Source organism: Coregonus lavaretus (assembly GCF_964263955.1).
Source record: "Coregonus lavaretus genome assembly, chromosome: 5".
In the NCBI taxonomy this organism is placed as follows: domain Eukaryota; kingdom Metazoa; phylum Chordata; class Actinopteri; order Salmoniformes; family Salmonidae; genus Coregonus; species Coregonus lavaretus.
The window spans coordinates 12,233,625-12,521,982 of record NC_139992.1 but is presented as its reverse complement, the minus strand read 5'-3'; the positions used below and the strand labels follow the sequence as shown (position 1 = coordinate 12,521,982).

Below are 288,358 nucleotides of genomic sequence, written 5' to 3'. Positions count from 1 at the left end.
TGACGGCCTACACCGGCCAAACCCGGACGACGCTGGGTCAATTGTGCGCTGCCCTACGGGACTCCCAATCACGGCCGGTTGTGATACAGCCTGGAATCGAACCAGGGGGTCTGTAGTGACGCCTCAAGCACTGAGATTTAGTGCCTTAGACCGCTGTGCCACTCGGGAGCCCTAATGGGATTCAAGTCTGGGCTTTGGCTGGGCCACTCAAGGACTTTCGCATTCTTGTTCTGAATCCATTCCAGTGTTGCTTTGGCTGTATTAGCAAAAATGTCTAAACTTATTTTCACTTTGGTATTGTGTGTTGATGGGTAAAAAAATAATATATTTAATCAATTTTGAATTCAGGCTGTAACACATCAAAATGTGGAATAAGTAAAGGGGTATGAATACTTTCTGAAGGCACTGTAACTGTATATTGAAGATGGTATACTTTTGGAAAACTCATGTAGGAATAACCTTCTACTTGTTCCATAATAACCACGTCTCTACCTGCCATTCTTCTCCCAGAGCCAAGGACTGCCTGAGGTCTGTGATGAAGCGAGTCAACCACAAGGTCCCACACGTCGCCATGCAGGCCCTCACCGTGAGTTCTGATAACTTACTTTATTATTGATTGTGTTGTTCAAGACACCTGGAGCAAAAGCTGCATATCATTTGGTAGGCCGTTGGTAAACCTACTGCCTAACTGTATAACAGGTTTATTAATAAACCAATGTCAATAGAGAAATGGTCTGGAAAAGATGTGGGGTTATTGTAAGGTTAGGTGTTTTACTCTGCATGGTGTCAGGCCCTGGAGCTTGTTGAGTGACTGTGATCATAGACACAGTTAATGAGTAATGCATCCTGCTATAGGATTGGATAGCAGAGTTTGAACAGTTTGCTTGTATAAAGTCTGAGTGTGAATTTCCTGGTTCAGACAGTGGATCAAAAACTATCTGACTGTTGCCATAAGCCTCAATGACAATCTCCAGTCTGGTGTAATAAAGTATTTGGGAGGAGTGGTCCATCTCCTGCTGCTCTTGGCAGTTATAGAGCTCTGAGCTTGTAACTCTCCCGCTCTGGGCAGCCAGTCAACCAGAGTGTGATGATCCATGGCCTTGAGGAAGTTTTTACTGCTTTGTTCTGTTCTCTCTGCTGCTCAGTGTTGTGATAGAGTGATGATGCTATGCCTCAGACCATGTGATCCTTCTCTCTATGACTCACCATTAGGGTAGATAGTCACATGGCTGTTCTATTTTTAGATTTCTCTCTCTCCTTCCTCACTCAGTCAACTTTAGCTCCCTCTGTCATAAAATCATGCATAATTTCACTGGTGTCACATTTTATTAATGTTAATACATTTTTCTGTTATTAAATGTGGAAGTGAATAAAAGTGTTAGGCTACATCTCTTAATGTAATGTGAAACCTCAACATAAATCATCCATACTGACTACTGTACTAACCTGGCTTTTCTCCCTGTTTCAGTTGCTGGCTGCCTGTGTCAATAACAGTGGAAGAATATTTCACTTAGAAATCTGCTCGCGGGAGTTTGCCACTGACGTCCGAACTGTGTTGAGCAGGGTACGGAAGCTGTCTCAAGTTTTTCTGTTGCAATATTTGTGCTGAATTGATGATGTTAAGACTTACACATGTGAGCAAGCATAACAATCAACTGAGATTGCGTCATCTGTGGATCTGTTGGGGCAGTATGCGAATTGGAGGGGGTCTAGGGTTTCCGGGATGATGGTGTTGATGTGAGTCATGACCAGCCTTTCAAAGCACTTCATGGCTACCGACATGAGCGCTACGGGGCGGAAGTCATTTAGGCAGGTTGCCTTCGCTTTCTTGGGCACAGGGGCTATGGTGGTCTACTTGAAACATGTAGGTATTACAGACTCGGTCAGGGAGAGGTTGAAAATATCAGTGAAGACACTTGCCTGTTGGTCCGCGCATGCTCTGAGTACCTTGAAAGCGGCAGCTCTAGCGTTTAGCTCGGTGCGGATGTTGCCTGTAATCCATGGCTTCTGGTTGGGATATGTATGTACTGTCACTGTGGGGAGGACGACGTCGTCAATGCACTTATTGATGAAGCCGGTGACTGAGGTGGTATACTCCTCAATGCCATTGGATGAATCCCGGAACATATTCCAGTCTGTGCTAGCAAAACAGTCCTGTAGCGTAGCATCTGCGTCATCTGACCACTTCTGTATTGAGCGAGTCACTGGTACTTCCTGCTTTAGTTTTTGCTTGTAAGCAGGAGGATAGAATTATGGTCAGATTTGCCAAATGGAGAGTGAGAGAGAGCTTTGTATGCATCTTTGTGTGTGAAGTAAAGGTGGTCTAGGGTTTTTTCCCCCTCTGGTTGCACATGTGACATGCTGGTAGAAATGAGGTTAAACGGATTTAAGTTTTCCTGCATTAAAGTCCCCGGCCACTAGGAGCGCCGCTTCTGGATGAGCAATTTTTTGTTTGCTTATGGCCTTATACAGCGCGTTGAGTGCGGTCTTCGTGCCAGCATTGGTTTGTGGTGGTAAGTAGATGGCTACGAATAATATAGATGAGAACTCTCTTGGTAGATAGTGTGGTCTACAGCTTATCATGAGGTACTCTACCTCAGGCAAGCAATACCACGAGACTTCTTTAAAATTAGACATCGCGCATCAGCTGTTATTGACAAATAGACACAAACCCCTGTCCCTCGTCTTACCAGACGTAGCTGCTCTGTCCTGCCGATGTACGGAAAACCCAACCAGCTCTATATTATCCGTGTCGTTGTTCAGCCATGACTCGGTGAAACATAAGATATTACAGTTTTTAATGTCCCGTTGGTAGGATAGTCTTGATCGTAGATCATCCAGTTTATTCTCCAGTGATTGCACGTTGGCCAATAGGACGGATGGTAGTGGCGGTTTACCCACTCGCCGACAAATTCTCACAAGGCACCCCGACCTCCACCCACTGTATCTCTGTTTTTTCTTCATGCGAATGACGGGGATTTGGGCCTGGTCTCAGGAAAGCAGTATATCCTTTGCATCGGATATATACTCATTAAAGAAATAGTCTTTGTCTAGTTCGGGGTGCGTAATCGCTGTTCTGATGTCCAGAAGCTCTTTTCGGTCATAAGAGACGGTAACAGCAACATTTTGTACAAAATAAGTTATAAACAATGCGAAAAAACAAACAAAATAGAACAGTTGGTTAGGAGCCCATCAAATGGCAGCCATCCCCTATGGCACCATTATTATCATTCAGCTGGCTCTTTATGTCAATGTTTTATTTGTATCTACCTCTATCAAATAAGTAGCCTAATAATAATTACTATTATCCCCCCTGCAGGCCCACCCCAAGGTGTGTGACAAGATGAAGGGGATGATGGTGGAGTGGTGTGATGGGTTCCAGAAAGATCCACAGCTCAGTCTGATCAGTGCCACCATCAAGTCTCTGAGAGAGGAAGGGGTTGTCTTTCCATCCTCTGGGTCACAGGTAAAGTAGTCAACAGCCTAGCATTTATCACCCTAATCCAGTGTTGCCTCTATCATTGTATAGGCTGGGCAGTCTCCCCTCACTACTAACTCTGTTACCCCCCTGCCTAAAAGAGTTTGGTTTTTATTTGTTTCAATTGACAATTTTGGTGCAAGATGGTCTGGATTTTGCTTTGTTCTTTGAGGGCCTCTGCACCTCACCTGGAAAATAGAGCCATTTGAACCGCATTTTTGTCTTTTTTTAAATTAAATTTGAGCCCTTTTTCTCCCCAATTTTGTAATATCCAATTGGTAGTTACAGTCTTGTCCCATCGATGCAACTCCCCTACGGGGGAGGCAGTGCCTTAGACCACTGCGCCACTCGGGAGGCCCCCACAAATATTTTTTAAATGTACTATATCAGTACTCTACCATATTACAGGGCTCTACGCTGATATATATATATTTTTAATGTTGGAGCACATAAAAAAATTCAGGAGAACAAATGAATAATATAAAAAAAAAAAAAATTATATAAGAATTGCCAGCAATTGCAAAATACAGGGTTAAGGAGCACCAGAACATTTTATTTGTAAGATTGAGATCTAGGCCTATATGAATCCTAGCTACTTTTGGAGTTCATCTCTTGAAGAAGCTATTTATTTTATTTTGTGTACTTTTTTCCTAGGGGCACTGGTGCTCCCAAATATAAATTCCAGGTAGCACAGCAAAATATTTAGGAGCATATGCGACCAAAAATGTAGCATTGTAGAGCCCTGTCTTATTGTAGCTGTCGCCAGACTCGCCTACGAAACACAAGACAACTGTTATCGGCTAACTCCAACACAAAGCTCTCCTCATGACTTCAACCTGTGGTCCACTGTAAGCAAATAAGCTCTGTGTGTGTACTTTCACTGGCCCCAGTGCAGTGCGGTCTGTCCGTGTCCTCAGTGTGCTGCTCTCCCATGTGTTGCCAATACAGAGGAGGATGGAGCTTGTCTCTGTATTTTTTAAGGCATGACCTCCGAATGGAATTTCCTCTAACATACTTCATGTAATATCTAAGTTCTCCCTATAAGGGGATTAGAATTCCTTTTGTGATTGTATGTGAGGGACAGTCTGGTACTTTATTAATTTGGTTGAAATGGTGGGCTGAGTGTCCTATTCAATCTTAAAGGCCCAGTGCAGTCAAAATTCAGTTTTTCCTGTTTTGTATGATATTGTACAACAGCTGATGAAACTAAAACTGTGAAAACATTTGATCAGTGTTATTTCCTGATAGTTGCTGGTTGAAAATACAATCTACACAAGACCTTCCAATCAGCAGGTTTGCATGGGCGGGAGTTTCGGCTTTCCATGGTGACATTACCATGATGTAAATTTGTTAATAGGCCAATCACAAAGAGTTCCAAACCTCTCTGCCAATAACAGCTAGTTTTCAATGTCCCCCTCCCCACTCAGATCACTCCGACAGTCCAAGCTAAATAGCCTAGTTTTTTGATAAAATCTATTAAAGTAAAGTACTTAATTGTTACACAGAAATGATTTGTTATTGATATAAAGCTGCTTGATTGGGCCTTTTAATAAATTACACTGTGAAGTATTTGCTACTGAAATTGGACTTTGCCCAACCCCTCTCACAGACAACAATTTATTCTTCATACTGTAGTCAATGTCACTATTTTCCAGATGTTAGGCTATATTTGTTTGCATATGAAGCAATTGCATTTTTATGGCATTCATTGTCCTATTTAATTTTAGGAGCTCCTTTACTCTTAAGGAATCCACATGCTTCCCATACGAAACAGTTCAGAACAGTGTGTGCATATATTATGACGACATTTTTGTTTGTTTTGGTCTTCGGCAAGTGTTTTATCGGCTGTTCGTGCACACCATTTTTCTTGAGGCAAGCAGAAGTCTACGCCCCTTCGTCGGTGATTGGTCAACAGTAGGGATTCTTCAATGAAGTATTTGTCATTCAACGAGAGACTAATTGTTTTCACCCACATTTCTTTTCACTTGAGAAATACTGCAGCAAACACCTTAGTTAGATGTAAAATTGCGTGACTTAAGATCTCCTTGACAAAAATCTCCTTGACAAAAATTAGATTAATTCTGACGCTACTGCTTCTCAAGATGGACAAACGGTACTATTGCCGCTTTTTTCTTGTTTTTCAAGCAAAGGTCTTTTTAAGGGAGTATGCGAGCCACTCGTCCCGTTCGCTTAGCCGAGTTTGGCTAGGCGCCAGCCGAACCCAAGCATGCTGACGCCTTTACTCGCATCGCACTCTCTTTACTACCAAAAGACTGCCTGTAAAGCCTGTAGTACCTATGAATCCCTACAGGTGGCATCACAGTCACAGCTAATCCAAATCCCCTCTGCTCTGGAAGGCTGTCTCTCTAACCAACCGCCTCTTATCAACAGGGGTCCAGCCTAAAGGGCACCACTCCTGCTGTTAGTAAACCATCTGACAATGACGACCTGGCCAAAGGTACAGATAATATCCAACAGATTCTAGAATACCACATAATATTACATTATGAACTGTGCATGTTGAAGAATGAATTAATACATTTATTAGACACATTAAAATCATTGAGAATGACACACACAAAAAAGTGTAGAACAGTGTATTTCCATTGTGTTCCACTGCCTCTGTCCTCCTCCCATCTGCAGCCATCGAGCTGTCCCTGCAGGAGCAGAAGCAGTGTGCGGAGACACGACCCCTCACCGTGACCTCCGACCCCCCCTTCAACACTAACGGGGGCGGCAGTAGCAGGGACTCCCGGAAGGTGCGGGCGCTCTACGACTTTGAGGCGGCCGAGGACAACGAGCTCACCTTCAAGACCGGGGAGCTCATTCTCGTCCTGGACGACAGGTAGCTAACGACATGCTATGGAAACCTGGCTCTGACCCCCTGCTGTGATGACCGATATGATGGCCTACTGTATATGCATATATCTTCAGTCATATATCTAGTGTCCACTCTGTTGTTTTGCAGTGCATGCATTCATTTCATTTACAATGGGAATGGTTTACTTACAAGAATGTTTGAACTGATTAAACCATGTTGATGCCACAGTGACCCAAACTGGTGGAAAGGAGAGAACCACAGAGGAGTAGGTCTCTTCCCGTCCAACTTCGTCACGACCAACCTCAATGCTGAGCCTGAACTAGGTACGTTTCCCCTGTCCAGTACCACACCACACCACCATACCTTTGTCTCATCCTGAGGCACGGAGAGTCGTTCTAGTGTATGGTTTCATGTTTTCAATCCTGGCTCTGGATAAGAGCGTCAGCTAAATGTCTAAAATGTCAAATGTAAATCCCTCTCCTACCAGTAACGTATGTGGAGAAGACGCCAGCCCCGGAGGAGCCCAGCATAGAAGCCAATGTAGAGCCTGAGCCTGTCTTCATAGATGAGGTGGGTGGTTCTACGTACCAGGCCTACTGCATGGCTGTCCATACATGTAGGCCTGTATCATGTATGTTTTTTATTAGATAGAAACAGTCCTCCATCAGTTCTGATCGTTTGACCATTGAAAACCCTCATCAGTCTGTCAGTTGTAACTTAGTAAAACGTTGAGAATGGTTAATAAAGTCTGACATTGCAACTTTGTATAACAAGCAATGTAACATCGTATAACAAGACTCTCTTTCTCCCCCTCTCCCCCTCTCTCACCCCCACCTCTCTCTTCCTTTTCTCTCTCTCCCTCTTTCCCCCCCTCTCTTGCTCAATCATCCCCACCTCTCTCTACCTCTTCCTCCCTCTCTCATATCCACCTCTCTCTCCCTCTTCCTCCCTCTCTCATCCCCACCTCTCTCTCTCCCCTCTCCCCTCTCTCTCTCCCCTCTCTCTCTCCCCTCCCCCCTCTCTCTCTGCAGGAAAAGATGGATAGAGCGCTCTATCTTCTCCAGAATACAGACCCTGCTGATGCAGCACCTGACTGCCAAGAACTGGTCCAGCTGGAGGGTATAAAACATTGACTTAATGCTCTTATAAATCCTAGTAGCCATGTTCACTGACACTGGAGATGGCCTATATAGTAACACACAGTTGGCTTGACAACTGTTTTTGTCTGTTTAGCCTCACCTTATCAATGCTTTACCCACCCAGGTGCTTGTGAGCAGATGAATCCAATGATTGATGACAAGCTGGAAGACATTGACAGGTAAAGTGAATTTAACTGCAGTATAATTATTCATAATGGACTATTAGAGGCTATACTATTGCATGTCACAGTTTATTTCTATTGGTTAGGCAAATATGTTGTACAGAGTTATTCAAATTGTATTTAGTTATACCTACTTCAAATCAAATGTTATTGGTCACATACGCATATTTAGCAGATGCTATTGCGGGTGTAGCGAAATGCTTGTGTTCCTAGCTCCAACAGTGCAGTAGTATCTAACAATTCACAACAATACACACAAATCTAAAAGTAAAAGAATGGAATTAAGAAATATATACTTTATATTGACTGTATCTGGATGAGTACCATGAACATCAGCTGGACAGAACCCTGAGTCTTTGTCGTGATGACCTGTTCTCTATCCTCATCTTGTCTCTCCTCTCTCCAATGTCTTTCTCACTTTCTCCACCCCTCCCTCCCCCATTCCCTCTCCCCTTCTCTCCCTCTCCCTGGCAGGCAACACTCTGAGCTATCTGAGCTGAATGTGAAGGTGCTGGAGGCCTTGGAACTCTACAACAAACTGATGAACGAGGCACCATTCTACACAGCCTACTCCAAACTGCAGTCCCAGCAGCAACCACAGCAGCACCAATACACACCTGCCTCCCAAGTCCCCATGCAGGTCAGTTAGGAGAAACAAACTATCTAACCACTGTCACATATACTACATGACCAAAATTATGTGGACACCTGCTCGTCGAACATCTCATTCCAAAATCATGGGCATTAATGTGGAGTTGGTCCACCCTTTGCTGCGATAACAGCCTCCAATCTTCTGGGAAAGCTTTCCACTAGATGTTGGAACATTGCTGTGGGGACATGCTTCCATTCAGCCACGAGCATTAGTGAGGTCGGGCACTGATGCCTGGCTCTCAGTCGGCATTCCAATTCATCCCAAAGGTGTTCGATGGGGTTGAGGTCAGGACTCTGTGCAGGCAAATGAAATTGTTCCACACCGATCTCGACAAACCATTTCTGTATGGACCTCGCTTTATGCACGGGGGCGTTGTCTTGCTGAAACAGGAAAGGGCCTTCCCCAAACTGTTGCCACAAAGTTGGAAGCACAGAATCGTCTAGAATGTCATTGTATGCTGTAGTGTTAAGATTTCCCTTCACTGGAACTAAGGGGCCTAGCCCAAATCATGAAAAACAGTCCCAGACCATTATTCCTCCACCACCAAACTTTACAGTTGGCACTATGCATTGGGGCAGGTAGCGTTCTCCTGGCATCCGTCAAACCCAGATGTCTGTCGGACTGCCAGATGGTGAAGCGTGATTCATCACTCCAGAGAATGCGTTTCCACTGCTCCAGAGTCCAATGGCGGCGAGCTTTACATCACTCTACCCGACGCTTGGCATTGCGCATGGTGATCTTAGACTTGTGTGCGGCGGCTCGGCCATGGAAACCCATTTCATGAAGCTCCCGACGAACAGTTCTTGTGCTGACGTTGCTTCCAGAGGCAGTTTGGAACTCGGTAGTGAGTGTTGATTTTTATGCGCTTCAGCACTCGGCGGTCCCGTTCTATGAGCTTGTGTGGCCTACCACGTTGTGGCTGTGCCGTTGTTGCTCCTAGACGTTTCCACTTCACAATAACAGCACGTACAGTTGACCGGGGCAGCTCTAGCGGGGCAGAAATTTGACGAACTGACTTGTTGGAAAGGTGGCATCCTATGACTGTGCCACGTTGAAAGTCACTGAGCTCTTCAGTAAGACCATTCTACTGTCAATGTTTGTCTATGGAGATTGCATGGTGGCGTGCTCGATTTTATACACCTGTCAGCAACGGGTGTGGCTGAAATAGCCGAATCCATTAATTTAAAGGGGTGTCCTCATACTTGTGTGTGTGTGTGTATATATAGTGTACTTTCTGTTTAGGTCACCACCTCGTGAAGGCCGAGAGACTATGGCAGTGTCCAAAATGGCATCCTATTCATATGGTGGGCTCTGGTCAAAAGTAGTGGACTATATAGGGAATAGGATGCCATTTCAGACGCAGACCATGTGTTTTGTCTGCTGTGCTGTTTGTCCCTGATGATGGATGTCAGAGTCCCTCCTTGGAGACGAATGGGAGACTCCAGTGGGTCATGCTTGGACTGTTTTACCACCTCACTTTCTGCACCGCTTTGCAAAACCCGTTTAGAAACAATCTGTTCCTTGTTGTTTACCTAGCTGCACCTCTAGTAATGTTGTTGGTTTTTCCAAACGCATGTATAGTTTAGTGGAGTAATGCAATGTACAGTGTACTATGAAATGTGTTTCATCCAATTTCACATTGAACATGGTCTCTTTTGCTCCCCCCTCCCTCTCTCAGGGTTACCCAGGTCAGCCTGGTGGTTCCTACATGCCTCCAGGGATGCCCCAGGGCCCCCCAGCCCAGCAGGCCTACATGGGCTCTGACCAGCCCGGACCCCTCCACTCACTCCCCCCTAACGTCACATCTCCCAACAGTCAGCCATCACAGCTTCCTTACAGGTAGGCCTCTCCTCAGGGTTACACGTCTCCTCAGTATACCAGTACTTTACAGGGTTACACGTCTCCTCAGTATACCAGTACTTTGCAGGGTTACACGTCTCCTCAGTATACCAGTACTTTGCAGGGTTACACGTCTCCTCAGTATACCAGTACTTTACAGGGTTACACGTCTCCTCAGTATACCAGTACTTTGCAGGGTTACACGTCTCCTCAGTATACCAGTACTTTGCAGGGTTACACGTCTCCTCAGTATACCAGTACTTTGCAGGGTTACACGTCTCCTCGGTATACTAGTACTTTACAGGGTTACACGTCTCCTCAGTATACTAGTACTTTACAGGGTTACACGTCTCCTCAGTATACCAGTACTTTGCAGGGTTACACGTCTCCTCAGTATACCAGTACTTTACAGGGTTACACGTCTCCTCAGTATACCAGTACTTTACAGGGTTACACGTCTCCTCAGTATACCAGTACTTTGCAGGGTTACACGTCTCCTCAGTATACCAGTACTTTGCAGGGTTACACGTCTCCTCAGTATACCAGCCCTGACTAGGCAACTAGCTAGCTAAACGGCAGCCATTTTGTGAGGCCATTCTTGTGTCTGCATGTTTGTGTTTTGAGACATCCCACTAGTGGATTTGTGACTATTAAATTTTTTGGGGTGGCATTGCTCCTGTGTTAAGAGGGTTACATGTCTGCCTTAATGCTTGTGTTAGGCAGTAGGTGGCTAATATTGTACCATTCTGTCTCTTCACCGCAGTGTACCATATGCACCTGCCGGATACCCTCCACAGATGGGTGTGGCCCCACAGATGGACATGTCAGCCTACCAGAATGCCAACCTGCCTCCAGCCTCCTATCAAATCGCTGCTCCATTGCAGCAGGCCCCACAGCAGCAACAGGCGTACTATCAGCAGCCTCTCCTGTAAAGGCAGACCGTGCAGCAGCATATCCCCATCAACAGACACAGTACAATGACACAATCATCCCCCCCCCCCTATTTTGTCCTTTATGAAAAAATAATGGCAATGGTATGAGGTATGCTTGTGTCCGAAATGGCACCCTATTCCCTATGTAGTGCTCTACTTTTGACCAGGACCCATAGGGCTCTGGTCAAAAGTAGCACACTATATGGGGAATAGGGTGTGATTTGGGACACAGGCCTAGATTGTCACAAAGGTCAGTGGCTGTCTGAGACGAGGTGTGGAGACCCACCGGAGGGAGACCAAATGCCAACCTACCACCCACCCAGCACGGCCTGTTTGGAAGGGATGACTGTCTTGGTTTGCCTCTTTAAAACAGTTAATGGGGCAGCTCATCAGCTGATCCTTTCCAAACTGCTTCATTCATGTTGTGTGTATTTGTACTTCTTCAGAGTTATCTTTTGTTTGTTTTGTTTTTTAATCATCTATTTTTAAATGTTTGTTTTTCTGTTCACCGTCTGGTTTGGTGTCTGGCTGTCTGTCTGTCTGTCTGGGAGATCAGTCCAAATGAAGGAGCTGGCCAGGACAAGGATCCGAGTCAATCCATTTACATTCAGTCAATTTAAATGGAATTGACCCCAACCCTGACCAGGACTTTTCTATCCCCCTCTCTCTAACACCATCATCCGCTTTAGTTGACCCTTCTTGGGGCCAAAGGTTACGGAGTTCTCTAGGTATAAGTATTTTTGTGCTATAATCAGTACCATTTTTATTAGATACTATGATACAGTTAAAGGGATTAGTTTCCCATACACTGCCTGCCTTGCAACGCTCTCTTTGGGTGTTTAACACGTTCTAGGAGTACATGTTTTATCATTTTCATTTGTGTGCAACTTTGAGGTGATTTTGTTATGAAATTAACTGAAGTCATTGTTAAATACATTTAGAATTGTGACCATGCAGCCTTTCCAAATTACTGCTATTGTAGGGTCAATGCAAATTTTCATACACAAATCACTTTTTTAGTAGTGCAAATGTAATCTAGCCTGGGTGCCTGTCTGTTTCTACTCTATTGCCAACTCCTTATGGAATTTGTCATGTTTGCCTTGACAATGACAACAATGCAGTTGGCAAGACAGCACAAACAGATCTGGGACCAGGCTAAATGGAATCTTCGGATGATAACAATATGGTTGTTGATTAACACAACATTCATGTGCCAAGGCTCTTGGCAACTTCGTAGATGCCCTATATACCTTGAGTAACAAGCTGTAATCGCAAGCTATAAGAGATTGATTGGGAAATGAGCCAAGTCCTAGCTATATCTTTCTATGGTCCTTCTTCATTCACTCTTCTGTTTAAAAGGCTTTTGACCATAGACGTTTGTAATTATTAAATTAATATCTGTCTGCTTTTCATGTTTCTGGGCTGTAGGAAGTCACATTTTCATTTAAATCTTTTTATGGAAATAATGGGCATCTTTGGTATGGCTCTCTTCTCTGCATTTTGACCTTTAATTAGAAATTGTAAATTACATGAATTGTATATTATTATATCTTTCTCTGGATTATATCCATATGATCAGATATTCTTTTATGGTTTATAAATGTAAGGTATTCTTTCCCCTTTAATGCTTTTTGTTTTTACTTTATTTGTGGTTTATCCAAAATGAAAGCAGAACAAATGACTACCGTGACCAACAGTTAGAACTGGCTCTTTGGTCTTTATTGATAAAAGTGTGAATTGTACAAAGATTTCTAGCTAGAGAACTGTTTGGCCAAACATTTTCATCTGAACTTAATGAAACTGTTGGGTGTAACCGAGGACCAGATTTCTTAGGATTTTTTCTTTTTTTCCCCTTTAGCTGGATCAAGTCAACTCTGACTCAAATAATAACTACGTACACTTTATTTTTCTTTACCTGCATCTGAAAAGGTGTTGTATATTAGATGTAAAATATCTTCTGGCATTGTCTGTATTGCACCTTAACTTTATAACATTTTATTTACCACTGGATGCCTTGTTTTCTTTAGAAATAAAATAAAAATGGAAACATCTTTGGGAAAGGAATTGACCCTGAAGCTGCTGTATATCTAGAACTCTATATATTTAAAAAGATTCCAGGGAACGTTCCCATTCAGTACTACCGATATTATAACTGACTCCATGTTTTGTTACTTCAAGATTTCTCTTTATCTTGTGTTATTATCATTGTAAATCCTTTTGTAACACTGTCAACTCTAATATTCTTTAAAATAAAATGTACCTGTGTTTAAAGCTTTCTTGTACTGATGGATGCAGTTTTCATTTTATGTGTTCTCTGAATACTCTGAGATGGACATCTTGTAAATGTGTGCTTGTTGAGGGGATCCTTTTTGAGTTGTTTGAGAACAGTAAAAAAATTTATGACACATTTTTGATGTAGAAAGAGAACAATAATTTATATATGCAGTACAGATGCTGTATCTTAATTTGACCCAGTTTCTCATAGCAGGAAAATAATCAACTGGAAATGTGAATTATGTGTACTATAATTGTTTATTTTTTTTAGGGGTTGACACATTTTTCAGTGGCCAAATCAGGTCTGAAATTTAAAGTGGAAATTACAAACTTTGGATGCTTTTTAAACTTTGAATACACTACAAGTTTGCATTTCCTTCTGTGCAGGAAAATACCTGCAACAACAGGATGATCAAATTAAGATACGCCATCTGTAATTTACAAGACCGATGGTGTGGGAATTTATCTCGTGCAGAAAACATACTCATAATATTCCCTTGTGTGTTACACAAATCTTTTAAGTCTTGAGTCTTTTCAGTTTCTTGTTGACCATGTATGGCAGGGGTAATAAACTCTTACCCTACGAGGTCCGTATTCTGCTGGTTTTCTGTTCTACCTGATACTTAATTACACCCACCTGGTGTCCCAGGTCTAAATCAGTCTGTGATTAGAGGGGAACAATGAAAAAAAGCAGTGGAACTGGCATTGAGGTCCAGAGTTGAGTTTGAGGGATGTATGGGGTCATGCAATCTATTTGGAAGAGGGAGACACATAACCACTATTCATCTTGTACCTGTGGAACTGGAGGTAGTCCCTTATTGTCAGATATAATGTCATGTTCAATGGGTCATACGGTTTGTTTCATCCTTTCGACGACTCTGTGAAGGGGCTAGGTCCATTCTGTTATTATAATAACCTTGGTGAGGGGTGTGAACAATGGTCTTCTGAGCAGGAAGCCTATTCACACTACATAAAAAATCTCTCCAGAGAATCTCACTGTGGCCAGTGGCGCATGGGCAGTCACCTCCTCTGTAATCCTTACCCAGAAGACGCAATGTTTTATTCAGTGAGCCATTTCTTTATGATTTCTTTATTTGACAGCCGGGGAGCTTTAGCTTAGTAAGATTCTAGCACAGAGGCTGAAGGTTCAACAAGCCTGGTGTCCTGTCTAGTTATCCCACTTCATGTGAGCTGTCTTTGGGTCTTGTACTGGCTTGCATGCATTTCCAAAATCCTCTAGGGTAGTGTTTCCCAACTCCAGTCCTCCAGTACCCCCAACAGCACACATTTTTGTTGTAGCCCTGGACAAACACACCTGATTCTACTAATTGAGGGCTTGATGATTAGTTGACCAGTTGAATCAGGTGTGCTGGTCCGGGGCTACAACAAACATGTGGACTGTTGGGGGTACTGGAGGACTGGAGTGGGGAAACACTGCTCTATGGCAGGGTCGATTTCTTGACTCTTTTTTCCCACTCGAAATGTCCTTGGAGAAGACTGCATTTATAAAACAGGAACACCGGACATAGACTGACCAGGTGAATCCAGGTGAAAGCTATGATCCCTTATTGATGTCACTTGTTAAATCCACTTCAATCAGTGTAGATGAAGGGGAGGAGACAGGTTAAATAAGGATTTTTAAGCCTTGAGACAATTAAGACATGGATTGTGTATGTATGCCATTCGGAGGGTGAATGGGAAAGACAAAAGATTTAAGTGCCTTTGAACAAGGTATGGTAATAGGTGCCAGGCACACCAGTTTGAGTTTGTCAAGAACTGCAACACTGCTGGGTTTTTCACACTCCACAGTTTCCCATGTGTATTAAGAATGGTTCACCACCCAAAGGACATCCAGCCAACTTGACACAACTGTGGGAAGCATTGGAGTCAACATTGGCCAGCATCCCTGTGGAGTCCATGCCTCGACGAATTGAGGCTGTTCTGAGGGCAAAAGGGGGTGCAGCTCAATATTGGAATCTGTTCCTAATGTTTTCTGCACTCTGTGTGGTCCTCCATTGCTATGCCTAAATTGTTAGTGTTATCTGGAATCCTTGGGATGTCCCTACCCTAAACCCTATCCCTTCCTACCCTCAACCCGAACCCTTAACATAACCCTTACCTTAACTATTTTTTTATTCTTCTTACCTTAACCGTTTTAAATGTCAATTTCAATGGGGTGACATCAGAGATGGGATCTCCCAAGGATCCCGTTTAGACTTGTCCATGCCTGAATGAAGAGGAAGTCCCTGGGTGAGGAAGTGCTTTGATCAACTAATCACACTCTCTTGACTAGCAGTGGATTACGTACAGTATACTTTAATAGAGTGCATCACAGCTATCTCTCTTGATCCTATCACCATACCACAGCTCATTAGAGTCTGCTGAAATGTAAATATGCAATGTGTGTAATGGTGAGGGGAAAAAAGTATTTGATCCCCTGCTGATTTTGTACGTTTGCCCACTGACAAAGAAATGATCAGTCTATAATTTTAATGGTAGGTTTATTTGAACAGTGCGAGACAGAATAACAACAACAAAAATCCAGAAAAACACATGTCAAAAATGATATAAATTGATTTGCATTTTAATGCGGGAAATAAGTATTTGACCCCCTCTCAATCAGAAAGATTTCTGGCTCCCAGGTGTCTTTTATACAGGTAACAAGCTGAGATTAGGAGGACACTCTTAAAGGGAGTCCACAGAAGCAATCAATCAATCAGATTCCAAACTCTCCACCATGGCCAAGACCAAAGAGCTCTCCAAGGATGTCAGGGACAAGATTGTAGACCTACACAAGGCTGGAATGGGCTACAAGACCATCGCCAAGCAGCTTGGTGAGAAGGTGACAACAGTTGGTGCGTTTATTCGCAAATGGAAGAAACACAAAAGAACTGTCAATCTCCCTCGGCCTGGGGCTCCATGCAAGATCTCACCTTGTGGAGTTGCAATGATCATGAGAACGGTGAGGAATCAGCCCAGAACTACACGGGAGGATCTTGTCAATGATCTCAAGGCAGCTGGGACCATAGTCACCAAGAAAACAATTGGTAACACACTACGCCGTGAAGGACTGAAATCCTGCAGCGCCCGCAAGGTCCCCCTGCTCAATAAAGCACATATACAGGGCCGTCTGAAGTTTGCCAATGAACATCTGAATGATTCAGAGGAGAACTGGGTGAAAGTGTTGTGGTCAGATGAGACCAAAATCGAGCTCTTTGGCATCAACTCAACTCGCCGTGTTTGGAGGAGGAGGAATGCTGCCTATGACCCCAAGAACACCATCCCCACCGTCAAACATGGAGGTGGAAACATTATGCTTTGGGGGTGTTTTTCTGCTAAGGGGACAGGACAACTTCACTGCATCAAAGGGACGATGGACGGGGCCATGTACCGTCAAATCTTGGGTGAGAACCTCCTTCCCTCAGCCATGGCATTGAAAATGGGTCGTGGATGGGTATTCCAGCATGACAGTGACCCAAAACACACGGCCAAGGCAACAAAGGTGTGGCTCAAGAAGAAGCACATTAAGGTCCTGGAGTGGCCTAGCCAGTCTCCAGACCTTAATCCCATAGAAAATCTGTGGAGGGAGCTGACGGTTCGAGTTGCCAAACATCAGCCTCGAAACCTTAATGACTTGGAGAAGATCTGCAAAGAGAAGTGGGACAAAATCCCTCCTGAGATGTGTGCAAAACTGTTTGCCAACTACAAGAATCGTCTGACCTCTGTGATTGCCAACAAGGGTTTTGCCACCAAGTACTAAGTCATGTTTTGCAGAGGGGTCAAATACTTATTTCCCTCATTAAAATGCAAATCAATTTATAACATTTTTGACATGTGTTTTTCAGGATTTTTTTGTTGTTATTCTGTCTCTCACTGTTCAAATAAACCTACCATTAAAATTATAGACTGATCATGTCTTTGTCAGTGGGCAAACGTACAAAAATCAGCAGGGGATCAAATGCTTTTTTTCCTCACTGTATGTTTTATGTCTGTTTTTATCTTTTTACCCTGTGAGACCGCCAAATACACATTTCTATTTTGTGTTAAGCTAATGGACAATAGTTTTATTGTCCCAAAATACATTTAAACAGGATTTCTTGTTTTCATATTTCATTCCTGGGTAAATTGTTACATTCTTTTCATTCCAAATATATATGTACAGACCCACAGAGGTTATTGCAAGGTTAAAAGGAAATACATATATCAAATATACAAATCTGTAATGGAACAAAACTGTAATGGAAGAAGCTGATGTCACTAGAAACATCAATACATAGAAAACTTCGATAATTGCACATTTGAATCTTATCTCCCAGATGAGAATGACAGAGCCATTGACATAATGGAGATGGACGGCACGATGGATGATGCGGGAGGCAGAGCTCAGCAGCCAAGAGCGTGCCAGTTGCGCATGCACATCTGTAGCGTAACCTACAACAGCAGCAGGCAAGTAGCACTACTGCACGCGCGCAAACAGATGCTGGTTGGTTCATGCACACGGACTGTTTACCAAGAAAGCACTGTATCGTATCATTCCTCTCTCTGTTGAGAGTTAGTAAGCAACCGTGCAAAGCTGGAGGAACCAACGCAACAACCGCAACAGCAGCTGCCATGGACCGGGACAGAGAGGCAGCCTCCCCCCTGGACGGACGAACTAGCCGAGATGTCCCGGCACATTTACACCCGTCACGGGGCTGGCGATGGACTCCAGAAGGTAAAGTACCGCAATATAGTAGATACTCTGCTCTATGTTCTCTTACTGCTGTTAAAAAACACTGGAAAACATCAGTTTTTTTTCAGCTGAGGTGATGTGTTCAATTCACATTTTGCACATGTATGTGTAATTAAGATTATCATGTGGGGCGACCACCACAACTCCACTGCACCAAAATGGGGAAAACATTATCTATGAGGCTACCTATCTTCAGAAAGTCAGTAACAAAAAAAAAGTCCTCTTCTATCTTTGATTAATGCTAGCTATATATTTCTTTATTAATAGGCTAGTTTCTTTATTTTCTCACATTTGTGAACAACGCTCAATAATCCATGGTACAGTCATACACTTCCTACTGTATGTGATGTAGTCGGTGTTCAGTGTGAAGTTTAGCAGATGGTATGTGAATTTGATTGATGTGGTTTGAAATAGGGTACTTAATAATTCATCCATGTAGCTGGAATCCATTTATGAAGGGCAGACTGACTGAACACATGACCTAGTTTCACAGCCTTATACCAAAATATTAGACCATCTTACATACTTAATTATCTTACAGCAAATAGTCAACATGTGATATAAAGGTTCAAAAAATGACACACTTGTTTTTAAGTTAGGCAGAAATCAAATGTGATGCAGGTGTATTTTAGTTCTTATGAAAGGTCACAAGCTGAACTAAAGCTTAGGCATTAGTTTGGGGAGCCGATGCAAGTCTTCAGGTCTCAGCCAGAAGTGGACAGCAGGCTACACTGTTACAGCCAGGATGGAAATGCGTACAATAGGTATAGGCTATGTATGGCCAGGCACCTGATCACCTGTGGGGCTCCAGAGGCTGGAGTCAGATAGGGTGTTCCTGAAGGTGCCCTTGATGTCGTGCTGCAAAGTGAGTGACAGTGAGAATTACGTGTGTGTTTCTGGCTGTACCTACTCAGGTGAACAGAGGGACCTACTCCAGACGCAGCCGGCTAAAGAGGTCTGACGGGAGCACCAACTCCACCAGCTTCATCCTCAGACAGGTGAGAGAGACAGATGGGAACCTAGAAAAACGACATTACTACGCAATTACAATAGATCCCTATGTAACAACGTGTTATCACAATGTTGTTACCAGAGCAATTACAGCATTACTACACAGTCAGGAGCAGAAATTGTATTGGGGCACAAAAACTGTTGCCCTGAATCGTGGAATCCCACTACACTCTCTATGCACTATACTATAAACCAAGCTAGTGATATTTGCTGATAGTTTTTCAGGAATGACCTCTCTTGTAATCCACAACCAGTTGTGATCCAATTAACAGTTGCATACTGTCTGTACTACACCCGGTGCAAAATGTATTGTCCGAATGAAACATTCTGAATGGTTCAATTATTCGGGGAGAAGATAACAGTGACAGAAGAGAACAGTCAACAAGACCGATGTTGCTTCAACATGGGGTTGTCACCTCTGTTGCAGGGGAGCCAGTGGCCTTGATTTGAGTGTGATTGGGAATTCACTGCCTCTCATTATCTCTGTATTCACTCTCTGTTTTCACTACCATTCATGTATTATTTATTATGAATAAGTGAGAGATATTGTTCTGGAGTTGTCTCAGCACCTGTGTTCAACTGTATAACAAATGTAAAACAGTCCTTCGGTGTAAAATTATTATTCTGTAATATAGAGGGGACCATTTGCTGCTGGACTGTGACATCCAAACTAATGGGTTGCCTAGGGAACTGGCTTCCATCAGGGCTATTCAACAACACAAGGACACCTGAATGATATTGCCTACCTTTGTTCTGCTTCTCTATCTCTCTGTCAGGGGGCTGGCCTATCACGTGCTAGCTAGCGTGTCTGTGTCTGTGTGTCTGTAAAGCTTAACAAATCAGGTCAAAAGTTTGGATGAGATAATTGACATTAGCAAAATACATTACAACTTTTCAGAGCTAGTATGTCCAGAGATTTGCTGACACTTATGACTTATGACTATGAAGGATGTTATAAAGTATTGCGCAGTTGTTTAAAAGGCTTTATGAATGCATACATAAGGGTCAAGTGTTACAGATTACGTTATACACTGAGTGTACAAAACATTAAGGACACCTTCCTAATATTGACTTGCACCCGCCCTTTTGCCCTCAGAACAGCCTCAATTCATTGGAGCATGGACTCTACAAGGTGTCGAAAGCATTCCACAGGGATGCTGGCCCATGTTGACTCCAATATTTCCCACAGTTGTGTCAAGTTGGCTGGATGTCCTTTGGGTGGTGGACCATACTTGATACACACAGGAAACTGGTGAGCTTGAAAAAGCCAGCAGCGTTGCAGTTCTTGACACAAACCGGTGCGCCTGGCACCTACTACCATACCCTGTTCAAAGGGACTTAAATATTGTGTCTTGCCCATTCATACCTCTGAATGGCACACATACACAATCCATATCTCAATTGTCTCAAGGCTTGAAAATCCTTCTTTAACCTGTCTCCTCCACTTCATCCACACTGATTGAAGTGGATTTCACAAGTAACATCAGTAAGGGATCATAGCTTTCACCTGGATTCACCTGGTCAGTCTATGTCATGGAAAGAGCAGGTGTTTTTAATGTTTTGTACACTCAGTGTATGTTACAAAGAGGTTGGATCATTCAATATGTTTGCTATACAAATGTATTTAATCTACTTTATATATAGGTCACTGCAGTCATGTGTTGTTTAAATGGTTACTTTGCATACTGTGGTATTTCAGGTCGCAGATGCGGTCTGAATAGGCACATTATACACTATTAATTATTTAAGTCTCTGAATTGGAAGTAGAGCACATTTTGTTCCATTTGCACAGTTTATGTATCTCTCAAATGGTAAATGCTTATCTAGTTATGTCCTGCAGACGGGCATCTCATGCTGTTTGCCAATTACAGAAGAATCTGTATGGGGAATTGGTATAATACGTTTGTGCCCCATTGAGGCATAAGGTTAGAGGGAAAAGACAGCTTCTCACAAGTCATCTTGGTAGACAAGAGACACACACACACACACACACACACACACACAGATATCCTGCACTGCCGCCTGGCTGACCTTCCTCAGATTGTCCTCATAACATTATATAGATGCAGTGGCGATTTTAGCATGTAAATCATGGTGGGGCAAACTCCCACCAATTTTTTGGGGATGCGTGCCAGCAAAGCCACTACACAACACAACACTAAACAATACATTAATTGCACTATAACGGTGACAAACGGTGCCCACAAACTGTTAGGGCCTACATAAAGCTGTCCCAACAGCATAGCTTTCTTTTCAGCACCATGGAGTGAATCCTTACCACCGCTACACCTGGCTATCAGCAAAGCCTTCTCTGGCAGCGAAACAGTTAATTCAGCCTCATTTACTGCCTTTTAAAAAAACATATAGTACCGGTCAAAAGTTTTTAACACACCTACTCATTCCAGGGTTTTTCTTTATTTTTACTATTTTCTACATTGTAGAATAATAGTGAAGACATCAAAACTATGAAATACCACATTAAACAAATCAAAATATATTTTATATTTGAGATTCTTCAAATAGCCACCCTTTGCCTTGATGACAGCTTTGCACACTCTTGGCATTCTCTCAACCAGCTTCACCTGGAATGCTTTTCCAACAGTCTTGAAGGAGTTCCCACATATGCTGAGCACTTGTTGGTTGCTTTTCCTTCACTCTGCGGTCCGACTCATCCCAAACCATCTTAATTTGGTTGAGGTCGGGGGATTGTTGAGGCCAGGTCATCTGATGCAGCACTCCATCACTCTCCTTCTTGGTAAAATAGCCCTTACACAGCCTGGAGGTGTGTTGGGTCATTGTCCTGTTGAAAAACAAATGATAGTTCCACTAAGCCCAAACCAGATGGGATGGCGTATCGCTGCAGAATGCTGTGGTAGCCATGCTGTTTAAGTGTTGGACCCATCAGATCAAAGGACACATTTCCACCAGTCTAATGCTTGTGTTTCTTGGCCCAAGCAAGTCTCTTCTTCTTATTGGTGTCCTTTAGTAGTGGTTTCTTTGCAGCAATCGACCATGAAGGCCTGATTCACACAGTCTCCTCTGCACAGTTGATGTTGAGATGTGTCTGTTACTTGAACTCTGTGAAGCATTTATTTGGGCTGCAATTTCTGAGGCTGGTAACTCTAATGAATTTATCCTCTGCAGCAGAGGTAACTCTGGGTCTTCCATTCCTGTGGCGGTCCTCATGAGAGCCAGTTTCATCATAGCGCTTGATGGTTTTTGTGACTGCACTTGAGGAAACTTTCAAAGTTCTTGAAATGTTCCGTATTGACTGACCGTCATGTCTTAAAGTAATGATGGACTGTCGTTTCTCTTTGCTTATTTGAGCTGTTCTTGCCATAATAGGGACTTGGTCTTTTACCAAATAGGGCTATCTTCTGTATACCCCCCCTACCTTGTCACAACACAACTGATTGGCTCAAACGCATTAAGAAGGAAAGAAATTCCACAAATTGACTTTTAAGAAGGCACGCCTGTTAATTGAAATGCATTCCAGGTGACAACCTCATGAAGCTGGTTGCGAGAATGCCAAGAGTGTGGAAAGGGTGGCTATTTGAAGAATCTCAAATATTAAATATATTTTGATTTGTTTAACACTTTTTTGGTTAGTACATGATTCCATATGTGTTATTTCATAGTTTTGATGTCTTCACTATTATTCTACGATGTACAAATAAAGAAAAATCCTTGATTGAGTAGGGGTGTCCAAACTTTTGACTGGTAGTGATATGGCTGACTTGCTTAAACAAATGTGGTTTCTACTGACAATTAAGATGTACAAACTATGGGTAAGGGAACGATGAGCGGATAAGAGGCAATCTGTAATTTCGATTAAGACACTAATGAGCGAGCTAAGGCGGACGTAGTCAATATAAGTATTTGTTCAGCGCTTTGAAATGTACAGCGACAGAATTCAGAACATGGGCCGTTCTTACAGTATTCTCCCTGTACACCAAGTCAGAACAGTAGGCTAAGATATGAGGGGGAAAGGGACCAAATTATTAGGTTGGGGCACATGGGCTACTAACAGCTTACTACACAACATACACTTAGTATTACTTTCTTAGCTACATTATACATATCTCCCTGGCATATTACAGTGAGGGGAAAAAAGTATTTGATCCCCTGCTGATTTTGTACGTTTGCCCACTGACAAAGAAATGATCAGTCTATAATTTTAATGGTAGGTTTATTTGAACAGTGAGAGACAGAATAACAACAAAAAAATCCAGAAAAACGCTTGTCAAAAATGTTATAAATTGATTTGCATTTTAATGACGGAAATAAGTATTTGACCCCCTCTCAATCAGAAAGATTTCTGGCTCCCATGTGTCTTTTATACAGGTAACGAGCTGAGATTAGGAGCACACTCTTAATGGGAGTGCTCCTAATCTCAGTTTGTTACCTGTATAAAAGACACCTGACAAGGCAATCAATCAATCAGATTCCAAACTCTCCACCATGGCCAAGACCAAAGAGCTCTCCAAGGCTGTCAGGGACAAGATTGTAGACCTACACAAGGCTGGAATGGGCTACAAGACCATCGCCAAGCAGCTTGGTGAGAAGGTGACAACAGTTGGTGCGTTTATTCGCAAATGGAAGAAACACAAAAGAACTGTCAATCTCCCTCGGCCTGGGGCTCCATGCAAGATCTCACCTCGTGGAGTTGCAATGATCATGAGAACGGTGAGGAATCAGCCCAGAACTACACGGGAGGATCTTGTCAATGATCTCAAGGCAGCTGGGACCATAGTCACCAAGAAAACAATTGGTAACACACTACGCCGTGAAGGACTGAAATCCTGCAGCGCCCGCAAGGTCCCCCTGCTCAAGAAAGCACAATGAAGTTTGCCAATGAACATCTGAATGATTCAGAGGATAACTGGGTGAAAGTGTTGTGGTCAGATGAGACCAAAATCGAGCTCTTTGGCATCAACTCAACTCGCCGTGTTTGGAGGAGGAGGAATGCTGCCTATGACCCCAAGAACACCATTCCTACCGTCAAACATGGAGGTGGAAACATTATGTTTTGGGGGTGTTTTTCTGCTAAGGGACAGGACAACTTCACCGCATCAAAGGGACGATGGACGGGGCCATGTACCGTCAAATCTTGGGTGAGAACCTCCTTCCCTCAGCCAGGGCATTGAAAATGGGTCATGGATGGGTATTCCAGCATGACAATGACCCAAAACACACGGCCAAGGCAACAAAGGAGTGGCTCAAGAAGAAGCACATTAAGGTCATGGAGTGGCCTAGCCAGTCTCCAGACCTTAATCCCATGTTATGTTGTTATTTTGTCTCTCACTGTTCAAATAAACCTACTATTAAAATTATAGACTGATCATTTATTTGTCAGTGGGCAAACGTACAAAATCAGCAGGGGATCAAATACTTTTTTCCCTCTCTGTACATCATTTATGCAGCAGCATACAAGACATTTTTGGACTTACCTTGTTGTGCTGTGCTCACTTGAACAGGACGGTGGCGTGGCGGTCCTTCTAGTGGGCAAATTTTGTCATCAAACTTTGTCATCAAAGTCTGGCATTCTCTGGATTTATGGCGCTTTCCAGACAACTGGGAACTCTGAAAAAACAAGGTTGAATAATGACGTCAGTGATCCTCAGATCTTCAGCTCTAGAAAGAGGCCCGAGTTCCTGACTTGGAATTCCGAGTTGGATGACCGTTGAAAGCGTATTTTCCCAGTCGGAGCTCTTTTTTTTCAGAGTTCCCAGTTGTCTTGAACTCACTGAAGTCTGAGAGTTCCGAGTTTCCAGTTGTTTTGAACGTGACAGAAGTCATTCTGGATTGACAGCATTCTGGATTGACAGCATGGCCAATGTATTCAACCTTTTCTGGCCCACAGTGTTGCATGTGAATGTTTATCCTTTTAAGCTTGGAAAAGACACCCTTAAACCCAGACTTGGACCACACACCCTCTCCACTGAATAGTAGGCTAGTGATTGCTTTGCAACGCTTGCAGTTAGCCACTGATTCCTTCCAAACCACTCGTTGTTGTGTAGTGTTTATGTCCAATGGCCGATGAGCACCGATACGTTTTATCTATAATTTATCTTTATATGACAAGGATTGAAAAGGATTTGCCAGTAGATTGTCGGCTTGATTCATGATGATGACTGCTTGTCTACCTTGCTAGCTAAGATTTTGAAAGTATGATATTGACATGATCAGTCCAATCAAAGCTACTGTAGATATAACGTGATTTGACGTCCATTTTATCTGTGGCCAATGACCTTGAGCCTTCTTGGATGGGCACTTCCAATGTAAATCTATGGCAGCACCCAAGGGTCTTCAATTTTCGAGCTCTACCCGTAGATTCTGCGGTGACGTAGTTTCCCCATGTGTGACAGAACACTGAGCCAATAATGGCACAACTAGAGAACATTACCAACCCCTACTCTCTGTATTTTCCGCTGGCTGCCCCACCACCACAGAAAGCACTGAGCTAGGCTGAAACACCTGCATTTTAGAGCTGCCTTACTCAAGAAAGTGAAAAAGAGACCATGTTTGTATGTGGCTTTATTAACTCAATGATTCTTTTTTTTACATAATTTGCTCCATGGCTCAGGCAGCCAAGTACCAGAGACAGAAGAGGAAGCGAGACACCCCACTCGCTGTTTTTTTTCTGGTTCAATGAAAGTCAATGAACTAAGTAGACCAGACCCAGCTGCTATTGCATTGGTGTCTATGGGAGACCCACCCATTAAGTAGACCAGAACTGACTATTCTTTTCAATGGTAAACGGCCTGAGTGAACTATCTTCATTTATCCACCATCTTTGCAGTAGCCATGACCTATGACAGCTCAGTCGTTAATTACAATTAATAAACAATGGTGGGTGGTACGATTCAAATAAAACCCAGGGCGTTTAAGGTTTTAGGGTTAGGGAGGGATGAAAATGGCATAGTGTAAAGAGATGCAGATCTTGGGCGATCTTAAAAATGTCCCCAATTCCCCAGCCTGTTCAGACCAGGGGTTGCTCTGAGCTGTGTGTTTGGACAGTAATCTCCTCACAGGAGAGAATGGTGTTAGGGAGAGAGAGAGATGGTTGAGAGTAATGAGGGAAGGATGGAGTGTTTCTGAGAGGTTTCTGAGAGGTTGAATGAGGACAAAGAATCGAGAAGACAGTCAAAAGAGAGGAGAGATAATGGACACGTTGGTGGAAAGATAGAAAAGGTGAAAAGATTCAGACTGTCAAGCGATGCAGCAGCATTTTAATGTGTTCATCTCTCACCCCCAGATGGTGTGTTGAACAGTGGCACGTGAGCTTCCTGTAGCCAGATGTTCAGTGTTGGCTTCATGATGGGATAGTCATAGAATTACAATGAGTAATTCAAGTTCTATGGGAATAACTACGTGTTCCAATCTGACCTATGACGCTGATCGTGTCTCTAAGTCTGGGATCTGTCCCATGAGCATGTTTTTAGCTCACGACACCCCCCTTCTTTATAATAATATAATATGCCATTTAGCAGACACTTTTATCCATAGCGACTTACAGTCATGCGTGCATACATTTTTTTGTATATGGGTGGTCCCAGGGATTGAACCCACTACCTTGGTGTTACAAGCGCCGTGCTCTACCAGCTGAGCTACAGAAATACAGAAAATACAGAAATACAGAAAAGGTGACGGGCAGCTGTTAACAGACCGAAATTACATTGTGTCTTTGCGGGGTGTTCCACCAATACTGTATTTTATGAGATAATCCCATCCCATGTGATTCCATGGTAGCAGGCTGGCATCACTCAAAGAGCAGCTTTAGTTGATCTGAGGTGGTATTCTCCCGAGGTGGTATTCTCCCGAGTGGCGCAGTGGTCTAAGGCACTAGAGCTCCTGGTTCAAATCCAGGCTCTGTCGTAGCCGGCCGCGACCGGGAGACCCATGGGGCGGCGCACAATTGGCCCAGCGTCGTCCAGGGTAGGGGAGGGAATGGCCGGCAGGGATGTAGCTCAGTTGGTAGAGCATGGCGTTTGCAACGCCAGGGTTGTGGGTTCGATTCCCACAGGGGGCCAGTATAAACAAATAATGTATGCACTCACTAACTGTAAGTCGCTCTGGATAAGAGCGTCTGCTAAATGACTGAAATGTCTGAAATGTAATGTAAATGTATTATTGAGTCATAGACTGAATGAACAGTAGTTCCACAATCCGCATCACTGGCTGACTCTGTCTAACAGCCAACCAGTTCTATGATTGTACACTACAGTACTAAAGACATTCATTTTCCGTATCAGGTCTTTGGTTCTGTTAAGTAGTGACTCACAAGCTGCCCAAGCTGTGAGTCATAAAATAAAACACTTTCCAAAGATGGGATCAATAAAGTACTACTCTACTGTTCTCTACTCTCTGCAGCTCCTTTGCCTAATTCAGTAGTGACTAGACTCCGGTAATCTCTGACACTTTCAGGTCTTCTGCACTGAGATGAGATCATTTATCTCATCCTAGGAACTGGACAGAAACTTCCAGCAATGATTTGTCTGGGGCTCCAAGGTGAAAGCCATGACTGTCTGAATTGGGACGGGAGGGTTCATATGTAGATCTTCTAATTGAATGGGCTTTAACATTTATTCACCACTGAAATAAATCATATTTTGGGGTGAAGCGAAGCAGCAAAGCTTGCCTGAATCCGCTGAATATTGCCCGAGATTTAATTGCCTTTCTAAATCACAATGTATGTGTCCCAAATGGCACCCTATTCCCTCCAACATAGTGCACTACTTTTGATCAGGGCCCATAGGGCTCCGGTCAAAAGTAGTGCACTATAAAGAGAATAGGGTGCCATTTGGGACATAGACAATGCCTTAAACAAAGCCATCCAGTTAGCCTATTTTCTTTATTTCAGTTATAGCAGCCGCAGCTATAGGGAACTGATTACCATGAGCTGAATTCTACGGTTAATCCCTCTTTTGTAGGTCGCCTGGTTGAACTCTGCAACAGTTCATTCATGAGTCTCTTCTTCATGAGGCTCTGGACACAGCTCTCCCACTTCTCACCCTTTCTCACTCTCCTCTCCCCTCCTCTCCTCACCCCATCCTCACCCTTTCACATCCTCTCCTTACCCCCTCCTCACCCTCCAATTCATCCAAAAGGTGTTCGATGGGGTTGAGGTCAGGGCTCTGTGCAGGCCAATCAAGTTCTTCCACACTGATTTCGACAAACCATTTTTGTATGGACCTCGCTTTGTGCACGGGGGCATTGTCATGCTGAAACAGGAAAAGGCCTTCCCCAAACTGTTGCCACAAAGTTGGAAGCACAGAATAGTCTAGAATGTCATTGTATGCTGTAACGTTAAGATTTCCCTTCACTGGAACTAATGGGCCTAGCCCGAACCATGAAAAACAGCCCCAGACCATTATTCCTCCTCCACCAAACTTTACAATTGGCACTATGCATTGGGGCAGGTAGCGTTCTCCTGGCATCCGCCAAACCCAGATTCGTCCTTCGGACTGCCAGATGGTGAAGCGTGATTCCACTGCTCCGGAGTCCAATGGCAGCGAGCTTTACACCACTCCAGCCGACGCTTGGCATTGCGCATGGTGAATTTAGGCTTGTGTGCGGCTGCTCGGCCATGGAAACCCATTTTATGTGGGTTTCATTGTGCTGACATTTCATTGTGCTGACACTTCAGCACTTGGCGGTCCCGTTCTGTGAGCTTGTGTGGTCTACTACTTGTTGCTCCTAGACACTTCAACGTCCCAATAACAGCACTTACAGTTGACCGGGGTAAACATTTAGACTGTATTAGCCCACACTGCTACAAGGATGCACTTTCATACTAGGTTTAGGACCTCATATTGAAGCTTATAGAGACCCCAACTGATGTATACAACAATCTTAAAAGTATCTACTTTGGTTTAGATACAAGCATCATGAAACCAATAAATTCAATTGACTTGGTGAAAATCCGTTTTTTGGACCTAACTTGCTTACCACTTTTTCCCATGTGGTTTCTTCCTTCACAGACTCCATTAAATGATGACCTCTTCCTAAATATTTGGTCAAATTATTATTTTTGTGTATGGTGTCTGGAAACAAGGGTGGCTCAACTTACCCCTTTGGTTCAACTTACCCCACTCTCCCTTACATAGACATCTCATAGAGTGCAATGACAACAAAATCCTTACCCTTTTGAAAATCGAATTGATTTTGAACCCTAATTCAGATGAGATATAAATACATTATAGTACAGTCAGCTATTCAGGCAGAGTGTCAGCTCTTGGTGCAGCAGGGTCTCTCTCCCTGGAGATCTGTAGTGCACGAATGCTCTCTGCTGCCTGCTTCTAGATACTACTGAACATAGGCCACATAATCTCACACCTTAGAATACTGTACTTTCAGCTCGACTCTAATTTTAAATTCTAGGTGCTTTTAGCGGTTCTTTATATTCTGTATGTGTTATGTAAAGTATAATCAATGAGTGGCTATGCGTTCTATGGAAAATAATGGACAACGTTGAAGGTGTGTTCCACAACGCTCTAGCAGGGTGGAACTGACCTTCCACAGGGTTACATTATTTTCCAGAGAACGCATAGAGCCCCGAGTTGATTATCGCTTTCATACCATTGCTATATGGATCTCAGGGGTTTACCACAGAGGTGGGGGGATGGATCTTAGGGGTTTACATTTACAGTCATTTTGCAGACACTCTTATCCAGAGCGATTTACAGTTAGTGAGTGCATACATTTTTCATACTGGCCCCCCGTGGGAATCGAACCCACAACCCTGGCGTTGCAAGCGCCATGCTCTACCAACTGAGCTACAGGAGGGTGGGGGGATGTGGAAGGGATGGACACTCCTCTTCCTCCCCAGTATCGTAAAAGGGGGTTGGGTAGGAGAAACTCAAACCAGTCCGGGTGTAATCTTTCATATTTTCAGACTAGAGCAGGGGTTTCTCAACTATGGGTCAGAACCCAAAGTGGGCCCTGGGCATGTGATCACACATTATTTCTTTTTTTAATTTGGGTCGTTGGAAGATGATTTGGGTCACAGGAGGACTGTCAATTTCTCATTTTGTTCTCGAACTGAAAATCTTGAAGAACCCCTGAACTAGAGCATTTTGGTTTTTGCCCTAGCACTACACATCTGATTGAAATAACTAAACTCATCATCAAGCTTTGACTATTTGAATTAGCTATGTAATGCTAGGGCAAAAACCAAAACGTGCACCGGGGGGTGGGGGTGGGGTACCAATTTAGGGAAACCCTGGACTAGAGGATGGCCAGTTAGTAGCAGTTGCTGTAAGTCTCTTCATCACTAGAGGGCGATATTGCTCCAATCTTCTACCATGTCTTTAGAAAGGAACCCGTTTCACTGCAATTTAACTTCATTAAAGCAAATGGAAACACTTATTTGAAAATCTATATGTTTCTAGAAAATTGAATCAGAAACGACCAAAAATATACCATGAATATATCGCATCATTATAAAATAAAATTAGGTTTATGTCTAATTGTATATCACATGAGATTTTAAATATTTTTCTATACCCTTTGATCCCTTCCAATTCCCCTGACCTAGTGAATCTGCAGACTGCGTGTTGGGTGTTTTATGGTCCCAGTGGGTCCATGAAGATGGAATAACACAGAACCTGGGTATTGTAACACTGTGAGGATCACCATAGGTCAAGATCCCATTTTATATTTATTGATTCATGTATGTCATGATGCTGTGTGTGTGAATGATGTGACTGTGTGTGTGTGTGTGTGTGTGTGTGGAGGGGGGTCGTTAAACCTGGGTGATTAGGTCAGGAGATCTCCACGCACACACACACACAAACACAAACACACACTCCCTAGCCTCTTCAGCAAGCCACCATATGACAGAGGAAAATAAAAAGAGAGAGGGGAGGGGGATAGAGGTAAAGAGAGAAAGCGAGAGAGATGGAGAGAATACAACAGAGGGTATTAGACACTGGTAGAGAAATACAAGAGACCACTGTCAGAGGTAGAGGGGAAAGACTGCTGCTCTCAAGCTACAGACCCCCTCCTCCTCTCCACTACCTTTCCTATCCCCTCATCTCCTTTCCTTTCCTCTCATTTCCTTATTCACCATCAGTGAAAATGCTCTCCCAAGCTGACTGGAGCATGAAGCAGCCAATCAGCAGCCTGCCTCCCTGCTTTGTCATCAGCCCGTGATTGAGGAACGGCTCCTGCTCTCTGTTTGGAAGGGAGATAAAATGCCAGGTCTGGATTTAGACAGCAGCATCTGAGGATAACTGAAGCTCTGCGTTGCCTTATTATGGAAATAAGGAAAACTCTTTAAGCTAGGGGCAAGAAACATCTAATTCACCATCAAGGCTCAGGGAGGAGAACAATTAGAAACTCCACCTTTTTCTAATTTCTGCTTTGGTGGTGTTGTTTTCTATCTAGAGGGAATGTAACCCCCGTTACTCCATCTCTGGTGCTGGGGCTTCAATCCATCATTGCTATTTTTGTCAATTCGCAAGAGGTGCTTGTTGGAATATCAAACCTCCATGTATGATAATTTGTACCTACATGGATTCGAAGACTCTGAGGCGGTGAGTAAGGGGTTATGGTGGAGGGGTAGATCATGTAAGCAGTGGTAACTGCCTGTACTGTGCTGTTATTTTCTCAGAGAGCGAGAGAGAGTTAGTTGAAGCTGGTTGAACATGCACTCACACACACAGGGTTGGGGGAGGCTGGAGATTCAGCTTGTATATTATGTTTCCTCTGTGGAGTTGGGGCAGAGTAGGTGGGTGGACCATGGGGAGAGGAGAGGCAGGGGGGGGGTGCATGTGTCTGTGTTACTGTCACCTCCAAACTGCACGGTTCTCTGTAGGTTCTCTTGGTTCTCTGTAGGTTCTCTTGGTTCTCTTGGTTCTCTGTAGGTTCTCTTGGTTCTCTGTAGGTTGTCTTGGTTCTCTGTAGGTTCTCTTGGTTCTCTGTAGGTTCTCTTGGTTCTCTGTAGGTTGTCTTGGTTCTCTGTAGGATCTCTGTACGGTTATCTGTGTGGCTTTGTGTGATGCCACTGAAGGAGAACAGGCAGAGGAACCATTGCTTCCTTCATTCCATATCATTGCACATCCACTGATCTGGACATACAGGGCTCTCTCTCGACCATCTACCATGCCTGTGGATGACTGATTAGTCAGTAAACATTGTAACTCTCGCTGTGTGTGTGTGTTTAGCCAGCGGAGCAGAACCCTATCCTTCCCTTTAAGGTTGTGATTGCTTAACGTATCATTATGTAGCCCCTTCTGGACTTTATCAGTGCATCTGCCAGCTTCACTTTTCTCCCAAGAAAGGGTGGTAAAAATCTGACCCCTTTGTGTGGGCATCGGCTGTAGTGCACTGTTGCGCCACCAGTCAGGGCCAGCCAGGGTCGGAGATGCCAATGCCATTTTTCATTTGGAGAGGAAACAGTTCCAGGATTTTGTTTGCTGGAGTGTGTACAAGCCAAGCACTGCAGCTCCGTTCGGAAATGCGTCAAATATGGTGACACACGAATCCGACTTTTCCCACAACTCAGCAGGCTGCTATAGCAGCAATCATCATACGGGGAAAACACATTTCCCAAAACTTCCGTTTCCATTTAAAGATGGAATCCGCAGTAGGGGAAACAGCGCCACTGTCCGCCCCACAAACGTTGTTATTTTTTTGGTTTTGTAGACAAAGCAGAGGTGGGGAGTGCTGGGGGAGCGTCACGCATCAATAAAAAAAAATGTTTGCAGTACATATACTGGCATGCTGCTGTTCTGTCACGTCTGCAATGATGTCCGAAGGGAAAAAAACTGTTTGTTGTTTGCAGTAATTTCTTTGTTGTTGTAATATCGCAAACGGACGTGGCAGTTTCACCATTAAGGATTCCAGCTTTAAATAGATGGAGGTCCATCCTGTTTAAGGGGCGATGGATCATTCATATCATCTGGCACTATGACAGTTAAGGTACCACAGTTATCTTCTGTACTCAGTCCTCAGACACTGTCACCTGTCAAATGCTTTGTCTTTGACCAATGTTAGTCTGTCCACGAGAGATTAAGTACTTACTATGTAACATAAAGGATATTGTAACATCTGTCAAAATACTTTTTGATGCGAACAATTACGAGCAACAGTTGTTCTGGTGCGCTAGTTTTTAGTCACTGATTAGAAGGACAAATCATGATTTAGCAGGTGTGAGCGTCTTTCGAATTTCCAAAGGGGAAGGGACATTTGGCCCATAGACTTGCAGAGCAAAGGGGGTTGAGCCACCGCCCTGCTTCTGCTCCTGGTTCTACTATCTTATCACATACATCTCCTCCCAGAACTTAATCGAGCATCTGACGCAAGTACGCACAATTTTAGTAAATACGAGATTAGTAAATACTCTACCACAAAGAAACTACTGTATGATATTTGAACAATGTTAGTAAATATACTGTACATCTAAGAAACTAACTATGGCTATGACGTCTTTAGTAATAAAGTGATCCAGGATATGAGGTGATCCAGGATATGAGGTGATCCAGGATATGAGGTGATCCAGGATGGATCATTGTATTGGTAGATAGACAGAGAGAGAGAGAGAGCCCGTGAGTGGTGCTCTGAGAGCTTCAGACCGACTGGGATCAGATAGGAGCTGGAGCAGAGGACGGGGCACTCCCAGGCAGATAAGTCTTGAGTGTGTCCTGATGGACTCAAGTCCAGCTTCCTTGACATAGATAACTGCCTCAATAGTGACCTAGTAGTGTGTCAGTGTTGGAAGTGGTGGGAGGGGTGTGGCGGCTGACTTTTTGTGCCACTACAGTCATTTTAGGAACGTTTTAAAGTGTGTCATCATGGCATGCCTCCGACGAACACTTCTCCCTCCCTTGTGTGAAGAGGCGCCAGCAGATATCACATTTATTGTTCTAATCTTCTATTCCTTTGTAGTCTCTTTTGACCCATATTCACAAAAGTAGTGTGAGTTTGGCTTCAAGAATACTTACATTGTAGCAACAAGGTCAAACGAGTTCCCTCCTGTGGAACTGCTGGCTGGTTTGCTTTGTTGATCAGTCAATGTCTTACGTAGGGGTGACACACAGACTGGCAGGTCCCTCTTATGATGGTTCCCAAGCAGAAATACCGTTTATTGTTTTGAACCAACATGAAGCGCAGTGACAGTGTACATAATAAAGGTGTGGTGGCCTCATTTGGCTTTCTTTACTGTCCCGTATTTATGGATTTATTTCATAATGAGGTAGTAAATAACAGTTATTTGTATTAATGGAAAGATTCCCATGCCTGAAAATATTGTCCTGGAAGCATTAATCATTACATAACTGCCTCACTGGTTGAATTCAATGTTTTTTTCAGTCTTGGATATTTACAATCTTCCCAAGATACCCTTGTTTTGTTCTCCTGGACTTGGTTTCTCATTATCCTCTGCATATTTGTGATGTTTTGTAAGTGACAGATGATGCTCCAGTTTTCCTGTACCTTTTGGTTCAGTGGAATTATTTCCTTGACCAATGAAGGTGGTGGTGGATGGAAGACTTGCTTTCCAATTTTTTCATGACACGTCATTGATATCTGGTATACATATTCATTATACCTCATGAATATTGTCTTACAGTGGATTCACAAGTTCTTTACATTCCACGGTCTTGCTCAGAGGGAGCCCACATGAAAAAATACTATAGTATACTATGGTATAAATACTATAGTATTCACTGTAGTGTTTTTGCAGACTGTACTATACTGTAGTGTTTTTGTGGACATTACTGTAGTATTTTTGTTTTTATTATCTTTGATATAAAAGTGGAGGCTTTCTCCTTCAGGAATCCTACTGGAGAAATACTAAAATAGCAAATTTTCCATAACTGTATATATAGTATATTTACTAACATTTGTCATATCATACAGTAGTTACTTTGTGGTAGAGTATTTACTAATCTCATATTTATAAAAATTGTGCGTATTTGATTAAGTTCTGGGAGGAGATGTATGTGATAAGATACTACAACCAGGAGGTAGGTAGGTAGGACTGGGGTCTGAACGGATAGTTCTGCACTTCTGCTTTTTTCAATAACCTGTAGGGAACCAATATGGTCTATACTTGGCATGTACAGTGGGGAAAAAAAGTATTTAGTCAGCCACCAATTGTGCAAGTTCTCCCACTTAAAAAGATGAGAGAGGCCTGTAATTTTCATCATAGGTACACGTCAACTATGACAGACAAAATGAGAAAAACAAATCCAGAAAATCACATTGTAGGATTTTTAATGAATTTATTTGCAAATTATGGTGGAAAATAAGTATTTGGTCAATAACAAAAGTTTCTCAATACTTTGTTATATACCCTTTGTTGGCAATGACACAGGTCAAACGTTTTCTGTAAGTCTTCACAAGGTTTTCACACACTGTTGCTGGTATTTTGGCCCATTCCTCCATGCAGATCTCCTCTAGAGCAGTGATGTTTTGGGGCTGTCGCTGGGCAACACGGACTTTCAACTCCCTCCAAAGATTTTCTATGGGGTTGAGATCTGGAGACTGGCTAGGCCACTCCAGGACCTTGAAATGCTTCTTACGAAGCCACTCCTTCGTTGCCCGGGCGGTGTGTTTGGGATCATTGTCATGCTGAAAGACCCAGCCACGTTTCATCTTCAATGCCCTTGCTGATGGAAGGAGGTTTTCACTCAAAATCTCACGATACATGGCCCCATTCATTCTTTCCTTTACACGGATCAGTCGTCCTGGTCCCTTTGCAGAAAAACAGCCCCAAAGCATGATGTTTCCACCCCCATGCTTCACAGTAGGTATGGTGTTCTTTGGATGCAACTCAGCATTCTTTGTCCTCCAAACACGACGAGTTGAGTTTTTACCAAAAAGTTATATTTTGGTTTCATCTGACCATATGACATTCTCCCAATCCTCTTCTGGATCATCCAAATGCACTCTAGCAAACTTCAGACGGGCCTGGACATGTACTGGCTTAAGCAGGGGGACACGTCTGGCACTGCAGGATTTGAGTCCCTGGCGGTGTAGTGTGTTACTGATGGTAGGCTTTGTTACTTTGGTCCCAGCTCTCTGCAGGTCATTCACTAGGTCCCCCCGTGTGGTTCTGGGATTTCTGCTCACCGTTCTTGTGATCATTTTGACCCCACGAGGTGAGATCTTGCGTGGAGCCCCAGATCGAGGGAGATTATCAGTGGTCTTGTATGTCTTCCATTTCCTAATAATTGCTCCCACAGTTGATTTCTTCAAACCAAGCTGCTTACCTATTGCATATTCAGTTTTCCCAGCCTGGTGCAGGTCTACAATTTTGTTTCTGGTGTCCTTTGACAGCTCTTTGGTCTTGGCCATAGTGGAGTTTGGAGTGTGACTGTTTGAGGTTGTGGACAGGTGTCTTTCATACTGATAACAAGTTCAAACAGGTGCCATTAATACAGGTAACGAGTGGAGGACAGAGGAGCCTCTTAAAGAAGAAGTTACAGGTCTGTGAGAGCCAGAAATCTTGCTTGTTTGTAGGTGACCAAATACTTATTTTCCACCATAATTTGCAAATAAATTCATTAAAAATCCTACAATGTGATTTTCTGGATTTTTTTTCCTCAATTTGTCTGTCATAGTTGACGTGTACCTATGATGAAAACTACAGGCCTCTCTCATCTTTTTAAGTGGGAGAACTTGCACAATTGGTGGCTGACTAAATACTTTTGTTCCCCACTGTACTGTAGGTTTCTCACTTATGGGTGGCACAAATTGCAATATGGGGGAAGGGAATGGGCAGGGTATATGAAAATTAAATACTGTAGTATTTACAGAACTATAGTTTAAAAAGTGTAGTGTTTTTGCGGACTGTAGTGTGTTTTTACAAACATTACTGTAGTATTTACTACAGTGTTTTTTTCCAGATAAAACTGTAGTATTTACAATAGTATTCTACAGTGTACTACAACATTCTATAGTAAGTACTACCCATGATCGAGGGATGCTACAGTGTGTAGTATGGTATTCTACAGTATACTACAGTTTACTATAGAATTCTATAGCAAGTACTGTAGTATTCTATAGTAAACTTTAGTATTTTTTCATGTGGGAGGGTCATCCTTGACCACAATGATAACACTTAGGCCATCAAACATATTTGTGCTTCAATTGTAGGATCATGGATGCTCTATCACAAAAAATGGAATAAAGCAAAGCATTCGTTCCACTGTGAAAGTTGGTCTGGATTGTAATTGGTTAGGATTGTTGCGCAAAGGGAAGTGCTATTCCGGGAGAATACATTGGTGGATAGGGCATATTGTAAAGCAATACATAATGTGTAACTCCTCATGTCAAGCAACCCTTTGTAAGCATGTTTCTCTGCTCCCGTGAGCTTATGCACAGCTATATGTGTCTGTCTGTCTGTCTATCCACCCCCAGTATAGCTAAGTCTCTCCCCGATCCTCCCGCCCTCTCATCCTCCTCCAGTATGGTGGAGTCTCTCTCCACATCCCCTCTCAGTCTCCCCCAGTATAGCTGCGTCTCCCCCATCCTCTCCAGTAATGGTAAGACAGACCAGCTGGCTGCCTGGTCTAATGTGTTCCAAAGTGGAGTGATCGGCTGACTGTGAATTCCGTGAATGATGTTGAAGAAAACCCTCCTCTTTCTGCTGAACCACATAGAAATACCACTATAGAAACACATTGCTGCCTAAATGTATGTCTGAGGAAGATGATTAATCTTAGATGGTAGTGTTGGTCCTTTTGTGAATGATTTACTATTATTATATTTAAGATGAGTTTAGTGACCATGTTAGATTTATTTATTTTGTCTTATCCAAATGAATCGTATCTTTCTCATATATTCTAATACTATCTTCAGTTGGATGGCAGTAGCAAAGCTGTACCCTGGACCCATGTAGTCAGTGGAGAATTTACCTGCTAGATCTTCACATTTCAGCAGTTGAGAAGAGGCATGTAGATTGCAGTGTGGTCCACTAGGCTTGTACCAGAGGATGGGGGAGGTTAGGTTAAGAGTGGAGAGGAGAGGTGGAGGTCAGGTTAAGAGTGGAGAGGAGAGGTGGAGGTTAGGTTAAGAGTGGAGAGGAGAGGAGAGGTGGAGGTTAGGTTAAGAGTGGAGAGGTGGAGGTTAGGTTAAGAGTGGAGAGGAGAGGTGAGGTGGAGGTTAGGTTAAGAGTGGAGAGGAGAGGTGGAGGTTAGGTTAAGAGTGGAGAGGAGAGGAGAGGTGGAGGTTAGGTTAAGAGTGGAGAGGAGGAGGTTAGGTTAAGAGTGGAGAGGAGAGGTGGAGGTTAGGTTAAGAGTGGAGAGGAGAGGTGGAGGTTAGGTTGAGAGTAGAGGAGAGGTGGAGGTTAGGTTGAGTGGAGAGGAGAGGTGGAGGTTAGGTTAAGAGTGGAGAGGAGTGGAGAGGTGGAGGTTAGGTTGAGAGTAGAGGAGAGGTGGAGGTTAGGTTGAGAGTAGAGGAGAGGTGGAGGTTAGGTTGAGAGTAGAGGAGAGGTGGAGGTTAAGAGTGGAGAGGAGAGCTGGAGGTTAGGTTGAGTGGAGAGGAGAGGTGAGGTGGAGGTTAGGTTAAGAGTGGAGAGGAGAGGTGGAGGTTAGGTTAAGAGTGGAGAGGTGGAGGTTAGGTTAAGAGTGGAGAGGTGGAGGTTAGGTTAAGAGTGGAGAGGTGGAGGTTAGGTTAAGAGAGGAGAGGTGGAGGTTAGGTTAAGAGTGGAGAGGAGAGGTGGAGGTTAGGTTAAGAGTGGAGAGGAGAGGTGGAGGTTAGGTTAAGAGTGGAGAGGAGAGGTGGAGGTTAGGTTGAGAGTAGAGGAGAGGTGGAGGTTAGGTTGAGAGGAGAGGTGGAGGTTAGGTTAAGAGTGGATAGGAGAGGTGGAGGTTAGGTTAAGAGTAGAGGAGAGATGGAGGATAGGTTAAGAGTATAGAGGAGAGATGGAGGATAGGTTAAGAGTATAGAGGAGAGGTGGAGGTTAGGTTAAGAGTGGAGAGGAGAGGTGGAGGTTAGGTTGAGAGTAGAGGAGAGGTGGAGGTTGGGTTAAGAGTGGAGAGGAGTGGAGAGGTGGAGGTTAGGTTGAGAGTAGAGGAGAGGTGGAGGTTAGGTTGAGAGTAGAGGAGAGGTGGAGGTTAGGTTGAGAGTAGAGGAGAGGTGGAGGTTAGGTTGAGAGTAGAGGAGAGGTGGAGGTGGAGAGGTGGAGGTTAGGCTAAGAGTGGAGAAGTGGAGGTTAGGTTAAGAGTGGAGAGGTGGAGGTTAGGTTAAGAGCAGAGAGGAGAGGTGGAGGTTAGGTTAAGAGCGGAGAGGAGAGGTGGAGGTTAGGTTGAGAGTAGAGGAGAGGTGGAGGTTAAGAGTGGAGAGGAGAGCTGGAGGTTAGGTTGAGTGGAGAGGAGAGGAGAGGTGGAGGTTAGGTTAAGAGTGGAGAGGAGGAGGTTAGGATAAGAGTGGAGAGGAGAGATGGAGGTTAGGTTAAGAGTGGAGAGGTGGAGGTTAGGTTAAAAGTGGAGAGGAGAGGTGGAGGTAGGTTGAGAGTAGAGGAGAGGTGGAGGTGGAGAGGTGGAGGTTAGGTTAAGAGTGGAGAGGTGGAGGTTAGGTTAAGAGAGGAGAGGTGGAGGTTAGGTTAAGAGTGGAGAGGAGAGGTGGAGGTTAGGTTAAGAGTGGAGAGGAGAGATGGAGGTTAGGTTAAGAGTGGAGAGGAGAGGTGGAGGTTAGGTTGAGAGTAGAGGAGAGGTGGAGGTTAGGTTGAGAGGAGAGGTGGAGGTTAGGTTAAGAGTGGATAGGAGAGGTGGAGGTTAGGTTAAGAGTAGAGGAGAGATGGAGGATAGGTTAAGAGTATAGAGGAGAGGTGGAGGTTAGGTTAAGAGTGGAGAGGAGAGGTGGAGGTTAGGTTGAGAGTAGAGGAGAGGTGGAGGTTGGGTTAAGAGTGGAGAGGAGTGGAGAGGTGGAGGTTAGGTTGAGAGTAGAGGAGAGGTGGAGGTTAGGTTGAGAGTAGAGGAGAGGTGGAGGTTAGGTTGAGAGTAGAGGAGAGGTGGAGGTTAGGTTGAGAGTAGAGGAGAGGTGGAGGTTAAGAGTGGAGAGGAGAGCTGGAGGTTAGGTTGAGTGGAGAGGAGAGGTGAGGTGGAGGTTAGGTTAAGAGTGGAGAGGAGAGATGGAGGTTAGGTTAAGAGTGGAGAGGTGGAGGTTAGGTTAAAAGTGGAGAGGAGAGGTGGAGGTAGGTTGAGAGTAGAGGAGAGGTGGAGGTGGAGAGGTGGAGGTTAGGCTAAGAGTGGAGAAGTGGAGGTTAGGTTAAGAGTGGAGAGGTGGAGGTTAGGTTAAGAGCAGAGAGGAGAGGTGGAGGTTAGGTTAAGAGTGGAGAGGAGAGGTGGAGGTTAGGTTGAGAGTAGAGGAGAGGTGGAGAGGAGAGGTGGAGGTTAGTTTAAGAGTAGAGGAGAGGTGGAGGTTAGGTTAAGAGTGTAGAGGAGAGGTGGAGGTTAGGTTAAGAATGGAGAGGAGAGGTGGAGGTTAGGTTGAGAGTAGAGGAGAGGTGGAGGTTGGGTTAAGAGTGGAGAGGAGATGTGGAGGTTAGGTTAAGAGTGGAGAGGAGAGGTGGAGGTTAGGTTAAGAGTGGAGAGGAGAGGTGGAGGTTAGGTTAAGAGTGGAGAGGAGAGGAGGAGGTTAGGTTAAGAGTGGAGAGGAGAGGTGGAGGTTAGGGTAAGAGTGGAGAGGAGAGGTAGAGGTTAGGTTGAGAGGAGAGGTGGAGGTTAGGTTAAAAGTGGTTAGGAGAGGTGGAGGTTAGGTTGAGAGTAGAGGAGAGGTGGAGGTGGAGAGGTGGTGGTTAGGCTAAGAGGGGAGAAGTGGAGGTTAGGTTAAGAGCAGAGAGGAGAGGTGGAGGTTAGGTTAAGAGCGGAGAGGAGAGGTGGAGGTTAGGTTAAGAGGAGAGGAGAGGTGGAGGTTAGGTTAAGAGTGTAGAGGAGAGGTGGAGGTTAGGTTAAGAGTGGAGAGGAGAAGTGGAGGTTAGGTTAAGAGTGGAGAGGAGAGGTGGAGGTTAGGTTGAGAGTAGAGGAGAGGTGGAGGTTAAGAGTGGAGAGGAGAGGTGGAGGTTAAGAGTGGAGAGGAGAGGTGGAGGTTAGGTTAAGAGTGGAGAGGAGAGGTGGAGGTTAGGTTGAGTGGAGAGGAGATGTGGAGGTTAGGTTAAGAGTGGAGAGGAGGAGGTTAGGTTAAGAGTGGAGAGGAGAGGTGGAGATTAGGTTAAGAGTGGAGAGGAGAGGTGGAGGTTAGGTTAAGTGGAGAGGAGAGGAGAGATGGAGGTTAGGTTAAGAGTGGTTAGGAGAGGTGGAGGTTAGGTTGAGAGTAGAGGAGAGGTGGAGGTGGAGAGGTGGATGTTAGGCTAAGAGTGGAGAAGTGGAGGTTAGGTTAAGAGCAGAGAGGAGAGGTGGAGGTTAGGTTAAGAGCGGAGAGGAGAGGTGGAGGTTAGGTTGAGAGTAGAGGAGAGGTGGAGGTGGAGAGGTGGAGGTTAGGTTAAAAGTGGATAGGAGAGGTGGAGGTTAGGTTGAGAGTAGAGGTGGAGGTTAAGAGTGGAGAGGAGAGCTGGAGGTTAGGTTGAGTGGAGAGGAGAGGTGAGGTGGAGGTTAGGTTAAGAGTGGAGAGGAGAGGTGGAGGTTAGGTTAAGAGTGGAGAGGTGGAGGTTAGGTTAAGAGTGGAGAGGTGGAGGTTAGGTTAAGAGTGGAGAGGTGGAGGTTAGGTTAAGAGAGGAGAGGTGGAGGTTAGGTTAAGAGTGGAGAGGAGAGGTGGAGGTTAGGTTAAGAGTGGAGAGGAGAGGTGGAGGTTAGGTTAAGAGTGGAGAGGAGAGGTGGAGGTTAGGTTGAGAGTAGAGGAGAGGTGGAGGTTAGGTTGAGAGGAGAGGTGGAGGTTAGGTTAAGAGTGGATAGGAGAGGTGGAGGTTAGGTTAAGAGTAGAGGAGAGATGGAGGATAGGTTAAGAGTATAGAGGAGAGATGGAGGATAGGTTAAGAGTATAGAGGAGAGGTGGAGGTTAGGTTAAGAGTGGAGAGGAGAGGTGGAGGTTAGGTTGAGAGTAGAGGAGAGGTGGAGGTTGGGTTAAGAGTGGAGAGGAGTGGAGAGGTGGAGGTTAGGTTGAGAGTAGAGGAGAGGTGGAGGTTAGGTTGAGAGTAGAGGAGAGGTGGAGGTTAGGTTGAGAGTAGAGGAGAGGTGGAGGTTAGGTTGAGAGTAGAGGAGAGGTGGAGGTGGAGAGGTGGAGGTTAGGCTAAGAGTGGAGAAGTGGAGGTTAGGTTAAGAGTGGAGAGGTGGAGGTTAGGTTAAGAGCAGAGAGGAGAGGTGGAGGTTAGGTTAAGAGCGGAGAGGAGAGGTGGAGGTTAGGTTGAGAGTAGAGGAGAGGTGGAGGTTAAGAGTGGAGAGGAGAGCTGGAGGTTAGGTTGAGTGGAGAGGAGAGGTGGAGGTTAGGTTAAGAGTGGAGAGGAGGAGGTTAGGATAAGAGTGGAGAGGAGAGATGGAGGTTAGGTTAAGAGTGGAGAGGTGGAGGTTAGGTTAAAAGTGGAGAGGAGAGGTGGAGGTAGGTTGAGAGTAGAGGAGAGGTGGAGGTGGAGAGGTGGAGGTTAGGTTAAGAGTGGAGAGGTGGAGGTTAGGTTAAGAGAGGAGAGGTGGAGGTTAGGTTAAGAGTGGAGAGGAGAGGTGGAGGTTAGGTTAAGAGTGGAGAGGAGAGATGGAGGTTAGGTTAAGAGTGGAGAGGAGAGGTGGAGGTTAGGTTGAGAGTAGAGGAGAGGTGGAGGTTAGGTTGAGAGGAGAGGTGGAGGTTAGGTTAAGAGTGGATAGGAGAGGTGGAGGTTAGGTTAAGAGTAGAGGAGAGATGGAGGATAGGTTAAGAGTATAGAGGAGAGGTGGAGGTTAGGTTAAGAGTGGAGAGGAGAGGTGGAGGTTAGGTTGAGAGTAGAGGAGAGGTGGAGGTTGGGTTAAGAGTGGAGAGGAGTGGAGAGGTGGAGGTTAGGTTGAGAGTAGAGGAGAGGTGGAGGTTAGGTTGAGAGTAGAGGAGAGGTGGAGGTTAGGTTGAGAGTAGAGGAGAGGTGGAGGTTAAGAGTGGAGAGGAGAGCTGGAGGTTAGGTTGAGTGGAAAGGAGAGGTGAGGTGGAGGTTAGGTTAAGAGTGGAGAGGAGAGATGGAGGTTAGGTTAAGAGTGGAGAGGTGGAGGTTAGGTTAAAAGTGGAGAGGAGAGGTGGAGGTAGGTTGAGAGTAGAGGAGAGGTGGAGGTGGAGAGGTGGAGGTTAGGCTAAGAGTGGAGAAGTGGAGGTTAGGTTAAGAGTGGAGAGGTGGAGGTTAGGTTAAGAGCAGAGAGGAGAGGTGGAGGTTAGGTTAAGAGCGGAGAGGAGAGGTGGAGGTTAGGTTGAGAGTAGAGGAGAGGTGGAGGTTAGGTTAAGAGTGGAGAGGAGAGGTGGAGGTTAGGTTGAGAGTAGAGGAGAGGTGGAGAGGAGAGGTGGAGGTTAGTTTAAGAGTAGAGGAGAGGTGGAGGTTAGGTTAAGAGTGTAGAGGAGAGGTGGAGGTTAGGTTAAGAATGGAGAGGAGAGGTGGAGGTTAGGTTGAGAGTAGAGGAGAGGTGGAGGTTGGGTTAAGAGTGGAGAGGAGATGTGGAGGTTAGGTTAAGAGTGGAGAGGAGAGGTGGAGGTTAGGTTAAGAGTGGAGAGGAGAGGTGGAGGTTAGGTTAAGAGTGGAGAGGAGGAGGTTAGGTTAAGAGTGGAGAGGAGAGGAGGAGGTTAGGTTAAGAGTGGAGAGGAGAGGTGGAGGTTAGGGTAAGAGTGGAGAGGAGAGGTAGAGGTTAGGTTGAGAGGAGAGGTGGAGGTTAGGTTAAAAGTGGTTAGGAGAGGTGGAGGTTAGGTTGAGAGTAGAGTGGAGGTGGAGAGGTGGTGGTTAGGCTAAGAGGGGAGAAGTGGAGGTTAGGTTAAGAGCAGAGAGGAGAGGTGGAGGTTAGGTTAAGAGCGGAGAGGAGAGGTGGAGGTTAGGTTAAGAGCGGAGAGGAGAGGTGGAGGTTAGGTTAAGAGGAGAGGAGAGGTGGAGGTTAGGTTAAGAGTGTAGAGGAGAGGTGGAGGTTAGGTTAAGAGTGGAGAGGAGAAGTGGAGGTTAGGTTAAGAGTGGAGAGGAGAGGTGGAGGTTAGGTTGAGAGTAGAGGAGAGGTGGAGGTTAAGAGTGGAGAGGAGAGGTGGAGGTTAAGAGTGGAGAGGAGAGGTGGAGGTTAGGTTAAGAGTGGAGAGGAGAGGTGGAGGTTAGGTTGAGTGGAGAGGAGATGTGGAGGTTAGGTTAAGAGTGGAGAGGAGGAGGTTAGGTTAAGAGTGGAGAGGAGAGGTGGAGGTTAGGTTAAGAGTGGAGAGGAGAGGAGAGGTGGAGGTTAGGTTAAGTGGAGAGGAGAGGAGAGATGGAGGTTAGGTTAAGAGTGGTTAGGAGAGGTGGAGGTTAGGTTGAGAGTAGAGGAGAGGTGGAGGTGGAGAGGTGGATGTTAGGCTAAGAGTGGAGAAGTGGAGGTTAGGTTAAGAGCAGAGAGGAGAGGTGGAGGTTAGGTTAAGAGCGGAGAGGAGAGGTGGAGGTTAGGTTGAGAGTAGAGGAGAGGTGGAGGTGGAGAGGTGGAGGTTAGGTTAAAAGTGGATAGGAGAGGTGGAGGTTAGGTTGAGAGTAGAGGAGAGGTGGAGGTGGAGAGGTGGTTAGGTTAAGAGTGGATCGGAGAGGTGGAGGTTAGGTTGAGAGTAGAGGAGAGGTGGAGGTTAGGTTGAGAGTGGAGAGGAGAGGTGGAGGTTAGGTTGAGAGTAGAGGAGAGGTGGAGGTTGAGAGTGGAGAGGAGAGGTGGAGGTTAGGTTAAGAGTGGAGAGGAGAGGTGGAGGTTAGGTTGAGAGTGGATAGGAGAGGTGGAGTTTAGGTTAAGCGTGGAGAGGAGAGGTGGAGGTTAGGTTGAGAGTAGAAGAGAGGTGGAGGTTAAGAGTGGAGAGGAGAGGTGGAGGTTAGGTTAAAAGTGGATATGAGAGGTGGAGGTTAGGTTAAGAGTAGAGGAGAGGTGAAAGTTAGGTTAAGAGTGTAGAGGAGAGGTGGAGGTTAGGTTAAGAGTGGAGAGGAGAGGTGGAGGTTAGGTTGAGAGTAGAGGAGAGGTGGAGGTTAGGTTGAGAGTAGAGGAGAGGCGGAGGTTAGGTTGAGAGTGGAGAGGAGAGGTGGAGGTTAGGTTAAGAGTGGAGAGGAGAGGTGGAGGTTAGGTTGAGAGTAGAGGAGAGGTGGAGGTTAGGTTAAGATTGGAGAGGTGGAGGTTAGGTTAAGAGTGGAGAGGAGAGGTGGCGGTTAGGTTAAGAGTGGAGAGAAGAGGTGGAGGTTAGGTTGAGAGGAGAGGTGGAGGTTAGGTTGAGAGTAGAGGAGAGGTGGAGGTTAAGAGTGGAGAGGTGAGGTGGAGGTTAGGTTAAGAGTGGAGAGGTGGAGGTTAGGTTGAATGGAGAGGTGGAGGTTAGGTTGAGAGTAGAGGAGAGGTGGAGGTTAAGAGTGGAGAGGAGAGGTGGAGGTTAGGTTAAGAGTGGAGAGAAGAGGTGGAGGTTAGGTTGAGAGGAGAGGTGGAGGTTATGTTGAGAGTAGAGGAGAGGTGGAGGTTAGGTTGAGAGTAGAGGACAGGTGGAGGTTAAGAGTGGAGAGGAGAGGTGGTGTTTAGGTCAAGAGTGGAGAGGAGAGGTGGAGGTTAGGTTAAGAGTGGAGAGGAGAGGTGGAGGTTAGGTTGAGAGTAGAGGAGAGGTGGAGGTTAAGAGTGGAGAGGTGGAGGTTAGGTTAAGAGGAGAGGAGAGGTGGAGGTTAGGTTAAGAGTGTAGAGGAGAGGTGGAGGTTAGTTTAAGAGTGGAGAGGAGAGGTGGAGGTTAGGCTGAGAGTGGAGAGGAGAGGAGAGGTGGAGATTAGGTTGAGAGTAGAGTAGAGGAGAGGTGGAGGTTAAGAGTGGAGAGGAGAGGTGAGGTGGAGGTTAGGTTAAGAGTGGAGAGGTGGAGGTTAGGTTGAAAGGAGAGGTGGAGGTTAGGTTGAGAGTAGAGGAGAGGTGGAGGTTAAGAGTGGAGAGGAGAGGTGGAGGTTAGGTTAAGAGTGGAGAGAAGAGGTGGAGGTTAGGTTGAGAGGAGAGGTGGAGGTTATGTTGAGAGTAGAGGAGAGGTGGAGGTTAGGTTGAGAGTAGAGGACAGGTGGAGGTTAAGAGTGGAGAGGAGAGGTGGTGTTTAGGTCAAGAGTGGAGAGGAGAGGTGGAGGTTAGGTTAAGAGTGGAGAGGAGAGGTGGAGGTTAGGTTGAGAGTAGAGGAGAGGTGGAGGTTAAGAGTGGAGAGGTGGAGGTTAGGTTAAGAGGAGAGTAGAGGTGGAGGTTAGGTTAAGAGTGTAGAGGAGAGGTGGAGGTTAGTTTAAGAGTGGAGAGGAGAGGTGGAGGTTAGGCTGAGAGTGGAGAGGAGAGGAGAGGTGGAGATTAGGTTGAGAGTAGAGGAGAGGTGGAGGTTAGGTTAAGAGTGGAGAGGTGAGGTGGAGGTTAGGTTGAGAGTAGAGGAGAGGTGGAGGTTAAGAGTGGAGAGGAGAGGTGGAGGTTAGGTTAAGAGTGGAGAGGAGAGGTGGAGGTTAGGTTAAGAGTGGAGAGGAGGAGGTTACATTAAGAGTGGAGAGGAGAGGTGGAGGTTAGGTTAAGTGGAGAGGAGAGATGGAGGTTAGGTTAAGAGTGGTTAGGAGAGGTGGAGGTTAGGTTGAGAGTAGAGGAGAGGTGGAGGTGGAGAGGTGGATGTTAGGCTAAGAGTGGAGAAGTGGAGGTTAGGTTAAGAGTGGAGAGGTGGAGGTTAGGTTAAGAGCGGAGAGGAGAGGTGGAGGTTAGGTTGAGAGTAGAGGAGAGGTGGAGGTGGAGGTTAGGTTAAAAGTGGATAGGAGAGGTGGAGGTTAGGTTGAGAGGAGAGGTGGAGGTGGAGAGGTTGTTAGGTTAAGAGTGGATAGGAGAGGTGGAGGTTAGGTTGAGAGTAGAGGAGAGGTGGAGGTTAGGTTGAGAGTGGAGAAGAGAGGTGGAGGTTAGGTTGAGAGTAGAGGAGAGGTTAAGAGTGGAGAGGAGAGGTGGAGGTTAGGTTAAGAGTGGAGAGGAGAGGTGGAGATTAGGTTGAGAGTGGATAGGAGAGGTGGAGGTTAGGTTGAGAGTAGAGGAGAGGTGGAGGTTAGGTTGAGAGTGGAGAAGAGAGGTGGAGGTTAGGTTGAGAGTAGAGGAGAGGTGAAGGTTAAGAGTGGAGAGGAGAGGTGGAGGTTAGGTTAAGAGTGGAGAGGAGAGGTGGAGATTAGGTTAAGAGTGGAGAGGAGAGGTGGAGGTTAGGTTGAGAGTAGAAGAGAGGTGGAGGTTAAGAGTGGAGAGGAGAGGTGGAGGTTAGGTTAAGAGTTGATATGAGAGGTGGAGGTTAGGTTAAGAGTGGAGAGGAGAGGTGGAGGTTAGGTTGAGAGTAGAGGAGAGGTGGAGGTTAGGTTGAGAGTAGAGGAGAGGTGGAGGTTAAGAGTGGAGAGGTGGAGGTTAAGAGTGGAGAGGAGAGGTGGAGGTTAGGTTAAGAGTGGAGAGGAGAGGTGGAGGTTAGGTTAAGAGTGGAGAGGAGAGGTGGAGGTTAGGTTGAGAGGAGAGGTGGAGGTTAGGTTGAGAGTAGAGGAGAGGTGGAGGTTAAGAGTGGAGAGGAGAGGTGAGGTGGAGGTTAGGTTAAGAGTGGAGAGGAGAGGTGGAGGTTAGGTTAAGAGTGGAGAGAAGAGGTGGAGGTTAGGTTGAAAGGAGAGGTGGAGGTTAGGTTGAGAGTAGAGGAGAGGTGGAGGTTAAGAGTGGAGAGGAGAGGTGGAGGTTAGGTTAAGAGTGGAGAGAAGAGGTGGAGGTTAGGTTGAGAGGAGAGGTGGAGGTTATGTTGAGAGTAGAGGAGAGGTGGAGGTTAGGTTGAGAGTAGAGGACAGGTGGAGGTTAAGAGTGGAGAGATGAGGTGGTGTTTAGGTCAAGAGTGGAGAGGAGAGGTGGAGGTTAGGTTAAGAGTGGAGAGGAGAGGTGGAGGTTAGGTTGAGAGTAGAGGAGAGGTGGAGGTTAAGAGTGGAGAGGTGGAGGTTAGGTTAAGAGGAGAGGAGAGGTGGAGGTTAGGTTAAGAGTGTAGAGGAGAGGTGGAGGTTAGTTTAAGAGTGGAGAGGAGAGGTGGAGGTTAGGCTGAGAGTGGAGAGGAGAGGAGAGGTGGAGATTAGGTTGAGAGTAGAGGAGAGGTGGAGGTTAGGTTAAGAGTGGAGAGGTGAGGTGGAGGTTAGGTTGAGAGTAGAGGAGAGGTGGAGGTTAAGAGTGGAGAGGAGAGGTGGAGGTTAGGTTAAGAGTGGAGAGGAGAGGTGGAGGTTAGGTTAAGAGTGGAGAGGAGGAGGTTACATTAAGAGTGGAGAGGAGAGGTGGAGGTTAGGTTAAGTGGAGAGGAGAGGTGGAGGTTAGGTTAAGAGTGGTTAGGAGAGGTGGAGGTTAGGTTGAGAGTAGAGGAGAGGTGGAGGTGGAGAGGTGGATGTTAGGCTAAGAGTGGAGAAGTGGAGGTTAGGTTAAGAGTGGAGAGGTGGAGGTTAGGTTAAGAGCGGAGAGGAGAGGTGGAGGTTAGGTTGACAGTAGAGGAGAGGTGGAGGTGGAGGTTAGGTTAAAAGTGGATAGGAGAGGTGGAGGTTAGGTTGAGAGGAGAGGTGGAGGTGGAGAGGTTGTTAGGTTAAGAGTGGATAGGAGAGGTGGAGGTTAGGTTGAGAGTAGAGGAGAGGTGGAGGTTAGGTTGAGAGTGGAGAAGAGAGGTGGAGGTTAGGTTGAGAGTAGAGGAGAGGTGAAGGTTAAGAGTGGAGAGGAGAGGTGGAGGTTAGGTTAAGAGTGGAGAGGAGAGGTGGAGATTAGGTTGAGAGTGGATAGGAGAGGTGGAGGTTAGGTTGAGAGTAGAGGAGAGGTGGAGGTTAGGTTGAGAGTGGAGAAGAGAGGTGGAGGTTAGGTTGAGAGTAGAGGAGAGGTGAAGGTTAAGAGTGGAGAGGAGAGGTGGAGGTTAGGTTAAGAGTGGAGAGGAGAGGTGGAGATTAGGTTAAGAGTGGAGAGGAGAGGTGGAGGTTAGGTTGAGAGTAGAAGAGAGGTGGAGGTTAAGAGTGGAGAGGAGAGGTGGAGGTTAGGTTAAGAGTTGATATGAGAGGTGGAGGTTAGGTTAAGAGTGGAGAGGAGAGGTGGAGGTTAGGTTGAGAGTAGAGGAGAGGTGGAGGTTAGGTTGAGAGTAGAGGAGAGGTGGAGGTTAAGAGTGGAGAGGTGGAGGTTAAGAGTGGAGAGGAGAGGTGGAGGTTAGGTTAAGAGTGTAGAGGAGAGGTGGAGGTTAGGTTAAGAGTGGAGAGGAGAGGTGGAGGTTAGGTTGAGAGGAGAGGTGGAGGTTAGGTTGAGAGTAGAGGAGAGGTGGAGGTTAAGAGTGGAGAGGAGAGGTGAGGTGGAGGTTAGGTTAAGAGTGGAGAGGAGAGGTGGAGGTTTGGTTAAGAGTGGAGAGAAGAGGTGGAGGTTAGGTTGAAAGGAGAGGTGGAGGTTAGGTTGAGAGTAGAGGAGAGGTGGAGGTTAAGAGTGGAGAGGAGAGGTGGAGGTTAGGTTAAGAGTGGAGAGAAGAGGTGGAGGTTAGGTTGAGAGGAGAGGTGGAGGTTATGTTGAGAGTAGAGGAGAGGTGGAGAGTAGGTTGAGAGTAGAGGACAGGTGGAGGTTAAGAGTGGAGAGGAGAGGTGGTGTTTAGGTCAAGAGTGGAGAGGAGAGGTGGAGGTTAGGTTAAGAGTGGAGAGGAGAGGTGGAGGTTAGGTTGAGAGTAGAGGAGAGGTGGAGGTTAAGAGTGGAGAGGTGGAGGTTAGGTTAAGAGGAGAGGAGAGGTGGAGGTTAGGTTAAGAGTGTAGAGGAGAGGTGGAGGTTTGTTTAAGAGTGGAGAGGAGAGGTGGAGGTTAGGCTGAGAGTGGAGAGGAGAGGAGAGGTGGAGATTAGGTTGAGAGTAGAGGAGAGGTGGAGGTTAGGTTAAGAGTGGAGAGGTGAGGTGGAGGTTAGGTTGAGAGTAGAGGAGAGGTGGAGGTTAAGAGTGGAGAGGAGAGGTGGAGGTTAGGTTAAGAGTGGAGAGGAGAGGTGGAGGTTAGGTTAAGAGTGGAGAGGAGGAGGTTACATTAAGAGTGGAGAGGAGAGGTGGAGGTTAGGTTAAGTGGAGAGGAGAGATGGAGGTTAGGTTAAGAGTGGTTAGGAGAGGTGGAGGTTAGGTTGAGAATAGAGGAGAGGTGGAGGTGGAGAGGTGGATGTTAGGCTAAGAGTGGAGAAGTGGAGGTTAGGTTAAGAGTGGAGAGGTGGAGGTTAGGTTAAGAGCAGAGAGGAGAGGTGGAGGTTAGGTTAAGAGCGGAGAGGAGAGGTGGAGGTTAGGTTGAGAGTAGAGGAGAGGTGGAGGTGGAGGTTAGGTTAAAAGTGGATAAGAGAGGTGGAGGTTAGGTTGAGAGGAGAGGTGGAGGTGGAGAGGTTGTTAGGTTAAGAGTGGATAGGAGAGGTGGAGGTTAGGTTGAGAGTGGAGAAGAGAGGTGGAGGTTAGGTTGAGAGTAGAGGAGAGGTGAAGGTTAAGAGTGGAGAGGAGAGGTGGAGGTTAGGTTAAGAGTGGAGAGGAGAGGTGGAGATTAGGTTGAGAGTGGATAGGAGAGGTGGAGGTTAGGTTGAGAGTAGAGGAGAGGTGGAGGTTAGGTTGAGAGTGGAGAAGAGAGGTGGAGGTTAGGTTGAGAGTAGAGGAGAGGTGAAGGTTAAGAGTGGAGAGGAGAGGTGGAGGTTAGGTTAAGAGTGGAGAGGAGAGGTGGAGATTAGGTGTAGAGTGGATAGGAGAGGTGGAGGTTAGGTTAAGAGTGGAGAGGAGAGGTGGAGGTTAGGTTGAGAGTAGGAGAGAGGTGGAGGTTAAGAGTGGAGAGGAGAGGTGGAGGTTAGGTTAAGAGTGGATATGAGAGGTGGAGGTTAGGTTAAGAGTAGAGGAGAGGTGGAAGTTAGGTTAAGAGTGTAGAGGAGAGGTGGAGGTTAGGTTAAGAGTGGAGAGGAGAGGTGGAGGTTAGGTTGAGAGTAGAGGAGAGGTGGAGGTTAGGTTAAGAGTGGAGAGGAGAGGTGGAGGTTAGGTTAAGAGTGGAGAGGAGAGGTGGAGGTTAGGTTAAGAGTGGAGAGGAGAGGTGGAGGTTAGGTTAAGAGTGGAGAGGAGAGGTGGAGGTTAGGTTGAGAGTAGAGGAGAGGTGGAGGTTAAGAGTGGAGAGGTGGAGGTTAGGTTAAGAGTGGAGAGGAGAGGTGGAGGTTAGGTTGAGAGTAGAGGAGAGGTGGAGGTTAGGTTAAGAGTGGAGAGGAGAGGTGGAGGTTAGGTTAAGAGTGGTGAGGAGAGGTGGAGGTTAGGTTGAGTGGAGGGGTGGTTAGGTTGAGTGTAGTGGTGGGTGGTGGTTAGGTTGTGAGGAGTGGTGGAGGTTAGGTTGTGAGTAGTGGAGAGGTGGGAGTTTAGGTTAAGAGTGGAGAGAAGAGGGGGAGGTTAGGTTGAGAGGAGAGGTGGAGGTTAGGTTGTGGTAGAGGAGAGGTGTAGGTTAGAGTGGAGGGAGAGGTGGAGGTGTAGGTTAGAGTGGTGAGAAGAGGTGGGAGGTTAGGTTGAGAGGAGAGGTGGTTAGGTTGAGTGTAGAGGAGAGGTGGAGGTTAAGAGTGGAGAGGTGAGGTGGTGGTTAGGTTAGAGTGGAGAGGAGAGGTGGAGGTTAGGTTAAGAGTGGAGTGGAGGAGGTTAATTAAGAGTGGAGAGGAGAGGTGGAGGTTAGGTTAAGTGGAGTGGAGAGGTGGAGGTTAGGGTTAAGTGTGGTTGGTGAGGTGGAGGTTAGGTTGAGAGTAGAGGAGAGGTGGAGGTGGAGAGGTGGATGTTAGGTAAGAGTGGAGAAGTGGAGGTTAGGTTAGTGTGGAGAGGTGGAGGTTAGGTTAAGAGCGGAGAGGAGAGGTGGAGGTTAGGTTGAAGTAGAGGAGAGGTGGAGGTGGAGGTTAGGTTAAAGTGGATAGGAGAGGTGGAGGTTAGGTTGAGAGGAGAGGTGGAGGTGGTGAGGTTGTTAGGTTAAGAGTGGATAGGAGAGGTGGAGGTTAGGTTGAGAGTAGAGGAGAGGTGGAGGTTAGGTTGAGAGTGGAGAAGAGAGGTGGAGGTTAGGTTGAGAGTAGAGGAGAGGTGAAGGTTAAGAGTGGAGAGGAGAGGTGGAGGTTAGGTTAAGAGTGGAGAGGAGAGGTGGAGATTAGGTTGAGAGTGGATAGGAGAGGTGGAGGTTAGGTTGAGAGTAGAGGAGAGGTGGAGGTTAGGTTGAGAGTGGAGAAGAGAGGTGGAGGTTAGGTTGAGAGTAGAGGAGAGGTGAAGGTTAAGAGTGGAGAGGAGAGGTGGAGGTTAGGTTAAGAGTGGAGAGGAGAGGTGGAGATTAGGTTAAGAGTGGAGAGGAGAGGTGGAGGTTAGGTTGAGAGTAGAAGAGAGGTGGAGGTTAAGAGTGGAGAGGAGAGGTGGAGGTTAGGTTAAGAGTTGATATGAGAGGTGGAGGTTAGGTTAAGAGTGGAGAGGAGAGGTGGAGGTTAGGTTGAGAGTAGAGGAGAGGTGGAGGTTAGGTTGAGAGTAGAGGAGAGGTGGAGGTTAAGAGTGGAGAGGTGGAGGTTAAGAGTGGAGAGGAGAGGTGGAGGTTAGGTTAAGAGTGTAGAGGAGAGGTGGAGGTTAGGTTAAGAGTGGAGAGGAGAGGTGGAGGTTAGGTTGAGAGGAGAGGTGGAGGTTAGGTTGAGAGTAGAGGAGAGGTGGAGGTTAAGAGTGGAGAGGAGAGGTGAGGTGGAGGTTAGGTTAAGAGTGGAGAGGAGAGGTGGAGGTTTGGTTAAGAGTGGAGAGAAGAGGTGGAGGTTAGGTTGAAAGGAGAGGTGGAGGTTAGGTTGAGAGTAGAGGAGAGGTGGAGGTTAAGAGTGGAGAGGAGAGGTGGAGGTTAGGTTAAGAGTGGAGAGAAGAGGTGGAGGTTAGGTTGAGAGGAGAGGTGGAGGTTATGTTGAGAGGAGAGGAGAGGTGGAGGTTAGGTTGAGAGTAGAGGACAGGTGGAGGTTAAGAGTGGAGAGGAGAGGTGGTGTTTAGGTCAAGAGTGGAGAGGAGAGGTGGAGGTTAGGTTAAGAGTGGAGAGGAGAGGTGGAGGTTAGGTTGAGAGTAGAGGAGAGGTGGAGGTTTGTTTAAGAGTGGAGAGGAGAGGTGGAGGTTAGGCTGAGAGTGGAGAGGAGAGGAGAGGTGGAGATTAGGTTGAGAGTAGAGGAGAGGTGGAGGTTAGGTTAAGAGTGGAGAGGTGAGGTGGAGGTTAGGTTGAGAGTAGAGGAGAGGTGGAGGTTAAGAGTGGAGAGGAGAGGTGGAGGTTAGGTTAAGAGTGGAGAGGAGAGGTGGAGGTTAGGTTAAGAGTGGAGAGGAGGAGGTTACATTAAGAGTGGAGAGGAGAGGTGGAGGTTAGGTTAAGTGGAGAGGAGAGATGGAGGTTAGGTTAAGAGTGGTTAGGAGAGGTGGAGGTTAGGTTGAGAATAGAGGAGAGGTGGAGGTGGAGAGGTGGATGTTAGGCTAAGAGTGGAGAAGTGGAGGTTAGGTTAAGAGTGGAGAGGTGGAGGTTAGGTTAAGAGTGGAGAGGTGGAGGTTAGGTTAAGAGCAGAGAGGAGAGGTGGAGGTTAGGTTAAGAGCGGAGAGGAGAGGTGGAGGTTAGGTTGAGAGTAGAGGAGAGGTGGAGGTGGAGGTTAGGTTAAAAGTGGATAAGAGAGGTGGAGGTTAGGTTGAGAGGAGAGGTGGAGGTGGAGAGGTTGTTAGGTTAAGAGTGGATAGGAGAGGTGGAGGTTAGGTTGAGAGTGGAGAAGAGAGGTGGAGGTTAGGTTGAGAGTAGAGGAGAGGTGAAGGTTAAGAGTGGAGAGGAGAGGTGGAGGTTAGGTTAAGAGTGGAGAGGAGAGGTGGAGATTAGGTTGAGAGTGGATAGGAGAGGTGGAGGTTAGGTTGAGAGTAGAGGAGAGGTGGAGGTTAGGTTGAGAGTGGAGAAGAGAGGTGGAGGTTAGGTTGAGAGTAGAGGAGAGGTGAAGGTTAAGAGTGGAGAGGAGAGGTGGAGGTTAGGTTAAGAGTGGAGAGGAGAGGTGGAGATTAGGTGTAGAGTGGATAGGAGAGGTGGAGGTTAGGTTAAGAGTGGAGAGGAGAGGTGGAGGTTAGGTTGAGAGTAGGAGAGAGGTGGAGGTTAAGAGTGGAGAGGAGAGGTGGAGGTTAGGTTAAGAGTGGATATGAGAGGTGGAGGTTAGGTTAAGAGTAGAGGAGAGGTGGAAGTTAGGTTAAGAGTGTAGAGGAGAGGTGGAGGTTAGGTTAAGAGTGGAGAGGAGAGGTGGAGGTTAGGTTGAGAGTAGAGGAGAGGTGGAGGTTAGGTTAAGAGTGGAGAGGAGAGGTGGAGGTTAGGTTAAGAGTGGAGAGGAGAGGTGGAGGTTAGGTTAAGAGTGGAGAGGAGAGGTGGAGGTTAGGTTAAGAGTGGAGAGGAGAGGTGGAGGTTAGGTTGAGAGTAGAGGAGAGGTGGAGGTTAAGAGTGGAGAGGTGGAGGTTAGGTTAAGAGTGGAGAGGAGAGGTGGAGGTTAGGTTGAGAGTAGAGGAGAGGTGGAGGTTAGGTTAAGAGTGGAGAGGAGAGGTGGAGGTTAGGTTAAGAGTGGAGAGGAGAGGTGGAGGTTAGGTTGAGAGGAGAGGTGGTTAGGTTGAGAGTAGAGGAGAGGTGGAGGTTAGGTTGAGAGGAGAGGTGGAGGTTAGGTTGAGAGTAGAGGAGAGGTGGAGTTTAGGTTAAGAGTGGAGAGAAGAGGGGGAGGTTAGGTTGAGAGGAGAGGTGGAGGTTAGGTTGAGAGTAGAGGAGAGGTGTAGGTTAAGAGTGGAGAGGAGAGGTGGAGGTTAGGTTAAGAGTGGAGAGAAGAGGTGGAGGTTAGGTTGAGAGGAGAGGTGGTTAGGTTGAGAGTAGAGGAGAGGTGGAGGTTAAGAGTGGAGAGGAGAGGTGGAGGTTAGGTTAAGAGTGGAGAGGAGAGGTGGAGGTTAGGTTAAGAGTGGAGAGGAGGAGGTTACATTAAGAGTGGAGAGGAGAGGTGGAGGTTAGGTTAAGTGGAGAGGAGAGGTGGAGGTTAGGTTAAGAGTGGTTAGGAGAGGTGGAGGTTAGGTTGAGAGTAGAGGAGAGGTGGAGGTGGAGAGGTGGATGTTAGGCTAAGAGTGGAGAAGTGGAGGTTAGGTTAAGAGTGGAGAGGTGGAGGTTAGGTTAAGAGCGGAGAGGAGAGGTGGAGGTTAGGTTGACAGTAGAGGAGAGGTGGAGGTGGAGGTTAGGTTAAAAGTGGATAGGAGAGGTGGAGGTTAGGTTGAGAGGAGAGGTGGAGGTGGAGAGGTTGTTAGGTTAAGAGTGGATAGGAGAGGTGGAGGTTAGGTTGAGAGTAGAGGAGAGGTGGAGGTTAGGTTGAGAGTGGAGAAGAGAGGTGGAGGTTAGGTTGAGAGTAGAGGAGAGGTGAAGGTTAAGAGTGGAGAGGAGAGGTGGAGGTTAGGTTAAGAGTGGAGAGGAGAGGTGGAGATTAGGTTGAGAGTGGATAGGAGAGGTGGAGGTTAGGTTGAGAGTAGAGGAGAGGTGGAGGTTAGGTTGAGAGTGGAGAAGAGAGGTGGAGGTTAGGTTGAGAGTAGAGGAGAGGTGAAGGTTAAGAGTGGAGAGGAGAGGTGGAGGTTAGGTTAAGAGTGGAGAGGAGAGGTGGAGATTAGGTTAAGAGTGGAGAGGAGAGGTGGAGGTTAGGTTGAGAGTAGAAGAGAGGTGGAGGTTAAGAGTGGAGAGGAGAGGTGGAGGTTAGGTTAAGAGTTGATATGAGAGGTGGAGGTTAGGTTAAGAGTGGAGAGGAGAGGTGGAGGTTAGGTTGAGAGTAGAGGAGAGGTGGAGGTTAGGTTGAGAGTAGAGGAGAGGTGGAGGTTAAGAGTGGAGAGGTGGAGGTTAAGAGTGGAGAGGAGAGGTGGAGGTTAGGTTAAGAGTGTAGAGGAGAGGTGGAGGTTAGGTTAAGAGTGGAGAGGAGAGGTGGAGGTTAGGTTGAGAGGAGAGGTGGAGGTTAGGTTGAGAGTAGAGGAGAGGTGGAGGTTAAGAGTGGAGAGGAGAGGTGAGGTGGAGGTTAGGTTAAGAGTGGAGAGGAGAGGTGGAGGTTTGGTTAAGAGTGGAGAGAAGAGGTGGAGGTTAGGTTGAAAGGAGAGGTGGAGGTTAGGTTGAGAGTAGAGGAGAGGTGGAGGTTAAGAGTGGAGAGGAGAGGTGGAGGTTAGGTTAAGAGTGGAGAGAAGAGGTGGAGGTTAGGTTGAGAGGAGAGGTGGAGGTTATGTTGAGAGTAGAGGAGAGGTGGAGGTTAGGTTGAGAGTAGAGGACAGGTGGAGGTTAAGAGTGGAGAGGAGAGGTGGTGTTTAGGTCAAGAGTGGAGAGGAGAGGTGGAGGTTAGGTTAAGAGTGGAGAGGAGAGGTGGAGGTTAGGTTGAGAGTAGAGGAGAGGTGGAGGTTTGTTTAAGAGTGGAGAGGAGAGGTGGAGGTTAGGCTGAGAGTGGAGAGGAGAGGAGAGGTGGAGATTAGGTTGAGAGTAGAGGAGAGGTGGAGGTTAGGTTAAGAGTGGAGAGGTGAGGTGGAGGTTAGGTTGAGAGTAGAGGAGAGGTGGAGGTTAAGAGTGGAGAGGAGAGGTGGAGGTTAGGTTAAGAGTGGAGAGGAGAGGTGGAGGTTAGGTTAAGAGTGGAGAGGAGGAGGTTACATTAAGAGTGGAGAGGAGAGGTGGAGGTTAGGTTAAGTGGAGAGGAGAGATGGAGGTTAGGTTAAGAGTGGTTAGGAGAGGTGGAGGTTAGGTTGAGAATAGAGGAGAGGTGGAGGTGGAGAGGTGGATGTTAGGCTAAGAGTGGAGAAGTGGAGGTTAGGTTAAGAGTGGAGAGGTGGAGGTTAGGTTAAGAGCAGAGAGGAGAGGTGGAGGTTAGGTTAAGAGCGGAGAGGAGAGGTGGAGGTTAGGTTGAGAGTAGAGGAGAGGTGGAGGTGGAGGTTAGGTTAAAAGTGGATAAGAGAGGTGGAGGTTAGGTTGAGAGGAGAGGTGGAGGTGGAGAGGTTGTTAGGTTAAGAGTGGATAGGAGAGGTGGAGGTTAGGTTGAGAGTGGAGAAGAGAGGTGGAGGTTAGGTTGAGAGTAGAGGAGAGGTGAAGGTTAAGAGTGGAGAGGAGAGGTGGAGGTTAGGTTAAGAGTGGAGAGGAGAGGTGGAGATTAGGTTGAGAGTGGATAGGAGAGGTGGAGGTTAGGTTGAGAGTAGAGGAGAGGTGGAGGTTAGGTTGAGAGTGGAGAAGAGAGGTGGAGGTTAGGTTGAGAGTAGAGGAGAGGTGAAGGTTAAGAGTGGAGAGGAGAGGTGGAGGTTAGGTTAAGAGTGGAGAGGAGAGGTGGAGATTAGGTGTAGAGTGGATAGGAGAGGTGGAGGTTAGGTTAAGAGTGGAGAGGAGAGGTGGAGGTTAGGTTGAGAGTAGGAGAGAGGTGGAGGTTAAGAGTGGAGAGGAGAGGTGGAGGTTAGGTTAAGAGTGGATATGAGAGGTGGAGGTTAGGTTAAGAGTAGAGGAGAGGTGGAAGTTAGGTTAAGAGTGTAGAGGAGAGGTGGAGGTTAGGTTAAGAGTGGAGAGGAGAGGTGGAGGTTAGGTTGAGAGTAGAGGAGAGGTGGAGGTTAGGTTAAGAGTGGAGAGGAGAGGTGGAGGTTAGGTTAAGAGTGGAGAGGAGAGGTGGAGGTTAGGTTAAGAGTGGAGAGGAGAGGTGGAGGTTAGGTTAAGAGTGGAGAGGAGAGGTGGAGGTTAGGTTGAGAGTAGAGGAGAGGTGGAGGTTAAGAGTGGAGAGGTGGAGGTTAGGTTAAGAGTGGAGAGGAGAGGTGGAGGTTAGGTTGAGAGTAGAGGAGAGGTGGAGGTTAGGTTAAGAGTGGAGAGGAGAGGTGGAGGTTAGGTTAAGAGTGGAGAGGAGAGGTGGAGGTTAGGTTGAGAGGAGAGGTGGTTAGGTTGAGAGTAGAGGAGAGGTGGAGGTTAGGTTGAGAGGAGAGGTGGAGGTTAGGTTGAGAGTAGAGGAGAGGTGGAGTTTAGGTTAAGAGTGGAGAGAAGAGGGGGAGGTTAGGTTGAGAGGAGAGGTGGAGGTTAGGTTGAGAGTAGAGGAGAGGTGTAGGTTAAGAGTGGAGAGGAGAGGTGGAGGTTAGGTTAAGAGTGGAGAGAAGAGGTGGAGGTTAGGTTGAGAGGAGAGGTGGTTAGGTTGAGAGTAGAGGAGAGGTGGAGGTTAAGAGTGGAGAGGAGAGGTGGAGGTTAGGTTAAGAGTGGAGAGGAGAGGTGGAAGGTTAGGTTGAGAGTAGAGGAGAGGTGGAGGTTAGGTTAAGAGTGGAGAGGAGAGGTGGAGGTTAGGTTGAGAGGAGAGGTGGTTAGGTTGAGAGTAGAGGAGAGGTGGAGGTTAGGTTGAGAGGAGAGGTGGAGGTTAGGTTGAGAGTAGAGGAGAGGTGGAGTTTAGGTTAAGAGTGGAGAGAAGAGGGGGAGGTTAGGTTGAGAGGAGAGGTGGAGGTTAGGTTGAGAGTAGAGGAGAGGTGTAGGTTAAGAGTGGAGAGGAGAGGTGGAGGTTAGGTTAAGAGTGGAGAGGAGAGGTGGAGGTTAGGTTAAGAGTGGAGAGAAGAGGTGGAGGTTAGGTTGAGAGGAGAGGTGGTTAGGTTGAGAGTAGAGGAGAGGTGGAGGTTAAGAGTGGAGAGGAGAGGTGGAGGTTAGGTTAAGAGTGGAGAGGAGAGGTGGAGGTTAGGTTGAGAGCGGACAGGTGGAGGTTAGGTTAAGAGCTACCTTACATTTTATTTTCTGTTGCTTACTATATTGAAACCCCAAAATAAAAACGGTGTTATTGAAAATCTCCCCTACAGCTTTAAACAAAGACTCCAGTATTTCCAAGAGAGGCTTTTTCCTCTCACACTCCATAAAACAGTGAAAAATTGTTTATCTTATATTACAAAAAGGACATCCATCTCCAACATCTGAGTTAATAACAGATACAAAAGCATTAACTGCAATGATGCCATGCAAAACCCTCCATTGCATATCACCAGTACCCTTTTGTAACGGTGGCTTGTACAGTGCTCTCCATGCTGGCTTTACCTTGTCATCAGTGCCCAATTTTACCCTCCATGTAGTGTCTTTTCTATTTTTCCATTTATCTTTATTCAACACCTTAAGTCTTCCCCATTCACCTCATCCAAACCCACCTCTTCCAACCCTCTCAAATCCAGTAATAACGCCTTTCTTTCTCTCTGGGAATTGGGTGTAATCCCTAGTCTTGGAAATTAGACGTTTTCATCTTGTACCTTCTTCTTGTGACTATTAAGCATACCCCACTCTTCCTGCAGCTTCCCAGCAGTTGTCTGACAATTCTTTCCGACCTCACCCCCAAATGGTCAAATAAAATCAAAATGAAATCAAATTAGTATTTGTCACTTACACGTGTTTAGCAGATGTTATAGTGGGTGTAGCGAAATGCTTGTGCTCCTAGCTCCGACAGTGCAGTAATATCTAACAAGTAATATCTAACAATTTCACAACATATACCCAATACACACAAAACTAGTAAGGAATGGGATTTAAGAATATATACAGTTGAAGTCGGAAGTTTACATACACTTAGGTTGGAGTCATTTAAACTCGTTTTTCAACAACTCCACAAATGTCTTGTTAACAAACTACAGTTTTGGCAAGTCGATTAGGACATCTAATTTGTGCATGACACAAGTAATTTTTGCAACAATTGTTTACAGACAGATTATTTCACTTATAATTCACTGTATCACAATTCCAGTGGGTCAGAAGTTTACATACACTAAGTTGACTGTGCCTTTAAACAGCTTTGAAAATTCCAGAAAATGATGTCATGGCTTTAGAAGCTTCTGATAGGCTAATTGACATAATTTGAGTCAATTGGAGGTGTACCTGTGGATGCATTTCAAGGCCTACCTTCAAACTCAGTGCTTCTTTGCTTGACATCATGGGAAAATCAAAAGAAATCAGGCAAGACCTCAGAAAAAAATTGTCTGGTTCATCCCTGGGAGCAATTTCCAAATGCCTGAAGGTACCACGTTCATCTGTACAAACAATAGTACGCAAGTATAAACACCATGGGACCACGCAGCCGTCATACCGCTCAGGAAGGAGACGCGTTCTGTCTCCTAGAGATGAACGTACTTTGGTGCGAGAAGTGCAAATCAATCCCAGAACAACAGCAAAGGACCTTGTGAAGGTGCTGGAGCAAACAGGTACAAAAGTATCTATATCCACAGTAAAACGAGTTCTATATCGACATAACCTGAAAGGCCGCTCAGCAAGGAAGAAGCCACTGCTCCAAAACCGCCATAAGAAAGCCAGACTACTGTTTGCAACTGCACAAAGATCATACCTTTTAGAGAAATGTCCTCTGGTCTGATGAAACAAAAATAGAACTGTTTGGCCATAATGACCATCATTATGTATGGAGGAAAAAGGGGGTTGCTTGCAAGCCGAACTGTGAAGCACGGGGGTGGCAGCATCATGCTGTAGGGGTGCTTTGCTGCAGGAGGGACTGGTGCACTTCACAAAATAGATGGCATCATGAGGAAGGAAAATTATGTGAATATATTGAAACAACATCTCAAGACATCAGTCAGGAAATTAAAGCTTGGTCCCAAATGGGTCTTCCAAATGGACAATGACCCCAAGCATACTTCCAAAGTTTGGCAAAATGGCTTAAGGACAACAAAGTCAAGGTATTGGAGTGGCCATCACATAGCCCTGACCTCAATCCTATAGAAAATGTGTGGGCAGAACTGAAAAAGCGTGTGCGAGCAAGGAGGCCTACAAACCTGACTCAGTTACACCAGCTCTGTCAGGAGGAATGGGCCAAAATTCACCCAACTTATTGTGGGAAGCTTGTGGAAGTCTACCCAAAACGTTTGACCCAAGTTAAACAATTTAAAGGCAATGCTACCAAATACTAATTGAGTGTATGTAAACTGCTGACCCACTGGGAATGTGATGAAATAAAAATAAAAGCTGAAATAAATAATTCTCTACTATTATTCTGACATTTCACATTCTTAAAGTAAAGTGGTGATCATAACTGACCTAAGACAGGGAATTTTTACAAGGATTAAATGTCAGGAATTGTGAAAAACTGAGTTTAAATGTATTTGACTAAGGTGTATGTAAACTTCTGACTTCAACTGTACATGTATGGACAAGCAATGACAGATCGGCATGGACTAAGATACAGTAGAATATTATAGAATAGAATGTAGTATATACATATGAGATGAGTAGTGCAAGATATGTAAACATAATTAAAGTGACTAGTGTTCCATTTCTTAAAGTGGCCAGTGATTTCAATAGGCAGCAGCAGCCTCTAATGTGCTAGTGATGGCTATTTAACAGTCTGATGGCCTTGAGATTGTCACGAGTGTCAGTGTAATGCGGTGGGTCGAAGTCAGGCGCAGGACACAGAACTAAATGAAAACGTACTTTACTAACAAATAAAGAAACAAATACAACGTACCTCCACACAGGGAGGAGCAAACCCGCTCACCAAACGACCCAGCTTCCGGCAGGGCAGGCGAAGGGGCAGGTTTCGGGTCGAGAGCCAGACCCGGTCCCCCGGTGCATACACCAGAGCCTCACTTCGGTGGCGGTCGGCGCTCGCCTTTTGCCGCCCGATGGCCCGCTGCAGGCGCACATGGGCAGCGTTCCAGGTCTCCTGCGAGCGCCGAAACCATTCATCCACCGCAGGTGCCTCGATCTGGCTCTGATACCATGGTGCCAGGACTGGCTGATAACCTAGTACACACTGAAATGGAGTAAGGTTAGTGGAGGAGTGGCGGAGTGAGTTTTGGGCCATCTCTGCCCAGGGGAGGAAAACCGACCACTCCCCCCGCCGGGCCTGGCAATACGACCTCAGAAACCTACCCACCTCCTGGTTGACTCTCTCCACCTGCCCGTTACTCTCGGGGTGAAACCCTGAGGTCAGGCTGACCGAGACTCCCAGACGTTCCATGAACGCCCTCCAGACCCTTGAGGTGAACTGGGAACCCCGATCAGACACTATATCCTCAGGTACCCCATAGTGCCGGAAGACGTGTGTAAATAGGGCCTCAGCAGTCTGTAGGGCCGTAGGGAGACCAGGCAGAGGAATGAGGCAGCAGGACTTAGAAAACCGATCCACAACGACCAGGATCGTGGTGTTCCCTTGTGAGGGGGGAATATCCGTCACGAAATCCACCGATAGGTGGGACCACGGTCATTGTGGAACGGGTAGGGGTTGCAATTTCCCTCTGGGCAGGTGTCTAGGAGCCTTACACTGGGCGTACACTGAGCAGGAGGAAACATAAACCCTCACATCCTTAGCTAAGGTGGGCCACCAGTACTTCCCACTAAGACAATGCACTGTCCGACCGATGCCAGGATGACCAGAGGAGGATGATGTGTGAGCCCAATAGATCAAACGATCGTGGACCTCCAGCGGGACGTACACACGACCCTCTGGACACTGGGGAGGAGTGGGTTCGTTACGCAACACCCGCTCGATGTCCGCGTCAACCTCCCACACCACCGGTGCCACCAGACACGACGCCGGAAGTATGGAAGTGGGCTCCACGGATCTCGTGTCATACAGTCGGGACAGAGCATCTGCCTTAGCGTTCTGGGAACCTGGCCTGTAAGAAAGGGTGAAAACAAAACGGGTGAGAAACATGGACCACCTTGCCTGGCGAGGGTTTAATCTCCTTGCCGCCCGGATGTACTCCAGATTGCGGTGGTCAGTCAAAATGAGAAAAGGGTGTTTAGCCCCCTCAAGCCAATGTCTCCACGCTTTCAGGGCTTGGACCACAGCCAACAGCTCCCGGTCCCCCACATCATAGTTGCGCTCCGCCGGGCTGAGCTTCTTCGAAAAGGACGCACAGGGGCGGAGTTTGGGTGGTGTGCCCGAGCGCTGGGAAAGTACAGCGCCTATCCCAGCCTCCAACGCGTCCACCTCAACCGTGAAAGCCAAGGAGGGATCCGGATGAGCCAGCACTGGAGCCGAGGTAAACAGGTCCTTCAGGTGACTAAATGCCCTGTCCGCCTCAGCTGACCACCGCAGACGCACCGGTCCCCCCTTCAGCAACGAGGTAATGGAAGCCGCTACCTGACCAAAGCCCCGGATAAATATCCGATAGTAGTTGGCAAACCCCAAAAATCGCTGCACCTCCTTCACCGTGGTTGGAGTCAACCAATTACGCACGGCCGAAATGCGGTCACTCTCCATCCTCACCCCAGACGCGGACATGTGGTACCCTAGGAAGGAGATGGACTCCTGAAAGAACAGGCATTTCTCCGCCTTGGCATAAAGGTCATGCTCCAACAGTCGACCAAGCACTTTACGCACCAGGGACACATGCTCAGCCCGTGTAGCGGAGTATATGAGAATGTCATCAATATACACCACTACACCTTGTCTGTGCAGATCCCTGAAAATCGAATCGACAAAGGATTGGAAGACTGATGGAGCATTCATCAACCCGTATGGCATGACGAGGTACTCATAGTGTCCTGAGATGGTACTGAATGCCGTCTTCCACTCATCTCCCTCCCGAATACCCACCAGGTTGTACGTGCTCCTGAGATCCAATTTCGTGAAGAAGCTCGCCCCATGCAATGACTCCGTCATACAAGCTATCAGAGGTAGTGGATAGCTGTACTTGACGGTGATCTGATTAAGACCACGGTAATCAATGCACGGGCGTAACCCACCATCCTTCTTCTTCACGAAAAAGAAACTTGAGGAAACAGGTGAAGTGGAAGGCCGAATGTATCCCTGTCTCAGAGGCTCGGAGACATATGTTGCCATAGCCGCCTTCTCCTCCTGTGACAGAGGATACACGTGACTCCGGGGTAGTGCAGCGCCCACCTGGAGATTTATCGCACAATCCCCCGGACGATGGGGTGGTAATTTAGTCGCCCTCTTTTTACTGAAGGCGAGAGCCAAATCGGCATACTCGGAGGGAATGTGCATGGTGGAGACCTGGTTTGGACACTCCACCATAGTAGCCCCTAAGGAAACCCCTACACACCTCCCTGACCACTGACTGGACCATCCCTTTAGAGCCCTCTGTTGCCATGAAATAGTGGGGTCATGAGTGGTTAACCAGGGAAGTCCCAACACCACAGGATACACAGGATAATCAATCAGATAGAGACTAATCCTCTCCTCATGACCCCCCTGCGTCCTCATTAAGAGTGGTGCGGTGACCTCCCTGATTAGGCCTGACCCTAACGGGCGACTATCTAATGCATGTACAGGGAAGGGCACATCAACACGTACTGTGGGAATCCCTAAACTAAGTGAATACTGACGATCAATAAAATTCCCAGCTGCGCCTGAATCTACTAGCGCCTTATGCTGGAAATGAGGAGAAAACTCTGGGAAAACAACCTCAATACACATATGAGCAACAGGGAGCTCTGGGTGAGTCGGGTGCTTACTCACCTGAGATGGTCGACCAGTGCTCTGCCTACTGCCTCGACTCCCTGGGGACCCTCCCCAGCACCGACCAGCAGTGTGTCCTCTGTGGCCACAGTTGGTACAGGGGACGGCCCCTCTCCTGGTCTCACTAAGCGCAGCACCCCCGCAAGCTCCATGGGGGTAGGGTCGGAGGTGCTGGGGGATGGAATGGACGGGCCCCGATTAGGACGTCCGCGGGTTTCCAACAGGTTATCCAGCCTGATGGACATATCCACCAGTTGGTCCAGGTTGAAATTGGTATCCCTGCAGGCCAGTTCCTGACGAACGTCCTCCCTTAGGCTGCATCGATAGTGGCCGATCAGGGCCCTCTCATTCCATCCTGCGCTGGCTGCCAGAGTCCTGAACTCCAGTGCAAAATCCTGCGCGCTCCTCCTCTCCTGTCTTAGGTGGAATAGATGTTCGCCCGCCACTCTCCCCTCCGGTGGATGATCGAATACCGCCCGAAAGCGGCGGGTGAACTCCTCGTAGCGGACTGATGTAGCGTCTATACCTCCCCACTCGGTGTTGGCCCTCTCGAGCGCCTTCCCCGACAGACAGGAGATGAGGGCGGACACGCTCTCGTATCCCGAGGGCGCCGGGTGAATGGTTGCCAGGTAGAGCTCTACCTGGAGAAGAAAACCCTGACACCCGGCTGGTGTACCGTCGTATGCCCTCGGGAGCGAGAGCCAAATCCCACTGGACCCAGGTGGCGAAGGGTTGAGTGGTTGGAGGAGGTGTAGGAAAGGCACCTCTCTCCCATCGTTCCATAGTATTAACCACTCTCTCCATAGCGGTGCCGAGAGCCTAGATCATGCTCTCCTGTCATTGGACGCGTTTCTCCATCGATCCGGACAGGCTGGCTGTACCTGCTGACTCCATACTGGTGCGTGTTTCTGTCACGAGTGTCAGGGTAATGCGGTGGGTCGAAGTCAGGTGCAGGACACAGAACTCAATGAAAACATACTTTACTAACAAGTAAAGAAACAAATACAAAGTACCTCCACACAGGGAGGAGCAAACCCGCTCACCAAACGACACAGGAAACGAAATAACAAACACGCACAAAACACAATGGGAGCCACCGGGTTAAATAGGGAAGGAGTAATTACACGATGGGAAACAGGTGTGTGACAATCAGACAACAACAGGTAGAACATAGAAACATAGAACATAGATCGGCAGTAGCTAGTATTCCAGTGACGACGAACGCCAAAGCCTGCCCAAGCAAGGAGGAGGGGCAGCCTCGGCAGAATCCGTGACAGAGATAGAAGCTGTTTTTCATTCTCTCAGTCCCAGCTTTGATGCACCTGTACTGACCTCGCCTTCTGGATGATAGCGGGGTGAACTGGCAGTGGCTCGGGTGGTTGATTTCCTTGATGGTCAGCCACCCGTCTTCCATCCATTAAGGTGGGCTCAGCCATGGCCATTAACTGTTTTAAGGTGATGATTTTGCCCTTCACCAGAATCTTGGAGAAATGTGGAACAGCTGCAGTTGTACAATCCAGTCTTGCCCCATACACCAGAGGTTCCTCCAACAGCCAATGCACTGACTCTGCTGATGTGCGTCTGGACAGCTTCATTATGCTCCAAACCCTAAGAAGGCCTCTGTAAAACGGAGGTACTCCCTCCCTAGAAATCTGGTTACTATCAACCAAAAATAAAGCTTTCTTTAAACCTAATCCCCCAACCTGCTGTAATACAAGACCTGCCACCCCTCTCCAAACCACATTTTCAGGTCCATAAAGCAACCTTTGAATAAACTGAAACCGGAAAGCAGCAGCCCTACTAGCAAGATGTACAAGACCTTGTCCCCCCTCCTCTTTTGACAAATACAAAACACTTTGTGGAACCCAATGATATTTATCCCAAAATAAATCTACAATAATCGCCTGTATCTTAGCCAGAAGGCCAGATGGTGGCTCTAAAACTGACAACCGATGCCACAGTGCAGAGGCAACCACATTGTTAACTATAATAGTGTGCCAACGCCATCTCCTCATCCTCCCTTCCACCATTTCAACCACCCCAATCCATTTTTCTCCCATAGTCCCCTCATCTCCTAGGTACACTCCAAGATACTTAAAACCTCCCTTACACCATTCCAGCCCCCCTGGCAAAGACATGATCCCTCCAAACCATTCTCCAATCTGTAAAGCACAACTTCTTTTCCCAATTTACCTTTGCAGAGGATATTTCCCTAAAACAATCAACCATTAGACTCAAACTATCCACCTCTGCTTGATTTTTCACTAAAATAACTACATCATCAGCATAGGCTGAGAGACGAATAGGAGGAATATCCTCTGAAAGGTACACCCCTTCAATGTGACTTCTAATGCTATTTAGTGTCATATAACATTCCCGACAAAGAACATACCTGCCTAATACCTCTACACACTTTAAAAGGAGCACTCAAGCCACCGTTAACTTTCAATACACTTTCAATGTCACCATATACAGTGAGGGAAAAAAGTATTTGATCCCCTGCTGATTTTGTACGTTTGCCCACTGACAAAGACATGATCAGTCTATAATTTTAATGGTAGGTTTATTTGAACAGTGAGAGACAGAATAACAACAACAAAATCCAGAAAAACGCATGTCAAAAATGTTATAAATTGATTTGCATTTTAATGAGGGAAATAAGTATTTGACCCCTCTGCAAAACATGACTTAGTACTTTGTGGCAAAACCCTTGTTGGCAATCACAGAGGTCAGAGGTTTCTTGTAGTTGGCCACCAGGTTTGCACACATCTCAGGAGGGATTTTGTTCCACTCCTCTTTGCAGATCTTCTCCAAGTCATTAAGGTTTCGAGGCTGACGTTTGGCAACTCGAACCTTCAGCTCCCTCCACAGATTTTCTATGGGATTAAGGTCTGGAGACTGGCTAGGCCACTCCAGGACCTTAATGTGCTTCTTCTAGAGCCACTCCTTTGTTGCCTTGGCCGTGTGTTTTGGGTCATTGTCATGCTGGAATACCCATCCACGACCCATTTTCAATGCCCTGGCTGAGGGAAGGAGGTTCTCACCCAAGATTTGACGGTACATGGCCCCGTCCATCGTCCCTTTGATGCGGTGAAGTTGTCCTGTCCCATTAGCAGAAAAACACCCCCAAAGCATAATGTTTCCACCTCCATGTTTGACGGTGGGGATGGTGTTCTTGGGGTCATAGGCAGCATTCCTCCTCCTCCAAACACGGCGAGTTGAGTTGATGCCAAAGTGCTCGATTTTGGTCTCATCTGACCACAGCACTTTCACCCAGTTCTCCTCTGAATCATTCAGATGTTCATTGGCAAACTTCAGACGGCCCTGTATATGTGCTTTCTTGAGCAGAGGGACCTTGCGGGCGCTGCAGGATTTCAGTTCTTCACGGCGTAGTGTGTTACCAATTGTTTTCTTGGTGACTATGGTCCCAGCTGCCTTGAGATCATTGACAAGATCCTCCCGTGTAGTTCTGGGCTGATTCCTCACCGTTCTCATGATCATTGGAACTCCACGAGGTGAGATCTTGCATGGAGCCCCAGGCCGAGGGAGATTGACAGTTCTTTTGTGTTTCTTCCATTTGCGAATAAACACACCAACTGTTGTCACCTTCTTACCAAGCTGCTTGGCGATGGTCTTGTAGCCCATTCCAGCCTTGTGTAGGTCTACAATCTTGTCCCTGACATCCTTAGAGAGCTCTTTGGTCTTGGCCATGGTGGAGAGTTTGGAATCTGATTGATTGATTGCTTCTGTGGACAGGTGTCTTTTATACAGGTAACAAGCTGAGATTAGGAGCACTCCCTTTAAGAGTGTGCTCCTAATCTCAGCTCGTTACCTGTATAAAAGACACCTGGGAGCCAGAAATCTTTCTGATTGAGAGGGGGTCAAATTCTTATTTCCCTCATCAAAATGCAAATCAATTTATAACATTTTCGACATGCGTTTTTCTGGATTTTGTTGTTGTTATTCTGTCTCTCACTGTTCAAATAAACCTACCATTAAAATTATAGACTGATCATGTCTTTGTCAGTGGGCAAACGTACAAAATCAGCAGGGGATCAAATGCTTTTTTACCTCACTGTATCACCCTGATCATGGCAATAAAACCAGAGCTGAAACCAAACGCCTCAAAAGTGTGCCATAAGTATTGATGTTCAACTCAGTCAAATGGCTTTTCCTGATCAATTGAAATTTGACCAGCATCCAACCCAATAGCCCTAGAGACGTCCAAAAAATCACGAATCAGAGAAATGTTATCCCCTATCTGCCTGCTGGGAACACAGTAGGACTGGTCCGTATGTATGATTTGCCCCATCGCCTATCTCAGCCTGTTGGACAAAGCCTTTTGACAGGATCTTATAATCAGTGCACAATAAAGCCACCGGCCTCCAGTTCTTCACCTCCCTAGGGTCACCCTTTTTTGGCAGTAGGGTGAGGACAGCCCTTCTGCAGCTTATCGGTAGTAACCCTCCGGTCAAACTATCGTTAACTACTGCTAGCCAATCCTCTCCCAACATAGCCCAAAAATACTTTAAAAAGTCAACGGGAATCCCATCAATGCCTGGTGCCCTTCCATTTTCCATGCCTTTTAATGCTCCTGCAAAGACAATGGTTGCTCTAGCTCAACCTGAGCTTCTGCAGCCACCTGTGGGAGCCCATCAAGGAACTGCTGTGTCACTGTTTTATCCTCTTTGTACTCACACTTGTAGAGCTCTGCATAGAACTCTACTGCCCTCTTTCTAATTTCACTAGGGCTAGTGAGCTCCTGTCCAACAGCTGATTTGCGGCAATTAATAATTCTTCTTCTTTTTCTCTAAATTAAAGAAGAATTTGGATGAGGCATCCATTTCAGAGATTCCCTGAAACCTACTTCTCACCAATGCCCCCTGTGCTGTGATACCCAGCAGGTCTGCCAATGCAGCTTTTTTCTCTTGAGGGCCTGATTATGGCCTCGATCTCCTGTGGTCTCAACCAACGTCAGGAGTTCCACTATTTCAGACTCTAGGGCTTTCAATGATCTGGTGATGTCTTTGGTGACATTCATCGTGTATAGATTACATAATTGTTGAATCTGGATTTTCCCTATATCCCATCACTGTTGAAGGGATACAAAACTGGCCTTTTGAGACCTCCACCTCTCCCAGAAAAAACTAAAACATTTCCTGAAGTGAGCATCACTCAAAGTTATATTAAAAGGCCAGTATGCGCTTTTGGGTTTTACAGCATTAATGAGCACCACCTGTGTTATTAAACAATGATCATAAAATCCCACTGGGGTGATCACACTTGATTTACAGACCTGTGATTGATGCTCAAACCAATAAAACCTATCTAACCTGGCCATAGAGATGGTGTTCTCTCTCACATGGGCCCATGTGTACTGTCTCGTGCCTCCATGTTGAATCCGCCAAATATCACACAGTTCATGTGTTACAATGAGGCGTTTTAAAAAAGTCCTTGAGGCTATATGAGGTTCTTTGTGATTTCTATCTAAATCACTGACTATGCAGTTAAAATCCCCAGCATCTAAAAAACATACCCTCTCAACTGCCACCACTGGGGCATATACATTTATCAGACACATAGTGATGTTTTCATACCTCGCTCTAACTTTTAATAACCTCCCCTCAACTACCTCTTCAACCTCATATGACAAAGGCAAAAAACGTTTTGAGACAAGATGGCCACACCCCCACTTTTTGAGTTTTTATGACTACACACCACTTCCCCCCCATAACTTCATTTTCCATATTACTATGCGTTTCTTGTAGAAAACTTATGTCACTTCCCTTTCCCTTAATTAACTCATACACTACAGCTCTTTTTTTAAACATCTCTCACTCCATTTACGTTTAAAGAAGAAATCTTAACTGCTCATGGATGGAAAAAAAATACCACATCTCTTTACAGAGTTAAGGGTTTAGAATGTACATCACTTATCACTCTCGTGACCACTTTCTTGAGTCTAGCAATTTCAGGGCTTGTCAAACCTCCCCCCGTTATTTTTGACATCAGAAACATTGTTGATTTCAATAAACAATTCACTTTCAGGGAAAAAATCTGTTACATTATAATCCTGCATATATTTCTTCCCTTTTGTCAAATTCAGAAATTGACGTACCTTCTCAATCCCATACCTCCCTTCCACCCCATTTCTCTCACTATTTTGTTGTGACCCGTCAGATGACTCACTCTCGCTATCCTCCCCAGAAGAAAACTTCACCATCTCTACAACCTGTTTATCCTCAACTGATTTATCAATCTCCACCTTCCTCTTAGAATTAGACCCTTCACCACCCCTTAAATTCTTCCTCTTACTCCTCGATACTTTGAAAACAGCTGCTTCCTTTTCCATTATTGCAATCTCCACTTGACCTCCAATTTCATTTTCCAGCACCACCTCAGCGACCGCAGTCGCAATCTCACTGACTGTTTCCCCTCCCTCTTTGTTCTGATCTACCACAATTGCCCCCATAGCCACACTGCTTTCCTTTCCTACTTTTTCAACCACATCTGCCCACCTTCTCCCTTCCCCTGCACTCTTAGCATGTTCATCCCTTCGCGGTGGTGCATTAGCTGCACCAGCACTAGAGCTGCTACCGGGCTCTGCTCGCTCGTTCACGGGACAATAACGTACCAAATGACCCTCTCTTCCACAGCCAAAGCATTTAATTGATTCAGTAGAAGCGTAGAAGACATAATAAAATCCATCAATCTTAAAACTCAATGCTAAATTCAGTTCGTCATTGTCCTTTAAAATCATATGCACTTGTTTCCTATGAGACACGACATGTTTCAGCAAAGGAGATTTGCATCCAAAAAGAACCTTTACTGTAGATACAAGTTGACCATGACGAGATAACTCTTGCTCCAACACTTCATCTCTAACAAATAGTGGCACGTTAAAAAGTATAACATTCTTCGCTGGATTCATAAGAGGAAATACCGACGTCTGTGTCTCCCGCAACACAACACCACTCTCAACTATCGTATTCACCTTTTCAATGGAATCTAAGAATATCACTACAGCGCTATTCATCCTTGAGGCTGATTTTATGCTATCATACCCAATGATAGCACCCACTGCTTAGCTACATTCTTCCACTGAACACCCGGCTGCAGCAGGAATCCTTACTCCATGCCGCCGACTAAGTTTTTCAAACTCCAAACCTCCGCGAATGGCCATTGCAACCGGCCCCACCCGCTTGTTGCGCCCTCGAGAAAAACAACCTCAACGATCCCACCAACCCTATACCTGCTTAGTGATAGTGAGACAACATAACCTTAAAACAACTAAACTAATCAATATCTATCTATCTATATATATATATATATATATATATATATATATATATATATATATATATATATATATATATATATATATATACACACACACACACCGAAACCCAATAGAGTGAAAATAATTCCAGTCGCTCACAATCACTCCTGCTTCACGACTCACTCCCAGCATGCACTCCGACGAGAGAGAGAGAATTTCAGCAGCAGTAGTGGAGATGATGGTGGCCCTCTTCTCTCTCTTGTCACTCAGCCTGCTGTCCTTATGTAACATGTAATGTGGTCACATGACTGACTGGGGTCAAGTGGCAGGGGGTAACGAGGGGCTGATGGTGATGCTGATGAATTGGGACCTGTGAGTCTGAGTACAGTACAATCCAGTAGCCTACAGTTTGATAGGCCAAGTGGACAGACAGCCAATGTTAATCAGTAGTTGTCTGCACAGTGTCTGCAGATTTAACCCTGCCTAAGGCATAATAAGTAACTTATTCCGTGTCATTATGATATTGTTAGTCTAGAGGTAGGAGTACGTATGTGTACCTTGTCATCATGTCTTTAGCGACATCACACGTCACAAAAGACACATCGTGACCCAGAACTTAGTTATTTCAGTTGTCTTTGTGACTGCACACTGCGCTGTAGATGTGATCATCGTCACCGGCACCGCTGATGTCTTGCAGCACCTTCGTCAGGAGGCCTGAAATAGAGTCCCCTCAGAATCATCCACCCCCTCACAGCAGGCAAGTGCTGTGTGCTGGCATTTGGGGCTTCGCTGTGCTGCTTTTAACCTCTCTCTGTCTATCTCTTTCTGTCTTTCTCTCTCTGTCCCTCTTTGTCTGTCTGTTTCTATCTCTATCTTTTTCCCTCTCTCCCCCCTTCGCTTTCTGTCCCTTTTCATCCCCTAATTTCTCTTTCTGTGCAGTCTGTCCCTCTATCTTCCTCTATCTCCTCTTCACACTCTCTCGTTCCCTCTTTCCAGCTCTGACTCAGTGAGTGGGTGTTGTACCGGGGCTCTCTCCAACCAGCCATTGACTCGTTAATAAGGGAAAGGGTGGTGTGTGTTTGTGTGTGGTATCGGAGGGCAGCTCTTCTGATCATAAAGACATGAGTCTGGCTCTGCCTGAGGCTGGGTGGGGGACCGAGCCACAGTACCCACACCCAACCAGGGAAGCAACACACAGAGACAGAGACCGGGACACACTATCTCTCTGTCTCCGTCTCTGTCTATCTCTCTCTCTCTCTCTCTCTCTCTCTCTCTCTCTTTCTCCTCCCCCTCTCTCTTTCTCCTCCCCCTCTCTTGCTTTCTCTCTCTTGCTCTCTCTCCCCCCTCTCTCACTCTCTCTCTCAATTCAATTCAATTTAAGGGCTTTTGGCATGGGAAACATATGTTACATTGCCAAAGCAAAAAAAAGTGAAATAAACAATACAAATTAACAGTAAACATGACACTCAGAAGTTCCAACAGAATAAAGACATTTAAAATGTCATATTATGTGTATATATACAGCGTTGTAACAATGTGCAAATAGTTACAGTACAAATGGGAAAATAAATTAACATAAATATGGGTTGTATTTACAATGGTGTTTGTTCTTCACTGGTTGCCCTTTTCTTGTGGCAACAGGTCATAAATCTTGCTCCTGTGGTGACACTGTGGTATTTCACCCAGTAGATATGGGAGTTTATCAAAATTGGGTTTGTTATCGAATTCTTTGTGGATCAGTGTAATCTGAGGGAAATATGTGTCTCTAATATGGTCATACATTTGGCAGGAGGTTAGGAAGTGCAGCTCAGTTTCCACCTCATTTTGTGGGCAGTGTGCACATAGCCTGTCTTCTGTTGAGAGCCAAGTCTGCCTATGGCGGCCTTTCTCAATAGCAAGGCTATGCTCACTGAGTCTGTACATAGTCAAAGCTTTCATTAAGTTTGGGTCAGTCAAAGTGGTCAGGTATTCTGCCACTGTGTACTCTCTGTTTAGGGCCAAATGGCATTCTAGTTTTGCTCTGTTTGTTTTCTCATGATTTGGTTGGGTCTAAATGTGTTGTTGTCCTGAGGCTCTGTGGGATCTGTTTGTGAACAGAGCCCCAGGACCAGCTTGCTTAGGGGACTCTTCTCCAAGTTCATCTCTCTGTAGGTGATGGCTTTGTTATGGAAGGTTTGGGAATCGCTTCCTTTTAAGTGGTTATAGAATTTAAAGGCTCTTTTCTGGATTTTGATAATTAGCGGGTATCGGCCTAATTCTGCTCTGCATACATTATTTGGTGTTTTTCATTGTACACTGAGGATATTTTTGCAGAATTCTGCATGGAGATCAGAGCATTCTCTCTCTCTCTCTGTCTCTCCTATTGTTTCATTCTAATCAGACCTGTGCTCTACTGATAAAGGACTATTGAATACATTAGCAATAGACTACTTTGATCAAGGAATCAAAAGATCCCACACAAAAGGAACAATCCCCTTGAAGGTTGATTAACCTTGTTGCACTGAGCCAGACCTTGACCAAGCTTTCTTTGAACCTTTTAGATAAATTAATCACACTGTTGCTTCCAGTGAATCTAGTGGAAGTTGTAATGACCAACCACACTATACTACACATCATGGTGGTCAAACAGGTAATCTACCCTGCCACTCTCTCACAGCTCTAACACTAGTCCATTCTGCTTCCTTCAGCCTGAGATGTATTGATGCAGAAAGGGAGATGTCTTGCCACTTGTGTACCCCCTGCAGTCCTTGTCTCTCTGTTCTGTTCAGCTCTCTCTCTCTCTCTCTCTCTCTCTCTCTCTCTGTCTCTCGCTCTCTCACTGTTCTGTTCCTCCTCATACAGTATTGACCCAGCCAGTCTCTCTTTATTCCCGCTCTCTCTCCACTTAATGTGGTTTCCAATTTGATCACTTCAACTAAGATTGTCCGGGCTGCTCGCCGCTCGCCAGCTGTGGGCTTCAAAAACCTTGCTATATTTGTGAGCAGTGTCTCCCGGCTCACCAGCTTTAATCAGGATCCCCGTGATCCCGCTTGGAGAGGCATATTCCCAGCCACGCGACGTACGGACGCCATCCCTGTAGCACCTGGCTGCATGCCTATCACTGCCACCTTCACTAAGTGCTCAATGCATTCTGACAATATTAGGACATGTACAGTAGGCTAACCATTTAGCCTTACCTTGTCTCTGTTCAATGCAGTATTACAGCTTTCATAGTGATGCAACAGCTCACAAACTTCACTGACCTGTGCAAGCATGGTAAACATTTCTCATAATAATAATGAGAACTACAGAGGGGTTTAGACTGCAAAAATATGTAATCTTTTTCAGGGACAAATGTCAGTGTCTTGTCCCTTTGCAGGGTTCAGCTGACTCCTACACTAGCCAATAATCTTACTGTTGTGTTGTTGTCTGACTGTTGTCTTGTCCCTCTGCAGGGTTCAGCTGACTCCTACACTAGCCGACCATCGGACTCAGATGTCTCCCTGGAGGAGGAGCCGGCAGGCGGCAAGCTGGAGAAGGAGCAGCAGGCTGCTGTACAGCTGGAGAGGGCCAAGGTGAGACAGACCACCTGCAGGGTGTCCCACTGTGGGGCCGTATGCTATACTAGGCACATAGGTTCAGAACAAGGCCCCTATCATTGGAAAGGTCCCAATAGGCAAGGCTGGTTGAAATTAAGTTATTTATTACAACCACATTACAACCAGGACTGGCATCTTTGCAGCATGTTTTGCCCACTGGATTATGGTTGAGCTTATCTAGCTAGGCTAGGCACTCTGCTTATACATGGGGTTTCCTGTATCGTCTCAGGCCAAAGCGGTGGCCTTTGCTGTGAAGACTAACGTCAGTTTCTGTGGAGCCCTGGATGAGGATGTCCCTGTGGCAGGAACCGCCATCTCCTTCGATGCCAAGGACTTTCTGCACATTAAAGAGGTACAATATACTGTACATAACACACTCTACTGCTACAGCTATGTGCGTCTGAAATGGCATTCTATTCCCTATATAGTGCACTACTTTTGGCCGGAGCCCATGAGACTCTGGTCAAAAGTAGTGCACTAGATAGGGAATAGGATGCCATTTCAGACACAGCCTATGTTTGCTGCAAGCCATATCTGTTCAAGGGCCATTATGGATGAATCAATGAATCAATGCGTGTGTATACAGCCTGGTATGTTTGTCGAGTTTACACACACTCTTCTTTCCTATTGTGATCATTGTGTTGTTTTGTGTTGACATTCAGGGCTAGCTCCAGGCATAAGCGACATAAGCGGTCGCCTAGGGAACCCAGAGGGCCCCTGACCCAAAATATGTACAGTACCAGTCAAAAGTTTGGACACACCTACTCATCCAAGGGTTTTTCTTTATTTTTACTATTTTCTACATTGTAGAATAATAGTGAAGACATCAAAACTATGAAATAGCACATATGGAATCATGTGGTAACCAAAAAAGTGTTAAACAAATCAAAATATATTTTATATTTCAAATCAAATCAAATCAAATTTTATTGGTCACATGCGCCGAATACAACAGGTGCAGACATTACAGTGAAATGCTTACTTACAGCCCAACAAAAAAAAGTGTTGAGAAAAAAAAGAGCAGAAGTAAAATAAAGTGACAGTAGGGAGGCTATATATACAGGGGGGTACCGTTGCAGAGTCAATGTGCGGGGGCACCGGTTAGTTGAGGTAGTTGAGGTAATATGTACATGTGGGTAGAGTTAAAGTGACTATGCATAAATACTTAACAGAGTAGCAGCAGCGTAAAAAGGATGGGGTGGGGGGGCAGTGCAAATAGTCCGGGTAGCCATGATTAGCTGTTCAGGAGTCTTATGGCTTGGGGGTAGAAGCTGTTGAGAAGTCTTTTGGACCTAGACTTGGCACTCCGGTACCGCTTGCCGTGCGGTAGCAGAGAGAACAGTCTATGACTAGGGTGGCTGGAGTCTTTGACAATTTTGAGGGCCTTCCTCTGACACCGCCTGGTATAGAGGTCCTGGATGGCAGGAAGCTTTGCCCCAGTGATGTACTGGGCCGTACGCACTACCCTCTGTAGTGCCTTGCGGTCGGAGGCCAAGCAGTTGCCATACCAGGCGGTGATGCAACCAGTCAGGATGCTCTCGATGGTGCAGCTGTAGAATTTTTTGAGGATCTGAGGACCCATGCCAAATCTTTTTAGTCTCCTGAGGGGGAATAGGCTTTGTCGTGCCCTCTTCACGACTGTCTTGGTGTGTTTGGACCATGATAGTTCGTTGGTGATCTGGACACCAAGGAACTTGAAGCTCTCAACCTGTTCCACTACAGCCCCGTCGATGAGAATGGGGGCGTGCTCAGTCCTCTTTTTTTTCCTGTAGTCCACAATCATCTCCTTTGTCTTGGTCACGTTGAGGGAGAGGTTGTTGTCCTGGCACCACACGGCCAGATCTCTGACCTCCTCCCTATAGGCTGTCTCATCGTTGTCGGTGATCAGGCCTACCACTGTTGTGTCGTCGGCAAACTTAATGATGGTGTTGGAGTCGTGCCTGGCCATGCAGTCATGGGTGAACAGAGAGTACAGGAGGGGACTGAGCACGCACCCCTGAGGGGCCCCCGTGTTGAGGATCAGTGTGGCAGATGTGTTGTTACCTACCCTTACCACCTGGGGGCGGCCCGTCAGGAAGTCCAGGATCCAGTTGCAGAGGGAGGTGTTTAGTCCCAGGATCCTTAGCTTAGTGATGAGCTTAGAGGGCACTATGGTGTTGAATGCTGAGCTGTAGTCAATGAATAGCATTCTCACGTAGGTGTTCCTCTTGTCCAGGTGGGAAAGGGCAGTGTGGAGTGCGATAGAGATTGCATCATCTGTGGATCTGTTGGGGCGGTATGCAAATTGGAGTGGGTCTAGGGTTTCTGGGATAATGCTGTTGATGTGAGCCATGACCAGCCTTTCAAAGCACTTCATGGCTACAGACGTCAGTGCTACGGGTCGGTAGTCATTTAGGCAGGTTATCTTAGAGTCCTTGGGCACGGGGACTATGGTGGTCTGCTTGAAACATGTTGGTATTACAGACTCAGTCAGGGACATGTTGAAAATGTCAGTGAAGACACTTGCCAGTTGGTCAGCACATGCTCGGAGTACACGTCCTGGTAATCCGTCTGGCCCTGCGGCCTTGTGAATGTTGACCTGCTTAAAAGTCTTACTCACATCGGCTACGGAGAGCGTGATCACATAGTCATCCGGAACAGCTGGTGCTCTCATGCATGCTTCAGTGTTGCTTGCCTCAAAGCGAGCATAGAGGTGGTTTAGCTCGTCTGGTAGGCTTGTGTCACTGGGCAGCTCGCGGCTGTGCTTCCCTTTGTAGTCTGTAATAGTTTTCAAGCCCTGCCACATCCGACGAGCGTCAGAGCCAGTGTAGTATGATTCAATCTTAGACCTGTATTGACTCTTTGCCTGTTTGATGGTTCGTCGGAGGTCATAGCGGGATTTCTTATAAGCGTCCGGGTTAGAGTCCCGTTCCTTGAAAGCGGCAGCTCTACCCTTTAGCTCAGTGCGGATGTTTCCTGTAATCCATGGCTTCTGGTTGGGGTATGTACGTACGGTCACTGTGGGGACGACATCATCGATGCACTTATTGATGAAGCCAGTGACTGATGTGGTGTACTCCTCAATGCTGTCTGAAGAATCCCGGAACATGTTCCAGTCTGTGCTAGCAAAACAGTCCTGTAGCTTAGCATCTGCGTCATCTGACCACTTTTTTATTAACCGAGTCACTGGTGCTTCCTGCTTTAGTTTTTGCTTATAAGCAGGAATCAGGAGGATAGAGTTATGGTCAGATTTGCCAAATGGAGGGCGAGGGAGAGCTTTGTATGCGTCTCTGTGTGTGGAGTAAAGGTGGTCTAGAGTTTTTTTTCCCTCTGGTTGCACATTTAACATGCTGGTAGAAATTAGGTAGAACGGATTTAAGTTTCCCTGCATTAAAGTCCCCGGCCACTAGGAGCGCTGCATCTGGATGAGCGTTTTCCTGTTGATTAATGGCCTTGTACAACTCATTCAGTGCAATCTTAATGCCAGCATTGGTTTGTGGTGGTAAATAGACAGCTATGAAAAATATAGATGAAAACTCTCTTGGTAAATAGTGTGGTCTACAGCTTATCATAAGATACTCTACCTCAGGCGAGCAAAACCTCGAGACTTCCTTAGTATTTGATTTTGTGCACCAGCTGTTGTTTACAAATATACACAGACCGCCACCCCTTGTCTTACCAGAGTCAGCCGTTCTGTCCTGCCGATGTAGCGTATAGCCTGCTAGCTGAATGTTATCATTGTCGTCGTTCAGCCACGACTCCGTGAAACATAAGATATTACAGTTTTTAATGTCCCGTTGGTAGGATAACCGTAATCTTAAATCGTCCACTTTATTTTCAAAAGATTGAACGTTGGCTAATAGGATTGATGGAAGAGGCAGTTTACTCGCTCGCCGTCGGATCCTTACAAGGCACCCCGATCTACGTCCGCGATATCTCCTTCTCTTCCTCACGCGAATGACGGGGATTTGGGCCTTGTCGGGTGTCTGTATGATATCCTTCGCGGCCGCCTCGTTGAAGAAAAAATCTTCGTCCAATACGAGGTGAGTAATTGCTGTCCTGATATCCAGAAGCTCTTTTTGGTTATAAGAGACGATGGCAGAAACATTATGTACAAAATAAATTACAAATAACGCGGAAAAACACACATAATAGTACAATTGGTTAGAGGGCTGTAAAACGGCAGCCATCTTCTCCGGCGCTGTTCTCTGTATTTGAGATTCTTCAAAGTAGCCACCCTTTGCCTTGATGACAGCTTTGCACACTCTTGGCATTCTCTCAATCAGCTTCATGAGGTAGTCACCTGGAATGCTTTTCCAACTGTCTTGAAGGAGTTCCCACATATGCTGAGCACTTGTTGGCTGCATTTCCTTCACTCTGCGGTACAACTCATCCTAAACCATCTCAATTGGGTTGAGGTCGGGTGATTGTGGAGGCCAGTTCATCTGATGCAGCACTCCATTACTCTCCTTCTTGGTCAAATAGCCCTTACACAGCCTGGAGGGGTGTTTTGGGTCATTGTCCTGTTGAAAAACAAATGATAGTCCCACTATGTGAAAACCAGATGGGATGGCATATCGCTGCAGAATGCTGTGGTAGCCATGCTGGTTAAGTGTGCCTTGAATTCTAAATAAATCACAGACAGTGTCACCAGGAAAGCACCCCCACACCATCACACCTCCTCCTCCATACTTCACGGTGGGAACCACACATGCGGAGATCATCCGTTCACCTACTCTGCGTCTCACAAAGACACGGCAGTTGGAACCCAAAATCATCTCAAATTTGGACTCATCAGACCAAAGGACAGATTTCTACTGGTCTAATGTCCATTGCTCGTGTTTCTTAGCCCAAGCAAGTCTCTTCTTATTATTGGTGTCCTTTAGTGGTGGTTTCTTTGCAGCAATTCGACCATGAAGTCCTGATTCACGCAGTCTCCTCTGAACAGTTGATGTTGAGATGTGTCTGTTACTTGAACTACTTGAGCATTTATTTGGGCTGCAATCTGAGGTGCAGTTGATTGCCGATTTCTGAGGCTGGTAATTCTAATGAACTTATCCTCTGCAGCAGAGGTAACTCTGGGTCTTCCTTTCCTGTGGCGGTCCTCATGAGAGCCAGTTTCATCATAGCGCTTGATGGTTTTTGCGACTGCACTTGAAGAAACTTTCAAAGTTCTTGAAATTTTCCAGATTGACTGACCTTCATGTCTTTAAAGTAATGATTGACTGTCATTTCTCTTTGCTTATTTGAGCTGTTTTTGCCATAATATGGACTTGGTCTTTTACCAAATAGGGCTATCTTCTGTATACCACCCCTAACTTGTCACAACACAACTGATTGGCTCAAACGCATTAAGAAGGAAAGGCAATGAACAAGGCACACCTGTTAATTGAAATGCATTCCAGCTGGTTGAGAGAATGCCAAGAGTGTGCAAAGATGTCATCAAGGCAAAGGTTGGCTATTTGAAGAATCTCATATATAAAATATATTTTGATTTGTTTAACACTTTTTTGGTTACTACATGATTCCATATGTGTTATTTCATAATGTTGATGTCTTCACTATTATTCTACAATGTAGAAAATAGTACAAAATAAAGAAAAACCCTGGAATTAATAGGTGTGTCCAAACTTTTGACTGGTACTGTATTTCTTAATTTTTTTAGGAACTCAGTCGCGGTCTCAACTTGCTGTTGAGAGTTAGAATAGTAGAATAAATGTGGTTGTGCATCAGCAGTTTTTCTCTTGTGTTGTCAGTCACTGACAGTCACTCAGTTAGCCCATTGCAGCTAACATTGTTTAGATTGGTAAGTTAGTCTAGACAGTTATCTAAACTTATAATAATCATGTCCGAATACCGACCGGGCACGCAGGGCATGTGCCCAGGGTCCCTGACCTCCAGGGGGCCCAAATTGATTTTGTTAGTCACTCTCACTCAGATATCATTAACATGACATAAGTCATGGCAAAATGTGTAGAATTGCAGGAAATTTGTTTTAAAACAGCAACAACCAAAAAATCCACACCATGGTAAAATGGGTATAAATGCAGGGAATTAGCTTTAAAATTGCAACATTTTCTCTCTGCCCCATGGCAAAATGAGTAGAACTATCTGTGTATAACACACAAACACACACACACACACACTTCACTCATTGTGTTTTTTTATGTTGTCTTGCCAACTACAGAAGTACAGTAATGACTGGTGGATCGGCCGGCTGGTGAAGGAGGGCTGTGAGATCGGATTCATCCCCAGCCCTCTGAAACTAGAGAACATCCGTCTACAGCAGGAGCAGAAGAGAGGTACCCGCTCTTACGGGTAAGGCCTGGGTGGAGGGGGGGGGGGGCTTGGTTGGGTGGATGGGCAGTGTTGGATGGTGGGTTGAGGGGCTGGGGGGGGCTTTGTTGGGTGGAGGGGCTGTGTTGGAGGGTGGGTTGAGGGGCTGGGGGGGGCTTGGTTGGGTGGAGGGGCTGTTTTGGAGGGTGGGTTGAGGGGCTGGGGGGGGCTTGGTTGGGTGGAGGGGCTGTTTTGGAGGGTGGGTTGAGGGGCTGGGGGGGGCTTGGTTGGGTGGAGGGGCTGTTTTGGAGGGTGGGTTGAGGGGCTGGGGGGGGCTTGGTTGGGTGGAGGGGTTGTTTTGGAGGGTGGGTTGAGGGGCTGGTGGGGGCTTGGTTGGATGGAGGGGCTGTGTTGGAGTGTGGGTTGGGGGTTGGAGAGGGGATAACAGTTTCTAAGAACTTTCCTGAATAAGCATTAATCAACTATTTATAAACTACTTTATTAAGCATTTATAAAAGTATTATAAAAGGTTACTGAAGCGGGAAAGAGACATGGGTGGGTCTGATGAGAGGCCACCTATTCTCCACTCCAGGTTTGACTCTGCTGTGACTAGGTTGGTTTACTTATAATAACAGATCAGCGACTACTCATAATAACAGATTGGTGACGTGTTTCTTAGGTGACACTAACATGAAAGAGATGATATGCATCATCTTATATTAGTTTCCTCATTGCCGATTATGACAGAGAGAATAGTCACTCTCGCCCTATTGAGTCATTCAGCTCTGTTTTAACTCTTTGTTGTCTACTTTAAAGGAGACTTTGTCTTCAGCATTGGCTTCATGTTGCCGAGGGTTACATTATGTAACAATTGTGGTAAAACAGTGTGTATGTCATCTTACATAGTGCCGCGATAGATATCATCTCCAAGACAATCACCGCTCATAAATTATATATTAGCCACTTCAATTCCAGCCCCTTTGTTATCACAATTCCTGGAACAATGCGTAGTCAATACTCATCTATTCTAGCACGTAATTATAGTATTCTTCCATTCTACTGGTAGACCATTCTATTCTAATGCTAAATATTCAACATGGACACAAATCAAACTTTAGAAGTGCATTTAAACCTGCAACAAAATGTACAGTAAAATAATAAAATGAAAGAGATTAAAAACAAGCAAAAGGCAATAACAGAGAATAATTAAATAACATTAAAACACCAAGGATGTCTAAAGTAACAATAAAATTACTGATTAAAGACAGAGAGCTGTTATTGACCCTGTTTCTCCTGAGGATGGGAGTTGTGTGGGACTCCCGTAATTGATGAGACTATCTGTCTGTGTTCCACATTAATGTTTCTTCTCTCTCTCTCTGTCTATTATCCTTTGTTCCTTGCAGTAAGTCCAGTGGGAATTCCTCCTCCAGTCTAGGAGACATGGTTTCAGGCGGGTTCAAACCCAATCCTCCCTCTGTAGGTGAGCCTCCAGACAGAAGCCTATTAGGGGAAGGGCGTCTCTCCAGGTCGAGCGCCTCGCTAGCCGTTTGTCAGAATGATTCATTAACCAACCAGAACTATGATCTAATTGTCCTCGTCTCTAACATACCATATCATTGTTGCTCAGTGTGTTGTTTATTAACATATCAAATCCGGTGTTAGAAGAACTGTCGGTCACTTCACATTAGTGAACTATGAACTGAATGGTTATGAGAGTAAATGTGCCCAATGTCATTGTTCTATTCTAGTGAGAAAAATCGAGTAAGTTAATGTGAAAATAGGGAACAGTGGCTGGAGGTTGGGTGGATGGAATGTGGAGTTGTGAGATCTTTGTGTCTTCCAGAATGTGCCATGCACGTTCTATTGGACTGGAATGAGGTGAGCCATGCACTCTCAGTCCGCTCCTCCTCTTCCTCTAAGAGGATTATGGACAAGCAGTATGTCCATGCATTGAGTTTGCTTTAAGACAAACATAACCCTATAGCCCAAACTCTGTTGGGCAATATATTATGGTTTGATGGCAAGTTAAGATCAGATATATAAGGATTTGCTCCATCTTATAACGAGGGCCACTTAACATAAATTGAAATAATACTCTATTTATTTCAATTTCTTTATAAGACAAGAAACACTTTTAAATTATAATGCAACTTACCAAAGACTTTAGCAGAATCACTTAACAAGTGTAACCAAGGCTGTCACCTGCAAAGGAAGGTTTGGAATAGAAGCAACAAATAAATCAAGTGTTTTGACCACTAATATACTGTCTACATACTGTATATGTAGTAGTTCATTTATTTGTGTGATAAGTTATTTGTATCGATTATTGTACTCTTCAAATGTTTCCATCAGTATTAGAGTAATACTGAAAAGGTATCTCTCTGTTTTGTACTGTATATTGTATTATGTTTCTGCCTTGCATTCAAAGGCACTTATCAGTTATTTTCTCATTTTTACAGGAAAACAGAAGCAGAAAGTGGTGAGTAGTATTATACACACTTTTTATTCACTTGAATCCAAACACAATCCTAACAGGTAACCTCCGAGATCTGTAACCATGCAGAATCTGGTTGCACCCAGATTAATAATATACTTTATGTTACAGTAACGTAGTTCGGTTGGCATGTCATCCTCCATATCAACGTTTTAATCTTTATTTTAGGCATACAGACTAACTAATAGGTTTGACTTTATTCACCCCCATTAATATCTTATGAATACTATGAAGTGTCTTTGCAGACCTGATTGAGCTCACTTTAATACCATTTAGACTTGTCTTATTTAATTTAATTCCAGCCCTGGCAAGGACCAGGGCTTAATGATGCTATTAAATTGATTGACCAAAGAAAAATAGGGATTGCATTAACTGAATTGGATGGCTCATCTTTAACAATAATCTGCTGGCAGTATTTTTAATAATAACAATTTGTCAGCACATTATCAGGAAGTAAAACAGAAGCATCCCAATGTCTTAATAGCATCATTTAACGGCTGATAGTTGTAATACATCCTGCTACTGTTATACTCATTATTTTGTACCTGTGTAGTTGCTCTTGTACCTGTGCAGTAACACTGTAATTCCACAGATACACTTTCTTGGTATTAAATAATGCCTAATAAAATGACCTAATGGTGAATGGCATGTTGCTGTGTCTGTCCTCCCTCTAACCCTCTACCTCCGCTACAGACTGAACACATCCCTCCCTATGACGTGGTCCCCTCCATGAGACCAGTGGTCCTGGTAGGACCGTCCCTGAAGGGATATGAGGTAGGCATCATAACAATAGTACTTTCGGTCTCTTGTATTGGTCAAGTGTTTTATTAGTCCTCCAAAATAGCTATTCAGATGACTGCAATATTTGGTTGTGTGCCGTACAGTACACCACAGTGACACCAATTCCCATCTTTCCCTTTTGGAATCAATATTGAGGACCATCAGCGTGCAGACTAGTGGTTGAGATGCAGCTTCATTGAAGAGGTTCACTGACAGTGAATAACTCCCCCGTTCATTATCAGAGTAGATATTTGGAGGTGTCCAAAAATAACAGCTATGTCTGACTTATCCATTCATTGGTAACTAACCACCAATGAGGGTTTGCAGAAAAAGGAGGGCAGCATCTTTTCCTTGGCATGTATGGGGGAAGTGGGGAGCCAGGATCATCGTCACACAGAATCACGGTTCTCATCTCCGCTCCACTGTGTTGCCATGGTAACAACCTTCTGGATAAAACACATCAGTCTGAAAAAGTGGAGCATGGCTTGAAATTAGAAACACAGAGATAAACAGCACCAGAAGAAGCTCTGTGTGTACAAGAAAATGCTTAATCTGCGTTATGATAATACAGTGTAAAAAAATTAACAAGACAATTTTGTCAAAGACAAGGTTATGCAAAGGTGGATGGAAAGGTGGGACAATTTCTTCTTCTTAATGTGCATTTTTTTGCCCAATTTACAGAGACGTGTCTATTGGTCCAAACTATCCAATTACACTACTGACTTGCGTGAACAGTATCATGCTGTTGTTATTAATGCTCAATGTCAAGAGAGCTCTATCAACACTCTTTTTTCCTCTAAAAATGTCCCTTGCGAAATCTTTTTTTTTAAATGTCTACGTTGCCGTGAAATATACTGAACAAAAAAATAAACACAACATGCAACAATTTCAAAGATATTGCTGAGTTACAGTTCATATAAGGAAATTAGTCAATTGAAATAAATTATTTAGGCCCTAATCTATGGATTTCACATTACTGGGAAGGGGCGCACCCAATGGGGAGCCGAGCCAGCCAATCCGAATGAGTTTTTCCCCACAAAAGGGCTTTATTACTGACAGAAATAATCCTCAGCACCCCGCCCCACCTCCCCTCAGACGATCCCGCAGGTGAAGAAGCCGGGTGTGGTGGTCCTGGGCTGGTGTGGTTACAAGTGGTCTGCGGTTGTGAAGCCGGTTGGACGTACTGCCAAATTCTCTAAAACGACATTGGAGGTGGCTTATGGTAGATAAATGAACATTGAATTCTCTGGCAACAGCTCCGGTGGACATTCCTGCAGTCATCATGACAATTGCACGCTCCCTCCGAATTTTAGACATCTGTGGCATTGTGTTATGTGACAAAACTGCACATTTTACAGTGGCCTTTTATTGTCTCAGCACAAGGTGCACCTGTGTAATGATCATGCTGTTTAATCAGCTTCTTGATATGCCACCCCTGTCAGGTGGATGGATTATCTTGACAAAGGCTCAAATGCTCACTATCAGGGATGTAAAAAAATTTGTGCACAAAATGTGAGAGAAATACGTTTTTTTGTGCATATGGAAAATTTCTGCGGTTTGAGGTATAACTATTTCAGGTTTGATGATGAATACTACCTCCAAACGACTGGAACATGATGGGTTCCACATGCTAACCTTTATGTGGGTCATTTTGAAGAACGTTTTGTTAACAATGAAAACGATAATCAATTTTTGAATAAAGTCCTGAAGTGTATCGATATATTGACGACATTTTTTGCATATGGGGAGGAACGGGAGAAGAGCTGTCATACTTTAAGCCATTACTCAATGAACAGTGAATATTTCTGCCACCCACATACAGGAAAACGGTTCCAAATAAATGACATTATTACGTGCTCCACCTCCCATGTTATCTACATGATTACATGTCCATGTGAGCTGTGTTATGTAGGTAAAACCTCTCGTTCTCTCAAACAGAGAATTAGTGAACATAAAAGTTAAATCAGGAGAAACTATAGGGATTATCCAGTCGCAGTACATGTTAATGACCATGCCATCGTGTCATCGAGAAAGTGAAGATCTCAGACAGGGGAGGTGGTATAAATAATACTCTGAGCAAAAGAGACTGGTTTTGGATTTTGTTACCTTTCCTGCCTCGCCTCCAGACCGTAGTCGGGACGGCTCAGGGGAGCCTTCACTTGCTAGCTCCAGGGCCAGAGCAATTTACGGATGCTCTGGGGTAATTCCCACATTTGGGGATCTTATCCGCTGCTAATGACGAGTTAGTCTGGAATTCCACTGAAGTAGTTGACATTTATTAAACTTGTACACCATGTGAGGTAGTATGAATGACAAAATAAAATAGTGGGCTAACGGAGAAAAAAGAGCGTGGCTCATAGTTCGGCTACATCCCCTAGAATTGCATCAAAAACGAACGTTAATTTAATACGTTATCCATAATGCACTTTAGTGTTTTAAAGCTATACCCCTACTTTACCAACAATTTTCACCCTCTAGACATTATTTCCTAAAGGTCTTAATGATGAAATGCCTATGTATGTTATGTTGGAAATGTGAACGTGAATTAATGCCACCATTTCAGATTACTCTGACGTTTTTCTTGCGCTGTACACAATGATTTATGAAAACTTGCTTGATGGGTCGATGTCCTCATTGTGGTTTTACAGACGTGTTTAATACGTTTTATGTACACACTTTATTAGAATACTTATGAAATGGACATTGTTATATTTGGTAACACTTACTTATTTTCCCTAGACTCCAACCCCATTCGATGCATTAAACTCACAAAGCTCTGACGAAGGCATGAGGCCGATACGTAAAGCTTATTAAAGAGCAGTGATACTAGCAAGCGCCGTGTGAGGGTTTCTTATTTTTTCTCATCTTATTCAACTGTTACCATGCACCTGCAAAAAAGATAGCTCAGATGTGCGAGTGCCTTTTTGAATTTTGTTCAGTGTATATAGAATATGGTTATTTTTGTGTGCGAAGGACACACAAAGTATTCAACTCCTGTCGTTATATTTGTGGATATAGCATATAACAATTGCTCCCTGCTTCTTGCTAGCCTTGTCCTTGCAACTACAGTTCTTCTCAGCTTCAGATTGTAATTGAAATACCTTGCAAAAATAGCATTAATGGGGACTGGTCTGGCCTGCTATAGCCCAATTCATCACACCGGCATGGGTTTTTATGACACTTCATTGTAGGCCTTAATCACCTTATTTAATGTAACCAAGATTAATTCTGTAGAAAATGAGGTGGAAAGAAACCAGATATCATGATTCTCCTTTGCTGGATGTCTTGGTCTAGTGGGATAATTCACAGGCAGGGCAAGAGGAGCCTGGATGTACCTAATGGTTGGATGTCATAATGAGGAATATGGAGAAATATTTATTGGATGGGTAATGGTGGTGGATGGGGAAAGATGGGACAGGGTCTTAATTTAGCACTCATACTGAAATCGAAAAGGATGACAAGGTTGACAACTGTTCTTTTGACACCCTTGGGCACCTTTGTCCATAACATGTGCTATTTTTTAACATTGCCCATCGAGATATGTAGCTTCACCATATGAAATAGGTCTTGTCACGAGGGCTTTCTTGCCATGAGGAAGGTTCTTCGAAAGGCTTGCTGTAGCTGTGAGGAATTGTCAATACATTTCTACTGGTTTATTTCCTTTCTGGCTGTCTTAACCTTTTTCATTTTCCCTGTCTTTCTCACCCTCACTTTCTCTCTTTCCCTCTCTTTCTCACCCACACTTTCTCTCTTTCCCTTCCTTTTCTCCCTCCTTTCCTACATTTCTCCTATTCCATCCTCTGCTGCTCTCCCTGGTTATGTGTGCTGCCTGTGCAGGTGACAGACATGATGCAGAAAGCGCTCTTTGACTTCCTGAAGCACAGGTTCGATGGCAGGTGAGGAGTCGTGTTGTCGGCGCTATCCCTGTCCCTGCATACTGTCAACCCTATCCCTTCATATTGCACTAACCCTCTGCATGCTTACTGTAGCATCAGGCTCTCAGCTGCTCCTGGCATCTATGCAAATTACTATGGTCCTCTGTAGCTCAGCTGGTAGAGCACGGCGCTTGTAACGCCAAGATAGTGGGTTCGATCTCCGGGACCACCCATACACAAAAATGTATGCACGCATGACTGTAAGTCGCTTTGGATAAGAGCGTCTGCTAAATGGCATATTATTACTATAGCTAGTGCGGAAAATACACTGAATGTACAAAACATTAGGAACACCTGCTCTTTCCATGACATAGACTGACCAGGTGAATCCAGGTGAAAGTTATGATCCCTTATTGATGTCACCTGTTAAATCCACTTCAATCAGTGTAGATGAAGGGGAGGAGACAGGTTAAAGAAGGATTTTTAAGCCTTGAGACAATTGAGACATTGTGTATGTGTGCCATTCAGAGGGTGAATGGGAAAGACAAAATATTTAAGTGCCTTTGAACGAGGTAGATGCCAGGTGCACAGGTTTGAGTGTGTTAAGAACTGCAATGCTGCTAGGTTTTTCACGCTCAACAGTTTTGTATCAAGAATGTTCCACCACCCAAAGGACATCCAGCCAACTTGACACAACTGTGGGAAGCATTGGAGTCAACATGGGCCAGCATCCCTGTGGAATGCTTTCGACACCTGGTAAAGTCCATGCCCGACGAATTGAGGCTGTTCTGAGGGCAAAAGGGGGTGCAACTCAATATTAGGAAGGTGTTCCTAATGTATGGTATACTCAGTGTAAACACCTTTCTAATTGCGTTGCACTCCCGATTTGAAGTGAATTTAACAAGTGACATCAATAAGGGATCATAGCTTTCACCTGGATTCACCTGGTCAGTCTGTCATGGAAAGAGCAGGTGTTCTTAATGTTTTGTACACTCAGGATATGTTAAGCAGTTATAAATGTTTGTTGAATACTTTGCCAAAGTACCTCATCTGACCACCTCTTTTGACTAAACGTTTTCTCTAGGATTATAAACATGGTAGTAGCCAAACTTTACATGTGGGGTTGTGACATTCTGTATCCATTGAATCTGTTGCATTTAGGATATCTATTACGAGAGTAACAGCAGACATAGCTCTGGCCAAGAGGTCAGTGCTCAACAACCCAAGCAAGCGGGCCATCATCGAAAGATCCAACACCAGGTCCAACCTAGGTATCGTCTGGATGGCACTGAATACTGTTATTCTTCACTCAAATGTATTGTATATGTTAAAAAGGAAATTATAAACTGGGTGGTTCGAGCCCTGAATGTTGATTGGCTGAAAGCTGTGGTATATCACGGGTATAACAAAACATTTATTTTCACTGTTCTAATTATGTTGGGAACCAGTTTATAATTGCAATAAGGCACCTTAGGGGTTTGTGGTATATGGCCAATATACCACGGTTAAGGGCTGTATCCAGGCATTCCGCGTTGCGTCGTGCGTAAGAACAGTCCTTAGTCATGGTATATTGGCCATATACCACACCCCCTCGGGCCTTATTGCTTAATTATACATACTTATCAAATCCTGTGTCTGTATTACACAGAATTTGTTTAATTGATGTCTTCCGATTTTGGCAATATAAAGGGTTGTTGATCCACCATCTGTGATCACTGTTCTGTTTCCCCACAGCGGAGGTTCAGAGTGAGATTGAGAGGATATTTGAGCTGGCCAGATCCTTACAGCTGGTAGTCCTGGATGCTGACACAATCAACCATCCGACCCAGCTCATAAAGACGTCCTTAGCACCTATCATCGTCCATGTTAAAGTGTCCTCTCCTAAAGTACGTTTTAGATTTCCCTTTATCCTCAAATGGTTCAAATTTTACTACACACCATGGGTGGAAATGGGAGGGAACCCAGAGGAACCAGGCTCCGAGAGTGAAATCATTTTGACGTGTATGAATTCTGCTGCTTTTATACACACACTTGTACCCAAATTCCTCTGCCATTGAGTGACATGTAAGAGTTTTTTTTAAGGTGAATTCAAAGTTGACATTTTTCAATTTCCACCCCTGACCCATGCTGATTTGTGTTGCTGCCCTCTTCTGGCTTGATTTATATACAGCGCTTGACTTGAGCAGGAGCTCATCATCAAATGTTCTACAGCTTGAGCTCCTGTTCCTCTTACAGAATATTAGCTCAAAAGTATTGTGGAGCTCCTGCACCTAACTATAAACAGTGCCAGCACTCAAAATGAGTACCGGAATCTATTTCAGTCCAAGTCAAGCACTAAATATATAAACTATCCACAGGTTCTGCAGCGGCTGATCAAGTCGAGAGGGAAATCCCAGAGCAAACACTTGAACGTACAGCTGGTGGCAGCAGATAAACTAGCACAGTGCCCTCCGGTAGGTATACAATATCCCCTCAGTACACCCTGTCAACTCCTGGTCTCTGGCCTTCTACAAGGGACATTAACCCCCACAGTACACCCTATCAACTGCTACTACCAGCAACTCAATCCCTCAGTCACTAAGTCTGAATGTCTCTCTGGTCTCCCCTCTCCCTCTCCCTCTCCCTCTCTCTCTCTCTCTCTTTCTCTCTCTTAGGAAATGTTCGACATAATTCTGGATGAGAATCAGCTGGAGGATGCGTGTGAGCACCTGGCAGAGTACCTGGAGGCCTACTGGAGGGCCACTCACACCTCCCTGACCACCCCTCTCAACCCTCTGCTGGGCCGCAACCTGGGATCCACCGCCCTCTCTCCGTACCCCACAGCTATAACTGGGCTGGTCAACCAACCGGTGAATCAACCTGACCTTATTTTGACTGATATTTACCCTCTAATTTGAGCTAATTCTGGGAAACTGGTTTTATAGTGTTAAAGTACAATACCAGTCAAAAGTTTGGACACACCTACTCATTCAAGGGTTTTTCTTTATTTTTACTATTTTTTACATTGTAGAATAATAGTGAAGACATCAAAAAAGTGTTAAACAAATCAAAATATATTTTATATTTGAGATTCTTCAAATAGCCACCCTTTGCCTTGATGACAGCTTTGCACTCTCTTGGCATTCTCTCAACCAGCTTCATGAGGTAGTCACCTGGAATGCATTTCAATTAACAGGTGTGCCTTCTTAAAAGTTAATTTGTGGATTTTCTTTCCTTCTTAATGTGTTTGAGCCAATCAGTTGTGTTGTGACAAGGTAGAAGATAGCCCTATTTGGTAAAAGACCAAGTCCATATTATGGCAAGAACAGCTCAAATAAGCAAAGAGAAACGATAGTCCATCATTACTTTAAGACATGAAGGTCAGTCAGTACGGACAATTTCAAGAACTTTGAACGTTTCTTCAATTGCAGTCGCAAAAACCGTCAAGCGTTATGATGAAACTGGCTCTCATGAGGACCGCCACAGGAATGGAAGACCCAGAGTTACCTCTGCTGCAGAGGATACAGTGAGGGAAAACAGTATTTGATCCCCTGCTGATTTTGTACGTTTGCCCACTGACAAAGACATGATCAGTCTATAATTTTAATGGTAGGTTTATTTGAACAGTGAGAGACAGAATAACATCAACAAAATCCAGAAAAACGCATGTCCAAAATGTTATAAATTGATTTGCATTTTAATGAGGGAAATAAGTATTTGACCCCCTCTCAATCAGAAAGGTTTCTGGCTCCCAGGTGTCTTTTATACAGGTAACGAGCTGAGATTAGGAGCACACTCTTAAAGGGAGTGCTCCTAATCTCAGTTTGTTACCAGTATAAAAGACACCTGTCCACAGAAGCAATCAATCAATCAGATTCCAAACTCTCCACCATGGCCAAGACCAAAGAGCTCTCTAAGGATGTCAGGGACAAGATTGTAGACCTACACAAGGCTGGAATGGGCTACAAGACCATCGCCAAGCAGCTTGATGAGAAGGTGACAACAGTTGGTGCGATTATTCGCAAATGGAAGAAACACAAAATAACTATCAGTCTCCCTTGGCCTGGGGCTCCATGCAAGATCTCACCTTGTGGAGTTGCAATGATCATGAGAATGGTGAGGAATCAGCCCAGAACAACACGGGAGGATCTTGTCAATGATCTCAAGGCAGCTGGGACCATAGTCACCAAGAAAACAATTGGTAACACACTACGCTGTGAAGGACTGAAATCCTGCAGCGCCCGCAAGGTCCCCCGCTCAAGAAAGCACATATACAGGCCCGTCTGAAGTTTGCCAATGAACATCTGAATGATTCAGAGGAGAACTGGGTGAAAGTGTTGTGGTCAGATGAGACCAAAATCGAGCTCTTTGGCATCAACTCAACTCGCCGTGTTTGGAGGAGGAGGAATGCTGCCTATGACCCCAAGAACACCATCCCCAGCGTCAAACATGGAGGTGGAAACATTGCTTTGGGGGTGTTTTTCTGCTAAGGGGACAGGACAACTTCACCGCATCAAAGGGACGATGGACGGGGCCATGACTTGGGCAGGAGCTCATCATCAAATGTTCTACAGCTTGAGCTCCTGTTCCTCTTACAGAATATTAGCTCAAAAGTATTGTGGAGCTCCTGCACCTAACTATAAACAGTGCCAGCACTCAAAATGAGTACCGGAACCTATTTCAGTCCAAGTCAAGCACTAAATATATAAACTATCCACAGGTTCTGCAGCGGCTGATCAAGTCGAGAGGGAAATCCCAGAGCAAACACTTGAACGTACAGCTGGTGGCAGCAGATAAACTAGCACAGTGCCCTCCGGTAGGTATACAATATCCCCTCAGTACACCCTGTCAACTCCTGGTCTCTGGCCTTCCACAAGGGACAATAACCCAAACAGTACACCCGGACAACTTCACTGCATCAAAGGGACGATGGACGGGGCCATGTACCGTCAAATCTTGAGTGAGAACCTCCTTCCCTCAGCCAGAGCATTGAAAATGGGTCGTGGATGGGTATTCCAGCATGACAATGACCCAAAACACACGGCCAAGGCAACAAAGGAGTGGCTCAAGAAGAAGCACATTAAGGTCCTGGAGTGGCCTAGCCAGTCTCCAGACCTTAATCCCATAGAAAATCTGTGGAGGGCGCTGAAGATTCGAGTTGCCAAACGTCAGCCTCGAAACCTTAATGACTTGGAGAAGATCTGCAAAGAGAAGTGGGACAAAATCCCTCCTGAGATGTGTGCAAACCTGGTGGCCAACTACAAGAAACCTCTGACCTCTGTGATTGCCAACAAGGGTTTTGCCACCAAGTACTAAGTCATGTTTTGCAGAGGGGTCAAATACTTATTTCCCTCATTAAAATGCTAATCAATTTATAACATTTTTGACATGCGTTTCTCTGGATTTTTTTGTTGTTATTCTGTCTCTCACTGTTCAAATAAACCTACCATTCAAATTATAGACTGATCATGTCTTTGTCAGTGGGCAAACATACAAAATCAGCAGGGGATCAAATACTTTTTTCCCTCACTGTATGTTCATTAGAGTTACAAGCCTCAGAAATTGTAGCCCAAATAAATGCTTCACAGAGTTCAAGTAACATACACATCTCAACATCAACTGTTAAGTGGAGACTGTGTGAATCAGGCCTTCATGGTCAAATTGCTGCAAAGAAACCACTACTAAAGGACACCAATAATAAGAAGAGGCTTGCTTGGGCCAAGAAACACGAGCAATGGACATTAGACCGGTGGAAATGTGTCCTTTGGTCTGGAGTCCAAATTGGAGATTTTGGTTCCAACTGCTGTGTCTTTGTGAGACGCGGTGTGTGTGAACTAATTATCTCTGCATGTGTATTTCCCACCGTAAAGCATGGAGGAGGAGGTGTTATGGTGTGGGGGTGCTTTGCTGGTGACACTGTCTGTGATTTATTTAGAATTCAAGGCTCACTTAACCAGCATGGCTACCACAGCATTCTGCAGCGATACGCCATCCCATCTGGTTTGGGCTTAGTGGGACTATCATTTGTTTTTCAACAGGACAATGACCCAACACACCTCCAGCCCTAATTATGACAATTTCTTCTGAATAGTCGTTGGGCAAATTGGTTGTAAATAATGAATTGAAAATGGTATGAATTAGTAGTGAAGTGATACAGGATTATGATACCGGATTGCTGCCCATTTACGTAGCCTCACCGTCAAGGACTTTTTGCTCACTACTACAGGATAAAAAAAAAAAAAGTTATACTGTTTTGAAAAAGCTGACGCTATAGTCAACTGCTGAATGACCAGATTGAAACAATATGTCCTCTCCTTCTCTCTGGACAGGTCCAAAGAAACACAAACAGGAACAGCAATCACACAGCAGGAGAACACTCGCCCTCAGACGAGAACTACCACAACGAGCGGCAGAGGAAGAGCCGTAACCGCCTGTCCTCCGGCTCGCAGCACAGCCGGGACCAGGTTCACTACCCCCTGGTGGAGGAGGACTATCATGACCCCTATCAGGACACGTACAAGCCCCACCGCAACCGTAACGGCTCCCCCGGAGGCTACAGCGATGACTCCAGGCACAGGCTTTGAGCTGAAGACCCCCTTATGTCACATAGGCCTCTCTTCCCTTCACAGTGGGTACGACAGAGCCACACGACCACTCTCTAGTTTAATTGTACTGTAACAACCTTTTTTTAAATAAAGTGTTAGTACCTCGCTTTTCCTCTGGCACTGGTTCACGCTGAAATCGTGAACATTGACAAACTAAAAATCTAATCTCTGTCCTTTTCTTGTGACTAAAAATAGGATGAGGAGCAGATTTCCACCATGTTTTTTTTTCTAAGGGAAGGCCCAACGCTGGGCTTGTCTTCTTATTTTTAACATGGCAGAGACTTGACATGGCGGGGTGGAAGGGATGACCATGTGGTCTGGCCACCACAGCTAGCAGGGCTAGATGTCGTGGTGGTCATGGTGACCCATCATCACCTGTCTCCAACCAGTGCCAGACAGCATCAAGCGTCCCTCGATCAACACAGAACTTCTTTGCACATTTCCAGGAGCCAATAGCAGCAGAGTCAGTGCACTGTATATTTAATTAATGTCACTAAGTTGTTTGAAATTGTCTTAGATTTGAGTGTTTCCAGTCCTGTAGCCTACAACCTGTTTCGCAGAGTAGGCAAAGTAACTTTGTACACATTTTGAGTGATTCTTTTTTTAGGGGGTCCTGAATCGGAATCTTCTAGTTTCAAGGACTTCTATCCCCTTCTTCTCCTCAATAATACTTAGCTAATGCCATTTGCGATGTGCGGCACAGGACAAGAAATCACACTTTTCTAATAGAAATTTGCGAAGTAAAGTAAGTGAGTTGCAATTTTCATATCTTGTGCTCTTTCAGGAAAGGGTGCATCCCTTCGTTATATACAGTACCTTAATGCTCTAGTGTGAGGACTATGCCTATCAGTTTTTAGTATGCTGCAACCAAGAGGAAATAGCCTAATTCAAGTTTTACCATTAGTACTCATGACTAGGAATCAAATATACAGTAGAGAGGGATGATATGCCCATTGCGCTTAATTTGAACTGTTTAAATGGGTTTCATAATTTACTAATGATCAAAGGATAGGGTTTAGTGAAGATGGATATACTTCCAATCAGGGAAATATTGATCATTTGATTGATCTATACCACATTCCATTTACTGTACAAGCAGCCTATTATAGTTATGCCATTTGCATCATATTTTATTGTATTTTTAACGGTCTTGTAAGTTCAAGTGTAATATATTCAAAGAAAGTCCTGCTTGGCAAGTAAGGAAAGAACGGCTGTCAGTGGACCAAAGTTTCATTGGTTTAGAATGATCAATGGCAGCATGTCTTTTTGTCAATATACAGTATGTCATGGAATAATGATCCAGTGCTGTTATGTATGTGTTATGCCAGAACAATCCGTAGGACACTGTAGTTGAGTGAGTGACTGTTGTTTAGGACACTCATTTAAACAATGAATTTAGTCAACAGTAACACATAAGCGGATGAGAGCGCTTCATTCAGTCTGCTGTGAAGTTATATTGTTGATTTTATGAAACAAAATAAATTGTGAGTCTGACGTCAAACATTTGGTCATAATTACTATGTAAAGCGCTTTGAGTGTCTAGAAAGGCGATATATAAGTCAAATCAATTAATTGTAATTATTTGCCAACCATCAGCTATTCTTTTCAATGCCCTGTTTAAAAGTCTTCCATGAACTGGCCGTTAAAAATAAATGATGTTGTTTTTCAAAGAACTATTTTACTTTCCCAAGCATTGCATATCAAAACACCATGACAAATGAATTGTTCAAAGCCTTATTGCTTAACCCAGGCCTTGTGTTAAACTCATTTCTCTTTTCAAATTTTTTTGGTACTGTGGCAATGGAGTGGCTTCTCTCCTAACCTTATACATATCCTCAAAATGTAGCATTTTAGTTAAGAGTTTTTAGGGTCTAAATGGTTAGGAAAAATTATAGAAGTTTAGTCATATGAAGAGAGTGTGAAGGGTACAGACTGGGGAGTTGGTGGATAGAAGTTAATGTCAGAGAATGTATCTCTGTATGCTACGAGTTGTGTATAGAGCACTAATAGAGGGTATGCATCAGAAACCCCCAACCAAACAAATCACAACATATATTTAATTTGTTTTCTTCGAATACCTTCTTCTGTTGCCACGATAGCTTGATTTCCGTTAGTGCTGTATTCTATAAAGGCATGCTGGTAAAGAGAAAAAACAAGACAACTAATCTAGAGAAAAAAATGAATAATTGACTATGCAAATGTTTACAGTGCTGCATGCTGATGCTTTTCTTCCCTCGGCTACTTAGCGGCTTCATTGGAGTTCAATGAGATTGTTTCTTGTTATTTTTGTGAAATATGACATTCAAAATGGAAATGCAAAACTGCATGACTAATACAACATTTTAATTCGTCAAGAAGAAAGAGAAATATGTTTTAGCGGAAATTGATGTAAAATGAGAACTAGCTCTAGATGCATTAAAAATGAACTGTTTTATCTAATAAATTCAGAGCTCTGTTATAATGATGGTCCAGATTCCTATTTTCTTCATTGACTCCCATCTTCCGACAGATACAGTGGGGGAAAAAAGTATTTAGTCAGCCACCAATTGTGCAGGTTCTCCCACTTAAAAAGATGAGAGAGGCCTGTAATTTTCATCATAGGTACACGTCAACTATGACAGACAAATTGAGATTTTTTTTCTCCAGAAAATCACATTGTAGGATTTTTAATGAATTTATTTGCAAATTATGGTGGAAAATAAGTATTTGGTCACCTACAAACAAGCAAGATTTCTGGCTCTCACAGACCTGTAACTTCTTCTTTAAGAGGCTCCTCTGTCCTCCACTCGTTACCTGTATTAATGGCACCTGTTTGAACTTGTTATCAGTATGAAAGACACCTGTCCACAACCTCAAACAGTCACACTCCAAACTCCACTATGGCCAAGACCAAAGAGCTGTCAAAGGACACCAGAAACAAAATTGTAGACCTGCACCAGGCTGGGAAGACTGAATCTGCAATAGGTAAGCAGTTTGGTTTGAAGAAATCAACTGTGGGAGCAATTATTAGGAAATGGAAGACATACAAGACCACTGATAATCTCCCTCAATCTGGGGCTCCACACAAGATCTCACCCGTGGGGTCAAAATGATCACAAGAACGGTGAGCAAAAATCCCAGAACGGGGGGACCTAGTGAATGACCTGCAGAGAGCTGGGACCAAAGTAACAAAGCCTACCATCAATAACACACTACGCTGCCAGGGACTCAAATCCTGCAGTGCCAGACGTGTCCCCCTGCTTAAGCCAGTACATGTCCAGGCCCGTCTGAAGTTTGCTAGAGTGCATTTGGATGATCCAGAAGAGGATTGGGAGAATGTCATATGGTCAGATGAAACCAAAATAGAACTTTTTGGTAAAAACTCAACTCGTCGTGTTTGGAGGACAAAGAATGCTGAGTTGCATCCAAAGAACACCGTACCTACTGTGAAGCATGGGGGTGGAAACATCATGCTTTGGGGCTGTTTTTCTGCAAAGGGACCAGGACGACTGATCCGTGTAAAGGAAAGAATGAATGGGGCCATGTATTGTGAGATTTTGAGTGAAAACCTCCTTCCATCAGCAAGGGCATTGAAGATGAAACGTGGCTGGGTCTTTCAGCATGACAATGATCCCAAACACACCGCCCGGGCAACGAAGGAGTGGCTTCGTAAGAAGCATTTCAAGGTCCTGGAGTGGCCTAGCCAGTCTCCAGATCTCAACCCCATAAAAAATCTTTGGAGGGAGTTGAAAGTCCGTGTTGCCCAGCGACAGCCCCAAAACATCACTGCTCTAGAGGAGATCTGCATGGAGGAATGGGCCAAAATACCACCAACAGTGTGTGAAAACCTTGTGAAGACTTACAGAAAACGTTTGACCTGTGTCATTGCCAACAAAGGGTATATAACAAAGTATTGAGAAACTTTTGTTATTGACCAAATACTTATTTTCCACCATAATTTGCAAATAAATTCATTAAAAATCTTACAATGTGATTTTCTGGATTTGTTTTTCTCATTTTGTCTGTCATAGTTGACGTGTACCTATGATGAAAATTACAGGCCTCTCTCATCTTTTTAAGTGGGAGAACTTGCACAATTGGTGGCTGACTAAATACTTTTTTTCCCCACTGTATGTTATCTTAAGATGTAGGCTATTGAGTTGGCCCTTCTTATCAAAAAATAATTTTCTCTTCACAAAAACAGAACACAATGCGGTGCACACCCAGTGGGTGATATAGTGAATCATCATTTCTGCATTGTGGTCAATTGTAATATCATTGATTTGTTGTGCAATTTATGTTTGTTTGACCCAGAGCCAGGTTAGACCAGTGGTTCCCAAACTTGGCGTCAGGACACTATGGAGTTCTATGAAATTGGGGTCCCCTGAGAAAATCTGTAATCTTATCAAACAAATTAAGAACTTTATCTTCAAATGAGTGTAGGATACAACCTTTTAGTGTCAATTTAGGGCCTTTTACACTATTATAATGTGTTTTCATGTAATTATTATGTGTTGGGACAACCAGCGGGACCTTTAAATTGAGTGAATATGAACACAGCGTTAGGGAATATCATTTTTCCACGTGGGATCCCCTGCATTTTCTAGTGTCAATTGGGTTTTGTGCAGAAAAAGTTTGGGAACCCCGGGTTAGACCCTGCATGAACTGAAGATACGGTCTTATTAAATATGTGGCATTTTGTGTATGGTTGAAATTGCCTCACTCCAAATTATGAGTGACCTAAAGTGCCTATGGATGCAGTCCTACTGGATAGTGGGCTTTGCACACATAATGTATTGTAACGTATATGGTATCACCCTAAACCTCATTCATCATAATTGTCTCTGATTTGGTAGTCACTCTGGAATCCATCCTCACTGGGCTGATTGTGGAGAGAGCATGCGTCAGTGTTGACGACTACACTCCAGAGCAAGCTAACCAGCTATCGTTGTATTATCTAGCTAGAAATGCAATAACGGCGTCCTATAATTCTATTTCGTCCATAAAGGAAAGGCCTTCGTGCAAAGATGAGAACTTTATCAATAGTCGTTGACATTACTGGTCTCTTTTTCACCGTCAAATATTGCCAGGTCGTGTGACTGCATTGCCTGCTTAACGTTAGCAACATCTTCAGGAATTCGCTAGATATCAAGCTAGCCAGTCAGCTACCTAGCTAAATTACTGCGAAATTGGTCGTAGTTAGTTGCCTCCAAAGGCTCTACAACAACAGCCATGGGAATAATTTTCACCAAACTATGGAGGCTTTTCAATCATCAAGGTATGTCGGACATTCTATCGTTGACGTCGAGTGTGTAGAGATGTAGTTAGTGTAGCACGTTTGCTAGCGGCTAACGTATTCAGTGGGTAACTAGTATCCAGCTGAGTTAATGTTATCTAGCTAGTCCAGCTGTTAGCCAACAGCCAAGCCTGTTCCAGTGTTTACAAAGCTGATAGCTAACTAGCTTGCTTGCTATTGCATCATAGATTTTTGTTGCTGTAAAGTAATTATAATAATTGTTTTTTTCATATCCCAACTTCCTCTGACTGAGACGCCACCCTCTGAGAGGGGGGTCACGGCAAGGGCCTGCCATTATCAACGGCGACCCTGGAGCAATTAGGGTTTCGCTGTACCTGCGATAACATCTGCAAATGTGTGTAATTTGATTTGAAGGGCACATCGACAGTTTTTTCACCTTGTCAGCTCGGGGAACTAGCGACCTTTCGGTTACTGGCCCAACGCTCTAATCGCTAGGCAACCTGCCGTCCACACAGTACTGTAGTGTAATAACCAGGAGGTTGGTGGCACCTTAATTGGGGAGGACGGGCTCGTTGTAATGGCTGTAGTGGAATAGTATAATTCCATTTGCTCTGTTCCAGCCATTATTATGAGCCGTCCTCCTCTCAGCAGCCTCCACTGGTGTAATAGCTAGCTAGCTAGCTATATTCAATGATATCAGCATGTGTTTTGTATATTGTCAGTACTGCAATGTTCAGAGAGCCTTGGCTTCTGGACCCGAACTATTGGAGTCTGTTGGGACATTGGGCTGACATTTGGTAAAGTTCAGGATCACAGGAGAGTAAAATGGAACTTGAGTATCAAATTTGAGCGTTAGCCCAGCTACTGGCCTTTGATGCAGCATTTTCCCCTCACAGATGGTCAGCTAAGAGCTGTGCTGAACGTCCTCTTTAGTGAATCAGTTGAACATGTAATCATTCCCTCCCCGCTGAATCATGAACTAACTAGATCTGTAAACAGATCTGTGCGAACCCGTAACATGAGACCCGAGGGCAGAAGAGTGCTCCTATGGAAAGTTATTTCTCTGGGCCGCTTGGTTTTATGTTATATGTGGGCCTATTCTCAGGGGGTCACTGACTGTGTGGTAAAGGCTTGTTTGCCTAGTCAAATCAAGGTCGAATACATAAACAATAACAGATATTAAAACCTAAAAGCTTCACTTTAGTGGTTCACTGTTCACTCCTATCGCAACATGCAGGCAGTGCCACATCAGAATGTGTTTACCTATGGATGAACGTGAAGCAATGACTCATTCTGAATGACGACGACGACTCCTGTTCTGTTGTACTAGGCTTGTATCAGGCATCTTTTTACGCCTGTTAGGTTAGAGACGGGCATACCTCCCACCCAAGCATGTCCCGTCATTAAGAGCTTTTTATGCGTTTCAAGTAGTGATGGGGGAAAAAATCGATACAGTTACATATTGGGATATTATTTTTGACGATGTATCGACAATATCGCAATATTAATAATATCGTATCGTGAGGTCCCAGGCAATTCCCAGCCCTAGTTTCAAGGCTGCTGAAAAGGTGAAATATCAGTGTTGTCAACAAAACTATTGACCCAGTTTCTTCACTGTCAGTGTAACTCTTGTTACAGGCATACAGCATGACCCATTTCTGAGCGGCTTCATATTGGTTCAGTCAGAGCGATACTGTAGCTGAATTGTCTCTTAAAAACCTAGGCTAGTTTCATTGGACTCTCCTCTCACAATGTCTTTATTTTTAATATAAAGACCTTGTCCTCTCACACAGGCCTATTGTAATTGGTTATGTCCAGTGTCTGGGGAAGGCTTTGATTGGTAGTTGTCCACAAGCAACAGTGTTCCACGTGTCATAAAGCCCATGGCGCAAGAGGCGTTCAGTTTATGCCACAGTGTCAGTAGTAGTCAAACAGTCATTTCAAATATTTTTCTCAATGTGGGCTGTGGCAGTTTAAAAAAGAAGGACAAATCAAATAGACTAGTACAACACCAGTTACAATGGTTCTTTACAGTGAATAGAGTGTGCACCCATTTTTAACTGCTACACACAGCCTAAAACACCTGAGCGACCTTTGCAACTGAGACAAGATCTTATGCATTAGTTTACGCAAGACTAACTGGTGATCTCAAACTCAGGTGACAGGTGTGTGCGCTGTGCAATCTGCATTTTGCAGTGGCTGCAAAAAAAGCTCTCCTAGTAAGGTTTGCTCTCTGTTTGTTTCAGGTTCAAAACAGGTCAGTGTCTGCTAGTGATGGTGGAAAGAAAATCGATGCAGTTACATATTGGGATATTATTTTTGCCGATATATCGTATCGCTTTGACAATATCGCAATAATATTTTTGCGCTCGTTGGCAGTACCTGCACCAAAACTCCAGTATTTTTCCTTCAAAGCTTTTCCTCCATCTCCTTTTTTAAATAAATTAGTTTTCGGCACTTTTATTTCCATGACTGATCAAAACTAGTTTTCTCCTGGCTGTCTCTTGACCCTCTGCAGCAGACATATGGCACCACAGTATTGTGATAATATCTTATTGTCCCTGGCAATTCCCAGCCCTAGTGTCTGCCTAGATAATTCCCACCAAAACAAGTGTCTACATAATGTCATAGCAGGCCTGCCAAAAAAACGTGTAGCTAGAGACGGGAAGAGAAATGACTCTTTAACCTTATGGCCCAGAAACTATCACGGCTCTAGTTGTTCTTGAGGCTTCCTCTCATTTCTGCATTGTGTGTCAGGGTATTTTGGGGATTGTGAAGAAAGGACATTCACTTCTGTAATTGCTGTGCTGCTCAACCAGCATTTCCTTGTCAGTCACATGATTAGGCTACATACAGTGGGGAGAACAAGTATTTGATACACTGCCGATTTTGCAGGTTTTCCTACTTACAAAGCATGTAGAGGTCTGTAATTTTTATCATAGGTACACTTCAACTGTGAGAGACGGAATCTAAAACAAAAATCCAGAAAATCACATTGAATGATTTTTAAGTAATTAATTTGCATTTTATTGCATGACATAAGTATTTGATCACCTACCAACCAGTAAGAATTCCGGCTCTCACAGACCTGTTAGTTTTTCTTTAAGAAGCTCTCCTGTTCTCCACTCATTACCTATATTAACTGCACCTGTTTGAACTCGTTACCTGTATAAAAGACACCTGTCCACACACTCAATCAAACAGACTTCAACCTCTCCACAATGGCCAAGACCAGAGAGCTGTGTAAGGACATCAGGGATAAAATTGTAGAACTGCACAAGGCTGGGATGGGCTACAGGACAATAGGCAAGCAGCTTAGTGAGAAGGCAACAACTGTTGGCGCAATTATTAGAAAATGGAAGAAATTCAAGATGACGGTCAATCACCCTCGGTCTGGGGCTCCATGCAAGATCTCAATGATCATGAGGAAGGTGAGGGATCAGCCCAGAACTACACGGCAGGACCTGGTCAATGACCTGAAGAGAGCTGGGACCACAGTCTCAAAGAAAACCATTAGTAACACACTACGCCGTCATGGATTAAAATCCTGCAGCGCACGCAAGTTCCCCCTGCTCAAGCCAGCACATGTCCAGGCCCGTCTGAAGTTTGCCAATGACCATCTGGATGATCCAGAGGAGGAATGGGAGAAGGTCATGTGGTCTGATGAGACAAAAATATAGCTTTTTGGTCTAAACTCCACTCGCCGTGTTTGGAGGAAGAAGGATGAGTACAACCCCAAGAACACCATCCCAACCGTGAAGCATGGAGGTGGAAACATCATTCTTTGGGGATGCTTTTCTGCAAAGGGGACAGGACGACTGCACCGTATTGAGGGGAGGATGGATGGGGCCATGTATCGTGAGATCTTGGCCAACAACCTCCTTCCTTCAGTAAGAGCATTGAAGATGGGTCATGGCTGGGTCTTCCAGCATGACAACGACCCGAAACACACAGCCAGGGCAACTAAGGAGTGGCTCCGTAAGAAGCATCTCAAGGTCCTGGAGTGGCCTAGCCAGTCTCCAGACCTGAACCCAATAGAAAATCTTTGGAGGGAGCTGAAAGTCCGTATTGCCCAGCGACTGTTACGAAACATGAAGGATCTGGAGAAGGTCTGTATGGAGGAGTGGGCCAAAATCCCTGCTGCAGTGTGTGCAAACCTGGTCAAGACCTAAGGGAAACGTATGATATCTGTAATTGCAAACAAAGGTTTCTGTACCAAATATTAAGTTCTGCTTTTCTGATGTATCAAATACTTATGTCATGCAATAAAATGCAAATTAATTACTTAAAAATCATACAATGTGATTTTGTGGATTTTTGTTTTAGATTCCGTCTCGCACAGTTGAAGTGTACCTATGATAAAAATGACAGACCTCTACGTGCTTTGTAAGTAGAAAAACCTGCAAAATCGGCAGTGTATCAAATACTTGTTCTCCCCACTGTATGTCGATATGGGCATGAGTAAGGAAGATAGGAGTGAGTATTGAGTAGGCCTAGCTCTAGATCCAATCCAAATATACACAGCCTACTCCTGCCTGTGGCTTTCAAAAGGGGAGTGGATATTGTTTCAGTTTATTAGTAATATTTTTGCTCGGCCTGCTGTGCCCTATGCCCATATCTGACTGGATTCTCTAGTCATACTGTACATTTCTTGAATTCCAGTCAAGGTGTGGTTTTGTATTGGCCTTGTACGAACCATCCTGATGGCTTTGTACGAACCAGCCTGATGATCTCGCAAGCTTAAATTCTGTTTCGCTACACGGATACAGAATGTAAGCTTGCGAGATCAGGATGGTTTGTACGAGGCTAGTTTTGTATAGGCCATGTACCTTCTTCATTCATACTCATGAGGACTAGACTAACTTCACAGGTGTAATGTAATGTATAGTCTAGTGTCAGCTAGCACCATGCTAACATCATTGTAGTCTAGTGTATGTGCTAAGAGGTATCCTCTCTTTGTTTTGGTCCAGTGTGTCCTGTTGGTGTTTATTTGTCAGTGACAGTGTTTACATGGAGCTGTATGTTTGATTGCAGATGGCTTCGGCTTTGTTCAGTTGAGCAGGTGGTTCAGTATCCGTTCAGTTGAGCAGGTGGTTCAGTATCCGTTCTGTGTTCAGCTGAGCAGGTGGCTCAGTATCCGTTCTGTGTTCAGCTGAGCAGGTGGCTCAGTATCCGTTCTGTGTTCAGCTAAGCAGGTGGCTCAGTATCCGTTCTGTGTTCAGCTGAGCAGGTGGCTCAGTATCCCTTCTGTGTTCAGCTGAGCAGGTGGCTCAGTATCCGTTCTGTGTTCAGCTGAGCAGGTGGCTCAGTATCAGTTCTGTGTTCAGCTGAGCAGGAGGCTCAGTATCCGTTCTGTGTGTGCCATCCATTACCAACAGCTGCTGCTTTCATCCTGAGCAAGCACAGCACTGACCACTCACCCTAGTGTGTGTGTGTGTGTGTGTGTGTGTCCGCTGGCTCTGCCATGTCTCAGAGAGGGGGAGAGCAGCGAGAGACCAGTGTGAATATGTGTGAAACATGGCAGTTTGTCACTGAAGTCTAAGTCTCTCAGCTCCTATAAAGAATGCCTTGTTTAGTTTATGGCTGTGTTGTGGAGATCTGAAGAACAAATATCCACAGTGTTTCAGAACAAAATGACTCCATTGTGCTGCTCCCTATTGGGTTCGTAGGTCAGCCACTGGGCATTGAAGTCAGACTTATTTCTGAAGTTTATATTGTCTTGTGATTATTTGAACGTGTTTGTAAAACGTATTTCTTCTCACTGTTTTTTTTTTTTATTTCAGAGCACAAGGTTATTATTGTGGGCCTGGACAATGCAGGGAAGACCACCATTCTTTACCAGTTGTAAGTAGCCTATTGTACCTTTTTTAAGTAAGTAAAGAGGATGAAAGGGAAAAGAGTGCAACAACAACAGTAATAATAATAGATGTAATTTATGTAGCGCTTTCCATTATACAGATAATCTCAAAGACTCTAAAACCTAAAACAAAAGTCAGCCTAGGCCTACATGTAGTTATTGGGTTGGACAATGGTCTTCAACAGAGGCTGGCGAGTATAGGTCACATCCAACTCCGGTGGGCTGCATGTAGGCCACGCCTATAACAGTCTGCTGAAAGTCAGTCAAGAATAGCCTTCACGCTTTCACCCTCAGCACTCTGCTCCGCCATGCTGTTCTCCTCCTCTGATGCCCTGAAGCAGGCTTGATTAGGGGGTGGGGAATTGTGGTCACATCCAGCAGTAGTCTTGTCACGATACCCACATTTTGACTTTGGTACTAGGTTTAGTATCATGACACTCGATGCCATCACGATGCTTGATACCAAAACGATATCACAGTAAAAAAAAGAAGGTATATTAGCCAAAGTTACACAATGGCACTTGATCCAGACAGATAAACTCAGTTACTGCTCTGTTCAATAGTTGGGCATCTTTTGAGTTCAATATCATTACATTAGAATGTTTTTAGACAGCCATGTATGCATTAATTAATCAATTATACAATCATACATTCAATTTGACTTTGGTAAAAACAATCTAACTACATAACAACATCATGGTAATCATTTATTTGAATGGTACATTTATATTGATGTAGCCTAGGCCTATTCACAATACAGGTGAATGCATATTCAATATGAGTGTGTGTGCATTGAGTTATTGAGCTTGTTTTGGCTGATTTCATGGGACTACAGATGACAATCTCTTTCCCTTCGATTTGGGACTTATTTTATTGTACTGATCAACAACATTTGCATAGAAATAGCTTCTTTTTTTAAATGGTGCGCTCTCTTTAACCAGTAATGTTGTCATTTGCGAGGCAAGAGGGGGGCATCTCGTCGGAGTCTTATTCTCTCACACACACACACACAGTCAGTTTGCTGAGGCAATCGATAATCGTTGGCTGATGGAGAGACCGATTTCAAGGGAATGAATAAAGTTTTGGGTGGCAGTTAGCTATGAAATCAGCATATTTTGCATTATGGTTTGTATATTATCACAAACAAAGTAATAGTGTTGTGAATTGATTTTAGCTTCAGCTGTAAGTTAACAAGGAAAGTTTTTTGCATTGTAAAGTGTTCTAGCCTGTATGGACATTGTTTTGCGAACAGTAATTACCAGTTTCAATATTTCTACATGTCGTGTTGCATTATTCAAGTATGTTAACTTCTGTGCAGCGTGCGTGTGGCGCTAACATGCAGCCCAGACTCCAAGTGCAGGCTAGCAGTGAATAAGTGGAGCAGGCACTGTGCGCTTCACGCTATAAGGGGGATATCAGCTGCGCTGATAGACAGAGTATGAGAGTTAATCTGTGAGACACATTTGACAGAAGTACCGAAAGTAAGTAAATTCTAGTACTGAACCATTTGTCATGTTCTAGTATCGTAAAAGGACCAACGTTTCGGTATACCGTGCACCACTATCCAGCAGGGATAATTAGTTATGATAATGAGTTGTGACGGTAGACTAATTTCCTGTCACAACTAGGGGGGATTAGGACTTCATAAGGTTTTTTTCTGCTAAATGAGAAATGGTGACCTTAACTTAAATGCTTCAAAGCAAGGTTTTGGTTAGCCTTTGATCATGACTCTCAGTTCCATTATATTACACATAAGTGTCATTGGACGAAGGCGTCTTCTGTAGGGGGAGTTCTGTTAAGAGCCACAACGCTCGGTCTGAACATTAACACGCATCGCTTGCGGTATGGTTTTGGAAGCATAAGGACCTTACCTTTCTGTGAAGAGACACACAGGCACAGACACACATACACATGATAAGACATGCACTCTACACACACTTGCACATGGATGTTGTATTGTAAATATGTGGGGTGGAGTGGTGGCCTAAGGTGTTATGAAATGTAATGTCATGTAGTATTTTAAACTGTATATAACTGTCTTATGCTGCTGGACCCCAGGAAGAGTAGCTGCTGCCTTGGCATCAGCTAATGGGGATCCATAATAAATTAAAATACAAATAATAATAAGGTTAAATTGATACACACCTTTTTATAGGGTTAGTGTTCCCACACTGCCATATCTCCATGTTACAGCGCATGGATATGGAAAACAGATGGAAGACCGAGTTGACTACCTGTGCTAATTAGCTATCTGCGTCTCCGAACACCTGTATGTAAATGAAAGACGGACGCCACAAACGTGTTATCACTGAAAAATACTGTTGGCTGCAACTGTGTTAAAACAGTGTACAGTAATTGTATGTTTTACATTTGTGAAATGATTTTGATGTGATATAGTATCTGGATGTTTTGGCTTCCGGAGCCAATTCGCCTTTAAACAGAACATTAACTTTATTGGTCATTTGCATGCAAGGTCCAACCGAAATTTAACTTTCGCTTTTAATCCACAAGAGTCTAAGATGGGGGAGGGGGTTCTACTAAGCTATATGGAATTGTTTTAAGAAGGTCATACCAATGATTATTTAGCTATTTGATTTGGAATTTTAAGACCCCTTAATATATAAAAAATTTAATATTTGATTAAATTAATTTTGGCCTTACTGCTATTAGCCCAAACAAACGCATTGAATAACAGATTCACTACGTGGAACAACAGATAGTCCCAAAGAAAAATCAAAAGGAAGTTTGCTCCGAAGTGTCTGTCCAATATCTGAGAGATATAATAAAGATCAGGAAAAAAAAGTATTATTTTATTTTTTAGCCTACATGTATTTAACCCCTTATTTTTGGTACTAAACAGTCTAAACCCTGTCTAAGCCTGGGGAGGGGGGTTCTACTAAGCTATATGGAATTGTTTTAAGAAGGTCAAAACAACCGACATGTATTGAAGGTCCCCAAGAACAGTGGCCTCCATCATTCTTAAATGGAAGAAGTTTGAAACCACGAAGACTCTTCCTAGAGCTGGCCGCCCGGCTAAACTGAGCAATCAGGGTCAGGGAGGTGACCCAAGAACCCGATGGTCGCTCTAGAGTTCCTCTGTGGAGATGGTTGTCCTTCTGGAAGGTTCTCCCATCTCTGCAGTATTCCACCAAGCAGGCCTTTATGGTAGAGTGGCCAGACGGAAGACACTCCTCAGTAAAAGGCACATGACAGCCCACTTGGAGTTAAAGACTCTCAAACCATGAGAAACAAGATTATCTGGTCTGATGAAAACCGAGATTGAACTATTTGGCCTGAATGCCAAGCGTCACGTCTGGAGGAAACCTGGCACCATCCCTACGGTGAAGCATGGTGGTGATAGCATCATGCTGTGAGGATGTTTTTCAGCAGCAGGGACTGGGAGACTAGTCAGGATCAAGGGAAAGATGAACGGAGCAAAGTACAGAGAGTTCCTTGATGAAAACCTGCTCCAGAGCGCTCTGGACCTCAGCCTTGGGCAAAGGTTCACCTTCCAACAGGACAACAACCCTAAGCACACAGCCAAGACAACGCAGGATGGCTTTGGGTCAAGTCTCTGAATGTCCTTGAGTGGCCCAGCCAGAGCCCGGACTTGAACCCGATCGAACATCTCTGTAGAGACCTGAAGATAGCTGTGCAGCAACACTCCCCATCCAACCTGACAGAGCTTGAGAGGATCTGCAAAGAAAAATGGGAGGAACTCCCCAAATACAGGTGTGTCAAGCTTGTAGCGTCATACTCAAGAAGACTCGAGGCTGTAATCGCTGCCAAAGGTGCTTAAACAAAGTACTGAGTAAAGGGTCTGAATACTTATGTAAATGTGATAGTTCCGTTTTTATTATTTTATAAACGTACAAAAATAATTAAAAACCTGTTTTTGCTTTGTCATTATGGGGTATTGTGTGTAGATTGAGATTTTTTTTATTTTTTAATCAATTTTAGAATAAGGCTGTAACATAATAAAATGTGGAAAATGTCAATGAGTCTGAATACTTTCCGAATGCACTGTATATATTATGTGTGTGTGTGTGTGTGTGTGTGTGTGTGTGTGTGTACGTGTTTAACTATTATTGTGGGGACCAGAAGTCACCACAAGAATAGTAAACAAACAACAATTTGACCAACTGGGGACATTTTGTTGGTCCCAGAAGGTCAACTGTGTAACTGATATTTATTTTCTTTTTTTCTCCTTTTTTTTTTTCTCTCTCTCCTAAAAACCAGTTTTAGTTGACTTCCGGGATGCTGACCTAGGCAGAGTTGCAAAGAAAAAGCCATTTCTCAGACTGGCCAATAAAAAGAAAAGATTAAGATGGGCAAAAGAACACAGGCACTGGACTTTTTCTTTGCAACTCTGCCTAGGTCAGCATCCCGGAGTTGCCTCTTCACTGTTGATGTTGAGACTGGTGTTTTGCGGGTACTATTTAATGAAGCTGCCAGTTGAAGACTTGTGAGGTGCCTGTTTCTCAAACTAGACACTAATGTATTTGTCCTCTTGCTCAGTTGTGCAACAGGGTCTCCCAATCCTCTTTCTATTCTGGTTAGAGGCAGTTTGCGCTGTTCTGTGAAGGGAGTAGTACACAGCATTGTACGAGATCTTCAGTTTCTTGGCAATTTCTCGCATGGAATAGCCTTCATTTCTCAGAACAAGAATAGACTGACGAGTTTCAGAAGAAAGTTATTTGTTTCTGGCCATTTTGATCCTGTAATCGAACCCACAATTGCTGATGCTTCAGATACTCAACTAGTCTCAAGAAGGCCAGTTTTATTGCTTCTTTAATCAGCACAACAGTTTTCAGCTGTGCTAACATAATTGCAAAAGGGTTTTCTAATGATCAATTAGCCTTTTCAAACGATAAACTTGGATTAGCAAACACAATGTGCCGTTGGAACACAGGACTGATGGTTGCTGATAATGGGCCTCTGTACGCCTATGTAGATATTCCATAAAAAATCAGCCGTTTCCAGCTACAATAGCCATTTACAACATGAACAATATCTACACTGTATTTCTGATCAATTTGATGTTATTTTAACGGACAAAAAATTAGCTTTTCTTTTGAAAACAAGGACATTTCTAAGTGACCCCAAACTTTTGAACGGTAGTGTATGTAATGGGGAATTTATATATTTTTTAATGTATTATCATCATAGAATGCGCAATAATTGGTGGGAGACAGCTGAGCCATTCTGGATTGGACCCACCGAATGGACCCACCGCTATGCCATTTATCTCCTGTTCTAGTTGTTTTCATATTAACTTTTTTTCATTGTCAAGAAGCCAAAGGCACAAGCCTAGTCATATTCGCAACCTTGCATCTTTAGATTCCCCCTCTTTCGATGTTTCTAACAGACATTTTCATCTTATCACAAAATGGAACCGTTATTAGGTGCTCTGTTTAGAATGGTGTTTTCCTGCGAATTGCATTTTGGCATATGTTTGAAAATGACGTTTTATTGGCTGCTTCATTACATGGGTTGCATGTTCTGTTAAAACGCATTACCATAATCTAAATGTAATTTCTGTCATTCTGAGCTCTGCGGGTGGACACCCTAATGGGTTATGCACCCAATGCATATGGGTCCGGTACATTTCTCAAATGGCCAGTCAATTAAAATCTTCCTGGTCACGTTTTCTAGCGCCACATTTTCCTAACGGAAACCCTGATATCACCAGATATTTTTTCAAACTGCCAACCCTCCGGTTGCTAGCTCGCCTCTCTAACCGCTAGGCTACCTGCCATCCCGTGGCAGCCTAGCATGTAAGGTCCTTGGACTACAAGGAGTAACTTTAGGCTCCTTTTGTCCAGTATTGGGCTAGGTTTTGGTTAACCCACAGTTCATGGAAGAATGTGATACAATGGGGCATAGATTACAAAGTGAAGTGAACTCTGGAGAACCTCATTCTCATTCCTACCAGAATTCTATCTGACTTTATTATTTTGAATTGAGATTGAGAACCTCTTGTGTTTGCAGTTCTATGAACGAGGTGGTGCACACCTCTCCTACAATAGGCAGCAACGTGGAGGAGCTGGTGGTAAACAACACTCACTTCCTGATGTGGGACATTGGAGGGCAGGAGTCACTGAGATCCTCCTGGAACACGTACTACACAAACACAGAGGTCAGACCACGTATTGTGGCTGGATGGCATTTCTTATTTTATTTTTTACTTCAAATAAATAAATAATTAGGCTGTGTGGTAACATGTAACACAAACTACTCAACAATATTGCTATGTAATTACAATGAGCATTCTAAAATATTAAACTGGTTAATACAATGTTTCTAGTGTAATTACAGTGTTATTACTTAGGTATAAGAGCAACTTAATGTAAACTGTTACCAGCTGTCTTTTTTACTGTCCTAACTTATGTCTCTCCCAATCTTTCTCTCCAGTTTGTGATCGTAGTGGTGGACAGCACCGACAGAGAGAGAATCTCTGTCACCAAAGAGGAGCTCTACAGAATGCTTGCACATGAAGTGAGTTATTGGTCTTCTTGTTCATGTTTTATATGAGCGGACGCATGACAATATGTGTGGGTGAAGATGGTATGAGTTCAGTACAACCCACAGCAGAAGACATGGCAGCAGCCTATGTCAATGATGGTCTATGACACACCTGTCAAACTCATTCCACGGAGGGCCGAGCGTCTGCAGGTTTTTCACTCCATCCTTGTACTTGATTGATGAATTAAGGTCACTAATTAGAAAGGAACTCCCCTCACCTGGTTGTCTAGGTCTTAATTGAAAAGAAAAACAAAAAATCTGCAGACACTCGGCCCTCCGTGGAATGAGTTTGACACCCCTGGTCTAGGAGCATATGGGCACCTCTTGCTTTCTTTCTCCTTATCCTCCTCCTCTACCCTCCTTGTACCATTCACCATTCCTTCTCCTCCATCCCTGTAGTACTCCATAGTTGAAGTTAAAGGTGTGTTAAATTCCAACCCCTTCCTCTCCCTCTCTCTCGTCAGGACCTGAAGAAGGCGGGCCTGCTGATCTTTGCTAACAAGCAGGATGTGAAGGGCTGTATGTCTGTGGCTGAGATCTCCCAGAGCCTGCAGCTCACATCAGTCAAAGACCACCAGTGGCACATCCAGGCCTGCTGCGCCCTCACTGGGGAGGGGTAAGATACTTGTTATTTTCTCATTGGCGGACCGGACCTCTCATTAAAACTAGCGAATATTGACTAAATTGGTGTCAGCTAACAATCTTAGGGATGATTAGCAGAAAAACTGCTGTAGATAGTGCCAGCACTGTTAGCACTGGCAATCCTTCACCTAGGCATATGCCAGTCTGAAGAACATACATTTGTGAAGTATCAAAATATATTCCCACATAAACTGATAATTCAATTATCTTTTTCTCCTCTTGTCTCCCTACCTTTAGGTTGTGCCAAGGCTTGGAGTGGATGACGTCACGACTGCGAGTCAGATGACCTTTGACCCTGATCAACAACAAAAACAAGTGTGCTGTTCCTCTCCTCTCTCTACACCTTCAGTCCTTAGGGGTGTAGGGGTTGGTTGGTGGTTAACGGGTGGCCGTCTCCATGAAGCCTCTGACCTGACCCAGACTGCCAGAATGTTGTTTTTCTGCTGCTTGTTTATTTATTACTACAGAACACTGCTCTGCTGTGACTGAGAACTGTGAACAACCAGAATGGAATAACTCTACCATTTCAGGATCCATTCTGGAAAGAAAAATTCAACAAAAGACTGATAAGAATTCCGGTGTGTTGAATTTCTGAATCTGCACGGTTGGTGTTCCTACTAAAAGAGATATGGACTGTCTGGGACTGGAGGTGAGCTTGGACTTAAGAGGACTGGTCTTTAGTTGTTTGAGTGAGCCTGCCCGCCCAGAGTGGCCTTGTTGCAGTATTGCCATACTGTCTGAGATGGTGGTATTGCCCTGTGTGTACAGTCCAGTATTTACATTATGTCTGCGTCCCAAACGGCGCTCTGTTCCTTCATTCACATGTCATTACCTTGTGCCTGCTGCGTCCGAATCCTCAAGTGATGATGGCTGTAGATACTGAGTCACAGAACCCAAGCAGGGGAAACCCAACTCTCTCGGCTCATATGAAATACAGTGGAAAAAATAAAGTGTTTTTATCTGTTTTGGGTTCGTTACATTTGTCGTAAATGTGTATTTATTTGATGACAGGTAAGTAATATTCCTCTATGTTTCTGGTTATCTTCATATACCCTTGTAATGTGGTTTATGTATTGTCATTCTTCAACCAACCTCTGGGGGGCAGTATGTTCTGGTGTGGACCATTGTACTCATGTTCAACATTCGTTCAGAGAAAGAATGGCCACAGCTGGGAGCGGTGAGGGAGTGACACTGGACAGCCCACGTAGAAGTCTGTGGGACAGCCAGAGACAGGATGAGGAGAGAGCAGCAGACCTAAGCCTTGTCCAAGTCAAGTATCCTTTATTATCCCAAGCTTTGGAAATCACTTGCCTAGCGTCACATAGGAAAGATCTCAATTGTGCCCTCCTCGTCTCCTTCTCAAACCAGGTTGGTTGAGAAAGCCAGAGGTCCCGCCCCTCTGACCTTATCCTCCAATGGGTTTTGAGAAGTAGACGAGAGTATGCAATTGAGATCTTCCCTTAGAAAGGGTGAGCAGACAGGCAGGAGGAGAGGTGAGCAGCTCCAGCGCTCCCATTGTGCGGTTGTACATGGTGAGGTGGCCCCTAAGTACTGGTCCAGGTTCAGTTATAATGTCCTTTCATAATGGTTCAGATTTCAATATTTCTAAGGACTACATCCCGGAACAGCACTTCAACACGAGTTGACATTTGCATACTGTAGTATGTTTGTACAGTAGTACCCTTTATTTGCTCACTTTCAGTTTTACAATGAGATTACTTTTAGTTGGTATAGCGAGATTCATTTTAGAATTGCCTTATATGTTTGTTAGTCATCAAAAGGGAATACAATGACTGATAGTAAGCAAATAGTGACCAATTGTAAGAGAATAACCTACAAGTATTAAGTTAGGAGTGTATTGCCTTAAATGACTCAGTAGTGAAACACCATTCTATTGGTCACTTGTCCAGAGTGAGGGCTTCCACCATTTTAATGTAGTCAACTGGGTGGGACTTCCAACTTCATTGGCTCATCTCTCCTGGTGACCCTGTTGGAGTCATGTCCAACCTGGATAAGCCAATCGTGAAGAAGAAAATGGACTACTTCAAAATGGAGATGGCCTCAATGCCGCTGCCAATGTTGTCACAGACCCTATAATAGCACAGATACAAAGAAGAGTCCTCTATCTGTCTCTATGAGTGGACAGACGAGCTGTCTTCAACAAGGAGTCTTGTCATTGGTTGTGAATGTGTCACTGTCAAACACCATAAACATGCGAATGATGTGATCTGAAAGGTGAGTACCACATCCCGGCTCTGCTATTCTCACATATGATGCTGAAGTGTCCCATGCTGCAAAAAAATGTTTTTCTCAATGAGAATACCCTGTAGAAATAAAGGATAAATGAAAAATGCAAACATGTCCACCACACATACAGTCACATTGGCATGGTATTGGTAAACATGCCAGGATCCTTTGCACAGTCATGTCATGATGACCTATGACACACATCTTACCTCAGTGTTTATGGGGACAGTTGTTTTCCCAGGAGTTAGTGGTGGGATTATTGAGCGTTGAGGCTGTAGCTATCAATGTGCAGCTGCTAATGTCCGCCATCATGTCATTTCCTTCAATAACTAAGCCGCATCTTTTGGCTTCTCCCCTGGTGTAAGCGTTTCACTGTTAGTCTACACCTGTTGTTTATGAAGCATGTGACAAATAAAATGTGATTTGAACCTGCTGGACAGCTTTCACTCCCCTCTACTGTGTACTACAATAACATCTACAGCCTTCCCAAATCCCCAACCAAAACAGCAAATGTATCAATTTATGTTGAATAGGGTATAATAAAGTATCCATTCTATTCCATCCCATTTACATTTACATCATTTAGCAGACGCTCTTATCCAGAGCGACTTACAAATTGGTGCATTCAACTTATGATAGCAAGTGAGACAACCACTTTTTTTCTTCTTTTTTTTATGGGGGGGGGGGGGGGGGGGGTTAGAAGGATGACTTTATACTATTCCAGGTATTCTTTAAATCCCTAGCCCTTATTACACATTAGCAAACCATAAAATACTATATGTATTAGTTAAAGAGCTGGGTTGTTTTTTTCAATATATACTGAACAAAATATAAACGCAACATGTAAAGTGTTGGTCCCATGTTTCATGAGCTGAAATAAAAGATCTCAAGAAATGTTCAATACGCACAAAAAACGTATTTATCTCAAATTTTGAGCACAAATCTGTTTGCATCCCTGTTAGTGAGCATTTCTCTTTTGCCAAGGTAATCCATCCACCAGACAGGTGTGGCATATCAAGAAGCTGATTGAACAGCATGATCATTACACAGGTGCACCTTGTGCTGGGGACAATAAAAGGCCACTAAAATGTGCAGTTTTGTCACACAACACAATACCACAGATGTCTCAAGTTTTGAGGGAGCGTCCAATTGGCATGCTGACTGCAGAAATGTCCACCAGAGCTGTTGCCATATAATTTAATGTTAATTTCTTTACAATAAGCCGCATCCAACGTTATATTAGAGAATTTGGCAGTACGTCCAACCGGCCTCACAACCGCAGACCACGTGTAACCACGCCATCCCAGGACCTCCACATCTGGCTTCTAAACCTGCAGGATCGTCTGAGGGGGTGCTGAGGAGTATTTATGTCTGCAATAAAGACTTTTTGTGGGAAAAAACTCATTCTGATTGGCTGGGTCTGGCTCCCCAGTGGGTGGGCTTGGCTCCTAAGTGGGTGGGCCTATTCCCTCCAAGGCCCACCCATGGCTGCGCCCTTGCCCAGTCATGTGAAATCCATAGATTAGGGCCTAATGAATTCATTTCAATTGACTGACTCCTTATATGAACTGTAAAATCTTTTAAATTGTTGCATGTTGCGTTTATATTTATGTTCATACATTAAACCTTGGCCCATAGGTACTGTCCACACTTTCCTACTTTCCTACTGGCTATATGCACTGATTTAGGGCCAGATTCTCACTAAATGTAAGTCGCTCTGGATAAGAGCGTCTGCTAAATGACTCAAATGTAAATGCAAATGTAATTCAATCCGATGGCATTTTGCTCGCTATGTACATTTTAAAGCCAATGTTCCTGCGTTAGTGGAGACCACTTTCACAGTAAGCGCTGCATATGTCGGATCAATCGGAAATCACCTTTACGCCTCAATCAGACTGACATCGTCATTGCGTTTTGGTACACCAGAAATATATTAATTTCCAATGGAATGCTGCGTTTGCCTTGTAGCATTGCTTTGCAGAGGCAGTTGCAGTGTTCTGTGTTCTGTGTACGCGTCGTCTTGACAGAAATTGTAGCAAAAAGTGAATGTTGAATTTGTTGCACACATATCCAGTAAAAATGTTGGATTACCAACCTGGACTCAGGGGTTGACATAACATAGTAACCTTAAATCCATTAGTATGATATGTTACATTTTGTATGGTATGTATTAATTTGTGGATGTCCATCATACATTTCGTATGGTATGTTACGAATTACAATTCGTATGATATGTGATGAATTACAATTCGTACAACATGTTACGAATTTGCAAAACGTATGATATGTTAAGTAATTCCAAATTGTTGTGGCTAACTTTAGCTAGGTGGCTAATGCTAACATTAGCTAGGTGGCGTCGTGTCTGCGAGCAGTTTGCTGATGTCAATGTTGTGAACAGAGTGCCCCGTGGTGGGGTTATGGTATGGGAAGGCATAAGCTACGGACAACCAACACAATTGCATTTGATCTATGGCAATTTGAATGAACAGAGATACCGTGACGAGATCCTGAGGCCCATTGTCGTGCCATTCATCCACTGCCATCACTTCATGTTTCAGCATGATAGAGCACTTCCCCATGTCGCAAGGATCTGTACACAATTCCTGGAAGCTGAAAATGTCCCAGTTCTTCCATGGACTGCATACTCACCAGACATGTCACCCATTCAGCACAAGAACTGTTCGTCGGGAGCATCATGAAATGGGTTTCCATGGCCGAGCTGCCGCAACACAAGCCTAAGATCACAATGTGCAATGCCAAGTGTCGGCTGGAGTGTTGTAAAGCTTGCCGCCATTGGACTCTGGAGCAGTGGAAAAGCGTTCTCTGGAGTGATGAATCACGCTTCACCATCTGGCAGTCCAACAGACTAATCTGGGTTTGGCGGATGCCAGGAGATCGCTACCTGCCCCAATGCATAGCGCCAACTGTAAAATTTGTTGGAAGAGGAATAATGGTCTGGGGCTGTTTTTCATGGTTCGGGCTAGGCCCCTTATTTCCAGTGAAGGGAAATCTTAACGCTACAGCATACAATTACATTCTAGACGATTCTGTGCTTCCATCTTTGTGGCAATAGTTTGGGGAAGGCCCTTTCCTGTTCCAGCATGACAATGCCCCCGTGCACAAAGTGAGGTCCATACAAAAATGGTTTGTCGAGATCGGTGTGGAAGAACTTGACTGGCCTGCACAGAGCCCTGACCCTCAACCCCTTCGAACACCTTTGGGATGAATTGGAACTCTGACTGCGAGCCAGGCCTAATCGCCCACCATCAGTGCATGACCTCACTAATGCTCTTGTGGCTGAATGGAAGCAAGTCCCCGCAGCAATGTTCCAACATCTAGTGGAAAGCCTTCCCAGAAGAGTGGAGGCTGTTATAGCAGTGACCAACTCCATGTTAATGCCCATGATTTTGGAATGAGATGTTCGACGACCAGGTGTCCACATACTTTTGGTCATGTAGTGTATCTGTATTCTCAGTCATGTGAAATCCATAGATAAAGGCATAATGAATGTATTTAAATTGACTGATTTCCTGATATGAACTGTAACTCAGTAAAATCTTTGAAATTGTTGCATGTTGCGTTTATATTTTTGTTCAGTGTAATTTGAGTGTCCCGGATTTACGTTTACTAAATTACGCTTAATCTATGAGACCAGGCATCATTGCATAATGAAAAAAGTTTGACTGCAGAATTTGTTATGCAGCATTGATGCAATGACACTTTGGTCTGATCAAGGCGTTAAATGTCAATTGCGCTATAACGTGTATCTTATGCTTTCTGGATTGATTCTAGGCCTTGTCTGATAAAGGATGCCGTAGCTGTCTCCAATGCAGATAAATGACAACATACTGTAGACTGTGTATAATATGTTGAGTTATTAAGCTATCTAAATGAAGACATGTCTTCATATTAGCTCTATTTCTTAATGAAGGCCAATGTATCTGTCTTTCTGTTCTCAAAGACTTGACAAACTGCAGCGACGTTGCTAACGAGTGCTAGACAGCGCAGTGCATTACAGACCACAGAGTGCTGAGACTACTGCTTTCAGACCAGAGAGAGAGAGGGAGAGAGAGAGAGAGAGATGCGGTGTGAGGCGAAAAAGACTCAGCTGTACCTGTCACTCAGGTTGCTGCAGCTCCCTTCTCCTGTGGAGGATCTCACATACCTCAACCTAGCCAGAGACGCAGGCAGAGTCAGCTCCCTTCTCCTGTGGGGGGGATGTTAAATACCTCAGCCAGAGACACAAGCAGAGCCAGAGGGGCAAAGGAGGGGTAACAGAAAGATAGATGTATGAATTAACCTCAGGAGGCATTTTGTTGTAAAATTGTTGTATTGTAGATGTGTAGTGGTAGATTATTGGTGTAATAATGTGTTGTATGATGTATTTTTTTTGTGTGATGTAATTTTTAAAACCTTGTTTGGACCCCAGGAAGTAAACTAATGGGGATGCTAATTAAGAAAAACAAAAAGTGTATTGTCTTACGTCAGATCGAGAGTCGCGTAGTGACGCCATCTGACGTAAGACAAGGCCTCATGAGGTATCATCTGAGATAACAATACCTGTACAACACTTTTTCTATGAACTTATTTACAGTTGAAGTCGGAAGTTTACATACACTTAGGTTGGAGTCAATTAGTATTTGGTAGCATTGCCTTTAAATTGTTTAACTTGGGTCAAACGTTTTGGGTAGCCTTCCACAAGCTTCCCACAATAAGTTGGGTGAATTTTGGCCCATTCCTCCTGACAGAACTGGTGTAACTGAGTCAGGTTTGTAGGCCTCCTTGCTCGCACACGCTTTTTCAGTTCTGCCCACAAATGTTCTATAGGATTGAGGTCAGGGCTTTGTGATGGCCACTCCAATACCTTGACTTTGTTGTCCTTAAGCCATTTGCCACACCTTTGGAAGTATGCTTGGGGTCATTGTCCATTTGGAAGACCCATTTGCGACCAAGCTTTAACTTCCTGACTGATGTCTTGAGATGTTGCTTCAATATATCCACATAATTTTCCTTCCTCATGATGCCATCTATTTTGTGAAGTGCACCAGTCCCTCCTGCAGCAAAGCACCCCCACAGCATGATGCTGCCACCCCCGTGCTTCACAGTTGGGATGGTGTTCTTCGGCTTGCAAGCGCCCTCCTTTTTCCTCCAAACATAACAATGGTCATTATGGCCAAACAGTTCTATTTTTGTTTCATCAGAACAGAGGACATTTCTCCAAAAAGTACGATCTTTGTCCCCATGTGCAGTTGCAAACCATAGTATGGCTTTATTATGGCGGTTTTGGAGCAGTGGCTTCTTCCTTGCTGAGCGGCCTTTCAGGTTATGTCGATATAGGACTTGTTTTACTGTGGATATAGAGACTTTTGTACCTGTTTCCTCCAGCCTCTTCACAAGGTCCTTTGCTGTTGTTCTGGGATTGATTTGCACTTTTCGCACCAAAGTACGTTCATCTCTAGGAGACAGAACGCGTCTCCTTCCTGAGCGGTATGACAGCTGCGTGGTCCAATGGCGTTTATACTTGCTTACTATTGTTTGTACAGGTGAACATGGTACTTGTTCCCAAGGATGAACCAGACTTGTGGAGGTCTACAATTTTTTTTCTGAGGTCTTGGCTGATTTAAAGGCTTAGTGTATGTAAACTTCTGACCCACTGGAATTGTGATACGGTAAATTATAAGTGAAATAATCTGTCTGTAAACAATTGTTGGAAAAATTACTTGTGTCATGCACAAAGTAGATGTCCTAACCGACTTACCAAAACTATAGTTTGTTAATAAGAAATTTGTGGAGTGGTTGAAAAATGAGTTTTAATGACTCCAACCTAAGTGTATGTAAACCTCCGACTTCAACTGTATATACTGTTGCCAAAACCAAATTTGGTAGAGTTTTTCTTTTTCTGGGAATGCTGTATCATTCTCACATCACATCCTCCCCACTGTACATGTACATCCACTGTAGCTGGAAATAGTCCCCTGCTGTATTTTTTATTTACGTCTCTGAATACTTTTTATATCCGTCAGTCAGGTCAGAAGCAGTAGAAGGGGGTCAGACAGCAGCTGCCTGTTCTAGAGCCCTGAAGAGCTGTAGAGAGAAGGCATTCCATTCCACCTCTGGTCACGCTGTGTATTAGGCTAGCTTGTTAGCGCCTTAGTCAGCGAGCATCTGTCTATCCTCGGTATCATACTGAGTTGCTTTTTTTCATTTTTTTCTTGCGTATTTATTTAGGGTTGGTGGTGGAAAAGCAGGTCAACGGTTTAATTCCCTTCCCATTAAATCCAGTGGCCCAATCTGGCTTTGACCCTGTTCCAGACACCAAACAGCCCTGCGTCCAGGGTCAGTTAACACATGATCTCAGTCAGAGAGTCTCCTGCATACAGTCAGTCAGTATGCAGTACCCCCACCTGAACTATCAGTGCCAGTCTTCCCATGGACCGTATGTATCAAGCATCTCAGTGTAGGAGTACTGATTTAGAATAAGGTCCTTCCTGTCCTAATCTCAAATGCAAAACGGATCCTAGATTAGCACTCCTACTCTGAGATATCCCAGAGCTCACTTCCCCCTGCAAGAGTGTCCCCACTGACATCACCCCCAAACCAGTCAACATTGGCAATCACCTCCCATCACCCCCTAGATGGGAAGGTAGTTGGGGTTTTCTCTTAATTTCTCTTCCCTCTCTACCCCAACCCCTTCCCTTCCTCATAGTTGTATCTATTGCTCTCTGATACATTTACTGAACAGGTGCTCTTTTCTGAAGGGATCACTTAGGTATATTTAGATTTTGAAACCTGAGAGCGCTGCCCTCTGATTGGCTGTTTGGACCACATGATAACCGGGGTGCCGCTGCACCAGTGAGCTGTCGCCCATCGTCTCTGTGGAGGGAAGTTGGGGAGGCTCTTTGGTGGCTTGGGAAACGATTTGACTCTAAAGTAAACTGGTAAGCTAAAAAAATGAAAAAAGAAACGGAACATATTTCTCTCCTTTCTTCCTACTGCTGCAGCACGCCCTCTGCATGGCCTTTGTTTGGGACTTTTTTGGTACGATCTGTCTTCTGCTGCTCCATTGGATTGCTTGGGGATAGTTAATCAAGGAATAAGCCCAGTTAAAGGGCTGTGTGTCGTTAAAGGGGTCTCAGAGTAGTGGACTTCCAGAGACCAACAGGGCTGTCAATGGATCACCTTTGAAACAACACCACAAGTTTGTTGCATTTTCCCCAACCTCTTCTGCTTCTGGTTTCAAGTCACTTTTGGTGGAAATCTTTTTTATGTGATGAGTTTGGGAGTAGAGCTCTAAAAAAGGGGCAGTTAGTACAGCGGTCCTATATTTAACCTGCAGCCTCAGAAGGCATTGGAGCGCCGTTAGCTAAACAAAGCCAGCCAATCAGGCAGAGGCATTAGCTTACATGACAAATAGCTGGAGCGCTATGAGGGCAGCTGTGCCAACCCTTCAGCCAGGAGGCGCAGTACGGGAGGGGGGGGGGGGGGGGGGGGGGGGGGGGGGGGTGTCAAACCCTCACCAAAGCCTACAGGCCTGCAAAAAGCAGTCCAGTGCAACTTGGCCTGAGGTCACACCTTTTAGCTGTACCTGATCTTTATCCGACTGGGAATTTTGAGGCGTATTTGTTTATTTGTCTAGGCTTGAAGGCAAAACGCAAAGTGGAATATCAGTTTGGAGCCCTAGTGGACGGCAAGTCAGCGGCTTCCTTTACTCTAAGGTTGCTGGAAATACTACAGGAATCTTAACTGGGGTACGGCATTTTGCACTGTTTGGCATTCTGGCATCATTGTGTGTACATGTTACAATCAAATCAAATCAAAGTTTATTTGTTGCGTACACAGATTAGCAGATGATAAAGCAGGTGCAGCGAAATGCTTGGTTTCTAGCTCCAGCAGTGCAGTAAATGTCTAACAGTACAATACTACAACACAAATAATCCCTAAACAAAAAAAGGAGAAACAAGAGATTAAGAAATATCAGAATGAGCAATATCATGTTACATACTTTATGTGTGAATGACTTTGTTAGAGGGTTTTGCCCATATTCTGTCTTTGACTTTGGTGGTTTGGCTTAAAAGGACACTGCAAGGCAGGTTCTTAAAATATTTATGTTAATGTTGTCCTTCAGACTCTGGTAAGACACATTGCTCTATGGAGAGCACTAGTAATGATTTTTGCTTATATACTGTAGAAGTAATGTATTATAACACAGAGTTTACATGCTGACTATTACGATCCAGTTATGGATAATATATGGTTTTCAATTGTGCTTGTAAAGTTTCAACCATAGTTTACTGGGAGGTGCATCATTGAGAAATCAAATTCCTGATGATGTTATGTGTTTCAGGTAGAAAACCCCTAAAACTGCATCATCATGGATGAGAATGAAGAATTTGAGGATGAGTTTGAGGAAGAGGAGATTTTCGAGGAAGAGGTAAGTAAATATTTTCTCACAAGATCAACACAACATACCATTGTTGTCTTAGGTACTCAGACTAGTGCTGGTTTTGACAGTTAAACCATACCAATGGGTTAGGCCTTGTGGGCTCTCCAAACTGGTTTTGGGGTCAATTCTATTCCAATTCAGTCAAGGAAGATTGGAATTGGAATCAGAATGTCAGTTTACTTCCTGACTGAATTGACATGGAATTGGCACCCCAACCCTGTTCAAACCCTCTATGTTCTTAGGTCAGAGTTCTATGGCTCCACTGGGCTTCTCTGGCCCCTGTACTGGTGGGTCTGCAGATTCAGTGGCTAGCTTTACTCAGTCCCTATGAATAGTAAATTTACTTTTGATACCACCCCAGTCAGCAATTCAGGAGGCCAGGCATCTCTGAGCTGTGAGCAGGGTTAGATCCTGTTTCAGTAGAACACCCATCTCCTTATATGCTAGCTAGCTAGAGACATGGCTCTGGCCAGCCCTGTACAGGCCAGAGAACTGTAAATCAGACCACGGACCAGCCATTAAAATCAAAACCCTTGTCACTTTCCTCTTTTCTTGGAAATTTTAAACACCAGTAATGAACATAAAAAGTAATCACACTCTTTTGTTTACAAGGACCATTACACTGAAATGCCCAGTGCAGTCAAAAACAGGATTTTCCTGTGATTTGTATATATTTTCACAGTATGAGGTTGGAATAATACCCTTTAGTGTAAAAGCTGTTTGAAAAGACCGCCTGAAATTTCTGTCTGCTCTGGTGGGATGGAGTTTTAGCCTGCCTGGTGACATCACCAGGCGGTAAATTAGTTAATAGACCAATAAGAAAGAGAGTTCCAAACCTTCTATGCCAATAACATACATTTTCAGTTTTCCCCTCCCCACTCAGACCACTCCCAGACAGTCCTAGCACAATTCTTGCTTGAGAAATGTCTCTTTGCTAGGAAGCCATTTTTGTTTATTTTTTACCTTTTTAAGTTAAATCATTCACAGTAAGGCACTTAATTGTTACCCAGAAATGTTTTGATTTTGAGACTAAAATATAAAAGTAGATTAAAAAAAAACTGCTTTAGGCTGTGCAAAGTTCAAAATGGGAAAACTCCTCCTTTAAAGCTACAATATGTAACTTTTTGGGCAACCAGACCAAATGTACATAGAAATGTGTGCTATAGATCTGTCATTCTCATTGAAAGCAAGTCTAAGAAGCGGCATATATGTTCTATGTGCGCTATTTCTATGCTTCCCGTTCTTAAGTTTTGTTTTCGCGTCTTTTACGTTTGGTTTTGAACACCAGCTTCAAACAGCTGAAAATAAAATATTTTAGGATATTGAAAATATATTTCACAGCGGTTTAGATGTTACAAAGATACTCTACACAATGACTGCTTGTTTTGTCACATAAAAGTAGGCGAACTATTAGAATTTAGCAACCAGGAAATCGGGCAGCGATTACTGCATATTGCACCTTTAACTTGGTAGTCGATACAAGTAGTATAAGTACACTTTACCTGACCAACCACCTTATCCTCAAGACTCCCAGACAACTATAGGCTTTGATGGCAGGAGCACACTGATGTAATAGGTCTAGTTATTACACAACAGCCAGTGTGAAGACATTGCTGACATTCCTGCAGATACTGTAAATTCATATTAGGTTACACTGCACCGCATATGCCTGAATCGAAGAGTCCATCATAATTCTTAATGTAAAATGTGTAGTAATGTTGGGATGATGTTCCATTCAGAAGAATTATAGATTGATGGATGACCTGCAAGCTTGGGAAGCTGCATATTTTGTTGGAAGTGACCAAAGTTTTGTGTTAGATACTGTAGATAGTATCAGTGCCTTTCTGCAACAATGTGCAATATTGGTGCAAAACCTCTATCACACAATAAAACATATTGTGAGCCGTTTGGCTTCAGACTGGCAGTTCTGGACGTTGTGTAGTATCACCATAATCCACATAGTCTATCCAAGTTTTTAAGGAAGTATTATTCTGTGTCATTGTATTTCTTTGTGATGGTCCACTCTGTGTCAGAGCGTCCAATGGAAGAGTGAAAGCAGAAGGCTAATAATGTCATCTCTTATTTCTTGGTGAAATAGGATTAAAGTTAGCCTCGTAATCGTATAAACTTTATGTTGTTTATAACTTATAGGGGAATCGGAATAATTTATTCATTTTGAAGATGTGGAAGAAACTTCTCATCTTTTATTGTTGCATTTGGAAATATATCCCCCCCCCCAAAAAAAAAAAAATGTTTTGTTGATATTTCAGCATGGTTAGAAAGTGGTTATTAATATGGTTGATGAGTATTTAATATTCAGAATTTAACAATTTGAACAAAAGCACTTTCTCAAGATAGTAGTACATGGTCTTATAGCCTGGGTACCAGTCTCTTTAGCCAATCCTCTCCCTGTACTCCATGCGCCAAAGACAAGGCAGTGGCAAGAAGTGGAACGTTAGCTAAAGAGACTGGTACTCAGCCTAATAATCTTATGCTATGCTCATTTTCTATCTTGATGTTAATCAAGTTTGAGAACATTTCACAGTATATTTTTCTCCCAGTAAGAGAAACATTGACTCTAAGCTCTGAGCCACGGCTGTTAAAAACTCTCTGGACAGGACAGCACAGGAGATACAAATTTAGCTGTGGACATCTATGGTAGGCAGGCAGGCAGGGAGGGAGTGGGAGGATAGTGAGAAGGGCTGTGGCTGCCTGCTATAGATCACATGGCAGTAGCTCCAGTAGCCTGGCCGAGGGTCCGCTAACGTCCATTTAGAATGTGCTTAGGAGGTAGATGCACATACAGAGAAACCAACAGCCAACCTGCACTTAGCTAGAGGAGCAACGCAGATCTGGGCTCTGTAGCAGCTCTGTAGCAGCTCTGTAGCAGCTCTGTAGCAGCAGCAGAATCTGATCCAACACCTTGCAAGACAACACAAACAGATCTGGGATCAGGCTAGCAGATTATACCTATTCTCTGTCCTCTGTAAAACATGTTGGGGAACAACTATAAGGTGGGTGGGGGGGCTGTTCATGTACCTGTATGATTCTCCCCAGTCTTGTAGAGTCCGAAAATGGCCTCTTACAACTGTTGTTTAAAGCGTTTGAGATTTTTTCACCCAGCTCTGGTCTCTCAGTGGTTCAGTAGGCTGTTTGGCATTTGAATCACAGGGCTATGATGTCTCAAGATGATAATGAGGATGATTCTAACTGTTAGAGTTCAAGGGTTTTCTAGACAGTTCTAGCAGTAGGGTTGTTAACGATATTCACAGGGCTGTGCCCTATGCTATGGCAATAACTGCCTTCCTGAGTTAGATAATAATGTAATGTCACTCTCAACTCACAGGTCACTGGCTACAATTGAATCCTAGTTAAAGTTAGGCTATTCAGGCAATATGTGTGAGAATGTTTTTAGTTTAGTACGGTATGCTGCTCTGATTGAATCTGATTGTTGGAGATTTATTAGTATAATCACTAAATATTAAAACAGTTTTAGCTGTCTTGTTGATATTCGGATTCATAGTCACTATTTATAACAAGGACAGTGGACTGGAAAATGGTGTCTATATTCCCAGGGATGGTCGGTCAGAGGGTTCTGTCGGTCAGACCTGGGTTCACTTCAAATACTATTTGAAATCTTTCACATACTTTTAGCAAAATTGCAGAGTTTGCCATTTTGCGACTATTCTATTGGTTCCATTGTGCCAGACAAGCTCAGTCAAGACCAGCAAAATTATTTGAAATGATTTCATATAGTATTTGAACCCAGGTCTGGTCAGAGGGCTCTGTCAGTCAGATGCAGGCAGGCAGAAGGCAGTCAGTCAGTCAGGCAGAGAGTCAGTCAGTCAGTTGCTATTATAGGCTCCTGCTCCTCTTTCACCCTGGAATAGAGGCTTCATTACACTCTTCAGTAATTACAGCATATTCCAGGCTCCAAAAGGACACCTTCTAAGTCACTGGAGAGATCTGGGATATATGGAACTTTTTATTACATTATAGTGAATGTAATTATTATATCATTATGGTAATTATCAAAGACTGTAGCTGAACTTTGAACGTTAGTGCTGAAAGCAGAATATTTGACTTAGCTACTATAACCAGATAATTGTGGTAACAGTGCAGATGAGTATTAAGTCAGTATAATTATTACTGTTTATCAATGTTGTTTAGCGTATAAAAGGCTAACTGACTGTGTCAGAGATCAGGGTATTATTGCACCAGGGCTAGGGGAAAAACTCAATCCAATACATTTGTGATACAGTATGTCTTCCTTTTACTTGTAATGGCGATTTTGAAACCTGCGAATTGTTCCTATATTTATAGTATTTTGAGGAGACGGTGACTTCGACCACTTCTCACCAGACCACAACTCATGGGGCAGCAGCGGTAACTCAACAGGTAGAGGACAACAGTGAAATAAACAGCACAAGCAGCTCATGATGCTGTTGTGCTTGCATGCCATGGGGGTTATTCCACCAACAAAGGAGAGAAACTCTACAAGAAAGGATACTGTTTAAAAAAACCATGTGTGTGTGGCCTCGTGGATTATTAAACAAACTCCCTTGTTTAACAATTCACTATTTACTCAAGTCGAGGAAGATAAAACATTTTGCCATTCCAAAAGTGAGTTCCCAAACAAAAAGGCGATTGTTTGGGTAATTCACAAATCACGACTTCATGTTAATTGTCCTCGGATGGCCCTAAGGCTAGTGAGTGATAGATGAAATAACCCTCATATATCCCGGTGTTGCTAAGTGATGCATGCAGTCTGTCAACTGTGCAACTGTGTGTCTTGCTATGCCCAACATTGCTTTTGTCCACTGGCGCGTTCATGGCCTTCCTTTCAGTTCGTTCAGTCTCATGCCTTTCCTTCATTCAGTCTCCTTTCCTTTAATTTACTTAGTTCAGACTCCTTTCCTTTACTCTGTTCAGTCTCCTTTCCTTTCATTTCCTTTCCTTCATTCAGTCTCATTTCCTTTCCTTTCCTTCACTCAGTCCCTTTCCCTCAGTCCCTTTCCTTTTCTGTATCCTCTGTCCCTACTAGACATTAACCTAGCCAATACCATGTTATCTCCCATCCTATTGTGTTACCTCCATGTGGAACTACATACACTGAGTACACGAAACATTAAGCCCTTTCCATGACATAGACTGACCAGGGGAATCCAGGTGAAAATATTAGGAAGGTGTTCCTAATGTTTGGTATACTCAGTGTAGTTCTCTAATCATTCCCTGTAATGGGCCCAGATTTGTCGAAAGTTATCTAACTGGATTCCACCTATCGGATAGTATTAAATGCATAGAAATACAATGAATATAATGGACAAATAATTGACTTGAATGGGGACTCTCGTGCTATTCATTCTATTTCTATGCATTTAATCCTATCCGATAGGCGAAATCCAGAGCGATAACTTTTGAAAAACTGGGCCCAGATGATAGGGTCAAATAACACAATTAGTAGCTTAAGGTTATCCTTTTTTTGTTAACTATTGTATTGAATTCTTGCAGGTAAGTGAACTTGGTTGCAGAGTAGCAAGAACTAGAAAAGTCATTGTTTCTTTCACACAAAAGTGTCCCTTTTGTAAGAGTCTTATGATAGTCAAAATGTAATTCTAAAACATTTAGAATTCATAACATTTTTCAATGCTATAAACATTATTATATACGCGGCCTGTTCTAGCACTTGTTTACCCATTTATTTAAATTATACCTACCTAGTATTCTATTACTATTCTTTCATTGTTACAGTAGTCATGATTACGTCTTGTTTCTGATTTCTCTGTATTGTGTCGCTAGCCTCTTCTTTGTAAGTGGATTGTATGTTGTAAGTGGATGTATATCTCTGGCCTGGTTTCCTGTCATTAAGGAACAATGGTCACACAACTAACATCTTTTCCTCTGTTCCCCAGCCTGGTGTTCCTGTGAGGAGAGTGGTCAGGAAGAAGGTTAAGGTGGACACCTCCAAGTTCATGACTCCTTACCTGGCCCACAGCCAGAAGATGCTGGACTTGTTCTCATATGTAAGCAAGCCCATTATAACCAGGTCCTGTTCTTTAGGGCAAAACATAGCAAAACGTTTTGAAATGGAAAGTGAAAATTACAATTTATTTTTGTATTGGACAAGTCCAGGTAGTACCTTCTCTTTTTCTGTCAGTTTTTATCAGTTTATAGCGTAATGAACACAATCCAGGTCAATGCTCCTCCCCATGTCGTTCTGGCTCACCAGAGTTTGATTATGATGTTATTATGTTCCGATGTGTCCCCTAACAGAACAAGTACCGTCATGCCTATGACAAGGCTAAGGGGAAACCCTATGCCATCTCGGCTGACACCCCTGAGATGGTGAGGATCAAGAAAGCTCAGGAGCAGCTGTCTGAGGTACGGAGGCCTCTGTTCTCTTCTATCCTATCCAGATCTCTGATGGATATCATGTATCTCAGTCTCAGTCAATGTTGCAATGTCACTAATCATTTTGTTGTTGTTGTTTAAACAGCAACTTTATTTTATTTTTGTCAAACTGACACTTGACTCATTGCCCCTACCAGGTGAAGTACCGGATGGAGGGCAATAAGGTCAGGTGTACCAGTTTGTACGATGGGGAGGCCAGAGAGATCGCCCATGTCAAGCATGTCTCTGAGTTGATCAGCAAGGTTCTATACAGGGCCAAGTGGGATGAGACGAAGGACAGGTACCTGCTGCCCCCTGATGCCCCAGAGCTTGTCCTGGCTGTGAAGAACGCTGCCAACTACAGCAAGGTATCGTCATACTGAACCCTACTCAGTCGTATGAGATTATATAATAATGTTTTATATGTAGATTTCTCAATTAAGATGACATTTTATTTAAAAAAGGTAGATTGCTTTTCTATATTTGAGCCGATGCAGCTTCTCTAACCTAACTTGTCATTTCATTTTTCTTTGTGATCAGAAACTGTACACGGAGCAATGGGATGAGGACAAGACCATGTGCTACCCCTACAGCGATTCTCCGGAGCTGCGCAGGGTGGCCAAGGCACAGGAGGTCCTCAGTGATGTCAGTACTGCAACTACAAACATCTATTGTATTGTATTGTATTTTATTCTATACTTAACTACACTTTTACTAGTGATTACAGCAAGTTGATATCAGTGTTATTAGATCAGTTGTATTAGAGATGAGATAGTTATATTTGACTTAATAACATTCATTTCTTACACTGCCTAAATGTTGTAAATCATAAATATCCTCCTAAACATAAACATTTCTAGAATACAGTCTCTGCGTCAGTCAGCCAGTCAGCCAATCAGCCGGTCAGTCAGTCAGTCAGCTGAGTGATCCACCACGAGTGTGGTGAATTCACTTAGAACAATTAATTGCTCACATCACAGAAAGGTGTCCTACATCAATCACACTTCAGAAAAGTGCAGTTCACCACCCTTCTTTCAAACCCTCTATTTTTTCTCTCTGAACTTTTAGTTTTCGCCTTACTCAGATGTACCATTTTTAAAGTGAACCACCGATCCAGTTCATTGGTTTATCCAATTTGATATCATCAAGTAGAGCATTACCACATGTAGCTAACATGCATCACATGTCGTGTCAAAGGTCAACCATTGATTAGAGATACATCTCATCGTGGCCTGGGGTGGTCTAGCGGTTATTGCTGCTGCCTTCAGAGCACATAAGCTGGTGTTGATGTCGGTTCGAATCCAGCACATGCCCTTCTAACACATTCTCCTCCTGACTTTCCTGTCTCCCTTCTTTGTATCCATGAAACTAGAGATCCATCTCACCATTCTGTTCTGTTTCTCTCCTACTCTGTTCTGTTCATCTCACCAGTCTGTTCCTCTCACCATTCTGCTCTGTTTCAACCCTACTCTACAGATCCTGTACAAGAAGGGGCATGCTGAGCGCACGGCAAAATACACATCCCTGGCTGTCCCTAATGATATGGAGCTGGCCAAGAAAAATTTTGAACAGCGCAGTGACGTAAGTGCTCCTACACAAACACACACACAGCTATTCATCGACAATGGCTTCTCTGTCATTGTATCCATCAGTCACTCATCATCCTTGACAACGTTATAATGTAGAAATGTATCATAGCCCTCAGCTATCGAGTCCTGACAGAGAGGGCAGGGGTGCTGTCAGTCACTGCTTGACATGGGTGAAGTTCCACACCCCTCCAAGGCCCCCTCCAAGCCCTGCCATCGCCAGCCCGGCTGTCCTTGTCCCTGGGAGACAGAGAGGGATAACTGCCACCTGCTCCATAATATTATTGGAGGGCAGCAGCCCTGTTCTGGCACACAGAAGGGGAGCAACGTCAATAACCTGACTGAGATGATGGGAATCCCCACCACTCCCAATATGTGTTACACACCCCCTGTAGTGGCAGAGGCCCCTACAATGTCAGCGTCCATCTATAATGTTCATAGAATTTAGTTTAGATATTTTTTTTAAGGAACATTTGGACTGATGATATTTGTTGTCTTCTTGATTGTTTCATGCTTCTAGGATACCATCTTGTGCTATGGTAATTGAGGCAAAGCTTTAGTTCTTTTGACTCTAGCTATTGAGGCAAAGCTTTAGTTCTTCTTATTCTAAATGACCCCAATGTCTGACTTTTCCTTGCTTTTCTCTTGCAGCTCAAGTACCATGAGGACTACAACAAGAACATCAAGGGCCACTGGTGTGAGACGCCCTTCATTGAGGTGGCTGTTGCCAGGGCGGCTATGGACAACCTCAGCAATGTAAGAGCCACTATGGTGTAGCATATTATTGATAGTTATTGGCATAGTGACATACCATTATGTGTTAATCAAATCATAACACATTTAATATCTATATTTAATCCATTTGTCTTTTCTCATTTCAGAAAAAGTACACGGCTGCGTATGAGGACATAAAAGACCAAATCAATTTTATGCAAACCGAGACGCCAGAATACAAACAGCACAAGAAGGCTGGTCACGCCGCTAGCTCAGTGAGTCTATAAGCCCTCAGAGAAACATAAAGGAGAACACACACATAACACACACGACACGCACACACAAAAATACACACACACACACACACACATAAACACACGCACACACATGCACACACACACACACACACAAACACACACACACACACACAAACACACACACACCAAACCAACCAGCTAACCAACCAACCAAACAGCCATCTACTGCTTCTCTCAGAGAAAGGAAGCAGTGTCAGTGAGTGTATTTGTATAGATCCATCTGATGCGGCAGCAGGCAGAGAGACACACTGGGTTGACCTGTGACCTTGTCTGATCACAGTGTGAGTCAAAACCTTGACTCTTTTGTCACGTAGACATCAGGATGTGCCCACACGTTCTGTACTCAGAATCAAGAAAAATATATCATTTACAAATAGCGGTAGTTGTCTTGTCAGACAGTAGTTTAAAGACATTTAGGCTATGCCGTAGCTATTAACAAAGTAATTGTCTCTTAGCACTTATCAATCAAATGGAAACACTCTTCAATCCACGGCTTCATCCACATACCAACGCAGACCTGCATGTCAATCCAAAATCTGCTATGGTGATGATTAATCGTATTAACCTTGCCATGAATCACTGTATCACAGTAAAATAAACACATCATGTATTGACTTGTGCCCATTTTTCTCTCCTCAGATCAAATACAGGAAGGATTATGAGAAGAGCAAAACGGTGGCTGACTACAACGTTCTCCCAGCCACAGACAACCCTCTGCTTAGGCAGCTGAGATACGCTGGCACCATCTTGAGTGACGTAGGTGTCTAAGTCTGGGAGACTGAACCATCGGTCCAAACAGGTGTCATACTGAAATAGACAGAAGTTAGAGGAAGCTAAACAATCACATCTCTTCTATGAGAGGCAGTCATTAGTTACAGAAAATCATTAAGTATCCCATCACATGTTCTTGCAGATAACAACAGTTATCTTTCATCTCCATTCTCAATTCTACTCGTGTTTCAAATTAGCTTGTATAGTGTTTATTAGTACACTTTTAGTTAGACAGTTGGCAGTTTGCTAGATGGCTGCTGACAGGATAAAGGTTTTCACAGCAGATTCCCACTATTTAAGTGGTAATGGGGAGTAATGGTGCACCCCCTTTAACTGAATCATCATATTAGTGGGGATAATTAAGACAATCAAGAAACCTGTATACTATAGTTAACTGGAGGTGTAACACGACCCCAAGCGCTACTTTAATGAGTCTACTTAGTTACTAGTCACTCACTGTCCATTTAAAAAAATAATTACTGTAGCTATTCACAGAACTTATATTTGCATATAAGATCGATATGGATTCATTCATTTTGAAGAATTGAATCAATTGAAAGCCAAATAACTTTGATTTGTATTTGAGACATATAACTCTACTTTTGCTGTCATTATTTTCTGTTCAACATGTCTCCTCTGATTACTCCCTTTGCAGAAAGTGTACAAGGCCAGCTATGAGAAATCCAGGGGGTCCAGTATCAACTACTGTGACACGCCCAAGTTCAAGATGGACTCTGTTGTACAACGGTTCAGTGACGTGAGTATTCCTTTCATCGTCCTCACTGATGATGTTGATGATAATGTTTTTAACTTTTAAATTGTTCAACAAACACATTGTACAGTACAAATGGCGGCAACAAGCTTGACTGACGAGCTTCAAAGTGGATCTCCTTTATTGTACGTATGTAAGAGGCAAATGGATCTTACATGGATTCATGTTTACTTCTTCCGTCTCCCCTCACAGGCACATTATAAAGACAAGTATGAGAACGAGGTGAAGGGCCACTGTATTGGCAGCTATGAGGATATCTACATGCTACACTGCAAGAAAATGGAGGAGATCAAGAGCGAAGTAAGTGGGGGTTTTGTCTTGTTTTCTCCTCTATTGCATGGCTAACAGTAAGACATTGGTTTTGTCTTGTTTTCTCCTCTATTGCATGGCTAACAGTAAGACATTGGTGTTGTCTTGTTTTCTCCTCTATTGCATGGCTAAGAGTAAGACATTGGTTTTGTCTTGTTTTCTCCTCTATTGCATGGCTAACAGTAAGACATTGGTTTTGTCTTGTTTTCTCCTCTATTGCATGGCTAACAGTAAGATATTGGTTTTGTCTTGTTTTCTCCTCTATTGCATGGCTAACAGTAAGACATTGGTTTTGTCTTGTTTTCTCCTCTATTGCATGGCTAACAGTAAGACATTGGTTTTGTCTTGTTTTCTCCTCTATTGCATGGCTAACAGTAAGACATTGGTTTTGTCTTGTTTTCTCCTCTATTGCATGGCTAACAGTAAGACATTGGTTTTGTCTTGTTTTCTCCTCTATTGCATGGCTAACAGTAAGACATTGGTTTTGTCTTGTTTTCTCCTCTATTGCATGGCTAACAGTAAGACATTGGTTTTGTCTTGTTTTCTCCTCTATTGCATGGCTAAGAGTAAGACATTGGTTTTGTCTTGTTTTCTCCTCTATTGCATGGCTAACAGTAAGACATTGGTTTTGTCTTGTTTTCTCCTCTATTGCATGGCTAACAGTAAGACATTGGTTTTGTCTTGTTTTCTCCTCTATTGCATGGCTAACAGTAAGACATTGGTTTTGTCTTGTTTTCTCCTCTATTGCATGGCTAACAGTAAGACATGGGTTTTGTCTCAAATGACACCCTACTCCAATGTGTAGGCAATAGGATGCCATTCGGGATGCAGCCATTGTATTTGTACTGTACGACAGGTCAGTTCACTGTTCTTTTGTATTTTCAGCAAAACTACAAAGCTGATTATGAGGACATCAAGACGAGATGTTTCTATCCTCAAACCATGACGCCAGAATATGAAGCTCATAAGAAAGTTGCCCAGTGTAAAGATGTAAGTACGCCTCTTGAGGAAATGGTAGAAATTAGAACCAGTCAGTTGCACTATGATGAGCATTGACAAAGCCTTTCCATTGAACATTAGATTGACATAATTATTTGATTTTGGTCAACATTGTCTTATTTTTATTATTGGTATTGATATGATATAATTAAGCAATAAGACACGAGGGGGTGTGGTATATGGCCAATGTACCACGGCTAAGGAATGTTCTTACGCACGACGCAACGCGGAGTACCTGGATACAGCCCTTAGCCGTGGTATATTGGCCATATATCACAAACCCCCAAGGTGCCTTATTGCTATTATAAACGGGTTACTAACGTAATTAGAGCAGTAAAAGTAAATGTTTTGTCATACCTGTGGTATACGGTCTGATATACCATGGCTGTCAGCCAATCAGTATTCAGGGCTCGAACCACCAAGTTTATAATTGACATTTTTCATGTGTATTGTTTTATTTTGCAGAAAGTTTACCGGCAACATCCGGGTACGATGAAGTTTACGCAAGTGACAGACTCGCCTGTTCAAGTGCAAGCTGCCATCAACGCCAAACAGCTGAGTGACGTATGTATTCAACTTTTACGACAGACCTTATACGAGTATTACATTAAATATGAACTAGTTACAATATATAGAATTACAATTACATCTGTCTGTCTAGCTTGGAAAATAGGTATTTTGACCTCAGTGGGACAACCTGTTAAAAATATATGATATCATTTTGTTTGAGTTTTTGAACAAATGCCAGAAAAGAGACTTCAGTTGAGCCGTTGCCATGACACTAAAGGTTCTTGATAGCTGTTGACTGAAAATGTGCTCATTCATCTACACAGCACATAGCCCAGCTGTCTTCCTGCAAACATTTACATTTTAGTAATTTAGCAGATGCTCTTATCCAGAGCGACTTACAGTTAGTGAGTGCAAACGCCATGGAAACCAGAGAGCCTATCTAGCTCTTTCTGTAGTATTAATAGCAACATGCGTTCAGTCTGATGAAAATAACCCCTAGTCTCATGAGAGTGGGGGCTGACAGTTGAGACAACTCTAGGCCTCACAACACTCACAGACAGGCAGCACTGCCCTCTAGTGGTGTGGAATAATCCCTGTAGTACTCATATTGTCCACAAAGTGGCACTATAGCGCTACTTAGCTCTATGCACTGTCAACAGTACATTTTACCTGACCTTGCTGTATTTTCATGTGTATTTATGTGGTTCTTCCTCTGTTTTCCAGCTCAACTATCACGCAGCGTATGAGTTGGATAAGTTTAAGTGTGCCCTGCCCCCAGATTACCCCTTCTTCATCCAGTCCAGAGCCAATGCATATAACCTTAGTGATGTAAGTGCAATTCTGTTGATGATAATGTAGGTAATGTTCTGTTGGTGATTATTTAGCTAATTTTCTGTTTATGATAATGTTCTGTTGATGATACTGTAGATAATGTTATGTTGATGATACTGTAGATAATGTTTAAAAAATACAGTTATAGTTTGAATACAGTTATAATTGAATTTGTTATAATATGATTTGAAAATGATGTGCTTGTATTGACATAATTTCACAGTCATTGTATTCGGTTATTGTTGACCCTCATTGGATAAACCCTCCTGAACTTTAATTGCATGATACTGATATCCTAAACGTATTTTTTCCCTCTGTGCAGAATTGTTATAGGTATGATTGGGAGAAAGTGAAAGCCAAGCAGTTCGAGGTCAAGGGTGATGCTATCTCGATCCTTGCAGCCCGTGCACACACAAACATAGCCAGTGATGTGAGTAGGCATGCACTGAAATTAACATCTACACATACATGTAATATTATTGTTCATATTGATCAATGCTGACTGTTTCCTTTTGTGTCCTGTGTAGTCTAGGCCTTGACATGATCTTTGCTCTTTGCCCTCAGGTCAAATACAAGAAGGATTTTGAGAAGAACAAGGGGAAGATGGTGGGAGCCCTCAGCATCCATGACGACCCCAAGATGCTGCACTCCATACACGTGGCCAAAATCCAGAGTGATGTAAGTCATTTTCCTTCCCAGGGACTACAGATTAGACTACAAATTAGCCATCTAGCTTAATCTGGCACATTTACAAAAATGTTAGTTAATGTGCATTGTCCCTGTCAAATAAACCTAATAAAGTCAATTCCACTGATTTTTGGCTAAAAAACAGAAAGATGAGGACAGTGTCTGTCAGTGTGAAAGGGCTATTAGGGCTCACTGTGACTCGTTTCAACTTTATATTAAATAAACCTTTTTTTTTGTCATGGAGAGAATGTCATGCCTCACCTTCTAATTGCCTCAAACTCTCTCCACAGCGGGAGTACAAGAAGAACTATGAGAAGACAAAGACAAAGTACATCACCACGCTGGACATGATGTCTAACACCCTGGCCAAGAAGTCCCAGGGTATCGCCAGCATGGCCGGCTACAGAACCATCCACAACCGCTACCTCCTGCCCCATGATGCCTTGTCCCTGGACCTGGCCAAGAAGGCCAACATCATCCAGAGTGACGTAAGATTGATCTCTGATGGATTGATTGATCTAATTGATTGATTGATTTATCGAATTGATTGATTGATCAGATTGATTGATCTAATAGATTCATGTATTCATTTATTAATGTATTCATTAATTGATCTATGGATTTATCGGTTGATTGATTTTGTTTCCTAGTAAACGTCTGGGGAAAAGGTTATAATAGCATTGGAGCATTATACTTCACGGTGGAAGTATAATGAAAGTAATTCTCACAACTACTTTATGACTTCTTCCTTCACTACAGAATGAATACCATTCAGACTACAACAACTTCACCAAGGGATCTGGTTGGGTCGCCTTCGGCTCCATGGAGGTGGAGAAGGCCAAGAAAGCTGGAGAGATCCTCAATGAGGTAACTACCACTACATGATCTAGTTTGATTTAGCGGTTTATTTGTCATAATGCAGTAAATACACAGGAAGCCATACTCACCAGAGCTCTCACAATAAAAACAGCATTAGTTGTAATAGATTTGTAGTTGTGTACAGTCTTTTCTCGCCTTGACAATATAAAAACACATCAAAATTGGTTTAATCTGCTTTGACATAATATTTGTTCCCTTGATCCTCCACTTCAGAGAAAGTACCGTCAGCACCCAGACACCATCCCCTTCACCTCCATCGCTGACCACCCCGTCATGATGCAGGCCCATGTCAACCAGCTAATGAGGAGTGATGTGAGTTTTATTAGATGATAGTATGGACATTGTGATCTGTGTTCATTCCCAAACACAGATTAAGCTCAGTGCTGGACAAAAAAGCTATTTCATCTGAGATTCTGTATCGAGGAAACTTGGTACTTCATAAAGGTTACATACTGTATTCAACTTAGTACAAATATGATACTTTTTTCATATCAGTAATACATTTCTGTGGCTCGAACACCTATTTTATATCTAAAAATATGTGTTTGTGTAGCTACTCATTTTAATTAGAATTATTCTTCCCTTGCAGCTTCACTACAAGAAGGGTCTTGAGGAGATCCACCAGAAGTACTCTCTACCCCATAATGACCCCCAGTTCCTTCAGGCCAAATGCAACGCCTACAACATCAGCAAGGTACTGTTGACCAAGACTGATAACTTGTGCCTTATATTCATATTTCATTTAATGAATTATCAAATGTATTATCGTATTATCATCGCCTGCCCGCTACTCTACAGCGTTAGGACATCTTTCCTCTTAATAGTACTGTGCCTTCTTGGGTGTGCACTGCATGAATTTACTGTGTTATATTAATGTCTCATGGAAATAGTGTATTCATTTACCGTATTTCTTTATTTCAGAACTGCTACAAGCAGAGCTGGGAGAAAACCATTGCAAAGGGCTACGACATGAGGCCAGATGCTATCTCTGTCATCCATGCTAAGCACGGCAGACATATTGCCAGTGATGTAAGTACGCAATAAATTTCCAGGACAACATCAAATCAAATCAAATCAAATCACATTTTTAGGGGGGGTCGCATACACATATTTAGCAGATGTTATTGCGGGTGCAGCGAAATGCTTATGTTCCTAGCTCCAACAGTACAGTAGTATCTAACAATACACAACAAAACACACACCTTTTAAAAGTAAAAGAATGGAATTAAGAAATATTGAAATATTAGGACGAGCAATGTCGGAGTCCGGAGTATAAATATTTATATATATGTGATGGGATGTATAGACATTATGGACAGTATATGGATAGAATATGTAGTATATCTGAAGAATAGTATATGTACAGCAATAGTTGAATAGGATGACCTTGACTAGAATACAGTATATACAGTACATATGAAGTGGGTAAAACAGTATGTAAACATTATTTAAAGTTACCAGTGTTCTATTATTAAAGTGACCAGTGTTCCATGACTATACATAGGGCAGCAGCCTCTAAGGTGCAGGGTAGAGTAACCGGGTGGTGACAGTGACTAAAGTTCAGGGCAGGGTACTGGGCGGGGGCAATACAGTATGTATTCTACAACAATGTTGCTACGTTGAATAGTGTCACGTCTGATTACTCTTTTACTTCTTCCTTTCAGATCCAGTACAAGAAAGACTATGTGAAGGGAAAGGGCAAACAAATCGGCTGCCGCACTCTTCAGGACGACCCCTTGCTGGTGCACTACATGGAGGTTGCCAGGTTGCAGAGTGACAAGAACTACAAGAAGGACTACCACAAGTCCAAGCTGAAGTACCACTCCCCAGTTGACATGATGAGTCTTACACATGCTAAGCACGCCTCCACAGTGCAGACCTTTGCTGGCTACAGGAAGATCCAACACCACTACAGTCTTCTGCCTGGGGCCATGAATCTTGAGCTGGCTCGCACCATGAACACCAACGCCAGTGATGTAAGTATTTTGACTCCTACACAGGGAGAGAACAAAAGGATTTCCTGCACTGGCCTGAAGGGCTAGTATACCGTGACATTCTACTAGCCCGGTGACATTCTACTAGCCTGGTGACATTCTACTAGCCTGGTGACATTCTACTAGCACAGGTGACATTCTACTAGCACAGGTGACATTCTACTAGCCCGGTGACATTCTACTAGCCTGGTGACATTCTACTAGCCCTGGTGACATTCTACTAGCCCGGTGACATTCTACTAGCCTGGTGACATTCTACTAGCACAGGTGACATTCTACTAGCACAGGTGACATTCTACTAGCCCGGTGACATTCTACTAGCACAGGTGACATTCTACTAGCACAGGTGACATTCTACTAGCCCAGGGGACATTATTACTAGCCCCGGTGACATTCTACTAGCACAGGTGACATTCTACCAGCCCTGGTGACATTCTACTAGCACAGGTGACATTCTACTAGCACAGGTGACATTCTACTAGCACAGGTGACATTCTACTAGCCCCGGTGACATTCTACTAGCCCCGGTGACATTCTACTAGCACAGGTGACATTCTACTAGCCCCGGTGACATTCTATTAGCCACAGTGACATTCTACTAGCCCCGGTGACATTCTACTAGCCCCGGTGACATTCTACTAGCCCAGGTGACATTTTTACTAGCCCTGGTGACATTCTACTAGCCCAGGTGACATTTTTACTAGCCCTGGTGACATTCTTCTAGCCCAGGTGACATTTTTACTAGCCCTGGTGACATTCTACTACTAGTCAAATCTGTGCTATGCGGTATTTGAAAATACAACATTTCACTTGCCTGGTGGGCTAGTTGGGCACATTTTCTACTAGCCTGGTTTGAAAAGTACTAGCCTCAGGTCTTTTGAAACTCTAGCTACAACTTGTAAGTTGTAATGCTGCATCTTTGGTTTTAACAGTAGTGGCAATTTGCAGCATTTCTCATATGGTTTCCTCTCTTTGCCGGATGCAGGTGAACTACAAAGCGGATTGGGAGAACTCTGTGAAGGGAACTGGCTGGATCCCCATCGGCTCCATTCCAGTGGAGCTAGCCAAGCAGGCCGGGGCCGTTCTGGATGAGCACAAGTACAGGCAGCACCCTGAAAACTTTACATTCACCAGCAAGATGGACGGCATGAATATGGAGCTGTGCAAGCAGAACCAAAAGATCATGAATGTTGTGAGTAGTACTTATTTACTAGAAAGGCCAACGATCAGATATCTAGTTGTCCATTGAATTGCATTTGTCTATTTAATATATTTTGTTGAAATGTCTTGTTTGTGTTGCACCGAATTGAATTGAATTGAACTGAACAAAACTGTTGATTGAAATATATTGTTGTTATGATGGGATTCTTTTGCAGCAAGAATATAAAGCCAGTGGAGAGAAGTTCCTGCACACCTACAATCTCCCTGCAGATGCACCAGAGTTTATGCAAGCCAAAAACAATGCTGTCAACATCAGCAAGGTTGGTTACATGTTGATTACTGTCCATACTCTTATACAACTATGCTATTATACACATTCAATACACATATATATTAATTGTCCATGCATTAATTTAAATGTGCCTGTGTCTTTACTATATAGTTGGTTATATGTTGAATGATCACAGAACTGTTAGCCATTTTTGTAATTTTATCAGTAACTTACTCTATTAATCAACAGTATGATACTGTATAAACTGAATACAGTAGATTACTGTAAAATGCACAGTAAAATACTGTAAATGTGTTTTACAGTATTAATTATAGTGCATTGTGGGGAAATGTTGTGGGCGGGGAAAGAGTCTCTGTCTCATTAACATATTTTAAAGCGTGCCTTGTAAGACCCTATATTTGTTTCACCCGTGAGTGAGAATGCTGTATCCCCACAGAATACGGTAATATACTGTATTTTAGGAATTCTACAAACCTTGTCCTGAAACTCCACAGTAACTTACTGGCCAATTGCTGCCAGTAATTTACTGTAATTCAGAATACAGTACCATTCCACATTTTTGGAGTGGCAAAAACGTTTTAAACACTAGTGGGTGCATGATATTGTTGTTTCTCATTCATATTTTGAGGCATGTCTTGTAAGAGGCTATATTGGTTGCACCCGTTAGTGAGAGTGCTGTACCAATTTAAGTTATATGTGGTAGTAGTTCCCTAACAATTAAATGTATATAGGGAACAGATCACAGTGGTAGCGGGTCTTAAACCTTTTAATGGTTAAATATTTACCCATGTCCATTTGATCTGTTTTGTCCTATAATCACAGCCAGTTTGGAAGCCTTTGTTTAGGCCTCTAGAAGTGCTGGTGATATAAAACACCTAGTATTTATTAATATGCTGTAATATGTAAATTCCTACAGCCAACCAGCTTTCTCTAGTCACTTGTAATTACAGTAAAATACTGTAGAAATAATTTTCTTACAGTTTAATAGTCAATTCTACTGTATTGTACTGTGTTTCATTTCTCTGGCATCGGGTTACCGTGAATATCTCAGTATTGTTTTGGCACTATTCAGAGACAGTCAGACATATATCATAAGATATCTTGTTGTAATTACAATTATTTTGAAGAACAATGTATCCTTAACTACAAAAACTTTTTCAGTAATGGTTACTGAAACGTTTTACTTGCTATGACTATGATATGTGTTTTTTTAATCAACCTTGGTTGAATGCACTGACTGTAAGTTGCTAAAGATAAGAGCTCCCGCTAAAAGACCAAAATGTAAATGTAAAAATGAAAACTTACAACACTGGGTAATATTGTGGTCCTCTGTAGCTCAGCTGGTAGAGCACGGCGCTTGTAACGCCAAGGTAGTGGGTTCGATCCCCGGGACCACCCATACACAAAAATGTATGCACGCATGACTGTAAGTCGCTTTGGATAAAAGCGTCTGCTAAATGGCATGTTATATTATATTATGTTATATGTCGCTGCATGAGTAATTCCAGTAATATACTGTAAATTAGATTACAGTAACATCTTTGGTACTGTAAATGGATTACCGTAAAATACAGGAGCTGTACTGGAAAATAAATTACAGTAACATACTGGCCAATTTCTTCCAGTAAGTTAATGTACATTTCACAGTCCATACAGTCCATTGAATGCTATTTTACACATACACTCAGTGACCAGTTTATTAGGTACACCAATCTAGTACTAGGTCGTACCTCTCATTGCCTCCAGAACAGCTTGAATTCTTCAGGGCATGGATTCTACAAGGTGTGGCGTTCAAATGTTGCTCAATTGGTATCAAGGGACCTAACGTGTGCCAGGAAAACATTCCCCACACCATTACTCCACCGCCACCAGCCTGTACCGATGCTTACTCCAAATCCTGACTCTGCCATCAGCATGATGCAACAGGAACCGGGATTCGTCGGACCAGGCAATGTTTTTCCACTCATCAAATGTCCAGTATTGGTGCCCACTGGAGCTGTTTCTTCTTGTATTTAGCTGATAGGAGTGGAACCTGGTGTGGTCGTCTGCTGCAATAGCCCATCCGTGACAAGGACCGATGAGTTGTGCGTTCCGAGATGCCGTTCTGCACACCACTGTTGTACTGCGCCGTTATTTGCCTGTTTGTGGCCCGCCTGTTAGCTTGCACGATTCTTGCCATTCTCCTTCGAGCTCTCATCAACAAGCAGTTTTTGCCCACAGGACTGCGGCTGACTGGATGTTTTTTGTTTGTCGCACCATTCTCGGATAACATTTACATTTTTTACATTTTAGTCATTTAGCAGACGCTCTTATCCAGAGCGACTTACAGGAGCAATTAGGGTTAAGTGCCTTGCTCAAGGGCAAAAGCTAGTCTATACTGGATAACCCTAGACATTATCGTACATTGTCTGTAGGAGCGAACGATTTTGGTGAACAGGGTGGTGTACCTAATAAACTGGTTACTGAGAGTGTATATCATTTTGAATGCTTTTAAATACAGTTAATATACACATATTCATTGACCATTGTGCATGAATTGACTGTAAGTAATGTGTTTATTTCTCTTTCTCCTCATCACAGAACTATTACACGTACGCTCACCGTCAAGACATTCTGAAAGGACACCATGTGAAGGCAGACGCCATCCCCATCACCGCTGCCAGGGCCTGCACTAATATTGCCAGCGATGTACGTGGAAACCCGTATTTGGGTTTATTGATCATAATTGACCATAATAATGACATGCTATTCGTGGTATTTACATTAATCATTGTATTTCCTGTACAGTACAAGTACAAGCTGGCGTACGAGAAGGGAAGAGGCAAACATGTCGGCTTCCGCAATGTTAAGGACGACCCCTTGCTGGTGCACTACATGGAGGTGGCTAAGATGCAGAGTGAGCAGAACTACAAGAAGGACTACAACAAGTCCAAGCTGAAGTACCACTCCCCAGTTGACATGATGAGTCTTGTACATGCTAAGCAGGCCTCCGCAGCGCAGACCTATGCTGGCTACAGGAAGAGCCTTCACAACTACACTCTTCTGCCTGAGGCTATGCCTGTTCAGCTGGCTCGCACAATGATGGAGATCCAGAGCAACGTGAGTTCATTTCAATACCTGCCCTGATACTTGTCCTGATACCTGTCATGATACCTGTCCTGTCCTGAAACCTGTCTTGATACCTGTCCTGTTCTGATACCTGCCCTGTTCTGATACCTGTCCTGATACCTGCCCTGTTCTGATACCTGCCCTGTTCTGATACCTGGCCTGTTCTGAAACCTGTCCTGATACCTGCCCTGTTCTGATACCTGCCCTGTTCTGATACCTGCCCTGTTCTGATACCTGTCCTGATACCTGCCCTGTTCTGATACCTGCCCTGTTCTGATACCTGTCCTGAAACCTGTCTTGATACATGTCCTGATACTTGTCCTGATACCTGTCCTGTCCTGATACCTGTCCTGACACCTGTCCTTATACCTTCCCTGTCCTGATATCTAACCTGTCCTGATACCTGTCCTGATACCTGTCCTGATACCTTTCCTGTCCTGATATCTGTCCTGATACCTGTCCTGTCCTGATACCTGTCCTGATACCTTTCCTGTCCTGATATACCTGTCCTGATACCTGTCCTGTCCTGATACCTGTCCTGATACCTGTCCTGATACCTGTCCTGATACCTGCTCTTTCCTGATACCTGTCCTGTCCTGATACCTGATCTGATACCTCTCCTGATACCTCTCCTGATACCTCTCCTGATACCTGTCCTGTCCTGAAAGCTGACCTGATACCGGTCCTAATACCTGTCCTGTCCTGATACCTTTCCTGTCCTGATATCTGTCATTATACCTGTCCTGATGCCTGCCCTGTCCTGATACCTCTCCTGATTCCTCTCCTGATACTGTCCTGATACCTGTCCTGATACCTGTCCTGACACCTATCCTGATGCCTGTCCTTATACCTGTCCTGATACCTGACCTGTCCTGTCCCAATACCTGTCCTGTCCTGATTCCTGTCCTGATACCTGTCCTAATACCTGTCCTGATACCTGTCCTAATACCTGTTGGGATACATTTCATGTTTCCCTGTGTGTCTCCACAGAACGCCTACACGTCCGACTACAACAACATGTACAGGGGTTCTGGCTGGGTTCCTATTGGCTCTATGCAGGTGGAGTTGGCTAAGACAGCCAAGGCAGCCCTAGATGAGCAAAGCTACCGTGTGCACCCCAGCACCCTGAAGTTCACCAGTCTGACTGGCCAGATGAACATGGCCCTTGCCATGACCAATACCAAGCTACTTGATGATGTAAGAAAAACTAACTTTGTTTATTGTTTATTAGGATCTACTTTAGCCCACCAAGGACTAGTCTTTCAAGAGTCATACATTTATTGAGTTTACATACAAATGTGAGTTTTTATTCCGTAATATGGATGTTGAATGTGATTACCTGGTTCTGTCTCTCTTTGCAGGCTTCATACAGAGCATCTGGCGAGAAGTTCAAGCACACGTACAACCTGCCTGCAGACAGCCCCCAGTTCCTCCAGGCCAAGTACAACGCTCAGACCATGAGCGAGGTCAGTACACACACACACACACACAGCCACACAGACACACACACGCACACACACACAGACACACGCAGACACACACACATACACACACACAAACACACACACACAGTCTCAATTTCTCTTACATTTTAAAGATGTGCAAGTACAAGTATTGTGATGTTTGGCTGTGTTTGACTGTGGTTTCTTTGTTTTCTCCTAGTCTCACTACAAGCACAAGTGGGTGGAAGATATCGCCAAAGGATACGACATCAGGCCAGATGCTATCTCTGTCATCCATGCTAAGCACGGCAGACATATTGCCAGTGATGTAAGGACACAATTAACCAGTTTTTCTAAAGTTATCTAACTGGATTCCACCTATCGGATAGGATTAAATGCATAGAAATACAATGAATAGCACGGACAAATCATTATTATTATTAATTATTTTTTTTACCTTTATTTAACTAGGCAAGTCAATTAAAAACAAATTCTTATTTACAATGACGGCCTACCAAGAGGCAAAAGGCCTCCTGTGGCGACGGGGGCTGGGATAAAAAACACACATCACGACAAGAGAGACACCACAACACTACATAAAGAGAGACAACAACACTGCGTGGCAACAACACAACACAACATGGTAGCAACACAACATGACAACAACACGGTAGCAACACAACATGGCAGCAGCACAACATGGTAGCAGCACAAACATGGTACACACATTGTTAGGCACAAAGGGCAAAAAGGTAGAGATAACAATATATCACGCGAAGCAACCACAAGTGTCAGTAAGAGTGTCCATGATTGAGTCTTTGAATGTAGAGTTGGACCTAAAACTGTCCAGTTTGAGTGTTTTTTGCAGCTCGTTCCAGTCGTTAGCTGCAGCGAACCGAAAAGAGGAACGACCCAGGGATGTCTGTGCTTTGGGGACCTTTAACAGAATGTGACTTACAGAATGGGTGTTGTATGTGGAGGATGAGGGTTGCAGTAGGTATCTCAGATAGGGGAGAGTGAGGCCGAAGAGGGTTTTATAAATAAGCATCAACCAGTGGGTCTTGCGACGGGTATACAGTGGGGAAAAAAAGTATTTAGTCAGCCACCAATTGTGCAAGTTCTCCCACTTAAAAAGATGAGAGAGGCCTGTAATTTTCATCATAGGTACACATCAACTATGACAGACAAAATGAGGGAAAAAAATCCAGAAAATCACATTGTAGGATTTTTAATGAATTTGTTTGCAAATTATGGTGGAAAATAAGTATTTGGTCAATAACAAAAGTTTCTCAATACTTTGTTATATACCCTTTGTTGGCAATGACACAGGTCAAACGTTTTCTGTAAGTCTTCACAAGGTTTTCACACACTGTTGCTGGTATTTTGGCCCATTCCTCCATGCAGATCTCCTCTAGAGCAGTGATGTTTTGGGGCTGTCGCTGGGCAACACGGACTTTCAACTCCCTCCGAAGATTTTCTATGGGGTTGAGATCTGGAGACTGGCTAGGCCACTCCAGGACCTTGAAATGCTTCTTACGAAGCCACTCCTTCGTTGCCCGGGCGGTGTGTTTGGGATCATTGTCATGCTGAAAGACCCAGCCACGTTTCATCTTCAATGCCCTTGCTGATGGAAGGAGGTTTTTACTCAAAATCTCACGATACATGGCCCCATTCATTCTTTCCTTTACACGGATCAGTCGTCCTGGTCCCTTTGCAGAAAAACAGCCCCATGCTTCACAGTAGGTATGGTGTTCTTTGGATGCAACTCAGCATTCTTTGTCCTCCAAACACGACGAGTTGAGTTTTTACCAAATAGTTCTATTTTGGTTTCATCTGACCATATGACATTCTCCCAATCCTCTTCTGGATCATCCAAATGCACTCTAGCAAACTTCAGACGGGCCTGGACATGTACTGGCTTAAGCAGGGGGACACGTCTGGCACTGCAGGATTTGAGTCCCTGGCGGCGTAGTGTGTTACTGATGGTAGGCTTTGTTACTTTGGTCCCAGCTCTCTGCAGGTCATTCACTAGGTCCCCCCGTGTGGTTCTGGGATTTTTGCTCACCGTTCTTGTGATCATTTTGACCCCACGGGGTGAGATCTTGCGTGGAGCCCCAGATCGAGGGAGATTATCAGTGGTCTTGTATGTCTTCCATTTCCTAATAATTGCTCCCACAGTTGATTTCTTCAAACCAAGCTGCTTACCTATTGCAGATTCAGTCTTCCCAGCCTGGTGCAGGTCTACAATTTTGTTTCTGGTGTCCTTTGACAGCTCTTTGGTCTTGGCCATAGTGGAGTTTGGAGTGTGACTGTTTGAGGTTGTGGACAGGTGTCTTTTATACTGATAACAAGTTCAAACAGGTGCCATTAATACAGGTAACGAGTGTCCTGGCGTCGTGGGGGAGCTTGTTCAACCATTGGGGTGCCAGAGCAGCGAATAGCTTTGACTGGGCTAAGCGGGAACTGTGCTTCCGTAGAGGTAGGGGGACTAGCAAGCCAGAGGTGGATGAACGTAGTGCCATCGTTTGGGTGTAAGGTCTGATCAGAGCCTGAAGGTAAGGAGGTGCCGTTCCCCTCACAGCTCCGTAGGCAAGCACCATGGTTTTGTAGTAGATGCGAGCTTTAACTGGAAGCCAGTGGAGTGTGCGGAGGAGTGGGGTGACGTGAGAGAACTTGGGAAGGTTGAACACCAGACGGGCTGCAGCGTTCTGGATAAGTTGCAGGGGTTTAATGGCACAGGCAGGGAGCCCAGGCAACAGCGAGTTGCAGTAATCCAGACGGGAGATGACAAGTACCTGGATTAGGACCTGTGCCGCTTTCTGTGTAAGGTAGAGTCATACTCTGCGAATGTTGTAGAGCATGAACCTGCAGGATTGGGTCACCGCCTTGATGTTAGCAGAGAACGACAGGGTGTTGTCCAGGGTCAAGCCAAGGTTCTTTGCAATCTGGGAGGAGGACACAATGGAGTTGTCAACTGTGATGGCGAGATCATGGAGCGGGCAGTCCTTCCCTGCGAGGAAGAGCAGCTCCGTCTTGCCAAGGTTCAGCTTGAGGTGGTGATCCGACATCCACACTGATATGTCTGCCAGACATGCAGAGATGCGATTCACCACCTGGTTATCAGAAGGGGGAAAGGAGAAAATGAATTGTGTGTTGTCTGCGTAGCAATGATAGGAGAGACCATGTGAGGATATGACAGAGCCAAGTGACTTGGTGTATAGAGAGAATAGGAGAGGGCCTAGAACTGAGCCCTGGGGGACACCAGGGGTGAGAGCATGTGGTGCGTAGACAGATTCTCGCCACGCCACCTGGTAGGAGCGACCTGTCAGGTAGGACGCAATCCAAGAGTGAGCAGCACCGGAGATGCCCAACTCGGAGAGGGTGGAGAGGAGGATCTGATGGTTCACAGTATCAAAGGCAGCAGATAGGTCTAGAAGGATAAGAGCAGAGGAGAGATAGTTAGCTTTGGCAGTGCGGAGAGCCTCCGTGACACAGAGAAGAGCAGTCTCAGTTGAATGACCAGTCTTGAAACCTGACTGGTTAGGATCAAGAAGGTCATTCTGAGAGAGATAGCAGGAGAGTTGGCTAGAGACGGCACGCTCAATAGTTTTGGAGAGAAAAGAAAGAAGGGATACTGGTCTGTAGTTGTTGACATCGGAGGGATCGAGTGTAGGTTTTTTGAGGAGGGGTGCAACTCTCGCCCTCTTGAAGACGGAAGGAACATTGCCAGCGGTCAAGGATGAGTTGATGAGCGAGGTGAGGTAAGGGAGAAGGTCTCCGGAAATGGTCTGGAGAAGAGAGGAGGGGATAGGGTCAAGCGGGCAGGTTGTTGGGCGGCTGGCCGTCACAAGTCGCAAGATTTCATCTGGAGAGAGAGGGGAGAAAAAAGTCAAAGCATAGGGTAGGACAGTGTGAGCAGGACCTGCGGTGTCATTAGACTTATTAAATGAGGATCGGATGTCGTCAACCTTCTTTTCAAAATGGTTGACGAAGTCATCCACAGAGAGGGAGGAGGGAGGGGGAGGAGGAGGAGGATTCAGCAGGGAGGAGAAGGTGGCAAAGAGCTTCCTAGGGTTAGAGGCAGAGGCTTGAAATTTAGAAAGTGGCTTTAGCAGCAGAAACAGAGGAAGAAAAAGTAGAGAGGAGGGAGTGAAAAGATGACAGGTCCGAAGGGAGTCTAGTTTTTCTCCATTTCCGGCTGCCCGGAGCCCTGTTCTGTGAGCTCGCAATGAGTCATCAAGCCACGGAGCAGGAGGGGAGGACCGACCCGCCCGGGAGGATAGGGGACATAGAGAGTCAAAAGATGCAGAAAGGGAGGAGAGGAGGGTCGAGGAGGCAGAATCAGGAGACCGGAGGGAGAAGGATTTAGCAGAGGGAAGAGATGATAGGATGGAAGAGGAGAGAGTAGCGGGAGAGAGACAGCGAAGGTTGCGACGGCGCATTACCATCTGAGTAGGGGCAGAGTGAGTAGTGTTGGAGGGAAGCGAGAGAGAAAAGGATACAAAGTAGTGGTCGGAGACTTGGAGGGGAGTTGCAGTGAGATTAGTAGAAGAACAGCATCTAGTAAAGATGAGGTCAAGCGTATTGCCTGCCTTGTGAGTAGGGGGGGACGGTGAGAGGGTGAGGTTAAAAGAGGAAAGGAGTGGAAAGAAGGAGGCAGAGAGAAATGAGTCGAAGGCAGACGTCGGCAGGTTAAAGTCACCCAGAACTGTGAGGGGTGAACCATCCTCATGAAAGGAACTTATCAAGGCGTCAAGCTCATTGATGAACTCTCCAAGGGAACCTGGAGGGCGATAAATGACAAGGATGTTAAGCTTGAATGGGCTAGTGACTGTGACAACATGGAATTCAAATGAGGAGATAGACAGATGGGTCAGGGGGAAAAGAGAGAATGTCCACTTGGGAGAGATGAGGATTCCTGTGCCACCGCCGCGCTGACCAGATGCTCTCAGGGTATGCGAGAACACATGATCAGACGAGGAAAGAGCAGTAGGAGTAGCAGTGTTTTCTGTGTTAATCCAGCGCCAAGAAGTTGAGAGACTGGAGGGTAGCATAGGCTGAGATGAACTGGCTGCCGGAGCCTGGAACTCCACGTGGGTCGTGCGCGCAGGGACCACCAGATTAGAGTGGTAGCAGCCACGCGGTGTGAAGCGTTTGTATGGCCTGTGCAGAGAGGAGAGAACAGGGATAGACAGACACATAGTTGACAGGCTACAGAAAAGGCTACAATAATGCAAAAGTGATCGGAATGAAATTAACCAAACATCTGGGGAAGCGAGAGAGCGGGCTTCCCTCGACTAACTCCCGCAGAACAACTTGGCAGAACTGTATCATCTGCATATAAATGGATGAGAGAGATTCCTACTGCCTGAGCTATGTAAATTGTAAATTGAGAAGAGCGTGGGGCCTAGGATCAAGCCTTGGGGTACTCCCTTGGTGACAGGTGTTGTGGAAAATAACCACTATACTTTATTAAAAATCAAAGGTCTTACAGAGTTTTCGTTGCATCAAGAATGACTTTATTTTTAATTCAACAAAGCCAGGTCAATCTGCAGATTGGAACCCCCTCTTACTCTCTCCCTCCATCTTTATATTTACATCTACATTTTAGTCATTTAGCAGACGCTCTTATCCAGAGCGACTTACAGTTAGTGAATACATATTTTTTAATACTGGCCCCCCGTGGGAATCGAACCCACAACCCTGCCGTTGCAAACGCCATGCTCTATCAACTGAGCTACATCCCTGCCGGCCATTCCCTCCCCTACCCTGGACCAATTGTGCGCCGCCCATGAGTCTCCCGGTCGCGGCCGGCTTCGTCAGAGCCTGGATTCGAACCAGGATCTCTAGTGGCACAGTTAGCACTGCGATGCAGTGCCTTAGACCACTGCGCCACTCAGGAGTGCCCTCTTCAGTTTCCCGCTCTTTTATTGCTCCACCCACTTCCTTTGACTCTGAGGGCGGCTAAATTCGACTTTCATTAAGTTCAGAGTACTACAATCAATCAATCCTTATCTTGCAAAAACACTCATGTTTAGTTTAAACTCTGTTCAACCCCGGCTCTTTTCACTGTGTTTGAAGATAGAAACAAAAGGCCCAAGCCAGTTTCAGTCTCTGATATGATAAGACAACCATGGATCTAAGTAAGAGCAAGCAATTTGACCCTGGGTCAGCTTCCCTCTTTTACCCACACACACAGTGAAATGACCCAATTCAGTTAGCCATAAAGAATGTTAACTATATGTTGATGATTAACTCAGTTTCACCTAATAGTCTATTAAAAATACACATCACAGGCAGTGGCTGAGACAGCAGATGTTCTGACTTTACACATTGCACTCTTTGAGAGATGTAGTTAGCTAACCAGTGCTAAGACCCCTCAGAGACACCAAAACTCCTTAGCCGACCCACAAGAATGGAATGGTCTACTGTATCAAAGGCTTTGGCCAAGTCAATAAAAATAGCAGCACACCATTGCTTAGATTCAAGGGCAGTGGTGACATCATTTAGGACCTTTAAGGTTGCAGTGACACATCCATAACCTAAGCGGAAACCAGATTGCATTACAGAGAGAATACTATAGACATCAAGAAAGCCAGCCAGTTGATTATTGACAAGTTTTTCCAACACTTTTGATTAACAGGGTAAGATAGAAATTGGATCAGCTTGATCTCCCCCTTTAAATAAAGGACGCACCGTGTCTGCCTTCCAAGCACTGGGAACCTCCCCAGAGAGGAGAGAGTGAGACAGGTTAAAAAGGTCAGAGACAGGCTTGGCGATGATAAGGGCTGCAGCCTTAAAGAATAAAGGATCTAAACCATCTGACCCAAAAGTTTTTTGGGGTCAAGTTTAAGAAGCTCCTTTAGCACCTCAGACTCAGTGACCACCTGCAGGGAGAAACTGTGTAGCGGGGCAGGGGAAAAAGAGGGAGGAGCGTCAGGGCTAGTCGCATTAGAAAGGCTGGGAGATGAGGACGGGCAATGAGGCGTGGCTGAGTCAAATAGGAATCCTGACTTAATGAAGTGGTGATTAAAGAGCTCAGCCTTACGCTTCTTGTCAGTAACAACCACATCATCAACATTAAGGGACATGGGCAGCTGTGAGGAGGGTTTACATTTGCCTTCTAGTTATTTAGTAGACGCAGTTATCCAGAGCAACTTACAGTAGTGTGTGCAGATATTTTCATACTCGTCTCCAGGTCTTATTCTCCAGATCTTTCACCGTTTTCCAGAACTTCTTATGGTTAGACCCAGTGAGAGAACTGCTTCTTAAAGTAACTAACTTTGGCCTTCCGGATAGCATGAGTGCACTTATTTCTCATTTGCCTGAACAACAGCCAGTCAGCCTGAGTATTTGAGTGCCAAGCCTTTTGCCAAATTATGTTCTTGAGGTGGAGTAACTCTGCCAGATCACGGTCGAACCAGTAGCTGAACCTGTTTTTAATTCTCATTTTCTTTATGGGGGCGTGCTTGTTAACAATACCACTGACTTGAATAGGGACTCCCATTCTATTAATTGTATTTCTATGCATTTAATCCTATTCGATAGACAAAATCCAGATAGATCACTTTTGAAAAACTGGGCCCAGGACAACAGAAAGAGCTATACAGTATGTATTCTACAACAATGTTGCTACGTTGAATAGTGTCACGTCTGATTACTCTTTTACTTCTTCCTTTCAGATCCAGTACAAGAAAGACTATGTGAAGGGAAAGGGCAAACAAATTGGCTGCCGCAATCTTCAGGACGACCCCTTGCTGGTGCACTACATGGAGGTGGCTAAGATGCAGAGTGAGAAGAACTACAAGAAGGACTACCACAAGTCCAAGCTGAAGTACCACTCCCCAGTTGACATGATGAGTCTTACACATGCTAAGCAGGCCTCCGCAGTGCAGACCTTTGCTGGCTACAGGAAGATCCAACACCATTACACTCTTACCGCTGACTCCATGAACCTTGCGTTGGCTCGCACCATGAATGCCAGTTCCAGTGATGTGAGTACTGTTTATGTGACTTCGGCCTAGTACTAGGGGCGTTTTCTGTTAGCACGCTTTCAGGTATCAAATACTTCATTAATTTGCCTTTGGTTCATTCCCCAGTATGAGTACAAGTCTGACTGGAACAACTCTGTGAGAGGAACAGGATGGATTCCTATTGGCTCATTGCCGGTGGAGCTTGCAAAGGTTGGCGGGGACATCCAGAGTGAACAAAAGTACCGTACACACCCCTCCAAATTCCAGTTCAAGAAGCTGATGGACTCCATGGACATGGTCCTGGCCACTGACAACAACAAGATCATGAACAAGGTACACTATAAACCATAATGCCATATTTGAAATTAAAAACACATTGTTTAAAATGTGATGTTTTCTCGTTTGTCCTAATGTTATTATTAATCTGTGTTTGTGCCAATTACATTGCAGCAAGAATACACCAAACAATGGCACAAAGACAAGCTCACAGTCCATGTGATGCCAGATGCCCCTGAGATTATCCTGGCCAAGGCTAATGCCATCAACATGAGTCAGGTATGATCATCAAGTGACATCTTCCAATATCACTACTAACTAATACTGTACTTGACGACATACTCGTTGCCCCTTTCTAACTAGTTCTTGTCATTTTAATAATAATCTATAGAATCAAAACTACTTTCAAAAGTATTTTAAAGTCACAGAAATTCAAACTGTAATTTAACAGTGGGGACCCTGCATTTAATAGTCATTTTTGGGCTATGTTTCTAAGCTGCGTCTATATACCTTTTCAGAAACTCTACAAAGCCGGTCTGGAGGACTTGTATAAAAAGGGCTACGACCTCAAACCTGATGCCATCGCCATTCTCTCTGCCAAGAAAGGCACTACCATTGCCAGTAACGTAAGTGGAAAATAATTTAATTTCTGTGTTTGCTTGCTGCGTAGATCCTGTTTCCTTTAACTTTAATCAGCTATCAACTGTGTATAGAATTAATGCGTTGATCAGATGCTGCTTCTGTAATTGACTAAATACCTGTATACTTTTTCAGTACAATTACAAGCTGGCGTACGAGAAGGGAAGAGGCAAACAAATCGGCTGCCGCAATCTTCAGGACGACCCCTTGCTGGTGCACTACATGGAGGTTGCCAGGTTGCAGAGTGACAAGAACTACAAGAAGGACTACCACAAGTCCAAGCTGAAGTACCACTCCCCAGTTGACATGATGAGTCTTACACATGCTAAGCAGGCCTCCGCAGTGCAGACCTTTGCTGGCTACAGGAAGATCCAACACCACTACACTCTTACCGCTGACTCCATGAACCTTGCGTTGGCTCGCACCATGAATGCCAGTTCCAGTGATGTGAGTTCAGCAGTGTGACAGCAGTTACATAGTAACATATTGCCAACTAAACATAGTAAACATTGGTGATCCATTGTAAATTGTTGTCACTCCTATTATTGCTTTGCTTATCAACCTTTTATCAACCCTAATGTCTTTTTGTAGTATGAATACAAGTCTGACTGGAACAACTCTGTGAGAGGAACAGGATGGATTCCTATTGGCTCATTGCCGGTGGAGCTTGCAAAGGTTGGCGGGGACATCCAGAGTGAACAAAAGTACCGTACACACCCCTCTACATTCCAGTTCAAGAAGCTGATGGACTCCATGGACATGGTTCTGGCCACTGACAACAACAAGATCATGAACAAGGTACGCTCAGACTAGATGTGTACATTTGTGAAAAATAAAGCTGTTATCACAGTTTGTTTCTAATGTTGCGTCTCGTAATGATAGTCTAGGTTAATTGATTGGTGAATCATTTTGATTGCAGCAAGAATACACCAAACAATGGCACAAGGACAAGCTCACAGTCCATGTGATGCCAGATGCCCCTGAGATTATCCTGGCCAAAGCTAATGCCATCAACATGAGTCAGGTAAGGCTACCTTTTTCAAATATGTAAGTTAGCATCAAAATATTCCTCTTTGTAATGCATCATGCTTTTGCAATATAACTTTGAAATATGTATTGGAATTTGAATTATTTAGCAAATGTTCTTTTTGGTCATATTTTTGTAAATTGTCTCTCCTCCATTCCAGAAAACCTACAAAGCAGGTCTGGCGGAGATGTATAAGAAGGGTTACGACCTGAAGGTTGATGCCATCGCCATCCAGGCTGCTAAGCAGGGCACCAAAATCGCCAGTGATGTGAGTGACTCAGACCAACAATAAAAGGCTTTAAAACCATTTTACAATCTGCCCCAACCTCCAACCTCTGTATATGTATGCATATCTATCGGAGGGGTTGGGATAAAGCGGAAGTTGAATTTCCATTGGACCTTGTGTACAATTAAGTAATCTTCTTCTTCTTCTTCTTCATCAAACCTAAATATTCGTCCTTGGAATAATAAACTGTTGTTGTTTATTTACACAGTACAAGTACAAGCTGAGTCACCAGATGAATAGGGGAAAACAAGTCGGCTGCCGCACTCTTCAGGACGACCCCTTGCTGGTGCACTACATGGAGGTTGCCAGGTTGCAGAGTGACAAGAACTACAAGAAGGACTACCACAAGTCCAAGCTGAAGTACCACTCCCCAGTTGACATGATGAGTCTTACACATGCCAAACACTCCTCCACAGTGCAGACCTTTGCTGGCTACAGGAAGATCCAACACCACTACACTGTGCTTGCTGATGCCATGAACGTGGAGTTGGCTAAGCAGATGCAGACGATCGCCAGTGATGTGAGTATTATTTGACTAATAATTAAATAAAAACAAAGAACAAAACAACAAAACATGTTTTTTGTATACAATCTCTTTTTTTCTCTCATAATTATTTAACCATTCCCATATTCTGAGCTGTTAAGACACATCCAAATCTGTGAGAAAGGTTTGGTTATGTTATCGCCTTTTTCTGCAGAATTTGTACAAAAGTGACTATGAGACAAGCGTCAAAGGCACAGGATGGATTCCTATTGGTTCTCTGGATGTAGAGAAAGCCAAAACAGCCGGCCTGATTGGCAGTGAGAAACTGTACCGCCAACACCCCAGTGGCTTTAAGTTTACCAAGGACATGCACTCCATGGACCTCGTCCTGGCCAATGCTAACAATGCAATCATGAACAAGGTAATTCATTGTATCTACTGAATGTCTATGCACATATGTCAAATGTATATATTATTGTGTGTACAATAGAAATACATGGTAATACATCAAAACAATAACAAATATATCTGTCTTATAGCAAACGTACCACGACGCCTGGAATAAGGATAAGACCTCTATCCACATCATGCCAGACTCAATGGAGGTGGTGTTGGCCAGAGCCAACAAGATCAACTGCAGTGCTGTAAGTCATACGTTCCACACCTCATTGTAGTGTTCATTTAGGCTGCATTGTCCTAATTCATTCAAAACATGTTTTTTATTCCTCCTGTACAGACACTGTATAAGCTTGCCAATGAACAGGACAAGAAGAAGGGTTATGACCTGCGCAACGATGCTATTGCAATCCTGGCAGCCAAACAGGGCACATCCATTGCTAGCGATGTAAGTGAAAAACTGTCTATTGAATAAATGGTGTGTGAACTTCAGCGTTTGAATGAAACCTAACTATCTCCATTTAATGTATTTAGTTCAAATACAGGGCTGGCTACCGTAAGCAGGTTGGCCACCACATTGGAGCCCGCTGCGTCGAGGAGGACCCTCTGCTCATGCTGGCTATTAACTCAGCCAAGATTGCCAGTGATGCTCTGTACAAGAAGGACTTCCACCAGTCCAAGACCAAGTTCCATCTCCCATTGGACATGATGGCCTTTGAGTTGGCCAAGAAGAACCAGATCCAGGTCAACCATGCCAAATATGTAACTCACCTGCACAACTGGACCTGTCTGCCAGACTCCACTGATGTCGTCCATGCCAGACATGTCTATGACATAGCGAGTGATGTAAGTATGAATTAAGTAGATCATGTTTTTCCAGTGTAATTGTCTTTATTCCGTCCATTTTGACCATTGTGATATTGTTGTGTCTAGGCTGTGTACAAGGCTGATCTCAAGAATCTGCAAGGTATCGGATGGGTTCCCATCGGCTCACTTGATGTTGAGAAGGCAAAGAAAGCCGGGGAGGTCCTGAGTGAGAAGCTGTATCGTCAGCACCCAAGCAACTTCAAGTTCACCAGCTCAGTTCAAGACATTGGAATGGTTTTGGCTAAACAAAATAATGATAATGCCAACAAGGTATTTGACTAACTGGTATATCTTTATTAATCATTTGCCTTTAAATGGTTCCCCTGGTAGATTATATTCAAGTAATGATTCCATCATTTAAACCTGCTTTAAGGTAATCTGATCTCCCCTACTTTGCATTATATTTTAGCCAATTATATAAATAGACACTTAACGTTGTTAGTTTGAACTTGAAACTCGTTATTACAGCAAGCGTACACTGAGGCGTGGGAGAAGGACAAGACCAAGAACCACATTATGCCAGATGCGATGGACATTGTTTTGGCCAATGCAAACAAGTCCAACTACAGTTGGGTAGGTACATGATTTCACAAAGGTAACCCTCTTGGTGAATACTTATTGTTTTTCTTTAGTTTTTTCTGTAAAGTGGGTTGTGACTTTGTTAAATGCACTTTAAATAAACGGTGATTTGATTTGAGATACCCATTTTCTTTCTCATACAGAACCAATACAGGAAATCAATGGAAGAGGATAAGAAGAAGGGCTATGATTTGCGCAATGATGCCATTGCTATCATCGCAGCCAAGCACGGCAGGGAAATTATCAGTGATGTAAGTTCATTGAACATCTATCCATCATAAGTGATTCCATTTCTTTACTATTTCATGACACAATATATCAAATGTACATCTGGAAATTAAAGACAATCCTCAACACTGCCATTTCATATTTGCCTTCTGTAGCACAAGTACAAGACTGGCTACCGTAAGCAGATTGGCCACCACATTGGAGCCCGCTGCGTCGAGGAGGATCCTCTGCTCATGCTTGCTATTAACTCAGCCAAGATTGCCAGTGATGCTCTGTACAAGAAGGACTTCCACCAGTCCAAGACCAAGTTCCATCTCCCCTTGGACATGATGGCCTTTGAGTTGGCCAAGAAGAACCAGATCCAGGTCAACCATGCCAAATATGTAACTCACCTGCACAACTGGACCTGTCTGCCAGACTCCACTGATGTCGTCCATGCCAGACATGTCTATGACATAGCGAGTGATGTAAGTATGAATTAAGTAGATCATGTTTTTCCAGTGTAATTGTCTTTATTCCATCCATTTTGACCATTGTGATATTGTTGTGTCTAGGCTGTGTACAAGGCTGATCTCAAGAATCTGCAAGGTATCGGATGGGTTCCCATCGGCTCACTTGATGTTGAGAAGACAAAGAAAGCCGGGGAGGTCCTGAGTGAGAAGCTGTATCGTCAGCACCCAAGCAACTTCAAGTTCACCAGCTCAGTTCAAGACATTGGAATGGTTTTGGCTAAACAAAATAATGATAATGCCAACAAGGTATTAGACTAACTGGTATATCTTTATTAATCATTTGCCTTTAAATGGTTCCCCTGGTAGATTATATTCAAATAATGATTCCATCATTTAAACCTTCTTTAAGGTAACCTGATCTCCCCTACTTTGCATTATATGTGAGCCAATTATATGAATAGACACTTAACGTTGTTAGTTTGAACTTGAAACTCATTATTACAGCAAGCGTACACTGAGGCGTGGGAGAAGGACAAGACCAAGAACCACATTATGCCAGATGCGATGGACATTGTTTTGGCCAATGCAAACAAGTCCAACTACAGTTGGGTAAGTACATGATTTCACAAAGGTAACCCTCTTGGTGAATACTTATTGTTTTTCTTTAGTTTTTTCTGTAAAGTGGGTTGTGACTTTGTTAAATGCACTTTAAATAAATGGTGATTTGATTTGAGATACCCATTTTCTTTCTCATACAGAACCAATACAGGAAATCAATGGAAGAGGATAAGAAAAAGGGCTATGATTTGCGCAATGATGCCATTGCTATCATCGCAGCCAAGCACGGCAGGGAAATTATCAGTGATGTAAGTTCATTGAACATCTATCCATCATAAGTGATTCCATTTCTTTACTATTTCATGACACAATATATCAAATGTACATCTGGAAATTAAAGACAATCCTCAACACTGCCATTTCATATTTGCCATCTGTAGCACAAGTACAAGACTGGCTACCGTAAGCAGATTGGCCACCACATTGGAGCCCGCTGCGTCGAGGAGGATCCTCTGCTCATGCTGGCTATTAACTCAGCCAAGATTGCCAGTGATGCTCTGTACAAGAAGGACTTCCACCAGTCCAAGACCAAGTTCCATCTCCCCTTGGACATGATGGCCTTTGAGTTGGCCAAGAAGAACCAGATCCAGGTCAACCATGCCAAATATGTAACTCACCTGCACAACTGGACCTGTCTGCCAGACTCCACTGATGTCGTCCATGCCAGACATGTCTATGACATAGCGAGTGATGTAAGTATGAATTAAGTAGATCATGTTTTTCCAGTGTAATTGTCTTTATTCCATCCATTTTGACCATTGTGATATTGTTGTGTCTAGGCTGTGTACAAGGCTGATCTCAAGAATCTGCAAGGTATCGGATGGGTTCCCATCGGCTCACTTGATGTTGAGAAGGCAAAGAAAGCCGGCGAGGTCCTGAGTGAGAAGCTGTATCGTCAGCACCCAAGCAACTTCAAGTTCACCAGCTCAGTTCAAGACATTGGAATGGTTTTGGCTAAACAAAATAATGATAATGCCAACAAGGTATTTGACTAACTGGTATATCTTTATTAAACATTTGCCTTTAAATGTTTCCCCTGGTAGATTATATTCAAATAATGATTCCATCATTTTAACTTGGTTTAAGGTAATCTGATCTCCCCCACTTTGCATTATATGTGAGCCAATTATATGAATAGACACTTAACGTTGTTAGTTTGAACATGAAACTCGTTATTACAGCAAGCGTACACTGAGGCGTGGGAGAAGGACAAGACCAAGAACCACATTATGCCAGATGCGATGGACATTGTTTTGGCCAATGCAAACAAGTCCAACTACAGTTGGGTAAGTAAATGATTGCACAAAGGTAACCCTCTTGATTAATGTAAACATTTAAAAATAATACTTATTGTGGAGATATACAATAATTTATGGATGTTTATTTTCTTCTTCATACAGAACCAATACAGGAAATCAATGGAAGAGGATAAGAAGAAGGGCTATGATTTGCGCAATGATGCCATTGCTATCATCGCAGCCAAGCACGGCAGGGAAATTATCAGTGATGTAAGTACTTATTTTGTTATCACATGTTATCACAAAGGAATTGACTATATCAATACTGTGTTTACCTTTAATTTACTGAAATCCCGACTACATACAACCTTTTTGTTTCGGTATAGCACAAGTACAAGACTGGCTACCGTAAGCAGATTGGCCACCACATTGGAGCCCGCTGCGTCGAGGAGGACCCTCTGCTCATGCTGGCTCTGAACTCAGCCAAGATTGCCAGTGATGCTCTGTACAAGAAGGACTTCCACCAGTCCAAGACCAAGTTCCATCTCCCATTGGACATGATGGCCTTTGAGTTGTGCAAGAAGAACCAGATCCAGGTCAACGACTTCAACTACAGAACTCACCTGCACAACTGGACCTGTCTGCCAGACTCCACTGATGTCGTCCATGCCAGACATGTCTATGACATAGCGAGTGATGTATGTTTAAAAAGTTCTGTATTATTTTCAATTCTGTCAACTCTTTCCTGTTACATTTTTAATCGCATTGTTAATGAAACATCCAGGACTGGTCAAACCCAGTGATAAAAAGGTTAGAAATGGCAACAGGTAATGAGAATATGCTATCCCTCTTAGGCGGTGTACAGGGCTGACATGAAGTGGCTCAGGGGAATAGGATGGGTCCCCACTGGCTCACTTGATGTGGAAAAAGCCAAGAAGGCCGGCGAGATCTTGAGTGAGAAGAAATACCGCCAGCACCCCAGCACTCTGCACTTCAAAAGCCCACTCGACAGCATGGATATCGTTCTGGCCAAAAATAACGGCCAGATCATGAACAAGGTAAACTTCTTCCAACTAACTACGCAGTTTCCTGTTACACCAGAATTCAATACAATAATTTGTTGTTGTTATCCTGATATGATATCTTGCAGCATTTGTACACTAAGCAATGGGAGGACAAGGTCCAACTCAACATCAAGTCTGATACCCTATCTAATACATAGATATTTACACTGAACATAAATATTAACGCAACATGTAAAGTGTTGGTCCAATGTTTCACGAGCTGAAATAAAAGATTCCAGAAATGTTCCATATACACAAAAAGCTTATATCTCTCAAATGTTGTGCCCAAATTTGTTTATATCCCTGTTAGTGAGCATTTCTCCTTTACCAAGATAATTCATCCACCTGACAGGTGTGGCATATCAAGAAGCTGATTAAACAACATGATCATTACACAGGTGCACCTTGTGCTGGAGACAATAAAAGGCCACTCTAAAATGTGCAGTTTTGACACACAACACAATGCCACAGATGTCTTACGTTTTGAGGAGCGTGCAATTGGCATGCTGACTGCAGGACGGTCCACCAGAGCTGTTATCAGATCATTTAATGTTAATTTCTCTATCATAAGCCGCATCAAACATCGTTTTAGAGAATTTGGCAGTACGTCCAATCGGCCTCACAACTGCAGACCACGTGTAACCACGACAGCCCAGGACCTCCACATCCTGCTTCTTCACCTGCGGGATTCACAGCTGATGAAACTGTGGGTTTGCACAACCGAAGAATTTCTGCACAAACTGTCAGAGTCACCTCATGTTTCAGCATGGTAATGCACGGCCCCATGTTACAAGGTTACAAGGATCTGTACACAATTCCTGGAAGCTGAAAATGTCCAAGTTCTTCCATGGCCTGCATACTCACCAGACATGTCACCCATTGAGCATGTTTGGGATGCTCTGAATCTACGTGTACAACAGTGTGTACCAGTTAACGCCAATATCCAGCAACTTCGCACAGTCATTGAAGAGGAGTGGGACAACATTCCACAGGCCACAATCAACAGCCTGATCAACTCTATGCGAAGGAGATGTGCAGCACTGCATGAGGCAAATGGTGGTCACACCAGATACTGACTGGTTTTCTGATCCATGCCCCTACCTTTTTTTTAAGGTATCTGTGACCAACAGATGCATATCTATGTTCCCAGACGTGAAATCCATAGATAAGGGCCTAATGAATTCATTTAAATTGACTGGTTTCCTTATATGAACTGTAACTGAGTAAAATCTTTTAAATTGTTGCATGTTGCGTTTATATTTGTGTTCAGTGTAATACATAGATGCTTTTTGAACTATGTCTGTCACTCAGACAAGGGGTTTAGATGGTTTATCTTGTATTTCTGTTTGCTTTTCTCAAGTGTCTGTGAGCAAAGAAATACCATGTATTATTGTTATTATTATTATTTTCTTATAACATCGCAATTTTTATCTCATATTTTAGCGCCAGTATGTTGAACAATGGGATGCTGATAAGATCAAAATCCACGTCGGCAATGAGCTTCCAGAACTTGTGCTGGCCAAGGCCAATGCGATCACCATGAGCAACGTAAGTCCTCCTTACTTTACCTCAAGCTGTTTCCATTCACTCAAGTTGATCTAGTTTTATCTATATCTCTATATATCTATACATATATACATCTATACATCTATATATCTATATTTCTTTATATCTCTATATATCTATATATCTATATCTCTATAGCCATATCCTTATTAATCTATTTATCTAAGTATCTTTATATATCTATTTATCTCTTTATATCTGTCTCTATATATCTATATAGTATCTCTCTCTCTCTCTCTCTCTCTCTCTCTCTCTCTCTCTATATATATATATATATATATATATATATATATATATATATATATATATATATATATATATATATATATATATATATATATATCCATATGTCTATATATCTATATCTCTAGATATCTATATCGCTATCTTTATATCTATGTATCTATATATCCATATCTCTATATATCTATACAGTATATATATATATCTCTATATCTCTATATATCTATGTATCCATATCTCTTTATATCCATATCTGTATATATCTATATCTCTATATATCTATGTCTCTATATATCTCTCTCTATCTCTATATCTCTATATATCGATATATATATATCTATATATCTATATCTCTATATCTCTATATATCTATATAGTATATATCTCTATGTCTCTATATATCTATATATATCTATATATTTTATTTTATACAGGTAACAAACTGAGATTAGGAGCACTCCATTTAAGAGTGTGCTCCTAATCTCAGCTCGTTACCTGTATAAAAGACACCTGGGAGCCAGACATCTTTCTGATTGAGAGGGGGTCAAATACTTATTTCCCTCATTAAAATGCAAATCCATTTATAACATTTTTGACATGCGTTTTTCTGGATTTTTTTGTTGTTATTCTGTCTCTCACTGTTCAAATAAACCTACCATTAAAATTATAGACCGATAATTTATTTGTCAGTGGGCAAACGTACAAAATCAGCAGGGGATCAAATACTTTTTTCCCTCGCTGTATCTATACATCTATATCTCTATATCTCTATATATCTATATCTCTTTATATCCATATCTCTATATCTCTATATCTCTTTATATCCATATCTCTATATCTCTATCTCTATATATATTTATATATATATCTCTATATAGTATATATCTATATCTCTATATATCTATATCTTTGTATCTTTATAGCGCTATATATCTATGTATTTTTATCTCTATATCTCCATATATATATAGCTATGTCTTTATATCTCTATATCTCTCTATATCTATATCTCTATATATATATCTCAACCTCTTCAATGTTTTGCGACTCCGTTTTTTAAATGCTTGTTCCTTCTCCTTTTTTTTCCAGAAACTGTACAAACAAGGATTTGATGAAACCATCAAGAAGGGTTATCACCTTCCTGTCGACGCTATCTCCGTCAAGGCTGCCAAGCATGGTAGAGAGATTATCAGCGATGTGAGTACTGTATTTTTGTCCCCCTTTTTTCACATATTTTTTTCCTCCAGCATTTTAACATTTTCGAAGCCTCAAGCTACATTATCAGTGGTGTAAATGTCAGTTTTAGGACATTTTCCTAATTATTATAGTCCTAAAGTCTTATACTAATGACAATTTCTGAATTGAATTCCAGAATCAATTCCTGAAAAGTGAATAAATCAGGCATACACTTGGAATGTCTTCTTTGAAACACTGAGAAATGTATAAGGAAAGGGCGTTCAATCAGTTCATCCTTGTCTGACTGAAGTCAAATTCCCTTCTGATCTCTTTCAGTACAAGTACAAGGCTGGCTACAGCAAGCAGGTTGGCCACCACATTGGAGCCCGCTGTGTAGAGGAGGACCCTCTGCTCATGCTGGCTATTAACTCAGCCAAGATTGCCAGTGATGCTCTGTACAAGAAGGACTTCCACCAGTCCAAGACCAAGTTCCATCTCCCATTGGACATGATGGCCTTTGAGTTGTGCAAGAAGAACCAGATCCAGGTCAACGACTTCAACTACAGAACTCACCTGCACAACTGGACCTGTCTGCCAGACTCCACTGATGTCGTCCACGCAAGGAGAGTCTACGATCTGCACAGCGACGTAAGCTCCTTCTCAATATACTATATTTGTCTACAGTAAGTTTATTTGTAAGTTTATTTGTTTGTTTGGTTGGTTGGTTGGTTGGTTGGTTGTTTGGTTGGTTGATTGGTTGGTTGTTTGGTTGGTTGTTTGGTTGGTTGATTGGTTGGTTGGTTGATTGGTTGGTTGGTTGTTTGGTTGGTTGATTGATGCTCTCCACCACCCAGGCTGTCTACCATGCTGACATGGAGTTCATTAGAGGTACTGGCTGGGTCCCCATTGGCTCTCTGGATGTGTTGAAAGCCAAGAAAGCTGCAGAGATCCTGAGCGACCGCCTCTACAAAATGAAACCAGATTCTCTTAAATACACCACCGACATGCACTCCATGCCCATGGTGCTGGCCAAGGCTAATGCCGAGATCATGAACAAGGTTGGTGAAATGTTCAATACATAGATGCTTTTTTAACAATGTCTGTCACTCAGATCAGTGGTTTAGATGGTCAATCTTGCATTTCTGGTAGCTATTTTCAAGCGTCCTTGGGTCTGACAAATGCGCTATTAAAATCCCATGTAATGTTACTTTATTCGTATTTTCTTATAACATAATCATGTTTTTTCTCGTATTTCAGGGCAACTACGTTGCACAATGGGATGCTGATAAGATCAAAATCCACGTCGGCAATGAGCTTCCAGAACTTGTGCTGGCCAAGGCCAATGCGATCAACAATAGCAATGTAAGGTCCCTCTTGTTTCCTTCACTACATACATTACTATATTACACATTCAATAGCTGTTGTGTGACCTAAGACGTCCTCTGAAGCTCTAGTACTGTTCTAGTCATTATTAATAATGTGTTGGCTCTGTTTTCTAAGCTGTGTCCCTATATACCTTTTCAGAAACTCTACAAAGCTGAATTAGAGGAGTTGTACAAGAAGGGCTATAACCTGAAGAACGATTGCATCGCCATCAAAGCTGCCAAGCATGGTAGAGAGATCATCAGTGACGTGAGTACTGGATATTTTCCTCCTTTTTTCACATTATTTGTAAAATGTCAAACATATTATCATCATGTATGTGATGTTGACTTAAAGTACAAGTATATACATTTTTGCTTCCATTTAGTACAAGTACAAGGCTGGCTACCGCAAGCAGATTGGCCACCACATTGGAGCCCGCTGCGTCGAGGAGGACCCTCTGCTCATGCTGGCTATTAACTCAGCCAAGATTGCCAGTGATGCTCTGTACAAGAAAGACTTCCATCTGTCCAAGACCAAGTTCCACCTGCCAGTTGACATGCTGACCATTGAATTGGCCAAGAAATGCCAGATGCAGGTCAATGATTTCAACTACAGAACTCGCCTGCACAACTGGACCTGTCTGCCAGACTCTAGTGATGTTGTCCAGGCCAGGAAGGTCTACGCTCTGCATAGTGACGTAAGTAGATTTTGATCACTCATTAAGGTTATTAGGTGTGGTCCTCACCTATCATTTCAGGACAAGACAAACATTATACCTCCAAAATGTACTTTCTGACCAAGTTGTTCTCCCTCTGTTGCTCCCATATAAAACCAGGCTGTGTACAGGGCTGATATGGAGTGGCTCAGAGGCACTGGCTGGGTCCCCATTGGCTCAATCGATGTTGTGAAAGCCAAGAAGGCCGCCGAGATCCTGAGCGAGAGGAAATATCGCGAGCACCCAAGCAACTTCAAGTTTACTGCCACAACCGACGACATGCCTTATGCCTTGGCTGCGGCCAATGCCCAGATAATGGACAAGGTAAAGTACTTATTTCGTTCTAGTGTGGAGGGAGATTGAACTCAGGTATACATACATTCAGATTCACAGGATGCAGAGACTAATATTGAAACAGAGCATTAGTGAGATACATTATTTTCTTGTAACATTGCCATCGCTTTCTCATGTTTCAGCGCCAGTACGTTCAACAGTGGGAGGCTGATAAGGTCAGCATCCACGTTGGCAATGAGCTTCCAGAGCTTGTGCTGGCCAAGGCCAACGCGATCACCATGAGCAACGTAAGTCCTCCTTGCTTTGCTCGCCTTCAAGCTGTTTCCATTTACTCAAGTTGATGTCGTTGTATCTATATCTAAAAATCTCTATATATATATGATTTGAATGTCTCTCAACCTCTTCAGTGTTTTTAATATAATATTTTTAAGAAATGAACTACAGAACCTTCCAATGAGGGCACTAAATATATGACGGTGTTATTTCAGAAACTCTACCGTGAAGGATTTAACGAGATGATCGGAAAGGGCTATCACCTGGATAAGGATGCCATTGCTGTCCAACATGCCAAGAAGGGCAGAGAGATCATCAGTGATGTAAGTTTGTATATCCATCTCCTCTGAATGAGCATAGGCAGCCATCATAAAAAACCAACACAATACTTAGCTAGTCCTCTCTTTTTTCAGTACAAGTACAAGGCTGGCTTCCGCAATCAGTGTGGCCACCATATTGGAGCCCAATGCATTGAGGATGACCCTATGCTTGTGCTGGCCGCAAATGCAGCCAGGATTTCCAGTGACATTAACTACAAAAAGGACTTCCACCTCACCAAGACCAAGTTCTGCCTCCCACTTGACATGATGTCCTTCAACTTGGCCAAGAAAGGCCAGTCCCAGATCCAAGAATTCACCTACAGAACTAAACTGCACAACTGGACCTGCATGCCAGACAACACTGATGTCGTCCACGCCAGGAAGGTCTACGCTTTGCATAGTGACGTAAGTAAACAGAGAATCATGGTCCAATCCGTATTGGCTATTGCTGGATCCTAACTCTACCTACCGACCATTGAAGTTCAAACAACTATTGCACTACTATCCCTGAACCATGGTTCCTTTCTTCCAGGCGGTGTACAGGGCTGATCTGGAGTGGCTCAGAGGGTGTGGCTGGTTGCCCCAGGGTTCTGTGGATGTCATCAAGGCTAAGAATGCCCAAACTATTCTCAACGAAAGGCTGTACCGCCAGCCCCCCAGCTCTATCAACTTCACCAGTGTTGTTGACTCTCCAGAGGTTGTCCTGTCGAAGCAGAATGCTGAGATCCTCAGTGATGTGAGCACTTGGCTTTTTTTCTATTGAAGTAGCCAAACCTGACCTGTTATCTTGGTCTCTTTGTAAAAAAGCATTTCTGGTAACTGCAGAGATAGACATTTTGTGAAATATAGAGGTAGTCTGCGATAACAGTGGTTGGATCTATCATTAACTCTTTAATTGTGTGTGTTTGTTGATTTTCACAGAGGAAATATAGAGAGGTTTGGGATACTGAGAAGACCAAAATCCACCTGAACAATGACCTACCTTCTCTTGTGCTGTCCAAGGCTAATGCTATTGCCATCAGCAACGTAAGTCTGGTTCACTGAAAGCTTTGCACACTGCCAAGACACATACAATAGATGTGTCCTTTGTTTTAGTTATGGTATTTTCAGAGTGCAATGAACAGATTCAGTCAACAACAATATAATGACATTTATTCAGATACACAAATAAAGAAACCTGTAGACATGTTTTGTTTATAATCCCATAACAGTATGCCCAGACATTATTATTTGACTCACCATCTCAATGATCTTTCCATTTCACAGAAACTGTACACTAAGGATTGGGATGCTGACAAGGCTAAGGGATACCACATCAAGGAGGACGCCATCGCTGTGCTGAAGGCCAGAAAATCTAGAGACATCATCAGCGACGTAAGAGAAAATGACTGAAGTCAGCGTCCATTTCATTTAGGTCACTTGATTCAATGTAGTCAGTGGAATTAACTCTCTGATCCCCCTTTTTTCACTCAGTACAAATACCATGAGGGATACCGCAAGCAGGTTGGCCACCACATTGGAGCCCTCAGCGTCAATGATGACCCTCTGATCATGTTGGCTCTGAACTCAGCCAAGATTGCCAGTGATGCTCTGTACAAGAAGGACTTCAACAAGTCCAAGACCAAGTTCAACCTCCCAGTGGACATGCTGACCATTGAACTGGCCAAGAAATGCCAGGTCCAGGTTAACGACTTCAACTACAGAACTCACCTGCATAACTGGACCTGTCTGCCAGACTCCACTGATGTCGTCCAGGCCAGGAAAACCTATGATCTGCAGAGCGATGTGAGTTTTACCATACTTGGACCCTAGGAAGAGTAGCTGCTGCTTTTGCAACAGCTAATAGGGATCCTGTAGTGGGGTAATATTTCATATATATGCATATTATATACACCTCACATGCAACCTGTAATAAGACTATACAATGAATATGATCAAAGTCTATTAAACTGAATATCTGACTCCATAAAGATGATTTAGCAATATGCAAGAGACTATAGTTGAGCTACAGTAATAGGCTATCAAGAAATGTCTGAGAATGGAATTCTAAATGCAAGTGTATTTAATTACTTTGTAAAATGAACGATACATTATACAAGGCATAAACGTAAGTTACAAAGCATTAACAAGCATTACAAGGCATTATTCTAGGAATGATCAGAGAGGGAGAGAGAGAAGTCATAGCCTGAAAGGCCATGCCCCAAGAGTCCATGGGGTGAAGAGAGAAAGAGAGAGAATGCATTTCACCAGTGAAAGTCGGGAACAAAGAAGTACAAAGAGACAATGAAGCTAAGATCCTTTTATAAGCATCTACGTTTTGGATTCAAAATCTGAGTTGTTCACCAATAGGATACAGTAAAGTTAACCTCCAATCAGATATCAGACCTACATGATGTTATCACAACAGAACCTCTGCTACCCAGAGGTGTGACAGAATGGGGGTTGGAGAGATAATGCAGCATTCCTGAGACAACACAAAGGAAATTCTTGCATACAGCATAAAGAGTCACTTCGGGAGCTGGGCTGCTCAACAATCATGGGCCGCTCAACAATCCTAATAAAATAAATACAAACATCCCTTTGTCATCCCTCTATGAAATTGTAATTAGTTGATTATGATAATATGTTTTATATGCTGTTTTCACCTCAAAGTATTTCAGGGACATCCTCACCGCATATATCTTTGTTGATTTTAACCCTCTGTTCATTCATATTTGGGAATTCAATCAGTATTTAGTGGCACATTGACCCCTATGCCAATACAAACACATTGTTGTCTTTTTGCAGGCTGTGTGGAAGGCTGATATGATACAAACAGGCTGTTGTCTTTTCCCAGGCTGTGTACAAGGCTGATCTGGAGTGGCTGAGGGGATGTGGTTGGAACCCCCATGAGTCTGTGGAGGTCTTGAAAGTGAAACACGCCCAAGCGGTCCTGGCTGAAGTAATTTAAACATATAATATATGTAATGTAATAATATATATATATATATATCAATATAGAATAATATGATAGTATAGTTATATAGTAATATACGCATCCAAGCAAGTGTCTGTCATCTGCCAGATTTTTATTTATTTGTGGACTGAATCAGGTTAATATGCAATGAAATGTATTGATGGTTGATTTTGGTTTGACTGTTGTTGATGATGTAGACATTGTTGATGTTGTCTTGCAGAGAGGCTACCGTGTCAAGTTGGATCAGCAGAAGTTCACAGCTCCTGTGGACAGAATAGACATGGTTTGCGCCAAGAACGCTGCAGAGATCCTCAATGAGGTGGGTGGGGACATGGGACAATTCTTACGTGTTACAACACATGAAAGAATCACAATGTTTTTTGAAGGGCTCAAATTCAAAATGAAGGAAAGTAAAATTGGACTGTTGAAGCAACTCTTAATAGAGCCAAGAATAGGAGTCATTAAGTACAATACTAATCAATTGCTTTTGTGATTTGTTTTTGTGCAGGCTAATTACCGTGCACTCTGGCACACAGAGAAGACTAAGTACACGATCACGGACACCCCAGGACTGGCAACTGCAAGAGAGGTGGCCAAGAATCTCCATCCGGTAAGATAACTTTTATTTCTTTACATCAGAGTTCACAGACATTTGAAATGTTCAAAATGCCTTTGTCAGTTTGAATAAAGCATCAACAATAATGAAGGTAGTGGGGAGGTCGACTCTCCATTATTTATTTTTTATAACAAAGGAAAACTAAAGAAATGCTCCTAATACATGTAGTGTAGTCACAAAAGTTTTCCATTACATTCTGTAATCTCCGTTCCTATCTACCTTCCTGTTCACAGAAACTATACACCAAGGACTGGGATAAGGTCAAAGCCACCGGCTTCTTCATGCCCGGAGATGCTGTTCCCATCAAGCAGTGCATCCACAACAATAAAGTCCAGAGCGACGTGAGTATCACTGTTTTTTCCTTTATTTAAACAGGTTGTCATTGATACTTATCTCATCTAAATGCAAATGTAATGGAGCAGTAGTGTCTGTTCACTTCCAATAAAGATAACATTGACTGCATAATGTACTTCAGATCCTGTGGAGTGTGTAAGTGACTCATAATATCCATTCAATGCCATTTTATTTCTAAATGCTTAGATCTCTATTGCAGTCTCTGTATGTATAAATAAACAGGAACTCAGTATGGCACACTTTGATACATTACGTTTCTCTTTCACAGCACAAATACAAGGCAGAATACCGCAAGCAAACTGGCCACCACATTGGAGCCCGCTGCGTCGAGGATGACCCTCTGCTCATGCTGGCTCTGAACTCAGCTAAGATTGCCAGTGATGCTCTGTACAAGAAGGACTTCAACAAGTCCAAGACCAAGTTCCATCTGCCAGTGGACATGTTGTCCTTCGAGCTGGCCAAGAAATGCCAGGTCCAGGTCAATGATAACCACTACAGGACCCGTCTACACAACTGGACCTGTCTGCCAGACTCCACTGATGTCACACAGGCCCGCAAAGCCTATGACCTTAAGAGTGACGTGAGTAGATAGATCGGCCTACCTGACACAACTCAACAATTACAGAATTTCCATTATGCTTTAGGGCTTCCAGAATACATCTACACTAAGTGTACAAAACATTAGGAACACCTGCTCTTTCCATGACATAGACTGACCAGGTGAATCCAGGTGAAAGCTATGATCCCTTATTGATGTCACTTGTTAAATCCACTTCAATCAGTGTAGATGAAGGGGAGGAGACCGGTTAAAGAAGGATTTTTAAGACTTGAGACAATAGAGACATGGATTGTGTATGTGTGCAAGGGTGAATGGGCAAGAGAAAAGATTTTAGTGCCTTTGAACGCGGTATAGTTGTAGGTGCCAGGCGCACCAGTTTGTGTCAAGAACTGCAACGCTGCCAGGTTTTTCAAGCTCAACAGTTTCCCGTGTGTATCAATAATGGTCCACCACCCAAAGGGCATCCAGCCAACTTGACACAAGTGTGGGAAGCATTGGAGTCAACATGGGCTTTCGACACCTTGTAGAGTCCATGCCCCGACGAATTGAGGCTGTTCTTAGGGCAGAAGGGGGTGCAACTCAATATTAGGAAGGTGTTCCTAATGTTTTGTACACTCAGTGTATATATCTCTCCCCCTCTCACACTCTCCCCCTCTCTCTATCTCTATCTCTATCTCTATCTCTCTCTCTCTCTCTCTCTCTCTCTCTCTCTCTCTCTCTCTCTCTCTCTCTCTCTCTCTCTCTCTCTCTCTCTCTCTATCCCTCTCTCTCTCCCCCTCTCTCTCTCTCTCTCTCTCTCTCTCTCTCTCTCTCTCTCTCTCTCTCTCTCTCTCTCTCTCTCTCTCTCTCTCTCTCTCTCTCTCTCTCTCTCTCTCTCTCCCCTTCTATATCTCCCCCCTCTCTTCACCCCCACCCCCCCTTTATACCTCTAGGTAAAATAGTTTTTCTGACTCTTTCCTCCGTCTGTCTGCAGTTTATCTACAAGGCCGATCTGGAATGGCTCCGTGGCTGTGGATGGGTGGCTGCCGATGGTGTCGATCACGTCAAAGTCAGGAATGCCCAGAAGATCATAAACGAGGTAAGTTCCTTTATCTGTATCCAAGCTGTTCTTGGTATGGTTCTAGGTTTCATTGGGCACATTCTGCTCCTCAAATCTGTCATTAGTACTGTATGTGTTTGCTGTCCTTCAGTGAATTCTTACCATGTCTTTCTCTCTCTCTAATTTCTTTTTGCAGAGGCTTTACAAGAAGGATGCCAAAGAAAACTTTGCCAAATACACACACATTGTGGATCGTCCTGAGCTGATCCTGGCCACCATCAATGCTTTTAACCTCAGTGATGTGAGTGAATTATTTTACTATTTTATCTTTCATCGTTTATCAGTGCCGTGAAAAAGTATTTGCCCCCTTTCTGATTTTCTCTATTTTTGCTAATTCTTTATACCGAATGTTATTAGATTTTCAACCAAAACCTAATATTAGATAAAGGGAACCTGAGTTTAGAAATAACAGAAAAAAAATATACTTATTTTATTTATTTCATTAACAAAGTTATGCAACATCCAATTCCCTTATGTGAAAAAGTAATTGCACCCTTACACTCAATAACTGGTTGTGAAACCTTTAGCTGCAATGACTGCCACCAAACGCTTCCTGTAGTTGTTGGTCAGTCTCACATCGCTGTGGAGGAATTTTGGCCCACTCTTGCATGCAGAACTGCTTTAACTCAGCGACATTTGTGGGTTTTCAAGCATGAACTGCTCGTTTCAAGTCCTGCCACAACATCTCAATTGGGATTAGGTCTGGACTTTGACTAGGCCATTCCAAAACATCCAATTTGTTGCTTTTTAGACATTTTCATGTAGACTTGATTGTGTGTTTTGGATCATTGTCTTACTGCATGACCCAGCTGCGCTTCAGCTTCAGCTCACAGATGGATGGCCTGACATTCTCCTGTAGAATTCTCTGATACAGAGCAGAATTCATGGTTCTTTCTATTAAGGCAAATCGTCCAGGTCCTGAGGCAGCAAAGCATCCCCAAACCATCACATTACCACCACCATGCTTGACCGTTGGTATGAGGTTCTTGCTGTGCAATGCAGTGTTTTCTTTTCGCCAGACATAATGGGACCCATCTCATCCAAAAAGTAGATTTAAGTTTGCCAAAAAAGACCTGGAAGCACCTGGATGATCATCAAGACTCTTGGAAGAATATTCTATGGACAGATGAGTCAAAAGTCTAACTTTTTGGACGTCATGGGTCCCATTATGCCTGGCGAAAATCAAACACTTAATTCCACAGTAAGAACCTCATACCAACAGTCAAGCATGGTGGTGGTAGTGTGATGGTTTGAGGATGCTTTGCTGCCTCAATAACTACAGGAAGCATTTAAAGGTAGCACAACCAATTATTGAGTGTAAGGGGGCAAATACTTTTTCACACAGGGGAATTGGGTGTTGCATAACTTTGTTAATTAAATAAATGAAATAAGTATCCATTTTTATTTATTTTTGTAAACTCAGGTTCCCTTAATGAAATGTAATGGCAAAATGTAGATTTCCGCCTAAATAGACATACCCAAAAGTAACTGCTATTCATGTGTAATTACATGATTCTGACATGCAAAATCGTGGTATATTTGGAAAGAAGAGATCTTGGAGATTATTAGGAAATGATCAGAAAATAGATAGCAGTTACATAGTTCAGAATACACAAGATCAAGCACACACAAAATAACCAACTTTGTTGTTTTTCTATTTTGAAAATAGTATTTCATTGACAAGCTATAAGTGAATGATTGATGACTAGAGCTGGAAACACATCAGATGGCTTCCATAACATGTGAAGAATATCAGAAAAAAATGGGATGTCAGTAAATTTGATAATTCAAGTGCTATTACATATTTACAATCCCTAAATGCCATTTGTTCAGTATAAAAACACAATTTCTACCATATCAACCTCACTCAAACATTGTGGTGGTGTTATGGTGTATCCAGTGTCCTTTCAACCTCTCCAAAGTGTCCGAATGTGGTAATTGCACTGTTTTTGCACACTGGATGTGCCTAAAAGTTATTGTTTACTATAAAAACTAAATCTATACAACATCACCCTCTCTCAAACATTGTGGTGTTGTCGGGGGACATACAGGGGATATGGATGCCTACAGCGCGTAAGCAGGCAACATCATACTTTTTATGCGCAAAGATATAGTCACTCGGTGGACATTCAAAGTTACCATTAAGTCATACATCATCAGATAACATTGGCAATAGGCTAGATTTGTTCCTACCAACCTAATGATTAATTTGCTAACCCCATGTAGCTATAGCTCAAACACAGACCAAATCAAAGCTTACCTTGGTAGATGTTTGCTGTTTGGTGTTTGGTGAAAACGTTGTGTAAAAAAAACATTTTGACTCTCGGGGCTGGTGATCAATAACGGAAGGTCACAGGCAGACAAATAAGATATCCTCATGATCTGTGGAGTCCCGGCTTTCGGTGTGTATCAACGTATTCCGTGTTTATTTCATTTATGCTTCACAACGCTAACCGGAACGAGGGTAGCAGCCATTTTGAAATGAGGTCATCGGCTCAGCCTGCGCTTATAAATGTGTATGCCCAAATATGGTAGTAAGTCATATCAAAGATTTGAAGGTGCCGATCAATAGCCAAGAGAATTAGCTTTCCGCAGACACCCTGCTTTTGCAGATAGGGGCTACCGTTCTCATACCAGACTGAATAAATAAATAATAATAATAGGGTCCCCAAATATGGGGACTTTACGTTTATCTTTGTAAACTCAGGTTCCCTTAATCTAATATTAGGTTTTGGTTGAAGATCTGATAACATTCAGTATCACAAATATGCAAAAATAGAGAAAATCAGAAAGGGGGCAAATAGATTTTCACGGCACCGTACATTTATTCTCTTTTGTTGGATGCACATTTCCACTGTTTCAAAGTATTATTTGAAAGCAACCCTGGTAGGATAGAGTCCCTCATTCAGATAACCTTTGACCCATACCTTAGAGAAACATGTGAGGAGATTGTGTTGTGTGGGATCCTTCGATTTGATCATAACCTGTGCCTATATGTCCTTCTGTTGTAAAGCTGAAATACAAGGAGACCTTCAATGCAGAGAAGGGAAAGTACATCGGCTCAGAGGACACACCCCAGCTGGCCCATAGCAGAGAGGTCGCCAAGGTCATCAGTGAGGTAAAGTACTCTACATTCATATAACTTGGTCTTCATAGAAACACCTATCTGCATAAATGTCAAATGTTATATAATAAACATCATTTTAATAATGACATTAATGGATTGTATAATTTATGCTATAAAAGATAAATACATATCTGAAACGTCAGATTTTGACATTGAGGATTGTTTTGTTGTCATTTGTAGAAATACTACAAACTGGCCTGGGACGAAAGCAAAGCCACTGGTTACCAGCTGGACACCCAGTACATCCCTGTAGTCGGAGCCAAGAAGAACAGGGAGATTGTCAGCGACGTGAGTCTAATTTATAGCCTCTTGACAACCAACAATACAAATATCATGATTAACAGTAAAGAATATTATGATTATTACTATTAAATATTAATAATAATTAAAGAGCAACTGACACGTGACTTTAGTACTATTAAATCTAATCAAAATAGTTGGTAATATATTTGATTTCTTCAAATGTGTTAAATGTGTGTCAGTTTGTCTTTAAACAATCTGATCATATCAATTAGTAACTGCTAGTGGTTGCATATGTTGCTGTGGCAACAGAAGCAGATGCAAAACATGTAAATATAGCAGAGATTGTTTGTCCACTGTGCTGTGCTATGTATAATTGCTGTATCAATGGAGCTCTTTGCTCCCTGCAATCGATGATGACATTCGTTTTTTTATTTGAAACTGAAACCTTTCAGGTTAAGTACCATGACGCCCATGAGAAGGCCAAGGGCCACTACCTGGCTGGCACCCTGGAGGACTTCCCTGAGGTGAAGCGCTGTGGAGAACAAGAGAAACAGAAGGGCCTGGTAAGATATTATACTGCTATAATTCTATAATATATCTACAGTCTATCTAGTAAGATATAATACTGCTATAATTCTATAATATACAGTTGAAGTCGGAAATTTACATACACTTAGGTTGGAGTCATTAAAACTCGTTTTTCAACCACACACACAAATTTCTTGTTAACAAACTATAGTTTTGGCAAGTCAGTTAGGACATCTACTTTGTGCATGACACAAGTAATTTTTCCAACAATTGTTTACAGACAGATTATTTCACTTTTAATTCACTGTATCACAATTCCAGTGGGTCAGAAGTTTACATACACTAAGTTGACCTTTAAACAGCTTGAAAAATTCCAGAAAAAAATGTAATGGCTTTAGAAGCTTCTGATAGGCTAATTGACATCATTTGAGTCAATTGGAGGTGTACCTGTGGATGTATTTCAAGGCCTACCTTCAAACTCAGTGCCTCTTTGCTTGACATCATGGGAAAATCCAAAGAAATCAGCCAAAATTGTAGACCTCCACAAGTCTGGTTCATTCTTGGGAGCAATTTCCAAAGCATGAAGGTACCACGTTCATCTGGACAAACAATAGTACGCAAGTATAAACTCCATGGGACCATGCAGCCGTCATACCGCTCAGGAAGGAGACGCGTTCTGTCTCCTAGAGATGAACGTACTTTGGTGCGAAAAGTGCAAATCAATCCCAGAACAACAGCAAAGGACCTTGTGAAGATGCTGGAGGAAACAGGTACAAAAGTATCTATATCCACAGTAAAACGAGTCCTATATCGACATAACCTGAAAGGCCGCTCAGCAAGGAAGAAGCCACTGCTCCAAAACCGCCATAAAAAAGCCAGACTACGGTTTGTAACTGCACATGGGGACAAAGATCGTACTTTTTGGAGAAATGTCCTCTGGTCTGATGAAACAAAAATAGAACTGTTTGGCCACAATGACCATCGTTATGTTTGGAGGAAAAAGGGGAACGCTTGCAAGCCAAAGAACACCATCCCAACCGTGAAGCACGGGGGTGGCAGCATCATGCTGTGGGGGTGCTTTGCTGCAGGAGGGACTGGTGCACTTCACAAAATAGATGGTATCATGAGGAAGGAAAATTATGTGGATATATTGAAGCAACATCTCAAGACATCAGTCAGGAAGTTAAAGCTTGGTCGCAAATGGGTCTTCCAAATGGACAATGACCCCAAGCATACTTCAAAAGTTATGACAAAATGGCTTAAGGACAACAAAGTCAAGGTATTGGAGTGGCCATCACAAAGCCCTGACCTCAATCCTATAGAACATTTGTTGGCAGAACTGAAAAAGCATGTGCGAGCAAGGAGGCCTACAAACCTGACTCAGTTACACCAGCTCTGTCAGGAGGAATGGGCCGAAATTCACCCAACTTATTGTGGGAAGCTTGTGGAAGGCTACCCGAAACGTTTGACCCAAGTTAAACAATTTAAAGGCAATGCTACCAAATACTAATTGAATGTATTTAAACTTCTGACCCACTTGGAATGTGATGAAAGAAATAAAAGCTGAAATAAATCATTCTCTCTACTTTTATTCTGACATTTCACATTCTTAAAATAAAGTGGTGATCCTAACTGACCTAAGACAGGGAATTTTTACTAGGATTAAATGTCAGGAATTGTGAAAAACAGAGTTTAAATATATTTGGCTAAGGTGAATGTAAACTTCCGACTTCAACTGAATCTACAGTATATCTAGTAAGATATGATACTGCTATAATACTATAGTATATCTACCATATATCTACCATATATCTACCATATATCTACCATATATCTAGTAAATAAGTAAGCATTTCACTGTAATGTCTACACCTGTTGTATTCGGCGCATGTGGCAAATAATTTTGATTTGATTTGAAATATGTTACTGATATAATACTATAGCATATCTCCAGTCTATCTAGTAAGATATAATACTGCTATAATTCTATAATATATCTACAGTGTATCTAGTAAGATATAATACTGCTATAATTCTATAATATATCTACAGTGTATCTAGTAAGATATAATACTGCTATAATACTATAGTATATCTACAGTATATCTAGTAAAATATGATACTGCTGCATACTGTATCTTCACATCTAGTAAGATATCACTTCCACAGTATAATCTAGTAAATCGCACGCATGATAATCCAGTCACTACATTCACCAAAGATACAATAAGACAACAGCAGGTCGTCATTAAGAATTTGTTCTTAAATCTATCTGTATAAATACAAGTTTTAAAATATACTCTGTTGGAACTTGGAAAATGCCATATTTACTCCGTAGATATACTTTCCTATTCATATGTATAGTTCTGTCAGGTTATTTTCTTCTATTGAATATGCTTTACTGACTTCTATTCTTATTTTGTTGTTGCAATGGTGAACATGCAAGTATGCATATGACAAGTATACTTTCATTTGATTTTATTATATTTTTTATTTGAAAATAATCCACATATCTTGAGATATCAACACAGTGCCCTGTTCTTTCTTCCAGAGGGATTACCAAAAGGAGTATAACACCAACAAGGCCAAGAACCACATCCCGGCTGACATCATTCCCAACTTGGTGGCTAAGAGGTGCCAGGACATGCTCAGTGACGTGCTGTACCGCACCTACCTGCACAACTGGACCTGCCACCCCGACCAGGAGGACTCTACCAGAGCCCGCAGGAACAACGAGATCCTGAGTGATGTACGTTGTATTTCGCACGTTCACAACATATGTTACAAATAAATAAATAAATACACTGAACAAAAATATAAATGCAACATGTAAAGTGTTGGTCCCATGTTTCATGAGCTGAAATAAAAAATCCCAGAAATGTTTCATACGCACAAAAACCTTATTTCTCTCAAATTTTGTGCACAAATTTGTTTACATCCCTGTTAGTGAGCATTTCTCCTTTGCCAAGATAATCCATCAACCTGACAGGTGTGGCATATCAAGAAGCTGATTAAACAGCATGATCATTACACAGATGCACCTTGTGCTGGGGACAATAAAAGGCCACTTTAAAATATGCAGTTTTGTCACACAACTCAATGCCACAGATGTCTCAAGTTTTGAGGGAGTGTGCAATTGGCATTCTGACTGCAGGAATGTCCACCAGAGCTGTTGCCAGAGAATGTAATGTTAATTTCTCTAGCATAAACTGCCTCCAACGTCATTTTAGAGAATTTGGCAGTATGTCCAACCGGCTTCACAACCGCAGACCACTTGTAACCACACCAGCCCAATACCTCCACATTAGGCTTCTTTACCTGCGGGATCGTCTTTTGTGGGGAAAAACTCATTCTGATTGGCTGGGTCTGGCCCACCCATGGCTGCACCCCTGCCCAGTCATGCGAAGTCCATAGATTGGGGCCTAATTAATTTATTTCAATTGACTGGTTTCCTTATATGAACTGTAACTCAGCAAAATCTTTGAAATTGTTGCATGTTGCGTTTATATTTTTGTTCAGTATCTATATATATTTTAAAAACAATACAATTACATATTTTATGAGACAAATAGAAGTAATACTAATAGTAATGTAGGTTCATCTGCTCCTCGTCCCTTTGCTGTCCTTAGTTAGCTACACTACCCCACACTATCCCAGTATTTGTAAAATCCCATTAAATCCAACTGATCTGATCTCAGCGTTGTGGTATTGTCTATCTGTTTGCTAGGTGTACTACAAAGAAGACCTGAACTGGATGAAGGGTATTGGTTGCTATGTTTGGGACACACCTGAGCTTGTCCGCGCCAAGAATGCCTACCTGCTGCAGAGCGACGTGAGTACCAAGAGAGACATCACCTCTGTCACAGATAACTTACTGTCATTTATACCAATGATTCGTCTAGTCTTTTGTTTGTTAATGGTTGACTACCAGTCCATCATAAATACTAAATAAATAGTATATTTTATCATAAAAATACTTGTCAGAATATAATAGTGATAGGAGACTATTTAAAAAACAAACATTTTAGTCATGTAGCAGACACTCTTATCCAGAGTGACTTACAGTAGTGAGGGCATCCATTTTCATGCTGGTCCCCCGTGGGAATCAAACCCACAACCCTGGCATTGCAAGTGCCATGCTCTACCAACTGAGCCACACGGGACCATGGTTTGTTAACCCTCTGCATTTATTTTCTCACAGCTCAAATACAAAGAGGAGGGTAAGAAGGAATTCAACAACTACTCCATCGTGACAGACACCCCAGTCTACGTGACTGCTCTCTTGGGTCACACCTGGGCCAGTGATGTAAGTGTCAGATGTACAATACAGAAATCTATACTATACTACACCATACTACACATCTCTTTTAATAGTATAAAAATGTATAAAACCCGCTTTGTATCAAAACATATGCTCTTTATCTCCCCAGCTGAACTACAGGGAGGCTTACCATAAAGACAAGCATATGTATACCACAATCCTGGATACCTACGACTACGCACACAACGCCAACCTCAAGCACTTCTACAGCACTGTGAGTACGGCTCTACTGTAGACACTACGCTATGTCTCCAAATGACCTATTAGGATTTTAAATGCTGTATTTATGATGTTTATGTTTCCTTTTGTGTCATCTAGAAAACATATACATCTGCCTGGGACAAGATCAAGGCTACGGGTTACACGCTGCCATCAGACTCCCATGCTATGAAACACGCCAAACAACAGAAGGTCGTCCTCAGCAATGTGAGTTCAACATATCACCCAACTTAAAACCCTTTGTAGTCCAAGACGTTTTTTTGAGTTTTGATGTTCTTCATTGAGAAATCCTAATTTGCAACCAATATGATCCCTTCCCCTATAGGTTAAATACAGGGAGGATTATGAGAAGTTCAAGTCCCTCTACACCCTTCCCAAGTCCCTGGAGGACGACCCACAAACTCTCCGCTGCCTCAAAGCTGGAAAGATGGGTCTTGACGTGAGTCTTGTTGCCTTTTTTCATGATTGCCTCTTTACTTGACTTGCTTCCATATGGCAGTCAAATACATTGATCTTAAATAAATGGAAATGTATACACATGTAATGGTTTATGTACCCTCTCTATATGTAGCGCTTGTACAAGGCGGACTATGAGAAGACCAAGGCCAAGAACCACATCCCCGCAGATATGCTAGATGTCCTTTCAGCCCGTCAAACCCAGAACCAAGTCAGTGAGATCGGTTACAGGAAGCACCTGCACCAGTGGATCTGTATGCCTGATATGCAGGTGTTCGTCCAGGCACGCAAGGTCAACGAGCAGCTCAGCGACGTGAGTCATCTGAACTTTGAATATTTGAATACACTTTTTTTATGTGGAAAACTGTATTTGTTGGGTTTTCACATTGTATTTAATCACAGTTTCATGTGAAGTTAAATGATTCAATTGAATAAAATGTATTATTCTTACTTATTATAAACAACATTATATTTAAATAAACTCTATAATATTTTTTATAAATAAAAAAACGTTCTTCAGGAAGAGAGGACTTGGTGTTATTTTTATTTTCTGGGGTATGGTCGTTAATTTAGTATCTTGTAGAATGTGTCAGACAAAGTAACTACTATTGGGAACTAACATAGTTATATGTATGTAGTTCATTATATTATGTAGTTCTAAGTTATAGTTAATTAATTCTGTATGTCTTCTTGCTTGTCATTATTACTTCTTTAACTGATTGTTATTATTCTGTGGCTCCCCAGGTCTTCTACAAGGATGACCTGAACTGGCTGAGGGGAATTGGCTGCTATGCCTGGGACACCCCTGAGATCCTGCGCGTCAAGGCTGCTGACAAACTGCAGAGCGATGTATGCTCCCTCCGCATGCCTCTCACCTATCTTTCTTAATCCGTCTTTACTCCTCTCCTCTCCTCTCCTCTCCTCTCCTCTCCTCTCCTCTCCTCTCCTCTCCTCTCCTCTCCTCTCCTCTCCTCTCTTCTCTTCTCCTCTCCTCTCCTCTCCTCTCCTCTCCTCTCCTCTCCTCTCCTCTCCTCTCCTCTCCTCTCTTCTCTTCTCCTAATGTAATGACTGTAGGAATCAGATTCACCCCACAGATGTAGACGTGGATGTATTTGTTCTTGTCTTCCAGAACAAGTACAGAGCCAAGGGCATTGAGGCGTTCAAGGAATACTCTGTGGTCATCGACACTCCTACCTATGAGACAGCAAAACTGGGTGCTCAGAACCTGAGCGATGTGAGTACTGTCACTAAAGCGTCTTACTTTTATATCACCATTTTATTATTTTATTTAACCCTTATTTAATCAGAGGAGTCAGTTAAGAACAAATTCAAGTTAAGAATTCAAATTATTTTCATGATGATCAATCAATCAAATGTATTTATTAAGCCCTTTTTACATCCAGCAGATGTCACAAAGTGCTTATACAGAAACCCAGCCTAAAACCCTAAACAGCAAGCAATGCAGTTGTAGAAGCACGTTGGCTAGGAAAAACTCCCTCCTAGAAAGGCAGTAACCTAGGAAGAAACCTAGAGAGGAACCATGCTCTGAGGGGTGGCCAGTCTTCTTCTGGCTGTGCCGGGTGGAGATTATGTACATGGCCATTAAGATTAAGCATTTAAAGTTCTCACCTATTCCTCCTTTGTCCTCTCATGTTCTCAGCTCCACTACCGAAACGACTACGCCACCAATGTCAAGGGAACTAATTCCTCCCCCGCTGTCACCGTGGATACAGAGAGGGCACGCCTGGCCAACTTCAACCAGAGCGATGTAAGATGTGTTCCATCCTTACTTATTTTCTTTTATAATTTATTTACTTTAAGTACACTCTTACAAAGCATACATCACGCGTAACTTCAAAGATGCATAGATAGTAACTACTCCCTCTAACTGTTTATGGATAGAAAAGATGACTAAAAACAGACATTGTTTTATTATGATCCTCATGTCTCATGTCCTCCTCTGATTACACGTCTTTATTCTCTTCAGAACTTGTACAAAGAGGCCAACAAGAACTTCATGCCCACTGGCTACTCTCTTCCCCACGACAATCCTCTCATGAAGCAGGCCAAACAAAACACCATTGTTGCCAGCAGCGTAAGAAAGACAGACAACACTTTATTTTCTTCAAATTGTGTCATTGTAAAAAGATTATAATAATCTATTCAGATGCAAAGTTTCAGTTATGAGATGCACATACTGTAGGATGACCCTATGGATGAGGTCGAGTTACTCACACTCGGAACAGTGTTCTGTTGTGTACTGTAGGTGAAGTAAAAGGAAGCCTATATATGTAGTTACCATAGAATGGTAATATATTGTATTTGTATGGTAGTAACTCACACATGGAATTGTGTTGTATTGTGTAGGTGAAGTACAAGAATGACTATGAAAAGTCAAAGGCTACGAACTACACCCTGGACCCAGAAGGTGTCAGCTTTGTCAATATCAGGAACGCCAACAAGGTCACCAACCCGGTAAGATTACAAATGACTGCTACTCTTCCCCCACTATTTGGAAACATAAAATAATGTATTAATTATTCAATTTGATTGATGATCCAGGTTTTTTTTTGTTATGAATCCCTTGAAAGATGTTGAATCGTTATAGCTGTGTAGAGTAAGTCAAAGACCCTGGTATGTTGGTATTATTAAAATGATTGTTTTGTGGCATAGTAGTAGTGATGTTATTTCCCCTCTCTCTCTGTCTGTCTGTCTGTCTGTCTGTCTGTCTGTCCCAGCGTCTGTACCGTGAGCTGTATGAGAAGGGGAAGGATAAGATCCACAGCACCTACGACACACCTGAGATCAGACAGGTCAAAATGACCCAGGAGGCTGTCAGCGACGTACGTGACCTTTTCTCATCCTGTCATTATCACTTCTGTACTATTGTTAATTGATGTTTGTTACTATGGCTTTGTGTTGATGCTTGCTACAAGTCTAATTCATCATGATTCTATCTCTTTTTTCATTCATACATTCATTATATTTAGAGACATTTTGTTTAAAAACTATTGATTTATTTATTATATTTGCTGTGAAGTTAGTTTGACACGTGTTCTAAGTACTGTGTGTCTCCCTCTGTCCCATGCAGTTGTGTTACAAGGAGAAGTACTTTGCCAACAGAGGCACCATGATCCCCATGGGCATCACTCCCCAGATGATACACTGCAACCACGTCAACGAGATCACCAGTGACGTAGGTGGCCCAATAACATTCACTCACTGAAAACAAAGCAGCCAAGCAACTTCTGAAAAGTGCAATATTTAGGCTTTACAACCACTGAAATATGTTTTTTACAATGAATGCTTAAGTTAACTTCAGTCAGGATATGAGTAGATTTCATTGATAGGTTATTGTTACTTTACTAAGTCCCTCCATGCCTAATGAGTAAAATCAATATGTGTCTCTGTTTGTATCACCAGCTGAGATACAAAGAGGACCTTCTGTGGCTGAGAGGCGTTGGCTGCTTCCTGTATGACACACCCGAGATGTCGACTGTCCGCGACATCACCAAGTTCAGAGTAGGTGGCCTTTCCTTTCTTATTGACTTTATCATGGTTTCAAACACCAATCAATTGATGGACTACACTCCTCATGGGGCGATTGGTCTAAGTAATTAGCTAAGTATACACAATCTGCAAATACTGTAAATACTGTCTATAATGTATCTGCTCCATGATAATCCATATTCATTTATCTCCCCACAACAGGCCAACTATGAAGTTGAGGCGAAGAAGAACCGTGCCAACTTCACTGTGGTCCTGGACACACCAGAGTACCAGCGCGTCACTGAGCTCAAGACCCACATGAGCGACGTGAGTCATATTCTCTGCCATATCTCCCACCATTTCCCACACATATATATATAAAATATATTATTACTATATCAAATTACAATATACAATATATTAACACAGTACAGTAAAACTGCCATTAACTGCCATTATACAAGGCCGATGCTTGTTGAAGACTCAGCATTTAATGGAAGTTTTGCGGTATTATAATTAAGCAATAAGGCCCGAGGAGGTGTGGTATATGGCCAATATACCACTGCTAAGGGCTGTTCTTATGCACGATGCAACGCGGTCTGATATACCACGGCTGTCAGCCAATCAGCATTCAGGGCTCGAACCACCCAGTTTATAATATGGTTGAACCTCACAGGTCTGTCTTTCTGTCTGAATAGGCAGTGTTAACTGGCTATGTTAACCTTTAACCTCTCGTACTCAGCTGATGTACAGAGCCCAGGGCAATGTGGAGAAGACCAAGTGCACCACCACCCTGGACTCCCTCGAGATCAAGAGAGTCAAATGGGCCCAACAGCTCAGCAACAAGGCAAGTCATCTTAGCTCTCACAGATTCAATAAACCTGGTGAACTCTTAGGAGGACTGATATCTGTGTTAGGATTTGTATTGATACCAACTTAAAGCACAACAATGACAAAAAAGTACAAAGAAAGTGATTTCTGACATTTTTGTTAATGTCTCTCTCTCATAATTGCAGTTTATGTACTCTGACCTGGCCTCCAAGGAGAGAGCCCACTTCACTCCGGAGATCGACACCCCCATCATGGACCACGCCAGGGCTATGAAGGTGGTCTCCAGCGAGGTAAGTCTTTCTAACCCAATCTCTCTAACACTTTTCCTCGTTCCAAACCAGTGTGAAGGTTATCACCACTATATTGCCTTTCTTATGTCCCAGTATGATACCATAGTATTTGCCCTTCACTGCTGCTCTAACACAGTTTCTCCTCTGTTTCGTCCCCAGATCAAATACAAAGATCAGTATGAGAAAATGAAGCACAAGTACACCAGCATCCATGACACACCCATCCTGGTCCGGGCCAAGAAGGCCTACCTACAGTCCAGTGATGTGAGTATGCTCTCTGGTGATCCCTCCTCCTCCTCTGCTGTCTTTGGTCTTTAAGTTGTCCTTCTTACAAATGACTGACCTACTACACACTCTCTCTCTCTCTCTCTCTCTCTCTCTCTCTCTCTCTCTCTCTCTCTCTCTCTCTCTCTCTCTCTCTCCTCTCTCTCTCCTCTCTCTCTCTCTCTCTCTCTCTCTCTCTCTCTCTCTCTCTCTCTCTCTTCTCTTTCTCTTTCTCTCTCTTTCATTCTCTCTTTCTTTCTTTCTCTCTCACTTTCTCTCTCTCTCTCTCTCTCTCTCTTTCTCTCTCTCTCTCTTTCTCTCTCTCTCTTTCTCTCTCTCTGTCTCTTTCTCTCTCGCTCTCGCTCTTTTTTTCTCTCTTTCTCTTTCTCTCTCTTTCTTTCTTTCTTTCTTTCTTTCTCACTTTCTCTATCTCTCTCTCTCTCTCTCTCTCTCTCTCTCTCTCTCTATGTCTGTCTGTCTGTCTGTCTGTCTGTCTGTCTGTCTGTCTGTCTGTCTGTCTGTCTGTCTGTCTGTCTGTCTGTCTGTCTGTCTGTCTGTCTGTCTGTCTCTCTCTCTCTCTCTCTCTCTCTCTCTCTCTCTCTCTCTCTCTCTCTCTCTCTCTCACTATTTCCCTCTCTCTCTCTCTCTCTCTCTCTCTCTCTCTCTCTCTCTCTCGCTCTTTCTCTTTCTTTCTCTCTCTCTCTCTCTCTCTCTCTTTCTCTCTCTCTCTCTCTCTCTCTCTCTCTCGCTCTCTCTCTCTCTCTCACTTTCTCTCTCTCTCTCTCGCTCTTTCTCTCTTTCTCTCGCTCTCTCTTTCTCTCTCTCTCTCTCTCTCGCTCTTTCTCTCTCTCTCTCTCTCGCTCGTTCTCTCTCTCTCTCTCTCTCTCTCTCTTGCTCTCTCTCTCTCTCGCTCTCTCTCTCTCTCACTTTCTCTCTCTCTCTCTCGCTCTTTCTCTCTTTCTCTCGCTCTCTCTTTCTCTCTCTCTCTCTCTCTCTCTCGCTCTTTCTCTCTCTTTCTCTCTCTCTCTCTCTCTCGCTCGTTCTCTCTCTCTTTCTCTCTCTCTCTCGCTCTTTCTCTCTCTCTCTTTCTCTCTCTCTCTCACTTTTTTCTCTCTCTCTCTCTTTCTCTCCCTTTCTCTTTCTCTCTCTTTCTTTCCTTCTTTCTCACTTTCTGTCTGTCTGTCTGTCTGTCTGTCTGTCTCTCCAGCTGCGCTACAAGGAGAGCTTTGAGCTGGCCAAGGGACACTACCACAGCGTCAAGGATGCCCTGGACATCGTGTGTCACCGTAGGGTCACCGATGACATCAGCGAGGTCAGTATGTCAGCCAATTAGAAAAGATCTCCCCAGCGACCAAAACTGGTTGAAATGACATAATTACAACCAGTTTACAACCAGTAATCTCTTTCAACTAAGTCGTTTCAACCAGCTTTGCCTGCTGGCTCAGAACCATCCAATAGCATGATTTGGTCCATTAAATGTACTCCTTTTGGTATGTGGATTTAGCCAAATACTGTATACATGTATGTTGTCATACAGCTATAAGACAATTATCTTTCTCTCCTTCACACAGGTCAAATACAGAGAGAAGTATATCAACTCTCTGGGTACATGGAGATCCATGCCAGACCGTCCCGAGTTCTTCCACAGCAGAATCATTGGTGATAACGTCAGCGACGTGAGTCACCTTAACATCAGAAAATACCCTCACAGCAGAATCACTGTACATTTGAATACTTAGTGTGTAGTTTCCATAAAACGATTGTATTGTCCATTTTAGCATATTAGAATACTTGTATGCAACGTGTGTTTATGAATGACCCACAACATTAATTTCTCTGTCCAATATTAGGTCAAGTACAAGGAGGATCTGGATTGGCTGAAGGGTATTGGCTGCTACGTGTGGGACAGACCTGAGATGGTCCAGGCTGAGAAGAACAAGGCCCTCTACAGTGAGGTAAAGAAAAGAATCAACTGCTACAAATACAATAAAAGCATTCTCAGATCTTACTGTATCTTTGTCTTCGATAACCACCATGCTTTTTTCTTTTCTTCTCTTCCCTCTTCTCCTGAAAACAGAGAATCTATAGAGCAACTTTCGAGAAGAACAGACACCGCTTCAAGTATACCTGTGACACTCCATTCTTCCAGGCCGCAAAGAATGCCTCCATTATCATCAATGATGTAAGTCGCAGCTGCACTTTCGTAATACATTTATACAAATTCATGTCGGTTTCGATTTGGATATACTGGATAGATTTGATCTTATTTAAATTATCTCATGAAAATCAGATACAGTAATGAGTATAACGTGTTTTCTTTCTACTGCATCTCATTTGGATTCTCAGCTTTGGAGGTAAAAAATTATCATGATTAGTTCATAACGTTAAGTATATCTACTGTAATGATGAATGTACCTTCTTTCTTCCTGCGGTAATCCTAGCCACAATACTGTGTCGTTGTCACTCAAGTTTATTTTGTCTCTGCGGTTCATTCCTCTATGTATCACATGGGATTAACCTTGACTTTCTTTCCTGGCAGTCTTCTTATCCCCTGAATGTCACAGCTCCCTGTTTGTTTGTCAGTTGTCTTTAACTCATTTTTGACGTTCTGAGCAGAGGCACTATAGAGCAGCCTATGAGAAGACCAAGGATAAGTACAGCAGTGTGTTGGATGATCCTAGAAACCTCCTGGCTAAGGAGAACGCCAAGAATAGCCAGGTAAAGCTATGATTTGCCCGCTGCGGAGCCACGTCCACGCCCGCCTCCGCCTCCTCTGGGCCTATCAGAAAGCCTGCTTCTGAGCCCGGTGCATGAGGTCATCTGACTGCAGGCCTGCGGGAGGTCATAGTCGCATGGATATAATGCCAGTCGTTGTTCGTGTTCACGTCTCTCTCTCTCTTTTTCCTCACGCAGCAGGTGTCGTACTCTGCCACTCAAATAGCCCCCTTGGGTGTTCTGAGTGAGCGGCTACACTCTCCTTGATCTGTGCACTCAGAGTTAAACCCATAGACTTGGTTGAACCTCTTTATCTTGTCAGTTTTAATGACAAACGTCAACATTTTTTAAAGCATTGGCAAAATCATTAAAGCTAATAAAAAAAAGGCCTATATGATTGATTGAACCAGATTAAACAAGATTTAATTTAGCGGGATGAATGGCTCTGAGGGGAATAGATCAGGAGGACACAACACAGACTCCAGGCCTGGGATCTCCGCAGCTCCTCTCTAGTCCACTCCATCCTGTTTGTCCCACTGTCCTCGGCATGCTGTGTGTGTGTGTGTTTGTGTGTGTTGGTGTCCCCCCCGTGGACAGAAAAAATATAGATCCAGGGCCAGGGTGCTCTTAAAGAACGGCTGCAATGAGCTGCTCCGCCCAGACATCCTCAGCGCCATTTACCAGTCCAGCGTGCAGTGTAAGGTAATGGTCCATCGCCCCAGCAGACCAACCAAACTCACCTCGCAGAGGTTTCCCAATTCCCTCTCCCTCCTGCTGCAGTTCTCTTCCCAGCCTCAGCCCTAGCTAACTTCAGCTGTGGAAACCCATGCTGAACTCCTAACTGACAGTAACTTCCTTCACTCCCACCCAGTCTCCCATTTTTTCACATTTCAATATTAGTTATTTAGCAGAAGCTCTTATCGAGAGCGATTTACAGGACCAATTAGGGTTAAGTGCCTTGCTGAAGGGCACATCAACAGATTTCGGTTTCTGGCAAAACGCTCTTAACCGCAAGGCTACCTGCCGCCAACCACATCATTTGTCTAATTCTGGACTTATTTTCCTCCCTGCTTCATAAACACTCTTGAATCCTCTCTGACCTCTGAACCCAAGCTACCCAGCTTATCCCAAGTTATGATCTCACTCCCTGTAACCCACATTACAAGTACAGACTGAACCGTCTACAAGGACATGTTAAATGATGAACACAGATTTTCTATGACACAGTCAATAGTTTTGTTTATTTTCATTTATTTTAGTTCACATTTTTTCTCCAAATGATGATAAATAAATACAACCATCATTAGTCTGTACTAATCATGTTGAAATATCACCAGACTCATCAGCAGGACATAGTATAGAAGCAGACAAGCTGATCAAATGTCAGCTGAAGAAAATGATCCATGAGAAAACCCCAGGCTGTGTCCTAACTGACTATTGGTAACACTAATCTGTTTTCATTCTCACACTGTGTGTTTGTGGACATCGCTTTCCACATCATTTCAGTTTGTTGCATCATTCCGTAAAGCATGTTCCAATCTCTGCATGGTGTCTTCCCATTGCAGTAATTAATTACATTGACATGTACTGTAGTCACGCTTCACAGAATCTCCTTTCCATGCTACACTGCATTTTAAATGTCGTTATCTTTTAAAGCACATACAATTAGTTTGATCAGGAATGGATAAAGCCATGTAAACTTAACTCATAAAATCAATCCGCAAAGCACATAGATCATCTGTAGATAATTTAAACACTGTTAGTAAAAGGTACATTGATACTGATTTGACAGTAATGTCTCCTGTGTGAGTGTGTCTAACTCTGGTGTCCTGCCCCCATCACCACAGTGGAAGTACAGGGAGCAGTATGAGCGTGCTAAGGACAAGTTCACCTCCATCCTGGAGACTCCCGAGCATGAGAGCCACAAACGCAGCAATGCCTTCAGAGACGTGAGTTCACTTAGCCACACAACATTCAATTAAAGATAGTTTTTGTTGCAATTGTTGTCACTGTCTCCCTCTTCTCATACAAATAAATAAAGTAACAAAATTATGATAAATAAATAAATAATAAAAGCATGTAAATAATGTATAAATGTATGCTTTCTTTTTTACTACTGTGTATTTATCAACATAACACTATATTTGAATAATTGTGACTTGCAACATTTTCCCATCACTTTTTCCAGAATGTCTACAAGATGGAGTATAACAAGAACAAGGCTAAGGGCTACACCCTGGGCCATGACACTCCACACAGCACACACATGAGGAAGGTCAATGAGATCACCAGCGTGGTATGTACTCTACACTCTCAAAATGGCTGCCTTCCTTCACTCTCACAAGGTTGTCACTAGTTAACACAGCCACAAAGCCATACACCCCATTTATTTCTACAATTTATCTTCTTAAAATCTGATTTTAAACCTAACCTTAACCACACTGCTAACCTAATGCCTAACCCTAACCTTAAATTCAGACCAAAAAGCTCAATTTTGTTTTCATTAATATATACGATGTAGACCATTTTGACTTTGTGACTGTGCTATCTAGTGGACACCCTCACAACTAGACCTCTAAGATTTAGATGGAGGCAGGTACAGTCATATCCCTGGTTCTGTATGAGTGTGTTTTTCTCTCCTTTGTCTCAGCTGAAGTACAAGGAGGTATATGAGAGGAGCAAGGCCCAGATCAACATGGACCCTGAATCCTTTGAAATCCGCGCTGCCAAGGAAGCCTACAAGAACATCAGCAATGTGAGTCTCTCGCTTCTAGTACTCCTCATCTCCTCCTATCCATTTACCTCTGAACACCACTTCTGAATGAATGAATGAATGAATGAATGAGTGTATTAATGAATGAATGAAGTTGGCTTGTTTGGGCCCGGCACTATACCTGATGTTTTCCAGCCCACTGAAATATTTTTGCTTGAGGCAGGCCCTTCACTCACTGTTCTGTTCCTGTATGATTTGTCTCCTTCCAGCTGGACTACAGGAAGAAGTACCAGGCCACCAAGAATAAGTGGATCTGGACCGTAGACAGACCTGACTTTATCCAAGCTGCCAAGGCCAACCTCCAACAGAGTGATGTGAGTCATGCACTATAGACCTACGTATGTTTGTTTGGATGTTTGTTTGTTTGTTTGTTTGTTTGGATGTTTGTTTGGATGTATTTTAGCCCTCAAGGGGGCTCATCTTCTAAGAGTCCATGAAAAACAATAAACAATAGCGACTTTAGATGATTAGCTACATACTTAACAACCTTCCAACCATCCTGACATGGCTCCTCTGGTCTAACCCTGCTGTATGTGTTGCTGTCCTCAGATAGAGTACAAGTATGACAAGGAGATGATGAAGGGCTGTGTGATGTCCATCGTAGACGACAAGTTAGCCGTCCTGGCTAAGATGAACGCTGACTTAAGCAATGTGAGTAGTTGTTCCTTTACCTGCCACCCATCAATTAAAAATAAAGCTATTCTATTCTGTTCTATCCTATTCTATTCTATTCTGACACATGGAAATGAAATCTTAAGGTAAAAAAAGCCTGTGTTAATTGCAGTGCTTTGTTCTGTCCACCAGGTGAAATACAGGGAAAAGTTTGAGAAGACAAAGGGCCAGTATAAGACTGTTCTGGACACTCCTGCTAACCTTCATGCCAAGTCAGTGCGCATTCTGGCATCTGAGGTAAGAAGCAGGAAACACCAAATGCGTTATAACTACAGATACTTACTATGTAATGTTTATTACTGCCAATTAATGGCTTTCCTTACTAACCTACAGTATAGTTATCATAGATAGATCTTTATATGTCATAATGTGGACCTTACCTTATGGATGAACAAGGAATTTGTGTCACAAAATTTCTCAAGAACACTTGTTTTAATGAATGTAACTGTACAGTATGTTAGTTGGGTTTGTACGACGCCCAATCAGATTCCTGTCTGACACTAGTTGTTTTCTTTCTTTCCTCAGAGCAAATACAAGCTGGCCGGCAAGAAGGAGCAGCAGACCGGCAAATTCACCACCCTGCCCACGACCCGCGACACCATTCACGCCAAGGACATGGGCAAACTGGTCAGCGAGGTCAGTCCCCCCCCATACCAGCTGTTTAGTTGGAGCTGCTATACAGTCCTGAACCTCCATTTCCGGATTTCTCGCACAGAGTGAATGAGACTTGCCAAGACTATACAGTCCTGAGCCATTCTTTACCTTTGACGTCTTTTTCTCCGCCTTTCTGTCCACAGAAACAGTACAAGCAGAAGTTTGAGAAGGAGAAGGGCAAGTCCAAGTACAACAACATGAGAGTGCCTCCCGATGTGCAGCACGCCATGGACGTAGCCAAGAATCAGAGCAATGTAAGTCACTCACATTCCTCTCCTATAAAAATACATCTGTACTGTATATCTCCTATATTAAAGACATTCAATAGTTCACGCATGCTTTATAGAATTGATTGTTATTAATCAATCAATCTATCAAATGTATTAATAAACCCCTTTTTACATCAGCAGTTGTCACAAAGTGCTTTCACAATAACTAATATCAGTCTCTCCACATGTGGTGGATTCACTCTTTCCTCTCTCTCCATCTCTAGTTTGCCTACAGGCAGGAGGCTAGGGCCAAGCTCAACTACACCTCTGTGGCTATGCGCCCAGACATCATGAAGGCTACCCAGGCCTCCAAGCTCGCCAGCAATGTGAGCGTTTAGTACACAGTGAATAGCCTACACAGTGGCGAAGCATGTTAGCCTGTTTTGCTAAATTAAAGGGATTTTGTATTTGTTTACCTCTCTGAGTTGAATAATTATGCTGTTGTTTACACTCTCAGCATGACGCCATCACAAGGCATCAAGACAAGTCATATCATGACAGCCTGTCTGTACATTACCCACTGAGCGGTTGGGTTAAATGCGGAAGACACATTTGGGTTGAATGCATTCAGTTGTGCAACTGACTAGGTATCCTCTTTCCCTTGTATTGTCCAGTCCACTCATGGTTTGTGTATTGTGTCTGGTAGATTGGTTACCGTGAGAAGGCTCGCCAGGAGGCTGCCCATGGAGGTTCCCTGGCCCACCGTCCAGACATCGCTCTGGCCACTGCGGTGTCCAAGCTAAACAGCCAGGTACGGTCAACACCAAACTCTCCGAGTCTGAATTGACCAGTTCCTCCCTACACCTCGGGCTGTTATCAATGTTTTTATTCCCCTTTATTTGATTCTCTTTGTCCCCTCTCAGTTCATTTTTCTATCGTTTCATTGTCAGTTAGTTTCTGCTGTCAGAAAATAGTCTCTGAAGATGTAAATTCACCAGCCCAGATGACATGCCTTTCAGTTCAGCTTCCTAAAGATCATGATTGCTTTCTAGAAATCTATACAGGGGCGCAACTTTCACTGGGGACGGGGGACGGGGGACGGGGGACATGTCCCCCCCACATTCTGAAATTGCATTTTTGTCCCCCCCCCCCCCAGTTTTATCATTGGAATGTGATACAAAACTAGGCAACGTGTGCTTTAGGACCATGCGGACGCCTCCGAGAGGTCGGGTAGGCTGTTTGGAGTGTTTATCCGACAGGATAAAAATACATAAAAAAGTGATGTCCCCCCCACTTCCAAAACCAAAGTTGCGCCCCTGGATCTATAGTATTGCTATAGTATTTGCTCAGCTGTCCTAGCTAGTCTGTAGCATAGGTAGTAGTGACCTTCCATCCATTGGGTCCTTCTTTTGCCACCCTGCATAACTACCCATGTTACCCATGTCCTATTCTGTCCTTGTGAGCTCTGTCTCCTATTCTCCATAGTTACATGTTAATATACTCCCTATAGCCCTCTCCAGCTCCTCTCCATAGAGTTACATGTTAATATACTCCCCTTAATAAATAAAATAAAATAAAATCCATTTTTATTTGCCACATGCGCCGAATACAGCAGGTGTAGACCTTACAGTGAAATGCTTACTTACAAGCCCTTAACCAACAATGCAGTTTTAAGAAAAATAAGTGTTAAGTAAAAAATAAATTAAAATAATTAAAGAGCAGCAGTAAAATAAAATAACAGTACGGAGGCTATGTACAGGTGGTACCGGTACAGAGTCAGTGTGCGGGGGCACAGGTTAGTCGAGGTAATTGAGGTAATATGTACATGTGGGTAGAGTTAAAGCGACTATGCATTGATAATAAACAGAGAGTAGCAGCAGCGTAAAAGAGGGGGTGGGGTGGGGGAGACAATGCAAATAGTCCGGGTAGCCATGATTAGCTGTTCAGAAGTCTTATGGCTTGGGGGTAGAAGCTGTTAAGAAGCCTTTTGGACCTAGACTTGGCGCTCCGGTACCGCTTGCCGTGCGGTAGCAGAGAGAACAGTCTATGACTAGGGTGGCTGTACTAGCCTTGTACAGTTAGAGCGTTAGGCCTGTAACCGAATGGTTGCTGGTTCGAATCCCCTAGCCGACAAGGTGAAAAATCTGTCGATGTGCCCTTGAGCAAGGCACTTAACCCTAATTTGCTCCGGGGCGCCATTCTGCTATAGCTGACCCTGTAAAACAACACATTTCACTGCACCTATCCGGTGTATGTGACAATAAAACATATGTTATTATCTTTATTATGCTCTCTCCAGCTCCTCTCCATAGAGTTACATGTTAATATACTCCCCCTAATACCTGCACTACCCCTGTATAGCCCTCTCCAGCTCCTCTCCATAGAGTTACATGTTAATATACTCCCCTTAATACCTGCACTACCCCTGTATAGCCCTCTCCAGCTCCTCTCCATAGAGTTACATGTTAATATACTCCCCTTAATACCTGCACTACCCCTGTATAGCCCTCTCCAGCTCCTCTCCATAGAGTTACATGTTAATATACTCCCCTTAATACCTGCACTACCCCTGTATAGCCCTCTCCAGCTCCTCTCCATAGAGTTACATGTTAATATACTCCCCTTAATACCTGCACTACCCCTGTATAGCCCTCTCCAGCTCCTCTCTATAGAGTTACATGTTAATATACTCCCCTTAATACCTGCACTACCCCTGTATAGCCCTCTCCAGCTCCTCTCCATAGAGTTACATGTTAATATACTCCCCTTAATACCTGCACTACCCCTGTATAGCCCTCTCCAGCTCCTCTCCATAGAGTTACATGTTAATATACTCCCCTTAATACCTGCACTACCCCTGTATAGCCCTCTCCAGCTCCTCTCCATAGAGTTACATGTTAATATACTCCCCTTAATACCTGCACTACCCCTGTATAGCCCTCTCCAGCTCCTCTCCATAGAGTTACATGTTAATATACTCCCCTTAATACCTGCACTACCCCTGTATAGCCCTCTCCAGCTCCTCTCCATAGAGTTACATGTTAATATACTCCCCTTAATACCTGCACTACCCCTGTATAGCCCTCTCCAGCTCCTCTCCATAGAGTTACATGTTAATATACTCCCCTTAATACCTGCACTACCCCTGTATAGCCCTCTCCAGCTCCTCTCCATAGAGTTATATTCCTCTCCACTGTACTGTCTCTCAGCAGGCAAAACTGTGTTGAAATGCAGAGTTGTAGTGTTGTTACAGTGATGAAACGACATAATTTCTAGCAGTTTTGCCTGCTGGGTCCCTCCCTCCCTCCCTCCCTAATCTCTACCTGCTGCCTCCATCCTGTCGTGTCTTTGTGTTCTCACCCTGCCGTCTTACTGCTGCTTTGTAGGAGGAGTTGGAGGCCAGGCCCTCCCTCCACGGAGCTGCTTCCATCGATACTCCTCAGAGCCGCCACCTTAAGAAAATGAGTGCCCTGACTAGTAATGTAAGAAAGGAATACCTGAGACCCTGGGGCGGGGACCAATGGGCTGCAACTTCCTGCAACTTCCTGTCTGTGTCTTGTGACTTATATTCAATGACTCACTGATTGGTTGATTTCTGGGCTTGTCTGTTGGGGCACCTCTGCTTCTAAAATTCAAGAGGATATTTTTTTTTTTATTGTAATAATTCTGTCATATCCTATATCTGTCCTATATTCCTGATTTGATCATTTTATCTCCCTTTTTCCTCCATGTTCTTGTTTTAATTTGACCTCCAGTCCTTTTTGTTTGGTTTCCCTTATATCTGTAGCTACCTTCATTTTTGTCGCCAAACATAGACAAGCATGGTGATGCAATAACTATTTTCCTAAAAGTCAAAATATTATTTTCGATTTATTTTTTACTTCTTATTTTTTAAAGATTTTTCTCCCCGAGTTGAATCAACGTGTTAAAGGATAAATGTCTGAATAGCCGGGACATGTAGTCAATGTCTCTGTCTCATGTGGTATGGCCCCTGCAGTGATACCGTGCCATGGGGTTATTGTTGATGCATCATTCTACGGAATTACAGAATTACAGAATTATCTCTGTGCTATGAGGACTGTGTAAATCCTGTGTCAAAGCTTATCTAAAGTATCTTATTCACAACTCATTCTGTAACGGTAGGAGACAGAGTTGACCCTTATGAGAACCATTTTATTCGTTTGCCAGAAGTTATGTCACTGCCTTTTCATTTGGAGCATATTATGATTAGACTATTATGATTTGACTATTTGATTAGACTGGTTATTTTGCTAATTTCTAATGGATTTACACACTCCTCATTCCTCTCTCTCCCTCTTTCTCTCTCTCCCTCTTTCTCTGACTCTTTCTCTGACTTTTTCTCTCTCTCCCTCTTTCTCTCTCTCCCTCTTTCTCTCTCTCCCTATTTCTCTCTCTCCCTATTTCTCTCTCTCACGCTTTCTCTCTCCCTCTTTCTCTCTCTCCCTCTTTCTCTGACTCTCTCTCTCTCCCTCTTTCTCTTTCTCCCTCTTTCTCTCTCCCCCTTTCTCTCTCTCCCTCATTCTCTCTCCCTCTTTCTCCCTCTCCCTATTTCTCTCTCTCGCTCTTTCTCTCTCCCCTCTTTCTCTCTCCCTCTTTCTCTCTCTCCCTATTTCTCTCTCTCCCTATTTCTCTCTCTCCCTCTTTCTCTCTCCCTCTTTCTCTCCCTCTTTCTCTCTCTCCCTCTTTCTCTCTCCCTCTTTCTCTCTCCCTCGTTCTCTCTCTCCCTCTTTCTCTTTCCCTCGTTCTCTCTCTCCCTCTTTCTCTCTCCCTCTTTCTCTGACTCTTTCTCTTTCTCCCTCTCCCTCTTTCTCTGACTCTTTCTCTCTCTCCCTCTTTCTCTCTCCCTCTTTCTCTGACTCTTTCTCTCTCTCCCTCTCCCTCTTTCTCTGACTCTTTCTCTCTCTCCCTCTCCCTCTTTCTCTGACTCTTTCTCTCTCTCCCTCTTTCCCTCTCCCTCTTTCTCTCTCCCTCTTTCTCTGACTCTTTCTCTCTCTCCCTCTTTCTCTCTCCCTATTTCTCGCTCTCCCTCTTTCTCTCTCTCCCTCTTTATCTCTCTCCCTCTTTCTCTCTCTCCCTCTTTCTCTCTCCCTATTTCTCTCTCTCCCTCTTTCTTGCTCTCCCTCTTTCTCTCTCTCCCTCTTTCTCTCTCTCCCTCTTTCTCTCTCTCCCTCTTTCTCTTTCCCTCTTTCTCCCTCTCCCTCTTTCTCTCTCTTTCTCTCTCTCCCTCTTTCTCTCTCTCCCTCTTTCTCTCTCTCCCTCTTTCTCGCTCTCCCTCTTTCTCCCTCTCCCTCTTTCTCTCTCTCCTTCTTTCTCGCTCTCCCTCTTTCTCTCTCTCCCTCTTTCTCTCTCTGACTCTTTCTCTCTCTCCCTCTTTCTCTCTCCCTCTTTCTCTTTCTCCCTCTTTCTCTCTCTCCCTCTTTCTCTCTCTCCTGTTCTCTCTCTCTCTCTCCCTCATTCTCTTTCTCTCCCTCTTTCTCTCTCTGACTCTTTCTCTCTCCTTCTTTCTCTCCCTGATGTTTCTCTCTCTCTCCCTGTTGTTTCTCTCTCTCTCCCTGATGTTTCTCTCTCTCTCCCTGTTGTTTCTCTCTCTCCCTGATGTTTCTCTCTCTCTCCCTGTTGTTTTTCTCTCTCCCTGATGTTTCTCTCTCTCTCCCTGATGTTTCTCTCGCTCTCCCTGATGTTTCTCTCTCTCTCCCTGACTTTTCTTCAGCTGGTTCCTCTACTGATTAGGAGTACCTCAGACTCTCTCTGCAATGGGATCCCAGCATCACTTTCTCCCTCATTTTCTATTTCTGACTACCATATATACTGTTCCAACAGCATATATATGAAGTATATGTTCTGTTTGTAAATGTTTTCCTCCTGACTGTTATGTCTTAATTGCCTTCTGGGGTTAGTTTGCTAATTGAAAGTAAAAAATACTACTTATTTATTCATGTGTTATACCCACCAGATACCTTATATCAAATTAGTCCTAGAAGGCAACCTATGGTTTTTTACTTCAATTGGTTATGCTGTATAACAAGGGCTACTAACAGTAAGGAGTTACGTAGGTTTAGAAATTCTGAATTTGGATCCCTCTAAAATCATTGAACTAACCATGAGCCCTTTTTATATTATGTGACTGGATACTGTGTTCTGGTGTACTGTTTTCCTCCTCATTAATCCTACTCTATCTGCGTCTGATTTGATTGGCTTACCTTCCTCACAGACACAATCAAACTGAGGCTAACACACACACTGCCGTATGATATCCCTATAGGTGCAGTACAAGGCGAAGTATGACAAGGAGAAGGGACTCAGGCCAAAGTATGACATGAAGGAGAGTGTTGTTTACAAGACTCAGAAGGATGCACACACGCTGGCTAGCGAGGTACGTGTTCCACCCACTCAAGTAGGAGTACCACTATTTTAATATGATAAATACTCATTCGAGTTAAGAGGTCTTTACTTACAGGTGTTTATCAAAGATATACAAAGCAACCGGGACCAAGCAGTTCATGAGATATACTACACTGCTCAAAAAAATAAAGGGAACACTAAAATAACACATCCTAGATCTGAATGAATGAAATAATCTTATTAAATACTTTTTTCTTTACAAAATCACACAATAATTATCAATGGAAATCAAATTTATCAACCCATGGAGGTCTGGATTTGGAGTCACCCTCAAAATTAAAGTGGAAAATCACACTACAGGCTGATCCAACTTTGATGTAATGTCCTTAAAACAAGTCAAAATGAGGCTCAGTAGTGTGTGTGGCCTCCACGTGCCTGTATGACCTCCCTACAATGCCTGGGCATGCTCCTGATGAGGTGGCGGATGGTCTCCTGAGGGATCTCCTCCCAGACCTGGACTAAAGCATCCGCCAACTCCTGGACAGTCTGTGGTGCAACGTGGCGTTGGTGGATGGAGCGAGACATGATGTCCCAGATGTGCTCAATTGGATTCAGGTCTGGGGAACGGGCGGGCCAGTCCATAGCATCAATGCCTTCCTCTTGCAGGAACTGCTGACACACTCCAGCCACATGAGGTCTAGCATTGTCTTTCATTAGGAGGAACCCAGGGCCAACCTGCACCAGCATATGGTCTCACAAGGGGTCTGAGGATCTCATCTCGGTACCTAATGGCAGTCAGGCTACCTCTGGCGAGCACATGGAGGGCTGTGCGGCCCCCCAAAGAAATGCCACCCCACACCATGACTGACCCACCGCCAAACCGGTCATGCTGGAGGATTTTGCAGGCAGCAGAACGTTCTCCACAGCGTCTCCAGACTCTGTCATGTCTGTCACGTGCTCAGTGTGAACCTGCTTTCATCTGTGAAGAGCACAGGGCGCCAGTGGCGAATTTGCCAATCTTGGTGTTCTCTGGCAAATGCCAAACGTCCTGCATGGTGTTGGGCTGTAAGCACAACCCCCACCTGTGGACGTCGGGCCCTCATACCACCCTCATGGAGTCTGTTTCTGACCGTTTGAGCAGACACATGCACATTTGTGGCCTGCTGGAGGTAATTTTGCAGGGCTCTGGCAGTGCTCCTCCTGCTCCTCCTTGCACAAAGGCGGAGGTAGCGGTCCTGCTGCTGGGTTGTTGCCCTCCTCCATGTCTCCTGATGTACTGGCCTGTCTCCTGGTAGCGCCTCCATGCTCTGGGCACTACGCTGACAGACACAGCAAACCTTCTTGCCACAGCTCGCATTGATGTGCCATCCTGGATGAGTTGCACTACCTGAGCCACTTGTGTGGGTTGTAGACTCCGTCTCATGCTACCACTAGAGTGAAAGCACCGCCAGCATTCAAAAGTGACCAAAACATCAGCCAGGAAGCATAGGAACTGAGAAGTGGTCTGTGGTCACCACCTGCAAAACCAATCCTTTATTGGGGGTGTCTTGCTAATTGCCTATAATTTACACCTGTTGTCTATTCCATTTGCACAACAGCATGTGAAATTTATTGTCAATCAGTGTTGCTTCCTAAGTGGACAGTTTGATTTCACAGAAGTGTGATTGACTTGGAGTTACATTGTGTTGGTTAAGTGTTCCCTTTATTTTTTTGAGCAGTGTATATAAAACTCTATAATAATATATCTATATAATAATTACACTATATTATAAGGATGTATCTATATAATAGCTCTCTATAATATGATGATGTTCCTCTGTCTTTTAACTCATCTCACAGGTGAAGTACAAAGGTGACTTGAAGAAGCTCCATAAGCCTGTAACCGACATGGCAGAGTCTCTGTCCATGCAGCACAACCTGAGCACCAGCAAGCTGTCCAGTGACGTAAGACAATCTCACATAAGCCCGTGTACCACCGTCTTGAATCCCAGTAGTGCCATCATCCCGCGCTGCATAACAACTGCCTTCTCAAAAACCAACCGCCTCGCTACCACAACCCTCCAACCAAGTCATTCCATATCATTAGGAATCACTGGCTTTCTCTAGCTCTCTCCCAGCAGGCAAATCTGGTTGTAATGATGTCATTTCAACCAGTTTACAACCAGAAATAGTTGGAATGTAGTTGTAATGATGCCATTTCAACCAGTTTTGTCCTGCTCTGTTTATCTAAACTATAGTAAAACACAGATCTATAGTGTCATAATTTAGCGTCGTACTCATTTACCCATAATCCTCACGGACATCATCTGGTAGTGACCCTGACCCTTCTCACCTTTGACCTACAAACTTCCTAACGTAACCCCTTGTACTCCCAATACTAGTACTAGAACCTGCTGTAACCTTCTTTTCCATGTCTTTTTTCATTAATCTATGGTCTAGATGAGTCTTTTTCACACATAGTCTCTGTCTAGCATGTTATCGTGTGCAGAATGATTTTCTTCCTTTTTTCTTCATAAAAATATAACTTAGTATATCATAACTTAGTCTTCTATAACCACTATGACGCTCATAACTTTCTGCCTCACCCTCTCTTTTTAATGTTTTAATTTTCTTTAATTTCATTATTTTCATTCCTTTTTATTCACGTTCCTTAACTTTTTATAAAACGTTCTTGTTTAAAAATATATATATATTTTTTTTAATGGGTGGCATTGAGTGAGCTAACGACAGTGGCTCTATTTCCCTACACCATTGTACTGAGCTGTTTACTGGGTGCTGATTCCCTCTTAGTACCAGTACAAGAAGAAACATGAGGACAGTAAGGGTCACTACCTCATGATTGCTGACTCACCAGAACAGCTCCATCACAAGGAGACTTCAGAACTACAGAGTCACGTAAGTGGGCCGATGTCTGGGATGACCTAGGAACCAGTCCTATTGACATCACCCGGTTTTAACTTCCTGTGTTTGAGATGTCAACTTCCTGTTTGAAAATCATCTCACCAATATTCAATTTCATTATGTGACCTGCGACTCTGAATTCTGAATTCTCCCAGGCTTCTTCTCCAACCTGTAAAATAATTAAATAGTGGAACACTTGAAGACATAATTAGTGTTTGTATTGTTGACTTGTCAGGGCTTGGTTGACTTGTAAAAACTGTTTTACTGGAAGCGTTGGTTGGGCTGTGTGTTATTATGTAAGTCGTTTTTTTGATGAATCCACTCGTCACGCCATCATTAAACCTGAGAGGTTTATATTGCAATTCACTATATTGACACAGACCGGTGTCATAAACCCTGTCAGTGTGTGCTCTGAAGACACCATGTTACACCTTGTTACACTCTTATGATGTTAAAATTACCCCAGTTGGTATCTTTTAGGCCTCAATGGTAACATTACATGGCCTATTTAGTCATATTTATTAAATAAATACATTTAGAGCCTATGATATTGTGAATATATTTGTCTGACTCTTGTTTGTCCGACAGGTGAAGTACAAGGAGAAGTATGAGAAGGCTAAAGGAAAGGCCATGCTGGACTTCGAGACCCCCACCTATGTGACGGCTAAGGAGGCCCAGCATATGCAGAGCGCGGTAAATACAGATTCTATAGTTTCAACCCAATATCTAACTGTTGTTCCAAACAACAATTCTACTTTGCAGTTTAGAGTTTCGCTGATGCTCAAAAGAGAACATGGAACATTCAACTGTTGTTTGACATTGTATCTGTACTGTATTTTTGGGGTGGTATTTGGAGATTCTGTAAACTGTTGTCTGTCCTCAATAAGTGTAACTACAATGTCTGTGAAATGTACTTTTCCAATGTGTAATTTGATATGAAAGGTAAGCACTGGTACTAGCGCCTATGATAGACTTGTATGGCACTGACACATGATGTACTGTAAGTTCAGAAAGCCAACTGTTCCTCTGATGATCCAGGGTTAAGGTACGGTACTGGATGTCTGTCCGGTAATCATGTCTCCCTGCTAGTGCACAGACAGACTGACACAAAACAGAAGACTTACCATACTCGTTGATTTAATATAGGGATTTCTTTTTTACTATTGACTGCTGAAGAAGACTTGGCTCCATACAGAAATGAGCACTATTATACATGCACAAACACATAAAGGTTTCAAATATTATATTGTGTGTACAAAAACACTACACACATCAGAGGTATACTGTGGTCATGCGTAGAGCAATACACAGCTGATTTGTTTTCAGTAAGAAGATTGAGGTGAAGCTTGCATTGTGACTGTGGACTTACTCAGCTTGCATGTTCTACGTTGTCTATCAGCTGTGTCTGTCATAAGGAATATGAGGAGTCCATAAAGAGAAAGAACCTCTCAGGCCTGGAGGTCACCCCTGCCATGTTACATGTCAGACATGCCACCAAAATAGCCAGCGAGGTAACGAACGGGCATTTACCACCTTTTGTACCCCTCCTCCTTCTCCTCTTGTTCCTTCTCCTCCTGTTCCTCCTCCTCCTCCTGGTAATTGTACTAAGACCACCACAACCACCACAGCCCTCCTCCTTCTCCTCTTGTTCCTTCTCCTCCTCCTCCTGTTCCTCCTCCTCCTGTTCCTCCTCCTCCTTCTCCTCCTCTTCACCCACTCCTGGTAATCGTACTAAGACCACCACAACCACCACAACCCTCCTTTTAATCCCACGTGTGGTCAGCTTGCATGGTTCACCACCTGAAGATAATACACTATATTACTTTACACGTAATAAATACACCTTTTCTCATTTTTTATAGTACCATAGTAATGCTGCATGACTGTTTTAGTTGTAGAATTTGTTTTATTGTCATGTCTGCACTGTCGTCTATGTTGACATCATTTGTCTGCTTTGTCTGTCTGGTTTTTCTGTCTGGTTTGGCCTTTTAAATTAACCCTGTTTCCTGTGTTTGTTGTGCATAATGCCCTAATGAAATGTAGGGATGAGTGCGTTTGACAAAGAGCCATATGAACAAACTGTCTTGTACCAAATATTCTATGGGTATTTATTGTCCTATTGTCCTATCAGATAAAATGGGATTGTTTTTTTATCAGGCTGCTTACCAAACTCACCAATATCTTTCCAATGTCTAATTGGTCATAATACTTATTGTAAAAAAAACTCAATATTTGTCTATACATTTGTCAACCAAAACCAGAACTGTTCTGTTATAATCTGAAGGCGAGACTTGGTGGCTTTGAGCTCTATGGGTGAGCGGTACTGCTTGCCACCTGAGCCTGTACCGGGTCCTGTCTGTGTGCCCTGCCTGTGTTGCCCTGCCTGTGTTGCCCTGCCTGTGTTGCCCTGCCTGTCTCTCTGTAGTCTCTCTGTTCTTCCTTCCGCCCCATAGAGAGTACAGGAGGGATCTAGAGGAGGGGGTGAAGGGTAAAGGGCTAACCGTTTTTGAGGAAACTCCTGAGCAAGGAACGCTACTGCTATCCTGAGTCAGGAAGGACTGCTACAGATGGAACAGACTTCTCCAATCCCTCACTCATCCCCCTCTTCCTCTGCTTCTTCTCCTCCTCCTCTTCCTGCTTCATCACCTAACTAACCAGGCAGCTGGTTTACTTCTTGGCGCTGGCTAATGACATCACTAATGTGTTTCCAACGTAGTTGTGGGGCTAGTAGTGTAGTTCCCCGAGCCTGGTTTCAGATCTGTTTGTGCTGTCTTGCCAACTCCAATGGTGACAGTGACTACAGGAGTTGGCAAGACAGCACAAACAGACCTGGCACCAGGCTAGTAGTTCCCCAGGTTAACCAGATAATATGGTGTCTGAAACAACTTACACTACATCACTGAGATTCATACTAAACGTTCTTCTGTCTTTCAGCTCTGAGTGGACCCTTCCTGTCTCACATCACACTCCCTCACTTGTAACTTGATCCCATTATATTTTCCTGTTGGTTTGTGATGCTCCTTAATCATCCCCTTAACTGAAGATGTTTTAACCTGTGACGTTTCTGGTTCTGCAGCCCCTAAACAAATGTGACATAATATCCAGTAGTTATTTTGAATACTCACTATAAATAGTATTGTGTTTGACTTGACTGTGTGTAATGTGGCTGTTTGCAGAGAGAGTACAAGAAGACATTGGAGACAGAGATCAAGGGCAAGGGGATGTTGGCTTTGGCTACAGACACCCCAGACTTCATGAGGGCTAGGAACGCTACAGACATCCTCAGCTCGGTCAGTGGGACTGGGTTCTTGGGCCAAGAAACCCTTGTTTTGTAATAAGTCCAGTAATTTCAAAAAGCATTGTACATTATAGCCATGTTTTTAGATGATAACTACCAGAGAAGCAGTTTCTTAACCTAGAATATATTTCATATTGTCCAACTGTCTTCGTTATACTTGAGTTGCTGGATAGCTATTTTACATGTAATGAATGCACACTATAATCATAACCACATCATTATGTTCATTGCTTTCAATGCTGTAATTGTGTACTGTACCAAGTATACTGAAAGACACTCTCCATCAGTGCATGTAGATGTTATTTAACAAAGAGTGTGTTTCTGAGCTGCAGTTTGTGTCCCTCCTCAGCAAAAGTACAAGCAGACTGCTGAGGCGGACAGGGCTAGCTACACTAGTGTTATCGACACCCCTGACATCCTCCACGCACAGAATATCAGGAACATTGTCAGCCAGGTAAGAGGAATGCTCCAAACTACTATGGATGTCTAGAAACAGTGTACATAAACTCTCCATATACTATATAGATTAATTTTGCATCGATTTGAATGACATAGACTAATATGCTTTGAATAAATTGACATCAGAGTTGAATGACCAAGCTCTTATGTGTCGGCTCTCTCTCTGTGTGTACTGTGTCCAACAGAAAAAGTACAGGGAGGAGGCTGAGAAGTGCATGTCTCACTATGTGCCCGTCCTGGACACCCCTGAGATGATGAGAGTCCGTGAGAATCAGAAGAACTTCAGCACTGTAAGTAGAAGCCTTTTAAAACCCTCCATTCCATTTTAGAACCTTCCGTTTTAGAACCCTCCGTTTGGAGCCAAGGCCTAGGTTCCAGGTCTCAGGTTCATCATGTCCCCATGCCAGTCAGTGGCAGCAAAGTGTCTCTCTGTGCGTCGTCAGTGTCTTGACTTTAAAGTATTACCTTCAATACTTTATATACATTTATATGTTAATTGTTTCTTTATGGACGTCTGTTGTGTTGTGCTGTCTGAACTAATAGAAACCAGCAGCATATGTACATTATGTTTATTATCTCAAATCAAATCAAATCAAATGTTATTGGCCACATGCGCCGAATACAACAGGTGCAGACATTACAGTGAAATGCTTACTTACAGCCCTTAACCAACAGTGCATTTATTTTTAACAAAAAAGTAAAAATAAAACAACAACAAAAAAAGTGTTGAGAAAAAAAGAGCAGAAGTAAAATAAAATAACAGTAGGGAGGCTATATATACAGGGGGGTACCGGTGCAGAGTCAATGTGCGGGGGCACCGGCTAGTTGAGGTAGTTGAAGTAATATGTACATGTGGGTAGAGTTAAAGTGACTATGCATAAATAATTAACAGAGTAGCAGCAACGTAAAAGGATGGGGTGGTGGGGCAGTGCAAATAGTCCGGGTAGCCATGATTAGCTGTTCAGGAGTCTTATGGCTTGGGGGTAGAAGCTGTTGAGAAGTCTTTTGGACCTAGACTTGGCACTCCGGTACCGCTTGCCGTGCGGTAGCAGAGAGAACAGTCTATGACTAGGGTGGCTGGAGTCTTTGACAATTTTGAGGGCCTTCCTCTGACACCGCCTGGTATAGAGGTCCTGGATGGCAGGAAGCTTGGCCCCAGTGATGTACTGGGCCGTACGCACTACCCTCTGTAGTGCCTTGCGGTCGGAGGCCAAGCAGTTGCCATACCAGGCGGTGATGCAACCAGTCAGGATGCTCTCGATGGTGCAGCTGTATAATTTTTTGAGGATCTGAGGACCCATGCCAAATCTTTTCAGTCTCCTGAGGGGGAATAGGCTTTGTCGTGCCCTCTTCACGACTGTCTTGGTGTGTTTGGACCATGATAGTTCTTTGGTGATGTGGACACCAAGGAACTTGAAGCTCTCAACCTGTTCCACTACAGCCCCGTCGATGAGAATGGGGGCGTGCTCAGTCCTCTTTTTTTTCCCTGTAGTCCACAATCATCTCCTTTGTCTTGGTCACGTTGAGGGAGAGGTTGTTATCCTGGCACCACACGGCCAGGTCTCTGACCTCCTCCCTGTAGGCTGTCTCATCGTTGTCGGTGATCAGGCCTACCACTGTTGTGTCGTCGGCAAACTTAATGATGGTGTTGGAGTCGTGCCTGGCCATGCAGTCATGGGTGAACAGGGAGTACAGGAGGGGACTGAGCACGCACCCCTGAGGGGCCCCCGTGTTGAGGATCAGTGTGGCAGATGTGTTGTTACCTACCCTTACCACCTGGGGGCGGCCCGTCAGGAAGTCCAGGATCCAGTTGCAGAGGGAGGTGTTTAGTCCCAGGATCCTTAGCTTAGTGATGAGCTTTGAGGGCACTATGGTGTTGAATGCTAAGCTGTAGTCAATGAATAGCATTCTCACGTAGGTGTTCCTCTTGTCCAGGTGGGAAAGGGCAGTGTGGAGTGCAATAGAGATTGCATCATCTGTGGATCTGTTGGGGCGGTATGCAAATTGGAGTGGGTCTAGGGTTTCTGGGATAATGGTGTTGATGTGAGCCATGACCAGCCTTTCAAAGCACTTAATTGCTACAGACGTCAGTGCTACGGGTCGGTAGTCATTTAGGCAGGTTATCTTAGTGTCCTTGGGCACGGGGACTATGGTGGTCTGCTTGAAACATGTTGGTATTACAGACTCAGTCAGGGACATGTTGAAAATGTCAGTGAAGACACTTGCCAGTTGGTCAGCACATGCTCGGAGTACACGTCCTGGTAATCCGTCTGGCCCTGCGGCCTTGTGAATGTTGACCTAACTGATTCAGAAAAGCCAGGCTCAATACTTTTTGTTGTCGTTGGAAAGTACAGTAGCTAATTGCATAATTTAGTCTACACTGAAGAAAAATATAAACGCAACATGTAAAGTGTTGGTCCCATGTTTCATGAGCTGAAATAAAAGATCCCAGAAATTTTCCATTTGCAAAAAACACTTATTTCGCTCAAATGTTATGCGCAAATCTGTTTACATCCCTGTTAGTGAGCATTTCTTATTAGCCAAGATAATCCATCCACCTGACAGGTGTGGCATATCAAGAAGCTGATTAAACAGCATGATCATTACACAGGTGCACCTTGTGCTGGGGGTCAATAAAAGGCCACTCTAAAATGTGCAGTTTTGTCACACAAGCCGCCTCCAATGTTGTTCTAGAGAATTTGGCAGTACGTCCAACAGGCCTCACAACCATAGACCACATGTATGGCATTGTGTGGGTGAGCGATTTGCTGATGTCAACGTTGTAAACAGAGTGCCCCATGGTGGCGGAGGGGTTACAGTATGGGCAGGCATAAGCTTCGGACAACGAACACAATTGCATTTTATCGATGGCAATTTGAATGCACAGAGATACCGTGACGAGATCCTGAGGCCCATTGTGAGGCCCATTTTTTTAAAGGTATCTGTGACCAACAGATGCATATCTGTATTCCCAGTCATGTGAAATCCATAGATTAGGGCCTAATGAATTCATTTCAATTGACTGATTTCCTTATATGAACTGTAACTCAGGAAAATCTTTGAAATTGTTGCGTGTTGCGTTTATATTTGTGTTCAGTGTATGTAGTAACAGAATGGCTTATTAGATCAGCCATAGTAAAGGAGGTTTAGCAGTTTAGACCATGCTGTTTGTGCATTTACTATCGGCAGCTAGAAACATTAGCATTTCGCTGCACCTGCGATAACATCTGCGAGTCTGTGTACGCAACCAGTAAACTTGGATTTGATTTGATTTGGCAGTATACGAGGTATAGCTTTGTAATGTTTCACATATTTATTCTAGAGCCATTGTTTTATCATGGTTGTTGCTTTTTTTCAAAATAAATTCTCTATTTTCTTGATCTTTTTGTTATTGGCAGACATTTTAACTGCACTTGTGCTCTTTTCCCTGTAGCTTCAGTACCAGACAGACCACCTTAAAAACGTTAAGGGCAAAGTGTCATCAATAAAGGACACACCTGAAATGCTTTGTGTTAAAGAGAATTCAAAGAATTTCAGTTCGGTATACCTACTGCTCCATGAGTATTTAAAAATATATATGTTTCACCTTTTCTAATAACATATTTTCACTTCTTTCTTTTCCACCCCTTTCTTATTTTTTATTTATTTCTTTAAATAGTTTTACCCTCTTGAACTGAAAGTTAACATTCCCTGATATGCAGCCCTTTTGATGTAGATAATCTAGATATTATGATAGATAGTGAGAGATTAATCCTAGCCAAACTTGTGTTTCTGTATTTTTCCTATAAGTAGCAGCTTTAACCTTTAGGTTAATATTTTTGGGGGATTTTAAACCTCTGGTTTGAGCAATGTCATTATGTGTCATTATGAAAATACGGTATATGGTAACACTTTTAGCCAACAGGTTTAATGCTTTAATACTTGTAATGTCATGTGCCGTCTAGAAAAGTTTTCTGTCAGGTTTTTGTCTGTTGTATGCCTCGTTGTCTTTTCCCTGCTGTTGCTATGCACAAATCACTCAACCAACCTCTCAACAGATAGAAACAAAGACTAATTGTCGCTCAATACTTTTCCCCTCCTCTTACTGTTTAAAGATTCAGTACAAAGAGGATTTGGGAGGAGGAACAGCTCTGTCAGACACCCCAGAGTTAAACGCAATCAGACAAACATTAGCGCGGCACACTATAGTGTGACCCTGCACATCTTCACTCAGTCTACGCTATGCCATAGGCTCCATGTTGACCCTCCCCCAAGTTCTCAGAATTAACACAACAACAAAAAACGTATAATGGTTTAATCTCTACATAAGTGCAATATTTTTCTTTACAAATTTTTAACCCAGTTTTGCAGAGTTTGTACTAATCTCAGAGTTCATTGTGCCACCAGACTCATCAGAACAATACAAATAATGAATTACATCTAAGATCTGTAATAAACTAAACCAAATATCTACCTTTCATTCGCTCAGAGGTTCCCTAGTCAGTTCATAGTGTTATATAATTTGCAGTATATTCTGTAAAAGCAAAAGCACTTAACTGCTGTTGACATGCAATGTAAATGTCATGACTGTGTTAGCTACCTGCTTTGTGCCAGCTGCATTCTCACTGTTTTCAGTGAGGCCATCGTCCTTGCTGCTGTATGCATGTAGTGTACAGTATGTGTGTGTGTGCATTATATCTGTTATCTGTCTTGCTTTGTCTCTGTCTCTGTGTTCCTCATGGAACACCTATAGTAGATAAAGTACAAGGACTCGTTGTGTCGGGGCACAGCCTTCTCAGACCTACCGGAGGTGAAGAGTGTTCGTGAGATGCAGAAGAACATCAGCGTGGTACTCTAGTTTCTATCTAGTCCCTCCCATAAAGGAGCCCCCCCATAATTTCCCAACCAACAAATCCCAAAAAAACTTCTCACCCTCTCTGTCGTATGACCCCCTAACTGACCTCCAATAACGCCCCCTAAATCATCAGTGGTTAATCTCCTTACCTTTGACTTCTGTGTGCCAAGATGAAGCCTAGTGCTTCAAAATAACTTAGCGGTACAAAAATAACTTAACTTCCTTTGTCCTCCACACTGAAGCCCTAAATAGATCCATCCCCTGTTTGTTTTCTTGGTTTTCTATTTGTTGGTTTCCTACCAGACAAACAAATTGCCTTTAGATTTTTCTTCTGCATTTTTTTTTCTATTAATCTTCATCATAAAATGTTTTTGTCTTTTAATTCTATTTCTTCAGTTTTCTTTACTGAAGTGCTGTGAGAATTTGAAACGGTAGTCTAACTATAACCCAAACCTTTGCATGCATTTTATGGCGGCCCTCATAAGTTTACAATCTCCTTAGTTTTTATTTGGGTGGGCAATAAACCCTGTTGTTGACTGGTTGTCTCTGTGTTACTGTTTAAAGATGCAGTACAAAGAGGAGCAGCTATCTCAGACACCCCAGAGATGGACAGAGTTAAACGCAACCAGCAACACATTAGCATGGTACAATGTTTTATAGTGTGGTTCTTTACCCTCCATCTACCGTCCATATAGTTGTACAGGGGCTTGATGAACAGGAGCAGGACAGGAGTATATCAGTCAATTGATTGATTAATTTATTGATTTATATACTCCTGTCTGTCCTGCTCCTGTTACGCAAGCCCATGTACAACTCCAACCCCACTTTAATTCCCCTGTCCAACCCTTTTCAACCTCACCCTAGCCCAAAACCTATATCTGTTAAAAAATGTCCTAACATAAAAATGAAGCATACTATAAGTAGACAATGATTTTAAAATAGAATATTGAAACATGTCAAGTTCTCTGGTAACATGAAGCTACAATATGTCTAAACAATATGTTGGTGGAGGAACCCCTCCCTGTGATTACATGCTTCTATCTAAATAGTCTCTATTTTTTTAGAAGAGGTAATAATTTTGCTGAAGTTGCTGCTGTGTCCCGTGTGTTCAATCTAGCTTTATTCTTATGCAGACGTTCTTGTCCGTGTGCTATTAACAGTTCAATGTCATTTGTAGCTACAGTGCTTCCTGTCATCTGTTCTCTGCTGTCCGATGTCTCTGGTTTACTGTTGCTCTCTCTGTGTGTGTTTGTCCGTTGTGACATCATCTCTCTTCTGTATGGGACCATACTGCTGATCTGATGGGTAGATAAAGTACAAGGACTCGTTGTGTCGGGGCACAGCCATCTCGGACCTACCAGAGGTGAAGAGGGTTCGTGAGATGCAGAAGAACATCAGCTCGGTACTAGAGGAAACCAATGCCAACACGTGTTTCTGTGTTTCTCACTGTTTAGTCGAGATGTGAGCGTGATCCTCCCTTACCTCCTTAAACTGTCTTCTCTATCGCTTCAGCCCCTGTCATCAACAATCAACACTGATCCTAATACAACACATCCATCCTTCTCCCTCCATCCTCCTTCCTCGTTCCTTTCAATCTATCCATCCACCTTCCGCCCTCAGTAAATCATCTTTGACTCTCCCTTCATTCTAACCTCAGCTAAAACACCCTCTTCAAAATGACTTCCTCACATTTTGACCATTTTTTAAAACGTTTTATTTGTTTGATCTCCTCTCCACAGCAGCGTTCTGCCTTTAAGACGTGTGCTACTTTATCTCCTGTTTTAGTGTGGCAACTAACATCCTTGCCATGCTGTGGAGGCTGGGATGTTTTAGTGTGTATTGGATTGTGTGGTTGGTCTGTATTGTTGCAGTGTGTCTCACTGTCCCCTGGGGGGTGCTGTGCTTCTGCCCTGTAGGTGTTGTATAAGGACAGTTCTGCCAAAGGAACGCCCCAGGTGTTCACTCCAGAGATGGAGAGAGCGAAACGGAACCAAGAACAGATTAGCTCGGTACACCAGCCGTCCTCCAGGACCTGTGTGCCCCTTTAGAACCCTTTAGAACCGACGTTAACCCTCTCATCTAACTCCCTCCTCTTCTTCTTCTGGCTTTAGTTAATCATATTAATCGGATCTTCAGTAGTCGTCCTCTGCTCTCCTCATCTATGTGTATATCATCGCTAACCCTCTCCCTTGTTATTGAAACTAGTCAACTCCTCCTGTTCCCCTGGCTTCCTCCCACTCCCAACACCCCAATTAAGGATTGGAACACACCCTCCTAACTCCATTATGAATTGGGACAGACCCTCTTAATCCACCCCCACTCTGAAGGTTTGAATCTCCCTGCTAATATCGTCTGAGGTCCCAATAATAAGCCCGTATCAGAGTGACCCTATCTGTTGTTGTTGTGCCACCATCTGTCACACACGGGCTCAGCAGATAAAGGACGTTAACTCTGGTGCTCACGTTGTTCCTCTGCTGTCATCTCTGCCGTCCCACAGGTGCTGTACTCTGACAGCTTCCGTAAGCAGGTCCAGGGCAAGGCTGCCTTCGTGTTGGACACACCTGAGATGAGACGCGTCAAGGAGACCCAGCGCAACATCTCTGGAGTGAGTCAATAGTTTTTGTAGATGTTATAATATCTCTTGTAGGCTTGTAAAGAGTCATTTTCTTGTAATAACACATACCAGACAAAATTGCTCACTTTCATAATTCATACCAATGTAAAACCATACCACTAAAGTTTAACTATTGTCTTTCCACTGAGTCCTTTATTAAAATGTAATAACAAATGCCATACCAAGTTGATTACTCATTCCCTACTGATGTAAAACCATCCCACTGCTCTCTGTCCACCAGGTGAAATACCACCAGGACTTTGAGAAGAGTAAGGGCAGCTTCACTCCCACCACTTCTGACCCTGTGATGGACCGCGTGAAGAAGAACACCCAGGAGTTCAGCGACATCACCTACCGTGGTATCCAGAGACGTGTGGTCGAGATGGAGAAGAGACGCGTGGTGGAGCACGAACAGGAGACCGTCACTGGTACGCACGCAAGCACACATACGCTGTACCCACAAACAAACACAAACCAATTATTGTACATCCATATGATCTGTTGTAACAGCCGTTCTAAGCCGCTGGTAAAACCTGTCTGTTCACCCTCAGATCTGCGTGTGTGGCGCACCAACCCCGGCTCTGTGTTTGACTATGACCCTGCTGAGGACAACATCCAGTCCAGGAGTCTGCACATGATGTCAGGTAAGAGAGAGAAGCCTCACGCCTGAACAGCATAATACACAGGAAACGCTTTTATTTGTCATATAAACAACTATAAGCATTATGATCTTATTCATAATAATGTATAATCATTTATAATGGCCTATTCATTCAATATAAAGTGCAACCAATATTATTAGGTTTTGTTGAACCCTGAACTCTGCCCTCTGTGTGACAGTCCAAGCCCAGCGTCGCAGCAAGGAGCACTCCCGCTCCACCAGCGCTATGAGTGGTGTTGGTGATGAGAAGTCTGAGGTGTCTGAGGACCCAGCCCACCACATGTCCCTGTACAGCAACGGCTTCGCTACCTCCTCTATGGGTAGGTCTACTGTAGTAGATCCACCTTACACATGGGGGCTGCTCTGCTCTGCTCTCAATCATACCACCAAACCACTTTGGACCACTTGATGTAAAAAAATGTCCCTATACACTGAGTACACAAAACATTAGGAGCACCTTCCTAATATTGAGTTGCACCCTCCTCCACCTTTGCCCTCAGAACAGCCTCAATTCGTCGGGGCATGGACTTTACAAGGTGTCGAAAGCGTTCCACAGGGATGCTGGCCCATGTTGACTCCAATGCTTCCCACAGTTGTGTCAAGTTGGCTGGATGTCCTTTGGGAGGTGGACCATTCTTGATACACACGGAAAACTGTTGAGCGTGAAAAACCCAGCTGTGTTGCAGTTCTTGACACACTCAAACCGGTGTGCTTGGCACCTACTACCATACCCCGTTCAAAGGCACTCAAATATTTTGTCTTGCCTATTCACCCTCTGAATGGCACACAATCCATGTCTCAGTTGTCTCAAGGCTTAAAAATCCTTCTTTAACCTGTCTCCTCCCCTTCATCTTTGGATTTAACAAGTGACATCAATAAGGGATCATAGCTTTCACCTGGTCAGTCTGTCATGGAAAGAGCAGGTGTTCCTCATGTTTTTAACACTCAGTGTAGATGTGAGACCTTTATATTCAAGCCTCTTCAATACTTGGTACAGTCAGTGCCCTGTGCCCAGCCCTCTATGGAAGAAGTATCCATACCTAACCCTCATCCTAACTTTGACAGCTGACTTGACTAATGTCTTTCCTATCGCCTCCTGCAGGCTACACACACGCCAAGACCGTGGAGCTGCAGCAGAGGTCTTCCTCTGTAGCCACCCAGCAGACCACCGTGTCCTCTGTCCCCTCCCACCCTTCCACCACCGGGGTGAGTACTGTACTTTGACTGTACCAGGCTCACAGGACATAGACCATTACCGTGGCAACCAGTCATCAGTGAGGTCTATTTATTGGCTGCCGATGTTGTGACTGACTGTGAAACATAATTAGAATTGTATTGCCTCCACATTGAGAAGGGAGATGCCAGAGAAACAGGGAGGAGTTTTGGGCAAATTTCTTTAGGGGGGTAGTTGTGCATTACCCACTACCATGAAGCTATCCGATGCGTTCTCTATATCAGCCATCATTACTCAAATATATGTTTTGTCCCGTTCAGAAAACTGTGCGTGCCATGTACGACTACTCCTCTGCCGACATGGACGAGGTCTCCTTCAAGGACGGTGATGTCATCGTGAACGTGCAGTCCATCGACGAGGGCTGGATGTACGGCACTGTGCAGCGCTCAGGCAAGACTGGCATGCTGCCGGCCAATTACGTTGAGGCAATCTAAAGACAAGGCCCACCCACCCCTCCCCCCGGAGTGGGTGAGACACATCCACCTGGCTACCTGATTGGCCGCCATCTACGGCTGAATCTGTCGCGTCTTAAACCTGTTATGTGTAGACGATCGCTTATATTAGATTTTAGTAGCTGTATTATTAGTAGCCTTCTATAGTATATTGTCTACATGCAATTGTTGTCGATGCCTGTTTCCCGATCCCCTGTGGATGTGACATGAGAAGCTGGAATGTATAAATATTTATACATATCTACATAGACTACTGTATAAGAATGTTAATCCTTTTCCAAGACCTTGTCTTGAAAGAACAATATGACGAAAAGCCCATTTAATCAATGTCAGTTAAATGTTTTTGAAAAACTTTACTGAACATTAACTTTCACACAAAAACAGATGGGCTTACATGCAATTCAAACTTTGCTGTGATGGAAAAGTGAAGCATATGAATGATAGGAAAGTGTAACGTATGGAGAGAATAAATAAAATGGTTTAAATCACTTAAGACCACAAGTGGTTGATGAAAGATGAAGAAAAGACTTAAAGATGTGTGACCTTGCTAACCTTACGAGGTATCATCCAACATACCTCAAACCAGGGGTCTGTTCCGGAGGATGTAACATTACAGAACGTTCAGATAAAAATGTAGAACAGATATGATTGTCTATCAGAGAATGAATAGAGCTGACAATTCCCTATTCTATTTCTATCTGCAACGTTCAGAGCGTTTCACGTCCCTGAATACACCCCAGTTTCTTGAGAGTTCTAAGAGACAAGCCTCTTCCCTCCTGAAGTGGCCGAAGGCTGGCCACTCATTGCATGTGTTTTGTTTCCTCCGATTACCTAGGTCTGGGGGTAAAAGAAGTCAAATACCTTTGATCAGTAGATAATAAAACACCAAGCTTCTGCACTACTGCGGTCTTGTGTTCTTATTTCTCTACCTTGTGGCCTCTCTCCACTTTAACTTAGCTACATTTCCTACAGCAATGGTTTTCTACCAGTTCAAAATACAGAGCCAGAGACCACTTTAGCAGCTTGCTTATTGATTAAAGGTACATCAACAATAACTGATATTGACACAAAAGAACCTGACAAGATGAAATCAAGTGCAGATGAGTCAGTAATGTTTTTTTTGGGGCTGTTTTATAGATGAGAAAACAAATCCTACAAATACACTGCTCAAAAAAATAAAGTGAACACTTAAACACATCCTAGATCTGAATGAATGAAAATCTTATTAAATATTTTTTTCTTTACATAGTTGAATGTGCTGACAACAAAATCACACAAAAATTCAATCAAATTTATCAACCCATGGAGGTCTGGATTTGGAGTCACCCTCAAAATTAAAGTGGAAAACCACACTACAGGCTGATCCAACTTTGATGTAATGTCCTTAAAACAAGTCAAAATGAGGCTCAGTAGTGTGTGTGGCCTCCACGTGCCTGTATGACCTTCCTACAACGCCTGGGCATGCTCCTGATGAGGTGGCGGATGGTCTCCTGAGGGATCTCCTCCCAGACCTGGACTAAAGTATCCGCCAACTCCTGGACAGTCTGTGGTGCAACGTGGCGTTGGTGGATGGAGCGAGACATGATGTCCCAGATGTGCTCAATTGGATTCAGGTCTGGGGAACGGGCGGGCCAGTCCATAGCATCAATGCCTTCCTCTTGCAGGAACTGCTGACACACTCCAGCCACATGAGGTCTAGCATTGTCTTGCATAAGGAGGAACCCAGGGCCAACCGCACCAGCATATGGTCTCACAAGGGGTCTGAGGATCTCATCTCAGTACCTAATGGCAGTCAGGCTACCTCTGGCGAGCACATGGAGGAAAGAAATGCCACCCCACACCATGACTGACCCACCGCCAAACCGGTCATGCTGGAGGATGTTGCAGGCAGCAGAACGTTCTCCACGGCGTCTCCAGACTCTGTCACGTCTGTCACATGTGCTCAGTGTGAACCTGCTTTCATCTGTGAAGAGCACAGGGCGCCAGTGGCGAATTTGCCAATCTTGGTGTTCTCTGGCAAATGCCAAACGTCCTGCACGGTGTTGGGCTGTAAGCACAACCCCCACCTGTGGACGTCGGGCCCTCATACTACCCTCATGGAGTCTGTTTCTGACCGTTTGAGCAGACACATGCACATTTGTGGCCTGCTGGAGGTCATTTTGCAGGGCTCTGGCAGTGCTCCTCCTTGCACAAAGGCGGAGGTAGCGGTCCTGCTGCTGGGTTGTTGCCCTCCTCCACGTCTCCTGATGTACTGGCCTGTCTCCTGGTAGCGCCTCCATGCTCTGGACACTACGCTGACAGAAACAGCAAACCTTCTTGCCACAGCTCGCATTGATGTGCCATCCTGGATGAGCTGCACTACCTGAGCGACTTGTGTGGGTTGTAGACTCCGTCTCATGCTACCACTAGAGTGAAAGCACCGCCAGCATTCAAAAGTGACCAAAACATCAGCCAGGAAGCATAGGAACTGAGAAGTGGTCACCACCTGCAAAACCAGTCCTTTATTGGGGGTGTCTTGCTAATTGCCTATAATTTCCACCTGTTGTCTATTCCATTTGCACAACAGCATGTGAAATTTATTGTCAATCAGTGTTGCTTCCTAAGTGGACAGTTTGATTTCACAGAAGTGTGATTGACTTGGAGTTACATTGTTGTTTAAGTGTTCCCTTAATTTTTTTTGAGCAGTGTATATACATCCTACTCTGGAGGCAGGTGATGTCGTGGCCTGACCATCTATGACGGCCTCAAACAAAACAGGCACAGTACTGGCATTAGAATCATGAATTCAGAACAGAAATACGTTGCCTAATGCTCACATACTGTATGCATGTATACAACTTGTAAACTTCCCATCCATCCAAAGAACAACACTGATACAGCCTCCGTCTTTCAATCCTTTATTTAAGCACACAATGTAAAAGGTGCCATCCTCCTGGCCAGAATTTGTTAAAATATCACTTCTTGGCAAAGTCTTGGTACAGCCAACCAGAGACCATGCTTCGCTTTCACCCTGTTGCCATGACAACCGGAATCACCACCACTACGACTACTTTTTTAGCCTGAAAAGTTAACAAGAATTTATAAAACATCTCCCTCACCATCAAAGAGGACAATGAAAAAGGCCAAAGAGAACAGGAGTTTAAAAACACAATCCAAACAGATCCTGGTGGACTTGTAGTGTAGTCCTTGATTAACTCTTTAAAAAATAAAATTCTTAAGAGTCGGAGTGTGAGAGGGGAAACCTTGTCTGGGGTGTTCAGGTTCGAAGTCCACGGGGGCTGGGTGGACTGAGCACCCATATAAACAAATCAAGATCTCTGTAAGAATTCAAACACCATTGTGCCGCCCCCCACAATTGTCAATAGGCACCCCCAATTGGCACCTTCAAGAGACTTCAATTTGGGCATTCCGAAGATATGTAATCCAAACCCTGGGACTGTATACTGTTTGGATCAGGGTCCGCTGTCCTTGTTCTGAGCCAGTAGTCTGCTCTGCAGCTCCACCACCACAGTCCTCATCATGCCTCCCAGCTGATCATGGATCTGAACCAGTTGGTCAGGGGAGCAGTGGCTCAATCCCTCCCCAGTCAGATGGGCCTCCAGGGACTTCACCTCCGACAGCAGACCCCCCTCAGCAGTCCTCTGGTGGTCAGGCCTGCTCTGGTCCGGTCTCTCCTCTGGATGTTCCTCATGCTCCTTGGACACGGGCTCATCCAACAACTCTGTGACTACAGAAGGGACAGGAAGGAACATCATGCATGTATGATATATTGAGTTGTTCTGTTCACCAGTGAGCTGACTTAGAAATACAGTTAAAAAAATATATCAAAAAATGTATTTGTGGTAAGTAACCTAAGAGTTACAAGTTAGCAAACAATTTTTGGATAAGCCTATCCTGTACTGCACAAATTGCCCTTCGACTTTGGGGACCATACAGGTTTATTGAACTCACCTAGGGCATCTCCTGGAGTCTTGTCCTCCTCTTCCTGGTTCTGAGGAACGGTTGGCTCCTCCAGCTCAGATGTCATCTTCTCCATCTCCTCAAAACTCTTCAGCTCATCACTACGGCCCTTCCACTGAAGCAGTGACAAGGTAAAACGGTCAATTACAGACCAAATAGATGGGCACAGTTCAGGTGGTTTTTATCTACAACTATTAACCATGTATGACAATTATCATTAACTGTTTAAGACAAATATCTCTTAGCTATATTCTAAAGTGTAGATCTCATTTGCAGTCCTTCAAGTTGCATTTTCAGAAGGTAGTAGAAAGTCACAGGTTTCAAGTCAAGTTCGGGCAAAATACCTGCTGTTCATGGTACATTTTAAGTGCTTTCTTCACATTAGAAATCTTTGGGGAACGAATGGGAAGGTTCTTGATTTCACTTGGTGTAAGAGCACTGAGGTCTCCGACAGTTTTGATATTCCGGGCTCGCACAAGCTGGCCGAAGCCACGAGGCCTGAGGAAAGAGGAGAAATAATGACAGAATCATTTAAGGCAGCTATCAGCAGTAGAAACAATAGCAAAACGTATCCCCGCCCCTGTTGTTTCGGTAAATAGCGGAGGGATGGGACTGAAGAAATGTAACACGCAAATTCATCGAGCTATGGATGCAAGGACTGACCATCCATGATATCAACATGATAGTTTAACCATGTTTTGAGGCTATATAGTGTTTGTTTACATTTACTTTGTCTACAAACACAGGAGTAAAACAATCTTATATTTTGGGTTCTGATGGGGTACGACAGTTGACCTAAGCTCATGAGGCATTTATAGGTTATATTCTTCAATAATCATTGGGGACATATAAAATGTAAAAGTCCAAAAATGTATGTAGCAACTGCTGATTGCCCATTTCATTAAAAAAGACATGTTTGTGGTGAAATAGGATGGACAAGCTCTAAAGCTTTGGATATCTGCTACAGTTGTATGGGGATCGATGTGTTGGATTGTTGTTCCCTTGTTGCAACTCACATTGTATTAAACTTTATTTATTGTACAAGCTGTTGCTCATTTCTTGGACCAGAGTTCTCTCGGTTACACTCACCACACGTTGGAGGTGATCTGAGGCAGCACTGCTTCCACGGGGGTAGAACAGCGGACCAGGGCCGGGTACACACAGTCCTTAGGGATGGGCCTCGGCTCCTGGCCCATCTCAGAGATCTGAAACAACATTAAATCAAGTTAGAAGCTAAGTAGGAATGGGACTCGGGCACATGCACAACAATCAGACTATCTTGGGCAGTAAACCAATTTTTAAAAATGCAATGTGTTCTTGTATGTAGGCTATATTGGGTGTTTTGTCTATATATACACACACTGAATGTATGCATGCTGCAAAATGAATGTCCTTGTGGATAAGGTTTTTATAATCTAATCCATTAGGTTTTTTGAAAATGATTGAATTTAGGATTGGAACAATGTTGCATGTATGATCTTGTCTGAAAATAACTTGGGTACTTCCTGTGTATCTGGAGGTACATACCAGGCATTTCTTGGAGCTCTTGTACCCCGGGCTGCGGAGATTGCGTGGACTGAGGATCAGTAAGCCCTTTGTTGGTGTTGTGATATGCTGCAATATAGAGCAGCGGTTAGGCTAATACAGGAAAAGGGTCAAATTGGAAGAGACAGCGTCTCAAAAAAGAAGCAAAAATTCAGTTAATCTGTGGCCACATAACTTGATTTCTGCATGATTAACTCAGTCTCCCATTGATGTCAATTAATGATCTACGCAAAAGTCAAAGTTACACACGCTCATCTTAACTAAATCGTGTCTTTAATGATTTAGTGCAGAGTATTTAAAATGACATTTACTACACATCACTAGTGGACCGTGTACCTTCGGCTGAGGGATGCTGCTGGTAGCTTTGGTTCTTGGGGAGCTGGATCGGATGACAGGGCTGCGACGGTCAATGTCATCTGCCAGCTCCTGGTGTTGGATTGGGTCAGCAAATGATACTCGTCGAGACTGCGAAATAAAAAGTATGGAATCATTTAAGACACTGTTTTCAAAACCTGCTAATGCCATCCTAGATACATCTCAAGGATTCTCTTCAATAGAAAGTATGTAATTTTCAATTTATACTGACTGAGTTGAATGCAGATAATTAGAACATATGCATAAATGATTTATGATGTGTAAATCGTCATGGATTAAGTACCCCTGATCACGTTACCTTCGTGAAAGGCGAAGGACTCTCCTCTTCTATTGTTCTTTTCTGTCCCTGCTTCAGGATAGAGGTGGAGGGGGAAGCTGAGGGGGACCACAACCCCCTGGTCCTGCCACTACTGGGGCTATGGCCCACCTCCAGCCCCAGCACAGCATCCTTCTGCATGGGTGGGGAGTCTTGGCACAACGTCTCTTTAGAGGTACTTGGGTCATGTAGAGGCACTGGGGATTCGTGAGGGTCAGAGGTCACAGGGGTAAAAGAGTTTAGAGGACATCGATCTAGGTCATTATGGTCCATCTGGGTTTCTTCACCCTCGAGGCCAGAGACATTGTCTGTTTTTGTCCTCTCTTGGAGAGGCATGATATCTTGAACGTTGTCCGCCTGAGGCTCAGTGTGGGTTTCTCTGGTTCTAGTAGAGGTGCTGTAAGACTCTGGCTGTCCTTTGATAGATGTGTACTGCTCCTCCCGGTGCTCCTCATCTAAGGCTTTGGAACACTCTGGCTGGGCTTGCCCAATAGACATGCCAACATCTTCCAGTTGGTCCTCCTCTAGAACATTGGCAGTAGAATCTGGATGTCTGTTCTCGTCTTCTCCCATCTGCTCATCTGTCACCTCATTGGAGACAGCCACAGGCCTAGGCCCATCGAAAACCTTCTCTGAGGACTCAGAGACCTGAAGACTCGGGCACAGTTTCTCCTCTGTTGCCTCAGTAGGTGAAGTATCTGTGGGGAGTCCATTGGCAATGGGAGGGGTACATAGTTTGTTTAGTCCATCTTCAGAGATGGCATCTCCTTCAGCGGAAGGCGTGGGAGAGTTGGCCTGCTCAGAGTCAGTGAGCAACTTACTTTGGAGCCGTGTTGGCCCATCACACTCTAGGTCACCATGGTTACTCTCCTGAGAGGAGACGGTGTTGAAATTCTCGATGTTTTTTGAATGTTTATGTCCATGTTCCTTCTTCCGTCGGGACATACACACATGCTGGCTCTTCATATGTTCTAGATCAGGTTCTACTGAAGAGTCCATCTGTTGAGAAGAAAGCTTAGTATTATCACTCTCAGACTTCTCTGGCACAACGGGGTCAACTGCCTCAACCACATCACCCTCCATATCTACCATGTCAGTGTCAGTCTCCCTCTGCCCCATATCTTTCTTAGTTATCAGAGGAAGTCTTGGAACCACCACTTCAGTTTTATAAGTTTCCTCCACATCCTGTGGAATCTTGACTTCTAAGGTCTCACTTGAAGTTGCAGAACTATCCATTGGGATCTCTTGGTCAGCCCCTGGCTCTGCTGATCCAACTGTAGCCAGCAGCCTTGGAAGAGCTCCAGGTGATGTGGGCTTCCTGCCTTTCTGGACATCCTCCCGGGTCTCTGAAGCATCCGACTCAGAGTTCTCCACGTTGGAGCCTAGTAAAGCCTGGGAGGCTCTACGCCTTGAAGTCCTTCCACTTCCTTGGGAGGATTCTGTATTTGCCATCTGTGAGTTCTCAGTCTCCATGTTAGGAGTTGGGCTAGGGCTGCTTCTGGCTTTTACCTGCTCCTCTAACATCTTGCTTCTCTTACTGGTTCTGCCCCTGGCCCTCAGCTGGCGGTCTGTTGGACTGGTGGCAGAAGGAGCGACCTGAGAATGAGTCTGGCTCATCTCTGGTGTTGCTGCGGAATCAGTGGCCAAATTTAGACGTATTTTGTCCTCAGACTCAGCCACTTCAATGGGCACCTTGCTCCTCCTGCTTGCTCTACCCTGTGACTGGCTCTCTTGTTGAGATGGTGTGGCTACATGTGAATCCATTTGGCTCGTCTTCCCCTCCACCTTCTGAGCCCTAATATTCCTTCGTTTCTGCCTGCAATCATTCTCCACTTCCACCTTACTCCTCTGACTACGTCTACTCTGTGATTGGCTATCATTATCAGAGGCAGAGGGGGTGTCCGTTTGAGAGTCACTTTGACTGAGCTCCTCCTCTGCAACGACTCTCTTTTGTTTGTCTTTGACCAGATCCTCTGATTTGCTGACCAATTTGTTGCTCCTCCTACTTGATACCCTGCTACCCTGTGATTGGCTGTTGACATCAGCAGCAGGTGAAGGAATGGCCACCAGTGAATTTGATTTGCTCGACTCGCTCTCCTCCTTGTGACTTCTCTTTCTCAGCTTGTCTTTTCCACGGTCCTCCACCTCAACAGCCAGCTTACTTCTCCTGCTTGTTCTACCTTGCGACTGACCATCTGCTTGACTGGCAGGAGAGGGCGCAGTCTTTGGTGAATCAGTTTGACTCTTCGCCTCCTCTTCGGGTTGAGACTTCTTCCTCCGTTTGTCTTTCTCTTCCCATTCCTCTGCATCTTCTCCTGGTCTCAATGGCCTGCTCCTCCGCCGTCCGGACCGCCTTGGTTCACCTTGGCTCAGAGCGGCCTGGGAACTGGGAGAACCTTCCAGAAGACCTTGAGATTCCTCTTCTTCCTGACTGTAGTTTTCCATTACTACTACTTCTTCAACTGCAGGAACTTCCTTCAGTATTTCCACCGGAGTCTGGGTGTCTGGGATGATGTCCTCGTCCTCTGTGGTTTCACTTGTTTTTTTCTCAGTGGGTTTCTCAACCTCAGATTGCTTTATGTCTTCTGAAGGTTCAGGTTTCTCTCCCTCTTTTTGGGAAGACTCATTCTTGGAGCTTTTACATCTTGCTTGTTCAGTCTCCTGCGAGTCCTGTGGGTCTGTGTCAGCCTCTGCCGCTGGTTCCTGAGAGGAAGCCTCCTGCTCGGTCTCTGCCGCTGGTTCCTGAGAGGAAGCCTCCTGCTCCTGGCAGGTCTCTGCCGCTGGTTCCTGAGAGGAAGCCTCCTGCTCGGTCTCTGCCGCTGGTTCCTGAGAGGAAGCCTCCTGCTCCTGGCAGGTCTCTGCCGCTGGTTCCTGAGAGGAAGCCTCCTGCTCGGTCTCTGCCGCTGGTTCCTGAGAGGAAGCCTCCTGCTCCTGGCAGGTCTCTGCCGCTGGTTCCTCAGAGGAAGCCTCCTGCTCCTGGCAGGTCTCTGCCGCTGGTTCCTGAGAGGAAGCCTCCTGCTCCTGGCAGGTCTCTGCCGCTGGTTCCTGAGAGGAAGCCTCCTGCTCCTGGCAGGTCTCTGCCGCTGGTTCCTGAGAGGAAGCCTCCTGCTCCTGGCAGGTCTCTGCCGCTGGTTCCTGAGAGGAAGCCTCCTGCTCCTGGCAGGTCTCTGCCGCTGGTTCCTGAGAGGAAGCCTCCTGCTCCTGGCAGGTCTCTGCCGCTGGTTCCTGAGAGGAAGCCTCCTGCTCCTGGCAGGTCTCTGCCGCTGGTTCCTGAGAGGAAGCCTCCTGCTCCTGACAGGTCTCTGCCATTGGTTCCTGAGAGGAAGCCTCCTGCTCGTTCTCTGCCGTTGGTTCCTGAGAGGAAGCCTCCTGCTCCTGGCCGGTCTCTGCCGGTGGGTCCTGAGAGGAAGCCTCCTGCTCATTGCCGGTCTCTGCCGCTGGTTCCTGAGAGGAAGCCTCCTGCTTCTGGCTGTTAGCTGTCCTGGTGAGGGGGCCTGTAAACGTCAACACGCTGGCAGGACTAGCAGGCTTCCCCTCAGCATACTTCTCCAGAGTGATGAAAGACTGGCGACGACTATTGGTTTTCTGAGGCGTCCCTGAGACCATGTCAGAGCCGCCAGAGACGTTAGGGCTGGTGCCCTCTCTGGTCTCCATGGCAGAGTCTTCCTCCAATGAAACATCTTCGCTGACATCATCCTCCATGGAAACGTCTGCAGACTCAGGAAGTACCTCGTCAGCAGGCTCCTCGTCTTCCTTTGCAGATTCTGCCGTCTCATTGGTTGGACTGATATATTCCTGGGTGTCGTCAGCAACGTCCTCCCCCATTTCCATGTCTCCCTCTGGAACCTGTGATAAAAAGAAGGAGACATTTGTATTTGGGGATTTTCACTTTCATTTGAAGAAAAAGCCTCTTGGCTTTGAAGGCATCCATTTGTTTTCATTCAAATTAAAAGAGTTTAAAATCGGGCAAATAAGGACATTTCAGACCAAACATGCATTTCATAACAATGAATAGCTTTTGTTATTAATTTCTCTCTTTACCTCTGCTTTAACCTCATCTTTGGCTTGCTCATCTGCTGGCAATTTGTCCCTGAAAAAGAAATCCCTTTTTTCAACATTGGGTCCCCCACGAAGCAGTATTTCTTCATAGCTTAGTGTTATTCAGTGTAACGGCAGCAGCCAACAAGTACTTACAGTGATTCCTCCTGACTCTGTGTGTACTGGGTGAAGACCGTGGTATCAAGGGAAGCATCAAGGTTGTTGTACATGGCAGGGATGTCAACCCTTTCAAATTAAACCCATACAAAAGCATTGTTATTATACAGTGAGAAGAAAAACATTTCTATAACTTGATTTGCCTGCAACTTACCTTTTGGTTCTCTTGACCTCTTTCTGGTGCTCGGTGAGGACTCTCTCCTTGGTCTCAGGGGGGATGAACACAAAGTCTATAGAGGCCTGCTCCTCCAGTTCCTCTCTACGAGGCGGCTTGGGAGAGCCAAAGTCGAGCTTCATCTGTTGGGGAGAGAATAGAAGTCAGCTCCAATAGGACACTGATGTGCTATAGTGTCAGAGACAACTTGTGCAGACTTTAATTTGAGGGTATTTTCATCCATATCGGGTGAAACATTTAGAAATTACAGCACTTTTTCCTACATAGTCCCCCCCATTTTAGGGAACCAAAAGTATTGGGACAAATTCACTTGTGTATTAGGTCCCATATTCCTAGCACACAATGACTACATCAAGCTTGGGACTCTACAAATTTGGATGCATTTGCTGTTTGTTTTGGTTGTGTTTCAGATTTTGTGCCCAATAGAAATGAATAGTAAATAATGTAGTGTGTCATTTTGGAGTCACTTTTATTGTATGATATTTATGCCTCTAACTTTCTCACTCATCATTATTCATGATTCATTCAGGATTATGCGTAATACTGGTAGCATCCAAATTAATGGAGAAGTGTTTAGAAACATTCTATTCTTAGTTAAAATAAAAGTGACTACAAAGTGAATCCAAAGCACTGGAGTACAGAGCCAAAACAACAAAACAAATTGTCAATGTCCCAATACTGTTGGAGCTCGCTGTATATGAAAGCTACCTAGCGTGAGCTCTGGTTCAGATGAGCATTGTGATAACTGCCGATTTAAAAACGACTTGGGTTCTGAGAATAGAGAACTAAATAAAAGAGATCCTTACAGAGACAGGCTTGGATGATGTATTGGAGTTCCTGTCCTTCATCTTTCCAGCCCTGGCCAGTAGAGAGTCTCTCTTCACCCCAGGAGTCACCTGCACTCCACTCAGCTTGGTCTCCAGCTGAGAGCTCTCACTCTGCGCCCACACCCAGAACATAATCCAGGGATTAGTAGACCATTCATATCAAACCTGCTAAAGTTTGACTTATTCAATAGGGAAAACACTCACAGAGTACTGTCCACTGAGCTCATCTGGAACTTCAACAGACTGAAAGCCAGGTAAGAGGATAGGAGTGTTCCGCTTTACCTGACTCAACACTGGCCTGGAAACAGAAAGAAGCATGAGGAAACATGGAAACCTGATCGTTGGTTTAGGTCCAGACCTAGATTAAGCCTACCGCTGGCTTAAAACACTTTTAATGGGTATGAACTAGGGGTGTAACGATCCATCTACTACATCGATGTATCGATTTATATTCATATGATCCAACTACATCGATCTGTGCTCGGCGAGTTGGCCTTTTGGACAACATATATCGATCTAACATCGTTTTAAAATGTAATAAATCGATTGTATCGATACTAGGAAATAACCCATTGGATTTAAGCACGTCAGACTTTATATGCAGGGGTGCACATAACTGGTACGCAGATACGCAAGCGCGACAAAAATCAGGAATGCGTAATGCCACCTGTGTTACTACGCGCCTTTGCGTACTTGACCGATCTTCTCATCTAACCTTACACATGACATGTTGCTTGTCAAATACTGTCAGGGATGTCCAAAAAGCAACAGACATTAAGCAGCTTCTTTGGCGTTTCGCCACCTACAAAGAAACGCCAACTGGAGCCAGAGCCGAAGAAAATACTTTTTTCGGAAAAGTGGCTCCAAGATGTGCAGCTTGAAGCTAACGATGAGCGCACTGAAATGTGGTGCAAGATTTGCCGCTCAAATCCACATCTAGCAGACAAAACAGGTGCATTTTATAAAGGCTCAAAGAATTTCAACCATCCTTTATTTGACAAACATGAAAAGAGCAAGGAGCACACGAATGTGGCGCAAGCCATTGCTAAAAGCTAGCCGAGAATAAATGTCCAGTCGCCCACTTGCCAGATGGCGAGACAAGCTGAATGAAGAACAGCGGCAAGCTCTGTTTAATATTTTTCTCTTTCCATAAAGCTAAACATCAGATCCATCAAAAAGCAGCCCCCAAAATTCAGCAGACTGCAACTTGGCTCGTAACTCCCCGCTGATGGTGTGAGCGATGCTAGAGCAAAAAAAACTGCTGCACTGAATAAAGCTATGTGAAGAAAATGGGATCTCCTTTGTGGAACTGGGTAAGTTTCATAATACCAGATGGTCTGCATGGAGGCATGAAACACTGTTAAAAATATCAAGACTATTGCCAGCCATTAAAATGCAACTGGTTACCAGGTATTTATTTCAGTCACACTGGTTGAATTTTTGGCTAAAAGGTTACTGAATCGATTTCAAGTCACTGAATCGTTTCGGATCGTATCGTTCTAAATGAACCAATATCGTCCTTGAATCGTATCGACAACCACGAATCATGATACAAATCGAATCGTTGTTAAAACGAATCGTTACACCCCTAGTATGAACAAAACATTATTTGGCTCATACTTCAACTTCTAAATGTAGATTCTTACTTGAGTTCTTCTGGGTAGACGAGGACCAAAGCGTTAGCGAAGGTTGCGTTCCAGAACTGTGTGATGAGGGAGCGGACGTGCTTGCGCCGGTGGAGGAACAGGACACAGAGCAGGGGGGACAGCAGGGACAGTAGCTCATCATCGTAGGCCAGGGCTGAACACGTCTGCAGGCAGCCCAACACATCACCCAGGAGCTTCTCCAGCTGGAAGGACAGGGAGGGGACACACACAGTGAGACACGACCACCCAGACATTTCAAATCAAATTTTATTTGTCACATGCGCCGAATACAATGCTTACTTACAAGCCCTTAACCAATAATGCAGTTGAAGAAAGAGAGTTAAGAAAATATTTACTAAATAAACTAAAGTAAAAATAACGAGGCTATATACAGGGGGTACCGGTACCGAGTCAATTTGCGGGGCACAGGTTAAGCTGTTAAGGAGCCTTTTGGGCAAAGAAAGAAAATAGTTAACATTTTAACACACCTTTGCTCCAAGACTCGAGGTGAATTTCGGCTGCTCATTTGGAGTCCTCCCAGGCTGTTCATAGAGGGCTGCGAGGGGCTGTGTGAGCGAGGCCAGGGTCTCCTGGATGGCTGTAGCCAGGGCCAGATTAGAGAAAAGGATAGAGAGGATGGAGACCAGGGCCAGGCCTGTACCCTCAGGGACAGTCTCAGGAGCCTCAACAGCATTAAAGGCCTCCAGGGCCTGGACCAGCAGGGTCTGGAAGTTAGACAGGTTCCCAAGAGCTTTGCTCTTCTTACGCACCCAGGTCAGAGGGGTGTGGGGAGCTGGAAGGGAAGGGAAGCAGACATCAAGGCCACCCATGCGTAAAATTGATGTCTTTGGATAAAAGCATCTGCATAATGAGATATCTATCTACATAAACTCAGCAAAAGAAGAAAATGTCCCTTTTTCAGGACCCTGTCTTTCAAAGATAATTCGTAAAAATCCAAATAAACTTCACAGATCTTCATTGTAAAGGGTTTAAACACGGTTTCCCATGCATGTTCAATGAACCATAAACAATTAATGAACATGCACCTGTGGAACGGTCATTAAGACACTAACAGCTTACAGACGGTAGGCAATTAAGGTCACAGTTATGAAAACTTAGGACACTAAAAAGAGGCCTTTCTACTGACTCTGACAAACACCAAAGAAAGATGCCCAGGGTCCCTGCTCATCTGTGTGAACGTGCCTTAGGCATGCTGCAAGGAGGCATGAGGACTGCAGATGTGGCCAGGGCAATAAATTGCAACGTCCGTACTGTGAGACGCCTAAGACAGCGCTACAGGGAGACAATACGGACAGCTGATCAACCTCGCAGTGGCAGACCACGTGTAACAATACCTGCACAGGATCGGTACATCCGAACATCACACCTGCGGGACAGGTACAGGATGGCTACAACAACTGCCCGAGTTACACCAGGAACGCACAATCCCTCCATCAGTGCTCAGACTCTCCGCAATAGGCTGAGAGAGGCTGGACTGAGGGCTTGTAGGCCTGTTGTAAGGCAGGTCCTCATCAGACATCACCGGCAACAACGTTGCCTATGGGCACAAACCCACCGTCGCTGGACCAGACAGGACTGGCAAAAAGTGCTCTTCACTGATGAGTCGCGGTTTTGTCTCACCAGGGGTGATGGTCAGATTCGCGTTTATCATCGAAGGAATGAGCATTACACCGAGGCCTGTACTCTGGAGCGGGATCGATTTGGAGGTGGAGGGTCCGTCATGGTCTGGGGCGGTGTGTCACCGCATCATCGGACTGAGCTTGTTGTTATTGCAGGCAATCTCAATGCTGTGCATCACAGGGAAGACATCCTCCTCCCTCATGTGGTACCCTTCCTGCAGGCTCATCCTGACATGACCCTCCAGCATGACAATGCCACCAGCCATACTGCTCGTTCTATGCATGATTTCCTGCAAGACAGGAATGTCAGTGTTCTGCCATGGCCAGCGAAGAGCCCGGATCTCAATCCCATTGAGCACGTCTGGGACCGGTTGGATTGGAGGGTGAGGGCTAGGGCCATTCTCCCCAGAAATGTCCGGGAACTTGCAGATGCCTTGGTGGAAGAGTGGGGTAACATCTCACAGCAAGAACTGGCAAATCTGGTGCAGTCCATGAGGAGGAGATGCACTGCAGTACTTAATGCAGCTGGTGGCCACACCAGATACTGACTGTTACTTTTCATTTTGATCCCCCCTTTGTTCAGGGACACATTATTCAATTTCTGTTAGTCACATGTCTGTGAAACTTGTTCAGTTTATGTCTCAGTTGTTGAATCTTATTATGTTCATACAAATATTTACACATGTTAAGTTTGCTGAAAATAAACGCAGTTGACAGTGAGAGGACGTTTCTTTTTTTGCTGAGAGAGAGAGATTATATATCTCTTACATTTCATCTTCTGTTGAAACTGTGGAGTGTAGGGAGAGAAATCAGAACTCTCAACGATGACCAGGAGGATGTTAGCAACCGCATCCAACGTTGACGGAACCTGAAGAAGAAAAAAGATCATAATACGATCAATGAACCTGAACAATGAAAATGATTGTGCAGCAGTATAATATTCTTATTCAATCCCGGTAAATTAGATAACAGTTAGGTGTTGGTACAGTAAGCTCTCTCCGCTCACCCTCAGGGCGTTCCTGTCCAATAGGGCAGCCATCTTGCCACACAGCTCCTCACAGCAGACATTCTCCTCGGCAGTGGCCACCAGGGCAGAGCAGCAGGCAAACACCTTATACAGCCTGGACCACGTACCCAGCATGGACTTCTGGGTCATCTACAGAGGAGGCAAAATCAGTGTTTGAGATTGACCACATTGACTGAATTAATTTAGTGGGTGCTTATATTTGTCCTATTGGAAATGTGTTTTTTTGCAAATCCCAACCCTCCGAGACACCCTCGAAGAGTGGGGTCATGGCCAGGGAGAGCCATTATCAACAGCGACCCTGGAGCAATTAGGGTTAAGTACCTTGCTCGAGGGCACAGACAGATTTTTCACCTTGTCGGCTCGGGCCTCGGAACAAGCAACCTTTCGCTTACTGGCCCAACGCTCTAACCCAGGGTTTCCCAAACGCGGGTCCTCAGGACCCCAAGGGGTGCAGGTTTTGTTTTTTGCCCTAGCACTACACCGCTTATTCAAACAATCACCAAGCTTTGATAATTGGAATCAGCTGTGTAGTGCTAGGGGGAAAAAAAAAACTAAACTTGCATTCCTGAGGACAGAGTTTGGGAAACACTGCTCTAACCGCTAGGCTACCACACGCCCTTGCAGTGGGACAGCCCATAATAATTTATCCCCAAATCCTCCTGCATCCCAAATAACTACTCTAGTGATCAAAATGAGCAAAGCACTGAATGAATTCATAGTCGCCAACTTGATAAATCCAATAGCATGACCTTGTCATCTCCATGTAATCTCTGAGAGACTCACCTGTGGCAGGGCCTTGCCAGGTAGCAGGTGTATGATGGGGAACATCAGGGCATTGTGCACAGCACTGAAGTTGTGCTCCAGAGCATCCCCTTGGTTCACCTCATTGCTCTGTGTCAGGGAGGGAGCAAAACCTTATTAATTAAAACCAATCTCCATCGCATTTGTGCAACGCACAGGATAATAAAAATCATAATAGTAGTTTGTTTATTGCGTCCACTTGATGAAATTGGTCTTGCATCTCAACACAAACAAGCACCGTATTCAGTGCAGTTATATGCCATTTATTTACAGTGTGTCCACTTCATACCTGTGTGATGGTAACAGTCAGTGGGTTGACCACCACGCTCCACATCCTCCAAAGCTGTTCCTTGTTCCCCAGAGTCCCCACGCTGCGCCCCACCGCCCCCAGGACTGCCTCCCCAAACGCCAGAGGGGACGTAGGGCCGGACAGACCACAGCTCACCAGCGTCTCCAAACACAGGAAGAACCTGTGGGGGTGCAGAGAACTCAAATAGGACAGGAACAACATACACTATATGGCCAAAGGTATGTGGACACCCCTTCAAATTAGTGGATATGGCTATTTCAGCCACACCCGTTGCTGACAGGTGTATAAAATCAAGCACACAGCCATGCAATCTCCATATACAAACATTGGCAGTAGAATGGCCCGTACTGAAAACATCAGTGACTTTCAACGTAGCACCGTCATAGGATGACACTTTTCCAACAAGTCAGTTTGTCAAATTTCTGCCCTGCTAGAGAACTGCCCAGGTCAACCGTAAGTGCTGCTATTGTGAAGTGGAAACATCTAGGAGCAACAAAGTCTCAGTTGAAGTGGTAGGCCACACAAGCTCACAGAACGGGACTGCCAAATGCTGAAGCACGTAAAAATCGTCTGTCCTCTGTCCGCAACACCCACTACCGAGTTCCAAACTGTCTCTGGAAGTAACGTCAGCAGAAGAACAGCTCATCGGGAGCTTCATGAAATGGGTTTCCATGGCCGAGCAGCCACACACACACACAAGCCTAAGATCACCATGCGCAATGCCAAGTGTCGGCTGGAGTGATGTAAAGCTCGCCGCCATTGGACTCTGAAGCAGTGGAAACGCATTCTCTGCAGTGGTGAATCACGTTTCACCATCTGGCAGTCCGACGGACGAATCTGGGTTTGGCAGATGCCAGGAGAACGCTACCTGCCCCAATGCATAGTGCCAACTGTAAAGTTTGGTGGAGGAGGAATAATGGTCTGGGGCTGTTTTTCATGGTCCGGTCTAGGCCCCTTAGTTCCAGTGAAGGGAAATCTTAACGCTACAGCATACAATGACATTCTAGACGATTCTGTGCTTCCAACTTTGTGGCAACAGTTTGGGGAAGGCCCTTTCCTGTTTCAGCATGACAATACCCCTGTGCAAAAAGCAAGATCCATACAGAAATGGTTTGTCGAGATCAGTGTGGAAGAACTTGACTGGCCTGCACAGAGCCCTGAACTCAACCCCATCAAACACCTTTGGGATGAATTGGAATGCCGACTGCGAGCCAGGCATCAGTGCCCGATTTCACTATTGCTCGTGGCTGAATGGAAGCAAGTCCCCGAAGCAATGCTCCAACATCTAGTGGAAAGCCTTCCCAGAAGAGTGGAGGCTGTTATCGCAGCAAAGGGGGGACCTACTCCATATTAATGCCCATGATTTTGGAATGAGGTGTTCGACTTTTGGCCATGTAGTGCATGTGGATTTTGCCTACCTCCTGAATGCACTGACTGGAAGTCATTATGGATAAGATGGTCTGCTAAATGACTAATATGTAAATGTATTCCCAAGCATTGAGCATGACACAGATATTGTCTATTCATCACACACACAGGACTCAGACATTGCTCGTCCTAATATTTCTTAATTCCATTATTTTACTTTTTAGATTAGTGTGTATTGTTAGATATTACTGCACTGTTGGAGCTAGGAACACAAGCATTTCGCTACACCCGCAATCTGCTAAACATTTGATTTGTCTGTAACGCTGGTTGCAAAACTCAAGGAACAATCCTTTTAGTTTGAAGTTCTTGGAAGTGGTAAGCCCCAGGAGACATTTGTTTATGGTTAGACAGAGGAAAGGAAGAGACTACAGTCAAGGGGAAACCCACCTCTCATCTTCTACGAACCCTGCCACTAGACTGCTGTTGTAGAACAGGAGAATCAGGAACAGAGCTGGGGTTCCCTGGGGGCAGAGATGGCAGAGTAACCAAACCAGGCCCAGGACCACACAGCATCCACAACACTAATTGACTAACACAGAGATTTCCAAAGAGCCCCATGCATCAAAGACTGCAGGACGTTAATTCACAGTGATCTAGAGAAGACATCTTTATAGAGCAGGTCACAGGGTTGGCATCCCTATGGCATCAGGGCAAGTCATCAGGAACCTTCTTATTTCAGCTTTCACAGGTGCGATTTATTTCAGATTTATCATGTGCAACAGAGGATGGAGCCAGAACTAGCAGGGAGCGAATGGATGGACAGATTGTATTTCAATGTATAAGTTACGTAACCCAATGACCAGGAAGAGAGTAGCTACAGACACTCACGTTCAAAATATCCATTTTGCCCACTTGGTAAGAGGCAGATCCCAGTATCCTCGGAGGGATCCCATTCACTGTCATTTCCAGCAGACTCTGCATACAGAGAAAGAAATAAGAAAGCATACAAGGGTTAAACAAGCTTAGAGGAGAGTTTTAGGGGAATGACATACTAACATGGGCTAGCAGCAGACAATCAGACCTGGTTGGAGCATATAGATACACATTCCATTTAATTCTGAGGGTTGGAAGAGGTTTAATAGAGGGGTAGAGAGGCAGGTCTTACCAGAGCCCTGTGTGCAGGGAGGGCCTCTGAGGAGATGACGCTCTGTAGCGCCTGCAGTAGCAGAGTGAGGACTTCAGAGCCCTGTCGCTCCTTCTTATGGCCAGCTGTCACAAAGGTACAAGGGACAGGATGAGACAGTCGTTTGAAGACACCAGGGCTCTTTCTCAAGTCGCCTTTCCTCAATTCCTCGAAGCCTCACTCTGTGCCACCTCCTCAAAACGCATTGGAGGAAAAGGTCAGAGGGGAGGGACTTTGGATTTTCTCATCCAACACATTTTGAAGAGGAGAAACTAAAACATGGAAAATCCTTTCTGTAATTTCTTTGAATGGTCATCACTGGGGACTGGCCCCTCAGATTTCATTCCTCGTCACAGTGGTTCCAAACGCGAAGGTCCACTCAGACTTAAACTGATGACAGTGGTGTTGGACCTGGGGTGGGGGAGGCTTGTCTCTCTCAGCTCTCCCCCCTGACAGACAGGACCCAAGCCCAGCTGTGGTACTCTGTGTGGGGCGGCAGGGCTGACCCATGGCTGGAAGGGTCAGTCCAATTGGGCAGCAGCCACAGAACAGAACATTTCCCATTATTTGCTAACTAAATGAAGATGGAGTGAGGTGAAACTAAGGCATTCCTCATCCAGCAGATTGGGGGCAGCTTGGGGATCTAGTCTATATTTCAGTAATAGCACACTTCCACTGGTCAACTAAATCACTAAACCCTTCATTAGTTGAATTAGCTGTGCCAGTGCTATAAAACATCAAATAAGTAGAATGGCTGGGGATACTCTAGGAGAGGTTTGAGGAGTTAGCCAAGGCTGAAACTAGCTGACGAGTGAGTGAGGTTACAGAGTTTCCTGGATGACCTGCAGGCTTACATCATGGTGGTGGTGGTGGGTTCTTCTCTCTCTCTAACCACTAACCACTAACAGGCCCTCCACTGTTCTACTGCATGCAATCTGTTCTGTGGGGGGTAGAGGGGTGACGTGGGGGGTGACGCTGTGATGTGGTTGACTTTGGCTGGTACTTACCAGCATCAATCGTTGTGCTTACGAAACTTACAAGGTTCTTCCATATAAGGGCAAGCAAGGCCTCTGCAGGGGAGAGAGAGAGAACACGCGAGTCACCCCACATGAAGTGGCAGTCATTCAACCCCCCACGCATGGACTTCTACACACACACACACACACACAATTGTTCCTTCCTTCCAACTCCCCTGTAGCGACTCTCAGAACCTGTTTCCAATTACTAGTCCATGTGAGGGAGCCCCTCTAAGCCAGCAAGTCAAGCCAGAGCTATCCTATCATTTTTACATTTACGTCATTTAGCAGACGCTCTTATCCAGAGCCACTTAGTTAGTGAGTGCATACATTATTTAATTTATTTTTCATACTGGCCCCCCGTGGGAATCGAACCCACAACCCTGGCGTTGCAAACACCATGCTCTACCAACTGAGCTACATCCCTGCCAGCCATTCCCTCCCATACCATGGACGACGCTGGGCCAATTGTGCGCCGCACCATGGGTCTCCCGGTCGCGGCAGACTACGACAGAGCCTGGATTCGAACCTCTAGTGGCACAGCTAGCACTGCGATGCAGTGCCTTAGACCACTGCGCCACTCGTGGAGAGAGCACTGAGCAGTAACAAACACATTTTTGGAGGCCGGCGCCTCTGCTCCTGGAGGAAGGCCAGCTGAATAGAATTCATAGTGGAAGGAAGTTAGGCCTACATTTTTCCTAACTGGACTACAGGTGATGTGTGCCCTCTTCCTGACTAGCTGACAGGCAGAGGAATAAACTACTACACACTCTGAGGCAGGTTCTGAACGTGTGTTTGAGACTACATACAATGGCTCTACTGTACAGGAGCCAAAATGGCCAAAATAGAGCCATTATGGCTGCCATAGAGCCTATGCTAATGTCAGTTGCAGTGATTTACTTGAGGGCAGGTAGGTACCTGGGGCGTCTTTGCCGATGCAGATGAAGCTGTCGCGGACCATGGAGATGAGCAGAGAGGCGTACTTGGTGAAGGAGGGGGGGCTGGACAGGAAGGGGTGAATCAGAGTTTCTGCCAAAACAATACAAAGGAGTCAGTCATTTCAGAGAACCAGGCAAGCAGGTTCCAATTGGAACATATTTATCTGACGCATAAATACAGTTTACTGTAAAGGTATTGGCATATGTGAAAGGCATGTCATCCTGCTGTAATACAAATATGGGTTTCTGTGTAGTGTGTTGAGACTTGTGAAATACACGTAAAATAAATTGGTGACTTGACGTGGATTAAATATTTTCTACCCCCAGTCACAGGTTCACCTGGGAAAGAATTTAACTTTTACAAACAGCATCACTGAGTAGCGACAGAGGCTGTGATAGCGTTACATTTGAATAATTTAGCTCTTAACTAGAGCTAAAGTAGGTAAAACAACCACGTGTCTCTCACCCAGGCTGAGCGTCAGTTTGTTCTTGGCAGCGGCGGCAGTGACCTCTGACCCTAGGAAGTAATGCAGCAGCATCTCTAATCCCAGCAGTTGTATAGAGGGGTAGGCCTGGCCTGCCACCACACTGCAGTTCAGGCTCAGACGGGGCATCACCGTAGGGCTCGAGAACGCTGGGGCACCTGGTGGGGCGGGGGGCAGAGCAATAAAGGGGGACAAATTCAGTTATCGTCAATTAACAAAGGTGACATTTAGGACATTTTTACATCCAACATTTCCACAATTCTCTGGTGGCACTTTTCAGGTAAATCCAAGATTACCATTCAAGAGAGCTTTTCTATATTCTAGGTAAAGAGAATTATGTACTGAAATTACATACTGATATGTCACACATGCATGTGTGCAAATTATGAAAACCAACAGCTAGAAGCAATCAATCTTCATAATATTAGCGAAGAGACAAGACAATGGAGGAAGATAGTAAGACATAACTAGTTGTAGGTGTAGTGGTCCCCACAGTAAGACATAACTAGTTGTAGGTGTAGTGGTCCCCACAGTAAGACATTACTAGTTGTAGGTGTAGTGGTCCCCACAGTAAGACATTACTAGTTGTAGGTGTAGTGGTCCCCACAGTAAGACATTACTAGTTGTAGGTGTAGTGGTCCCCACAGTAAGACATTACTAGTTGTAGGTGTAGGTGTAGTGGTCCCCACAGTAAGACATTACTAGTTGTAGGTGTAGTGGTCCCCACAGTAAGACATTACTAGTTGTAGGTGTAGTGGTCCCCACAGTAAGACATTACTAGTTGTAGGTGTAGTGGTCCCCACAGTAAGACATTACTAGTTGTAGGTGTAGTGGTCCCCACAGTAAGACATTACTAGTTGTAGGTGTAGGTGTAGTGGTCCCCACAGTAAGACATTACTAGTTGTAGGTGTAGGTGTAGTGGTCCCCACAGTAAGACATTACTAGTTGTAGGTGTAGGTGTAGTGGTCCCCACAGTAAGACATTACTAGTTGTAGGTGTAGGTGTAGTGGTCCCCACAGTAAGACATTACTAGTTGTAGGTGTAGGTGTAGTGGTCCCCACAGTAAGACATTACTAGTTGTAGGTGTAGTGGTGCCCACAGTAAGACATTACTAGTTGTAGGTGTAGTGGTCCCCACAGTAAGACATTACTAGTTGTAGGTGTAGTGGTCCCCACAGTAAGACATTACTAGTTGTAGGTGTAGTGGTGCCCACAGTAAGACATTACTAGTTGTAGGTGTAGTGGTGCCCACAGTAAGACAGTACTAGTTGTAGGTGTAGTGGTCCCCACAGTAAGACATTACTAGTTGTAGGTATAGTGGTCCCCACAGTAAGACATTACTAGTTGTAGGTGTAGTGGTCCCCACAGTAAGACATTACTAGTTGTAGGTGTAGTGGTCCCCACAGTAAGACATTACTAGTTGTAGGTGTAGTGGTCCCCACAGTAAGACATTACTAGTTGTAGGTGTAGTGGTCCCCACAGTAAGACTACCAGTTGTCGGTGTAGTGGTCCCCACAGTAAGACATTACTAGTTGTAGGTGTAGTGGTCCCCACAGTAAGACATTACTAGTTGTAGGTGTAGTGGTCCCCACAGTAAGACATTACTAGTTGTAGGTGTAGTGGTCCCCACAGTAAGACTACCAGTTGTAGGTGTAGTGGTCCCCACAGTAAGACTACCAGTTGTAGGTGTAGTGGTCCCCACAGTAAGACATTACTAGTTGTAGGTGTAGTGGTCCCCACAGTAAGACATTACTAGTTGTAGGTGTAGTGGTCCCCACAGTAAGACTACCAGTTTTAGGTGTAGTGGTGCCCACAGCACTGCTCTGAATGGAGCTCCAGGCAGGAGTAGCTGGGAAGGCCGAGTCAGTGCCCAGGGTGCACTGGAGCAGAGGAACACCAACCTGAAAACACACCGAGACTATTGGTCAGCAACACAAGATTGCTTGAGCAGGCCATATCCAATCACAAAACAACAATTTGGCGATGATCACGCTCCATGCACCACACACACAAGATTACAACTGTTATGACAAGATCGAATCTCAAACTTCATCTCAATAAAATGTTATAATAGGCCTAATTTATTAACTTGATCATCATTCCTTATTAACAAATCCTGCTCGGAATCTGAATACATCATTAAGCCACATTTGGTAGTCCAGCATAAACGTAACAAAACACTATTTTTCCACAAACACATTAAAACAGACACATAATAACAAACCAATACAAATTAAAACCCTTTTCATACCTGTTCAAAGTGTGCAGGCAGGTTGGCTCCCAGTTTGACCACCAGATACCACCAGACCTCCAGCTTGGTGAGCAGGAGGGCCTCAGTCCTCACCTGGATGGAGCTGAGGGGCTGCATCAGCAGCTTTAGACGCTTGGCACTGCACAGGATCTCTACAGCACGGGACGGGTCAGTGAATCAGTTTGCAAACAATCTGACACTCTGAATAGAGTATACAGTCTACTCTAATCAGAGTAAGTGTTCTCTACAGCAAAGAGTGCATGGAGAGAGTGGATGTTAACAAGAGCATTTAGTTAGCCACACACTTTCTGTCGTACAGCCCTCCATTAAGTTCTGTCTAAAAGAAGCAACCGGTCAAAAAGACTTGAAGAAGTAATGAATGGCACACTGTTGTATTGTGCGTTTCCCACCTGGGTTGAGGGCGAAGTTGTCTATGAGGCTCTTCCAGGCGATGAAGGCGATCTTCTTGATGTTGGGGGAGGAGCTACGGAAGCCCAGTTCCTCCAGGCCAAGCAGGGAGTTGATGAAGGGACCACCTCTATGGAGCAGCTGGGGGAGCAGGCGAAAGACAATGACTGTCAACTGTCAGACGCTGAAACTTGTATTTCCCCTTTATCCCAACGCTCCGAGACACAAGGTAGGGAGGAACCAATCAAATGGATGTTACGCAATGATTCATTACACTCCTGAGAGCCTGACATGTAAGCATCTCCTGAGGATTCAAACCATGCAGCCTCACCTTCCCTAGGAGCCTAACAAACAACGGCCAGAGTTTCAGAACATTGGTCTCGTTCTTCGTAGAGAACAGTTTCTGGAGCTCTGGGATGAGTTTCTGGAGCAAAACAAGAACAACTGTCAGATCGTGAAGAAATGAGCATCAAAAGACTTGCACTCATTGTATTGTAAGTGTGTGTTAGTGGCAGACAGAGAGCAGTAACATTATTTAGATATAATCATCTAAATACATGGCTCTGGTAGGGAGTATAAAGACACTTACTGAGGACATGATGGGTTCTATGATGGCTGCCACCTCCTTCTGCTTCTCCATTAGTAGAGGTAGACCCATCTCTAGGGCTGCTGCCGCCCGCAGGCGCACCTTAGAGGCTGAGTGGACCACCAGAGAGATGACCAGCTTGGCCCACTGCACTGCACCCTCACCCATCTGGGCTGGGGCCTGGTCCAGCAACCTACCCACATACAGAGGAGGGTCAAGACAGAGAAAGAGCTGATGATCACTGAAATACTGTCAGGACAGTATTTTCCAGCCCCGAGAGCTTTGAGCACTATCCAAAACAGAGACAGAGCGTTAACCAAGGTAGACTACAATAACAATCTGCTTAGTGTCAGGGTTATCACACTGAACCATTCAATTGTGCATTCCTAAATGAGGGTCATATAGCCAATCAAAGCTATTGTTTACAAGGCAGGAGAGTACATGAGTGGGTGGTTTTGTTTACCTTATGATAACGTTCAACGACTCGTGCTCCATGACAACAGACTGGATGTCTTCTCTAGTCCGTATACACTCCAGGGTCCTCAGGATCTCTGGAACCATCTTGGCCACCACCTCTGGAGTGAAGTTCTGTTTGGAGATTACCCATAATGCTCTGGTGCATGTGTTCTTGTCTGTAGACTTCACCACCAGAGAGGAAAGTGCTGACAGTAGCTCCTCTGCTAAATTAGCTGGAGAAAGAGAAAGCCAAAGAAAACCCTGTTTCAAATTATGTGATCTCCATTCTTACAAGGCTTGTTTCCAGAACAAAGTCTAGGCTTATCTGTCAGGTAAACCAGTCCCATGTAAACCTATGAAGAATTCTACTTGTTCAGTACCTGGGATAGCCGAGACGACGTTCGCATGGAACACACAGAACCCCAGGGCCTGCAGTGCTGCCTGGCTCAGCTCTGCATTCTGACTGGAGATATGAGTCTAAAACAACATCACAACATGACAATCCTTTAGTCAATGAAAGCTTTAAATGTTTTTTTTGCTTTATAAATATTATTCACATAAAGCATGCACTCACCTGGAAAGTTTTACCCAAACGTGAGAAATGCTTCACAACGGCAGGGAGAAACTGTGTTCCATCATCTCCACTGAGACGACTGACGACAAAGCAAAGCCAGCAAACACATACAGTGAACATTTAGGATGGAAACAGACGTCTTATAAGTGTTGCAGATCTACCCCCTACCTCAGCTCATTAGAGAAAAACATACACCTGACATGCACTTCGATCAGCATCTAGGGATAACGAGGTCATCATAGGCTACATATGTCCATCTAAAGTACCTACTTGACAATGGTGAGGTAGGCGTCTGTCTGCTCCGGCTGTCCGGCTGTGATATCCTCCAGAGATTCCAGCAGAGGGAGGAGACTGGAGCTGTTCAGGGGCACCGTCGCCATCATCCTGGTTCCTCTCACACCTAGAGCTGTGGCGGTCATTACATTTTGTCAGCCGTGATTGTCATGCAAATAACTGCCGGTCTCACAGTAATCGACCGTTAATTAACAAACACGTTTATAGCATCTCCTGGCTTCCACGCATAGCCTACAAGCCACTGACGCAGACCTTTGGAACATCTACATAAAAAATAAAGTATAATAAATCCATTTAACATAGCCCACACCATAAGGAGGACAGAAATGGGCTACATTTTCTTTATACCTGCCTACAATAAATTAATTATTTATCATGTTCTTTAGACCTGCCTACAATAAATCCATTATTTATTGTAGGCAGGTCTAAAGAAACATGATAAAGAAAATGTAGCCCATTTCTGTCCTCCTTATGTTAGGCTATGCCATATGGCTGTGGGCTACACTAGTTCATTTAGCATGCAAGATTTTCTTATCATTCTCGTGGCATTACTTTACACTTAAAAATATAAACGCAACATGTAACGTGTTGGTCCCATGTTTCATTAGCTGAATAAAAATAACCCCAACATTTTCCCCATACACACAAAAAGCTTATTTCGCTCTAATTCTGTGCACAAATGTGTTTACATCCCTGTTGTGAGAATTTCTCCTTCACCAAGATAATCCATCCACATGACAGGTGTGGCATATCAAGAAGCTGATTAAACAGCATGATCATTACACAGGTGCACCTTTGTGCTGGGGACAATAAAAGGCCACTCTAAAATGTGCCGTTTTGTCACGCAACACAATGCCACAGAGGTCTGAAGTTGAGGGAGCTTGCAATTGGCACGCTGACTGCAGGAATGTCCACCAGAGTTTTTGCCAGAGAATCTAATGTTAATTTCTCTACCATAAACGTTGTTTTAGAGAAGTTAACAGTACTTCCAACAAGCCTCAACCTCAGTCCACGTGTAACCACGCCAGCCCAGGACCTCCACATGCGGCTTCTTCACCTGTGGGATCATCGGAGACCAGTCACCCGGACAGCTGATGAAATTGTGGGTTTCACAAAAGAAGAATTTCTGCACAAACTGTCAGAAACCGTCAGAGAAGCTCATCTGCGTGCTCGTCATCCTCACCAGGGTCTTGACCTGACTGCAGCTCCGCATCGTAACAGACTTCAGTGGGCAAATGCTCACCTTCGATGGCCACTGGCACGCTGGAGAAGTGTACTCTTCCCGGATGAATCCCAGTTTCAACTGTACTGGGCAGATGGCAGACAGTGTATGGTATCGTGTGGGCGAGCGGTTTGTTGATGTCAAAGTTGTGAACAGAGTGCCCCATGGTGGCGGTGGGGTTATGGTGTGGGCAGGCATAAGCTAAAGACAACAAACACAATTCCATTTTATCTATGGAAATTTGAATGCACAGAGATACCGTGACGAGATCCTGAGGCCCATTGTCGTGCCATTAATCTGCCGACATCGCCTCATGTTTCAGCATGATAATGCACAGCCCCATGTCGCAAGGATCTGTACACAGTTCCTGGAAGCTGGAAATGTCCCAGTTCTTCCATGGCCTGCATACTCAGACATGTCACCCATTGAGCATGTTTGGGATGCTCTGGATCGACGTGTAAGACAGCGTGTTTCAGTTCCCGCCAATATCCAGCAACTTTGCACAGCCATTGAAGAGGGGTGGGACAACATTCCACAATCAACAGCCTGATCAACTCTATGCATTTACATCATTTAGGGGGGTAGAAGGATTACTTTATACTATTCCAGGTATTCCTTAAAGAGGTAGGGTTTCAAGAGTCTCCGGAAGGTGGTCAGTGACTCCGCTGTCCTGGCGTCGTGGGGGAGCTTGTTCCACCATTGGGGTGCCAGAGCAGCGAATAGCTTTGACTGGGCTGAGCGGGAACTGTGCTTCCGTAGAGGTAGGGGAGCTAGCAGGCCAGAGGTGGATGAACGTAGTGCCCTCGTTTGGGTGTAGGGTCTGATCAGAGCCTGAAGGTAAGGAGGTGCCGTTCCCCTCACAGCTCCGTAGGCAAGCATCATGGTTTTGTAGTAGATGCGAGCTTTAACTGGAAGCCAGTGGAGTGTGCGGAGGAGTGGGGTGACGTGAGAGAACTTGGGAAGGTCGAACACCAGACGGGCTGCGGCGTTCTGGATAAGTTGTAGGGGTTTAATGGCACAGGCAGGGAGCCCAGCCAACAGCGAGTTGCAGTAATCCAGACAGGAGATGACAAGTGCCTGGATTAGGACCTGTGCCGCTTTCTGTGTAAGGTAGGGTCGTACTCTGCGAATGTTGTAGAGCATGAACCTGCAGGATCGGGTCACCGCTTTGATGTTAGCGGAGAACAACAGGGTGTTGTCCAGGGTCACGCCAAGGTTCTTCTATGCGAAGGAGATGTCGCGCTGCATGAAGCAAATGGAAGTCACACCGGATACTGATAGGTTCTGATTCATGCACCTTTTTTTTTAAAGGTATCTGAGATCAGATGTATATGTGTATTCCCAGTCTTGCAAAATCCATAGATTAGTGCCTAATTAATGTATTTCTATTGACTGGTTTCCTTATATGAACTGTAACTCAGTAAAATCTTCGAAATTGTTGCATGTTGCGTTTATATTTTTGTTCAGTGTATATTATTTTATAGTAAGAGGAATACAATTGAACATAGCTGAATTAAATAGAAGGGATATTTTACCCAAATGGTTTCCGAGGGTGTGTGCACATGCGGCTATTCTGTGTTGAGTGGTTAAAGAAACAGGTCCTCCCCCTAAATGCTTAATTTAGAGTTACATTTCAGTCATTTAGCAGACGCTCTTATCCAGAGCGACTTACAGGAGCAATTAGGGTTAAGTGCCTTGCTCAAGGGCACATCGACAGATTTTTCACCTAGTCGGCTCGGGGATTAGAACCAGCGACCTTTCGGTTACTGGCACAACGCTCTTAACCACTAAGCTACCTGCCGCCCCAGTTACTTATGCTTGTGATAAACGTTAGGCTATGTTTAGATTTTTAATACAATCTAAGGCAGCATGATGCGACACTAATGATTTGAAAAAAGTTGCATTAAAGGCACGAGTTCTGCTGTGTTTCTTGTGCAGGTTGCACACACCTCAGTTATATTTTGTGGGATTCAAACCCACAACCCTGGCGTTGCAAGTGCCATGCTCTACCAACTGAGCCACACGGCACATATTCACCATTTATCATTGTTGGGTCATTGCTACTTAAGTTCATTTTTAGAAAATAATTTCCTACTCCAGTTTAGATGGACATTATATAATATTTGTGTCTCCCCTTCTCAACGTCGTTTTTATTTCTTTGTCAGTATAGGCTACCCTGTAATTTGTCCTATTAAAAAAGATTCTGCTAATGTCTCCAGTCATATAAAGTGTAGTAGAACTGCATGAAATGTGTTTATAAGTCACAATTTTTCCATACAAAGAAAGAAACTTATCAGATATAGTCCATAGCCTACTCTATGCACTCAACCATGCATTGAACTGACTTTTTTTGCAAACAGTGATTTTGTTATATTATTAGCCTAAATTATGACAACCAATCTACTCATCACATTATGAATAGTACACTATCTTACATAAGTCTGCAAATGCTCAGACATGGAATACTTTATTATAAAGGTGCATTTTTATGGTGAAAATTTGCTTCCCCAAACTTGACAGGTAGGCTACACCGGTTGTAATGCGGATTAATGTGTACATTTAAGAACTGAGCAATAAATATAACAGCACGAGAAAGCTGGCATCTTTTAAATAGTGTCCAGTCAAAACTCTGTTTTCACACGCGATAGCGCAATGACTCGGTTTATAAGAACACGTTTCACTAGGATCTGTGCTCTTCAAACGTGTTTCTGGGGTCCTAGCTCTATAGGCTACGTTTTTAGTTATTTGGCCACTTTAGTTGTGATACAAACCTTATCAAATCATATGGGCCTATGGTCTAGGCTACATGATGCATGCGACTATGATTTGGAAAAAGTAACAGTGTAACGTATAAAAGAGGGGTCAGGCTGGGCATCACTGCCAGAATCAAAACATCACTTATCTGTACCATTTAATCCTTTTAGCTAATTTACCCGCTTCTAACTACAGGCCATTAGCTGGTAACTGGTCAACATACAGGACTGGGCATCTACACAAGCGTAATACTGTAACTTATTTTCTAAAAATAGATATCAAATCTAACTTACCTGAAGTTTACAAACACTAGCCAAGGCAAATAGTTAAACGTTAGCTAGCTAGCTACAACATAAACATCGGGCAACGTGGCAAACTCACGGCTAGGGTTGGTTTGATGTTCTTCGACAATTTTGCTAATTAACATCAAACGATATAGCTGACAATTGTCAAGAATACCCGTAGCTTGCTAACGTTAACTAGTCATCCATCAAATTAGCTGGCTAGCAAACAAGTGCAGCCAATTCACTTTCACTGAGCGAGCTGGTTAGCTAGTTAGCCACAAAATGTGTTAGCTTGCTAGTTTACCTAGCCATCTAATAGCAATACCAAATATACGTATATTCCCAATTTACTAAATCATTTAGAATGACAGCACTGTCAAAACTAATACTGGTAATTGTAATTTCCCATGATTATTTTTTCTTCTTCTAGCAAGTCACTCCCTCCGCTAGCGCGAAAATAAATAAAACGCAGCCAGATGCACTTCCTCACCTTAGTATTCCTGATAGAACACAAACGATCAAATACAATTATACCATGAACGCCACAAATATACTGCAAGTACAACCGATATTATCTTATTCCAGCAATATTTGGGGTGTTTAATTTCTCTCTGATAACCAGTGTCGTTGTCTCTCCCAGCGAAAATGCTGGCGCGAAACTAGCACGCTGTCTAAATGAACTCTGACCCAACGCAAGGACCGCCCACTCCGCAATTTTGTACCCCTCATTAATTCTCTGTTTCTTGAAAAATGTTGATAATAATTTCAAACTGTGTCCACATTTCACATATCAGGACAGGAGGTATTATCTGTGCTTTATGCACATAGCAATATATCCTGATATACACTACTCAAAAAAATAAAGGGAACACTTAAACAACACAATGTAACTCCAAGTCAATCACACTTCTGTGAAATCAAACTGTCCACTTAGGAAGCAACACTGATTGACAATACATTTCACATGCTGTTGTGCAAATAGAATAGACAACAGGTGGAAATTATAGGCAATTAGCAAGACACCCCCAATAAAGAAGTGGTTCTGCAGGTGGTGACCACAGACCACTTCTCAGTTCCTATGCTTCCTGGCTGATGTTTTGGTCACTTTTGAATGCTGGCGGTGCTTTCACTCTAGTGGTAGCATGAGACGGAGTCTACAACCCACACAAGTGGCTCAGGTAGTGCAGCTCATCCAGGATGGCACATCAATGCGAGCTGTGGCAAGAAGGTTTGCTGTGTCTGTCAGCGTAGTGTCCAGAGCATGGAGGCGCTACCAGGAGACAGGCCAATACATCAGGAGACGTGGAGGAGGCCGTAGGAGGGCAACAACCCAGCAGCAGGACCGCTACCGCCGCCTTTGTGCAAGGAGGAGCAGGAGGAGCACTGCCAGAGCCCTGCAAAATGACCTCCAGCAGGCCACAAATGTGCATGTGTCTGCTCAAACGGTCAGAAACAGACTCCATGAGGGTGGTATGAGGGCCCGACGTCCACAGGTGGGGGTTGTGCTTACAGCCCAACACCGTACAGGACGTCTGGCATTTGCCAGAGAACACCAAGATTGGCAAATTCGCCACTGGCGCCATGTGCTCTTCACAGATGAAAGCAGGTTCACACTGAGCACATGTGACAGACGTGACAGAGTCTGGAGACGCCGTGGAGAACGTTCTGCTGCCTGCAACATCCTCCAGCATGACCGGTTTGGCGGTGGGTCAGTCATGGTGTGGGGTGGCATTTCTTTGGGGGGCCGCACAGCCCTCCATGTGCTCGCCAGAGGTAGCCTGACTGCCATTAGGTACCGAGATGAGATCCTCAGACCCCTTGTGAGACCATATGCTGGTGCGGTTGGCCCTGGGTTCCTCCTAATGCAAGACAATGCTAGACCTCATGTGGCTGGAGTGTGTCAGCAGTTCCTGCAAGAGGAAGGCATTGATGCTATGGACTGGCCCGCCCGTTCCCCAGACCTGAATCCAATTGAGCACATCTGGGACATCATGTCTCGCTCCATCCACCAACGCCACGTTGCACCACAGACTGTCCAGGAGTTGGCGGATGCTTTAGTCCAGGTCTGGGAGGAGATCCCTCAGGAGACCATCCGCCACCTCATCAGGAGCATGCCCAGGCGTTGTAGGGAGGTCATACAGGCACGTGGAGCCCACACACACTACTGAGCCTCATTTTGACTTGTTTTAAGGACATTACATCAAAGTTGGATCAGCCTGTAGTGTGGTTTTCCACTTTAATTTTGAGGGTGACTCCAAATCCAGACCTCCATGGGTTGATACATTTGATTTCCATTTATAATTTTTGTGTGATTTTGTTGTCAGCACATTCAACTATGTAAAGAAAAAAGTATTTAATAAGATTATTTCATTCATTCAGATCTAGGATGTGTTGTTTAAGTGTTCCCTTTATTTTTTTGAGCAGTGTACTTTCAACTAAAGGTTTCCCCTTTCAAATGTGATATAGTCGCTCTGGATAAGAGCGATTTACCGGAGCAATTAGGGTTAAGATTTTTCACTTAGTCGGCTCGGGGATTAGAACCAGCGACCTTTCGATTACTGGCACAACGCTCTTAACCACTAAGCTACCTGCCGCTACCTATCTTCTTGTAATGTAGGGTAGGCAATGTATGTTTATTTTATTTTATAAAAATGCAAATCCTGCACATGCCCTTTACATATTTTTTTATGTTCGTCTACAATTGCAGAATAATATAGCCTATATCCAAAGATACTGATAACTAACTCCCTATTAATCTGCGCTATATACAGTGGGGAAAAAAAGTATTTAGTCAGCCACCAATTGTGCAAGTTCTCCCACTTAAAAAGATGAGAGAGGCCTGTAATTTTCATCATAGGTACATGTCAACTATGACAGACAAAATGAGAAAAAAAATCCAGAAAATCACATTGTAGGATTTTTAATGAATTTATTTGCAAATTATGGTGGAAAATAAGTATTTGGTCAATAACAAAAGTTTCTCAATACTTTGTTATATACCCTTTGTTGGCAATGACACAGGTCAAACATTTTCTGTAAGTCTTCACAAGGTTTTCACACACTGTTGCTGGTATTTTGGCCCATTCCTCCAAGCAGATCTCCTCTATAGCGGTGATGTTTTGGGGCTGTCGCTGGGCAACACGGACTTTCAACTCCCTCCAAAGATTTTCTATGGGGTTGAGATCTGGAGACTGGCTAGGCCACTCCAGAACCTTGAAATGCTTCTTACGAAGCCACTCCTTCGTTGCCCGGGCGGTGTGTTTGGGATCATTGTCATGCTGAAAGACCCAGCCACGTTTCATCTTCAATGCCCTTGCTGATGGAAGGAGGTTTTCACTCAAAATCTCACGATACATGGCCCCATTCATTCTTTCCTTTACACGGATCAGTCGTCCTGGTCCCTTTGCAGAAAAACAGCCCCAAAGCATGATGTTTCCACCCCCATGCTTCACAGTAGGTATGGTGTTCTTTGGATGCAACTCAGCATTCTTTGTCCTCCAAACACGACGAGTTGAGTTTTTACCAAAAATTTATATTTTGGTTTCATCTGACCATATGACATTCTCCCAATCCTCTTCTGGATCATCCAAATGCACTCTAGCAGACTTCAGACGGGCCTGGACATGTACTGGCTTAAGCAGGGGGACACGTCTGGCACTGCAGGATTTGAGTCCCTGGCGGCGTAGTGTGTTACTGATGGTAGGCTTTGTTACTTTGGTCCCAGCTCTCTGCAGGTCATTCACTAGGTCCCCCCGTGTGGTTCTGGGATTTTTTGCTCACCGTTCTTGTGATCATTTTGACCCCACGAGGTGAGATCTTGCGTGGAGCCCCAGATCGAGGGAGATTATCAGTGGTCTTGTATGTCTTCCATTTCCTAATAATTGCTCCCACAGATGATTTCTTCAAACCAAGCTGCTTACCTATTGCAGATTCAGTCTTCCCAGCCTGGTGCAGGTCTACAATTTTGTTTCTGGTGTCCTTTGACAGCTCTTTGGTCTTGGCCATAGTGGAGTTTGGAGTGTGACTGTTTGAGGTTGTGGACAGGTGTCTTTTATACTGATAACAAGTTCAAACAGGTGCCATTAATACAGGTAACGAGTGGAGGACAGAGGAGCCTCTTAAAGAAGAAGTTACAGGTCTGTGAGAGCCAGAAATCTTGCTTGTTTGTAGGTGACCAAATCCTTATTTTCCACCATAATTTGCAAATAAATTCATTAAAAATCCTACAATGTGATTTTCTGGATTTCTTTTCCTCATTTTGTCTGTCATAGTTGACGTGTACCTATGATGAAAATTACAGGCCTCTCTCATCTTTTTAAGTGGGAGAACTTGCACAATTGGTGGCTGACTAAATACTTTTTTTCCCCACTGTACCTCTCACTCACATGGCTGTCCATCACATGATCAGGTCTTTCTCACAGGCTACAAGTGATGACAGACATATCTGGGACGCAACGGCGCGCGTCCTTATCCAATTCTGAGGTGCATATTGAAGCTATTGGAAGAACTGTCCACATTTACTTTTCGTCAGCCAACAAGATGAGTAGGCCTAACGAACAGCAAAAGCACTAGCCTATGTCATTGTACTATCCCCCATAGTACAAAAGTCGACCTATTCTATTCTGTGCAATAAATAAATATTCAAAATATAGTCTGGGACAGTTGTGGGATGCGATAGATCCTAAATTAATTACAACCACAAGCATCAAAAAACTTTTTTTACGCAATGTGGCTGATGCAACAGATCAGAACGTTTAGCTTAAAATGTTGATAAACTATTAGGCTATTTCTTCACATTATATGGTAGTAGGCTATAAGCGCGAATGTACCATTAGTGGAAAACACCATTATCAAAAGTGACCGCAAATGCAATTATGCATGTAATGCTTTTATTATAAAGGTGCATTTTTATGGTGAAAATTATCTTCCCCAAACTTGAAACTCACGCGCTGCTTATGTATGCCAGTTAGGCTCTACACCGCTTGTAAAGCGGATTAATGTGCTTAATTTTAAGAAGTTATTTGGCCACTTTAGTTTTGATACAAACCTTATCAAAACATATAGGCCTATAGGCTATGCTACATGAGACGTGCGACTATGATTAGAAAAAGTAGCAAAACAAAGGCATTGTTTCTTATGCTTGGCATCATTCACAAGTGATAGGCTAATATTGTCACCCAGCAGACTATTCTTGATTTAATCTTGTCTTTACATATACAGCGTGTAAATTAGCTAGAAAGATATGTCGGCATCAAGTAATTGTCTTTGGCCCCCTCCCAGTTAGGGCGAGTGATGAGCTCTTGAGCGGAGTCTCACAACTGAATCGCTGGTTGAAAACGGTTTTCTGCCCCTCCCAAAATATAGAATTTGTAGATAATTCGCCCTCTTTCAGGGACTCACCCACAAACAGGACCAAGCCTGGCCTGCTGAGGAGTGACGGACTCCATCCTAGCTGGAGGGGTGCTCTCATCTTATCTACAAACATAGACAGTGCTCTAACTCCTCTAGCTCCACAATGAGATGCAGGCCAGGCAACAGGCTGTTAGCCAGCCTGCCAGCTTAGTGGAATCTGCCACCAGCACAGTCAGTGTAGTCAGCTCAGCTATCCCCATTGAGATCGTGTCTGTGCCTCGATCTAGGTTGAGCAAAACTAAACATGGCGGTGTTCACTTTAGCAATCTCACTGGAATAAAGACCTCCTCCATTCCTGTCATTATTGAAAGAGATTGTGATATCTCACATCTCAAAAAAGGGCTACTTATTGTTAGATCCCTCACCTCCAAGGCAGTTATGGTCAATGAACTAATCACTGGTCATAATCTTGATGTGATTGGCCTGACTGAAACATGGCTTAAGCCTGACGAATTTACTGTGTTAAATGAGGCCTCTCCTCCTGGTTACACTAGTGACCATATCCCCCGCGCATCCTGCAAAGGCGGAGGTGTTGCTAAAATTTACGATAGCAAATGTCAATTTACCCCCCAAAAAATGACTGCGTTTTCGTATTTTGAGCTTCTAGTCATGAAGTCTATGCAGCTTACTCAATCACTTTTTATAGCTACTGTTTACAGGCCTCCTGGGCCGTATACAGAGTTCCCTGAATTACTATCGGACCTTGTAGTCAAATTTTTGGTGACTTTAATATTCATATGGGAAAGTCCACAGACCCACTCCAAAAGGCTTTCGGAGCCATCATCGACTAAGTGGGATTTTTCCAACATGTCTCCGGACATACTCATTGCCACAGTCATACCCTGGATCTAGTTTTGTCCCGTAGAATAAATATTGTGGATGTAAATGTTTTTCCCTCATAACCCTGGACAATCGGACCACCATCTTATTACGTTTGCAATTGCAACAAATAATCTGCTCAGATCCCAACCAAGGACCATCAAAAGCCGTGCTATAAATTCTCAGACAACCCAAAGATTCCTAGAGGCCCTTCCAGACTCCCTCCACCTACTTAAGGACGTCGGAGTAAAAAAATCAGTTAACAACCTAACTGAGGATCTAAATTTAACCTTGCGTAATACCCTAGATGCAGTCGCACCCCTAGAAACAAAAAAAATTTGTCACAAGAAATTAGCTCCCTGGTATACAGAAAATACCCGAGCCCTGAAGCAAGCCTCCAGAAAATTGGAACGGAAATGGTGCTCCACCAAACTGGAAGTCTTCCTACTAGCTTGGAAAGAAAGTACAGAGCAATATCGAAGAGCCCTCACTGCTGCTCGATCATCCTATTTTTCCAACCTAATTGAGGAGAATAAGAACAATCCAACATTTCTATTTGATACTGTCGCAAAGCTAACTAAAAAGCAGCATTCCTCAAGAGAGGATGCCTTTCACTTCAGCAGTGATGAATTCATGAACTTCTTCGACGAAAAGATCATGATCATTAGAAAGCAAATTACGGACTCCTCTTTGAATCTGCATATTCCTTTTAATGGCGTCAGATCAAGGCTCTGCATCTGTCCTCGTGCTCCTAGACCTTAGTGCTGCTTTTGACACCATCGATCACCACCTTCTTTTTTAGAGATTGGAAACCTTAATTGGTCTACACGGACAAGTTCTTGCCTGGTTTAGATCTTATCTGTCGGAAAGATATCAGTTCGTCTCTGAGGATGGTTTGTCCTCTGACAAATCAATTGTATGTTTTGGTGTTCCTCAAAGTTCCGTTTTTGGACCACTATTGTTTTCACAATATATATTTTACCTCTTGGTGATGTCATTCTGAAACACAATGTTAACTTTCATTGCTATGCGGACGACACACAGCTCTACATTTCGATGAAACATGGTGAAGTCTCAAAATTGCCTACCCTGGAAGCATGTGTTTCAGACATAAGGAAATGGATGGCGGCAAATGTTTTACTTTTAAACTAGGACAAAACAGAGATGCTAGTCCTAGGTCCCAAGAAACAAAGAGATCTTCTGTTGGATCTGACAATTAATCTTGATGGTTGTACAGTCGTCTAAAAAAAAACTGTGAAGGACCTCGGCGTTACTCTGGACCCTGATCTCTCTTTTGACGAACATATCAAGAATATTTCAAGGACAGCTTTTTTCCATCTTCGTAACATTGCAAAAATCAGAAACGTTTTGTCCAAAAATGATGCAGAAAAGCTAATCCATGCTTTTGTCACTTCTAGATTAGACTACTGCAATGCTCTACTCTCCGGCTACCCGGATAAAGCACTAAATAAACTTCAGTTCGTGCAAAACACGGCTGCTAGAATCTGAATTTGATCATATTACTTGCTTCCTGTTAAGGCTAGGGCTGATTTCAAGGTTTTACTGCTAACCTACAAAGCATTACATGGGCTTGCTCCTACCTACAGTGGGGAGAACAAGTATTTGATACACTGCCGATTTTGCAGGTTTTCCTACTTACAAAGCATGTAGAGGTCTGTAATTTTTATCATAGGAACACTTCAACTGTGAGAGACGGAATCTAAAACAAAAATCCAGAAAATCACATTGTATGATTTTTAAGTAATTAATTTGCATTTTATTGCATGACATAAGTATTTGATACATCAGAAAAGCAGAACTTAATATTTGGTACAGAAACCTTTGTTTGCAATTACAGAGATCATACATTTCCTGTAGGTCTTGACCAGGTTTGCACACACTGCAGCAGGGATTTTGGCCTACTCCTCCATACAGACCTTCTCCAGATCCTTCAGGTTTCGGGGCTGTCGCTGGGCAATACGGACTTTCAGCTCCCTCCAAAGATTTTCTATTGGGTTCAGGTCTGGAGACTGGCTAGGCCACTCCAGGACCTTGAGATGCTTCTTACGGAGCCACTCCTTAGTTGCCCTGGCTGTGTGTTTCGGGTCGTTGTCATGCTGGAAGACCCAGCCACGACCCATCTTCAATGCTCTTACTGAGGGAAGGAGGTTTTTGGCCAAGATCTCGCGATACATGGCCCCATCCATCCTCCCCTCAATACGGTGCAGTCGTCCTGTCCCCTTTGCAGAAAAGCATCCCTAAAGAATGATGTTTCCACCTCCATGCTTCACGGTTGGGATGGTGTTCTTGGGGTTGTACTCATCCTTCTTCTTCCTCCAAACACGGCGAGTGGAGTTTAGACCAAAAAGCTCTATTTTTGTCTCATCAGACCACATGACCTTCTCCCATTCCTCCTCTGGATCATCCAGATGGTCATTGGCAAACTTCAGACGGGCCTGGACATGCGCTGGCTTGAGCAGGGGGACCTTGCGTGTGCTGCAGGATTTTAATCCATGACGGCATAGTGTGTTACTAATGGTTTTCTTTGAGACTGTGGTCCCAGCTCTCTTCAGGTCATTGACCAGGTCCTGCCGTGTAGTTCTGGGCTGATCCCTCACCTTCCTCATGATCATTGATGCCCCACGAGGTGAGGTCTTGCATGGAGCCCCAGACCGAGGGTGATTGACCGTCATCTTGAACTTCTTCCATTTTCTAATAATTGCGCCAACAGTTGTTGCCTTCTCACCAAGCTGCTTGCCTATTGTCCTGTAGCCCATCCTAGCCTTGTGCAGGTCTACAATTTTATCCCTGATGTCCTTACACAGCTCTCTGGTCTTGGCCATTGTGGAGTGGTTGGAGTCTGTTTGATTGAGTGTGTGGACAGGTGTCTTTTATACAGGTAACGAGTTCAAACAGGTGCAGTTAATACAGGTAATGAGTGGAGAACAGGAGGGCTTCTTAAAGAAAAACTAACAGGTCTGTGAGAGCCGGAATTCTCAGTGGTTGGTAGGTGATCAAATACTTATGTCATGCAATAAAATGCAAATTAATTACTTAAAAATCATACAATGTGATTTTCTAAGATTTTTGTTTTAGATTCCGTCTCTCACAGTTGAAGTGTACCTATGATAAAAATTACAGACCTCTACATGCTTTGTAAGTAGGAAAACCTGCAAAAAATCGGCAGTGTATCAAATACTTGTTCTCCCCACTGTATCTCTCCGGTTTGGTCCTGCCGTACATACCTACACGTACGCTACGGTCACAAGACGCAGGCCTCCTTATTGTCCCTAGCATTTCTAAGCAAACAGCTGGAGGCAGGGCTTTCTCCTATAGAGCTCCATTTGTATGGAATTGTCTGCCTATCCATGTGAGAGACGGAGACTCGGTCTCGACCTTTAAGTCTTTACTGAAGACTCATCTCTTCAGTAGGTCCTATGATTGAGTGTAGTCTGGCCCAGGGGTGCGAAGGTGAACGGAAAGGCACTGGAGCGACAAACCGCGCTTGCTGTCTCTGCCTGGCCGGTTCCGGGCTCTCCATTGGGATTCTCTGCCTCTGACCCTATTACGGGGGCTGAGTCACTGGCTTACTGGTGCTTTCCATGCCATCCCTAGGAGGGGTGCATCACTTGAGTGGGTTGAGTCACTGACGTGATCTTCCTGTCTGGTTTGTCGCCCCCTCGGGCTTGTGCAGTGGAGGAGATCTTCGTGGGCTATACTCAGCCTTGTCTCAGGGTAGTACGTTGGTGGTCTGTTGATATCCCTCTGGTGGTGTTGGGGCTGTGCGTTGGCAAAGTGGGTGGGGTTATATCCTGCCTGGTTGGCCCTTTCCAGGGGTATCGTCGGATGGGGCCACAGTGTCTCCCGACCCCTCGTCTCAGCCTCCAGTATCTATGCTGCAATAGTCGATGTGCCGGGGGGCTAGGGTCAGTCTGTTATATCTGGTGTTATTCTACTGTCTTATCCGGTGTGAATTTAAGTATGCTCCCTCTAATTCTCTCTCTCTCCCTCCCATCCCGGAGGACCCAGCCCTAGGACCATGCCTCATGACTACCTGGCCTGATGACTTCTTGCTGTCCCCAGTCCACCTGGTCATGCTGCTGCTCCAGTTTCCACTCTTATGCCTGTGGCTATGGAACCCTGACCTGTTCACCGGACATGCTACCTTGTCCCAGACCTGCTGTTTTCAACTCTCTCTCTCTCTACCGCACCTGCTATTTCAATCTCTAAATGCCTGGCTATGAAAAGCCAAGTGACATTTACTCCTGATGTACTGACCTGTTGCAACCTCTACAACCACTGTGATTATTATTTGACCCTGCTGGTCATCTATGAACATTTTTACATCTTGGAGAAAAATCTGGCCTTAATGGCCATGTATTGTTATAATCTCCACCCGGCACAGCCAGAAGGGGACTGGCCACCCCTCAGAGTCTGGTTCCTCTATAGGTTTCGGCCTTTCTAGGGAGTTTTTCTTAGCCACCGTGGGGTTTTTAGGCTGGGTTTCTGTATAGAACTTTGTGACATCTGCTGATGTAAAAAGGGCTTTATAAATAAAATGTGATTGATTGATTGATAGATACAAAATAATATATGTGTGAAATTTGTTTTGATTTAGAATGGACCATTATCATGCACCGGTCTCGAAACAGGGGCAGCGGGAGAAAAATACATACCATCTATGCACTTAAATAGCGAATGGAGGACACTTTTCCCTTGGTTAATTTTCATGCCAGCCAGGTAGGCTATACTCCCGTTGTAAAGATAAGCAATGTGCTTAATATTAGGAAAGTTGAGAAATAAATATAGTAGGTCTAGCCTATAGAAAGCTGATGGGATCCTCCTCTTTTTAATAGAGGCCATCACTCTGTTTTCTCGCGCAATTGCGTAGCCTATATAAATGTTGCGCAACATGTTTGATTAGATTTGTGATTAGATTTGTATTGATGTCAGTGATTAGAGGGACAATAGAGTGCTGAGTACCAGGCAGTTAGCAAGTTTGGTAGGCTACCAATGACCATCAGCAGCATCAGAGCTTGGAGAAGCCTAGCTAGCATGACTAAACAGTCATGTGGAATTTAACTGCCTTCATGACTCGTGACCGCCGGTGTGGAGGTAATGCGATCGCCGCAACAGCCCTACATCCAACCGGCCTCACAACTGCAGACCACGTGTAACCAGGACCTCCATATCCGGCTTCTTCACCTGTGGGACCGTCTGATACCAGCCACCAGGACAGCTGATGAAACTGTGGGTTTGCACAACCGAATAATTTCTGCACAAACTGTCGGAAACCGTCTCAGGGAAGCTCAACTGCGTGATCGTCGTCCTCATCAGAGTCGTGACCTGACTTACTTTAATGTACAGTGCCTTGCAAAAGTATTCATCCCCCTTGGTGTTTTTCCTATTTTATTGCATTACAACCTGTAATTTAAAATGATTTTTATTTGGATTTCATGTAATGGACATACACAAAATGGTCCAAATTGATGAAGTGAACTGAAAAAAATAACTTGTTTCAAAGAATTCTAAATAAATAAATAGCGGAAAAGTGGTTTGTTTATATGTATTCACCCCCTTTGCAATGAAGCCTGGTGCAACCAATTACCTTCAGAAGTCACATAATTAGTTAAATAAAGTCCACTTGTGTGCAATCTAAGTGTCACATGATCTGTCACATGATCTCAGTATATATACACACCTGCTCTGAAAGGCCCCAGAGTCTGCAACACCACTAAGCAAGGGGCACCACCAAGCAAGCGGCACCATGAAGACCAAGGAGCTCTCCAAACAGGTCAGGGACAAAGTTGTGGAGAAGTACAGATCAGGGTTGGGTTATAAAAAAATATCAGAAACTTTGAGCATCCCACGGAGCACCATTAAATCCACTATTAAAAAATAGAAAGAATATGGCACCACAACAAACCTGCCAAGAGAGGGCCGCCCACCAAAACTCATGGACCAGGCAAGGAGGGCATTAATCAGAGAGGGAACAAAGAGACCAAAGATAACCCTGAAGGAGCTGCAAAGCTCCATAGCGGAGATTGAAGTATCTGTCCATAGGACCACTTTAAGCCGTACACTCCACAGAGCTGGGTTTTATGGAAGAGTGGCCAGAAAAGTGGCCAGAAAAAAGACATTGCTTAAAGAAAAAAAAAATCCTGAAGAATGCATGTCAAACATTTTATAAATTGATTTGCATTTTAATGAGGGAAATAAGTATTTGACCCCTCTGCAAACATGACCGTACTTGGTGGCAAAACCCTTGTTGGCAATCAGAGGTCAGACGTTTCTTGTAGTTGGCCACCAGGTTTGCACACATCTCAGGAGAGATTTTGTCCCACTCCTCTTTGCAGATCTTCTCCAAGTCATTAAGGTTTCGAGGCTGACGTTGGGCAACTCAAACCTTCAGCTCCCTCCAAAGATTTTCTATAGGATTAAGGTCTGAAGACTGGCTAGGCCACTCCAGGACCTTAATGTGCTTCTTCTTGAGCCACTCCTTTGTTGCCTTGGCCATGTGTTTTGGGTCATTGTCATGCTGGAATACCCATCCACAACCCATTTTCAATGCCCTGGCTGAGGGAAGGAGGTTCTCACCCAAGATTTGACGGTACATGGCCCCGTCCATCGTTCCTTTGATGCGGTGAAGTTGTCCTGTCCCCTTAGCAGAAAAACACCCCCAAAGCATAATGTTTCCACCTCCATGTTTGACGGTGGGGATGGTGTTCTTGGGGTCATAGGCAGCATTCCTCCTCCTCCAAACACGGCGAGTTGAGTTGATGGCAAAAAGCTCAATTTTGGTCTCATCTGACCACAACACTTTCACCCAGTTCTCCTCTGAATCATTCAGATGTTCATTGGCAAACTTCAGACGGGCCTGTATATGTGCTTTCTTGAGCAGGGGGACCTTGCGGGCGCGGCAGGATTTCAGTCCTTCACGGCGTAGTGTGTTACCAATTGTTTTCTTGGTGACTATGGTCCCAGCTGCCTTGAGATCATTGACAAGATCCTCCCGTGTAGTTCTGGGCTGATTCCTCACCGTTCTCATGATCATTGCAACTCCACGAGGTGAGATCTTGCATGGAGCCCCAGGCTGAGGGAGATTGACAGTTATTTTGTGTTTCTTCCATTTGCGAATAATCACACCAACTGTTGTCGCCTTCTCACCAAGCTGCTTGGCGATGGTCTTGTAGCCCATTCCAGCCTTGTGTAGGTCTCCAATCTTGTCCCTGACATCCTTGGTGAGCTCTTTGGTCTTGGCCATGGTGGAGAGTTTGGAATCTGATTGATTGCTTCTGTGGACAGGTATCTTTTATACAGGTAACAAACTGAAATTAGGAGCACTCCCTTTAAGAGTGTGCTCCTAATCTCAGCTCGTTACCTGTATAAAAGACACGTGGGAGCCAGAAATCTTTCTGATTGAGAGGGGGTCAAATACTTATTTCCCTCATTAAAATGCAAATCAATTTATAAAATTTTTGACGTGCGTTTTTCTAGATGTTTTTGTTTGTTATTCTGTCTCTCACTGTTCAAATAAACCTACCATTAAAATTATAGACTGATCATGTCTTTGTCAGTGGGCAAACTTAAACTCAGCAGGGGATCAAATACTTTTTTTCCTCACTGTATGTTATATATTGACAAGTCACTTATCAAATAATTACCTCTTATCAGTCTCATTCTGAACGTTGCATAATCCTTGAACCTGCAAGAACCGTAACCTTATTGATCAATCAGCAATACACAAATTGGCTTAAGTATTTATTTACTAACTAAATAATAACACAATACAAACACACACACTGGTTATTGATTACTAACGTAATACAATGAAAATAGGTCCCTCGTGGACTGGACTAACAATAGCATTAATTATTGGGTAGAAGGAGGGTTGGCTGATTCAGAGAGAGGGGGGGAAAGGAGGAGACAAAGGAATTCACCTATTGGACATTTCTTAACTACACTGACGGAAATACAAATGCTTAGCACCTGCTCATTCGGATTAGAAATGCAACATGTGTTTACGTGTAGCTGTCCTCGATAGTTGAGTTGATGATGTAGGACTGTGGTTTGCCCACCAGAGATCCCAATGTCCTTGGTAGAGTTTCTGGTCGTAGTCGTGGTTAGAATGGTTACTTCAGCGTACCCTGTAGTTCGTACAGTTGATCTGTTAGAATAGATACTTCAGATGTACCAGCCGTTGTCGGAGAGGGATTGTCCTTCCCAACTCGTGTCTTTAGTGAAAGTTCATGCCAGCTGCAGACTGAGATGATAAGGTGTAGTGCATTGTCTTCTTCTTTACCTCATGTAGAGGTTGAGAGTTTCAGAGTTTCTCCATTTCAAATGTGTGGACTAACGTCTCACGTTTTCTGGTCTTTCTGGTCTAACCATTTGTAACGTGTAGCTTCAGCTTCACGGTTCTTGGTCTTGTAGAAATTAAACCATTTGCACCATACGGCTTATGCTGTAGTATGCTTGGTCTTCCTTTGGTAATGGAGTCGTAGTTTTAAACCATTTTGTTACGTTTAGCTCACGCTTCACGTCTGCTGGTCTGGTGTTAAAATGTTTTTCAAGGCTTTTTATGCACTCGGGGTAAAAGGGGCATTGCATCATGTTTGTGCTCATCTGGGCGTGGCCACTGACTGAGAACAAATCAATATGGAAAACAATCATCTCATCTAGAATGCTAAAATCACATTGTTATCTTCACAAAAGTATTATATTTAATCATTCGTTTTATTCAACAATTAGATGCAAACCTCATAACTTGGAAGTGTACACCCCCAGAGATAGTTACAGTTGAAGTCGGAAGTTTACATACACTTTAGGTTGGAGTCATTAAAACTCGTTTTTCAACAACTCCACAAATTTCTTGTTAACAAACTATAGTTTTGGCAAGTCGGTTAGGACATCTACATTGTGCATGACACAAGTAATTTTTCCAACAATTGTTAACGGACAGATTATTTCACTTATAATTCACTGTATCCCAATTCCAGTGGGTCAGAAGTTTACATACACTAAATTGACTGTGCCTTTAAACAGCTTGGAAAATTCCAGAAAATGATGTCATGGCTTTAGAAGCTTGTGATAGGCTAATTGACATCATTTGAGTCAATTGGATGTGTACCTGTGGATGTATTTCAAGGCCTACCTTCAAATGCAGTGCCTCTTTGCTTGACATCATGGGAAAATCTAAAGAAATCAGCCAAGACCTCAGGAAAAAATTGTAGACCTCCACAAGTCTGGTTCATCTGCAATTTCCAAACGTCTGAAGGTACCACGTTCATCTGTACAAACAATAGTACGCAAGTATAAACACCATGGGACCACGCAGCCGTCATACCGCTCAGGAAGGAGACGCGTTCTGTCTCCTAGAGATGAACGTACTTTGATGCGAAAAGTGCAAATCAATCCCAGAACAGCAAAGGACCTTGTGAAGATGCTGGAGGAAACAGGTACAAAAGTGTCTATATCCACAGTAAAACAAGTCCTATATCGACATAACCTGAAAAGCCGCTCAGCAAGGAAGAAGACACTGCTCCAAAACCGCCATAAAAAAGCAAGACTACGGTTTGCAACTGCACATGGGGACAAGGATCGTACTTTTTGGAAAAATGTCCTCTGGTCTGATGAAACAAAAATAGAACTGTTTGGCCATAATGACCATCGTTATGTTTGGAGGAAAAAGGGGGTTGCTTGCAAGCCGAAGAACACCATCCCAACTGTGAAGCACGGGGGTGGCAGCATCATGCTGTGTGGGTGCTTTGCTGCAGGAGGGACGGGTGCACTTCACAAAATAGATGGCATCATGAGGAAGGAAAATTATGTGGATATATTGAAGCAACATCTCAAGACATCAGTCAGGAAGTTAAAGCTTGGTCGCAAATGGGTCTTCCAAATGGACAATGACCCCAAGCATACTTCCAAAGTTGTGGCAAAATGGCTTAAGGACAACAAAGTCAAGGTATTGGAGTGGCCATCACAAAGCCCTGACCTCAATCCTTTAGAACATTTGTGGGCAGAACTGAAAAAGCGTGTGCGAGCAAGGAGGCCTACAAACCTGACTCAGTAACACCAGCTCTGTCAGGAGGAATGGGCCAAAATTCACCGAACTTATTGTGGGAAGCTTGTGGAAGGCTACCCAAAACGTTTGACCCAAGTTTAAATTGTTTAAGGCAATGCTACCAAATACTAATTGAGTGTATGTAAACTTCTGACCCACTGGGAATGTGATGAAAGAAATAAAAGCTGAAATAAATCATTCGACTATTATTCTGACATTTCACATTCTTAAAATAAAGTGGTGATCCTAACTGACCTAAGACAGGGAATCTTTACTAGGATTAAATGCCAGGAATTGTGAAAAACTGAGTTTAAATGTATTTGGCTAAGGTGTATGTAAACTTCCGACTTCAGCTGTATGTTGTTCAACCGTCTTTAATGATATCACAACATAGTAACATTTTGACATGATTGTTCTTTAAGTCCCTAACGACAATTTCCCACATTCTTTTAAGTAGGAATATTGTTTCATTATCCACTTTTGGATGTTGGAGTCTTGGCGGGAGACTTCCTTTGTCTCGTAGGGAAATTCCCTCTCCCAATACTGCATGGCACGGAAAAGAAAGTTTCTGCAAGGAATTTACCACATGAAAGGGGGTGTTCAAACCTTTGCCTAGCAGGCATCTTTGATCCTCAGCCCATGAGGGCAAGTTATGACACCAGGGTCTTGACCTGACTGCAGTTCGGTGTCGTAACCAACTTCAGTGGACAAATGCTCACCTTCGATGTCCACTGGCATACTGGAGAGGTGGGCTCTTCGTGGGTGAATCCTGGTTTCAACTGTACCGGGAAAATGACAGACAGTGTGTATTGCATTGTGTGGGCGAGCAGTTTGCTGATGTCAACGTTGTGTATAGAATGCCCCATGGTGGCGGTGGGGATATGGTATGGGCAGGCATAAGCTACGTACAATTAACACAATTGCATTTTATCAATGGCAATTTGAATGCACAGAGATACTGCGACGAGATCCTTAGCCACCATCACCTCATGTTTCAGCATGTCGCAAGGATATGTACACAATTCCTGGGAGCTGAACATGTCCCAGTTCTTCCATGGCCTGCATACTCATCAGACATGTCACCCATTGAGCATGTTTGGGATGCTCTGGATCGATATGTAGACAGCGTGTTCCAGTTCCCGCCAATATCAAGCAACTTCACACAGCCATTGGAGAGGAGTCGGACAACATTCCACAGGCCACAATCAACAGCCTGATCAACTCTATGCAAATTAGATGTATCGTGCTGCATGAGATCAATGGTGGTCACACCAGATACTGACTGACTTTCTGATCCACGCCCATACCTTTTTTTGAAGGTATCTGTGATCAACAGATGCAGATCTTGCTGTTTGGGTTTTTAGGCTGGGTGTATGTATTGCACTTTGTGACATCTGCTGATGTAAAAAGGGCTTTATAAATACATTTGATTGATTGATATATGTATTCCCAGTCATGTCAAATCTATAGATTAGGGCCTAATGAATATATTTCAATTGTCTGATTTCCTTATATGAATTTTAACTCAGTAAACTCTTTGAAATTGTTGCATGTTGCGTTTATATTTTTGTTCAGTGTAGTTAGCTACCACCAAACCTGCACAAACCTGTGGTTAACTCTGCTGCTGCTGCACAGACTTTCTGGCTGTTCTGCCCTCTCCACCTCCCTGTTGCCTCAACCTGCTCCTTTTTGTTTTGGGGCACTCTTTCGGAAGAAGTTCCAAATACCCAAACTCTCTGACTGAGTGACAGGCGTTTTGCTGAGTGACGATAATGACATCTATTGGTGCTTTAAAGACAACTGGGAACTAAAAAAAAAACGAGATCAAATCACGACGTCGGTGATCTTCAGGTCGGAAACACGACTTGGAATTCTGAGTTGGATGACCGTTCAAAATATTTTCCCCCAGTCGGAGCTTGTATTTTCCGAGTTACCAGTTGTTTTGAACGTGGCATAACCGGTGCTGTAGGGGTGGGGGACGTGAGCGGTCCACTGCGTTGTGAAATCTCAACCAATCACACCAGGCACCGCGTCACTCCCGGGGCTTGCAGTGCCTACTGCCTACCGCAATATATTATATTGTTTATTTTGGTGATTTACATTTTTCAGTAATTATTTTTGTTATACTGCATAGCGCAAGTGATGTGTGCTTATGGAAACTCATAGACTGAAATGTAAAAAAAAAAAAATAACATTGGTCAGGTGAAGCAACAGCTGGTGTCATTCTGGAAGTGGAGGAGAGAAGCGTTCACAGCAATGTACTCCATCTGGAAGCCTCCTGCGACTACAGACGCATCGGACAGGAACTTTAGTGTCATCACATTCCCTGTGGGAGAGAGAAACGGAAATCAATAAACAATTGATGATTAAAAAAGGGTTATCAATGCCAGAAATGTACTGTAGCTTTTTAAAAATCTATAATAATAAGTATTTAATATGGCAATAAAATAGGAATTGTTTGTGCATACCTGTGCTTATTACATCATTTGGTAAATAATCTCCACAGTATCTGGAAATAATACATATATTTACTTGATAGTAGAGCAACATGGTCAGACAAAACTCCACTAGAGGACAGTAGCCTACTGTATGTTATGACAGTATGTTATGGGAAAAGACATGAGTCTTACGAGTCTTGTGAGTCTATGTGAGTATCAATACATTTAGTACAATGAAACTTCCTGTCATCTTGGATAAGACTAACAACCCTGAATCAACCATTACAATGTGAACTCAACAAACTAAAACTAAATGCAAAGGCACATTCAATCAAAACCTGGATCCTCACCTTCCGGCGAAGCCAGAGATGTCGTCATAGCTGTCATAGATCTCTAGAAAGTCTGCTAGACAGCCTGTGTCCTCCTCCACGTCGAACTCCAGGAAGTGCAGACGTATCCTCTGTCCATAGCGCACGCGGATGTGCCAGTAGCAGATCTGCTCATCCTGGTACTCCTCTGGGTAACCAGGTGACTGGATGATCCTCTGCTGGTCTGTCAGAGTACCTCCACATTCCTTCACTGTGGACCAGGAGAGAGAAGGAGGAGACAGGATGAGGAAATATACTGAAGAGATAAAAGCTAGCTATTTTTATTAGATGAGATAGATTAATACTTTAGCTGATTAAAGAAGACTTTGTAATGGGTAATGTCCATAGATAAAAGTAAAGTTAATCTTATGCACACTGGCTGTTGCTTTAGACTCCAGAGTAATGATATCATATAAGCAAAACATTTCAGCAAAAACTATCATTGTGTATTACATTTCCTGTCATCATACGTAAATGCATTATGATAAATTAAAATCTGGGAATAGTTTTGGCTTGTGTTGTTCTCTCTGATGTGACCACTGAATGAAGTTAGAAATAAAGTTTGAGGCCTCCCGAGTGGCGCAGCGGTCTAAGGCTTCACTACAGACCCAGGTTCGATCCTAGGCTGTGTCATATCCGGCTGTGACCGGAAGTCCCATAGGGCAACGCACAATTGGCCCAGCGTCATCCGGGTTAGGGGAGGGTTTGGCCGGGGGGGCTTTACTTGGCTGATCGCGCTCTAGCGACTGCTTGTGGCGGGCCGGGCGCCTGCAGGCTGAATTCGGTCGTCAGTTGAACAGTGTTTCCTCCGACACGTTGGTGCAGCTGGCTTCCGGGTTAAGCGGGCGGATGTTAAGGAGCGTAGTTTGGCGGGTCATGTTTCGGAGGACGCATGACTCGACCTTCGCCTCTCCCGAGCCTGTTGGGGAGTTGCAGCGATGAGACAAGATCGCAATTGGGGTGAAAAAGGGGGGTAAAATACAAAAAATACAACAAAAGAAAAGTTTGAAAAGACTCCTTTGTCTTTTGAATGAACACAATTCATTCCACATGTGCAGTTGGGTGAAAATGAAATCAAAAAGCTCCCCTAGATCTCTAGGATTTGTAGAAGGAAAATTCATGTAATTAAGAGTTGTTTTTATGCAATTCAACCATCATTTGTGAAATGTGAACCATACATCCTCAAAGTCACAGGCAATTAGGGGGAAAATTAGTGCCGGTTTCCCAAATGGCACCCTATTCCCTTTGTAGTGCACTACTTTTTGACCAGGGCCACAGGCAGTTTCACTCAAGGTAGCTATCTCATCCAATGAGGCAACCTCCTCCATGTTGAGTACAGTCGTCACGTGGTGCCAACTCCCAACTCCCCTGCACTGTGTGGTCATATATCATTCTCCACCATGAAAACAGGCCTCAATACAGCCGTTTTGAGTTGACAAAAAATATATAATTCTTCTTATTCATTCAAGTGGTATACACAGTAGCAATTTAGTTTCTCCTCAGTTGCTTTATGACTCTAAAACCTAATTAAATGTAACATATTTGGACCAAAATTCATATTCTATCTTAATCTATCAGGCAGATGGAGCTGACAATTTATGGTTGTGACCATGGTGATTCCAATATTGTTTGTAGAGACCTTTCCAGACCATTAGTGGTCTTGTTGCACTACAGTGGAGAAAAAAAGTATTTAGTCAGCCACCAATTGTGCAAGTTCTCCCACTTAAAAAGATGAGAGAGGCCTGTAATTTTCATCATAGGTACACGTCAACTATGACAGACAAAATGAGATTTTTTTTTCCAGAAAATCACATTGTAGGAGTTTTAATGAATTTATTTGCAAATTATGGTGGAAAATAAGTATTTGGTCAATAACAAAAGTTTCTCAATACTTTGTTATATACCCTTTGTTGGCAATGACACAGGTCAAACGTTTTCTGTAAGTCTTCACAAGGTTTTCACACACTGTTGCTGGTATTTTGGCCCATTCCTCCATGCAGATCTCCTCTAGAGCAGTGATGTTTTGGGGCTGTCGCTGGGCAACACGGACTTTCAACTCCCTCCAAAGATTTTCTATGGGGTTGAGATCTGGAGACTGGCTAGGCCACTCCAGGACCTTGAAATGCTTCTTACGAAGCCACTCCTTCGTTGCCCGGGCGGTGTGTTTGGGATCATTGTCATGCTGAAAGACCCAGCCAAGTTTCATCTTCAATGCCCTTGCTGATGGAAGGTTTTCACTCAAAATCTCACGATACATGGCCCCATTCATTCTTTCCTTTACACGGATCAGTCGTCCTGGTCCCTTTGCAGAAAAACAGCCCCAAAGCATGATGTTTCCACCCCCATGCTTCACAGTAGGTATGGTGTTCTTTGGATGCAACTCAGCATTCTTTGTCCTCCAAACACGACGAGTTGAGTTTTTACCAAAAAGTTATATTTTGGTTTCATCTGACCATATGACATTCTCCCAATCCTCTTCTGGATCATCCAAATGCACTCTAGCAAACTTCAGACGGGCCTGGACATGTACTGGCTTAAGCAGGGGGACACATCTGGCACTGCAGGATTTGAGTCCCTGGCGGCGTAGTGTGTTACTGATGGTAGGCTTTGTTACTTTGGTCCCAGCTCTCTGCAGGTCATTCACTAGGTCCCCCAGTGTGGTTCTGGGATTTTTGCTCACCGTTCTTGTGATCATTTTGACCCCACGGGGTGAGATCTTGCGTGGAGCCCCAGATCGAGGGAGATTATCAGTGGTCTTGTATGTCTTCCATTTCCTAATAATTGCTCCCACAGTTGATTTCTTCAAACCAAGCTGCTTACCTATTGCAGATTCAGTCTTCCCAGCCTGGTGCAGGTCTACAATTTTGTGTCTGGTGTCCTTTGACAGCTTTTTAGTCTTGGCCATAGTGGAGTTTGGAGTGTGACTGTTTGAGGTTGCGGACAGGTGTCTTTTATACTGATAACAAGTTCAAACAGGTGCCATTAATACAGTTAACGAGTGGAGGACAGAGGAGCCTCTTAAATAAGAAGTTACAGGTCTGTGAGAGCCAGAAATCTTGCTTGTTTGTAGGTGACCAAATACTTATTTTCCACCATAATTTGCAAATAAATTCATTAAAAATCCTACAGTGATTTTATGGATTTTTTTTTCTCAATTTGTCTGTCATAGTTGACGTGTACCCATGATGAAAATTACAGGCCTCTCTCATCTTTTTAAGTGGGAGAACTTGCACAATCGGTGGCTGACTAAATACTTTTTTCCCCCACTGTACATGTAATGAGGACATGAATAAGAGGTCCTTATGGTATAGCTGACCCTGCTCATTCCTGATTCATTTTAGACAAATCTGCCAGAGTTGACCAAATCTCTGGACACATCATTTTGAGAGAAATATTGACTTTAAAGTCACATAGGGCTATTGCAAGAAACTACATAAGATACGTTTTCAGTTAATAATCATTATTGCCAGTTTTTAGAATTTTAAATACTTTTTTGTAAAGTTTGAAATTGGAATCCTTTGCTCCGGACAAGGGCAATTCCAGGCATTGAGCCAACATGGAAATGGAAAATATTTAAAGTATTTAAAAATGTAAATGATAAAGCTCAAGTAATGCAATAATTTGTATTTTTAGTTTCCCTGCTGGACAAGGATTGTCCCGACAGCCATTGGGTAGTTTAAAGACTGGATTCTTACCACATTACTTAAAGTATTACATTTTCATATCATACAGAGACAAGTAACAGCCATTGGATATTAAGTGACTGTGTTCCTTGTTGGCTTTACACCTCAAAGTGTTGCTTTGCCGCTCCAATCTATAAATGTATTAGATTTACATATCAGCTAGAGATGTTCGGGCCATTAGGGTTTCAGTTTGTCCCTAATAGGCTTTACACCTTGAAGTGTTTCTTTGCCTCACCCACAGACTTGTATAATTATCCACCTCGGCCTCACCATTCCATAAGGCTGACACACCGTTAAACAGTCCAGCCCCAGCTAGTAAATAACGTTCTGAGATCCAAATGTTTCTTAGAGCTTGGTGAGAGCATGGCTGTCCTTTGGCTATTTTACATACAACCTTCCCACAACTTTCTGGGAATGGTGCAGGATAGTTAAAACATGGTTACCTTTTATTAACATTTTGGCAATGTTCTAGGAACGTTCTCCAACTGGTTTGACATTGGGAATGTTCTCAAATAGTTCAGAGAATGTTAAGAAACAATGTTCTTCTGTGGGAATTTCAGTACTTCAGCATAACATTTCCTACAGGTTTCATCATGGTTCCATTTAAAGTCATGTTCTCAAATTGTTCAGAGAACTTTAAGAAAACTTTCCAGAAAAACCACCAGAAAACGTTATTAATGTTCAGAGAACGTTCTAAGAATTGTGTTTAAAAACATATACATTCCGTTCTCAGCATCAACAAAACTCTCTCTAGCCTCCATCTTGTTAAGTCTGTTCAGGTGTGTTGGCCGCACCCACTTATTGGCCACACCTGATATTTATGAGTGCTTGTTTCCTTTGAAATGGGGTCTGTTTGAATAGACTAAAATGAACAGCTTTGTATGTGTAAAAAACATGGCATGCTAGCCCCATCCTGGTGGCGCAGTGGACTAATTCCATCAGTGGCGGTCAGTGCCGTTTAAGCTGAGGGAGGACGATTTCTTTTCATGAGTGTTACGGATACAGGTATCCTGTATGTGTTTGTGTTTTTCCTCTCCTTCTGCCCTAATCACAGGTGTCCTTCGTGTTCCTGATTGGTGGTCGTTGGGGTGTCCCACCTGTCCGACATCCGTTTGTCTGCTGATGTGGACCAATCAGTGGATATTCCTCTGCATTGCACCACCTGTTTCTGGTTTTTCACTCACATCACACATCCTATTGTTTTAAAAGCCAGTCAGTTGTGTTTGCTGACAGAGACTCTTTTCGTTTGTGAGTATGGATACTGTGGTGTACTGTTTTTAGTGTACTCACTAATTTGCTGGTTACTCTATATGGTAACTATGTTGTGTGTTCCTGGGAAAAGGGGGATTTAGCAAGTTGCCCTTGGGCATACATTACCCGTAGAAAGAACATTGTCTAAAAACACTAGTTAGACCTGAGTGGACCACCCACTGTATTTCTGTATGGTTAGCAGTAGCTTAGCGGTTCTTGAGGCAGGCAAGATCAGTTTATTTATTTTTTTACACTATTGTTTCATTTCTTGGATCCTGCTCAGCCCTTTTTCCCCAAACCTTTACCGTGTGTTCATAATAAACATTTTGTGTTTGACGGTAGCTTATGGTTGTCGGTGTATTTTTGTTCTGTTTCCGTGTCACGATTCTAATTTACATTTTACATACATTTAAGTAATTTAGCAGACGCTCTTATCCAGAGCGACTTACAGTTAGTGAGTGCATACATTATTTTTATATTTTTCATACTGGCCCCCCATGGGAATCGAACCCACAACCCTGGTGTTGCAAACGCCATGTTCTACCAACTGAGCTACATCCCTGCCGGCCATTCCCTCCCCATACCCTGGACAACGCTGGGCCAATTGTGCGCCGCCCCATGGGTCTCCCGGTCGCAGCCGGCTACGACAGTGGCACAGCTAGCACTGCATCTGCAGTGCCTTAGACCACTGCGCCACTCGGGAGACTGGAAGAGTTATGTTACAGGTCTCTTTTCCATCCACCCTAGACTTTTAAAGCCACGGGGTTTGTAACAATGAGCATGACCTTATTTCTATTATAGCATATTGGATGACTCTCATTCATATTCCATTCACCCAGCTCAATGTAACAGTGATAGGTTTAGGCTACTACATGATACTCAAATTTTCCCTATACCCATAATGAGGTTGCTACAACCTAGCCTATGAATGAAAGTTTCCAACGTGGGTGCACACAGCGACATTCAATACCGCCTTGCACACTCTTGCCTGCATCTAGCTGATATAGGGTGTAATCATTAGTCCAACAGTTGCAAACAAGAGTTTATATTGGATAATGCATGGTTATCCCTGTTTGCTTCCGTTTAAGAAACGTTTTTCACAGAATCGGCGGAATGAATACAGCCCTAATCACGCGTAAATACAGTTTACTTTCATAGCAGCCACGTTGTATTCCTTCTCGCATCTATGCACTCTCCTCCTCTCACCTTTGCTTGTGGACTTCAATGCACAACACAGCTGTATGTGACCAGGCTAAAAAACTTTTCCAAGCCAAACCACTACACACAGCCTACATTGTTGTCACCATATTAGCTAAAGTAACGTCATAGTCAGCATAGCTAATATAACTTATGTGTTAGTACACCTCCTACAATCATGCAGTAACATTAGTGTGCAGTCAGTAAGCAGTTACACCGGCTGGCCTCGGTGGCAATAAATTAGTAATACCAAAAGCTTACCTTGACTTGGAAGAGTTCAAGTGTTGTGTTGGAAAGTCATAGCCAGCTAGCTAACATAGCATCCCTCTGTTTGAGCAGGGTGTTTCAGTAGGCTAAACTAGCTAGCTGCATTTGCTAGCTAAGTAAGTGAAACTGAAAGTGAAATATTCCTCTTTTGTTGCCTTACAACCTGGAATTAAAATGGATTTTTGGGGGGTTTGTATCATTTGAGTTGCACAACATGCCTACCACTTTGAAGATGCAAAATATGTTTTGTGAAACAAACAAGAAATAAGACGAAAAAACAAAAACGTGTGCGTGCACAACTATTCACACCCCCAAACAGCCATTAGAAACCAATGGCTGTTTGACTCAACCACACCACACACTTCTCATATGGTGGACACTCATGGTCGATTAAACCATTAAACCAACACACAGAGGATTCCCTAAACCACCTATTTGTCATGTTTTTACTACTCACAGTTGGGGTTGTAGCAGTAGACGTCCCATCTCTCACTCTTGTTCAACCTGTACCCGTAGTTGATGACGCCAACCTTGCCGAAACCACAGTTGGCACCGGCTTTGACAATGGGGTAGCCCACACGTCCTTTGTCATACCATCCAGCCGCACACACATGTAAACCTAAGACAGCGGGGCAAAGAGTTAGCCTGGTAAACAATCGGAAAGTTTCACATTGCTTCCAGGCTAAAAAAAAGAGTGTCACATTGGTAAAACCATAAGAGAGCTTGGTTTCTAGAGCTAGCACCCATCTTAGTACCACAGATAAAACACTCTTACAGAAGATCCATGGGAATATGGGATTATCACCAGCCAAGTCTTTGGAAATGCTATGATCCCTGTCAAAAATTTGACTTCCAGTGACATTGCATCTGCAATTACAGATGGGAATGCAGATGGGGATGGTTGGTGGGTGGTGGGGGTAAAGCATAATGAACTCCAATATATCTAAAAAGCCTCCAGTCACAATCAGTGGACCACAGTCAGTCAGGAAAGGCAGGAGAGATAAAAACTCAGGCCTCCTAGGTTGTCTGTGGTTAGAGCTGAGCTGCCCTATGGCCAGACGAGTGGTGGTTTCCCAGTATCAGATCCTGAGACCCAGGGCCTAGTCGGGCTTCAATCTGTCTGCCATCCATGGGAATTAGCATCGTTACCCAGCTAGGCAGGTGTTATCGTTCTTACAATACTTGAGAGGCCTCTGATTACAGCCGGCCCAATTCCCTACCCACCCCTTGGTCCTAACCCTTTGATGTTTGTAGAGCTGTAAAGTGCAGGGAATATGGTGGAAGCGCCATGCCCTTATACTGCTTATTTACCCTTCAGATCTGCAAACATCAAAGGGTTAGGCCCAAGGGGAAGTGATAGCGAGCGAATTGGGACCGGCTGCAGTCCCACAGAGCAACAGGCTGTAGGAGCTGTAGTTGCAAGACGTCTTTGATTGATTTAATTGATTTCATGGAAAAAGGCAAGATAAACACATCTCTTCCTGCCAATGCTTGACCAGTGAGACTAGTGACCACATGGTTGGCTAATATAAACTGGTTATATGTGCTGTTAGGCAAACTGTGAGGCGTTGTTAATCAACAGTGGTAATGGCATATTGTAAACTCAGGGCTCACTCATGAACTGCCAGTGCTTATGTTGAAAGTCATTGACAGAATCCTATTGGCAACATATTGCTGCTTGTGAGTTATGGTCCTCCAGTCTTTTCCGGGGGGAGGGGGGGGGGGGGGGGGGGGGGGAGTTATTACATTGCAAACCTATCTGACGAGCAGCCTCCAGTTGATCGTAAGTGGCAAGTTTCCCTCCTTCGTATTTGCACACAGCCTTGGCTTCCTTATAAGTCAGCTGGTATCTCCCATTACGCGATTCCCTGTGGTAGACTCCAGCGGCTTGCTCTGTCCAGGAAAAAAAAAAAAACGTACAATTTGATTTATTGCACATCGCAGGTGCAGTGAAATGCTTATGTTTCTAGCTCCAAGAGTGCAGTAATACCTAACAATACTCACAAAAAAATATACACTGCTCAAAAAAATAAAGGGAACACTAAAATAACACACCCTCGATCTGAATGAATGAAATAATCTTATTAAATACTTTTTTCTTTACATAGTTGAATGTGCTGACAACAAAATCACACAAAAATTATCAATGGAAATCAAATTTATCAACCCATGGAGGTCTGGATTTGGAGTCACCCTCAAAATTAAAGTGGAAAACCACACTACAGGCTGATCCAACTTTGATGTAATGTCCTTAAAACAAGTCAAAATGAGGCTCAGTCGTGTGTGTGGCCTCCACGTGCCTGTATGACCTCCCTACAACGCCTGGGCATGCTCCTGATGAGGTGGCGGATGGACTCCTGAGGGATCTCCTCCCAGACCTGGACTAAAGCATCCGCCAACTCCTGGACAGTCTGTGGTGCAACGTGGCATTGGTGGATGGAGCGAGACATGATGTCCCAGATGTGCTCAATTGGATTCAGGTCTGGGGAACGGGCGGGCCAGTCCATAGCATCAATGCCTTCCTCTTGCAGGAACTGCTGACACACTCCAGCCACATGAGGTCTAGCATTGTCTTGCATTAGGAGGAAACCAGGGCCAACCGCACCAGCATATGGTCTCACAAGGGGTCTGAGGATCTCATCTCGGTACCTAATGGCAGTCAGGCTACCTCTGGCGAGCACATGGAGGGCTGTGCGGCCCCCCAAAGAAATGCCACCCCACACCATGACTGACCCACCGCCAAACCGGTCATGCCCTTATTGGGGGTGTCTTGCTAATTGCCTATAATTTCCACCTGTTGTCTATTCCATTTGCACAACAGCATGTGAAATGTATTGTCAATCAGTGTTGCTTGGACAGTTTGATTTCACAGAAGTGTGATTGACTTGGCGTTACATTGTGTTGTTTAAGTGTTCCCTTTATTTTTTTGAGCAGTGTATAATAAATAAAGGAATCAAGAAATATCAGAACGAGCAACATCAGAATCCGGAATATAAATATACTGTATAGACAGTTTATGAATAGAACAGGTGTGTATAGCAGTAGTTATATAGGATGAGCCTTGACTAGACCTCTGGCAGTCTCTGTGGGGGTGCCACAGGGTTCAATTCTCGGACCAACTCTATTCTCTGTGTATATCAATGATGTAAATGTAATGTCGCTCTTGCTGCTGGTGACGCTCGGATCCACCTCTATGCGGACGACACCATTTTGTATACATCTGGCCCTTCATTGGACACTGTGTTAACAAACCTCCAAACGAGCTTCAACGCCATACAACACTCCTTCCGTAGCCTCCAACTGCTCTTAAACACTAGTAAAACTAAATGCATGCTCTTCAACCGAACGCTGCTTGCACCCGCTCACCCAACCAGAATCACTACTCTCGGCGGGTCTGACCTAGAGTATGTGGACAACTACAAATACCTAGGTGTCTGGTTAGACTGTAAACTCTCCTTCCAGACTCACATTAAGCATCTCCAAATCAAAAGTTAGATCTAGAATCGGCTTCCTATTTCGCAACAAAGCCTCCTTCACTCATGCTGCCAAACATGCCCTCGTAAAAAACTGACTATCCTACTTATCCTTGACTTCGGCGATGTAATTTACAAAATAGCCTCCAACACTCTACTCAGCAAATTGGATGTAGTCTATCACAGTGCCATCCGTTTTGTCACCAAAGCCCCATATACTACCCACCATTGTGACCTGTACGCTCGTTGGCTGGCCCTCACTACATATTCGTCACCAAACCCATTGGCTCCAGGTCATCTATAAATCACTGCTAGGCAAATCCCCGTCTTATCTTAGCTCACTGGTCACCATAGCAACACCCACCCATAGTCTGCGCTCCAGCAGGTATATCTCACTGGTCATCCCCAAAGCAAACACCTCCTTTGGCCGCCATTCCTTCCAGTTCTCTGCTGCCAATGACTGGAACGAACTGCAAAAATCTCTGAAGCTGGAGACACTCATCTCCCTCATTAACTTTAAGCATCAGTTGTCAGAGCAGCTTACCGATCACTGCACCTGTACACAGCCATTCTGAAATTAGCCCACCCAACTACCTCATCCCCATATTGTCATTTATTTTGCTAATTTGCACCCCAGTATCTCTATTTGCACATCATTTTTTGCACATCTATCATTCCAGTGTTAATACGAAATTGTAACTATTTTGTACTATGGCCTATTTATTGCCTTACCTCCATAACTTACTACATTCGCACACACTGTATATATATTTTATGTTGTATTTTTGACTTTGTTTTGTTTACCCCATATGTAACTCTGTGTTGTTGTTTTTAATCGCACTGCTTTGCTTTATCTTAGCCAGGTCGCAGTTGTAAATGAGAACTTGTTCTCAACTGGCTTACCTGGTTAAATAAAGGTGAAATAAAATAAAAAAACTAGAATACAGTATATACATATGAAGTGGGTAAAACAGCATGTAAACATCATTAAAGTGACCAATGTTCATTGATTACGTTAACTCTGAGGTGCAGGGTAGAGTACCAGGTGGTAGCCAGCTAGTAACAGTGACTAGGTTCAGGGCAGGGTACTGGGCAGAGTACAGTCTCTCGGTCCCAGCTTTGATGCACCTGTACTGTCTCCGCCTTGTAGATGGTCGCGGGGTGAACAGGCCATGGCTCGGGTGGCTGAGGTCTTGATGATCTTCTTGGCCTTCCTGTGACACCGGGTGCTGTAGATGTCCTGGAGGGCAGGCAGTGTGCCCCTGTTGATGCATTGGGCTGACCAAACCACCCTCTGGAGAGCCCTGCGGTTGTGGATGGTGCAATTGCCATACCAGGCTATGATACAGCTCGACAGGATGCTCTCAATGGTGCACCTGTAGAAGTTTGTGAGGGTCTTAGGGGCCAAGCGGAATTTCTTCAGCCTCCTTGCGCCTTCTTCACCACACCGTCTGTGTGGATGGACCATTTCATGTTGTCAGTGATATGCATGCCGAGGAACTTGAAACTTTTCACCCTCTCCACTGCGGCCCCGTCAATGTGGATGAGAGCGTGCTCTCTGCTGTCTTCTGAAGTCCACAATCAGCTCCTTCGTTTTGTTGACGTTAAGGGAGAGGGTATTTTCCTGGCACCACTCTGCCAGAATCCTTACCTCCCCCCTGTAGGCGGTCTCGTTGTTGTTAATAATCAGGACTACCACTGTTGTGTCGTCTGCAAACTTGATGATTGAGTTGGAGACGTGCGTGACTACGCAGTCATGGGTGAACAGGGAGTACAGCAGGGGGCTGGGCACGCACCCTTGTGGGGCCCCCCGTGTTGAGGGTCAGTGTAGCGAAGGTGTTATTTCCTACCTTCACCACCTGGGCAACTGGACCCAGTTGCACAGGGCAGGGTTCAGACCCAGGGACCAGAGCTCAGTGATGAGCTTGGAGGGCACTATGGTGTTGAAGACTGAGCTGTAGTCGATGAACAGCATCCTTACATAGGTATTCCTCTTGTCCAGACACGATAGGGAAGTGTGCAGTGCAATGGTGATCTGTAGGGGCGGTATGCAAATTGTAGTGGGTCTAGGGTGTCGGGTAAGGTGTAGGGGATAACTAAAATAAGGTGTAGGCGACAACTAAAATGATACGTATCCAGGCAACAGGAAACAAGCGGAAAATATTATGTTTTACAAGATTGGAGGAATCCTTCTCAGGGAGCTAGAACAAGCAAAGTGGCATTCAGACTAAAAAGTCCATAGCGGAAGAAAATAAACACACGGTGTATAGGCCAAAATCTTTCAACTCTGTAACATGTTGTGGTTGGATAGAAAGCCTTATGACAGAAGCGTAGTGTTTGTAATCTCCCTGTTGGCAGTGGCCATTCCCTATGGGGAGTCCTCCTTTGTGGCTGTTTTGATATCACGCATGCATGACCTTGTAGGACTTGGAGTGGACTCCAAATTAGCTACAAACCAATGTTTTCACCTACTAGTCAAACTGTCCCTCCAAGGTGCCTCGTGAGGTGGTGCCTCGTTCTCATTATAAGCCCAGAGTGTGGTGTATCTCACTATTAGCAGAACCAAATTATATAGGGGGTTTGGGTCACATGACATATTACTGTAAACATGCACACTCTAAAAATGTGGGGTTCAACAAGGGTTCTTCTAAGATCCTCAAAGTTCTTCGAAGAACCTTTGGGTTCTTGGCACTGAAAATTGCCCCCAAAAAGGTTATTCCAAGAACCCCATAGGAGGTGGGGTTCATCGAGGAACCTCCTTAGTTGGTGTGGGTTCTTGCAGGAACCTAACTGCCCAACTGAAACATTTGGATTTGAATTTGAAAGGACAGCAGGTGCAGGCACTTAACTGAAATATTTAAAGATCTCCTCAATAGAAGGTATGGTTTGTCCCTTGTATGATCGAAATTGATATCAAATTGAAATCAATCAACAAAGAGGTAAGAATATGTAGGCTATAAGAATATGTTGAAGGCTAGCTGTATTGGGTGCAGATGACTGAACTGCTCACTTTTGTGTCTGTAGGTATACAGAGGAGGAGGAATACAAAGGTGTGTCAATTGGTATGTTATGCTGATCACATTTACCATCCTCTTCCCTTACCTCTTCAATGAATATCCCATAGGCCTCTACATTATGGACAAGGTATGTGTATGAAAACCATTATCAAACCAGTTTTTTTCATTCACATTTACCACAGAACCCAAGGTATGAATTCTGTCATGTGCATGTTTTGTTAATCATCTGTATAATTACAACTTTTGGGATTCACAGACTTCACCCTCCCTACACCTCTGATGAATATAACAGGAAACCTGTTCGATCACCATGCACTGCAAAATCATTCTGGCTATGGATACGGAGAATATCAACACACCAGAGGATATACACATTGGACTTGGGCTCTGCTGAGAGTTTACCTCATATTTTGATTTTTTTATTCTGCTTTGCCTCTAAAATCATAATAAACACTGACAACTAAAATATTGTGTTATTGTTATGCGTATTATTAATAATAATAGGGGAGGTGGGTAGTTAAAAAATTAACCCCAAAAGGCTCTTCAAAAGGTTCTTTGAGGATCCTTCAAAAGGGGTTATTTGAAGAACCCTTTTAAAGGGTTCGTCGAAGAACTTATAGGGGTTCCCCCACAGTTTCAATTTGAAGAACCCCTAAAAGATATTCCAGGAACCTTTTCATTTTAGAGTGCAGTTAAGTTTGTGTTCCAGATGTGTGTAGGTCTGGGCAAGTCGAGCTCATTAACTCTATCAGAAGTAGCCTATACAACACATTCCATTAAAAATGGGTTGGGGCACTATAACATTATTAGAAAATAAACACACTGGTCTATAAACTGAGTGTTTCAAGGGCACATGTTATAGCAGTCTCTGTTTTACACAAGAAATGTGAAGAGTCTTCAAACTGATATAGCACTCTGTCCTTGTTCTTTCATTGCTATGCCCTAAACTGAACACTGAAAGAATGTTCTGAAGTTTGCACTGCTTTCTTGTTCAAGTGTGTTTCTTGTCCCTCAGACAAAATTAAGTAGTGTATTTGCAAGTCAACCTCATGCAGTGTTCAGTCATAAATATATCAGTGTCCAACTGTACCCCTTAACTAAACACACATCACAGTGATATGTGCCATTTAATAATGTTACATAACTGCAAAGATGACATAGGCAAAGTGTTATCAGGGAAAATGCAAAATGTTTACAACATTATCAATAGCCTGTTGAAGATAAAGCGCTTTTAGAAAAGTGAACATTAAGTAATACTTTTTCTGACATATGGGAACGATAATTAGCCTAAATTAGGATTTTTTAAATTCAGTTTTGGAAACAAAGGGAAACCGGCGCCTCTTATAGGCCTTTGTACAAACGACCCAACTTTTTGAAAGATCCAATGTGGCATAATTGTGCTAAACATTACAACTGAACATTCCACAACCATCTTGTAAAATACAAACACAGAAAACTTTCAGGAGAACGTCCTTACAGAACGCCAATGTTTCCAATCGCAGTTGTTGGCATGCATAAAAGTTACTTCCGAAATTAATCCTTGTTGAAAAGCAGCCTAATGATTTAGTGCTCCCAAAGTAACAAAGAAAGCGTGATTTACCCAGCCATATGGAGTTATGAAATATTCCATTTCTGAAGCCCCAGGCTTGCGCTTCGTTCAAGAACAACACAATGGCCCAGATGACAGCGAAGACGCGCATCCTCCTCGTGAACAGAGCTGTGCACTGCGCGTTGATGCCCTCTGCCCAGCTGCTACCGTTTGCGCTGTGCTCGCTGCTCATCTGACTACTGGCATTTTAAATTGATAGAGCAAATTTATGCTTGATCCAAAAATGTGGGCGGAGGCGCCGTATGGATGGTGTGACGCAATTGCGGAGCCTCTGGAGGCACGCAGAGGCCGAATTGGGCTCTGTACGGCATCGCCATGCGCCTCTCAAATGTTGTAACAATGTGGAGGGCTCCGTATAGCTTTTATGGGAATTTGCCGGTGTGCGACCAAGACCTGTGTTTGATGTATTCCTCAGCATGAAGACATGATAGATTCTACAGATGTTCTGACATTTAAAGGCATCATTCCATATTTATCACAAACAAATAGTATTTCATAATCTCGGTTACCCTGAAGTAAAATTCTGGAGAAAATTGTCTGTCCATGAGAGATGAAGTATTTCAAAACATTGTTAAAAAACAACAAACTTGTTCTGGAATTAAATTTTACCATGAGCAAAGAAAAAGATGAGCAGTTTTATAACGATATAAACCCTGACTAAAATATTAACACAACATGTAAAGTGTGGGTCCCATGTTTCATGAGCTGAAATAAAAGTACCCAGAAACAGGTGTGGTATATCAAGAAGCTGATTAAACATTACACAGGTGCACCTTGTGCTGGGGACAATAAAGGGCCACTCTAAAATGTGCAGTTTTATCACACAACACAATACCACAGATGTCTCAAGTTTTGAGGGAGTATGCAATTGGCATGCTGACTGCCGGAATGTCCACCAGAGCTGTTTCCAGATAATTGAATGACAATTTCTCTACCATAAGCTGCCTCCAACGTAGTTTTAGAGAATTTGGCGGTATGTCCAACCGGCCTCACAACCGCAGACCACGTGTATGGTGTGGTGTGGGCAAGCGGTTTGCTGATGTCAAAGTTGTGAACATAGTGCCCAATGGTGGCGGTGGGGTTATGGTATGAGCAGGCATAAGCTACGGACAATGAACACAATTGCATTTTATCGATGGCAACTTCAATGCACAGAGATACCGTGACAAGATCCTGAGGCCCATTGTTGCGCCATTCATCCGCCGCCATCACCTCATGTTTCAGCATGATAATGCACGGCCCCATGTCGCAAGGATCTGTACACAATTCCTGGAAGCTGAAAATGTCCCAGTTTTTCCATGGCCTGCATACTCACCAGACATGTCACCCATTGAGCAATTTGGGATGCTCTGGATCAACGTGTATGACAGCGTGTTCCAGTTCCCGCCAATATCCAGCAACTTTGCACAGCCATTGAAGAGGAGTGTGACAACATTCCACAGGCCACAATCAACAGCCTGATCAACTTTAAGCGAAGATGTGTTGCGCTGCATGAGGCAAATGGTGTTCACACCAGATACTGACTGGTTTTCTGATCCACGCCCCTACCTTTTTTAAGGTATCTGTGACAAACAGATGCATATCTGTATTCTTAGTCATGTGAAATCTATTTATTAGGGCCTAATGAATTTATTTCAATTGACTGATTTCCTTATATGAACTGTAACTCAGTCAAATCTTAGAAATTGTTGCATGTTGTGTTTATATTTTTGTTCAGTGTAGGTGTGTTGACTGTTTTATAGCTATATATACTGTAGGTGTGTTGACTGTGATAAAGGCATGAATTATGAGCTGTCTTGTGTGCTAAATGAACAAATGAAGTAGGCAGTGGCATGGTGCATATAGCCATAGAAGCACAGTGACATATGCCTCAATGCAGTCATATTCGTGGCTTTCAGTTAGTTCTTTTTGGCAACCCATCCCGTGAGAGTGAATGTCATTCCAGTTAATCTGTTCTGTTTTATTTAATCAAATCTGACTAACCCTTTGCTTGCTATGAATTCTATCTGATGGTGTTTGCATGTGTAGGTAAAAAGACAAATAATTTCCCGTTTGCAACACTGACAAGTAAAGAGCAAATAATAATATATTTTTGTTTTGCTCAATCTGATTGGGTGGGCCTGTAGCCTAGTCTATAGACTAAGGAAACAAAGGCAGAAATGGTATAGATGTTTTAGCTACCTTATCACCCTCTTTGGTCAAGTGCCGCTTAACTAATAATACACCTGGTTGTCAGTGGCAACGGATTGATAGAAGGTAAGGTTATCTCCTCTCCTGCTTTGTCCCACCAAGGCCTAGGCTATAAATACTAGTTTGATTAATTGTAAGCTGTTTGAAAGTATATTTTAAAAAAGACTGTTGTGTAAATTGAATTTCTAGGTATCAGGTATGTAAAGGTGTCCTAAAAGTTGGTATCTAGGATCTCAGAGGTAGGAGTTACAGAGTATCTGGAGAAAAATCATATTGTGGGTTTGGGTCTTTTTTTTCTAATGCTGATCGGTGATTTACTGCCTGTTTGATGTGAAGACATTTCCATATACAGTACCAATCAAAAGTCTGGACACACCTACTCATTCCAGGGTATTTCTTTATGTTTACTATTTTCTACATTATAGAATAATAGTGAAGACATCAAAACTGTGAAATAACATATGGAATCATGTATTAACCAAAAAAGTGTTAAACAAATCAAATATATTTTATATTTGAGATTCTTCAAAGTAGCCACCCTTTGCCTTGATGACAGCTTTGCACACTATAATATACCAATTTATATATACACTATATATACACAAAAGTATGTGGACACCCCTTCAAATTAGTGGATTAGTCTATTTCAGCCACACCCGTTGCTGACAGGTGTATAAAATCGAGCACACAGCCATGCAATCTCCATAGACAAACATTGACAATAGAATGGCCTTACTGAAGAGCTCAGTGACTTTCAATGTGGCACCGTCATAGGATGCCACCTTTCCAACAAGTCAGTTCGTCAAATTTCTGCCCTGCTAGAGCTGCCCTGGTCAACTGTAAAATAAGTGGAAATGTCTAGGAGCAACAACAGCTTAACAGCGAAGTGGTAGGCCACACAAGCTCACAGAACGGGACCGCCGACTGCTGAAGTGCGAAGCGCGTAAAAACAATCTCTCCTCGGTTGCAACAATCACTACCGAGTTCCAAACTGCCTCTGGAAGCAACGTCAGCACAAGAACTGTTCGTCGGGAGCTTCATGAAATGGGTTTCCATGGCCGAGCAGCCGCACACAAGCCTAAGATCACCATGTGCAATGCTGGAGTGGTGTAATGCTCATCACCATTGGACTCTGGAGCAGTGGAAGCGCGTTCTCTGGAGTGATGAATCACGCTTCACCATCTGGCAGTCCGACGGACGAATCTGGGTTTGGCGGATGCCAGGAGAACGCTACCTGCCCCAATGCATAGTGCCAACTGTAAAGTTTGGTGGAGGAGGAATAATGGTCTGGGGATGTTTTTCATGGTTCGGGCTAGGCCCCTTAGTTGCAGTGAAGGGAAATCTTAATGTTGACATCTTTCATTTCTTTAATTCTATACTAAATGCCTATCGAGTCTGTGTGTTTTGTAACAGTTTGCCTTCAAATTGGAAGGACCAGTGCCAGTATGTGTTATCCTCAAACACAGAATCCCAGAGCTCACATGTTATTACATTGAGAGTTTCCCTGAGTCATGGCAGTCTGCAATAAACAGATGTTATAACACTATTATAATTATATCCTCCCACACGTTCTGGGATTGTGTGTATGTGGGACAGTTACAGTGGGGAAAAAAAGTATTTAGTCAGCCACCAATTGTGCAAGTTCTCCCACTTAAAAAGATGAGAGAGGCCTGTAATTTTCATCATAGGTACACGTCAACTATGACAGACAAATTTAGATTTTTTTTCTCCAGAAAATCACATTGTAGGATTTTTAATGAATTTATTTGCAAATTATGGTGGAAAATAAGTATTTGGTCACCTACAAACAAGCAAGATTTCTGGCTCTCACAGACCTGTAACTTCTTCTTTAAGAGGCTCCTCTGTCCTCCACTCGTTACCTGTATTAATGGCACCTGTTTGAATTTGTTATCAGTATAAAAGACACCTGTCCACAACCTCAAACAGTCACACTCCAAACTCCACTATGGCCAAGACCAAAGAGCTGTCAAAGGACACCAGAAACAAAATTGTAGACCTGCACCAGGCTGGGAAGACTGAATCTGCAATAGGTAAGCAGCTTGGTTTGAAGAAATCAACTGTGGGAGCAATTATTAGGAAATGGAAGACATACAAGACCACTGATAAGCTCCCTCGATCTGGGGCTCCACGCAAGATCTCACCCCGTGGGGTCAAAATGATCACAAGAACGGTGAGCAAAAATCCCAGAACCACACGTGGGGACCTAGTGAATGACCTGCAGAGAGCTGGGACCAAAGTAACAAAGCCTACCATCAGTAACACACTACGCCGCCAGGGACTCAAATCCTGCAGTGCCAGACGTGTCCCCCTGCTTAAGCCAGTACATGTCCAGGCCCGTCTGAGGTTTGCTAGAGTGCATTTGGATGATCCAGAAGAGGATTGGGAGAATGTCATATGGTCAGATGAAACCAAAATAGAACTTTTGGGTTAAAACTCAACTTGTCGTGTTTGGAGGACAAAGAATGCTGAGTTGCATTCAAAGACCACCATACCTACTGTGAAGCATGGGAGTGGAAACATCATGCTTTGGGGCTGTTTTTCTGCAAAGGGACCAGGACAACTGATCCATGTAAAGGAAAGAATGAATGGGGAAGGAAAGAATGAATGGGGCCATGTATCGTGAGATTTTGAGTGAAAACCTCCTTCCATCAGCAAGGGCATTGAAGATGAAACGTGGCTGGGTCTTTCAGCATGACAATGATCCCAAACACACCGCCCGGGCAACGAAGGAGTGGCTTCGTAAGAAGCATTTCAAGGTCCTGGAGTGGCCTAGCCAGTCTCCAGATCTCAACCCCATAGAAAATCTTTGGAGGAGTTGAAAGTCCATGTTATGTTGCCCAGCGACAGCCCCAAAACATCACTGCTCTAGAGGAGATCTGCATGGAGGAATGGGCCAAAATACCAGCAACAGTGTGTGAAAACCTTGTGAAGACTTACAGAAAACGTTTGACCTGTGTCATTGCCAACAAAGGGTATATAACAAAGTATTGAGAAACTTTTGTTATTGACCAAATACTTATTTTCCACCATAATATGCAAATAAATTCATGAAAAATCCTACAATGTGATTTTCTGGATTTATTTTTCTCATTCTGTCTGTCAAAGTTGACGTGTACCTATGATGAAAATTACAGGCCTCTCTCATCTTTTTAAGTGGGAGAACTTGCACAATTGGTGGCTGACTAAATACTTTTTTTCCCCACTGTATACTGTCCAACAATAAGATCTGCCTACATGACAAAACAATTCTAGGCTTGTGTTCTTTTCACTGTCCAGAGTCCCTCTGCATGGGCCCGTGGGGCCATTGTGCACTACAGCCCAGTAAACCCACTACAACATGAAACACAGGAGGTCAGGTGTAGAGGAGAGAGGGATAATGGAGTCTTTGTTTCTAGGCTGTTTTAATTGTGTTGACACTCCATGACTTAACATCCTGCTGTCGACGTGTGCCAAACTGGAGATGGTGGTGCTCTCTCTCTCTCTCTCTCTCTCTCTCTCTCTCTCTCTCTCTCTCCCCCCCCCCCCCCCCTCCCCCCCCCCCCCCCCCCCCCCCCCCCCTCTCTCT

At 43.9% G+C, this 288,358-nt stretch overlaps 6 protein-coding genes across 11 annotated transcripts in view; 4 read left to right on the top strand and 2 right to left on the bottom strand.

Moving 5' to 3' along the window:
• LOC311130139 (signal transducing adapter molecule 2-like) overlaps nucleotides 1-13,318 on the top strand; it is a 17,369-nt gene extending 4,051 nt beyond the window's left edge. The window contains exons 3-14 of the mRNA XM_084162826.1: nucleotides 511-586; nucleotides 1,469-1,564; nucleotides 3,320-3,466; nucleotides 5,870-5,936; nucleotides 6,122-6,323; nucleotides 6,528-6,622; nucleotides 6,787-6,869; nucleotides 7,331-7,418; nucleotides 7,563-7,617; nucleotides 8,095-8,260; nucleotides 9,951-10,111; nucleotides 10,875-13,318. Of these exons, the coding sequence (XP_084018952.1) occupies nucleotides 511-586; nucleotides 1,469-1,564; nucleotides 3,320-3,466; nucleotides 5,870-5,936; nucleotides 6,122-6,323; nucleotides 6,528-6,622; nucleotides 6,787-6,869; nucleotides 7,331-7,418; nucleotides 7,563-7,617; nucleotides 8,095-8,260; nucleotides 9,951-10,111; nucleotides 10,875-11,043 (1,405 nt within the window). The 3' untranslated portion in view covers nucleotides 11,044-13,318. The remainder of the gene's footprint in view (nucleotides 1-510; nucleotides 587-1,468; nucleotides 1,565-3,319; nucleotides 3,467-5,869; nucleotides 5,937-6,121; nucleotides 6,324-6,527; nucleotides 6,623-6,786; nucleotides 6,870-7,330; nucleotides 7,419-7,562; nucleotides 7,618-8,094; nucleotides 8,261-9,950; nucleotides 10,112-10,874) is intronic.
• A 4,662-nt stretch (nucleotides 13,319-17,980) lies between these two features.
• LOC311129103 (voltage-dependent L-type calcium channel subunit beta-4-like) lies at nucleotides 17,981-95,324 on the top strand (the record flags this gene model as incomplete). Of its 5 annotated transcripts, none has more annotated exons than XM_084161384.1 (14): nucleotides 17,981-18,031; nucleotides 18,964-19,047; nucleotides 75,214-75,333; nucleotides 75,587-75,709; nucleotides 81,524-81,654; nucleotides 83,016-83,092; nucleotides 84,072-84,091; nucleotides 84,800-84,880; nucleotides 88,724-88,782; nucleotides 89,923-90,032; nucleotides 90,496-90,647; nucleotides 91,119-91,214; nucleotides 91,416-91,610; nucleotides 95,070-95,324. In XM_084161384.1, the coding sequence occupies 14 exons, from the start codon at nucleotides 17,981-17,983 to the stop codon at nucleotides 95,322-95,324; spliced, it is 1,554 nt and encodes a 517-aa protein (XP_084017510.1). The 5 variants fall into 5 exon arrangements, with proteins under 5 accessions (XP_084017510.1, XP_084017509.1, XP_084017511.1 ...); XM_084161383.1 differs by having other exon boundaries at nucleotides 17,981-18,043; XM_084161385.1 differs by lacking the exon at nucleotides 83,016-83,092 and having other exon boundaries at nucleotides 84,052-84,091.
• Nucleotides 95,325-100,194: 4,870 nt separating this feature from the next.
• LOC311128942 (ADP-ribosylation factor-like protein 5A) lies at nucleotides 100,195-114,582 on the top strand. 2 transcript variants are annotated; one of them, XM_084161178.1, is made up of 6 exons: nucleotides 100,195-100,602; nucleotides 106,365-106,425; nucleotides 112,430-112,577; nucleotides 112,853-112,936; nucleotides 113,428-113,579; nucleotides 113,843-114,582. In XM_084161178.1, the coding sequence occupies exons 1-6, from the start codon at nucleotides 100,557-100,559 to the stop codon at nucleotides 113,889-113,891; spliced, it is 540 nt and encodes a 179-aa protein (XP_084017304.1). In that variant the 5' UTR covers nucleotides 100,195-100,556; the 3' UTR covers nucleotides 113,892-114,582. The 2 variants fall into 2 exon arrangements, with proteins under 2 accessions (XP_084017304.1, XP_084017305.1); XM_084161179.1 differs by lacking the exon at nucleotides 106,365-106,425 and having other exon boundaries at nucleotides 100,226-100,602.
• Nucleotides 114,583-124,223: 9,641 nt separating this feature from the next.
• Nucleotides 124,224-219,218, top strand: LOC311128997 (nebulin-like; the record flags this gene model as incomplete). The annotated part of the gene is made up of 129 exons (XM_084161230.1): nucleotides 124,224-124,283; nucleotides 128,619-128,693; nucleotides 130,208-130,318; nucleotides 130,569-130,676; nucleotides 130,844-131,053; nucleotides 131,226-131,330; nucleotides 132,162-132,266; nucleotides 132,923-133,027; nucleotides 133,153-133,260; nucleotides 133,942-134,058; nucleotides 134,729-134,830; nucleotides 135,038-135,145; nucleotides 136,040-136,144; nucleotides 136,619-136,717; nucleotides 137,387-137,491; nucleotides 137,817-137,924; nucleotides 138,059-138,172; nucleotides 138,472-138,669; nucleotides 138,941-139,048; nucleotides 139,274-139,372; nucleotides 139,650-139,754; nucleotides 139,982-140,089; nucleotides 140,725-141,036; nucleotides 142,040-142,246; nucleotides 142,431-142,535; nucleotides 145,088-145,195; nucleotides 145,295-145,606; nucleotides 146,606-146,812; nucleotides 146,977-147,081; nucleotides 147,278-147,385; nucleotides 154,740-155,051; nucleotides 155,157-155,363; nucleotides 155,481-155,585; nucleotides 155,825-155,932; nucleotides 156,081-156,392; nucleotides 156,537-156,743; nucleotides 156,865-156,969; nucleotides 157,133-157,240; nucleotides 157,467-157,778; nucleotides 157,957-158,163; nucleotides 158,282-158,386; nucleotides 158,479-158,586; nucleotides 158,673-158,984; nucleotides 159,072-159,275; nucleotides 159,474-159,578; nucleotides 159,728-159,835; nucleotides 159,968-160,279; nucleotides 160,367-160,570; nucleotides 160,769-160,873; nucleotides 161,023-161,130; nucleotides 161,263-161,574; nucleotides 161,662-161,865; nucleotides 162,064-162,168; nucleotides 162,283-162,390; nucleotides 162,507-162,818; nucleotides 162,975-163,178; nucleotides 164,628-164,732; nucleotides 166,083-166,190; nucleotides 166,506-166,817; nucleotides 167,024-167,227; nucleotides 167,427-167,531; nucleotides 167,694-167,801; nucleotides 167,920-168,231; nucleotides 168,370-168,573; nucleotides 168,726-168,830; nucleotides 169,032-169,139; nucleotides 169,230-169,541; nucleotides 169,669-169,872; nucleotides 170,058-170,162; nucleotides 170,403-170,510; nucleotides 170,610-170,921; nucleotides 171,973-172,077; nucleotides 172,313-172,411; nucleotides 172,601-172,702; nucleotides 172,942-173,049; nucleotides 173,331-173,642; nucleotides 174,595-174,699; nucleotides 174,857-174,961; nucleotides 177,734-177,838; nucleotides 178,028-178,135; nucleotides 178,543-178,653; nucleotides 181,170-181,367; nucleotides 182,346-182,450; nucleotides 182,820-182,924; nucleotides 183,049-183,153; nucleotides 183,258-183,365; nucleotides 183,484-183,597; nucleotides 183,730-183,927; nucleotides 184,359-184,463; nucleotides 184,744-184,848; nucleotides 185,275-185,382; nucleotides 185,602-185,709; nucleotides 185,982-186,089; nucleotides 186,353-186,457; nucleotides 186,706-186,810; nucleotides 187,038-187,136; nucleotides 187,326-187,430; nucleotides 187,846-187,950; nucleotides 188,120-188,224; nucleotides 188,384-188,488; nucleotides 189,696-189,800; nucleotides 190,060-190,164; nucleotides 190,339-190,443; nucleotides 190,566-190,670; nucleotides 191,801-191,905; nucleotides 193,051-193,152; nucleotides 193,392-193,499; nucleotides 193,854-193,958; nucleotides 194,186-194,290; nucleotides 194,526-194,627; nucleotides 194,781-194,885; nucleotides 195,174-195,284; nucleotides 195,446-195,556; nucleotides 195,796-195,897; nucleotides 196,218-196,322; nucleotides 201,795-201,905; nucleotides 203,714-203,818; nucleotides 204,665-204,769; nucleotides 205,364-205,468; nucleotides 207,952-208,065; nucleotides 208,423-208,527; nucleotides 208,718-208,822; nucleotides 215,283-215,375; nucleotides 215,864-215,971; nucleotides 216,222-216,408; nucleotides 216,532-216,624; nucleotides 216,821-216,961; nucleotides 217,744-217,847; nucleotides 218,136-219,218. The coding sequence occupies 129 exons, from the start codon at nucleotides 124,224-124,226 to the stop codon at nucleotides 218,307-218,309; spliced, it is 18,225 nt and encodes a 6,074-aa protein (XP_084017356.1). The 3' UTR covers nucleotides 218,310-219,218.
• Nucleotides 219,219-221,210: 1,992 nt separating this feature from the next.
• Nucleotides 221,211-249,628, bottom strand: LOC311129759 (telomere-associated protein RIF1-like). Its single transcript, XM_084162187.1, has 34 exons — nucleotides 249,473-249,628; nucleotides 244,699-244,834; nucleotides 244,429-244,507; nucleotides 244,235-244,331; nucleotides 243,862-244,087; nucleotides 243,402-243,591; nucleotides 243,144-243,236; nucleotides 242,815-242,953; nucleotides 242,405-242,556; nucleotides 241,943-242,054; nucleotides 240,136-240,312; nucleotides 239,650-239,760; nucleotides 238,723-238,785; nucleotides 237,698-237,801; nucleotides 237,421-237,507; nucleotides 236,980-237,053; nucleotides 235,144-235,324; nucleotides 234,837-234,944; nucleotides 234,033-234,182; nucleotides 233,795-233,894; nucleotides 231,875-232,179; nucleotides 231,387-231,589; nucleotides 229,945-230,038; nucleotides 229,720-229,851; nucleotides 228,893-229,035; nucleotides 228,718-228,807; nucleotides 228,565-228,613; nucleotides 224,506-228,369; nucleotides 224,169-224,297; nucleotides 223,815-223,901; nucleotides 223,377-223,492; nucleotides 222,632-222,785; nucleotides 222,279-222,402; nucleotides 221,211-222,054 (listed from the first exon to the last, which is right to left on the bottom strand). The coding sequence occupies exons 2-34, from the start codon at nucleotides 244,809-244,811 to the stop codon at nucleotides 221,780-221,782; spliced, it is 8,121 nt and encodes a 2,706-aa protein (XP_084018313.1). The 5' UTR covers nucleotides 244,812-244,834; nucleotides 249,473-249,628; the 3' UTR covers nucleotides 221,211-221,779.
• A 17,849-nt stretch (nucleotides 249,629-267,477) lies between these two features.
• LOC311129949 (tumor necrosis factor-inducible gene 6 protein-like) lies at nucleotides 267,478-282,673 on the bottom strand (the record flags this gene model as incomplete). The annotated part of the gene is made up of 6 exons (XM_084162517.1): nucleotides 267,478-267,605; nucleotides 267,748-267,788; nucleotides 268,068-268,296; nucleotides 274,941-275,102; nucleotides 276,239-276,376; nucleotides 282,574-282,673. The coding sequence occupies 6 exons, from the start codon at nucleotides 282,671-282,673 to the stop codon at nucleotides 267,478-267,480; spliced, it is 798 nt and encodes a 265-aa protein (XP_084018643.1).
• Nucleotides 282,674-288,358: the final 5,685 nt, after the last annotated feature.

Excerpts from the sequence above, each read along its gene's own strand:
- LOC311129759 (XM_084162187.1), bottom strand. The coding sequence starts at position 244,811 with ATGATGGCGACGGTGCCCCTGAACAGCTCCAGTCTCCTCCCTCTGCTG. Across the intron at positions 239,761-240,135 it reads CAAACTGACGCTCAGCCTGG|AAACTCTGATTCACCCCTTC; the intron begins GTGAGAGACACG and ends TTGTTTTGGCAG. Across the intron at positions 237,802-238,722 it reads AAGCACAACGATTGATGCTG|CTGGCCATAAGAAGGAGCGA; the intron begins GTAAGTACCAGC and ends CCTTTGTGACAG.
- LOC311128942 (XM_084161178.1), top strand. The coding sequence starts at position 100,557 with ATGGGAATAATTTTCACCAAACTATGGAGGCTTTTCAATCATCAAG. Across the intron at positions 112,937-113,427 it reads ACAGAATGCTTGCACATGAA|GACCTGAAGAAGGCGGGCCT; the intron begins GTGAGTTATTGG and ends CTCTCTCGTCAG. Across the intron at positions 113,580-113,842 it reads TGCGCCCTCACTGGGGAGGG|GTTGTGCCAAGGCTTGGAGT; the intron begins GTAAGATACTTG and ends CCCTACCTTTAG.